General features: G+C 36.5%; 3 protein-coding genes across 8 annotated transcripts; 1 reads left to right on the top strand and 2 right to left on the bottom strand.

Annotated features, from left to right (window-relative positions):
* Positions 1-19,362: 19,362 nt before the first annotated feature.
* On the bottom strand, positions 19,363-180,132 carry LOC129443133 (adhesion G protein-coupled receptor L2). 6 transcript variants are annotated; one of them, XM_055203559.2, is made up of 23 exons: positions 179,551-180,131; positions 148,518-148,719; positions 120,020-120,233; positions 113,786-113,895; positions 108,708-109,508; positions 85,150-85,446; positions 84,579-84,682; positions 84,304-84,489; positions 83,139-83,177; positions 71,361-71,544; positions 59,818-59,940; positions 58,776-58,981; positions 56,176-56,349; positions 50,648-50,857; positions 46,364-46,584; positions 45,304-45,370; positions 39,947-40,038; positions 37,382-37,550; positions 36,790-36,918; positions 35,212-35,308; positions 30,941-31,069; positions 21,949-21,984; positions 21,169-21,307 (listed from the first exon to the last, which is right to left on the bottom strand). In XM_055203559.2, exons 2-22 carry the CDS (start codon positions 148,591-148,593, stop codon positions 21,950-21,952), a joined length of 3,663 nt encoding a protein of 1,220 aa, XP_055059534.2. In that variant the 5' UTR covers positions 148,594-148,719; positions 179,551-180,131; the 3' UTR covers positions 21,169-21,307; position 21,949. The 6 variants fall into 6 exon arrangements, with proteins under 6 accessions (XP_055059530.2, XP_055059532.2, XP_055059531.2 ...); XM_055203555.2 differs by lacking the exon at positions 21,949-21,984 and having other exon boundaries at positions 19,363-21,307; positions 179,551-180,132; XM_055203560.2 differs by lacking the exon at positions 30,941-31,069.
* On the top strand, positions 160,462-162,342 carry LOC129445075 (P2X purinoceptor 7-like). Its single transcript, XM_055206172.2, has 4 exons — positions 160,462-160,830; positions 161,607-161,676; positions 161,788-161,942; positions 162,180-162,342. The coding sequence occupies exons 1-4, from the start codon at positions 160,712-160,714 to the stop codon at positions 162,340-162,342; spliced, it is 507 nt and encodes a 168-aa protein (XP_055062147.1). The 5' UTR covers positions 160,462-160,711.
* Positions 162,060-166,651, bottom strand: LOC129445072 (uncharacterized). The gene is made up of 11 exons (XM_055206169.2): positions 166,304-166,651; positions 165,709-165,826; positions 165,254-165,500; positions 164,861-165,134; positions 164,607-164,784; positions 164,381-164,457; positions 163,612-163,792; positions 163,223-163,471; positions 162,946-163,117; positions 162,599-162,747; positions 162,060-162,501 (listed from the first exon to the last, which is right to left on the bottom strand). The coding sequence occupies exons 1-11, from the start codon at positions 166,580-166,582 to the stop codon at positions 162,323-162,325; spliced, it is 2,103 nt and encodes a 700-aa protein (XP_055062144.2). The 5' UTR covers positions 166,583-166,651; the 3' UTR covers positions 162,060-162,322.
* Positions 180,133-288,358: the final 108,226 nt, after the last annotated feature.

Consider the following 288,358-nt stretch of genomic DNA (forward strand, 5'->3'; position numbering starts at 1 on the left):
CGGTTTAATTACGCCGTACTTTGCGGGTCGTAAAATAAAGTGTTACCAAATTTCTTCTGCAAAGAGATATTTAAAATCTCTTTAAAAAGGTTTTTCTCTTAAAAGTAATGAAAATTATACACTTCACAGTCTTTACTGTATGAATTCAATATATATGGATCCGTATGAAGACCTTAGTGAAGAGCAGAGAGTGGATTTATATGAATTAGGTTACTGTATCTTTAAGACGTGAGGGATATCGCTCTGTACACGTGCACTGATGACAAAAACAGCTGTGAGAAAAATGAAAGTTTAAACTGTCAGAACTTTAAAACGCATGCAAATAATAAATTTTTAGCATGAGGATGCAATTGTCCATGATAGATATGTGTTATAAACGCTGTTTGATGGGAATGTGAAGACGTGTCGCGCTGTTAGGACCGAAGCGGGTCCTCATACAAAATACACATATCGCTGTAAAGACAAAGAGAGAAATCCAAATCTTTACGTCGCACATAAGAAATGGGTTGTAAAAATGCTCACTCTACGTAAAAAAACTGCAGCCGCATTCAGGATCCCTTTGATGACAAAAGGAAACGAAAGATCGGTTCATGAGATCGGCAAATTTAGCGAGTACCGACTGAGTCATTTAATGCCATTATCGGCTCATACCGATTGCCGGCCAATCGATCGGAGCATCCCTACCGGTCAGCTTATTCTAAGTCACGCTAGCACTATGTTGCACTTAGGCATGGGCTGGTATAAGATTCTGGCGATATGATAACCTTAGGCAAAAATACCATGGTTTCACTGTGTTGCGGTATTGCACTGCAACACTAAATTTTTTTATTTTTATATATATATAAAATATAAAATATTTTTGTAATGTATATTAACTCTTTCGCCGCCATTGACAAGATATCTCGTCAATTAAGAGAAAACGCTTCCCGCCAATGACGAGATTTTCCGTCTTTCCGCAATACCGCTATTATCCACCAGGTGGCGCACTTCCGCAACTTATACAACCCGGAAGTAGCGCCTCACGTGAAAGAGAAAGATCTCAGCTTTTTGCTCAAAATTGGGTGTTTTTGAAGAAACCTACCCATGTTTGAGAGGTGATTACAAGAGAACTAATGAAGGTAGGATGAAACGGGGTTTTTGTTTGAAAGCAGAGGGTCTGTTCTTTCTCCTGATATATTGTTTGTTTATATATTTAAAGAAGAAAATTTTCTGGAAGGCATTAAACTTTTGTGAAAATCATGAAAAATGCTGGCGCTGGCTGGCAACTTTTTTAAAAAACGCTGGCGGGGAAAGAGTTAAAGGGAGTGTAAGTAGGATTTTAGGATTTTTAATCAAAATCAATGTCTTTATTCATAAATATCCTCGTTGGTGTCAAATGACCTCTGCCAGTGATCTGACTTTTCTTTGTAGCTTAGAATTTCTCCTCTTTACTTACATTGAACGAGTAAGTCCAATGAGGCTTCCATATCGTTCCGCCATATTGTTAAACTATAATAGCAGAGAGGGCCAAAAAGCAATAGCCTACCAACGCATTTCCACAACGTGTTTTCATTCAGAACACGTGAACCAGCTGCAATGGACAAGGAGATCAGCGATTACATAACGGCTACCGTAGTTGCAACACGCATTTGGAAAGGGGAGGCGCTAGAGAGCACTGTTCGTTTTAATTCAAAATACAAAAAATACTAAATACCACTAGATGGGGGTAAATCCTACTTATTGCCCCTTTAAATGTAGACATCAAATCAATCACATGACTAAATTTTGTATAAAACGGCTCATACCTTAGACACAATATCACAGACCATTTTAGTGGTTTTGAAACCTTGACTGTTTAAAACTTTGGTATAGCTTGAAACTGGTAACCGCCCCATGCCTGGTTGCACTATTGTTGGGGAGACTGTGTCGGTTGACCAATCAGAGCAGAGTAGCCTACCGAAAGGGGGATTTAGGCAGACTGAATCTATGAGCAGCTTTGAACGAATCGTTTGAGGATCTCTGAGAAATAGGGTAATATTAAATTTACATTTTGAGAAAATGACAGTGTTTTTTGACCTTGCATGCATTTAAACCTGTTGTTGGGGACTCCTTAACAATATTATGAAGCTTAGAAATTGGACCTGACTGGCACTTTGAATAGACACAATAGGCATTTTAATGTAAATGAAAACAGGCTTTATTTGAGCCTAAAAGTGCTTGGAAACAGGCATTAGATTACATCGCCATGTAAACTGGCAACAACATACGCTTAGGAACCATAGAAACCAGCATGGTCGTATTTATAAGAAGATATGATAATGTTAAACATTTTCAATATTTACAAAGCAGTGTTTGTATTTTATATAGTCTATAGGGAATGGGACACCACATTCATGTTTTTTATTTTGTTTTTAATGACCCGCCCAGCACAGAGACAATTTCTTTACCTGCCCCAACCCGACCTGCGGGTTATCATGGGGTTATAAAATGACCCGCGCATCACTAATGCTTGTAACATGAGTGTGGGTGCTATCTGAATATTCGCAAACTGTTATTGTCGCTCAGCTGTATTGTCGTCGCTATGCAAGCTTTATTTTTTCATGCCGTGTTGGAAAATTACAGAAAGCTGATTGCATAGTAATGTTGCTACACTGATTTAATTTTGTTGTATCTCTTTCAGGTGAAATATAATGGCAGTGCAACACTGAAGATATAAGTTAAGCTTTATTTGGTTGGATTTGTTAAAGTTTCGACATTTTCATATCTAGCTACCTGAAGACGTTCTCCAGTTTAACCCCGCTACTGAAGGCAACCCTATCGCCCCCTTGAGTTTTGTTGAGGTCTGTCACTGCTGCAGTAATGCAAGATCGCATGTTAAATGTGTACAACAGGAGCACGTACTAATGTCTCGGCCAAGTATTGGCATATGCATTCGTGTACTCGTAAGTGTACGGTTCTGACCTAAATTACACGTCCCATACAGACAGAATGATGGATGGCTGACTCCCACTCAAACACATGTACGCTCACACTTTCTCCGTTCTGGAATCTGTGGTATTGTTTATATATCTCTATAGACTCTATAGCATGTTCCCCGTCTCTTTAACTTCAAAGAAAACCTTTGTCTTTTTCTTTTCTGCATATATATATAGGAATGGGAAAGTGGTTTTGTTGTTAAGACAGTATAGGACCCCTTCTGTGTGCCATCTCTCATAATGCAATTATGTGCATTTCTGCTCATTCCCACGACTACGTTTCCACTAAAACATCTGCTCCACAGGAATTTACACAACAACCCTGACCAAAAACGCAAGTATTGTTGCATAAATTGCAGCTTGAAACAAAAATGATTGAAATTGAATGAAAGTGTTTAATAAAACATGTTAATTAAATGTTAACTTGTTTTCTACGACATTAGCAGCACTAATTTGACTACAAAAATAATTAAAGGTTTCCCAAACACTCTCTACACATGCCGTTGGTCAGGTAAGAAGATAATAGTTGTTACAACAGTTAAAAAGATGTCAGATGTTTAACCTGAAGTAACTTATAGTTAGTAAAATCTACGAACCCACAGACCATTGGCTGAATGTCAGACACATACAGGATGAAAGACTTTTCTGGAAACACATCAGCAGATTTCAAAGTCGTCCTCTGATTGGTTGAATTATCCGGGAGATGTGTGTTTCGCGATCTTTAACAGTCCACCCGAAAACAACACAAAGTCGTCTGATCGAAGAAGAAAGCTTTTATGCAAGGTATGCAAGGTATTTTAACGTGTTTGCTATTGTTGTTATTAACGTTAGGGGTGTTTGTGAATAATGGTTGCGCCCCGGACATCTCCAAGCCCCTAAACATGAAGCGGGACAAAGCGAAATGTGATTGGTTGCTTTAAGTGTCAATCATTTGGCCTCTTATGCAATCCTTGGCCATTCAAAGCTGCCATGGTTCCCAGACCTTTAGTAAACTAATAAAACTCTAAAGTAGACTATTAAAATAAAATGTTAACCTAAGACAACCCTGATATTTTTTATTTAAAAAAAGTATTTTTGAAGTTTAAGTACCTGCAGAAAATTGTGGCTTGGTACAGTATGTCTTCTTCTAGGTGAAAATTTCAATAAATTCTTTTAGGTTTTTGACTCACTCACGGGTTCATTGTCATGGTGGAAAATCATCATCGATGGGTCAAGCGTGTGTACACATGAATTTGTGCAGGACATTAGCATTGACAAATAAATCATGATTCACCAAAATTGTTTTTACTAAAGAGAGCTGTGACACAACACAGAATAGCCTTGAGTACCTTTTGCTTTTATAAAACGCTTATCACAGAATACAAATACTGAGGCCACAAAAAAACGCAACTTTCATGAAGTAAAATCCCCAGATATCGTTCTTCCGCTGGAAAAAATCGTCTAAAGTCAATGGCCCAATATTGTTTTTGTTATTTAAAGAGTGCATTAGTAATATGCGCCTATAAACGAGAAGACAACACGCGTTTGCTTATTACACACATGGATGCGCAGCAGCACACAAACGTTTTTAAATATGAAAAATCAAAGGATTAAAATGTAAAAGATTATTATTGAAACTATTGGACATAAATGAGGATCGATTATAAGAAGGTAGAAGGCATAAAGAGCTGCTTCACCTGTAGCCTGGTAAGTAATTTAATGTTTTTCTTTAAACAAAAGCAAATATTGCATTTTTGTATGTTGTTTTTTAAATGCGACCACACAGATTTATTGTATATGATGACCTCTGGATACAGTGAGATAATAACCTAAAGTAATGCTTTTTAAAACCCTTACGGTGGTGTCCGAGTGCTGAAACGTTTCGGCTCTCCACACGTTTGTAAATTTGTTATCTCCTGTTTGTTACAAATAAAGTATTATAATTTTTTTTATAATTCTTTGAATTTCATAAACTCCAGAGAGGGCCGCGGCTGTAGCTTTTCATTTTTTAACTACTTTTAGTACTGAGAATTTCCTAATAAATAAATTATTTTGATTACATGTGTCTGTCTACAGTTCATGATTTTAATAAACTGTTTTGGGTAGGACTGTATTAGCATGTTAAAATATATTTAAAATGTTATATAGTTACTATTGTTACAAAATAAGTGACACATTTCTGCCCATTAAATTGCATAATATAAAAAGAATACATTATATTTTTATTTTTTTTTATATTTAAGGGTTGGGTTTGGGTTTAGGGTAAGGTTTGTGGTAAGGATAGGCTGCTAACATTATTGATAAAATGGTTAAAGGGAAATTATACAGCAATCTTTATGGTATGAAAGATTTGTAAATGTTTTATGTTTTGTAGTAAAATGTAATAATGCTATGATTAAATATTGCAAATACGTCTATATTGCACACTGCCGCATATTTAAACATAAAAAATACATTTTGTGTTTTTAAAAGTTACTTATTAATACTACATACATATTAACAGTGAGACAAGGCTGGTAAAACATTCTTGAATGCTTCTCACCCAATCAGATTTGAGGGCCATTATTAACCATCGTATCGCTACACAGTCTCATGAAATTTTGTGATATAGTCACGTAACTTTTTGATTCTTTTTTCATGATACTGCCACGAATTTCCGTGTTTTTTCTTAAACGTATCACGAATTTCTGTTTACGTGTGATTGTCACTTATTGGTTACTCAACTGTTTTTTCCTATTTTCAAACCATTGTCGCTTCGGTTTAGGGTTAGGATATTACTTGAAGTATTGGTTTAAAAAAAAAAATCGGAATTATTTTTGATATTTTCTGATTTTTAAACCATTGTCGCCTGGAGCTAAGGTTAGAGTTGGGTTTGGGTAAGGATTTAATTTTATGTTAATGTAACCCTAAACCGAAGCGACAATGGTAAGAAAAAAGGAAGAAACAGTTGAAGAACCAATATGTGAAAAAAAATTAAAAGTTACATGACTATATCACAAAATTTCGTGAGACTTATTCTTTCCTTTAGATTAATTATTTTGACTGATTTTGGTCATTAATATTTTCTATGAAATTTAAAGATGGTTTAACTCATTGTTTGACTCCGTGTCAATGATTCCAATTCCAGTTTTTTCAGACTACACATATGTTTGTTTGGTTTCATATGTTTGTTTAGTTTGACTTATATCTCAACAAATTTCACTTGCTTATTCTAGATTTTTTTTTCTGTTGTATGCATTTCACAAATTTCATTTAATTGCACCATTTGATTGAACTGTTGGCATAAAATCTGATCTACTCTGCAATTTTTCTGGTTAAGATCTGCCCACTGACCAATCTGACAGTCTGACTAATCTGTTTGCTTTTGTGACATTTAAGGGCTGCTAAGTTTGAAATCAATCACAATAATTGTTACATTTGTGCATCAGTCTCAGTGAATGGTCGTACAGAAAACAGATCATTTTGCAAAAATTTTCAGAGTACGGTCTGCTCTTAACACTTGATTCAATTATAAATTATGCAAATAAAATAACACATAAGATATTAGTGCTGAATATGATTTGCATGGAGCGATTTACCATCTTGTAAGTCAGCATTGAGGGTTAAATTATAGAGAAATGAGGCAAGTTTGTGGTAAAACATTTCAATACTCATACATCACAGCAGTTTAGCAGCACAAATAAAACGAGTCACAAGTTTCACAAATGAGATGAATGGCTTAATGCTTAAAAAAGCATACTGAAACTATGCACCTGTATTTTCAACATTTTTAAGCCACAGACTTTGCAAACATGCTAAGCAATTAATGCACTTTTTGTATTGCATTTGACTTCTGTAAATTACGTAGCAACCAGCCAATCAGATTAAAGCTTTCCATACTAAAATAAGCTTTTGCCCTTTAATGCGCAGAATACATCAGAAGGTCAACAAAAGGATTGTGGGTGGTGCGTGGGTACACCGTCATGTACTGAGACTAATTGAGCCCCGACTGTTTGCATCAAATTCTTGCCGTCTGGTAGTTTATGCAAGGCGCTGTGAATTACAGCCTCAAGTGAAGGTTTATAAAAGGCAGAGGTGAACCTAAAATAATCTACAAAGCTTTGCCTAAGTATTCAGACCCTTAACAAATTCCGTATCAGCTTGTACCAGTATGTATGAGATTTGCACATAGTTCAGGTAGGATTTCGGCTCATTCTTGCAGGATGATTAGCTCCACGGTCATGCCGCTGCACAATGGCATTTAAATCAGGGATTTGACTGAGTAACACAGAGCTGTTGAACCACTTCTGTCATAATGTAGCCATGTGCTTGGGATCATACAATGTTGTTCAGCTGAAATTAGAAATGGCTTTAAAGCTTCGCTTTTTTGACACATTGACAGATTGAAATATTTCAGACTGGTCTCACTGTTAATATATAGACACGTAACTGTCAAAAACACAAAACGTACATTTTTGTATCAATATAGCATTTAAAAAGATATTTTAAGCCGCTAATACAGTTCATTATGGAGCCCCTAAGGGGACATGAGGCAAAAATTAAATAAAGCGTGCGCACATGAAAATCGCATTTAGTTTTGCTTGTGAATGTGATACTATCGTGTGCGCACGTAAAACTTTCGCTTTCATGTGCGCACGCAATAGTTTCACGTGCGCACGTGATGGTTTCACGTGAGCACGCGAAACTAAACTTTTGTTTTTTTTACTCCAATGTCACCTTAGGGGCTCGGTAGTTCTCTAAGTCATGTACTGTTAGAAATTAAAAGCATAATAATTTATTTATTCAAAAGCAGTACCAAAGTACTCTCTGGAGTGTAAAGAGTACAGAGAAGTATTAAAGTAATTTTTAAGAGATCTTTAAAAAAAACTTATTTGTCCCCAAGGCCAAAAAATGACACCTTCCAAAAAACTGCTCTAAAAATATTATATATCAATATTTTTTCTAACTACCTCTGCCTAAAACATATCAAATATGATTTTTTATTAATTTCAAATATTAAGACATTTTAACCCTTTATATGCCAGTTTGTTTATATTAGCCATGTTTTTATCGTAAAATAATGTGTGCATGAAATGGTAAAAATTAGGGCCACCTGGAGAACAAGTATAAAAATCAAAATGATATCTTGACATAAAGGTATGCATTAGTTTATGTTAAGATAAATGGGGGTTTAAAATGACAGTTATAATGGTTTTCAATGGGGCACTTTTGGGCCCTAGGATCAAATGTGTCGGTTTTTGAGTAGCTTAGCCATTTTAGGCTAATTTAAAAAACTGAAACCAAAATTCTAAGATGTATCAAAAATGATTAACCTCTGGCAAATTTGGGCAATATTCATTCAATACAGTCAAAATCAAAATGGCACAAAATGTTCCTATCTGTTATTCCAGCTTCTCTCTGTCAAGGCGTGCATTTCAAATCCACTGAAAGATGGCAATATCGCAAATCTGTGATGTGGCATGCAAGAGGCAATGAGCTTTTGATATCACTGCCATAAAGCAATGTGTCAGAAAGCTTAGTGAGGCGCAATATTAAAATTTATCTTGAGATTTGGTGTTTAACTCTTTCACTGCCAGCGTTTTTTAAAAAAGTTGCCAGCGCCAGCGTTTTTCATGATTTTCACAAAAGTTTAATGCCTTCCAGAAAATGTTCTTCTTTAAATATATAAACATACAATATACCAAATAAAAGAACAGACCCTCTGCTTTCAAACAAAAAAAAAAACGTTTCATCCTACCTTGAGTGGTTCTTTGGTAATCAGCTTTTGAATATGGGTAGGTTTCTGCAAAAACACCACATTTTGAGCAAAAAGCAGAGATAATTCCATTTTTGTGATGGACTTTTCATAGAGATCCCATTCAGAGCCATCTTTAAAACAGACACGGACATGCAGCCGCTTGCCATAGGGCAATACTTCCAGGTTTAAAGAGTTGCGGAAGGGCGCCACCTGGTGGATAATAGCGGTATTGCGGAAAGACAGAAAATCTCGTCAATGGCGGGGAAAGAGTTAAGAGCACTGCTGAGAACTTTGATCAAGATCACTGGATAAAGGGCAGAATTTGGATCTGTTTCTCTCAATCGTATGAATTTTAAAGATTACAGTGAATCAATAAAATTAACATCTTTTGTTAATTTATGTTGTGTTTTGGAGTAATTATTATCGCATAGGAGAAGACTGCATGGGAGAAAAAACCTTTTGTGTGTCATGGCAAACAAACAAAAAATTGCAAAATGGTTAAATGATTACAGAAATGTTATGAATTTCAAAGTTTTAAAGTGTAGTCTTGTTTAATATTGTGTATTCTCTGAAAGTCGTCAACATTTCTTAAGGGAAATGAATAAACTGTCTTAAATAAATAAGTCACAAAATACGACTGAAAACATTTTGTCCACGATTTTAAAATCTATGAATAGGAAAAGTACAAATCTGTATGTCTGTAAAGCTGTTAATACGTAAATACGTGGTTGTACCACACTTTATTTAAAAAAACACGGATTCTCATCATGTTGAAATACCTTGCTATTCTAAGATTTTTCTAACAATTCTCCTTTGCATTTATATCTTTATAGAAAGCTAACATTAATACGAAAAAAATATTTTATACAATTCTTGTTTTAATAGTATGTTTTATAGTTTGATAGATGGGAATTTCAAGAGAAAGGTAGTCATGCACATCCATGTAAATCTGCCTAATTGCTTTCTTGACTTGTGTCCTGTTTTTATTTTGTAAAATAATATTGGGGCCAGCATAAACAATGAAATTATTAAGTAAATGAATCAGATATGACATTTAAATGCGATTTTCCATATCGTGCACTATAGACAATATCTGTACTGTATATATTTTGGCAAAGTAATGACTTTTTGAGCTTCAATATTCACGCAAAGGTGACCTGTCCCCGATGATTTGTGCAGATTTGTGTCACATCAAAACAAGCGATACTAATGAACTCTCTTTATGCAAACAATGAATTATTATGAATAAAAAAACAGCAAACTCAGAGTTCCTCGAGAAATCATTCCCTACTTAACAATCCCTGACAGTAACCACCCACTGTCAAAATTGTTGTAATCAGGATGTGCACAAAAACACTAACGCTGTCATCATGCAAAATGGATCAGACTACAACATTGTCAGCAGTTTGCATCCAGCGGTTAATTTGTCCTATGTTTCACCTGAAGGGTGATAATTACATGGGAATGGAACGGGATGGGTTGTTTTCCGAAAAACAATGAGCCAATATATATGCATAAAACCCTGCAAAGCTTTTTGAAGGTGTTTAGGAGTTTCATTAAACCCGACGGTGGCTTGAAAACTCGCTGATGACTGAACGCTGATGCTGTCTTTTTGTTTTGACATCTCATGGGTGTTTATTATGTGAGATTGTATGGTATGGTCACCGGACCCCTCACCCCGATCCCCAAATTTGGGCCTGGTGTACTTTTTACATTTTTATCTTTACTGTTTATTCCTTTGGACAATAATGGTATTAAGGGCCTGAAACTAAAACTTTAGTTTGAACCCTCTATGATCTGGGGTTGCTGTATGGCAACAATTTTTTCACTGACTTACTATTGCGTTGTTTAGATTTAAAGGGAAGTCTGAGAAGAAATCGATGATACGCTGTTTTGAAACCACATGATATTTGATTTCAGTCCAAAAGACAAGACACATGCTGAGACTCAAGAGATCCTCAGGCTGTACTATTGTAGACATTTCTGCTGTACATCTGGATTTTCGCTGAGACTTTGATAAGTTAAACAGATGTTACTTTATCTAACACAGTTTTAGAAAAAAATGAGAAGATACCGTATAAACATCACCATATGGAAACTACATATCACTCTGGATAAATAGCCATAATGGATTTACAGTAGATGTTTTTCTATTATAGATAGTAGCATTAAATACAGTGTGAAGATTTTACTTTTATTTGTAAGTGTATATGTAAAGAATATATGTTTGTGCAAATGAAAATCACAAATCGGAAAACAAAACCTGAATAATTTCTACAAGTTTCTGTAATAAAGTTTAGGGCGCAGGAACTCCACCCGTGTCCAATTGTGTGAGTTTTCAACGCTATCTTACGAGATTCATACATATTTTTTAGAGTCGGTTAATTCGTATTAATTCATACGACCACATTCGTAAGTTTTGGTACGATTTGCCTTGACCCCTGTGATGTTGGGGTTAGGGGTTCAGTTTGTTGTTGTTTTCATGAAAATCATAAGTTTTTGCACGATTACCTAAAATTAGCCAACTCGTAAAATATGTATGAATTCTCGTGAGATCAGGCTGGAGTTTCTTGTTGCATGTGGGTCCTCCAAAGAAGTAGATTTTAATGATGTATTATTCAATTATCATTTAACCAAAGATGTAACAAACATTTGACAGAGAAGTTTACAGCCTCCAGAATTTGACAGCGTATCTATCCAATAATTCATACGACCACATACATTTTTGTATGATTTGCCTTGACCCCTGTGACGTTGGGGTTAGGTTTCATTATTGTTTTTAATGATAATCGTACATTTTTGCACAATTTACTTTATAAAAATTAGCCAATTTGTAAAATATGTACAAAGATCAGGCTGATCCATATAACATTTAGCTTTAAGTACCATCATGATATTGTTTTCTGATTTCAAAACTTCTTAAAAAAGGATGCTTTACAGGGCTCGAAATTGCGACCATTTTGGTCGCATATGCGACCGAAATTTAATCTGTGCGACCTTAAAATATATTTGGGAGCATTTGTGCGACTGCCCATTTTGTTGTGACGCGAGTTGATTGTGATCCTGCGTGCTGGCGCTGTCCCAGGTTCAGTGTTCTCTCCAACGATACATAACCAATCAAATTTCACCATTAAGTTCTTGCGTTTAATGAAGACCGCAGATTGGCTAATATGAGCGTCAGTCATTCCTTGTTGCCGTGAAGCGCGGAAATGTGAAAAGACGAACGCGTCGCGAGCATGACGAGAGCGAGCCGATTACAGCCAAGGTTACTGTATTTTTTGACGACGATCCGGATTCAAATGTAACTCCACCACCGGAAAATACGAGTTGACGTTAAACCTTTCAGAGAGAGTGGCTTAAAGATTTCGAGTGTCTCCGCTATGAAAATGTAACTTACTGTGTTTACTGCAAATCCTGTAAAACGGCGTTAATGGCGGAATCAAAACATTTTAAGCGCCAGACGTACCTTGCTTAAACATGGCGAAAGTGCCAAAAACACAAGACGTGTCATGACAAATGTGTTTATTATTGATGGAGACACCGACCTGTCTGTCAAAGTGTGTTTGATGGTGTATGTGCGCATGCGCTGGTGAATGGACATTCGACAAACATCCTTGTGGTCCATGTTGCTGTGGAATACGACAATGCTGATGGTATGTTTTTGTTGTATTTTTTAAAACATTGCCTATTTAGTAGTAAAAGCATCCTGGTAATGCAGTTATCAATACCAATAGGCTATATATTAGCCTTCTATATTAGGGTCACTTTTGTAATGTCACAATTAATCAGTGTTTTACGTGTTTGCTAGATTTTCTATGTAATCTTAATCATGTTACCTGTAATTGTTAAATTATTATTGCTGCTATACTATTTCAACAGCATTTGGGTATTAATTTAGGAATTTATGCAGCAAAAAATAAAATAAAATAGAAGACCAACTTTTAAATGCTGGCCATAGGATGTGTAAAGCCCGGTGGTGGTGTTTTATTTTTATAAAATAAATTTATTAACATTTACATTGTAGTTGTGGTGCTTTTTAATTTTTGGATGGATGCGCCTAAATTTTTGCTGGTGCTCCTAACTCTTTAAAGTTGGGAGCACCAGTGCTACCAAATAAAAAAGTTAATTTTGAGCCCTGCTTTACATTTATTAAATTTTTTTTAGGTGATGCTATTTACATCAAGTGTCATTTTGTGTTCAAATAAATTAAAGAGACAGCACCAAATGTGTTGTTCCAATAATACACAGAGATGTGTCTAGTAACACATTTAATGTGTTGTCCTTAAATAGACACATGCGTTCTTCAGTGATCTTGCGTCCTTGTGTTTTCGCTCAACAACATCATTAAAGCAACACTATGTAGTTTCCATGTAAAAATGACTTACAGCTCCCCCATGTGGTTGAAAAGTGCAACAGTGCCTGGTATAAGACACTCTTCTGTAGGCAGGGGGAGGGGCGGGGCTGTGTGCTCTACCCTCCACCGCCACTTTCAGAGTGTGCTGGTAGCAGCTAGGAGGCTGCTCAGGTTGCAGCAGCAGTAGAATTCGTCCAGTTAAAAGTTGTTCTATCACTGAAATAATTTTAGAGACATTATGTAAAGGTCGAAAAACTACATAGTGTTGCTTTAACCGTCAAAGTTCAATTTTAATTCTCAAGAACGCAAGATGTGTTTTTGATATTGATGATGTATCGAGTGCAGACTTGCACGCTGAAATCGCTTTATGTCCCAGACATTATTGCGGCAAAACAATGACGGAGGAAGGAATGCCCAACTGTTTTAACGCCATCTTAACAACAATAACACAAATATGCTTGTACATATATATGTATATAAATTTAGATAAGGAATTATATGAGGTTGTTGACAAGTTGTATTAATTCCTCCAGTGCTTTTTTGTAAACATTTTAAGTATTAAATACATTAAAAATGCAAATTTGATATTTAAATGTATGTTTAATTGGCATAGAACAAGTAATCTTAATTGAGTTTTTTTAGATTATATTATTATTTCCTGGTATCTGAAAAAAATATGTATTTGCTATTACAAAATGACATAATATAAAATAAAATAATGTATATAATAATGCAGATAATGGTATGTTTATCACTTTATAAATGTTGAATCTGGGGAGGTCAGGTGACATACAGGAAGATCGCACACAACTTAATTCTCACAAGTGCGTTCTGTGCTTTTGGAATGGAGAAACAGCCTTTGTGTTGTTTTAACACATCTTTTATTTATTTTATTTATTGGAACACAAAATGACACATCATGTGTTTACAATGTGTAAAAAATCTTTTGATTAACATCAGTTTGTTTATTAGTAATGACGTTGAGTTTCACTGAGCAAATGTTGTGTGTTGTGGGTCTTTCTGGAGACTTTCATATCTCATATATGGAGAATTCAGCAGAACGCTCAGCCTACCTACACCATCTGCTCTTTCTATTTAAGACCTGAATGTGGGTTTCATTAAAGACAACCTTTACATATGAACTGCATGAAAATGGCACATTACCCAGTTTATTTCAATGTACGAGTTCAAAATTCACTCTAATACACATTCCTGGTCTTATTTTTGTACAGTAAAAACAGTGGTTGTCTATTTGTATAGTTTCTATAAAATATTAAACAACACTTTACTTTTCAACTGCTGTCATTTATGTTATGTGGGAGCAGTGTTTGGATGTGGATTAATGGACATCAAGTAATTCATCTTGTCTTGTAATAGTTACAAGAATATTTGTCTTGTAAATCTTGTACAGTGAATAATTAAGTCTGGTAAATAGTAAAAGCAATACATTATTGTTACTGTAATAAAGTTAACACACTGCAAAAAATAATTTCAAAATAAATGTTCTTAGTATTTTTGTCTTGTTTTCAGTAAAAATATCTAAAAAATCTTAAATTAAGATGCTTTTTCTTGATGAGCAAAATGATCCAAGAAAATATGTCTAGTTTTTAGACCAAAAATATGAAATTTAAGTGATTTTGTGCATAAAACAAGCAAAAAAATCTGCCAATGGGGTAAGCAATTTTTTCTTGAAATCACTTAAATTTTATATTTTTGGTCTAAAAACTAGATACATTTTTTTGGGTTGTTTTGCTAAAGCATCTTCATTTAAGAATTCTTAGATATTTTTACTGAAAACAAGACAAAAATACTAATATTTTTTTTATTGAAAATATTTTTTGCAATGCAGTGGTTCACTGCAAAAAATGACTACTTAGTGTTTTTGTCTTGTTTTCAGTAGAAATATCTTAAAATTCTTAAATTAAGATGCATTTTCTTAATGAGCAAAAAGTTTATAGACAAAAAAAATACAATTCAAGTAAATTTAAACTTAAAAGAGCAAAAAAATCTGCCAATGGGGTGAGGAAAAAAATCTAAAAATAAGTTTTCCTTTTTCTTAAACACTTAATTTAAGCCAAATTTTCTCACCCCATTGGCAGATAATTTTGCTTGTTTTAAGCACAAATTCACATAAACTGTGTTAAAAGACTTCTTTTCAGGTCATTTTCCTACATCTTGATATAAGTTGTATTTTATATATTTACTGAAAACAAAAATTGTCTGATTCATGTGTTACATCATTAATGTGAAAAAAAACACCTGCTTTAACCCTTTCACCGCCAGCGTTTTTTAAAAAAGTTGCCAGCCAGCACCAGCGTTTTTCATCATTTTCACAAAAGTTTAATGCCTTCCAGAAAATTTTCTTCTTCAAATATATAAACATACAATATATCAAATAAAAAAACAGGCCCTCTGCTTTCAAAAAAAAAAAAAAAAGTTTCATCCTACCTTCAGTGGTTCTTTTGTAATCAGCTTTTGAATATGGGTAGGTTTCTGCAAAAACACCACATTTTGAGCAAAAAGCAGAGATAATTCCATTTTTGTTACTGACTTTTCATAGAGATCCCATTCAGAGCAATCTTTAAAACAAACACGGACATGCAGCCGCTTGCCATAGGGCAATACTTCCGGTTTTAAAAAGTTGCGGAAGGGCGCCGCCTAGTGGATAATGGCGGTATTGCGGAAAGACGGAAATACTCGTCATTGGCGGGGAAGCGTTTTCTCTTGATTGACGAGATATCTCGTCAATGGCGGGGAAAGAGTTAAAAGCAATCATTGACAATTTTTTTTAATTTGATTTCTTTTGTTACTGTCGGTAAGAGATGAATGGAGACAGTCCAAAAAGAAATCAACAAAATGAATACAAAGACCCACAATATTACAGATGTAATTCCATCCATTTTTTGATGGTCTTGGTCTTGTCTCGGTCACAAAGGTGAGTTGTCGTCTAATTGACATCTCTCTTTTTGAACCCGTTCTGGCACGATTTGCGATTACACTAGGTATGTTTACTGTACATGCAACCAAATAATATGTTTGTAATCGTATTGATGGCTCAATCGTATTGAAAAACCTTCATGTAAACACCTTAATCAATACGATTAAGGAAGATTGGATGCAAATTTGGATCGTATTGAAGGGGGTGGTGTACTCCGATCTGTGATCTGATAAGTAGGAAAAAAACATGCAAGTAAACGCGGGAATCGTAGTATTTTCTCAATCGGATGGCAAAATACTAGGGATGCACCGAATCCAGATTTTTTAGGTTCGGCCGAATCCCGAATCCACCGTTTAAGATTCGGCCGAATCCGAAACCGAATACCGAATCCTACTTGCATCCTTATTCCATTAACACAGTAAAACACATTAATGAATTATACAACGTCCACAGCAGTGTATTTTTCATTTTATTTAATTTTAACTGTACATTATACCAGGATGACAAGTTGGAAAACTATTTTGACAATTACCATAAGCCTATGCATAATGAAAGCGATGCGTTGCGACACGTTCGTTTTTCCAATAAGCAAGCATCTCCGCGCTGAAAACTATATTTAACTTTGAGTGAGAAGCTCCGCTCGTCAATGTCAGTTTTCACACGGCCGTCCAATTACAATGTAGGAGGGGCGGGACATTACCACAGCAACCAACCGGCTCACAGCTGAAGCATCACAGCTACCAAGCGCTCGGCTGAAAAACAGCTGGCATTTCTCAAGGCGTTTTCAGCCGTGTTTAAAAGTTTTGGTGTGTCTAGCCCCTAAGGCTCACCGAAAGAAAAAGCTCATCTCCACGTCAGCACCCGATGTGTGTAATCAACGGCCGCGTGACGTCGACCAGCGTAGCGCAAGCCTAGGGTTCGGTTCGGTGGAAAAAAAATCTAGGATTCGGCCGAACCCGAACCCCGTCAAAAAGCCCAGTATTCGGCCGAATCCGAATCCTGGATTCGGTGCATCCCTACAAAATACATTGTGCAAATGCGCAGAACATTTCTGCTCAAGTTCAACTCTTATAATTACACTGCAAAAAAATGATTTTCAAGAAAAAAATTCTTAGTATTTTTGTCCTGTTTTCAGTAAAAATATCTACAAATTCTTAAATTAAGATGCTTTTTCTTGATAAGCAGAACGACCCAAGAAAATAAGTCTAGTTTTTAGACCAAAAATATCAAATTTAAGTGATTTCGTACATAAAACAAGCAAAAAATCTGCCAATGGGGTAAGCAAAAAAATCTTGAACACTTTTTTCCTAAAACACTAAATTCAAGAAAAATGCAAGAAAAATTAGCTTACCCCATTGGCAGATTTTTTTTGCTTGTTTTATGCACAAAATCACTTGATATTGAATTTGATCTTTTTGGTCTAAAAACTAGACTTATTTTCTTGTGTCGTTTTGCTCATCAAGAAAAAGCTTCTTAATTTAACAATTTTTTGATATTTTTTACTGAGAACAAGACAAAAATACTAATAATTTTTTTTATTGAAAATCATTTTTTGCAGTGTACCTCTTATATCACATGATTCCCGTCACAGAAACACGCAATATCAAGGCAATGGCATCACGCATTATTAAATTAACGTCAATGGTGTCAAGCGCTGTACACACAATGCACATTCTGCATAAAATAGCATTGTGTTTTAAAAGTGTGTTTTCGTTACATATATCTGAAAACCTGTGAAGAACAACTTTATCAAACTCAGTTTTGACGAGGGATGCTGTCTGCAGCGTAGGGTTGCCAAGTCCTCTGATTTTTTGTGCATGTTAAAGATGAAATTATTTTGTTGATTAGTTATTGATATTTGGGCTGTGGACAGTCATTCGGAGGCTTTTGGGCTAGTTTTGAATGTCCATTCGGATGGTTTTGATACGCGAATCTGGCAACACTGGCTGTGCGTTTGCGCAGACGTTTGGTTCAGATTCTATAGAATGTACATGTAAATGATCAGATTGCAATGTTTAGGGTGTATTGTCGTAACCTTCAATCGTATTAAACTCCGTCAGATTGACAAATTCTTGTGCATGTAAACATAGCCACTGCGTGTTTTGCACCTGAGCCCAATTGAACTACATCCAAGTCAGCCAGGGTGCAATTAACTAAGCGGCGCATGGGCACGGTACAGAACAAACCAGGCTTTGGGGGGTCAAACCTGCTCGGGCACAGTTTGATTTGGATAATATGAGTGCGCACTTGGTCTTGACACCCTCTGGTCTTGGATTAGGTGGTCTATACTGGTAAACAGTGATAGATTTGATATAACTGGATGCCCGTGATCTAAAGCCCCTCAACACTGGGGGGGTGATTCTCACAAAAACTTGGTTTTAAAAATGTCAAGCATGAAAATGTAAAAATTGCTTAAATTTACTTTTTTTCCCACCAGACATTGAAAAACAAAGTCTGGAGTAAATTAATTAATTTAAAAATGTTTACTTTTCATTTAACACTTTTTGTAACATAATTTAAAAAATTAGTCCTAAAAAATCTCATTACCGCAACAGTCAGAAAACATCAACACTGACATATTTTCAAAATGACATGACAAACCTGAAAGAACATAATTTGGAGATTCTGCACATGCATTTAAAATCAAAGTATTATGCTTCTATTAATTAAATTAACATTTAATAAGCATCTGTTGCGGTAATGATAATCAAAATGTCGTGTAAGCATTCTGACAAGACAATATTTCAAATTAACTGTAAAAAAATGATCTTACCTGGTAGCCATCTTGAAGTAACTGGTCCATGTGCTTGGTCACCCAAAATCAAACTTTATTAAAATTCTGTATGTGTGCTTAAACTGTTCTCAAAAAGTGTTGCGGAGGATGAGAACATCAGGCATGGACACATCATTTTCCTGATTTTTCTTCATTATTATACATGAATATTCAGTAAATATTTTTTCTGTCATCTAAAGTAGTCTAGCAAAACATCCATTTATTTTTTTTCTTAATATTTTTGTGTTAATTTGATTAAATTACAACATAACGCATGTTCAAACACAGCCGGACACATTGCGGTAATGAGAATTTCAGCAGAAAATGAGATAAAATTTCCAATTATAAATTCTTATGTTGAAAGCACACATTGTGCAAGGTAGAACACAGGATTGTGTTAATTCTGATGCTTTTTAATGTTACTATATTACACATTTTAAAGCTAAAATCCTTAGTGCTGTGGTGTTTCAATGGTTTCGTGAGAATCACCCGGGGATGTTTCAGGATGGTAGTGGGCACAATTCACAAAGGCAACATGCAAAATATTTTTAAGTCTTTTAGCATTCGAACTTCCATAAGAACAATTTGTCAAGCTTAACAGCGCACTGAATGAGACTGACATTTGCGAACAAGAAAAATTGTCACATTTATTTGATATCAAACATGAGTTGAATTTACATCAGCGTATGACAATGGGCTCTTAGAAAAAATTGAAATGAATATCAACAGTGTTACATCACGCACACGTCCGTATCAACCCTTTTACTCCATAGTTCATACTTCATCTAATAAATTATTTAGTGTCAAATACGGAGATATGTCCTCAAGGTATCGTGTCGACACACACATGAATATTCCTGATCCCTGACAAATAATGTCAGCATTTTCTTTTTAAAAGTAAAATAAATTACATATCAGTCCAATTCACTCCAAATTTGTGCAAGACAGCTTTTGTTCAGCGGAACAAATAAGAATTAAGCTTCTTTTCGTACGTATACATTGGCATTTGAATGGCAAAATCCCTAGCAGAACAAACCAATGGTGAGTGTGATTATGGGTTCAGTTGGCTCCCTTCATGTTTTTAATGCTTCTACAATGCACGAAAAAACCTCACACATTTTAAGAAAATGTGCAACGACTTCTCTATAATTTGTCTGACATGTTTCTAATATGGACATATGCTTGACTTTTTTTTTCTTTACACTTGTGGTACTGCAAAATATATTTTCTTCAGCTGTCATTCGTACAACAGTTATATGTGCAATAGAGAAAATATAAGGCCTGAGTCTGGAATAGTGGTTCTTTGTTATTTTTTCAGTCTTTAACCCTTCGTTCTGTATTAGAGAACCTCTGTGTTTCCAAGACAGGAAGATTAACCTGCAAACTGGCCAAGAGAGTTTTCAAAGTCCTAAAAAATCTGACATTGGCATGTTTATTATTTTTTTTACAGTAAATTATACAAAGCTTTTGTTTTGGCAGATGCGTATGATGCCAGTCTTAACACTGACGCGTGCCGCTCAGGAAACTGCATCCACATCAGCACATCTTGAGAGTTCGAACAGACCGTCTGTCCTGTTGCTTAAAAAAAAGTCATTGTGCCGTCGACGAGTCAATCTCTTGCAGTTTGTCGGAGTGAGAAAAGTAAGAGGATAACTGGAATAAAAGTGAAAATTTTGGACTCAGAGGCTGGTGATTAGCTGCATCTGTCCGTCTTTATCGGCTTCACCCTCCTCCGGAAGGCAGCCATCGGGGAGCTCGGGGCCGATGCAGCCCTCGCTGGTCCCCCGCCGGCTAATTTGATAGTAAGAAAGTGGTTGGGTCCCGTCGCCCAGGTCGGGCAAACTCTTATGGCAGAGTTCCTCTGGTTCACCGCGAGCGGATGAGCAAAGGGAACCGTCGTCCTCTCCATCAGCATGGTCTGCCGAATCCAAGGGCGATGAGTCTCTGAGATTGGGCATGCTCGTGTACAACGAGTCTCTGTTATTTGGCGAGGGCGTGTTCTCTTCTTCCGCCGGCATTTCTTCATCATCTTCTTCTTCTGGCTCTCTACTCTCCTCTTGCGGCCTGGCGGCGCGTCGAGATGCCCTTTGGGCACAGTAAAGGAGGGAATGAGTTCGCTGGGGCAAAAGCGGGGCCTCAAGGACCTCCCGGTGGTTCGGGTGAAGGAGAAGAAGCTCCAGCGCCGGGTGGCTTGTGGACGGTGGCAAAGCGGAGGTGTCGGCATCAGCAACTATGGCATCGTCTTCGCTCCCACTGCTGTTACCGACGCCTCCGTCGATGCTGACGCGCGTCTGCTGCGCTGCTGGGTCTCTGCGTTTTAACCCCTGTTCACATTTTGTGCCTTTTTGGTTCTGCGGCGGCCCACGAGGCCTCAGATTGTTGTGAACCAGCTCGGAGATGATCATCTTTTCAAAGGCGACATCATCCAGGGCTAAAGCGCATTCGGCCGGGCAGCGCAAAGCGGGGTCTTCGTAGTCGTCCTCTCTTAGAGAGTAACTGTTGTTGAAGTTGCCGTTAAGAGGGAGGGTGTCCATGGTGCTGACATCACGGCTGTTCGTCAGCGAGTGCTGGCCTAAAATTACAGAAGAACAATTCAGTACCTCAAAAGTGAGAACAAAAACAAATGATCACCTACATGAAATGACAAACAAAAAATATTGGGTATTTTTTACTATTAAGGACATAAACTTTCTCATCACACTGCGAATTAAGAATTAGTGGTCAAATGATATATCGACCACGAATCCTGATGCTATCTAAAAAGTAGCTAATATTATGCTCTTATTACAAATAAGATTAATTAAAATGCACAATTAATTTACCAAAAAAAAATATTCAAAATTTCCCAAACAAACCCGATATAAAAATTATTTTTATTCTGTGAAACGTATGTCCTTAACAGTATAAAAATAAAAAAAAACAAAGAAATATTTTACAGAGCAGCCAAAGAACTTCTTGCAATAGCACACGCACACACACGCACGCACACACAAAACCATTCATAAAGATGTGAACGCAAGCTATTATTGTAAATGAATGTTAAACGCAAATGTGGAAAGCAAAAACTAAATAAAACAACGACGTAAACGTGCTGCAAAGGTTTGCACAAAACACAACAGAAATAAAAGCATGTTAATATTGCACACAGACGGCCAGGCACACCGATGCCAATCGACAGAGATCACAGACAGCAGGCAGGGTGCAAACACTCACATCATGTGTGTCTGCTCAGGCTAGCTGACCTGAGAACTGCCCATGTGCGAAAAGAAAAAGAGTGAAACAACGCTTTTTAAAACCGCAGCAATGACAGAAAAGTGAGAAATCACCAAAAAGAAAGCTTACAAATTACAAGGGCCTGAATTCAGTCTGTCCGTCGAGATCCATCACTTGCATTTCAATTCACTCACAATTTAAACAAATTATGCTATAAATACCAATAATAAAAAAAGAAGGTTCTAATTCCGCGCACTAAAAAACACAATTATTTTTGGGAAATAATATAAAGGATAAATTTGCTCTTGTTCAATTCATGAGCTGGAGTTTGTATTGAACTGCTCAAGCGGCACAGTATGTTAAATCAGAATTTGAATTGGATGGATTTATTGAATCATATACAATTCCACAAAATTCAACACTGCAGTCACATAACAATTTTAATAATCCAAGACATTTAAAGTCTGTGTAAAGTGATATTAAATACAGTATGTGTTCTCAGTTTGTCTCATCACAGAAAAATGTGTAGTACCGAATTGTGAAGTTACACCAATAAAAAGTGTATCCACATTTCTGTGTGCAGGATTATTTGGGCGGGGCTAAAACGGTGGCTCAATGACACACTGGAGCCACCGAGCATGGCCCCGCCCCTAACACAATCGCAAGCCTCCAATAGGGGATTTTCACGCCGATACGTAGAACTTCGGCTTTCAAGGATCTTTGTGCATGGCCACTTCCGGTGAATGACTTAATTGAAGGAATACAGATTAATTTAGGGTTACGTAATTTATGTTAATATAGTTTTTATTGCTATATACGTAACTATTTCAGTTTTGTAAGCGTATGGTGCTGAGATGCACCTAATGATGTTTTTGCACTGCTGTTTGCAAAGTCTTTATGTAATATAAAATCCTGCTATCACGTAATTCTTTTGTTAGGGGCCATTTTCACATAAGATGGAAATGCATGTCTAATTAAATATGATGCGTGTCATTAATCATATTGACTAAACATCTTAATACTCGAAGGAAAGTTTTTACCATTTTATAGTAATTAGTTAATACCGTTCTAATTTATTTATTTATTTGTGAGAACACAAAACTTTGCAGTAATACCATATATTCATTTTTATTCCTTTTATATACAGGTGCTGGTCATATAATTATCATCAGAAAGTTGATTTATTTCTCTATCATTGGTAATATAATTATTACAAACGTGTTAAAAAATTTATGTGTTGTTAGCAACAATGCAACAGTCCCCAATTGGCCAATTTAAATATTCAAGCACAAAAAAAATCGCGAAACATCTCAATACTTTACTCACGCGTTGTTTTTATACGTTTTTTTTTTTGCTTGCACCCCTCAACCGCGAGCCCGACACGCATATTAAGGCTTCAGACAGCATGCAGTACAACCAAATAGTAAAGACAGCACGCAAATGACAATCAAGTTTATGTTTTGTCGCATAACATTTTAACACAAAATTCTCTCAAAATGCGGTGATTGTAGTAGTACACAATCATTTAAACACTACACTGTAAAAAAATTCTGTAGAAATTGCAGCTGGGTTGCCGGTAACTTACCGTAAATTTAAATGAATGTTATTACTGGCAACATTTTGTACAAAGTTAAATGAACATGAAACATTTACAGGTCTTTGTCTTTACAGAGTAAAACTAAAAAAACTGCATCACGCAAAACATTCTGGGAAACAAAATCTGAAGCAAAAAAACAGAAAAAGTTTGATGATGATTTCTGGTTCCCAGAATGCTTTGCATGAGGCTGTTATTGTATAGTTTTATTCTGTAAAGATAAAGACTTGTTAATATTTAAAATTTATTCAACTTTGAACAAACTCTTGCCAGTAAATAACATACATTTAAATCTACGGTAATTTACCGGCCACCAAGCTGCAAAACCATTGTAATTTCTACTGATTTAATTAGTTAATACCAAAGTTAATACCATTTTATTAGTTAAAGGTGCAATGTGTAAATTTTTGTTGCATCTAGTGGTGAGGTTGCGCATTGCAACCAACGGCTCAGTCCACTGTTCACCCCTCGCATTTGAAACGCATAGAGAAGCTATGGTAGCCACCACCGGACAAACATGTCATCGTCAGAGACAACTTGGTAAAAAATTGTCCATTAAGGGCTTCTGTAGAAACATGGCGGCACAAAATGGTGACTTACATGGAAGGGGACCCTCTGCGTATGTAGATAAAAACATCTCATTCTAAGGTAATAATAATATTTTGCATTTAAGTTAAGAGATCATCCTAAAAATTACACACTGGACCTTTAATACCTTTTTTGTTTGATTTTTATTTGTGATAACACAAACGATTACAGAAATACCATATAGTCCATTCTATTTTATTGCTTTATATTCTATATATATAAATAATTCCCATATTTTCTATGTTTTTTTCTCTTGTAAAGCTGCTTTTAAACACTGCAATGTTGTAAAAAAGTGCCACATCATCCACTCCTAGACTCAATTCAGTCGGGAATCCAAGAAAACTTACGTAGGATTGGCGTTGTTTGTTTGATTTATAACAGAGCAGTGACATCTAGCCTTCGTTTTAGCCACTGTTGAACTGTGCCGGAAGTGGCCATGCACAAAGTTGACAAGTCCCGCCCACGAAACACGCAAGCGTGATAATCCCCTATTTGAAAGTTCACGCATTCGCAGTATTCCCGCAAATAGGGGCAGGTGATTTTTTTCTTTTGTATCATTTAAAGGTGCACTGTGTACATTTTAGTGGCATCTAGTGGTGAGGTTGCGAATTGCAACCAACGGCTTAGTCCACTGCTCACCTCTTGCTTTTGAAACACATAAGAGAAGCTACGGTAGCCACCACCGGACAAACATGTGATTGTTGAAGACAACTTAGTAAAAACGTTTGTCCGTTAAGGGCTTCTGTAGAAACATGGCTGCACAAAATGGCAGCTTCCATGTAAGGGGACCCTCGGTGTATGTAGATAAAAACGTCTCATTCTAAGGCAATAAACACATAACGGTTCATTATGAAAGGTCTTTTTACACCCCTGATCATATAGTTTTGTATATTATTTTGCAGATCCTTCTAAAAATTACACACTGCACCTTTAAATTTGGCTTAATGGTTAATAACACTGTTCTGTGGTGTGACAAACTCACATATTCAATATCACTTTACACAGACTTTAAATTACAATTCAATTAGATCCTGTGCGCTAGAACTCAAATTAGACTCACTCTCCATTCAATTCAAATGAAGCACAAACCCGTCCTAAACAAATGATGAAAGATCTCGCCAGTTAATTCGGATTAAAAATCATTTCCGACTGTAATTCCAGCAAGTGTGTGTCATTAATAAAACGTGAATACGCAAAGCAATGAAGCTTCAAGGAATGGGTTTTTTTTAATCAATGTCATTAGTGTGAGTTCACTTCATTAATGAGCAGATCCATCAGGATCAGGACTGAATTCAGGACAGTGACACGTGTAATGGGTTCAGCACCCAAGCAATCTTCAACAACTCATTTCTGTTTATGCTTATATGAATGGATAAACATCTCAAGTTGTAATCGCAAAGCAGTGTGAAACGACAATAAAAACAGTTGTACTTATTGGCTCTTAAAAATGCAATTGAAATAAATAAATGAATAATAAAACATAAAGAGAGCGATGGTATGGATTTTATGGACTGCTGCTTGGTTCCATGCAGATGGTTTTATAGTCGTTTGAAACGAATGCAAGATCGTGGGGATGACAATGCACAAAACATATGTGTTCAGCTGTGAGATAAGAAGAGTCTTTATTGTCGAACAAGAAAAGAAGGCACAAACAGACATCAAAGAGCCGAGCGAGAGCAGAGAGGGACAGAGCGGGGGGATAAAGGAAAGACGAAAGAAAGGCAAGCAACCGTGAAACATCAACTTGGACGAAATTATTTGCATTTGTTTATGCGTCGGCAATCGGTTTAATACAGACAGGTATTGTCGGGAGAGCTGTGCCAACAGATGCAAACGGAATTTTAGTGGACATGCTGGAGAGGAGGAATTCTGGGAAAAAAGCCAGACGGCATCTTTGATTCTTCGGTCTCTTGAGTCGAATTCACAACTGTGCAATACTTCATGCACTCGAAGCCCAGGCATGTTTACATTAAGCGTAGCTATTCTTTATTTTCCACTGCCGGTATTTGTCGAAATGGGACGTAAAGAGCGAAGGTCTCTGTGAAATCATTTTTGAGCGAGCTGTTCGGATGCAATTAGAGCCTGGCGCACGCTAAAGTGTTTCTTTTGTTCACCGACACGGCGTTAAGCCTCGCGCGACGCGTTCACGATGCACTCTGCGGCCTTTAGTAAAGTTGATGAGCCATTAAGTTGCTTCAATCTCAAGCTAAAAACAAAAATCCCTCTTATATATGATTAGTGGAACGAGAACTCTCACCCACGCGACTGTACTGATGGAAAGGCTGAAGAAAAAGTAAGTGGCACAAAACTCAAACGTTTTCAAGCAGTGACGAATGACCCTGACAAATTAATTTTTATGGAGTAACTTGGCATTTTCTGCCAAAAACTCTTTGTAAGATCTCTGCTTTCATAAAGAAACATGTATTCATATAGATTACATTGGTGGTGTGCTTCTATAAATCAAGCACAAACTTTGTTTTGAAATGAATCAATTCTGTATATTTGTATATTTACGACACGGTTTTGTAGGAAAAGCTGAATAGCTTTGCGGTTATGCATATAAATATAAACAAGCCATTCAACAATTGAAGATCTGAAAACAGGGCTTTAAGTGTAAAATACCGACTTTGTCCTTTAATAAAAAATCCTGATTATTTACTCACCCCCATGTCATCCAAGATGTTTATGTCTTTCTTTGTTCAGTCGAGAAGAAATTAAGTTTTTTAAGGGAAACATTTCAGGATTTTTCTCCATGTAGTGGACATAAATGGTTAACAGTTTCTATACAGTTTAAAATTGCTCTTTCAATGCAGTTTCAAAGGGCTCTAAATGATCCTAACTGAGGCATAAAGGTCTTATGTAGCGAAACAATCATCATTTTCTGCAAAAAAAACAAAAAAACTTCTTAGCTTGCACTAGCCGTTTGATGCCTCAGCGTGACCTTACCTATTATGTAATCACGCAAAAAGGTGAAAAAAAATGTAAATCCTGGAATGTTTTCCTCAAAAAGACTGAACAAAGAAAGACAAACATTTAGGATGACATGGGAGTGAGTAAATTATCAGATTTTTGTGAAAGTGGAATATTCCTTTGAGAGTGTAATTGTTAGCTAATAAATATTTTAAAATCAATTTAGTTTAAAAAATGTATATAAGACATCACATCATCGTCATTTTGATGTGGCAATAAAATTGGGGTAACACTTTACAGTAAGGTTGTATTTGTTAACAATTAATTAATGCCTTAGCAAACATGAACTAAAAATGATTATTCGATTAATCGTTTTTTTTACATGGTTGATTCAAAATTGATTCTTAAAGCCCACGAATCAAATTTTTTCCATATTTTTTTCACAAACATTAAACGTAAGATTACCGTAAGATTCTAATATAATATAATATAATATAATATAATATAATATAATATAATATAATATAATATAATATAATATAATATAATATAATATAATATAATATAATATAATATAATATAATATAATATTCTAATATAATATGATATTCTAATATAATTTAATATTCTAATATAATATAATATTCTATATAATCTATATTAATTGAGTTGAATCAAAAATCGAGTATAAAAATCGGCCCGAGAATCGGAATTGAACCGAGAATCGAAATTGAATCGACTTGATAGCTTTCGAATCGAAATAGAATCGATCTGGAAGATCTGAATCAATACCCAGCCCTAAAAATGAACAGCATTTATTAAAGGCGGGGTGCATGATCTCTGAAAGCCAATGTTGATATTTGAAATCACCTAAACATACACGCCCTTACCCCAAAAGAATCTGGACCATCTTTTGATAGACCTGCCCCACACATACTCAACCCAGGCAACGATGTCGGTTAGTAGACACGCCCCTTACTGCTAATTGGCAAAAACCATATTGTTGGTGTTAGTTAATGCATTTACTTGTTTACAAATACAACCTTATCGTAAAATATTACCAAAATTGGTATGAAGAATTGTGAACATTGTACACTGTAAACAATTCGGTAACACTTTACAATAAGGTTCATTAGTTAACAACATTAGTTAATATGAACTAATAATGAACTGCACTTATAAAGCATTTATTAATCTTTGTTAATGTTAATTTTAACAATTACTAATATTTTATAAAAATCTTGTTGATGTTAGTTAATGCACTGTGAACTAACATGAACAAACAATTAAAGCTTTATTTCTATTAACTAACATTAACAAAGATGAATAAATACTGTAACAAATGTATTGCTCATGGTTTGTTCATGTTAGTTAATATACATTAATAAATGTTAACTAATGAACCTTATTGTAATGTGTTACCAAAAATGGTAACACTTTACAATAAGGTTCATTAGTTAACATAAGTTAATGTATTAACTAACATGAACAAACCATGAGCAGTACATTTGTTACAGTATTTATTAATCTTTGTTAATGTTACTTAGTATTACTTATTGTTGAAATTAACATTAACAAAGATTAATAAATGCTGGATAAAGGCAGTTCATGATTAGTTCATGTTAACTAGGGATGGGTACCGACCTCGGTACTTTTATAGGCACCGACCGAATTGCGTCGGTACTACCCAGTATCGATTCACATAAAATCAATCGGTGCTCAATTTCGGTACCTGAGAGAACATGTCAGCGCGCCGTGTGAGTCTGGTACGTTGCGAAAGCGTGTGCGCGCGGGAGAGAGAGATGGTGTGGTAAGTGACACCCCTTTGCAACTTGCTTAATGGCTAACAGAAAGCGATCTAACATGTGGTTAAATTTCACAAAGGATGATGCAGACAATGCTACCTGTAATATTTGTAACAGTAAGTGCAAGGTAAGCAGTGGTAATACATCCAACCTGAGGAAGCACTTATTTAAACACAGTGTGTATTTAGAAGCACAGCTTATTAAGCTTATATAAAAGCTTATTAAGATGCGTTTTCGTCGATCGGATCACTAGTGGACGAGAGAGACAAATTCTGTTTACACCTGGTATTTAGCAACACCAGTCCGTCTCTTTTTTCCACTTTCGATCGGTCCTGTCCTGATTACTTTGAGTGGTGGTCCGTGGAGACCGCGGGGAAGTCCCTTTGCTTTCGTTTTAACGTAAGCTGGAGTAATGACGGGTTTAAATGCACACGAACTAATACTATGCTTGTGTTTTAAGTAAACATGCTGCACAGTGTTTTGTACATGAATATGTTGGAGCTTTCTCAGATTTTTCACCACAATTAATGAATTAAGATCACACAACTTTCACGCGCTCGCGAAATGAAACTGCGGAGATCAGCCGCTTTTAGCTTTATCAATGAAAGCCTAAAGACTGTGTGTTCACGCTAAAAGTCAGAAATGACGTAAAACTTTGTCCTCAGTACCTCAAATTAGATAAAAAGGAGGAGAGAAGGCAGTCCGTGTGGCTGTTCGAACACATTTAACCACATGCGGACCAAATGCCAATGCTGGCCAGATTGGCAAAAAAGTATCTCTGTGTCCAGTCCTCTTCTACATCCTCAGAGCGAGTGTTCTTTACCGCTCTGTCATGGCTTTTACCTGAGAACGTTGACATGCTGATTTTTCTAAAAATCAACTGCTAGTATTGTTTTCAACATAAAAGTTTACTTTTATGTTGCTTTTAGGACGTTTATGTTCATTGATCATTTGTCTTACTTATATATTTTATTTATTTATTTTATTTATATGTAAGACATATGCCCTGGATGTTATAGGGATGTTTTTTTTGTAAAGATTGTGTGTATTATTAAACATTTCGAAATAAATAACAAAATGTTGAAAATGAGAGGTTTGGGCTTATTATGTCCACTGAAAGTCACTTAAGTCAGAGTAAAGTACCGAAAAAGGTACCGCTGGGTACCGGTATCGAATTCCAGGTACCGGCATCGGAACCGGTACCGGTAAAAATGTGAAAGGTACCCAACCCTAATGTTAACTAATGTAGTTAAATAATGAACCTTAGTTTAAAGTGTTACCGAAATCACTAGTGCACTGTTCGAGACAGTGTGATTTCAGGGAGTCATCCATTTCGTTGTCATCACACGTAACCTGTAGGTAACCTTACGTGAGGTACTAGAAGTGCACGGTGATTAGCTCACTGTCTACGGCTGACAAGCAGCATGATGGAAACGCCGACAGACGGATGTGACTTTCCAATTTCTTTCAAAAGCCTGTTAACAATCTGAATGCAAAGACCAATTCCCATATACGTGCAGAGACGACGCACGAATACCACGCTTTCCACACAGCCTCTTTTATTTCCACTAGCTCATTTTATCATCAAAGCATTCAGGATTCGACGCCTATGTAGCGAGTGGTTACATATACTCTGGTTGATGGGAACGAGGACGCTAAATGCTAAACCTGTTTGTTCCTGTTTATTTTGTCGAAAGGGTAAAGTATATAGACGACACTGAAGGAATGCCAATCACAGCCTGTCTGATAAACAATATAGGGTGGGAAATGGGAAATATAACGGCACATATGCCGATCAACAAGCGTCAATCATAACGCCTCTCAAAATAGAGAAAAACAAGAACCGGGGGGGTGAACTAATGACTGTGGAGGAAACGAAAACAAAAGCAAAATTCATGCAGCTATGCGTGTTGAGAAAAACAAATCTTTTAAAAGAAAAGCAAAACGACCACATGGCCGCAGTGACTCCATGACAGATACTCAGCAAATTATAGTCTTGTGTTTAAAGTGCTGTGAATAACCCTTTATTTTTCCACCCCACACCCCTCTCGGCGTTGCGAAAAGGCAGGAAAACAGACGGGAGGATCTGGAGCACCTGGGGAGTGGAAAGCCGGAGGTGAAGGTGTGTTGCAGACGATGGTTTCGGCGAGAAGGTTGTTATAAGGGTTGTTAGTGTCGTGGGGCCGTAGGAGAGGGTTAGTTAGGAGATAGTTGCCGGTCATTCCTGTTGAATAAATAAACAGAGGAGAAGAGGAGGGGTGATGGTGAACAAGAAGAGTTCAGGAAAGCAAATGTGCAGCCAATCGGTCTTTCTACTAAAGGTTAGTTATTTTTTAAGTTTTAACAAGATATCAATAATACCGAGCCCCTAAGGTGACATTGGAGAAAAAAAATCTAAAGTTTAGTTTCATGTGCTCACGTGAAACTTTCATGTTCTCACGCAAAACCTTCATGTGCAGTGTTTTTAAAGTTTAGTTTCGCGTGCTCACGCAAAACTTGTAAGGAGCCCCTAAGGGGATATGGAGGAAAAATTAAATAAAGTTTAGTTTCGCGTGCGCATGTGAAACTATCACGTGCGCACGTGAAACCATTGCGTGCGCACGCAAAACTAAACAATAGTTTCACGTGCGCACGCAAAACTAAACTTTATTGAATTTTTCTTCCATGTCCCCTTAGGGGGTCCTTACAATCGCGTTTAGTTTTGCCTGAGCACGCGATAGTTTCTGGAAAAATTAAATAAAGTTTAGTTTCACATGCGCAAGTGAAACTATGGCGTGCACACATGAAACTATCGCGTTTAGTTTCACGTGCGGACGTGAAACTATTGTGTGCGTACGCGCAACTAAACTTTATTTAATTTTTCTTCCATGTCCCTTTAGGGGCTCCTTACAACTATCGCGTTTAGTTTCACATGCAGACGTGAAACTATTGCGTGCGTACGCAAAACTAAACTTTATTTAATTTTTCTTCCATGTCCCCTTAGGGGCTCCTTACAGTACAACTATCGCATTTAGTTTCGCCTGCGCACGCGATAGTTTCAGGAAAAATTCAATAAAGTTTAGTTTCACATGCGCAAGTGAAACTATGGCGTGCACACATGAAACTATCGCGTTTAGTTTCACGTGCGGACGTGAAACTATTGTGTGCGTACGCGCAACTAAACTTTATTTAATTTTTCTTCCATGTCCCTTTAGGGGCTCCTTACAACTATCGCGTTTAGTTTCACGTGCGGACGTGAAACTATTGCGTGCGTACGCAAAACTAAACTTTATTTAATTTTTCTTCCATGTCCCCTTAGGGGCTCCTTACAGTACAACTATCGCATTTAGTTTCGCCTGCGCACGCGATAGTTTCAGGAAAAATTCAATAAAGTTTAGTTTCACATGCGCAAGTGAAACTATGGCGTGCACACATGAAACTATCGCGTTTAGTTTCACGTGCGGACGTGAAACTATTGTGTGCGTACGCGCAACTAAACTTTATTTAATTTTTCTTCCATGTCCCTTTAGGGGCTCCTTACAACTATCGCGTTTAGTTTCACGTGCGGACGTGAAACTATTGCGTGCGTACGCAAAACTAAACTTTATTTAATTTTTCTTCCATGTCCCCTTAGGGGCTCCTTACAGTACAACTATCGCATTTAGTTTCGCCTGCGCACGCGATAGTTTCAGGAAAAATTCAATAAAGTTTAGTTTCACATGCGCAAGTGAAACTATGGCGTGCACACATGAAACTATCGCGTTTAGTTTCACGTGCGGACGTGAAACTATTGTGTGCGTACGCGCAACTAAACTTTATTTAATTTTTCTTCCATGTCCCTTTAGGGGCTCCTTACAACTATCGCGTTTAGTTTCACGTGCGGACGTGAAACTATTGCGTGCGTACGCAAAACTAAACTTTATTTAATTTTTCTTCCATGTCCCCTTAGGGGCTCCTTACAGTACAACTATCGCATTTAGTTTCGCCTGCGCACGCGATAGTTTCAGGAAAAATTAAATAAAGTTTAGTTTTGCATGCGCACGTGAAACTATCGCATGCACACGTGAAACTAAACTTTATTTAATTTTTCCCGCCATGTCCCCTTAGGGGCTCCTTACAACTATCGCGTTTAGTTTCGCGTGCACACGCGATAGTTTTAGGAAAAAATAAATAAAGTTTAGTTTCACGTGTGCACATGAAACTATCTCGTGCGCACGCAAAACTAAACTTGATTTAATTTTTCCTCCATGTCCCCTTAGGGGCTCCGTACAATAAGGATTACCTTTGATCAACCAACAGAACATAACACTGTGCAGAGATTGTGGGCAACACTTTGCGAAGCCTGTATGCGTTAACAAATAAAAATGCGAACGACTCTTGCGATCGATTCAACCAAACCGCATCATTGTAGCAGGTGTAAATCAGGTCTCAGAAATACATCTCCTGCTACAACGTCCCTTTATATTCTCGTTCTCTGTGAATCGTGCCAAAACACTGATGAATATTTTTAGAATACAAGATACTTAAGAACGCTCGTTTCCATATCTACAACATCGATTCCCAATTCCCAGTGAACCCCAGAGACATCGGAGCAGCTCAAACTTTTCCCGCGTGACACCTACAGGAGCGTTTTATGAGGTTAGTATGACTCATATTCTCTCTCTCATCTTACGGCTTGTCGAGGGGTCGATGAGAGTTGAACATCATACTCTCATCAGCAACACTCTTGCAAAGCCTAAATAATTGATCAAACCATTTTTAAAATCCGGCCTGGCGGCTCTCCAACTGAGGAGAGAGACCTCAAGACACGATGAAGAATTAGTCTCGGCTCTTCCGGCGATGATGACGACGGTCTAACGCCATTTCAAGCGTTCGGATATATTTTAACAGTTTAATAATGTAACGTTTCATAGAAACACTTTTGAGAATCTCATCTCCTAGATATTTATATGGATTATTTTGTATAAATTAAACATGGGAATATTACGAAGACAGTCCTTTTCCCGGAAACATTTATAGAGTGCTTTAAAAAGAAAATCCCTGGATAATGACTACTGTAGTACAGGCCTGGATGTAGCTTTAATCTCTGCTTGGCACAGTGCTATGGTAGGAGTGGTAATCTAAGATATGATCTGTAAAATTGGTATTAATTAAAGAAGTTGATCATAGAGAGCAATGATGACCTCGCAGTACTTTCATTCACTTTCTCTAAAGGCTTTTAAAAATACATTTTCACTAAAGAGCCTTGAAATAAACCAATACACCAATTTACAACATTTCATTCAAAGTGAATAGTTTAGTATAAAAGAAACTCATCCCATGAAGCATTGTGAACATGGTACAATAAAAATACATAGTATAGTGTAAAATCTAAATAACAAAACATGTATACTAATATGCACATAAAAAACTAAGTTTAGTAGTTTTGCATCTACATCAATTTCTGGTAACTCATTTACTAAGCATGCATACGAACAAATTTGTGCATGAAATGTGCTTACGAACATTTTCACGTACAAATCATAATCCAACCAAAACATTGTGTACCACACATACACAATACACACGTACACTTTTATCAAATACTAGGCTTTAATTATAATGTATATAATATTGTTCATGTATTATATTTTATATTATAATATTTTCTATGTTACATACTATTATATACATTAATAATTTTTTTTTATTACTAAATACAGTATATTTTAAAGGCTACATTATTTTTCTACACATATAAAGGAGATGCGCATAATAACAAATATTTACGCTTTACTTATCCACTTTTTAAATATTTATGAATGTGTCTGCTTAATGCCTAATGTAAACGTAATGTGCAAAGTTTAATCGATTGATCTAGGCCTCCCAAATCACAAATATAAAGCAAAACAGAACTTTACCGATTAGAAATATGATCATGGATTTCTTTTCTAGCTCGTTTGCTTTGGTGACAAACTGCTCAAACATTTTCGGTGAAAAGCGCTGTGGAAAGTCCTTATATGGAGCTGGTCTGGGCGTGTATTATGCAAATTGCCAACCTTGTGTACGCGGCCGATTATTTAGAACACTTCAAATTCACTAATTCATGTGCGTGCGAACGTGTTTTGAATTAGGCAAAATGTTTTTGTTAGAAGTTCAAATGTGCGTAGAAATACAAAAAACATATGCAATTAGAGTAAATCAGCTAACATAAAGTTTGGGTTGGACGTATCGATAAACTCCACCTTATATAGTCTTTAGTTTGCGTAGCCTAAAAAAACAATTTTCGATTTTGCGAGTGTGCAACCTTAATGTGTGTAAAAAAAAACTAAGTATACACTAGCTTTTTGAGCGCACACTAACACACACACACACATATACAGTCTCTTGGTAGGTTAGAGCCGTCACCTTGGTTTAGAGTAGAAGTGCTGTTGATGTCTCCGGAGATGAAGGAAGACTCTGACTGTTTCCTCACTGTGTCGTTCCACATCCTCCTAATACGGCTCTGCAGGGAGAGAGAGAGAGAGAGAGAGAGAGAGAGAGAGAGAGAGCACATGGATTAATGCGCCTAATATTCATGCAGTACGAGCAGACAGCTTCTTAACCCAATTACAAGACTTAAAGTCTCAATGGTAGCGGTTGGAATAAAGACGACATCTGAATGCGTTACACATTTAAAAGACTGCCCCTGTGCAGCTTGTTATATCATTCACAATAAATACAAACAATTCACAGCAACTGAAAAACATTTTGTTCTCTGATAATCACGATTCATAATGTTCGAAAATACTTTGCTACTGTTATTTAAATGCTCCATCAACATCTGTGGCATATTATTTCATATAAGAAATCATTCTGAATTAGTAAAACTATGGTTACCGTTAGGGGTGGGCGGTATGACCAAAAATCTATTTCACCAAATGAGTCATATATTTCAAGGTAACGATTTACATATGTTTTTCAGCTTTATGATTATATTGGTTTTGGAATGTACAAATGACAAAAATACAGAAATTTGTCACTCACTAATAAGCTTTTAACTAAATGCACACCACAGTTTTAAAAATGGACTAATACTGTAACATCGACGACAAACAATTTAGTTTTTAACATTACACGAAACCTTACATAATGAAATAAAACCATACCATCAAACGCAACATTTATAAAACTTGATTACTTTACCTCAACCATTAACATGATTTCTCATTCCTGTCTGATTGATGGCCATCAGCGGTTGAGTTAAAGTCAACAAATCCCATCATTCCATGCTGCTTCGGAGCGTCATTAATCTACGTCAGTGTTATTGTTTTGATTGTGCGCCCTCTAGTGGTGTGGATTATACAAATTGCATCTTTAAAATAAACGCCTGAACTAAAGAGATCATTTGAAGGGTTCAGATGCAAAAGCCACTAAACACCGTCTTTGTCAAAAACAAGATCATTATTGTAACCCAATGCTCTCAACACGTACTATCGGAGCGTCATTAATCTACGTCAGTGTTATTGTTTTGATTGTGCGCCCTCTAGCGGTGCGGATTATACAAATTGCATCTTTAAAATAAACGCCTGAACTAAGAGATCATTTGAAGGGTTCAGATGCAAACGCCACTAAACACCATATCTGTCAAAAACAAGATAATTATTGTAACCCAATGCTCTCAACACGTACTATACGTTTATCAAATACTTTCACTTCAAATCTGCTTAATCTCGACCTCAGGTCATCCAGAAATACTGGTTAAGAGTCTGATAAAAAATGCAAATTAACAAGAAATGTCAGACGCAGAGGTTTAACCAATGAGGATTCAAGCATCCATTCAAAAAACATGGAAACAAAGTTTGTCAAGGGCAAAGTATTAAATCTGTATGTTTGAAAAGTCTTCGTACAAGCCTAAAGAGCATATATTAAAAGTAAACTAATTGAAAGGCCAAAGCAGCTCAGTCAGGACAAAACTTTGACCGAGTGAAGAACCAGTAGATGTACCTGTGTAGCAGATGAATATCTGGCCGTGGATCTGGCGGCCGAGGTTTTGTTGGAGCTGTGTGGGCCTTCAGATGGGAGACCACCACAACACTGAGACTGACGAAAACACTTGCTGTATTCTTTACGCACCTATATAGAGATGCACAAAATCATGGCATGTTGTTTTGTGAAAACTAGACATGGTATAACAGTCAATTGGAGAGCGCTGCAATACAAAAACTCAGTTTCTCACATTGTACTGTATATGCGTGTAAGTACATAATATGAAAATGTTTCATTCATTTGCTTTCAACAAAGTGTGCCTTCGAAAATATGTTGCAACCTTGAAACCCCCGTTGCATTTAAAGAAGAACACATATGCACACGTTTGCTATCTAAACTGTGCTTATGAATGACTGCCCGTTGAGGTAAACATTATATCCCATATCGCACAGCTTATCACCAGACATTGGCTTAAAGGATAGCAATTTAATTAAACGAGACAAATAAACATCACAGGCAGAAAATGGCTTTACGATCTTAATCGTCGCTTAAGACAATAACCAGCCATCAATCCATTATAATTATGAAGAACATGATGACCACGGGTTACCTTCTTCTGCAGGAGACAGTGGAAGATAAAGATGAACATCCCTTGTAAGGTATTGAAGATGGTGAAGAGGTACGCCATAAGTATCGAAGAGTCGTTTAAGAAAAACAGACCGAAGGACCAAGTCAGGCCAAGTAGACACAGCAAGGCGAAAGCGCCCAGCACCCAGGATCTGAAAATGAAGTCATTATAGATTTTTGGACTTACGCCATACGTATTTTGTAACAATTTGAGCAACATTATATGTTTGACAGTTTATGAGGAGACCTAACCTTTGTTACTTTACTTGAAGCAGGGATGCCTATCGATTAGTCATGACTCATCGTTTGCAGAATAAAAGTTTTGTTTCATAATATATGTGGGTGTGCTTAGGGCTGGGAAAAGATTAATCGCGATTAATCACATACAGAATAAAAGCGATTTTTGGCATAATATATTAGTGTGTGCTGTGTGTAATTATTATATACATATAAATACACACACATTCATGTAGGCATTTAAGAAACATTTACATGTGTATATATATTTATTTACACAATAATTACACACAGTACACACACATATATTATGCAAAAAATAACGTTTATTTTGTATGCGATTAATCACGATTAATCAAGATTAATATTTTCCCAGCCCTAATAATTATGTATATATAAATACACACAGATGCATGTATATTTAAAATTAATAATAAAAATATGTTTTAAATAATAAATACTTTTATTAAATTATATATAAATATAAACATGTATATATATATATATATAAATGCAAATATTTCCTAAAAATATACATGAATGTGTGTCTGTGTGTGTGTATTTATACATAATTATTATACACCCACATATATTATGTAAAAAACTTTATTCTCTGTCGCGACTAGGCATCCCTAACTTAAAGCAGGCAAAACTACATTTTAAAATCTTGTGGATGTTTATATTGTGCAATATCAAGCTATGAAACTTATAATACATTTATACTGCACTTATTCAACTACACTATAACTTCATCATGAGATATAAATCATCATACTCTTAAAAGTTATAACCACAAAAATATAAGTATTATAATGTATTAGGAATTTGCATGTATGTCATTTTTTCATTTCGATTAATCCATAGGTCTGAAAAGCGAGTACTCGATTAACGGGGGGCGGGGCAATCAAAGGGGCGAGGCATACACATTATAGTGAAAATAAAAAAATAATAAAAAAACTTAAATAAAACTTATTTTTGAAAAAATTATGACAAAAAATGAACACATACTAGATTATTAATTAATTAAATGTTTTTAAAAGTAACCTCTAACAGGAATAGCTGAGTGATGAAGTGAAACTAAAGGGTTAACAAACTTTTTTTTTCTAAAGGGTTAATAAACCCAGTCTTTACTACCACAGGCGCTTGTAACATTAACCAGATATCCAAATGCCGCCATAACCCAAAAAAAAAAAAAAATCGCTGATGCCACGTTCGAGTACTCGATCTATCAATTACTCATGCCCATCCCTATAATGTATTGTAACTGTTGATATAATTAATTATGAAACAATAAAATATATTATAATATAAGGTTGTATATAAGCCATTATAAAGCATTAAGAATTATCTTATAAACAGGCTTCAAAGAAAGTGTTACCGTTTGGTAAACCCATTTGGGATTTTTGTGCCAGACATAACAAATACTCAATGTTTTACTTTCAAGGATTATAAACCGTATTTGTTTACCACTTGATTGTAACTTTGATACAAATCATTTCCAAATTTTTTAATTTTCATCAATCATTTTCATTAATCAAAAATGGCTCAGAAGAACAAATTGTTTGCCAATCAAACATCACTTGTTCACAAAACAGATTGTGAAAAAATTGAATCCACTCCTACAATTAGACCACCCAGATTTACAAGAGTTTTAAGACAGCAGTATATCAGTGGACTTTTTTCCCATAAGAGATTCCAGCAACTATCTGTACGGATCAAATGTCCGGGAGGGCCGATCCTTTCATACGGACACATGACGGGGGAGATTTTTCCATCTCCTCTTACCCCCAGCTGCACGTTTAAAAGTAATTACGACTCGGGGTCCAATAAAACGTCTTACTTATCATCATAGCATTGTACTTCCCATCTGGAAATACGCTTCTAGTTTCCAAGGACAGTGTTTACAAGAGGGAAGGGTCGTGCTATGACATTGCAGGACAGTGATGCTAATGAATGTGTTAATAACACGGTGCAGGAAAGGTTAATGTCGTCCATAATTATTTCCATAAACTCAAATTAGCTTCATCTGAGCATTTACCAAAAGTCCAGTCCCAGACGCAACCCCTACCCCGAGCGCAACCTTTTACCCAGAACGCCGTTCATTACCACGAAACCAATTTGTACGGCTACACTGTAATTGTCACATTGCAATTATAACAATTATAAAGTCGTGCCACTTGAAGTAATGCGAGCAAAGCAATCAAGATGGTAATTGGGGACTACAAAATCACGTATTTGAAAGAAAACGTCGTAACGTGAAGTTGTGCAGACAGCTGGGATGTCGTGCGACTGTTCTCAAGGTTGATCTTACCGTATGTTCTCCAGCCTGCTGGAATCGGGTTTCATAGACGTCGAGTGTTTTACCATCTTGTACAAAGTCACCACCAGAAAGATGAGATTAAGCTGTCAGAAAAGATAAAACATGTTGAGAAGACCACACATCCTGGAAATCATGTTTGCAATTCGTCATTCGGTTGGCATGTTTATTAAATATCATTTAATATTCATATTTCCCAGTTTCGCCGTTTTACGTCCACGGAGATGGTTACATGGGCAGGAATCGTCTCTCTTGGGACCTGTGATCACCAGGCTATTAGACCATTGTAGCACCACCATTAAAAAACAAAAATAAACCGTGGCTTACGCTGGCTGCGGTACGCTGCAAAGTATAGCCTTCAATAATTCATAAAATAGACGGTAACTGCAAAAACGTCCAAATGCAAGAACAGATGACTTCTGCTGGAAGTCGTCTGAACTGGGAAGACACCGGCTAAGGCTCTGCATAAACCATCGTGAAACGTCCTAACAGTATGCTGTTTGTTTAGACGTGCGTTAAACACTTTAAATGATGAATAAAAAACTGGATCTGTAGGATCTGCAACCTAATCTGTTTTCCAATTGCCAGTAGGAACGTTAATATATCTTCAGACACAAACCGTCATGCAGATAATAAAGCGCTACCATTTGTTCCTGATTTGGATCTTAAGGATTATCCGAGACAAACTGCCGTTGGCGCCTTCTCAGACTAGTGTAAGTCATAACTGTGGCTCTAGACATGTCTGCTTGCTGGCAAGAACTTGTGTTTTTCTACACCGCCCTGTACATGGGAATGTAATTCAGGCAGGCCAAAGGAGACCTCTTAAAAGAGCAACTATGGGGGACAAAAAAATGAGTCCAGTAAAAGGAGCCTTCTTCAATGTTAAATATTGAACGGGGCTAGGGGGAGCTTCGGGTGTTAATACGATTGAAGTTACAGACCACCAAAGTTTCTTTAATAAAATAAACATCAATACACTGATTTGAATCGAATCAATAATTCCTACTTTACAAATATGTGAAAAAGTGTCACTTTAAGATAGAGAGATTATGGGGATATCATTGGAAACATATTGCACAATACACAGCTTGTTTCACGAAAGAAAGACATTTACACTAAGAAACTTAGTCGACGGTAAGCTGACCTCTTTTACAAAATGGTGACTGTTTGCATTTTTGTTGAAAAGCTGAGTAACTGGAGTTGGTTCAATCTTGTTCAAAAAAGGTTGAGTTAAGTTTTCTGAAGCATCAAGAAATTTCTTGGAATTTTTCTAAATGTTACCCCAAGTATAAGAGTCACATTTTGACAACGTAAAGACGAATGCAAACTCGTCAATTCAAGTGCTGTGCGCGCTCAGGTTGGTAACTTGGTATATTGTGTTTGGCTAAAACCCAAATAAAGAGAAAAAAAACTACATGACAAATAGGTCAATTATAAGCACATTACGGCTTCGCAAAACAGTGGGGTGAAAAACACACATTTATCTTGTTTATTTCTTGGAGGCACAAAAAGTCACACAGTGCAGGACAGAGAGAAACAAAAATGTGTCCTTTGAAAAGAAATCAATCAGAAGCAGAAATCGTACGTAAACAAGACTGAAAGTTTTTCAGCAATTTTCACAAAGCAAGAATAAAAAGTTAAACAAAAATTTTGATTTATTGCAAATTTTAATTATACATCATTACTGTGTTCTGATCGCTTGTTAGGCCATTGCTAGTCGGTTGCTTAGTGTCACAACCAGTGTTGGGGAAAGTTACTTTTAAAAGTAATGCATTACAATATTAAGTTACTCCCCAAAAAAGTAACTAATTGCGTTTACTTTTTTTTAAAACTACTTCATGGAAAGTAATGCTTATGTACTTTTACGTAAAAAAAAAAAAAAATCCATCGCAAAAACGTCAAGCTCTGGTCTGCCATCTCCATTTCTGACTGAAACTGTTCACGCATAGAGTGTGGAATTTTACGTTAATACGTTAATGCAGTACATTGTTTTTTATTATTAATTAATTAAACCGAAAAGTAACTTTTTAAAAAAAAAAAAAAGTAACTGAAATATTAATGTGTACATTTATAAAGTAATGTGTTACTTTACTCGTTACTTCAGAAAAGTAATATTATTACGTAAACGCATGTTACTTGTAATGCGTTACCCCCAACACTGGTCACAACAATAAAATGAAAACTCCCCCCAGGGTATTTCGGCGAAGCATCCCATTCCTCGCTCTAGATTACTTGTGGGACTTCGTTGTCATGCTAATTTTTCGCTTGAGTAAATATTTTCAACTTGCGCGAAGATGTGTTTGAGGCGAATAGCACGTGCTACAATCGCGCCACCCGATTCACTTTATTTATTTGCGTCTATTCGCGTCTTTGTATTGACTTTGTATGTAATCTACTAGCACAAATCATTGAATTCGCGTTTGGTGTTTCACCAATTTTATTGTTGTACAAGGGACATCTCTTGATTTAAAGTGTTGATGTTTGTTTTCTAAATGGTCTGGAAGTTAAAGATTTCTCAAAAGCCTTAACCTCTAATTACGACTCATGGTAATTGTGTAAACTAATAGCAGTAAAACAGTAGTCTAGAATTTAAATTATTGAAGAAGAGATAACTGTGAAGACTGATATAAGGAAAGGAGGATAAACAGAGAGGGGAGGGGGGCTTTTAGATCACTGATTATGTTGCTGTTAAGCGTTGTCTGCAAGTCACTGGGGCTGCTATGCTCCAGAACGGGTGGAGAGGCTGGAAATGCATTTAACGCTCCCTGCGAGCGATGACACAGATCTGATGAGACAGCCCGGCAGACCAGGCACGGCACGGGAGGAAGCCAGACCAGCTGAACCGCCTTAACTCACTCCACACCTCCCAGTCCTCTCCTCCCCCCATCTCACCCTTCACCTACCCAAAATAGAGCCACAGCCGGAGCTCACACCTGAGAACAGAAGACACTTCAGCCTGTCGTCTTCACTGTGTCTTACAAAGAAACTTATTTAGTTAATTCCAATTTTATTGTATTTTTTGGGATGAAATATGGATACCTTTCTTTAAATTGGTTTACATTCTTGGTCTCTCTGACCCGCAGGAGGTAAATGGGTGCATTAGGAGTAACTCGCAGCATAGGTCACGCTCTGTTTATGTACCCTGAACACCACCGACTGCACATTTCACTATCTGCACACCATCTATTTCTGCACTTTCTAAAATGGCCTGTTTTTCCAGTCCTTGTGTCAGATTTCTCATCCATCTGTGGGAGTTTGTAAAAAAAACCCTCCTTACCAAGCCAAAATATCCCCGCAGTGGTGCCGTAATTCATGTCAGTACAGTTAAACTCCAGCAATCTATGGCTGTCAGAACCTCCTACTTGTTATCTTCATACTCGTCTCATTCGTCACCCTTTATCGCTCTTTTTCAAGAATGAACGACCTTCAGGTCTGCAACTTTGTCATTTTCCAGTCATCTGTCTGGTGCAGTGAATTCATAACGAGAGATCTAAATGAAGCCTAACCAACAGCAACCCATCAGACAGTATTGACTTATAACAACGCAGCACTTATTACTGTATTGGAACACGTTGTATGTTATCGACCAATAGGAACAGCACCACCAGAAAAAAAGAAGCAAAAAAGTATGCTTGGTTCTTACAAAGCATACATTATCGACTAACCATTTTCAAAATTAACGATTTTAATTAACGAAAGTTAAATAATCATACATTAGATGTGCAACAAAAACATGGTTAAACCATGTTTACCAGTGATGCGTGGGTTGATCCAAAATGAGCGGGTGCCTGTGGTCACCCACCGTTACGAGTCATCCAAAAATATTTGTTATGATATTCGGGTTGCGGTCAGTCGGGTTGTTCGAAATAAAGTTGCTAATTAACTATTTTAAACAATTACCACTTTTAAAAAATGCGGGGCCAGGACGCAGAGTCGGGATAGTTGAAAACGGTGGTCAGGTGCGGGTTGTTTATACATTGACCCGCGCATCACTGATGTTTACTTAAGTAAAACTAACACTGTAGTATTAATTGTCATTTATAGTCGTGTATAGGTTCTACGCTGTAGGTTATGTGTACACCAAAATTTTAACAACGGATCTGTTCTGCGCAGACCGTAAGCACTGTGATTGGTCAACTAGAACCCATCCGGTAAAAAAATCGACGTTACATTTCTTCATTTGAATTTCCGCTTGCGACATTAAGAACCAAGATGGAAGAAGTAAAGGAGTGATTTAACTCAAACTGCAACAAAAGTCGAATCATACACAACAAACTACTTCTTCGTTTGTGGGTTTACAGGCCAAACTGCTTCTTTTTTGGCTGTTGCACTTCTACTGTGGGTTACACGTGTGGATAATGCCTCTGTAATTGCATTTCGACGCAGACGACAACCAACGCAGAATAATACATAAAAAACTGACGCGTAGCCTACCGCATGGAGGGTACGCCGTAGGACCTACGCACAACTATAAGGAGCCCTATAGTTTTAGGAACCCAATAGCAGCATCATGAATAGTCCCTTAACTCTATCCCCACCATTAACAAGTTATCTCGTCAATTAAGAAAAAAAATTTGCATAAAAAACGTGTTTCTAAAAAATTAATCTGATTATCCACTAGATGGGCGCACTTACTCAATTTATAAAAAAAAAACTAGTAAAACGTTATTTACTAATTTTAAACTCTGTGTATGTTGTGAAAATCATTCTGAATCTGATCTCTAACAAAATTCCTTTACAAAAATGCAATTATTTCAGCTTTTTGCTAAAAAATGTTTATTTTTAAAGAAAAATATCCATATTTATGAGTTTATAGACCATTTCATTGGACGCACGTGCGGTAACGCGATTAAGCGTCTGGTCCATCTTTACTTCCAGTTCCAGTTTGTTTAATGGTCTCTTACACAAGTACCTCGTCGAAAATAACAAATGTTTTGGTTTCCTGGGTAATCTACATGTTGTTTATTTTGCTTGTTATATAAATAAACTACTTTAAAAGGACTTTGTTGTTATTTATTAATAGCGGAGTTTACCGGAAGTTACGTGTTGACCACGAAAACCACTTGTTTATATTGTTATTGTTGAAACCATCTATAAGCAGAGAAAAAAATATAGATAGGATGAAACTTTTTCCCCCATTTTGTTTGTTTGAAAGCAGAGGGTCTGTCCTTTATTTTATATATTTGTATGTTTATATATATTTTTTGAAGAAAATTTTCCTGGAAGGCATTATGTGAAATCACAAAAAAATGCTGGCGGGCAACTTTTCAAAAAATGTCTGGTGGGGAACATTACATTAGGGGAACATTTACATTAGTAAATGTAAATCCTGACAAAAGTTTAAAACTTACCAAGATGACGAACGTTACAGGACCAATGAAACTCCAGATGAAATGATTATCAACCCTCAACCAACAACTGGAAAGAGAGAAAAACATAAGTGAGAAATGGCCATATTAGCAATAACCTTTGTATGGCCACAAACACAACGCAAAATTTGGGAATGACTGCTGCACTTCAACAGAAGTGATTTTGCTGATCGCTCTGAGTGTGTCTATGTCTAAAGTCACTCTTAATACTCCAAATTACAACTTCTGGATGATTCACAACTGAAAACAAGAAACATTGATGGAGGCTGCTTGTTTTTTTTTAACCTTGGCTATTAGCAAGGTGTTATCATTTAGTTGTTTACTAGCTGCATAAAAGTGTATACAGTTAAATGAGGTTGTCAAACATGTAATTGCATGCATTCATTGTGTTGTTTACCGAGCACACTTCACAAACCGAAATCTCATATCTTTCAAACAAGCTGAATCAGCAATCGACTTCATCAAAGTCTCCTGAGGTCAAAGATAAATATGTGGCGCTATGTTTGTCTCTGATGTGACAGGCTTTCTTTTGAAATGCCTAATCAAAAGGAAATGAGTATTAGAGGAACATATGGTCTTATTACTTGATGAGCAACACGACAAGTCTCACAAACGCACAAAACCAAACAAATATCCCTACTGAAAAGACAAGCTAAAACCAGCCTATGTAGCAGGCTGGGAGACCAGCTCACACACCAGCTAAAGCCAGCAGACCCACCACCTTGCCAGGCTGGAAGACCAGCTTAACCAGCTTTTCCAGGCTGGGGGACCAGTTTTAACCAGCTACTTCCATCTTAAACTAGCTGATACCAGCCTACCAGCTAAGCAAAGCTGGCCAAGCTTCCAGCCTGGTCAACCTGGTGGGTCAGCTGGTCTTCAAGCCTGACCAGCTAAAAAGTGTTGAAAAGTAGACCTACTGACTCACCAGCTAAAACTACCCGACCCACCAGCTTGACCAGTCTGCTACACTACTGTAGCTTAACCATCTAAAACCAGGCTGGGAGACCAGCTAAAACCAGCCAACCAGAACAGAGGAACTTACGCTTTCTTGGTGCCGTAGCTTTTGTAGTCGATGGCTGCCGAAATCCCAACCACCACTGCTGGAAACAGATAGCCGGATGCGTAATAGTACTTTCGTCTGGAGAATTCGCTCTCGAAGACCTCCACGAGCATGAGGAACAACTGAACGCCCTCCAAACACATCCAAGCAAACGCCGCCAGAAAGAAAAAATGAAGAACTCCAGCGATCACCGAGCACACAATCTGATCAGAAGAAGAGGATCAGAGTTTAGCATAGATTTTTAAGAACCTTCAAAATTCAACAACAATTATGCAACAACGCTATTGTTTTTGTGTACACAATGTATTAACACTAGTGTTAGCACGTTGCTAAGCTAACAATGGCTATGTTTACATAGGCACCAATAATATGCTCATTTCCAATCATTTTATAATACGCTAACATTTGTGGTTATGTTTCACATAATGCAATGCACAAATGATGAACTCACTAACAGTAGGTATGTTACTGGCCTCTTGATTTAATATATTTATCGAATGCCAAACACATTGTTATTTGGTGACGTGATAAAGTATTCTGAATATGCCTGGAACGGTTTTATACACTGTTTTTGAAGAAGCAGAGATTACTACCAGCGAGTTGGGTTGACAGTATAAACAAAACTTCCTAATGTCATGTTTACTTAAAGGTGTAGCGGAGGATTTTCTCGAATTTTTTTCTCCACTTTTTAAAAAAATGCAATTGCGCAACATTCCTGACTGACAAGTAGGAGGACCAATAGTCTTGATGATCCACCCGGAAAAAGAAAATCCTCCGCAATACCTTTAAGGTGTGTGACAAAAGCACATGCACACTTCAGTTGGTGCCGAATATATGTAATTAAAGTGTTTACACGACGGTGTATAGCAAGAATACACCAATTTAATACAATTACGTTTGCTATGACCATGAGCTTCATCGCATTAATTTGATGGAAGTATTGTGTTTACATGAGGTAAAGTGTAATCGCAATACTACCAAAACGTCATTATAATTCAATTATGTATTTTACGCATGTAAACATAGTGAATGTATGACACTAGTCATCATTAAATAATACATAATGCACAAATTGTGTGAAGTAGTGCAGTTTTAATTAAATGGGTCATATTATGAGATTTCTTTAAGATAAAAAAAAATATCTTTTAAGTATTTGGTGTCCCCAGACTGCGCATGTGAAGTTTTAGCTCAAAATACTCCAAAGATAATTAATAATAGCATATTAAAATTACCGCTTTGTAGGCCTGAGCAAAGATTTGCCGGGGTTTTTTTTGGTGTGTCCTTTAAAATGCAAATGAGCTGATGAAATGCAAACACTGAAATTTGTTGAAATTGAAACTCAATTGCTCTTTCAATTATTTTTTCTCTCTGCACTAAATGGCAGTGCCGTGGTTGGAGAGGGCAGATTAAGGGGTGGTATTTTTGCAAATGGCCTTATATACCTACCTCACAAAACAGGCGAAATCTGAACAACCTAATTTTTCACATGCTTGCAGAGAATGGCTTACAAAAACAAAATTACTGGGTTGATCTTTTTTACGTCTTTCTTAGGTTGACAGAAGCACTGAGGACCCAATTATAGCACTTAAACATGGATGGACTATGACCCCTTTAAATAATCAGCATGAACTATCTACAGCAGGGGTGTCAAACTCAAGGCCCGCGGGCCAAATCTGGCCCGCCCCCTCATTTCATCTGGCCCGCGAGAGTTTACAAATTATGTTAATTATGTGGCCTGCGAGAGATTATTTTATTGTTATTATAAGTTTTATTTTTTGCAGGTTATTTCCAACATTGATTTTTTTTGCAGCCACCAAAACGAATTTTTGTCCTGCCAAAGTCTTTTTGTAATGTATTTATGTTGATAATGTTGATGATTGCATGAGAAAGAACGTGCAGTGCCCCGCACGAGCGCACTACTAGAGTGGCCGTGTCTGAATGCGAATGCTGCATCCTCCGGAGGTCGCATTTCCAGGCTGCATACGTCATCAAGACTGTCTTTTTTCATAATATTAACAATTATAAAGTTAAATATTATTATTTGTTTATAGTAAATAGTTGTAATATGCGCATGACTTGCGGATGTAATGGTTAGTTAACTTAAATACACCAGGCTTGATGACGCCGCTTATGCGACCTCCGCATATGGAAACGGACAGTATCTGCTCGTTCTTTCTGTCCCTCTCTCGCGCACGCTCACGCGAATCCAGCGAGAAAATGTTTTCCGTCTCGTTTACAGAAATGTTTCGCGATGTCCAGCTGGGATTAGTTTACACAGCGTCTACTCCCGCTACATACGCGAACTAATGACTCATTTGAACCAATTCCTTTTAATAAACGATTGAAACTATTGATCTGTAGCCTACAACACTGAACTCACGAGACGTCAGTCAATCAGACACTCAAAGCCAGGTAAAAAAATCACAGCTTTTTTGTAAAGAGGGCAAGAAATGACAAGCCAGAGTATGTCTAATAAATGCATATTGTGGTGGAGATTGTAAAACAGATGAGTATCTTAAAATGCCTCTCATTTTCTTACCTGCACAATGAAGGATAACAGAACATTTTGAGTGTACTCACATACAACATGTGTTTTTGTCACCACAATTATTTTTAAAATAATCTGTAGAATGGTTGTACTCTATACACTTTGTCATTATTTGCCTGGGCTTCTACTTTCAAAGCTAGGTATTAATTGAGTTATTAACAAAACCAATAGTAAGCAAATGCAGGGAAAATTATGCAATGTACAGTAATAAGAGAGTTGATACATTCATACAGTCGTTCAAATACAACCGGCCCTTTGAGATTTACTGTAATGCTGATGTGGCCCGCGATGAAATTGAGTTTGACACCCCTGATCTACAGTATCAACATTTCAATTTATTCTTAAAGCTATATTAAATGAAAATCTGCACTAAAACTTTGTTGCGTGTTCATACCTGCTGGGTTTCCATCACATATGATTTTATGCGCGTTTTGAAGTATTGCATCAGAAACGAGCAGTGTTGAGGAAAGTTACTTTTAAAAGTAATGCATTACAATATTACTGGTAAGTTACTCCCCAAAAAAGTAACTAAATGCGTTACTTAGTTACTTTTCATGGAAAGTAATACTTAGATTAATTTTAAGTTGCTTTTTTGTTACTTTTTCTTACTTTGCTGAGGTTTGATCTCTTTCAGGCCTTGCAAAAGTTTTTTTTATGAATGAAAAGTTTTGCATTCAGAAATTGGATATTTATATAGCAAAAATGTCAAGCTGTTCCCGCTTAGGCACGCACGCTTGGAGTGCGTTATTCAAGGTGACTACGTTCAGTTTAATTCAGTACATATTGTTTTTAAATTAATTAAACTGAAAAGTAACTTGCATTCCTTTTTTTTAAAGTAACTCATATATGAATGTGTACATTTATAAAGTAATGCGTCACTTCACTCGTTACTTTAGAAAAGTAATATTATTACGTAATGCACTTTACTTGTAATGTGTTACCCCCAACACTGGAAACGACTGATGGAAACAACAAATTTCAAATAAAAATTATTTAATTTGCAAATCAGTTTTTACTTATGCGAAAAAGATTAAATGCAAATAAAGAGAGATGTAAAACTTTTTTGAGGTAGCGAACATTAAACCCACAACATGATCGTCTAGCTGTATCAGCTGACGTTTTCTTTCCCATATATGTGGCTTGATGTTGTTGCATTGCTGCTGTGCCTGCATTAAAAATCTGCATTTAGTCTTCTGTGCACAGCATTCAGTTTGGCAATTACAAGCTAATAAATGTATAACTAACCAAATCATGCAGTCATGTCTCCATTTTCTAAGCGTGCCTTGTTTTATTTACTGTTGATTACTAGCTTACGAATACCGCCATTATTCACTCGAACAACGTGATGGAAACGCACCTAATTCGCATTTGTTTGTTTTTAGTTTTCGTGGATTTTAAAAAGATTTGCTTCACGTTTCGAGGGAAACCCAGCTACTGAAAGTGATTTCATTGTTGAAGTGTTACTGTGTCACTAGCAAACATTCCTAAAGATTTTAAGGAAGTCACTGTCTGCATTCCTGTCTGTAATTGATGCATCATGCTATTGGCTTATATGCAACAGGTCGCTCAACTTTGCTGCATTGTCTAAAGTTAATGTTATACTCTCTAGGCATTATATACACTTCTTCCAAGTTGCTTACATCAATCAACTCTCATCTTCCTCATCTTAGCATTTTGTCTATCACAATCACATAAACAATTAGAAAAACTTTCCCTACCGGAGGTTCAGTCATGTTGATGCCCACGAGGAAGAGGAGCTCGGCAATGAAGAGGTTGATGCAGAGATTCTTGTGGATGGTGTTGCGGTCACTCTGAAGGCCGCGGAAGAAGCAGAAGGTGAAGATACTGATGGCGAGGCAGACAAGCGAAACGGCAATGCCCATTCGAGTGATAACTGTCAGCAGGAGTTCATGGATGCTCCCCACACCCTTGAAAATACATGTCAAACGAACAAAAAGACAGATTGACAAATGGATAAAAAAGCATTTGGCAAAATGACAATGAAAAGCAATAGACCCTTTTATAGCCCACATAATCAAATAGCCTGATCGCGCATTTTGGCAACAGAAGTGCGGTTGTTCCCAATTGGTTCTAACATGGTAGCAACTCAGAAAGTTTATTAAAACGGTTTCCCAGCATCAAAATGTCTGGTTGTTGCATTTGATTGCACTAATATAATATACTAATATACGTATATATGTATCTGACCACTTTATATTTGGTCATCTGCTAACGTCTTCTATCCACTCCACTATATAGTACACGGATCTGGTAGCTGTGCTGAAAAAGTTGATAAGTCAACTTTTTAAAATAAATTTCTCTGTCTGTGTTGCTTCACTACTGATTCTTGCCATACTTCCTTTGCCAAACTGCGCGTGCATACGTTGCCATGTCACCATTGTGTACAAACAGTAAAATGATCTATTGGGAAATGCTTTTTAAAAACACTATTTAAATGATTTATTAATGTACACTTTTATTTTTTATTTATTTCGGTCAAAAGATTTTAATCAAAGAGTTTTAAAATTGTCTATTTATTTTTCAATTAAAAAAATATTTTCTAATTCAGTTTTATTGATCTATTCAAAGTCGCCACAAAACAGAAGTAGCAATTGTCTTATTTTCCCCATGATGACATATTTCCAAGTGAAACGGCTTTTTGTAATAAATAAAGGTAGGGCGAGACTTAAATTTGTCCATGGAGAACCGATTGGATCGTTTGAAGTTGTGTCATGCCGCTATTTGCTAATCGCTACGATCTTTTCCCGGACCCCACCCACCTGCCATACCATATGACCGGACGTAAAGAGAGACCGTTTTGAGGACATTTGCATTTTTGATTAAATAATTATGAGGGACATGAATTTTGTTTTAATTACAACAAAACAATCACAAATTACAGTTTTTCATTGCAACTTTAAAGGTACAGTGTGTAATTTTTAAAAGGATCTCTTGACAGAAATGCAAAATAATATTCAAAACAATATTATCAGGGGTTTATAAAGACCTTTCATAATGAACCCTTATGTGTCTATTACCTTAGAACAGTGCTTCTCAAATAGTGGGGCGGGACCCCCAGGGGGGGCTCGAAGCGATACCAGGGGGGGCGCGCGAGACCCTGGGGAAAAATACTTTTTCAGGAAGTTATTTTTTTGCACTGTCACTTAAAGACATTACACCCCAATCACGCTGAAAAGCCGCTTGAGTTTTTATTATTATTTATTGATTATATTTAATTTAATTTTTCAGTATCAAACGGTCAAAAAATATTATACTTTAAACAAGGATTGATTTTTTTTCAGGCAAATTGATGCATTTTAAGTCTTTTCTGTTACACTGAAAAAACGAACTTTTTAGTGTAGTAATATTTATTAGATTAACTCTCATAATTTCTACATAATAATATTAACATTTATTGAGAACTAGATTTTCCTAAGTAAAATGATGATAAATACACAATTAGTTCATATAAAAAAATGAACTGTGTGGGAATAGTAAGTCTTATTAGATATATTCTTGTATTATTTAACTGTTTTATAGTCACTGCACATAGTCCTAAAATAATTAAGTAAATTTTAATCAAAAACTTCAGCAGATGCATACATTACATTAAAAATAGGCAATATGTAAAATGAACAGGTATAAATATAGGCAAAAACCTACAGACAGGATGAATAACTAGCTTATATGAGAGACGAAGCTTTAGATATTATAAATATGACAGGTGCTATGATGTGATGATCATGAAGTCTGTTTTAAGGTCTTGACGCCCTTTACTATTAGACCTTAACATTCGCGTCTCTTTCTCGTCTTTCCGATCAAATATGTTTGTTTAAGCAAATGGCGCGTCAAACTACATCGCTCCAGCAGCGCACGTGTCACTGATATAAACGCGAGTTTTGTCTTAGCTTGCTTAAAGTTAAAACATTACAACTATTAGCATTATGTTTGAGAAGAACCATTTATTAGGCGTCGCAGCTCCTTGCGTGTGCCTAGAGACCTCTGCACTCGAGAGACCGGCCGGCTGCTGCACGAGCACAGACAGAGAGAGGGAGAGAGAGTAAGAGTGAGAGAGAGAGAAAGAGAGAGAAAGAGAGAGAGAGAGAGAGAGAGAGAGAGAGAGAGAGAGAGAGAGAGAGAGAAAGAGAGCGAGCGAGAGTCTTGCTGCAAAAAATTACAGAAATAACTCGTTTATTTTTTATGAGTGAATTATTTTACTTGTTTCTCCGTCACACTAAGTCTAACAAGCGTGAGGGCAGCGTTAGCCACGCCCACTTATTTGCATTCCGCGGAATAGACGGAATAGAAAAATCTGTTACGTCTGACATTTTATTCCGCGGTAACGGAATATACCGTCATACCACCCAGCCCTAGTTTAAGCTCTTATATATTGATGTTGTTTTGTTGTAAATAATAATTTTGTGAAGTCACCGTTTATGTGATCAGTGTTTCTTTACATGAAGCCTGTTCAGAACCTTGTATTGTAATTCCCTCCACAGTGCTGATAAAGAAACAGTTTGTGTGCATTTCTGTTCAGAATCAAGATTATTCAAAGACTGGCTTGTTGTCAGTCATGAATTTTGTGTTATAATGCCATTTATAACACTAAAAATAACTAGGTCCATAGACATATGTTAAAGAAAATAACGAACAGAAAATACGATTTATTTAAAGGAACAGTATGTAGGATTGTGGCCAAAAATGGTATTGCAATAACAAAACTTGTGGCTAAAACTGGTACTGCAATCACACAACTGGTGGCCAATAGACAAAATGACAACATAAACATCAGTTGAGGGCTGCAACTCCACTTTTTAAATGACAATATCCTGGGCAGACAACTGTTGTCAGTGATATAAGTATTTGAAATGAAAATGATTTCTAAATGTCTAGTGACATATCAGGGCCATTTTATGATTCATTGATATAAATTTCTTACATACTGTTCCTTTAATATTATTAGGACTGTCCTAATGCTTCAATTTTCAAAAAAACCTAATAGACTTTACCTAGACGATTAAAATAAATCTAACTTCTAAATAAAATAACTAAGTAACATTTAATTAATTATTTAACATATGTTTTATCATGCAATTTTAAGTAAATTTTATTTGATTTTAGTAGGTAAGTTTTACTTATAAAAAAGCAGTACATTTTACTTAAAAAAAGTTTGTGCAAATTGTTACGAGGATTTTTTTTAAGTAAATTTTACAAGTTGTTTTTTTCAGTGTACAAACTAAAAACAATGTTAATAAAGTTATTCTTTGCTGTAAGTTGATCGATATTTCTTTTTTTGTGTTTTCTTTAATGTTAATAAGGATACAATGTTTTGCAGATGTGTCATTTTATAGATAAATTATACTATTTAGAGTCGCGGCGAAGAGTTGGGGGGGGCGCGAAATGTTTACTTCTTCCTAGGGGGGGGGGATTTGGTGGTGGGCTTGACAGAAAATAATTGAGAAGCACTGCCTTAGAATAAGAGGTTTTTATCTACATACAAGGATGGTCCCCTTACATGGAAGATAGGTGGTGGCTATCATAGCATCTCTATGTGTTTCAAAAGCAAGGGGTGAGCAATGGACTGAGCCGTTGATTCGCAACCTCACCACTAGATGCCGCTAAAATGTACACACTGCACCTTTAACTCCATTTTAAAGCATGAATTTAAGAAACAGTTTTTAATGTGTCTATTAATTTGTATATTTTAAATTGTTTTATTTATTTACATTTTAAGTTTAAAATATTAAATAAATTTTCATTTTATTTTAAAGTGGCACTCATGGTCTTCCATACGGGGGGTGAATTCATTTTAAACTGTAGTTTCATATTAGCTCAGTCCTATGATACAATCATGTCTGGTTTATATAAAAATCTGGTAGGTTTAAGAAATCTAATTTATAATTACAGTAGCAGACTGCAACAATTAATGCGCAACTGGTTTTCTGAATAATTTACACGAAAAAGCCGAGAAGTTTGTGTTTCATGAACGAGGGTGGTAAAATTACAAAGGTTCAACATCTGGGCGAGACTGAACTTGTAATAAGTGAAGCACTTTGGTTAAAAGCCTCTGCTAAATGACTGCTTCATTAAAAACATATTGATTATGAAACGACAAACCTGTAATTAACAGTATCATTCAGTATAAGCTTACACCGCACATGTCTGCTGAGTCTGCCAGTTTAACTAAGATGGCCATTATCGTTTATATCCAGAAGTCATAAAACAGTGACTCAGCAGAAGACATTAACTGCTGTATTAGTTTAATTCTCCGTTTAAAATAAATGAGAAAAATATCTTACAGTCTTGTGTCAGGGTTTAACAAATAATGATGGTATTAAGGGTTACGACAGGAATAAATGTAAGAACCAGAATGCATTTTTTTCTAGCGGTGGGAATCTTAATGTCACTAAAGATAGAAATATGACTTACAATAAATAAACGTATTTACGTTAACAGGAAACCGTGATGTCGTCTGTCATAACACGATATGCAATACTGACATCGATCGCTTGTCTACACGTCAGCCACTCTGAAGACCCCAGAGACGATGCCGTGGCACATTCCCGTTCCCGGCAAAGGCTTATATATATATTTATTGGATATTCGACGAAAATACGATTTAAGTTCTGGATTTAGTAAAACGCAATGGATAACCTTGAGTCCTCAAGTCTTTATTTCATTTGAACGTCTCACTCGTGACAGGCTTGAACTTTCCAGATGTCGCTACGAGGGTTGATGCTTCGGGGCCTTAAACTGTGGTTAAATTTACAGCGGCTCTTTCAGTGAAGGAGAAAGTTCATGGGCCAAGACCGTGTAAGTACTCGTACCACAAATCCCATAATTTCCACATTCATTACGGCTTAAACGATGGCTGCGTATGATATCGTGTCATTCACGGCGTAATTGCGCTTCTCCCTGAAACTTCTAACACAAGAGCTTCATTGATCAAACTAGACCGGGAATTATTTTTGTGCTTGGGGAGAGCGCTCTATTATGTTCATTTGTTCACTTGTAGAGATAAGTTGCTTGTGATGAAGGCAAATTACAGCCAATTTATTCCACCATATCATCAAAATGAAATGACATTCTGGAAACTCTGACTCAATATAAATCAGGATCATGCGAACAATGTACAGAAAGCTGGAAATTAGTATTGGAGAATAGCTGGGGACGTAATTATATAACTACACCACATGTTGATATGTGCTGTTGGACGTGCCACCACAGGGGACTAGCAGGTACTTACCGCATGCTCTCGATGGGCCATCAGGATCGCAAAGTTGGTCAGGTGACTGCATGTACACGTGGTGTGAGTCTTGTTCGTGGCGATGAGTTTGCAGCCTTGCGTTGACCAGTATCCCATCATGCTCCTCTCCGAGTAGTTCCAGAAGGAGCAGTTTGGGTTGAAGTAGTTTTCAGTCTGATGAAAGGATTTGAGAAACAAATTGTCATCTGTCAGGTGCAAGCTTTTGACCTTTAACCACATCAAATTTACCCAAGTAGTACATGTTCTTGGATCAACATCCATTGCATTATTAACCAATCATAGCCTTAAAGGTTAATTTATAGTTTTGCGTATGACCTACGCCGCCTTTGGCTACTTATCAGTTTTCATTCATACTTCTTTGTCGTTGTTCGTGTTGACATGCAATTACACATGCAGATCACTAGTATGCAATTTCCACAGGCATGTTACAGTATTAAGACAAAACAGCTTGTGTATGTTATTGGAAACACATCCGCAGTGATTGGGGTGAACTTTTGCTACAGCTCGAGTTGTTAAATATTGTTCCTCAACTTGGTTCATCTTTGTTTTTACTGTTGAATGCAGAAATGCTAGACAGATTTTTTTTAGCCTGATGGGAAGGGTTTTAGCAAACCAATCACAGTGTTTGCGGTCCGTGAAAAATGGACAGGTTGTTAATTTTTTGGAAAGGTTTGTGCCTACAGCGAAGGATCCTACACAGAAGTATGAATCAGGCTTAACTTTTTAGCCTTAATGTCAGAGGACAATGATTGGTTAATCCTGACCCCAAAATAAATCCTACCCCAAAGAAACAGAAGGCACTGATTGGCTTTGTATTGAAATTGTTTTGATTGTAGTTATTTTACTATTTTGGTAAGAAGCATCACAATGTTTTAGCTTTCGCTCCATTGTACATTAAAGCATATCCCTTATGGCAATAAAATAAAATAAAAAAATAATTATTTGGCCAAAAATATATTTTTTAAATATTTGATAAATAGATTTTGTAGAAAGCAAAGGTTTATTTTAATATATTTTTTAATTATTTAAAAATTATATTAGAATTTTTTAAAATATATTTACTTTTAACCTTCATATATTAACATATATTTCACAATTTATTTCAAGGGCAACGAAGACATTTCTTATTTTTATAACCCACACAGAAAAAATATATTTTTCTGTCCAAAATATAACAGTTTGTAAAAAATGTATAAACTATGTATAAAATATCAAATTATTTGAAAATATGTATTTGAAAATATATATTAAATTTTAACTAGGGCTGGGCATAGATTAATCTAGATTAATCTCAAACTAAATAAAAGTAATTTTTTGCATAATATATGGGTTTGTGATGTGTTTAAATATTATGTATATTATACACACACACACACACGCACATACAGATATATATATTTTTATTTTTTATATATATTCTAAATTAAATATAAAAAACAACATTTGAATAAAAAATTTCTTATATATATATATGTATATATATATATATATATATATATATATATATATATATATATATATATATATATATATATATATATATATATATATATATATATATATATATATATATATATATATATATATATATATTCAAATGTTTTGAATATTTTTTTTAATATAGTTTTTTATTTATATATAATTTAGAATATATATATATATATATATATATATATATATACACACATGTAAATGTTTCTTAATTACATAAATTAATGTGTGTGTATTTATATATACATAATAATTACACAGAGCACAAACTCCTATGTTATGCAAAAAATTACTTTTATTTTGAATTAGATTAATCTAGATTAATCTATGCCCAGCTATAATTTTAACCTTTTCAAACCTGTTATATTTACAGGTTTGTAACATACAGTACAAAGTATTTCTGTCAATGTGACGTTATTATAAATGCTTTAAAATATATTTAAAAATATACAAAAAATGCCCCCCAAAAATATATTGGCGAACAATACATTTTTGTAAACACATTTAATTTTTTTATTTTGAAATATATTTAAATTATATTTGAAAATATATTATTTTTGCCGTATGGGATAGATTGACCTTACATTGCACTGTAGAGCACATATGAAATTCAATAGTCTGTGTCCACTTTTACATTTAACATTTTTCCAATTTAATACAGCTTTCTCCGTTACATACAAACTGTATTATCTGCATTATAATTTGAGTGATGTTAAATTGGAAAAACGTTCGGTCTGTCCCTCTTTTTCTTGAATAACCGTATGCGCTTGATGAGCTGGCAAGAACTTCACACGTTTGTGCAAAACCCGATGATCCATGTTATTCCAGCATGATCTGAGAATAATCCAAAGAGCATCATGTGCGGGAAACCTGACCTTTTGTATGGAAAAGTAAACATGTGCGGCGTCCAAATTTGCTTATTTGATTAGTGACCCAGAAACAGAATTTGTCTTAAATGCTTCAAGATCCTAAACCGTTGTTCATTTCCAGGTTTACATTAGATTTTATTTTATATAAAAGACAGACAGAACGAAGTACGAAACACCTGAAATCAATAATTGTCTCTAACTAAGCATTTGATCCCTTACGTCCAGATGCTCCAGCGTGAATATGACCGGCTCCGACACGAACACTCGGCTGGACTCTTTGTTGATGGAGGCGGAGAGGATGTGGGAGTTGACGGTCAGGGTGTGGTTTTTGACTCCGCCCTCACCCATCAGTCTCACTGTGGCGTTCTCTGTACTGAGGAAATTCCCCAGATGCTTATAAAGGACGAACACCAACTTGGCAACACCTTGAATTGAAGACAATAGAAGGATTTTAACACTTTTCGACAAAAACACAAGAAAAGCTAAAAAAATTATGTATTGCATGCCACCAGTGTTGAGGAAAGTTACTTTTAAAAGTAATGCATTACAATATCAAGTTACTCCCAAAAAAGTAACTAATTGCGTTACTTAGTTACTTTACATGGAAGGTAATGCTTAAGTTACTTTTAGTTACTTTTGCGTTACTTTTTCACAGGCGTGTACACATAGAGTGCATAATGTGACTATGTTTAGTTTAATTCAGTACATATTTTTTTTCGAATTAATTAAACTAAAAAAGTAACTTGCATTACTTTTTCGAAAAAGTAACTCAAATATTAATGCGTACATTTCAAAAGTTTTGCGTAACTTTACTCGTAGCTTCAAAAAAGTTATATTATTACGTAAAGCACGTTACTTGTAATGCGTTACCCCCAACACTGCATGCCACTGCCCTCCCAAATCCATAAAGCGACGCATATCACGTTTTCAGTATGACCACAAGGGGCACTACAGTAACACGTCAACTAATGTCATAAAGATTAAAGTTAGTTAAAGTTGATTTAACATATAAACACACTTATAGCTTGCTACCTGAATGCTTCCAGACATTTAAAGATTCCTATCGCTCACTGTAACACAAGAACACACTTCAAGTATGTTCAACAGGACCATGTGCTTGTAATGCAATGCAATTTGTGTTTGCATACTGTGCAAAAATATTTCTGGCCTTCGACATGATATGCCTGCCTTGACTACTTTAGAAATCCTCGACTGAAACTTATTCACTTTTGTGTTTTGCAATAAAAGTGTATTTGCTCACCGTTTTTACTGTTTAGTTTGACCATGTTGGCTGAGAGTTGAATCGAGGCTCCTCTCTTGCTGCTCTGTGGAAACCTGAAGTCTTGAATTTGGCCGTCAGTGCTCAACACGTACACGTCCAAAACTGAGCGTAAAAGAGAAAAACAGACACACAGATTATTGGATGTACATCTGTAAAGACGGTTTTCTATTCTTTGGATTTTTACACAGTCACGCGATGCACGCATTCCGCCAAACGCTCAAGCATGAAAAGTTCATTGTTCATTTTCTTTTGTGCAGTCACTGCCCAGCAATTTGGAAACTCAAACACCATAAACAGTGCAATTGTACCAGCGGTGATCTTGATCGAATTACTTTCAGAATAAAGGTCGGCCGAGAAGTTTCTGACAAAGAAAAGCGTTATCACGGCTCTATTCACTCACTAAAAAGATAGAGAACTCGACCAATCAACAGACCCAATCAGATATCAAAAGTAAAAAGAACAGTCTGCTACCATATGAATGTCAAATATGCTCAAGATCAAAACTATCGTGGGTTTTTACTCGGTTTCCCCTGGTGGCTTGAGATAGCTCTGTACTTTGGCAGAGCTGATCTGGGCTGAGCCGCGGTGTGACTGTGGACCGCTCGAGTCAGCCCGAGCTCTCTTTGATGTGTGAAATTACCGTAGGGTCAAGAGGACATCGGTATCAACACAAACCCCTTTCCTCTTCTTCGCTCCAAACACGCTCCGCTCCTCCACTTCGTCTGACAGATGGAAAAAATAAAAACGTCTGCTTCTCTCTCCATCTCATGAGGTGAACGCCGTTGTGCGGCAGGAAATTTAATTAAAACAAAACTGTGTACGTCAAGGAGAAGAAGTTAACGTTTTCGAATGTGCCTCAGGGCTCTGCAATCTGCATTTTTTACTGTATCGTATAATTTTCAAATAAGAAAAAAATTGTTAGGAAGGCATCGAGATGAACGCAGCAGAAATATTTTCTCATTTAAGCCGGGAATGTTATCTTATTAACAATGGCTGCTGTTTGCAAATTTATTGAAATATACCACAGCACTTTTCTAATTAAATCAAGTTAACTTGAGCTTTAATAAAAACGCAAGCCACTTTATCACATTTATGGATAACTGGACTAACATGAATGTTTAAATGATTTTGAAGTTGAAAGTAAGGAGACACTTCACTTACAAAATTTAATTCTGTCATCGCTTTACGTGACCTTCCCGTAAAAGGACACGGGAGCTATTAAGCATCCAAAAGATTGAGACGTGTCATGACAGAAGTCCATATGATTTGTGCGCTATAATCCCATATGACAGTTTGTGATAGGAGCTTTAGCTCTCATATCCCTTACACACACATTCGGTTATGGCGATTATTTGACATTCAAATGGTTACAAAGACGAAATACGGCACTTTTAAAGGGATAGGTCACCCAAAAAGAAAATAATGTCATAAATGACTCACCCTCATGTTGATCCAAACTCGTAAGACTTCTGTTCATCTTCATAACACAGTTTAAGATGTTTTAGATTTAGTCCGACAGCTTTCTGACCCTCCATTGAAAATCTATGTACGGTATACTGTCCATGTCCAGAAAGGTAATAAAAACATCATCAAAGTAGTCCATGTGACATCAGCGGGTCAGTTAGAATGTGTTGAAGCATTGAGAATACATTTTGGTCCAAAAAGAACAAAAATTACGACTTTATTCAGCATAGTCTTCTCTTCCGCATCGGTTGTGCAGCGCACACGTGAGACGTAGATTACGTATGACGCGGCTGACGTGTTATCTGGTGCGCCCCAGCTGTTTTTTTTTGTGCGCCCAGGCTTCATTTACAGTCTGAGGGAAATGCACACTGTAAGTTTGAAAAAAAAAACCTTTGCAAACATGTCTGAGGATAACACGTCATCCGCGTCAGATGCTTCAACACATTCTAACTGACCCACTGATGTCACATGAACTACTTTGATGATGTTTTAATTACCTTTCTGGACATGGACAATACACCGTACATAGATTTTCAATGAAGGGTCAACAATCTCTCAGACTAAATAGAAAACATTTTAAACTGTGTTTTCCAAAGATGAACGGAGGTCTTACGAGTTTGGATAGACATGAGGGTGAGTCATTAATGACATTATTTTTGGTTGAACTATCCCTTTAAAAGTGCCGTAGAATGCAAAACTGTATTTATCTAGGCATAAATGAATAATAAGAGCTCTGTACATGGTAATGAAATATTGTGAGCCTTAAACTCAATTGATTCGTCCTTCTTATATAAACCTTGTCCATGCAAAAGACCACTGGAAAACAGACCAATCTAAACATAACACCAACTATGACGTTACAGTAGAGATGTATACTGCCCTACAAAGCCAAAGCGCAGTAACAACGTATTTGGTCAAAATTGAGTTAAGGGTTGAAATGGGCTTTGTGAGATCTGTTGTGTCTTGTGACAAAGTCTCCTGGTTCAGTTTTGTCCCATTCCAGAGAACCGTGTGTGCCAAAATTGCAGTAACATGATTGACTGCCTGGTGTAAAAAACTTTAAGGGCATTTTTTTCAGTTTCAGTGTTTGCGTAGTTACTGCACTTAGCCTTTGTAGGGCAGTATACACCAACATTAAATTAACTACAATGTTGTTACAATGCTAAAAAAGTTGCAATGGTTGAGTTAGCGTTAAATGCTAGTTAATGCTATATGCTAGCATTTAGGCTGAAGTTCAACTATTGACATTACAGTTACGTTATGCAGGTCCATACTGAAAAATACAACTTACCACTAAGACACATCCATTAACAATCTCCAAATAATTGATTATTACTCAAACATAAAATCTGTATACACACACACAGAGCTACTAAAGGAGCTGCTTTGTGAAACAGCCAATCAGAGCAGAGCTCAACATCATTATTATTCATGCCCCTTCCAAATAAGGTAATAATAGACCATTTCATTCTTAAGGCAATTTCTAGGGTTGTTAATGGACATGTAAAACCATCTCTGGATCATTTTGGCACTTAATAAAGCCACAAACCTTCTATGTAGATATCAGAGAACAATTTAGCAGATTATATTAATGCATTCTTTGGCACCTTTAATACAATAAAGAGAAAAGTTGCCTGGATATTCTGTAAATGTGCTCCTTTTTTGTTCCACTACAAAAAAGGAAAATAAAACCATAATACATAAAGGCTTGGAATATGTAAATAATTAGAAAATGTTTGGGGTGAATTTATCATTCGAAAAACATGACTAGCGTGCTAGCACAGCGCAAGTTTAAGGAGAAATTTCCATGCAGACGACTTGAAAATCAAGGAGGTGGAAAACTATTGAGCCAAGGTTAAAGGGAAAACCATGGCAACCCGGAGGCCTGTGCAGTGAAACGACAGATGAGTGCACAAAGCTGACTTATATGAATGAGATCACATTACTAATAAACTCCGCTGGCAGGGCCCTGGGCTGGATTCTCGCTATGTGAACAGTGAAATCAAGGCTGCCGCATGCTGAGACCTGAGCTAAATCTATTCTGTTTCAAATCCCACCTCTCTGTCTGTCTCAACATTTTCACTAGCTGTAACTGCATCCATTCGAAATGACAAAAATAACGATATCTGCTTACTTAGACGCATCCAAAAAGTCTACCTAAATCACAAATGTAATGCACAATAGAGTCAGTGTTGGTGACAATATGTACCGTAGACTCTTTATCTGATGCCAACTGTATATATAATTCCCTAATAGAAGATTTAAACTCTTTAGCAGACATAGTCATGATTCCCAGAATGGAAAAGGGACTTTCCGTTAACCTTAAACGTCTTGTCATAATAGATTTGTAGGAATACTTCACCAAAAATAAAATTACTCTTTTGAGATTTATTTGAAGGGATAGTTCACCCAAACATGAAAATTCTGTCATTATTTTCTCATCCTCACGTTGTTTTAAACCTGTATGAATTTATTTTTTCTGATGAACACAAAAGAAGATATTTTGACTATAATGGTAAGCACACAGCTAATTGTAACTATTGACTTCCATAGTAGGAAAAACAAATACAATGGAATTCAACGGGTACCGTCTACTGTGTGCTTACCATCATTTATCAAAATACTTCCATAATTGTTTAATCAGATTTGTGCTTATTATCATTGTCAAATATTTTTTTTTGTGATCATCATGTTTAAAACACAGATCCAATATTTTGACCATATCCGATTTATTAGACACGCCTCCTATCCGTTGTCCGTGTTTACATTAAACTCCCGCCCAGACAGAATGCTAGCTTAACTGGGAAAACTGTATCATCATCACTTATTTAAAGTAAAGGCCATTGTTAATGATTACCTTCGGCATCATAATCATTCACATTGTCTTTCTCTGTCATCACGTCTTCCTCTGAAAAACTGTCAAGAACTTTGGGGGGCGGCGGGGTCGTTTGCTAGGTTCATTGCACAAAATTCGCTCCAGCTGATTATAAAATGGGCAAGTCGTTCTGTCCTGAACAGTGCGGTTGTTGTGATCCTTAACTTCCTAATACTTGGCTTTAATGCTTTTTTGCGCTGGCATTACAGCCACGTGATCTCCTCCTTACTTCAGGCGCGAAATGATGACGGTCAGCGCAATCCTTTATGGAACACTGACGTAATAATCAAGCTGAATCGGAAATGTTTGTTTAGACACATTTCGGATGTCTGTACGCGATAAAAATCCACATTTGGGTGATTCTCGCGAAATTAGACTTATGAGGCGTCATGAAAAAATTTTGATTAAAAAAGTAAATGCTATCAAAATAAAAAGCATACGGTTGCATTTAAGGGGAACATTTTCATTACCACAACATGTCCATGACTGGATTTGGGTTCTTTGACATGGAAAATTTATAATTAAAAAATCTAAAAATAAAAAGCTTCAGTGCATGTTACACTATAAACATTTACAGTAAAGAAACATTTAATTAAAATGTAATTATCATTACAACCGTGTTTAATTACCGTGATTTTGAAAACTCGAAGTAAATCCTGTCCAGCCAGAATCAGTTTGACGCAGGCGCACACATGCAACATTGTTTTTTGCACAAGGCGGCATTTAAGAGATAATGTATTGTATTTATTCACTGTAAACTTATTAGACAGATTTATTCATTTTTTTACCACAGAAATAATTTCAGGGACATAAAATATTAAATTGTGATTTTCAAAAATAAAACTTGTTCAAATGTTTTCAGTTCTTTTTGAACATTTCCATCTCATTTGAACAAAACCATGATAATATTGATAAGCGTGATAACTTTAGTCACTATAATCATGATATGAAATTTTCATACCGTCCCATCCCTAATGTAGTGATAATAATAAGGAATATAAATGTGTCCAAGACCAATTTTCACATCCTCCGCAACAATTTTCAATCATTGTTTAAGCCCTCAAGGAACTAACATTGTCAAAAAAAAAAATTGTTGGAAGAGACATAATGGACTGTGACACTCAAGATGGCTACCAGGTAAGCAGTTCTTATTTTTTCTCTCCAGATAAAAGTTGAAATTTTGTTTGTCATAGTACGTAGACAACTTTTTTGTTCTCATTACCGAAACATACCTTAATCTTATATGTGCAAAAAAATGGCTTCAAGTGCTATTAAAAACTTTGATGCTGGCCACTTTCTAAATCTGGATTTCGCGAGAATTACCCATTTGTAAGTGGCTCAGATTGGATAGGAAAAATCGGATCTTGTGAAAAATTGTGTTTACACACGAGCAGCAATATCCGATCTGTGTCAGATGTGAGCACTAAATCCAATTTTGTGCCAGTGTAAATGCAGCCTAAATGATACAAAATTTCATTTTTGGATGAACAATCCTTTAAAGCTCCAAACCTATATAGGTAAGTTGTATAGGATATTTTAATGATCCTTTATTATCCATTTTAAGCTCGAGAGCGGAAGGATCTATTCTCGAGTTCCATGGAAAACCTGAGTGCTTGTGTGTGTCAAATGAGTGACATAGGAGTATGTAAATAATAAAAAATACAAATTCTGGATCAACAAATCATTTCAATTTGTCTACATCAACATTATACTACATTTGCAAGCCATTTTCATTCCCACATTATGATGTATTCATCCACTGGGAACAGATCTGATCCTGGAAAGTGGCAGTTTCCAGTCGATGACGCCAGCTAAAGGAGAAAGCCCTGTCAGACGTAAAGTGAGCTATTACATTCTGATGAAAGATTATAAAAACAAATATTTTTTTCTTTTTTGGAATAACATGCACTGATGAATAGTTTACAACCAGTGCATAAATTGGTTCGTTTTCGATTCCGTGTTGACTTTAATCAAAGGCCAATTACCATAATCCAGATTATCATGATGAAATCAGACGATATGAAGCTATGACCTAATAACTGGACAGCCTGAAATGGCATTTCCTTTCTATAAAAAGAAAATAACTTAATTGGTGGCCTTTAGTTTTCATGGGAATTTTTTTTAAGTGCTAGCTTCAGCCAAAACACTGTACCTTTTCTATTTTATACAACAAACGTGCTTTTATCCAGAATAACTAAGGGCTGCACGGTTACTAAAAGAGTTAAAGTCCATGTAAAGTCATTTCAGATAATTGTTACATTATAAAATGTTAGAAATGTTTGGCTGAAACACATTACAAAAACTGTAAACTATGTTACGCCATTAAAACTTTTTTTTTTTTTTTTTTGAGACTTTTTCACGAGTGAGCGTGGTTTCAGCATCGACAGCGAACACATCCCCAGTATTTAAGAGCAGAACATCCTGCCTTTTTTCCCAAGATTTATTAACTTATTTTATTTATTTGCCTTTTTTAACATTTTTAATGGTTAATATTCTATTTTCTGTGCTGTAACAAACTGAGAACACATTAAAATGTCAGACTTTAGCATGCCTTCAATATTTATCTAATGGATTATTAACTGCTGTTAAAAATTTCTGTAGAAACGACAGTATTAATGGCAGCTGTTTGCCAGTAACTTATTGTAGATTTAAATTGATGTTATTTACCGGCAGCAGATTGTTCAAAGTTAAATGAACATTAAACATTAACAAGTCTTTATCTGTACAGAATACAACTAAAATAACAGCCTCAAGCAAAGCATTCTGGAAACCAAAATCTGAAGAAAAAAATAAATAAAAGCAGAAAAAGGTTGATGAGGATTTCTGGTTCCCAGAATGCTTTGTATGAGACTCTTATTTTATAGTTTTATTCTGTAAAGATAAAGACTTGTTAATGTTTAATGTTCACTTAACTTTAAACAAACTGTTGCCAGTAAATAAACTACATTTAAATCTACAGTAAGTTACTAGCAAACAGCTGCATGACTACAGCAATTTGTTTTACAGATAACTTTAGACACAATCTATTGCTGTAAAATGAACAATTTCTATGAGACTATACTATAAGTACTGTACTTTATGACCAACATTGTCAGACTTGACTAAACTAGTGTGGTCTAGACTAAAGTAAATCTAACCTTAAAAAATGTCTTTGCCTAACTAACCTGAACAAAAAAAAAATTCAGAATGTAGTACAATAATTTAGCTCAACTTCATTGGAAGACCAATAGTCATACAGCACAAGTCTGATCTTTCTGCATGTACTACATGACCTAAGGGCAGATTTGAAAATCCCACTGCATTACCTTTCTGAGTTCTGGTTTATCTTTACCGTTTTGTTGTCATAGTTGATAAACATTTTTGGTGTTTCCCAGGGGTCTGTTTTAGGGCCACTTCCGTTTGCAACTTCATCATATTTACCTTGTGCAAAAACATTTCAGTTTATTTTAAAATCCCAACAATTCTTATAATTTTGTTTGCATAAATAAAGAACTAACCAGAACAAACACAAGTTAAGTGCTCAAGTTATGTCTAAGTTTTACTAAGTGTCTAGCAGTGGCGGCTGGTGATTTTTTTTTTTTTTGAAGCACACGATGCGAAGTTCGTCACAACATGTATGTGAACGACACAAACACAGTTAAGTCCAACTAATGACAGTCAATGGCAATGATTTTAATATGATATACCATAAGATATTATACGTATTTACATTATACATTACCAAGATAGATTATACCCAATTAAGTGGGTCGCAAAAGTTTGGGAAATCCTGTTTTACCACACTGTCACATTATTGGCAACTTTTCTAAAGTCCACGTGTAGATTTGTACAGCTTGTGGACTGGGTGAAGAATAATAAACCTTGGTTGGAAATCTTAAGATAGGCTGAAATGAAACCGCAAATGCGATCTGAGACTTGACTCATTCTCTGTAAACTCTTGTCAGAGAGTCACATTCCAGCAAATCAGTGAATCCTGTTTTCTCCGACGCTTAGCAGATTCTCATATCTCCGGATATAAACATCGCAATCAGTGCACTGATTTTTTGAGCCAGGATCGAATCTGCCGGGAAAGGTTCCCTAAACGAAACATCAAGAGGTTTGCAGCGTGTAGAGTTACTTTATGCTGTCTTCTCGTTCTGTGGACTGACAGGGAAAGGTGATATCCGCAGAGACGAGCGTAGGGGTGCGCGCCGTGTTAAAAGAAGAGCACGACACTCATCTGAAGGATTCTGCAAAAAGTAGCCTTTTGATCTACTAAGGCCTGGACCTACTGGCGAGCTGATATCCTCCCAAACGTTTTTCAAAAGTGACATGGACTACCTTACTGTGAGATCTTTAGATTGTTAAAATGCTGGCACAGCACGATTGAAACGTGATCAATTAAATCATCTGTACCTCGCTTTATCCAACCTTCATCATGCGAAATTTTGGTTTAAAATATTATTCTGTGGAGAACATACGGCAATTGAATAACATAAACGAGCAAAGCAGTATTTTAAAAAACCATGTTCAGTCAAGTATAGTTTAAATCATATCTGAACACCAGCAAACTTTCATTCAAAACATCAGAGCTGAATAGAGGATGAAGCCGCTGTCGAAAGACTCGTCCAAGCTGTTCTGTCGGATTTCCATACTGTGCAGTCTGCTTTAATGCATGTTTGATAAATAATAGATATCAGCTTTACACTTCCTTTACCTCTGAGGATCTGCTCAGAAAAACTTCTCCATCCACATTTCAGAAAGGAACGCTGTATCTATTTCAACCAATAGCTGCTCACCGCAAGTGGCCGATCACATGGGACAGGTTTCGTTTTAAGTGTTGGTTTATGCAAACATGAACTAGGTCGACGTGTTTGACTGCTGTTACGTTTTTTCGATATCTCACACCATGAGTTGTGTTTTTAAGATGTCAAGTTAAGTTAGTAAAAAGTTCAAGTTAGAAATGTGTTTTAAAACACTGGCATTCAATTGCAACAGTGTGATTTATGTGATCGGTGGCAAGCTGGTTGAACATAAAATTTGAGAAGACCTTTTAACCGTAGTAAACTTGAGATGCACCAATATTATATTTTTCCACCGATTCCGATAGCCGATTAGTCAGACTGATATCTGCCAATACCATTAGTTTGTGGCAGAGGCGAGGCTACATAAGGGCCAGGGTGGCACTGGTCATTTGAGAGTAGCCATTAAGGTCCACCCTATTTCACCAAGGTCCACTCAATTTCAATTTCTGCCCTCGCCACTGGTTTGGTGTAGGGAGGCACCAAATGTTCGCCAACCGAAATTTTTCGGCCAAAAATAGCAAAAAACTATTTTTCAGTGTTCGGCCGGACAAGTGAAAAGGCTGAATACATTTAACCAACCAATGAGATCTTTGATGACGCGATAGTAACCAGCGCAAAGTGAGAGACGCACAAATGCAGCAACATGTTGTTAAAAGCATTTAAAAGTTTAAGAAAAAAACGCGAAAACATATAGCACCTCATGTTTAATTTATTATTTAAAATCAAGAAATCCTGAACACCATGCAGCGTATAAGAAAGACACGAAGGTGATCATGGGTATTTGTCTGTTGAATGCACAAGCACAGAGAACGAAAGACTTTAGCTCTCCATCTCATGTCATAGAACGACAAAGAGCGTCAGCAGTATGTAATAAAAACTTCCTAAAACAGTAAAGTCCTACAATGACAAAAACCCTTACAATAAACGATAAATAAAATGTTTATTACGAATAAGCTTTTTGTTTGATCGCTTTGTTGAGTCATAGTGTGTAAAATTGCTTTTATCGTCCGATACCGAATATTGGCCGATATATCGGTGCATCTCTACTTGAAACCATTATTTTTGGAGGTGAACTGGTAAGATAGACTATTCTGAATGCATCAGTGTTGTGGCCCATTATTAACTCTTTCCCCGTCATTAATGAGTCATCTCGTCAATTAAAAGAAAACATTTGCATAAAAAACGCGTTCCTGATTAATTTTTATGTTAACCCCCTGGGGTCCAAAAACACGCCGCCGCGTTTTGACGTGCTTTTTCCTTATCATGGCAGAATCAACTTAAAATACTCCATCATTAATAATCAAACACTTACATGTTTGACATCATTTGACACGGTAAAGGGTCTTCTTTAATATGTGTTCATTCACAATAACAAGAGATATTTGTGTTTTTGTCAAATAAAGAAAATAAACAGGGTGTGCATCCAGACATTTCTGTCTCTCAAAACACGTTACAAAAATCAATTGAAACTCCGCGAATACTCGTCACACAAACATGATACACATATCCAAAGAAAGCCTGAAATGTCTACTTTTAAACAAGCTAAATATAATCGAAAACAAATAATGCCTGTTTATATAATCTGCATTTAATCTGCGGTTATCCACTAGATGGTACAATTACCCAATTTATGAAAAAACTGAAGCCAAAATGATATTTACTTTTTTTAAACTCTGTGTATGTTTTGCTAATCGTTCTGAATCTGATCTCTAACAAAATTCCTTCACAAAAATGCAATTATTTTAGCTTTTTGCTAAAACTTTTGTATTTTCTTTAAATACCCATATTTAAGAGTTTATAAGCAGAGAAAAAATAAAGATAGGATGAAAGTTTTTTTTTCCCTATTTTGTTTGTTTGAAAGCAGAGGGTCTATTCTTGCATGTGATATATTTGTATGTTTATATATTTTTTAGAAGAAAGTTTTCCTGGAATGCATTTTGTAAAACTTGTAAAAATCATAAAAAATGCTGGCGGGCAAAAGGAAGGAGTTAAAGCAAGGTATTAAATGGCAGCAAATCATGCATTGATACCACAGTTAAAGAACCTCAATGTTTAAAGTTTGTTTACGAAAAAAGTACAACAAAAGAAGTTTCTATTCAAAACCTGACACAGCATTTGGCATTCATACTTAGGGCCATTTCAGTACAGGATGTTACATAAGACGAGCATGCTGGCACTTGAGGACTTTGGGAACAAGAGTATGCACTACAATAACGATTGAACTCACTCAGAGAAATAGTGAAGGGTAATCTTACTCCCTCCCGCACGGCCACTTGCCAATTCTAATTCTTACCAAATGGGTTTCGTAAACCATCATTAAGCGTCGGCCCTGACAGGTGGCTCGACGCGAAACCTTGTCATATATTTCAAAAGTTAAAGGCTCATGTAAAATGACTCACTGATGTTCTCGGCAGGCACTCTGACGACAGCGGGCTCGATCAGGTTGTCTGCAAGGACAAAGGCTCCTTCCTCCAGGGTATCGAGTAACATGGTGGCAGCGTGTGTTTGCTCTGTGGAATTCATGTCCTCCCAGGATTTAAGGGCTTCTGGCCTCAGGAGGTTGTCAACCGTGTCCACAATGGCCTGTAACCATGGAAACAAGAGACATGACAGGCAGTTGATATTTCCCCCCCTTTCTCGGGATGAAGGATTCGGCACATGGAGCACACAGGGGACGACAGAAGCAAATGAGACTTGTGACAGGCAAGAACAACTATAATGGGAAATGAAACAGTTTTTGGATCTGTAAAAAAGTGCAATCGGACCAAACACGTATTGTTTGCCTAGACGATAAATGCTTGCTTGTGTTTGTGTGTGAACTTTGCCAATGAAGATCACTCGGTTTAAAAACAAACAAACAAATATATAGATTTATTACTGTTAATAATTTTAAATACATAAATGTGTTTTTCATATACACTGTGGTTGGCACCTGCTGCTTAAGTAAACTCTGGGGAACACAAACTCCTCCTTGGGAATTAATGCTATAAATTAGTGGTTTTCTAAAAATTAATTGGTATAACTTTCTCTAGGTATCCCACTACAGACTTAAGTCCACTCCCAGCAGCTGTCGGCTACTTTGAGGAAGCCAATGCTACACAACGTACATGATTGCTGTATTAAATTTCCTCTTGGGGATCAATAAAGCTCGCCTTCCTATCTGTAACAGGATCTAACCGTAACGCTGTCAAAAAAATCTTCCCGTAAAGTAAAAAGCGCTATCGGGCAGGAAAACCACTTGCAGCGTACAGACTGCTGATAAATGGGATATTCTCATTTGTATCCAAGAGGAATCGTTTCATTTCCTAAGGCCTTGACCAGGATGTAATTAAATTAAAGAATCCCAAGGCGACTTCAAGACTGCAGTGGCAGAGGATGATTTTAACATGGTGTCAATCTATAGACGGCATTACAGAGGCAAGTGAAGGAACTTAAAAGAAATGATCAACCCTGGCCTACGGAGTATTATGGGCAGGGAATGGATTAGCAGATATCTGTATGGACATCTTGAGATGATTTATGGAATAGTATCAACTTATTTTCATATAAATGCTGATGTTTTTGTGTTTTTGTCATCAGTCTTTAAGTTTTATTTTACATAAAGTAAAAAGGTCTCACTAACTGTCTCAGAAAGAAGTGCTTCTGAAATGAACGAAAAAGTTGCTATTTTCTAGAAATAACTCTGAAAGAAACTTTCTTTGGATGACACACAGTACTGTTTCATCTACAGATCCTCCAGAGCCTCTGGTTTTCTAAAGGCTTCACGGTAATTTAAGAGCTTTGCTGCAGAATAAACTACAGCTTGCAGCTCATTTTTAATGCTTAACATGGTGATTTATAGAGCAGACCGCAGCTCTTATTTGCATTAATTGTGACAAAAATTACCTGACAAAGTAATAAAAAAAATCTACGCTTATGCTGCATTTACACCAACCGGGGTAGAGGCGTGAAGCGCAAGTGATTTCAATGTTAAGTCAATGTGAAGACGCGTTGACGTGCGTCAGGAGGTCCCGCGGCGCGGAAGAGGCGTTCGGCGCGGCGCAGAAGACATCAGTCATCTTGCAAACAGACAACCGCATAGCACTTGCCCCTCCCACAAGAAGCGGATTTTGCCTCTGACGCATTTTGACGCCTGAAACGTGGTTGGTGTAAACTCAGCATTAGACTGTGCTTTGTAAAATGCCTATTCATTTTTGTCGACTCAAAATGGAAAAAACTGCTTTTCTGGAAAAAAGTTAAATTGTAAATTCTAGTTAAAACTAAAATTGTCTTCTTTTTCACATAATCAAGTATTTCCAAGTGAAACGGCTTCTGAAATGAGAAAAATAGGGCGGGACTAATCTGGTTAGATTGTTGGAAGTTGGGCCATCACCGCAATCTTTTTCCAAGCAGAAACAAGTTTCCGATAGCCCCGCCCACTCACCATTCCTCGTGACAGGAAGTGAGGAGGTTAAAGGGTAACTAGATGCCTGGTCGGAGCCTGACTCCACCCACTGGCAATATCTGAAAAATGCTGGGAAAGTGCACCTGAGACGTGTTTCTCTGTAGACAAGGGCGTGGCTAGCTGGTAACCTCTTACATCACGTAATACCGCAACATCCAATAGGAAAATACAACTGCAGTAGCCACCGTTCAACCTGAAGAGGGCAGCACTCTATACCCAATAGTGATGCGTGGGTTGATCCAAAATGAGCAGGTGCCTGCGGTCACCCGCGGTTACGAGTCATCCAAAAATATTTTTAATGATATTTGGGTCATGGTCGGTCGGGTCATTTGAAATAAAGATGCCAATTAACTATTTTAAAAAAATTACTACTTTAAAAAAATGCGGGCCAGGAAGTGGGCTGGAGTTGTGGGCGGGTTAGTTGAAAACGTTGGTCGGGTGCGGGTTGTTTATACATTGACCTGCGCATCACTGATACCCAAATGTTAAAAAAGGTACTCGAATTAATGAACATCACAAATAAAGCTCCATTCTTATAGATCATTAACTACAACAGTTGGTTTAGGGTTTAGTTACTCTTTATCGTTTCTGATTAAAGATTATGAGCGCACATGAATAAAAAAACAATTAAGCACACATCATTTATTAAAAAACTACAATATTCCATAAAAAAATAAGTTTTTAATTTCATGGTGACTTTGACTTTACAGGGACCAATTCAAGTTAATCTTGAAAATTATTTAGACACGTTACAAATGTTAGAAAATACTGTAAACTATTAAGTATTAAATTGCAGAGTTAGATCGTTAAACAGTTTTTCACCATTTCTGAGTACAGGATTTTTAGGCATGATTTTTAACACAACGTGCAAATCCATTCAGGGTCAGGTTGTAGCAGTTTTTGAAAATTGAGAAGGATGGCAGCTTTCCCACGACTGGGCGTGGTTTCAGCTCCGACAGCGGACATGCCCACACCGCTTAGGTGCATATTTTTTCCAAGATTTTGATAACATATTTTATTAATTTCTTTCCATCTTTTAAATTTGGTTGGGTGTTTAATAACACATTTATCTGTGGAACACATTTAATATCTGACTTTACAGGGACTTTAAAACTTTACATTTAGTATTTGAATTAACTTGTGACTTAAAAATTCAATACAAAATTTATTTTAAAAAGGACGCATTTCTTACTTGAACCTTAGCTTATAACGTATCGTTTATCATGCTAAAATTGTTTATTGTTCTTCAATTAAAGTGATGAGTAGGCTACAGAAACCTGAGAGGTTTTAGTACGCTTACAATAACCCATGCACTCATCCAGTGCCCTGTTTTCAGCAAGCTATAGATTATGTGTCATGCTGTAAAAATGAAAAAAGTAGATATGTTAGACAGCAATGATCTGACATGCTGAGAAAACACATTCCAGCAATAATCATTTGACTTGAAGCATCTACTCGAAGGGGTCAAGTTGACAGAAGCGATGCAGACCTCACGGTTAAAACGGCAGGCAGATAATGTGAATGTTGTCGGTTCTGTCCCAGTTGGGGCGACCTATGAACTGTAAAGATTGTAAGAGGATCCTTTTAGGACAAAGCTCTCATGATTGGTCTGGAGACACTGCCTTTGCAATTAATGTATGATAAGTCACTTCAGGTCCAAAGAATCTGTAAAAACACGAGTAGAGTCACGCCACTTTTCTCGTTCCCTGCCATGTTAATCTGGAAGGCTGCTGATTGAGTGCTGTGTGGGCTGAATAAAATGCGAGTGACCTGGTGGGCTGTGAGGATTTTCTCAGACCTGTCACTTTCCCGAAGGAGCACAGCTACATGACCTGACATCAATTACAAAGACTTTGCCATTACAAAAAGACAGATACATAAAAGCCCTTCATTTTTTCTGATGCGCTTGTGGAGAGCTGGTACTTTTATAAGTGTTTGTGTAGAATGATGTTGCAGGAAAACAGTTTATATCTTCAGCCAAGGTCAGGGAACTCTCAATTTAAATAATTTTATGAATTTGCTCATCAGATGTAAACAATGATGCTTTGTGCATTTTTAATTTACTGATTGTTTGTTGAGATTTAGACATTCATTTAAATACAAAAAGATTCGAAAACAAAATTAACGTTTTTCTTTAGCAGCCAAAACCACAGTAAATCTCTATAATAACATTTTTAATTTAATTCACAAACACTGCATTTAGTGAAGATTACAGTCGAAGCCTTTCTGAAAAATGCAATAATTGGATGATAAATAAATTAGGATCTCAGATCTTGTCCAGGGGCCTCATTTATAAAGTGTGCATATGCACAGATTTGATCGTATATAGTGTGCAAAAATCCAAGGCAACGTTCATATTTATTTTTCAAGTATAGACGTTTCATCGGACGCACATGCGCTGACGTGATACACGTCTGGATCCGAACTTTACTTCCGGGTTTTTTTTTAATGTTCTGACTAGTTGCTAAACTGTCTCTTGAACAAATGCCTCGTCGAAAATAACAAATGTTTTGGTTTCCTAGGTAATCTATGTGTTGTTTTTTGCTTGTTATATAAATAAACTACGTTTAAAAAACTTTGTTTTTATTTATTCTTAGCGGAGTTTACCGGAAGTTACGTGCGGACCACGACAGCCGCTTGTTTATGCCGTTACTGCTGAAACAGTCTATATTTGATGTGGAAAAGTGCTTAGCGCCACGTCAGGGTCTGAGCAGACGTACGCACTCTTGTTTTAAAATAAGCAATTAAAATAAGCCATTCTTTCAGCTCAAAATGGATTTAAACATTAAAATTTGCCATTTAAAGGTGCAGTATGTAAATTTTAGTGGCATCTAGTGGTGAGTTTGCGAATTGCTACCAACGGCTCAGTCCACTGCTCACCTCTTGTTTTTGAAACACATAGAGAAGCTACAGGAGCCGCTACCGGACAAACATGTCATCGTTGGAGACAAATTAATAAAAAAGTTTGTCCGTTAAGGGCTTCTGTAGAAACATGCCTGCCCAAAATGGCGGCTTCCATGTAAGGGGACCCTCAGTGTATGTAAATAAAAACGTCTCATTCTAAGGCAATAAACACATAACGGTTCATTATGAAAGGTCTTTATACACCCCTGATAATTTAGTTTTGTATAATATTTAGCATTTTTGTCAAAAGAGATCCTTCTAAAAATTACACAATGCACCTTTAATGTGTAAATGACATTAACTGTGCATCGTTTAAATTGTTTAATAATTTGCTATTTATAGATTTCTCATCTGAAAGTGTTGCGAACGTGCGCTTTTTGCATTAATAAATGGGTCATATTATGAGATTTTTTTAAGATGTAAAATAACTCTTTGGTGTCTCCTGAGTTTTAAAGTTTTATAGAATGTTAAAAATACATGTAAGCAAAAATGTGTCGTTTTTGGGTGTGTCCTTTAAAATGCAAATGAGCTAATGCAAACACTGATCACCATAATTGTGGTTTGTTGCCATTGAAACTCAATTGTGCCGTCAAATATTTGTTTTATCTCTTTCTCTATGCACTAAATGGCAATGCCGTGGTTGAATAGTGCAGATAAAGGGGTGGTATTATTTTAAATGAACTTGTTACATGCTTACAGAGAATGGACTGTACTGTAGAAACAGATGTATTGTGTCTTACGTCCTTTATAGTAGTAGAGCTATCTAGTCAACTGTGCTTTATGTCAATCACTTGATAAGCCTGCACATGACCAACCGATAACATCATAAATTCAATATTCAAGAAGGCTCGCATGCTTCTGTATGACATTAGGCGGAATTTACGACTCTGGTTGCGATTACGTGCAAGCGCAGGTAACGTCGAAACAATTTAAACAGCCACTACTATACACAGTGGTAATTCAGACAGGAACATATGCAGTTTAACAATGTGTAACAGACGCACTAAATGTTTTTATTGCCATTTGTCAAAGCAGTGACGCCCTTCGGCTGTAGAGGATGCGGTTTAAAATTCTTGAAATGCTAGACAGCACCCTTTCACCTTATGTACTTAAGCAGCAGTTATACATCTATGATGAAACTCGCATTTAAATTGAGAAGGAACAGAGAAAGATATTTCGACATCCATGGCAACTGGAGGTTACTTAAGGTGATAGCAGATTTGGATTGTAACATGGAAAGCTCTATATTACAAACATGCCGGAAACATACAGTAAAGCAGTGTTTGAATCTGCTCATCTGGTAAAAAACAAAGTTGGAAATGCACTTTGTTTATAGGAAAGCTCAGATGTTGTTTAAGTGACAAAAAATAAGTTTGTTTGTAACTAAAAGACTGTTCTGATCATTGCCAGTGCCTAACCGTACCCATAAAACCATGATACGAACCAAACCTTAAGCAGTGTTAACCAGCCATAGTTTCTATGCACCATTTCATAAATAAGGCCCCAGATCAGAGATGTAACTAATGGCAACATGTTAACCAATGTCATCTCTAAAAAACAACAGGTGGCTAAGGATGTTCATTGGATTTATCTGACGACAATGTCAGAGGAGCTTCACAAATCTGATTTGTATGGGAGGATTTATGCATCTTACAGCTTAAAGATACTGTGGCTAGGAGGCAAAAGCTGGTTGGCTGTGATTGACTGAAACCAAAATTTGGTGGCTGAAATACAAAACGAAGATCTATCGAAGAACATCTTATCATCTAAACACAGTTCTGATTTTGGGGAATTGAGGAGCATGTCGGGATGGAAGACCTAACAAAACTGAAATAAATAATAGATTCTCAACTCAAAACTCAAATCCTTTCAAAATAACCAGAAGAGATTTGGACAAACTAAAGCACAGTGTTAATATTTTGCTGTAATATTGTAAGATAGTGACTTAAAGTCGCCATGAATCGGAAGTATCGATTGTCTAATTTTCCCCATGGTGACGTATATCTGATATGAAATCGCCTTCTGAAGTAAAATAAGGCAGGGCTGGATTTGAATTTGTCCATCGAGATCATTTGAAGTTGGGTCGTGTTGCTAATTGCTAATCGAAGCGATCTTTTCCCAGACCCCGCCCACCTGCCATACCATATGACCAGAAGTAAAGAGAGATAGTTTTAAGGAGGGGATGAGATTTGATAATTTGATTAAAAATTATGAGGTCACATTTATTTTTAAAAAAATATTGAAGCTCACAGGTAAGTCATTTGCAAAAAATACCACAATATTTCAAAACAAATAACAGTTTTTTATTTTATTTTCATGGCGACTTTAAAGATGTAATTTAAACAGAAGATAATTATACATTTGAATCCAAATAAAGGCAGGAAACGAATAACTTATAAGCTAAATTAATAAAAAAACAAAAATCATATTTTTTTCCACAGTAAAACTATGAAAATTGAAATGCAAAATAAGTAAAAAAAAAATACTTATAATAAATGCATTTTTTTTTCATTTTAAAAATATTGGTTAAAAGAGTTAAACATTGTTTAAAAGGCTTTATGCAATTTACTTTTGTCATTAAAAAAAGATTTTATAAGCAATTTTCCCCTGTTGTGTTATTTTTTCTTTGGGTTCACTATTTTAAAACGGGTTGATTTATAGACCCACTTTACATAATGTCCACATACATACAAACTGACTGACTGACTGATTGTATATACTGTATGTGCTGTGTGTTATTATACCATTATTCTTTTTACAGATGCAGCTTTGAATAAAAAGTGAATACAGCACATAATAAGAGATGACAACACTCAATGAGAGTTAGGCATGACATGTAGACAAACAAAACAAAAGAAGAGAAAAGAAAAGAAAGACGTCTGCGAGACAAAAAGAGAAAGAAGGCAAAAGAGCAAAGTCTCAGGTGAGAAAGTAAACGCTTTGATCAGTTGACAGACCAGCGCAATTTTTACTGTGGGAAGACAATTACTCACATAATGAATGACAGAATGAGAGAGAGAGAGAAAGAGAGAGAGACCTAAGAATAAAACAAAGTTTAACGGAAGTGGAGATAAAAGAGTGAGGAATGAACAGAAAGGTGAAGAGTACACAAGCATTATGAAAGAACTGAACGGAGATCAGGAGAATGTTGAAAGAGTGAGCAAAAGCCACAGTAAACTAAACAGAAATATAACAGCCATTATCAGCAGGGTCCAAGCACAATAACCTCTTTAAGCCAAAATCTTACAAGATTATTTGCTCTAAAACAATAGCTGGGTTTCCATCACACTTATTTTATACGCATTTTAAAATATCACATCAAAACAAGAAAAAAAATCCTTTAATTCGCAAAAAAGTTTTTACGCTTGATTGTGGTGGTTTGTGAATTAAAAGAGTAAATGCATATAACGGGAGATGGAAACGCATTTGCCGAATAAATTCTGATGTAGCGAACATTAAAACCCATGGCACTGATCGTCTAGCTTTAGTTGTCTTTATCATATATGGGGCTTGGCGTCGTCGTAATGCCCTTGCTGCTAGTACCTGCATCTCAATTTCTGTATTCCTTCTTTTATGCACAGCATTCAGTTTGGCAATTACAAGCTGCACTGCTAGTAAATGTATAACATGTCCAATCATAACTAAATAAAGTCCGGTCTCCATTTTTCTAAGTACATGTTTATTATATCTATTGTAAAATTAAGTTGGATCCATGTTTCTTGGCTGTTACATTGCCAACATACAGTACTGTGCAAAAGTCTTCAGACGCGTAAGAGGCAGCAAGCGCAAGTGATTTACATGCTAAGTCAATGCAAAGACGCGAATAGGCATCCTTCAGCACGGCACGCGTGAATAGGGCGAAACACGCGAAAAATCTTAACTTTGATGGATATTCGGGCCACGTTAACCAATAAAGAGCTTGCCCTAGTAGACACATGATTACAGGGAGCGAAAGTAGTCGCAGAAGCCTCTCCCATGACACAAATTTCTGTGTGAATGTTTTGAATGAGTAGAAATTCACGCACAAATAAAGTGTGTAAACTCAAAATGTTCAAGCGTCCAACTACACGTGAATAGCACGTTTTTGCCGCCTCTACCGCGGCTGGTGTGAACGCACATTTAGGCCACCACCACCAGCTTTGTTGTTTAAGCAAAGTTTAAATGTCCATCCATATTTACTCATCACTCTTTCTATTAAGAAACAAACAGTACGGTATTTAATGTGACCTGTCTTGGCACGAAACACATCTTGAGCTTTTTTGAGGAGACTGAAGTCCTGAAGTCATTCGATTAGAATTAGAAAATATGATTTAATTTCATTTAGGTTTAAGAGATCCTGCAGCTGCCTGCTATTGCTCAAGTGGAAGGGGAGTTTACTCTACTTGACACTTCGGCTTATATGTTTATACAGTTTTTAATACTACATACACAATTCCTTTATTTTCTCGTTGTATTCTAATAAAGAGACATAATATTGCAAATACAACAAATCTAATGGTGGCAGATTTGTATAGTACTTAAGTATTTTTACTTTCTACATAAAAGTACATTTTCAATTATTCATATTTTATTAGTGTTTTTCTTCGGAAAACAAACATTCCAAAACATATTATCATAATTTTTACTCCACTACATTTCATAATTTCAAGTTTTTGGTTTATATTTAATATTTAAGTACATTAAACATCTAGTAATTACTTGTACTTAAGTAAAAAAAAAATTCGTACTTTTACTCAAGAAAGTAAAAGTACACAATTTGTATGTAATTAGGCATTAAATCAATTTTAATATGCAATATATAATGAATACACAGTATGATTTTATGCTTTAGAATGTAGTGAACATTTTTTTAGTAAAGAAAAGTAAATTTTTTCCCAATACAAACACTGATAAAGCATAGATGCTTGGAAAATGTAACTAAAATACTTAAGTATTATACACCTCTGAATGTTGGCATGGTGGCCTAATAGGGAGTACACACCAAACACAAATTCAAAGTTTTGCGCAAGTGCATTATATACAAAGTTAATACAAAAACATGAAGAGGCACAAACTTGCGTGGCAATGCGAACGACGCAAAAAACATGCTATATTCACCTCAAGCGCAAAGACTTTTGCACAGTAGTGTATGTCTATATATAATAAAACTTTGCAGGCTTTTTAAACCAAGTCCATAAAATGACACTAAAGACTCTGCTACCACATTTATTTGCATTCAAGTTGGATTGCTATCAATTTATGCATTTCTTCACTTTATAAATTTGCCAAGAATCGATCCAAGGACGTTGGCACTGCTAGTACCATGCTCGACTATTTGAGATCTAGGAATGCATTCGACATGGTCCCTGCTAAACCTAAGCGTTGTTTGTAATGTTAAGGCTTTTAAGGATGTTGGTCAGCAACATTGAAATCAATCATTGACAAGTCAATTACACAAATGTTCCCGTAGTCATTTGTGTAGCTCCATCATCCGAATCCAGACATATTTACCAATGTCCTAAAATTGCAAGGTAATTTGCTCAGACATTATAGCTTCTTTAGTAAAATATGCCATGGCTTACATTTTTCACTGAAACATGCTTCAAACAATTATTGACAGTGGTACACCTGACAATATGGGTGATTCTCACGAAACCATTGAAACACCACGGCACTAATGATTTTAGCCTTAAAATGTGTAATATAGTAACATTAAAAAGCATCAGAATTAACACAATATTGTGTTCTACCTTGCACAATGTGTGATTTCAACATAAGAATTTATAATTGGAAATTTTATCTCATTTTCTGCTGAAATACTCATTACCGCAATTTGTCCGGCTGTGTTTGAACATGCGTTATGTTGTAATTTAATCAAATTAACACAAAAATATTAAGAAAAAAAATAAATGGATGTTTTGCTAGACTACTTTAGATGACAGAAAAAATATTTACTGAATATTCATGTATAATAATAATGAAGAAAAATTAGGAAAATGATGTATCCATGCCTGATGTTCTCATCCTCCGCAACACTTTTTGAGAACAGTTTAAGCACACATACAGAATTTTAATAAAGTTTGATTTTGAGTGACCAAGCACATGGACCAGTTACTTCAAGATGGCTACCAGGTAAGATCATTTTTTTACAGTTACATTTTTAAGTTTACATTTTGATTATCATTACCGCAACAGATGCTTATTAAATGTTAATTTAATTAATAGAAGCATAATACTTTGATTTTAAATGCATGTGCAGAATCTCCAAATTATGTTCTTTCAGGTTTGTCATGTCATTTTGAAAATATGTCAGTGTTGATGTTTTCTGACTGTTGCAGTAATGAGATTTTTTTAGGACTAATTTTTAAAATTATGTTATAAAAGTGTTAAATGATAAGTAAAAGTTTTTAAATTAATGTTCCCATTTACTCCAGACTTTGTTTTTCAATGTCTGGTGGGGAAAAAAAGTAAATTTAAGCAATTTTTACATTTTCATGCTTGACATTTTAAAAACCAAGTTTTCGTGAGAATCACCCACATAAACATGGCAAATTTTGGTCCACATCAGGCAAAAAACTATGACTAATTTGACATACATCTTATTCAAAAACTCCCAGTGAAGAAACTTGTGGGCTTTTTAATGACACATGGTTTATAAAATATATCCAACCATGTTATAAAACATTGCCATCAATAGGCCAATTTCATTTCCTAAGGGGCTGACAAATTAATGCTTGGACCCCTAAAGGCAGATAAACATACAGATGGACTTCCAGCCAGACACATAGACAGAGAAGCTGCATGCAGTTAAGCAGGTGAAGGGAATTTTGGGATTGTGTCCATGTTATACCTTCATATAGGCCCTGCAAGTCCTCTCTCTTTTTTGACGCTTTTATTGGTTTAAAACACAAAGACGGAAGATTAAGAACAACACACACACACAGAAAGAAAGAAAGAGAGAGCAAACAAGACCCTGTAAAAATGTGCCTGCATCAACCATCATAGAGCTGGACCTGATATCATTAGCAGCGCGTCAACAGTCCCCGTTTCAATTAAGAGAGGCTTTCTGAATGTGCATCTATCTTACATAAGAGGTTTGCTGAACGGGGAAATGCGAAGATGGGCGTATTGGAGCGTGCATTCAAATGATGCCAGAAAATCCATTAAACTCAACACCGGGTGCCAATAGAGGTCACTTGTATTTGACGGTCACGATTACGGCGACGTGATTGTTTCAAACTCCGTGATTGCCGTCAAAACAAAGTATTCCTTTCTCCCCAAACCACAGGAGCTGGATACAGATTTGTATAATGTTAGGAAATTTACTGACTAAGAGGTTCATTCCAGAACGGCTCTATTGAGACACGGAGAAATTGCATCCAAATCATTTTTCACATTAGTTTGCGGTGCTTGTGGGCTGTAATTTTGTTTTTGAATGATAAAATCATGCTGAATTACAATGTTAACTCTGTCACCATTTATTACATGCGAGGTGGGATGTTGCATTCCAGGAGGGACTGGGTCATTTGCCGATTTCTAGCTTTTAATGTGGGTTCCTGCAGAACCTGGTGAATTTGGCCACACCAACCCTGTTATTAACACAGAGGTGATCTGGAAAGTATCGTCGGTTCTTTCCAACACGGACGCTGCGGTGGAGAAACGAGAATTCCCAACGGCCTTATAAAAATGGACAATTTCAAGCAAGCATGCCGTAATGGGAGTCAAAAATTCCAATAATGTGATACAATAGACTAATAATGACAAAATATGTTTTGGGGATTTTTTGGAGTTATGGATAAATTAGCCTTGGGAATTACCAGGACAATCGACCTCAGGAAAACCTATAATTGGCATGTGCGAATAAAATTGGGGAGTGGCTTCGGAAGAATTTTGGTGTGTAAATTACCTTTACCTGCTAACTGATAGCTGAATTTGAAAATCATTTCGACAAACATCTGCCAGACAGACCATCCATTTCAAATAAAGATTCACTGCGAGTTGCTTCTGTACCGTACCTTGTTGAAGCTGCGTCCCGCCGAGTCTTTCTCACGAGGTTTAAGTTCTTGCAGCTGTGCGTCCAGTATGTCCACAAGCTGCTCCATCAATCGAACGGATGAACTGACGTCCCCGGCGTACACGGGACCCTGAGTGTGACGTGCCAGCTCATTGGCCAAGTTTGCTGCGTTTTCTCCGCTCCGAATCTGTGAATTTACAAAAAGTTTTATTTTGCTTGCTTTGCTTGTGTTTTTTGGCAAATTATAGAGGGAGGTGAAAGGGAAACCTGACTTACTTTCTGCGCCACCTGTGTTACCCAATGTGACGTACAATTGCTAAGATCCGGACCCTTGGGATTCCAGGTCCCATCAGCAGCCACGCAAAGAAAGGAAGCGATTCCTGGCAGTGACACAGAAGAATTACGTTCAGTAATTTTAGGTCAGCACAACTGCGGTGGTCCTTATCTTTGTAATTAAAACATCAAGCGTGTTTTCATTTTGAGGTCTTTCTTGTTAAACTTTACGTTAATTGGGACTACATCCGATGGCATTTGTAATAACAAACAAAATGCTATGGGACGTTTTCTATATAAAACCTTGTTTGAGCTTCTAATTTGGGGAAATAAATAAAAATCAGATAACCGGCTTTCATTTATTACGGACCACAAACCCTGGCACTCTTTAAAAACTGATTATGTCCGTCATTTCGACATCACCATATGGCTGCCATTTAAATAAGAAATGCCACATGCCCGATATCAAGAGAAACGGGGATGATGCCAAAAACGTCAGCTTGTTCTCTAATGAAAAGAAATTCCTGTCGCCGATTATAGACATAATTCAAATACTGGTATGCAGAATACATACCTCGAGTGCCTTTAGGGCAGGGGCGCTCTACCGTTGCCCCTCTGTGAGTTTGCGGCCAGGATATTCCTCGCCTCTCCGTGCCATCGCAGAAGCGTTTGCTGGAGGGGGGCAGGCTGACGGCGGTGGGCTCCGCTGACTCAGGGTGGTCCGCAGCTGGGTCCCTTCCTTGCTTGGGTTTGGGAGTGGTGGTGACGTTCACCGGTGGTCTGTGGATGGCAATGGTTGTGGTGGTCACGATAGGAGGTGTGGTTCTTCTGGGAAGCACTGTCGACCTGACTTCATCAGAGACGGTTGGTACTGTGAGAGTTTAAGAGCGAGTCGATTAGCGCAGGCTGACAAAAGTAACGCTGCAGCATTCAAATTTTATTCAGATATACATATATATATACATATATGAAGTTTTAGCTCAAAATACCCCATAGATAATTTATTATAGCATGTTAAAATTGTTACTTTGTAGGTGCAAGCAAAAATGTGCCGCTGTTTGGTGTGTCCTTTAAAACGCAAATGAGCTGATAAAATGCAAACACTGATCACCATAATGGTGGTTTGTTGAAATTGAAACTCAGTTGTGCTGTGAATTATTCTCTCTCTCTCTCTCTCTCTCTCTCTCTCTGCACTAAATGGCAGTGCCATGGTTAGTGCAGATTAAGGGGCAGTATTATTATAATAAGATCACCTTTTGACATCACAGGGGGAGCCAAATTTACATGCTTGCAGAGAATGATTTACCAAAACTAAGTTACTGGGTTGATCTTTTTCACATTTTCTAGGTTGATAGAAGCACTGAGGACCCAATTATAGCACTTATGTCCCCTTTAAACATCCAAATATATGCAATTTCACATCCATGGTTTATCTATATACAGTAAACAATTTTCATGCTGAATTCCCAGCAGAAAACTAAGCAGTGACACATACTGTGATAATGACATAAAATTATGACGGTTTTGGTCTTGCCACTCATCCCTTAGGCAGGGGTAGGCGGTATATACACTGAGAAAAAAATGTTTTTTCACATCTAAAGCACTTTTCCTTTCATTCTGATGAATATCTTGGAATAAATTTCACATTTTAGGCCTCTGTTCCCAGCCAGTATTGCGTATAAAGTGCTTGCATCAGCTCCGACACGAGTATGCGAGTAAACCAAAGACACCCAAACGACAGACATTAATCGAACCCAAAACTGCCTGACAGCCTTTGGTACACTGTTTAACATCGCGTACCGACATCAAATGCTGAAGGACATTGTCGTCAGTATACTGTAATGTAGCAGCAGTGTTAATGAAGGAATGAGCTGGAAGTCGCATCGTCGTGTCTGGATGTCATTTCGTATGTAGCGGTGAGGACAAGATTAAATGTCAGTCTGGCTGCAATGTGGTTTTAACTCATTTTTCTGTGAGAATATACGAGGCAACTCAAATAAAATATAACTGGAAAAATCCTTGCATTTCTATAATAATAAGATGATACAGCCCTGTGGTTATGCATGAAATGTAAGTGTGTTTTTCATCTTTATGTGAGCCTTTATTTTAACAGAAGAAAGAATATAATTAAAGCACCCAAAGGTACTTGAGGACGTGTAATATATGTAAGCCTCTAACAATACTGTGAAGAGTCTGTCACAGGGCGGGACGTTGTATATTCAAGACCTAAACAAACTTTTTCTTTTCTCTCAACAGGTTTTGTTTAGAAATAGTGAACACTTGCATCTTATATAAGCACCTTTTGTACTATTGCCTCCCTATGACACATCGCTTTTATTGTTTCTTAATCTTTGTAAGTCGTTTTGGGCAAAAGCGTCTGCTAAATGCAGGGTTCCCACACCTTAGTTAACTTCAAATTCAAGGACCTTTCAAGGACTTTCCAGGTCCAATAACCTCAAATTCAAGGACTAAATGTGGGGACACATTTCAAGTGAGAGCAAGATTACATCTTGTTACCTTTTAAGATACATTGTTACAGTTTCCTTTCGAGGGAACTCGTGTTGCGTCACTGCAATGACACTTTGGGGACGCCTCCAGGGGTAAGTGCGTCTGAATGTGTATATAAAATTCAACCAATGGTGAGGCTTAACAACAAAGACAGGGTGACGCGGGAGCCAGGAAGTATATCGCTATCTGAAATATTGCCAAAGACGGCATTACATGGAAGCAGGAAGTATGGCAAGGGAGACACAGCGTCTCGTTCCCTTCTCAGGAAATACAACAGTAACATATGTAACTTGAGACGTTTTCATGTGTGAAACACAACTATGCAAAAAAACATTTTGGTATGAATCAATATTCGCATTTATTACACGGCTCTCTGGAATGCTTGATTCTGATTGGTCAGTTGAGACATTTGCAGGTTCGTTCTTTTCAAATAATAACCGCTCCAAAGTAATAACGCATAGCCGGTACTACTTGTACGAGTAAAATCGCTCCGCGCCAATAAAGATCAATAAAGATTACTGTTTGGCGCCATCTTGTGACAAACACTGGACAACCACGACAAGACACAGACAGCTTACTGAGACTGAACTTGACAAAATAGAGCATGACAGCTACGAAGCCAACACACACAAAAACTTCTCAAAGACTGGCTAAAAGAGAAAAAATGGAGACAGACAAGTATGAAGCAGAGGATCTTAATAAGGTATTATGATCATTTTATGCATCTGTGCAAAGTTTCGCGGAAGGATAAAAATGTTAATTTAAAACAAATATGCCAATAAAATGTTTCAAATTCATATTCATGTCCAGTTTTTTTTCTTATGTGGCAAGTAGCCGTGTAATAAGCGGGATAATGTAGAGGCAGCCGGTAGTTATTGGGAAATAAGCCTGATCACACTGTCGGGGCTTATTTCCCAATAACTACCGGCTGCCTCTACATTATCCCTTACATAGAAGATATAAGCATTTAAAGTGAACAGTTTAGCACGTGTGCTTATTATCCTACACTACACAGGGAATAATATGGATTTTTTTCCAGAAAACTTCTTGCATAAATAGATTCAAGCACTTTCCATAACCAGTATTTCCATAACCAGTATTTCAGATTTCAAGGACCCATGGGAACCCTGTAAATGACCAAATGTACATGCAATATCATAAACAAAAAAGGTATATTTTGACATTTTCTGAGAAAAAATTAAGCAGTGCCTACCAAGTATGCTGTTTGATTGACACAGCATTCCAGTGAGGTTGCTAAAGTCTTCTTCTGCAAGTGTTTTTATTTGTTACTGGGTGGTCGCTAACCTTAACTAACCTTAAATGTGAGATTGTGATGTTTGGCACAGCAAATAGCAGGGACGTTCAATATAAATATTGGCAGTTAAATACAATCAATTAAAATAAAAGAGATACAAAACAGATATAAATAATAAGCGGGAGCTTCTAAAGTTGGATATGAAAAATAAATAAATCACTTAAAGGATTTTTCTCCATATAGTGGACTTTTGTGAACCTCAACGGTTTGCAGTTTCAATGCAGCTTTAAAGGGCTCTAATCGATCCCAACCGAGGCATAAGGGTCTTATCTAACGAAACAATCGTAATTTTCACCAAAAAAATAAAAAGGTACTTTTAAAAGGTCCGCAAGTGGGAGAAGTTATCTAGCAGTGTGATGCGCAGCGCAACCTTGGGTATTGCGCAATCACGTCGAAAGGTCACGCGTAACATGAAGCGCACATTTGTGGACCATTTTAAACAATAAACTGACACAAAGACATTAATTGGTATCATCCACGTACAACAACATCAGAACGGCCCTCTTTCTCCACACTTGTACATCATGTATGACCTTTCGACGTGATTATGTTATATGTAAGGTCATGTTGGCGCATCACAAGGCTAGTGCAAGACGAAGAGTTGTGGTTAAAAAGTAGCTACTTTTTTGGTGAAAATGACGATGGTTTCATTAGATAAGACCTTTATGTATTGGTTTTGGATCGTTTAGAACTTTGTTTAGAACACTGCATTGAAACCGTAAACTGTTGAGGTCCACTAAAGTCCACTATATGGAAAAAAATACTGGAATGTTTTCCTCAAATAAATTTATTTCTTCTAGACTTAACAAAGAAAGACATAAACATCTTGGATCACATGGAGGTGAGTAAATTATAGGGGTGTCACGATTCTCCAAATCCTCGATTCGATTACATTTTCGATTCTGATGTCACGATTCAATTCGATTCTCGATTTTTAAATGATTTTTTTAAGACAAAAATTATATGCCTTTTATTATTATTATTATTTTTATAGTTTCACATTAACATGCACATTGCGTGCTTTTCCTCACATGGGGGTTTGTGGGCTTTACTTTACGCGAGAGAGCTTGTAGAGAGAGAATTCCTTCTTGCACGCAGATAGACTTAATGCGCGCGTCTTGGACTCCTATTATCTGAACTAAAACCGGTGCGTCATAAGCAGCTGCGCTTCTCTCTGTCTCACGTGCACGCGCTCTCGCATCTGTCCAAAGTCTAAACATAAACTAAAGTAATAATCCTTACGTATTTGTTCAGTTTTATGCGTTTCATAACTATACCTTTTGTTTAAAATATAACCCGCTGCATCTTGGCGGCTCTCTCGTGCACGTGCAGAGAGCTGCGCTCTGTCCGAAGGCAGATCACTAGTAATCCTGTTTATGATATGCATTTCAAGTTGTAGCAATACATCCCTCGTGTTTAAAATATAAATCGCGTTCCGCTGGATGGATGTTTTTAAAGGCACTTCTGAGAGTTTATTTTCCCCCGCTTGGCAAGCCGACCGGACGTGACATGGGGGCGTGGCAGCATCGACGATCCAATTTTTTAATTCGAAGTTCGAGGTTGTGACTTAATTTCGATCGATTTCGATTTAAAATCGAAATCGTGACACCCTTAGTAAATTATCAGTTTTTTATGAAAGTGGAATAATCCTTCAACTTATTTTCTGTCCTCTTGTTGGTCTAAGACTAAGTCATGCCATATTTATGCAATATTCGCTTTTTATTTTCAAACAGATTTGAGTTTAAGAGGATGTCATATGGGTGCAGTAAGACACACTGAGAATTCTGGGAAAGTGCAAAACTGTGACTGCTGTTGTGTATTGGCGGCTCGGGTCTCATGAGCGTTCCTGCGGAAGAAACCATCAGGATTGTTTTCCAGACGGCCAATTTAACGCTGGCGAATGTGCTTGGCATAGAAGCCATATCAGATATCTGACATCCCATCATCAGATTTAGGTCTTATAAATCAACAAACACACAGACACTGGGACAGTTTCCAAACCACCAATATAAAACATTTCTGCATTGTTTCTGCATCAAGCAAAATCGGTTCTTTACGATCTCATCTCTCCTGACTGTCCCCGTCTGAAGAAATACCCAACGCGAGGCTCGAAAAGGAAAATAAACCGTACCTCGGGAACTTTAATTCAACGGCACTGTCACGACAGCTTAAACAAAAGCACAAACAGTCCTGCTTGTGGCACCGTGACACACTATTTGCTGTCTTTTCAAGTTACCAGACACACCATAATTAAATAAGTGCAAGTCATTTGATTGCTTATTTGTTGACCATTCACTCCCATTTAGTCACACTTCTTTACAATTCACTATAGCGTCTCAGCTATATATCAGGAGCATCTTTAAGGCCTGTTTACACCAAGACGATAAGCAAAGTCGTAGTAGTGGCTCAGGTCATGTAAACTAGGCGTAAAATCTTACATTTTTGTATGGGAAAGAGATTTGAGCTATCGAATTGATGAAATGCGAACATTAGTGTTATTGTGGATAGAACGATTTTCAATATGTGGGTGATTCTCACGAAACCATTGAAACACCACGGCACTAATGATTTTTAGCTTTAAAATGTGTAATATAGTAACATTTAAAAGCATCAGAATTAACACAATACTGTGTTCTACCTTGCACAATGTGTGATTTCAACATAAGAATTTATAATTGGAAATTTTATCTCATTTTCTGCTGAAATTCTCATTACCGCAATGTGTCCGGCTGTGTTTGAACATGCGTTATGTTGTAATTTAATCAAATTAACACAAAAATATTAAGAAAAAAAAATAAATGGATGTTTTGCTAGACTACTTTAGATGACAGAAAAAATATTTACTGAATATTCATGTATAATAACAATGAAGAAAAATTAGGAAAATGATGTGTCCATGCCTGATGTTCTCATCCTCCGCAACACTTTTTGAGAACAGTTTAACCACACATACAGAATTTTAATAAAGTTTGATTTTGAGTGACCAAGCACATGGACCAGTTACTTCAAGATGGCTACCAGGTAAGATCATTTTTTTACAGTTAATTTGAAATATTGTCTTGTCAGAATGCTTACACGACATTTTCATTATCATTACCGCAACAGATGCTTATTAAATGTTAATTTAATTAATAGAAGCATAATACTTTGATTTTAAATGCATGTGCAGAATCTCCAAATTATGTTCTTTCAGGTTTGTCATGTCATTTTGAAAATATGTCAGTGTTTTCTGACTGTTGCGGTAATGAGATTTTAGGACTAATTTTTTAAATTATGTTACAAAAAGTGTTAAATGATAAGTAAAAGTTTTTAAAATTAATGTTCCCATTTACTCCAGACTTTGTTTTTCGATGTCTGGTGGGAAAAAAAGTAAATTTAAGCATTTTTTACATTTTCATGCTTGACATTTTTAAAACCAAGTTTTCGTGAGAATCACCCATGTATGCTTTTCATATTGCTGTATAGTACACATAAAATTGTATAAAGACATCACAGTCATCCTAAGACACAGTACACTAAAGTATGCTTTGTTTCAGGGCTATACTAATCGATTTATCTGTATTTAAACAGTGTCCAGCAGAAGACACAAAGTTTTCGTCATCTGCCACTACAGTTCTGCTGATGTCCACTGCAATCTGACAGACAGGCAGACATTATTGTCAGTAAACAAAAATGCATGCTTTGGCGGAAATGTGTAGACGGATTACACGTGAACATGGGGAGAGTGTCCTCATATCAATATTTTACATGTGGTTTGGATGCATAAAATCCATGCCAATTTATTGTTATACCACTAATACCCAACTGTACAAACTATCCATGTATGCTATTTATATTGATCAACTTGGGACAATTCAGAAGCATACATATTCTCTGGACAGAAAGCTCAATGTAACTAAATGGCATATCGTCCATCAGTCCTGACCTTGTCAGCCCCTCTAAAAAAAACCTGCAGGCCGTTCAAATCTTCTCAACATCTTAAAGCGCCGATTGCATTCATCTCGTGTCTACTCTTCAGCCACAAAGCCTGCGGTGGACGAGCGAGAGAGAAAATAAATACAGAGGTAAACTGCTTGTCAATGGCCAAGTCTGCCTCCACGCTTTATTTTGACATCTCCTAACTCATGCCTCTGCAATTTTCTTTTGATTATGCCGGGCAATTTCACCGGCTGGCGGGACGAGGAATCGCAGAGCATTGTCCATCAGCACTCTAAAAGGAAAAGGAGCCCCAATTAGCTGTCATTTCATGAGTCGGTGAGGAATCACAACGCAAGGACGTGCGCCCTATCAAAGACAAGACCACTCAGAATAACACGAGTCCAAAAGTGAAGAGCAATGTTAGGTGGTCTGCTGAAAAAAAAGGAAAAGTGCTGAAACTACAAATGATCAAAAGAAATCTGAGACATAACTAACATTGGTTTATCAAAATTGGAAATCAATTACAGGCATTCCGATGCATTGTAACATCAACATGTTGGTTAGGGTTGCAAAATTCTGGGAATTTTCAAGGCTGGAAACTTTCCATGGGAATTAACGGGAAAAATGGGAATAAAATGGGAATTTTGGGGAAAAATGCCTATAACAGGGAACTTCAATGTAGTTAAAAAAATTCTTAAACAAAACAAAATTTTATGCAATTTCAGTTTAATTCTACCCCTCAGTCACATGCACATTGCTTTTTTTTAGGGATGCACGATATATCGGCCGATAACTGCTTATTTTTAATATTATCGGTTATCGGTCTGATAGCAAAATTAGGTCGATAAATGAAAGCCGATAAATGATGGATTATTTTGGTTTGTTGAACCACTTCACTTGCTCATTGCTGACCATGTGGAGTTTTGATTGGTGCTTTCTGTGACATAGCACGAGGATGACACGAGTATGCTAGTCTAGCGCAAAGACAAGATGTCCGCGGTCTGCAAGTTTTTCATTGTGAAAATAATATGAATATTTATCGGCCTATAGATATCGGTTATCGGCCCCCAAATTTAAAGAGTTATCGGTTATCGGTATCGGCCAAAATTTCCATATCGGTGCATCCCTACTTTTTTTCATTGAGGTCACACCTCCTGCATGTACATGCATTCTTACATAACAAGCACAGATCATTTCCTCAATCCTGCACACAAAATAATATAAAAAATTTCCATCTTGCATGTATAAATGACATAAAATTGTTTAAAACTTCCTTGTTCCCTGTGTGTAATCTGTGTGCAACAATCTTATACTATTGTAAAGGCCAATTCACGACTGAGAAAACATTTAGGTGAGATAATTAAAAAAAGTAATGTCTTTAAATTAGTGCTGCCTCACGATTAGTCGTGTTTATATTTATATATAATCTATATTATATATAAATATTAATATTTATTATATAAATATATATTTTTCTTAAAATTTACATTTATGTGTGTGTGTGTGTGTTTATATAAACATAATTATTATACACAGTACACACACATTTATCATGTAAACAAAAACTTTTATTCTGCAAACGATTAGTCGCGACTAATCGTGAGGCAGCACTACTTTAAATGACCCCCCACACACACACACACACAAACACACTTACTCCCCCTGAAATAAAAATCCTCCATATTTCACTTAATGGAAGAATTATACCAGTCAAGAAATGTTTATTTATGTTTGTATATGATATAGTTTATATACATTTCCAAATAATTCCCATATATTCTCGTGAGTATCCAATTTTGGAATATTACCAAAATTCCCTTGAAAAGTTTCCAGAAATATACAGAAAATTTATTGAAAACCTTCCGCCACTTTGCAACCCTAATCTTGGTTCATTCATTGTGCACATTTACAGTCATATTGTGTTTTATTTCGACTGAACTACAGTGTTTTGCACAGATATTATCTGCACAGAGTTTATTTAAACAGAAACATTTAGTATTCAATGTTAAATGCTACGCATGTTTAAGGAGCCCATTTTATTTGTCTCATGTGTGTTTTTGCTTTGAAGCCATCTATGCACTCCATGCATATAATGGTTTGCTACTTGGACCCTTGTCCATAGACCCCACCACAACACTCTAAAAAAGGCTGGGTTAAAAATGACCCAATGTTGGGTTGTTGTTATGCAACCATGGGGTATAATTACCCAGCAGTTGGGTTAAAACAACCCAGCATTGGGCAGGGCTCCAGACTAACTTTTTTCACTAGGAGCACAGTGGCCCCCAACTGAAAATTTTAGGGGCGCAACCAGAAAATTTAGGGGCACACACCAAATATCTACATGCTTACCAAATATTCACATTTCTACTAATTTCCACTGTATTACTAAGAAATACTTTAATGACAGATGCAGAAAGTACAATGTGCTGTTTCAAATTCAGTGTCACATCACAAAAAAGGTCAAATTTACTGGTCGCACATGTGCGACTGGATGTAAAATTCAGTGGCACACTCTCAAATTTTGGTGGCAAAATGCCACCATTTGGTGGCAAAATGCCACCATTTGGTGGCAGTCTGGAGCCCTGTTGGGACAAATTTAAGCCAGTGTTTGTTCTTTCCAATATTAACCTATTATGGTTCAAAAATAACCCAGACTTTTTTTTAGAGTGAATGTCAATATAGCAGCCGAATTCTTATCAAGGATTTTTAAATCAAGTACATTAACAGACTAATCATAACAGACCTAAAGCATGCAAATAAATGTATGCACAGTTAAATAAAAAAATAAATGTAGCATACTAAAATAGTGACTCAATAGAGACATAAATCCCTTCCCCAAATACCAACTGACACCAAGTAGCATTAGTAAATAGCAAATTTTAGTTCAAAGCTGTTATGTAACGTAAAAATCTATTTAAACAAAAAGTTTTTAAATTGAAATAATGTTTCTACTCCTTTCTACTCCTTTTAGTCTAAAACATTTCTTTGCTAGGCAATATGCAGGAGTTGCCAAATGCAAATGCGTTGTTTATCCAAAGCTTCCTCCAGCTGGAGTCCTCTGATGGCCGTTTGGAGGCGGTTTATTACACGCTGGTTGTGTCACAACAAAATAATAATGTAGGATCAGCATGTGTGTGTGCAGTCTGGAAGTATCACATTAGAAATGCTTTCCTTTGGAACCTCCAACATCTCCAAGTGCAGTTTGCTGTCTTTCAAAATTGTGAGGCATCAAAATGAAAGTAAAAGACCCACAAAATGTTTATTGGCTAATAAAAGTCAATACGAGGCAATACGTGTCGCTGCTATCTGTGATTGCTCTTTGTTTGGTGCTAGAACATTAGCAATCTGCTGTTAAGACATCTCCTGTTAAAGTTTCCCACACTGAGTCTGCTCCCTCCAGGGTTGCCAGGCCCAAGGAAAATTTCCAGCCCAATGAAAACTCTCAAAATCCACCCCAAAGAAAAAGTATCCCAATTCTTCCCATCTCCAATTGAGTTTAACGATTTGTATAAATATATATTTTAAGAAACGGATAAATTTAAAAACAAATGTTTTGGCGGACGTGGTACGTTATAAAAGTACCCTGAAATAATGCAACCCACAGCTCCGTAATTCTTCTCACAACTGCATTTTCAAAATAGCCCAGTTGTGCAAGTAAACCACGATCTTGGCAAAACTGCCGCCCTCAGCTTAAACAATTATCAAATGCAACTTTCCTCATTCATATTTGAGTTTCTACATATGCATTGCTTATATTTATTGAATTTGTTGGCAAATTGCAACTACAAATGTAATTGCACACTTAAATTATTTACCATACAGAATTCTGCAGATTTGTAAAAGGTCTCCAGATAGTGTCTGGCCTTGATCAGCTGTGGGTTTAGTCTTACATTTCCATCTTTTTATAAAGTCCAGATAAAAATCTTTTTCATTCTTGAGGTCTACAGAAGCAGTTGGGCCAACAAAATGACTGTAGGTTATAGGATACACTAATAAATAATAAACTTTATTGATTTTATATCAGATTGCAATGCCATCAATATGTATGGGATCGACTTTCATGTTGGTGCAAATCAATGTTTTGCATAGAGATTTACATAAGTGAAAATTCTGGGCTGAAAGCAATACAAAAAGGCCAAAAATTAAAAAAAAATTTATTGTATAATTGTATTAATATATGCCTCTTTAGTTGCATTAATTTAATGAGTCTGAGTTGGACTCCAAACAACAACAAACCAATAAAATAATCAAACATTTTTGAAAAAACCTTGGATGAAAATTGGATAAAAAATATTTTAACTTTATTTAGTTACACTCTAAAAAGTAAAAGTTGTATCTACTTAAAAAACATTTTTTGAAAAAACCTTGAATGAAAATTGGATGAAAATAAAACATATTAGTTACTTTATTAGTTGTAACTACTTGGTAGCACTTAAAATATTTTAGTTTTATTAACTTTATTTTTCACACTTGTGAAAAAAGTATGGTAAAAATTATTTCATGGTTAATATAAAAAATTCAGTCTTATCAACTTAAAATTTTCACTTAAAGTGAGAATATTTAGGTTGAACAAAATGGAAATAGTTTTGTATGTATTAACAATTGAAATCATTTTTTTTAAGTAAATCCAACTTTTCACCTTTTTGATTTATCTTTGCTGTGTAGTGTTGTGATGAATTCTGAGAAGCGAAGTGTCATTTAATTATTTAATTGTTAACATAAAAAAAATGTTGTCTTGTCAACTTAAAATTTTCACTTAAAGTGAGAATATTTAAGTTTAAAAAATGTAAATTGTTTTACATATTAACAATTGAAGTCATTTTTTAAGTAAATCCAACTTTTCACTCTTTTAATTTCTCTTTGCTGTGTAATGTTGTGATAACAAATTGTGAGAAGTGAAGTGTAATTTATTTTCGGTTTATATTTACTTTCAAAATTTCGATGCATAGTTTTGAAATTTGTGGTGGAACTGGAGCCATGCTCGAAAAATGTAATATAAAATGCTGTTGTGCAGACATTTCTTTATTGTATTTAATTTAAATTATATTTTTATTATATTTATTCATTTCAATTTACTATAATTGGAGAGATTTGTTGCATTAAAGAGTTCACATCCAGTGTAGACAATGAGCTAGAATGTTACAGCGTCACATGTAGCAATATTAATTATGTTTTAAACAGATATTAATTGTAAATGTAACCACGGAGCCCAACATGCATGCTTTTTTTGATAAATTAAAACTAATCTTGTGAAATCCAACAAAGAGCTCTTAAGGGTTAAATCATAAAATAGTGATGAGAGTGCTTTGTGAGCCATCGATTTATTGCTTTGAACGTCTTCGGGAACCCCTGTTGTGAATGAAAACATGACTCTAGGCCAGCATAACAACAGAGATTAAAAATTTTCTATTTGTCTTCTCCCACTGACTATATTTGTCTATACACATTCAGCACTTCAAACTCAATAGTTTCTTTTTAAATCTTGCATAGGCTGTCATTTTGTAGTCGACGCAGGTCCTAACAATTCTCAAGGGAAAACTCATCAGTGGGTTTTCAGCTGCAACTATTGATTAAATGACTGAATATCTCTTGCTGTTGTTGACTGAGAGTCAATTTCCCTGACATCTGCAGCAGTAATCGATGTGCGATTGAGATAGATGAGTGCTCTATCAGGTCATCTGAGAGAACCTACACCTTCCCAAAGTCCAGAGCAGAAGATCCAATCCAACTGCACCTTAACAACATCACCGTTATCATTACAGATGACAAGAAACAATGACGTTTATTAACCCTTTTATCCATCAGTTTTGAATACCACACTGTAAAAAAAACTTTGCTGCCTTAAAATTTTTTGTTAAATCAACTCAGATTTACAAGTCATGTCAACAGAGATGAGTTGTCACAACTTATAAAATATAGTTGAGAAAAGTAAACTTAATTTTATAAGTTATAACAACTCACCTGTAGTTATAACAACTCATCTCTAGTCAAGATAAATAATAGTAAGTTGAAATGATTTGTAAATCTGAGTTGATTCAACAAAAAATTTTAAGGCAGCAAAGTATTTTTTACAGTGCATGAATTTAAAAAATAAAATAAAGATTAAAAACTGAATTGAAGTGCGATCAGAACTTTTCTTTTTGTGTCCAGATTTTTATGAGGTTCATTTCTACCTCCGCATAAAAAAATCCAACTTTAAAATGTTCATTCAACAAATACATTAAGTAACTTGAACAAAGATTTCTTTGTTAAAGAGCGTCAACTGATTATTTTGTGTTCACTGAATGAAAAGATTAAATTTGGATATACTAAATTACTCTTTACCCAACTTAGCCACTAATTGAGTACACATAGAAATTTGCTTATTACCTAATCAATTTAAGTTGGTTCAACTTCTTTTGGTGTAAGTTGACATTACTCAGTAAATTGAGTTAGGTGAACTACATCATCTTTTTTACAGTGTAGTACTACAGCGTTTTACTTTTATTTTTCATAAAAAAACATTTCTTGTAAATGAACGGAGGTAAGGATTTAAATACGTGTATACATTAAGTTAAGACCTACTAGGATGAACAAAGTTTTAAAACTTTTTAGGGCCTTAAATTTAACTTTCAGATTTTTTGTCTTTTTAAGATGCCGCAGGGAACCTGATAAATGCCTTATCAACGGTATTGCAAAATCCATATCATGGAGTAACACAATACTGGTAATCACTTTCATACCGGTTTATCCCTCACCCTTACTTTGCAACCAACAAATTAGATGAGAAAAGTGTCAGGGACAATTGCGATTAATTTAAATGGAACGTTTCAAACGTTTTAGAAACACTTCTTCACTTACACTTTCTTTATTCACATTTTTCCACATTTTGGAGTAATAGTAAACTTTTCAAAACTATAGAATAGTGCAAATACAACTTAAGTAACTATGTTGTGACTAAAAGCACCTTAAATAAATCTAAACTATTTGGCATGTAATCTTTACTCTTTGTCTACAGTTTTCAGAAATGTGCTCTTATCATCATGATCAAGAAGCGTCTTCATATCTCACCTTGAGATGTTTTTCAAACATTATTGAAGGAGTTCACGTCTACTCTGGGGTCTTATTGCTGCTTTTTCTTCATTTAGTTAGTCCAAGTCACAAGTTTTTTTTAGTTTTCTAGTAAAAGTTTAATATGTTGGCTCCAGCATATTTTTGCCTCCAAAAGTAATTTCAAACATCATTTACACCATTTCAGTCGTAAAACATTTTCAGTATTGTATGTTCCTGCACTTATGTGATCTTTTGGGTGTCTGTGACATGAATAAACACACAATGTGCCTGTAAAGTCAGATATTAAATGTGTTCTCAATCACACCACAGAAATATGTGATGAATCACCCAACCAAAATTAAATGGTGGAAAATGCTTAGTACATAAAATAAGTTATCCAAATCTAGTAAAATAGGCTGCATTATCTGCTCTCAAATGCTGGGGGCGTGTCCTTTGTCAGCGCTGAAACCACACCCACTCGCGGGAATGCTGCCGTCTCTCTCAACTTTCAAATACCGCTTCAACCTAAATGGATGCTCGCAATTGTGTTCGGGACGGGGCCATGCTCGGTGACTCCAATGCTGAACTCAGAAATGGGGAAAAAAACTATTCAATACTACGTAGTTTACAGTTTTTGTGGCAAGTTTCAGCAATACATTTCCAACATTTATAATGTGTTTAGAAACAATTTTCAAGATTGGCTTTACAGGGACTTTAAAAAGCCAATTTGAGTATGTGTATGTGCCAGTGAAAACCACTTATCCAAACACGTCAACTGGCTTGTTTTTTAAAAATCACAAATGTGATGGCCAAAGCAGTTAATTTATTGTATCAGAACAAAACAAATTTATTGTTATGAACAAATATTCAATTTAATTCAAATTTATTTATTTAGTGCTTTTTTACAATGCTGCATAGACAAATAATTTTATTGCATTATTGCAAATGTATTCTCTTCTTGAAGGAATTTTCCACTTTCGTAAAAAATCTAATAATTTACTCACCCCCATGTCATCCTAGAGGTTTTTGTCTTTTTGTTCAGGACAACATTTTGAGATTTTTTAATCCATATAGTGGATTTTAGTGGACCTCAACAGTTTGCAGTTTCATAAGGGTCTTATCTAGCAAAACGATCATCATTTATTTACACACAAAATATATATATTTGCATATATACTGGGTATTGGCATGGACCTCACGGTGCGATACATATCACGCTACATGGGACATGATACAATGTATCGCAATACAATACAATACGTTGCATGGTGCGATACATCGTAATACTTTTTCTTTTTTTTTAATAAAAAATGTTAAAAAAAAGAGAGCTGAAATTTGTAACTTTTTTTAAAACCAAAGTGCTTCCACACGTCGGCTTTGAAAGCGGCAGGTGTTTTAAAAATTTCTGCCATTTTCTCACACCCGATAACTTATGAGATATTGGCCGAATGGCTGTATATGACAGACAACTGGACAGCGACAACTACAGCAACAGCGGAGGAGGTTGTTTGACCACACAGAATGATTCGATATTTTTTTTTTTAAATACCGATAGTATAGATTGAAATATATCGATACACTATCGTGGAAAAATGTATCACAATAGTTAGCTGTATCGACATTTTTTGCACAGCCCTACTTATTTTTAGGCGAAAATGACTATATATTTGACCATTTTGCTAGATAATTGCTAGATCTTATGCCTTGGTTGGGATCATTTAGAGGCCTTTGAAACTGTAAACTGTTGAGGTCCACTAAAGTCCACTGTATTGAGAAAAATCCTGGATTTTTTTCCCCCTCATAAAAACGTAATTTCTTTTCGACTGAACAAAGAAATGACAAAAAAAATTATGGATGACATAGGGTTGAGTAAATTATCAGGAATTTTTATGACGGATCACACAGTATTTTAATTATTATTATTTTACAAACACCTTTTAAACACACATTTAAACTTTGTTAGATAAGTAGTAATTTTGATATTATAAGGAAATCATGTAGTTTCCAAATAATTCAATTTGTAACATTTTTATCTTTTTTCTCAAACATTTTCTGAGGACCCCTTAGAACCTTCTGGGAAACCCCCTGCTTTAACATATATGAGCAAAAAAGTCACAGGAGTATATGGTATGAGAATAAATGAACAAAAACCCTAAGTATGGGTTATAGTAGTAGCTTTCCTTATGCCTGCCTTAGCAAACACCACTAATTAAACACATTAAACTAATCCTCTTTTTACTTGTACGATCAGAATAAAGCTCAGCTGAAACACAAGGGACTTGATCTATTTACTTCTGTCCTCTGGAAGTGTGAAAAGAAACACCTGTTTCACAGAATGTCTTGAGATTTAAGGCTTTAGACCACACTAAACACATGCGCATTACATTTCCACTAATCACAGTTGAGTAACAGGTGTCAAACGCTCCATTACCAAATGGCAGCATTACTAGATTGACTGGTGTGTCGCCGAGACTCCACTAAAAGAGCCAGAGGCAGATAAAAACCTGACGGATCGGTGCCAGGGACTCTATTTAGAAAGTCTCACGTATGCGCTTTAAAGAGCGCAGAGAGGCGAAACGCGGCCTATTAACTACAGATTGACACTGCCTCCAGGAAAACACTTCGTATGTGAGGCGGGGGTTAGAGAAAACACAGGCCAACAGCGAGAGGGCGGGTGAAAATGCACCAGGACACAATGCTCTCTTTTTCTGCTCGCTAGCTGTTCTCGGATCTGTTTGCTCCAAATGTTTCTCTTTCTCTGAAAATGTGTCCTGTGTCGAGTCTCAAAACACACAGAAGCACCCTTGTGAGATATTCTCTGAGGACAGCGGACGTTCAAACCTTTGCTTGAATTACTCTGTCAACAAAAAATCTAAACTGACCTCATTCACTTTAAGTGATCGTGGTCGTTTTGCGCACGATTCCTCGGTGCATGTTATTTGAAGGAAATATAAATGTTTTTGAAATGTGAAACAACACCCCTTCTTTTCAGCTGATGTCATTGACTGTCGGGAGTTCTGCACAAGTCTGGGTCAACGCTCTTAACGTACAATATCTGTTAGCCAATCAGATGTTAGGCTTGAAGCTTGTACTAATTTATATCAACCTGTATTTCGCAAAACTTTAAGAGTTAACTCATATTCATGTCTAATCTTAATATTGGTATGGAATGGCGCATTTCCCTGTTTTACTCAAAATTGTCACATTACAGAAGTTTTAAGGCGCCAATTAGGGATGCACCGATGGGCTGATACCGATACAAATTTAAACAGACAACTTCGGGCCAATACCGATGCTGGAATTAAACACTTGTGTACAATACTATACAGTTGGTCTATTAGCTAGTTTATTTCTGCATCAAATAATTTTTACTGAACATGAATTGGATCTAATTAAAATTCAACTGACGATATAAATATTGCTACTTCAAAAAAAGTTGGACTTCTTTTCCCCCACTAAAGTGCAGTTTGTTTCCTTTATTGTCCAAGAGATTTGAGCCAGCTGAACAAAGGTATTCTGTCGGTGCTTAAGTATAGTGCACACCAGAACATTAAATCATTTTAATTGAACAACAGACATGCAACTAATTGCCTTTATGCGGTTAATTAATAAACAATCGGTATCAGCCTTTCTCGTGCTATTGCCAATATGCCGATGGTTTCAAATTCATCAAAAATCGGCCGATAAATATCGGCGGCAGATACATCGGTGCATCACTAGCGCCAATATATCAAAGATTGTCGTAGAAAATAGTTTTCTTTTCAAACAAAGCCTAAACAGAGTAGAGTTGAAATTCTGCCTCTGGTGTGTATACACCTTCGATCTCCCATTGGGCCATAGCCACCACATAATAGGTGGGTGTGTTCTGTGCCCCCGCCTTCTTTGACTCGAGCAACATCCAAAACAACAACAAGATACAAGCAGCAAACATGAACACATTTCTGCAACACTTTTATTGAAATAAAGATTTGGAAAAGGCATTTCACCCCTGAAAAGAAATTGCAACAAAGGTGAGCGTCAACAACCCAGATTTAGACTAAAACCCCTTTCACACAGCACTTTGGTCCCAGACAATTTCCGTAAAATGGGCTTTTGTGTGAACACAAAACACTTGAACACTTTTTTTAATGTTCTGGGACACTCCCATAAAGTGGCCTTGTAACATTGCCGAAGAAAGCTTTCTGCGTAAACAAGAAGCAAAAACAATGCCTTAAGTGGGGTGCCATAGTGAGGACTATTCAGCTCTTTGACACATGGATTTAAATGCAGATCAACATTCATGATGAAAAAATGTTGGCAAACTGGACTGAGACAGGGATCATGGAGCTCGCCACTATCCACGCTGAAGCTATGACCATTCACCACCATGACAAACTGCACATCACATGCTCCTTATGATCTTGTCATAAATAAAATGCATGCGTGTGGTTTCTCGAGAAATAAATCACGGATAAATAGCACCCTTTAGATGCTTTGGGAAAAAAGTGCAGGATTTTAAATACGTCACGTGTCTTTACAGTATGTGTGTTAATGCACACACAGTTTACAGAAAATCATTAGCATGGTGAATAAACAAAAAAATCGAATGGTTACGGACAAATCACGGACATATTTTCCGTAATCTCTATGTGAAAAGGGCTTAAGTATTTTGTCTTAAGGAAGTTTGATATTCAATTCAGCATCAAATGGGCGTTAGACTGTTTGAAAACAATATACCATCGCTCAGCTCCTTTTTGCCCCCTGTATACTGTACATCAGGGCCTTAATAGCTTCAAATAAATGCCTGATAAGAACCACAATGGGCATTATGAATTTATCAAAGCATTTTCCTCCTATTTTCAACCTGACTTCATGCATTCAACTGAAATAAATCAAAAACCTCATTTTCTGTGCTAGCTGAAGCCTCTCCACACCTGCGAGAGTCATTAATTTTACGCTTTTACGGCATGTCATCTTTAACGCTCAGATCAATGGCGGTTCGGTGGAAAAATTAATTTTCTCCCTCGTGCCTTGCTTTACCTCGAAAAGTTCCTTGCAATTATTGCCTCTTCTGATTCTCTGTCTTTATACCTTGTTGAACAAAGACTCGCCGGGCTTTGTGCATCCCTGACAATGCCTTTTAAGCGTCAATATAAGTGTCAGGATTTAGGTATGCGTTTTATTACTGCTTCTTAGTACCTTCCCTTTGAAGAATGAGCCATCAAGGAGATTTAAAAAAATGCATTTGATTCCTTTTGGCTTTATCCTCCCTATCCCCAGTACAATACCATATTGATACCATTTCCTTCTATGATTTGAAGTCTATGTTCACAACCAATTTTACGCTTGTAATCGTTCTGCTACCATCAGGAATTGGACGAATTTTATGCTGGAATGCTGTATTGACCAGATTCATCCCATTATTGAAAAATTGCTAAATTAAATATCTAAGAGTGTACTCACACTATCCAAATCAAAGCTCACTTGGGCGCGTTTGACCGCAAAGCCTGGTTTGTTTGACTAGTGTGATCGCTCTGTACCGCGCCCGGGCGTGGTTAATCGGGTTGCAGAGGTGGGCTGGAGCGTGGTTCACTTGGGTTCAGGCGCGGAAGGCTATAGTGTGAGCGCATTCGCGCCTGAGCGTGATTCAAAAGGAGAGACATCAATTGCGAGACCACTCACCTTCATCAGCCTCCGTAAAAAACGCTTGATGCGCGCAGCAGCGTTACGTGAATGTCCGAGCTGCACACGTGACAGATCAACTAAGCAATACGATGGCATGTGAGAAGGATGTGAGTAATCGCGCAACAAACGACTGCGAATAAAGAACACAGACTTTACATTACGATGGGTTCCAGTGTTAAAGGAACAATATGTAGGATTGTGGCCAAAACTGGTATTGCAATCACAAAACTTGTGGCTAAAACTGGTACTGCAATCACACAACTGGTGGCCAATATACAACATGACAACATAAACATCAGTTGAGGGCTGCAACTCCACTTTTTAAATGATAATATCCTGGCCAGACCACTGTTGTCAGTGATATAAGTATTTGAAATGAAAAGGATTTCTTAATGTCTAGTGACATATCAGGGCCATTTTATGAATAATTGATATAAATTTCTTACATACTGTTCCTTTAAGAGAGCGCTCTACTTCCAGCTTTTTTCAAAACAATTGCATCCTAATGCAAAAAGCGCCCAGGCTCAGATTGATAAAAGTACAATGGGGACAATCGCGCTGCGGCATGGTTTGGTTTGGATAATGTGAGTGTGCCCTAAATCAAGGATGGGCATTCCTGGTCCTGGAGGGCCACTGTCCTGCAAAGTTCAGCTTCAATCCTAACCAAACACACCTGAAAAATCAAATTAAAGGCTGCAAATGACATTCAGTTTGTGTTTGATTAGGGTCTAAGCTAAACTTTGCAGGACAGTGGCTCTTCAGGACCAGGAATGCCCACCCCTGATCTTAATGAAGCATATTTAAACTAATGTGGTTAATCAGTTTGTCACACACATTTATTTGCATTGCATTTAAGGTTATAAATTTGTAATTTATGACTGCATTAAACAATGTAGTCAAAATGGCACTGTCTCCAAGGAGTGTAGCAATTTGAAGCAACAAAGTAACCAGAGGTCATTAATTTTCAATAAGAGTTGGCAATTTCAAGCACGGTTAACAACAGTCTGTTGGCATTGCGAGGTGGAAGTGTCTAGCAATGTAAGAAAGTTAGGAAAAGTTCAACAAATTAAAAGTTCATTTGTTCAACACGTCACATAACTCATAACTCTAAAGTCTACAGTGTATATTGTATGCATAAACAGCCTATTAATGCAAAACGTTAAATGCTGTGTCATTGGTAAGTCGCTTTGCGAAATGAATGAATGTCAATGCAAATGGATAAATTGTACAAAAATATTGTCGCTACTATATCACAAGCACGCAACACTAAGCTCTTCGCAAATGAAGACACGGTCTGAACTGAAACACACTACAAAGAGGATTTAACGCTAACAAGATTATTATATCTCCAATACATCAATGCACTAATTCAAGAAGCGCTATTTATGCAGCATAAGCTGAGAGCATTTAATGTCTTCCTTTTGAAAAGAACCGAAATCTTGTCGGTCTACGTTGGCTCGCTTTCCAAATTGTGAATGAACCAGAATATAGGACTTACGCACTAAGCACTATTCAAGCCCATTTTCTATACAACGGCCTACATGAGCTGCATGCTTTTCATTGCACACAAATTCCCCTTATAAATCAGATAAGGTTTTGCCCTCAAGGAATTAAGGGAACAGCACAGAAACATTATAATGCCACCAGCTGTATTAACGCATTACTTCTAGGTGTGAGTGGTACAACAGTGTCTCTGGTACACTTTTTAAAGGCTGGAAATTGCCCTTACATGTAATTACGCAAAGTACAACTCGCAGTCAGGCTTAATAGGTAGCTCATAAAGTCCGGTAATGAGATTTAATCGCTCCCATTGATGCATCTCGTTCGAGTTTCGGTTCGTGTAAATTCTACAGATGCTTCGCGGGCAGGTATTGCTTGGGGACTTTACCGCGAGCCTGGTGAATCTTAATGGACGCAATTAATTTTATCTATGCGCTTCTCTGTTTCGACAAAAGAGACATTATTTCAGTGCCATTAGATTCTCTTTTTCGAAGCAGTTATTTTATTACAGTCTATATCGAGAGCTGAAATAAAAAATTATTGCGTTATATCGAAGCATTTAAAGAAGCGCACGGCTATTTAAGATGCATTAGGAAATGAACTGCAACTGAATGCTGACAAACGACTGTGTTGTATACGTTCAGCACAAGACTGCGTTGCTCCGATTACGAAACTCTAATAATGATATTTTCATCATAAAACAGGCCAGATGTCCTATGGTTTTCTAACTGTGTTAGACTAAGAATGACCGTAACTGGAAAAACCTGCTGCTAACATTCAACTAAATCGCGGTGTCCCGGAAAGGTGTCAGAAAAGATGAATATTTAAGCTTCTCGTTGGCAGTGAGCCACAATCCTGAGTCGCTACACTGCCGTGATCACCCACGGATGGCAATTATGATAATTCAGTTGTTAATCACATTTACATACATGTGAGCACCAGAGCAAAAATGGACTCAATGCATGCATTCCCCCTCATGCATGGCGGGCCAATTAAAATTCTGCTGTCTACATCGACTTAATTGTGGCTCAGCAGGGGGAAATTCAAGGCTCGACCTCTGCGAGCACACTGGCGGAGGACAGACAAAAGCAGACAGAAACAAACAGGACTGTGGTGAAAAGGGGTCACCGCTGCTAAAGGACGACAGGCACCGGCGCAAACGCTTGTAGCGGGTTTTTTTGTTCAAAGAGGTAGGTGTGGATAATTACACTTATTCTCCTCCCGCTGATAGAAGAGAGCTGTCTAGTGACACATCTGGTGCCACTCAGCTCCTAAGAGATGAATTTCAAATCCGGCCTGTCTAGCTAATGGCCCTTGATGATTGATCTCTCCTTCTGTGGCGAGTCATTTCTCGAGCCTTGTCGCAGCCAATGATACATGTGCCTTGCCATGCAAAAGCTATACATTTCCCTTTACGCTTGCCAAATGAGGTTGAGATGGTCTAAATTTATTGCAAATTGTATTCTGAAAGAAACTGATCAGGGAGCAACAGCAATAAGTTGAAACGAGTAGTGTCATATCTGTGATTCTCGTATATGCCGAGCATTTGCCAAGGGGTGAGGTTAATAGGGTTACGGACGTAGATGGGATTCATTCTTCGAAACCTTGTCGCAGCCAATGATGCTTGCTTCTTGCCAAGCCACATGCAAAATGTGTGGACATCGCGAATGTCTTGGCAAATTGTATCCTGATAAGTAGCTATGGCGACAACTAACGTCAATTTCCATAAGTAGTGTCACCTCTAGGCTTTTCACGTATGCTGTGCATTTGCCAAACACGGCAATGGCGCCTTTTTTCCTGCGGTTGGTGGTCTGAGCTCAGGGGTGAGGTTAATAGGGTTATGGCCATAATAAATGGGAATAGGACTGCAAGAGCAGCCGCCTGATGAGTCTTTTTAGTGCAAGCCGTTGAGGGGCTCACTATGATAATCAACCTTCACAGGCAGTCATCGCGGCAATCACACATAACAATAATGTAAATCATCTCTGGCGCCTGAGCCTGGCATTTTTGTTTAGAGGTGGACTCTCTCTAGGTGACTGAGGAAGAAAAGCTCACTTCAATCTCACAGCTGTATCACTACTCGAAATGAAAATTCAGTCATCCGTAACATCCCACACTCTAGGCGTATTAGGTGCATGCTTTAAAAAAACACACCGCTCTATAAAACCAAACAGAAAGACCATAATGACTCTTACCTTCAGCTGGATCAGGCGGCCCGAATTCAAGATTGTACCGCAGAATGTAAAAATTATTCCACACATATAGCTGGTTATCCCTCGGGTTGTAATCCACAGCAGCTATGTACTGATACTGGTTGGGAAAGAGGATTTCAGTGTGCTCCCCCTGGCCAAGTTTGGTGTTGTACACGTAGTCGATTTGGCTCTTACTGGCCTCGCTTTCGTTCTCCTCGTACGTGGACCGAACCACGTGCAGCACACCACATACCATGAAGGCATTGGAGGCCGAACGCTTGTCGTAGGCGGTTTCCCACGTGGCTTCGAAACGTAGAGTATACGGATTGAGTTGGCTGAGAACGATGCGGCCGTTGTTCTGCTCCGTGGCGTAGATGACCCACAGTCCTCGCTCATCCACCGCCAAGTCAATGTCAGTTTTGCCCCCCCAGCGATACGGCGATGTGTCGTGGTAGTTGGCATTGGCAACAATGGCCTCTCCGCTCTTTATCCGTGTCCTTAGGTCAAATTTGACAATGTTTCGCGTGCGTTCCTTGTTGAAGAAAATAGCACCGTCGTAGGCCACAAATCCAGTTCCATCCACACGGTGTGGAAGCTTGTAGGTAGTCGTCTGTCGACCGCTCCGTAAGTCATCGAGAGAGGCGTACTCGATGAGCGTGTCTGTGCGATACGGAGTCCATGGCATGAAGTAGATCTTGTCCCCGGCCTGCAGGGGGTCTTTGCACCAGGCTCCAGATTGCTGTTCAGCCTCGAAGACAAAGGCTGGATCCCCGACTGCTTTCAGAGTCCCGGGACAAATGAAAACTGGAAAAAGGTCGGGAAGCAAGAGCAAGAGTTAGAAAATCAACTAACAATGTACTCAGTGTGTTGACTTCAACACATTCTTTAAATCCAATGTATGAATAAGTAAAACAAACACTTCTGAAGCTAATAAATCACAATCTCATTTTGGCAGTGTCAAAACTGGTGTTGCGTGCATAGTCGAAAGAAAACACAAGAGGTTAAGTGTGGATTGGTTTTGAGTTGGCCTTGCTCCCTGAGATAGTTCTCAAACACTTTTAACTGAGAGGAACAGACAGAAAGGAAGAAGGGAAACCAAACAAACAGCAAAAAAGCCCTGCAAATGAAAAGAGATGAGACAGACAACGCTAATGGGCAGGGAAAATTCGTTTTGGAATTGCTACCTAAATTGCCACAATTTTTCTAATGCCAATATTATGTGGCGGGTTTGTCGGATTTGTTGCAAAATCCATACCTCTGAAAGTAAACACATACATGGTTTATGTCTGAGGAAAGAACAGACGACGATGAGAGGCGAGAGGACACAGAGGTCAAGGACGGGGGGGACATGATGACAATGCTGTTCAGGACAGTTGACAGCCAAAGGGAGCATCTTTACTAAAGGAATACAAGCTAGTATAAGAAGAGCAAGGGTCTTGGCGAACGGACCCCCCTGTCCGAGTGTTAAACCTGTTAGATATGTCTCCATAGTCTGTGATGAACAGCATATCACATGCAGATGGCTACAGGTAGGTGGCCTCTCTCTCCCATCAATATCACATGACCAGAGGTGCCATGGAAGGAAAAAGCCAAATAAAAGTATGCCAGAATTTACTGCAAATCGATGTAACCAATCGTGTCAATCTCACTTAAAGGTGAAGTGTATAATTTTATGTATCACTTGCATCACTGAATGGAATTGCAATTATTCGAATGGGTTTCCACTGTCTCAACATTCCCACCCAATGTACTGGATTTCAGTCAGGAAAGCAGCATGGTGATTACACTTTTGGGATGAATCAACCATGTATTTAAGCAATCTCTGCACATTCCACTGGGACAGGAGAACATATTTTAAAATGAATATAAATTACACACATCACCTTTAAATTTTGACATTGAGTTGTTTTTGTCTGAGGCTTAAGATCCTTCAGGTTCTTCAAGTTGGACAACCCAAGACTGTAGACGATACCAATACAGGTGCGAAAAGAACAACCCAACAACGTTTTTTCGGGGTGTTAGTTTGGGAGATCTTGTCGATCTGGATATCATGTAGGGAGATAAGGGTGGGGAGGGGTGGAAGGTTCAAAACCATACAACACAAAACAAGGAGCTGAGGACTGAGAACCAGAGCAGTCATTTACCTTTTTGCTCCACTTCTATTTTGAGCCGTGAAAAACAAGAGAATGGAAAGAGCGTCAAGGGAGAGAAGAGATTAGAACGAGCCCAAAAAACTTCAACATTTACACATACAGGCCAAGAGAGTCAAAGAGAACTTCCAACTGGGAAAATATTATACAGTATATGCAAAATAAGGTCTTCAGAGATGAAGAAAAAAGCTTGGGTACGAACTATTCATAGATACACACTTAAAGGGACACTCCACTTTAAAAAAATATATATATATGCTCATTTTCCAGCTTTTCCTAGAGTTAAACATTTGATTTTTACTGTTTTGGAATCCATTCAGCTGATCTCCGGGTCTGGGGCTAGCACTTTTAGCATAGCTTAGCACAATCCATTGAATCTTATTAGACCATTTAGCATCACGCTCAAAAATAACAAAATAGTTTTTTTATTGTTCCAATTTAAAACTTGACTCTTCTGTAGTTACATCATGTATTAAGATCAAGGGAAATTCAAAGTTGCGATTTACTAGGCTGATATGTCTAGGAACTATACTCTCATTCTGGCGTAATAAACAAGGACTTTGCTGGCGTACCATGGCTGCAGGAGGTGCAAGATATTACGCAGTGCCCGAAAATAGCCCCCTGCTGTTGAAAGGTACCTAGGGGACTATTTTCAGGCGCTGCGTAATATCACTACGCCTGCTGCAGCCATGTTACATCAGCAAAGTTCTTGATTATTACGCCAGAATGAGAGTATAGTGGAGTGTCCCTTTAAGTAAAAAAAACATGTTCTCTTCTTTCAATTATTATTTAAACTTAAACTGATACTCTATCCAAATATCAAAATTACCCATGATTTACTCACCCTCAAGCAATTCGAGATACATATGCCCATCATCTTTCAGACGAACACATTTGAAGTTATTTTAGAAAATGTCCTTGCTTATAATGTGAGAAAACTTCTGACTTTGAAGCCCAAAAAGTGCATCCATCCTTTACAGAAGTAATCCACACGACTCCAATGGGTTAATAAAGGTATAATGCGGGTGATACATTTTTTGTAAGAAAAATATTCATATTTAAACTTTTAAGTTGCATTCTTGCACTCATGCTATTCACTGTACAACGTAAGTCACTGCGCACGAGTCGAAGATGGTGACGTTACTGGAAGATAGTTATTAAAGTTTATATGAATAAGTTTGAAATATGGATTTTTTTTTACAAAATTGCATCGATTACCTGCAAAAGACCCATTTGGAGCCATGTGGATTACTTCTAAGAAGAATGAATGCACTTCTTTGAGTTTGAAGTCAGAAGTTGTTTTATGATCCCTGTTTTCTCCCATTGGAAGAGCAAGGACATTTACTAAAATAACTCCAAATGTGTTCGTCTGAAAGATGACGGACAAATGTATCTCCGATTGCTTGTAAATCATGGGGTAAATTTGATATTTGGTTGGAGATCCCTTTAAGATGAAGATGTAAAATAAATTCCTCCTCCTTATTTCAAAAGGTTATACATTATTACAATCAAACAACAATTTTGGTTAAGAATTATCATATGAAGAGTTTAAATGCAAAACCCTCTAAATGCGTCAACGTGGCGTTTAGCGGATTCTGCCAATTTTTGTAAAGCCGAGATTAAGCGGATTTGAAATGAAGGTATTTGATGAACATACTGTACAGTACATACCGAGAACATTTGGTCAATATCATCTTTTTGACAGAGTATATGGGCAGTTGACCATACATAAGACTATTATAATCATTATTTATGCAGTTTTTATGGCTTTCACATTAACTGATTAGACTGTTTTAGACTATTTATGCAAACTTCTAAATTTGTAAAATATTAATTTTAGTAATAAATTAAGAAATGATGATTAGTTACAGCATATTATGAATATTACTTGGGTGGCATACCTACTGAGGTTGATCTAGCATACCAAAGTATGTTCAGCCCAAACGATGTTCACCACACCCCTGCTTAAATGTCAATGACTAGTAGCATGGACATTTATTTTGTCAACTACCCATATAAACAAAAAGTCAGAGGGGTCTTTGTCCATGCCTTTCAGAAGAGAAACGTTTTCTGAGAAAATCAGTACAGAATGGTGCAATATCTGAGGAAAACAAACAACAACCCAAAATCTGTGAAAAATGGAGCAGATAGGATCCTCCGCACAACCATCTGAAAAACTAGAGGCTTTCAAAATAGTGAAAATAAAACAAATCTGTAAAAGCGTTGACTCAAGACAGAATATTTTATTTATCAAAAGATCCGTCGGGTCATACTGCTGCAAAATGAGCCGCCTGGACAAAGAAACAGAAATTCTGAATATATGAAGAGGAATATATGAATATATTAAACGCAGGGTAAATAGCAAACAGATGATGTGTAGGGCAATCTTCACACAGGTTTCCTGTCATCAGTGAATGACAAACATTGGCAGAAGGTCAAATGCTAAAGAAGACAAAGGGGCTCTGTTCCAAAACCTCGTGAGCTGCCTACCTAGGGAGTATTTTTAGGTATCAAAGGTGCCCATGATGAAAGTAAGCTTTACAGCCTAAAATTAAGATAAATTGTTAAATTTAATCGCCAATGCCAATCTGTATTTACATACTGTGCATGCTTTCATACACTAAATATTTACTAACATCTATGACCTGGTCAGTCACTAATAAGGTTTCTTTGTTACCTTACAATGTAGTCAACAGACAGCGAGGCAGCTCACTACATTTTGGACCAGAACTCAGACTTTGTATTAAGACACAGTGAGTTGGCAAGTTTGCATTTTGGCTATGATCCTAAATAAATTATTTACAATCAAATGTTATATAACAATGTTACTGGTAATGTTACATTTTAAACTATTACTGCTACATTGTGGACAAGTTAGGTATTTTGTTATCAGATACAGGCTTTGTTGAAGAATACTGTAGGATTACTTACTGTACGGCACACATTCGTACTGGACCTCAAGATACTTGTACGTCCCAGGACACGGATCAGGAAAGACATCAGATCCGGTGATGACAACGCACTGAGTCCGATTGTTGCACCTGAAAAAAGTAAGACCAGAGTAACATTGTATCAAAACATACGAGACTGCACGTGTATCACACCACATATTATAATGCATTATCATATTACAGTGATGCATATTACTGTATATTAATCAATAAACATTAATGTCTTATAAAATAATAAAACAAATAAAAAGTGGCAGATTTTCCTCACAAGGTACCGAAAATGGTATCAAATGCCGGCAGTTTTCCAGGTATAGTATCGAAGTTTTGAAATTCCAGTATCGTGACAACACTACATTATATAGACGAAATAAACATTTAAACACTAAGGGACAGTTTCCCAGCCAGGGCTCAAGTCTAGTCTCAGAATAAAATGCATTATTTTGAACGAAAACAGCTTGCACTTACATATCTTAAAACATATCTGTGCCATTATTTTGTCTTATTACAAAATAAAATGCTTAATTCTGATTAGTCAGTCACGACATTCCAAAGATTGTTATTGTTATAAGATAACAACCGCTTGAAACTAATAACACATGGTAACCAGGATGCTGCAAATCATTTTGACAGATAAAGTTTAATATTACACAAAAAATTGTATGACATTATATTTACAAATGATTAAACCAAAAAGTGTGTTTGTGACATTTGAATGTCTTGTCATATCTTAAAACCAAAAGTAAACGTGTTTTCCTCACAGAAGGTCTGCATTCATTAAAAATAGGCAAATATGTAAATATAATTAAATTATTCTTAATAAAATGACCAACGCCTCCCAGTTTAATCTATATATAAAATAATTTTAATTCCCATAAAATTTTATATACCGTATGTTTCGGACTATAAGCCGCACCATTCAAAAATGCATCATTAAGACGAAATAACATATATAAGTCACATTGGATTATACGTTGTGTTTATTTAGAAAATTATTTCACAAAATCCAAGCTGAGTAACAGACATTTAATCTGGAAAGGTGAGTTATTCAACTAAACAATAGCCAAAAGATCAGCAGGCTGAACAGATTTCTGTGCGTTAAAGTAATATTATTAGTTATTTAAACAATAAACCATAGCATACAGAACTTACCTGGAAGGTTGAATAGTCTAAATTAACCGAACAAGCCAACTAGCGTGAAGTTCGCAGACTCGTCATTCCACATCACATGTAGACGGTAATGTTGTCTCTTGCCTCATAAATGTCAAAATTAATTCTTGCTGACTTACAAGGCAAACCTGACTATAAGACGCAGCACCAGCCAAGTTATGAAAAAAAATGTGGCTTATAGTCCGAAAAATATGGTAATCGTACCTATTATATAATAAATCCTTTATAGAATTAGCTATGTCTGGCTCTCTCTCAAGGGTTTTTTCCCTCCTAGGACTTTTCCCTTCTGATTAAAAAAGCCAGAAGGTTTTTTTCTCCTAGGGGTTTTTTCAACCCCTGGGGAGTCAGCTGACATTAGCTTAACTTAGCACCCTCTTCTATGCGTTACATTATTACTACGCTTGCTAGTAAGGTTTAATCTTAGCCGCTGTATTTTGCTGCTTATGATATCCATCGATTCTTCTGTGTTTAATGTAAAGCTGCTTTGAAACAATTAAACAATTGTGAAAAGCGCTATATAAATAAAATTGAATTTAATTAAAATATTTCAAATCAATATTTAATGTTCCATCCCTTACTTATGAGGTAAATAGCCATGTAATAAGCAAAATAATGTACAGGCTGCTGGTTGCCATCGTGAAATAAGCCCCTTCATTGTGAGACCAGACCCTCAGGGGGCTTATTTCTGCAAAACCAACCTGCTGCCTATACATTATCCCTTACACACCAGTAAACCAGTTTTGTGAAGATATATTCTCGCATTTTAAAAGGTTTTATTTATAACATTGCTTTTAGTTTCAGAAACAGCATGACTTCAGTTAATGGCCTGTATGAGTGAGATCTTTACATCTTAAAATGCCAAGCAACCGTTCGCACATTTCTCTAGACATCAATGCTATACGCATTCTTCCGTTGACTCTCTAAGCTTTAAAAAAAAATAAAGCATTGAATAAACAACACTTGTGTTCTACCGCTGGGAAAACTTCCTCTTTTATTCTTTCAGATGACCTTTAGCATAAAGACGGTTAACCGTCTGAATAAAAATGTGGGTGGTTTGTGCAGCCAGAGCCTTTGTATGTGCATAGTGTAAATAATGGATGAAATTAGCAAAACTTCAATCAAGCTTCTTATATGCACAGGAATTGGTAGCAAACAGACATCATTTAGCACAAGAGGGAGAGAAAAAGTAAACCGAGCTTCTCGGCAATTCACAGAAAGTTATAAATATTTCAGAAGGTGGAAACCAAAGTCAGTAAACGTAGCGGAGGAAGTTTTGAAAGGGCATTCGGAGACATGTCCTCTCTTAAGAGTTCTTTATTTTTTACTTATTCATTTGCTTGTGTACACAAACTGTGCCACGGTGAAAAATAAAACTATTTTACTTCTGTTAGCTTCCGTGAGCTTTAAGTTAAACCGGATCGCCAACAAAAAAACTTTTTTATTAATCAGGAATTAATTGGATCATAAAAAAGTGTTTCGTACTAAAACAAAGCTGTTTTGCATGGATGGGGAAGTTCGAAAAGTGAGATTTGTGACATACAATAGAGAAACAAAAAAAAAACATGCATACCGATGAATTGTTCCTAATACGATCAGAAAAATGTAAATAAAAGTAGATTTTTATTCTGATTTAAACATACGAGAAGTGGAAAGGTGTTAAAATCTTTCCACAATCCTGTATCAGTCATTTCCATAAGAATGGGACACTTCTGAAAGCGAATAGCCCTTACACAGCAGTATACTGTAGGTGAAAATGAGTTTGCGGCAGACGTTATACATCCCCCATAACTTCAGTATAATACTGCTCTGCTTTTATCTTTTTATTCAAGTGTGTATCACCGACTGATGTGATGCTTATTTTTTGCATGCACATTTTGCATCAAGACCCAGAATTAGATTTTTAGACGCTAAAATGTATACAGTGATGTAGAAATAGTGGATAACTGTTCAGTAATTAAATACCTTAATATAAATAAATAATTGGCATCATTATTTACAGATTATCCATGAATCTTTAATAAAAAGAACAATTAAAATTCAAATGAAGCCCTCGCCTAAGATTTTTAATTTTGACTCGAAACCCTTTTCTGGCTTTTCCCAGAAACCCGTACATTTATATGTCCATCAAGTGTGCCAGTCGTCTCTGAGAAAGACACATCGCAGCGCTTCTGTCAATTGCGTCTTCCTTGCATCATGTTCTTTAGCACAGTGCGGGACAGTATTCACACCACGCTCACATATCCTAGATGTTAACCACGCGACAGCTTGGCTCTGGGCTAACTCGGACCTCAGAAAGAAAATATTAATTAAGAAAAGAAATTTCATTACTTCTTGCCCAGGGCCATAACTGCAAGTTACTCTGGCAGGGAATATAAAACACAAAACCCTGAAGGATTCCCTCTTTAAAAACCCCAGCACTGAAGATAAATAATAAGACTTAACGATTTTCTTCTCCGCCATGTTTCCATTCAAACAGAGCAAGCGGTACGACCTCAGATGGAGAGAAGATGTGTTCATTTGCATGCAGAGGGGAACCGGCGCTCTGAAGAGACGTGCTGTATTATCGTCATTCATCCGTCAGAGGTTTAACCTTGACTCCGGCAATGTTAGTCATTCAGTAGCACGAGTTAACCAGCAGAACCAGATACAGAACAAATGAGAGAAACGGCAGAGTGAATATGGCCATTTGATGTTTATGTATTAATCGGGTTAATATTGAACCCTAGCCAGCTTATGAAATAACTACTTTGTCAACATAAAATGCGTTTAAACATGCCAGCAGTTAGATCTTCATGTCATTTCTTTTGATAAAATGACACCACTCCTATAAAATAATATAAAACGTTTACACTTTTCATAAAGTTTTTTTTTTGTATGTGTGTTTTTACAGCTTTCATTAACGTTTAACAACTTTATAGATGGTTTCATTGGAAGCATGTGATACACGTCTGGATCCGAACCTTACTTCCGGTTTCGTTTTTTTAATGCTCTGACTAGTTGCTAAACTGATCTCTTGAACAAATGCCTCGTCGAAAATAACAAATGTTTTTGTTTCCTAGGTAATCTATGTGTTTTTTTTTGCTTGTTATATAAATAAACTACGTTTAAAGAACTTTGTTGTTATTTATTCTTAGCGGAGTTTACCGGAAGCGATGGGGTGGAGAAGGGATGCTGCAAAAACTGTGATAGGACACTAGAGATCTCTTTGCACTGATTGGTTGGATAACAAGATTACATCAAACTTATTTAAATGAAACACTAAGGATGCAATGCACGGTGATGCATAGAGATATCGGATTGAATCGGACTAGAGATGCATAAGATTAATCGCGATTAATCTATAGCAGAATAAAAGTTTTTGTTTACATCATATGTGTGTGAACTGTGTATAATAATTTTATATATAAAAATATGCACACATGCATGTATAATTTTAAAAAATATATATATATTTATATATTAACTATTTTTATTTATAAATTATACATAAATATACAAATATATATAGACCGTTTCAGCAGTAACAACATAAGCAAGCGGCTGTCATGGTCCGCACGTAACTTCCAGTAAACTCCGCTAAGAATAAATAACAACAAAGTCCTTTAAACATAGTTTATTTATATAACAAGCAAAAAAACAACACATAGATTACCAATAAACCAAAACATTTGTTATTTTCAACGAGGCATTTGTTCAAGAGTTCAGTTTAGCAACTAGTCAGACCATTAAAAAAACGAAACCGGAAGTAAAGTTCGGATCCAGACGTGTATCGTGTCAGCGCATGTGCGTCCGATGAAACCGTCTATACACATGTAAACATTTCTTAAATATATACATGCATGTGTGTGCATTTATCTATACAAAGTTATTATACACACACACACACACACACACACACACATATATGATGTAAACAAAAACTTATATTCTGCTATAGATTAATCGCGATTAATCGCCATGCATCCCTAATTCGGGCCGTGTACGTAATAATCGTAACCGAATCGAATCATGAGGCCAGTGACGATTCACACCCCTAGAAACTACTGTGGCAGTCTAAAAATAGGTTAGAAAAAACAAACATGCTAAAAAAAAGGCTGAAATGTTTATTTACCATGTACCTTTATACTCAATAGCCGTAAAGACTTTATTGTACAATCCTTGTCCTTCACTGCCAATTCAGCTAACAACAGAACAGCAGATCACAGTGGAAGAATGCAGGCCCTAAAACGCCTCATAAAATGCTAAACTCAGATTTACAGGAGTCAGGTAAAAAATAGAGCCTTTACCAGCATCACGCCACAACAGAGGATGAAGTTTAACCACACGTAAAGCCGGTTGGAGATGTCGCGTTCATGAAATGTTAATATCTGGTTGGCTTTTGAAGTCACAGCACCATCAAAGCAGCCGAGCGTGGAGTCCACGGTCTGTGTATGTGTGTGTACGTTAACACACTCTGGCAGTCGCACAAGTATGTCCTGAGAGAGAGCCGGCGCAGGCACAAGTGTCACTAATATAAATGGTATGAGAAGCGAGCATTACTCAGGGCCGCCGCTCCGTGCCAGCGCTGCCATTTCAGCAGAGCTTTTCCAAAGTATACGGGCCGCTCGTGAGGAGGCAGTATGGAATTAAACTCCACGTAGACAAACAGCCAATGCATATTTCGAGTCTATTATGGGGAAGTTGTTGAGTTTTCCCCTCAAATCCCAAACTAATTTGTCATACGTGGACAAACAGGCAGAACAGAGCTTCATAACTTAGCGCTTATGTCAGAGCATAATGAGGTTTCGACAAATTAAGTTTTAAAGCGGACTAAATAGGGCTTGGAAATACAAGTGGTGCCTATTTATAAAAGGACTCGTAATTTTTCCTCAGGAGGAACCTTTTCATCTCAAGTTGGCACGTTAAAAGTTTTTTGATTATTCTCAAGTCAATGGAGCAAGAACGGGCCTTTGAAAAAAGCGACTTATTTGCTCGGCATAATTCAGCATCAAGACCAAATCGGAAGCGTGGAAACAGCGAGAGCGATGCTTGGCAAATGGCCGTTTACCTTTGAGATATGATTTTGTAGGCGTCAGGGAGGTAGCAGTTAATGTTTTCCATCTGGAACGGGTCAGCGTCGCAAATCTTGTCGTCTGTGCGGCCGTAGTTGGCGGTTTCTATCATGATGACATCACTCCCCGGGCAGCGGAGATCGATGGGGTAGCCCTCGCATGACAGCTCTCTGCGCACCAGGCCAAATGGTAAAGCTGCCCGACTGAAAGCTTTGGAAAAAGGAAATGAAAATTAGCTTTGACATCTTACAAGAAGAGAACGGTTTAGACATCAACAATATGGAATAGCAATAAGAAACATTTACTGCTGTCATTTGACAGGAACGTAAAAAGTATATATTACGGTAAGCTAAAACTATATATTAAGCTATAGCGTACACTAGTTTTTTTTCTGAACGTTTCATACGTGGCATTGATTGTGTCAACTGCAGCATTTCCTTGTTGTTTCTTGGTGATGTATTAATTGTGTAAATATAGTCTTTAATGAATGAAAACTTGTGGGACAAAAACAAGAAAAAAACAAACAATTGGCTTTAGGGCTTGTGTAAATGCAGCCTAATAGACCCATCACTGTCTATTATACTGTAAAAATTAAACAAACAACAATATTGGCAAGAAAATTAGAAAACCATTCACTGCTCTTAATGAATCGATTCGTTCTTTGTTATTGACTGTTTACTTGAATAATTACTTGAAATGAAAACGCTAGTGAGTGTAGTACTGCGGTACAAAGATAAGTTTGGTACGAGAAGCACAATTATTAACATTACTGATATAACAAAACTGATTTATTAAGATTGGCTTGTATATATGCTTGCCGGTTGAGATACTGGACTGTTTACAGAGTTTAGAGTAAGCTAAAAATTGGGATTTTAGTAGTTTATAAAAGACTAGCTTGATCTGAAATGTTTACATGTGTATATACATTTGTATATTATTTATGCATAATGTATATTATATATTAATTATATATATATATATATATATATATATATATATATATATATATATATATATATATATATATATATATATATATATATATATATATATATATATATATATACACATGTATTTTTTTTTTTTTTTTTTTTTTTTTATTATACATGCATGTGTGCATATTTATATATATATACTAGGGCTGGGTATCGATTCAGATATTCCAGATCTATTCGATTTCGATTCACAAGCTATCAAATTGATTCTATTTCGATTCTCGGTTCAATTTTTGATTCCAGTTCTCGAGCCGGTTTTTCTACTCGATTTTCGATTCAACTCAATGAATATAGATTTAATACAAATACAATATTAATAAAAAAGAATGACATGCTCGCCTCTTGCTTCTTGGTAACATTGCGCAAGGCAAAAAAGAGGGTGAAGAAGACTAGTAATTAGATTAACGTTAATCTTACGTTCGATGTTTGCAGAAATAAATATGAAAGAAAAAAATCGATTATGCTCTTTGAGAATCGATTTTGAATCAACCTTGTAAAAAAACGATGAATCGAAAAATCAATTTTTTTGTCCAGCCCTAATATATACATAATTATTATTCACAGTTCACACAAATATATGATGTACACAAAAACATTTATTCTGCAATAGATTAATCGCAATTAATCGTTATGCAACCCAACTTACGCAAATTCATACATATTTTACGAGCTGGCTAAGTCGTATGAATTCGTACGAAGTTAATCAAGCAAAAACTAACGATTATCATAAAAAACCCACTACTGAAACCCCACCCCTACCTCCACTCATAACTCCAACATCACAAAGGTCAAGGCAAATCGTACAAAAATATACAAATGTAGTCGTACGAATTAGCCACCTCGTAAAATACGTACGAATTGCTATGAGACAGCGTTGGAAAGACAGAAGACCCAGAAAGTCCAAAAGACTTGCATTAAAAGCAAGTTTACCAATCCAAGCCGTCATCTTTTTAAATTGTTAGTTCAAAGCTACTAAAAGGCATTTATGGTTGTAAAACTGATTTCTGCTAAATGATTACTAAGACGAAGACATAGCTCAGCTAGCTTTGTTAAGCCGTATTTGTCATAGATATGTATACATAAATTATGTAATTCAAACACTCCATACTGTATTTATAGTTCTGCCGTAAAAAATACATTTAAAGAACTAAATTTTATTTCTAAAATAACAGACCGCATCTCTACTATAATGTCACTACATTGTTCTTAAATTGTTTTTGCGCACTGTGCCCTTCCTTCCAGCATTATGAAGTAGATGGGTCAGCATTTTTTCCTGACTATATAACATGTTAACCCAAATATACATTAATGCTTCCTGACTGCCATAATGTGTAAAAGATCAGCAGATAAACGAGAAAACATTTACCCAATATGAAAATTATATGTTGATTTGCTTTGCATGCCCTCAAAAAGCCCATCATACTATATAATATAATGATAACGTGCCATGCAGAGGCTGTAGTTATGATGTCTGCCATACTTTCCTATGATGCATGGTTAAAGTTAGGGGTGATGTGAAGGATATTACTGACCAAAATTTGAAGCGATGTTTACTATTGACCTGTCACAGATTATATGTTTATATTTATCTGATATGCCGGGCACGTACAGAGCACTTTCGATTTTGTAAGAAAAATATCCATATTTCAAACTTGATGAACTGTAATAACTAGCTTCCGGTAACGCCGCCATCTTGGACTCCTGTGAAAATGACAGCAGTTATTATAGTTTATAAAGTTTAAAATATGGATATTTTTATTACAATATCGAATTGATTACCCGCAAAAGACCTTTACTATCATGTTGGAGCCATGTGGATTCCATCTGTGAAAGATGGATGCACATTTTTGGGCTTTAAAGCCTGAATTTGTTCACTGATCCCTGTTTTCTATTATAAGCTTGGAAGAGCAAGGACATTTACTAAAATACCTCAAAATGTGCTCATCTGAAAGATGATGGACATATGTATCTCAGATTGCTTGAGGGTGAGTAAATCATGGGGTAATTTTGATATTTGGCTGGAGTATCGGTTTATGTGCTTATACTAAGGCAGTTTAATAAAGACAAAACGTATAATAATAGCATTCTCATAATCGCATGTATTAACATAGGCCTGCATAACGATTAATCGCAACTAATCGTTTGCAGAATAAAAGTTTTTGTCATATCATATAGTGGTTGTCGACTGATATGGTTTGTTACGATACCGATATTAAGAAAGCTATATGGCCGATAGACTGATATAACACAAATGTTATTACAGTAAATAAGAGACAAACAGAACATTGGTAAAAGTAAAAATACATTTGTTATGCATAACATTTTACTGACCGAAAAAAGTAATAAAAAGGTCTAAATATCGGCCGATGTATTGGCCTCTGCGATATATTGTCCTGCCACTAATATTATATACAGTATGTTAAATTATGTATACAGTATATAAACAGATACTCAAACATGTATAATTTCAAGAAAAATATTTATATATGAAGTATTTATATTGACTGAAAACGATTAGTTGCGATTAATCGGTATGCAGCCCTACTTGGCTGAGTGATGCCATATGATTTCATTAAAAAATAGTCGCTTCAGGTCACACGTACGTCATGACAATAGCTTATCAATATTATTATCCACAGGTTCTTATAGAAAAGCACATCTTTATCAATCAATAACAACATACAGTTCATCACTGTGCATATCAACATAATCAAAATTTGAACTGTAAAGAAACAGTCCGTTTGTATCTTTCCTACAGTAGCACAAGTATTTGTGGATGAAATGGGAAGGAGGAGAGGGTGAGCGAGAAAGCATGAATCTCAGCAGCATGAAGTGTAATTTAATCTATTTTACAGTCGTACCGATCGAAACGGAGACTCGCCTGGAGTCCACACAGGACTAAAAAAATCTATATGTCGTGCTTCGCACATTTCAGTGCAGCCAAATAGCTGTGTTTGGGGAGAAATTTACTCTTTTTCTCAATTGTGTTCTGTTCAACAAATGATTCGGACACATTTGCGAAAGAAACAATAAAACGAAATACATGCAAGCTATATTTTTGGCACATTTACAATGTGACACAAAGAGAGATTGGGACAAGATGAAAGAATGAATTGAATTTGCTTTACCTGGAAGAGCTATATAGGCTCAATTTGTGAAAAGGCAAAAATAATGCAGTTGCTGTCTCTAAAAAAAAACTATTAAAAATATTTCAGGAATACTGTAGCCTAAACCTCTGATTTAAGTTTTAATTTACTACTCTATATATCACCAACGGCACATTCGGACATAATTTGTTATTATTCGAGGGATGATGCAAACTCTAATGCCCCGTGAATACTGTCAGACGGCGCAATTTTCTAATAATGATAAAAATGAACATCATCCTAACGTAGAAAAGCAATTTCCAAGAAATACAAATGCAATAAAAACTTTTTCTGCGCCACTAAAATGAACTAAAACTAAACCGATGTTGTAACCAATACAGACACATGAAATAAAAATAAAACTAGTGAAATTTTCAAAACTATAATAATATTGGACCAGATGTGCTTGTTTGTGATCAAAGCAAGAGTGACTACGGCATGCACTAACTCTCAATGATCACAGTTGTTAGCGGCAACATTTCATCCCAAGGGCTCCAGCTGCCAGTTTGTGTTTTTCTGCTCCGTGCTCCCCAATTAGCCTCTCTCAGCCTGTTGCCTTCATAAAAAACCCTGTACACTTTCTCATATTGCCATTCACTCGCAGCTCTGTCATGCAACCAACTACCCAACTCGTTTAGCAGCTGAACGCTAATTACCCCTGCGTGGTCCTGGCGCTGCTTCAAGTCTGTGCCAGCGGATTTAATGCTGCTGATGTAGAAGTTCGGATGTTATTGAGAAAATAACACTATGCCACGTCACGCTGACGCTACAGCAAACCCTGCCAAATATAATCACTTTTTTAATATCAAGAACCTTCATTCAGGGAAAATCAATATGGGTTATTTCATGGATTGTGCCAATACTAAGATATTGGGAGCCCGGTGGGCAATACAATACCAATATGCATGAATAATACAATATCTTTATGCAATTTAAAGATCCCACATGGGGTTTAAATTGGGCATTTTATCACAACACTGTATAATATCAATAATTCTCTTAGCCAGTGATACAATATTTATCAATAACTCAAAAATTGCGTCCAACAAGAGAGACAATAAGACTTTCACTGTTTGGTTTTTAAATGACACTATTGTTTTGTTGTTACATCGTGGTGCACATGCAGATGGTACAAGTGAGCATGTTTTATTCGATCCAAAATGATGTGGAGTTTCCAAAATAAACATTTTGGAACACCTTTTTTATCAAATTAAATACATATATCTCAAAACGCACATTATACATTGATTAGACTGTCGGCAGGTTTTAGAGCTGATGCTAAGTGAAAAATCATTAAGCACATAATTCATTACAAGTTTAAAGTTTACCTTTATTCACATCTGGCATATTGTCGATTTAAGGCCACACCAAAATGATTGCAACCTTATGCAATCCATGTGACCCATTTTATGTTCAATTCTATGTGTGAGTATCTGAAATAAAGTAGATTGCATGAAACGTATGGATTTTTCAAATGAAAATGTAATATAACACTGCCCTGTGGTCTAGTTTACATTAACACCTGTATGCCCTGAGCAATTCCAGCATTATGGATTTGACATTTGCAGTCAAGACTTAAAATATAAATTCTAACAGAATGCATTACCATTATATTAAACCATCTGTTTATATTTTCCTAAATCGAGTCCAGACTTCATAAAAATATCAGTCTATACCCGCAAGTTTTATGTTTTAGATGAAGGAAACATGAATGCGTTGTGGATGTGACCAAAAAAAAAACACATTTTGGGGAGACAGGAATTCTGTAAATAAAAAAAAAAACAAATCAGAAGCATAATACCCAAAAAAATGGAGAAGGGACGACTTTTTAAAGAACATATAATATTTAAATTGTGTATGCACATTTATGAGGAAGAAACAACATCATGGATGTGACATTTTTTTAAATTTGCACTTACTTAAATATGGAAAATAATAGGGCTGGTCGATTATGGGCAAAATCATAATCATCATGATTATTAACACGATTACAGTGACTTTGAAAATATGGATTTATTTAACCTTTTTTTCTATTAAGTGTTGCAATAAGCTACGTATGTCAAAGCAGTAGTGCCTTCGAAGTGCCTTACATACACATTGGTCAAGCAGCACGCAATTTATATTTTAATTGCACAATAATTGTTTTACCTCAATTATCTTGTTTTTGTTTGAATCAAAAATTGAAATAAAAAAAACATAATTGCACAGCCATATAAAATAGTGATTTTTTTTTAAACATTAACAAAGACTTTACATGGGTATTTAATAGCGGTGTAAATCAGACAGTTCATTACGATGCAATACAAAATCTTTTTTTTTTCCCGCCAGCGATGCGATTTTTGCTGCTATATCAAACGCTTCTTCGATGTGATTACAATTTGATCTGATTAAATTAATTTATCGATATTTTAATATTATGTGCCTAGTTAAGTAGTTACATTTTTACTTACAAATGCAACCAAAATATATAACATGAACATTTAATACTTTTATTAATAACAAAAATAAAAAAAATTAAATAAAGAAAAATTAATAATGAGGGGCAAAATGTCACATAAAATTAAGCTTATGATGGTAACAGTCAAAGTATTTCAGTATTTTGTGCCAAAATATGCAGTAGTGACAATCACTAAGGTAGTTGTAAATTGAAAATAGTTTTTTCGCTGCTACAACCCCTTTGTTGCTGCATCGCATTCACTTGCTGACGCTAGCAGATGAAAATAAACAGAAATATGCACGAAATAAGGAATGAGGACATAGAGAGTGTCAAAATAATAGTACCTCAAATTGATTTTTTATGTGTGGCATCGATGCATCGGATTGTTAGAAATAAAACCGATGTATTGATCCACATCAATGTATTGTTACACCCCTAGTATTTAAACCACCAAAAATTGCCATCTAAAATATCAGTATAGTTAAAATCTTAACTTTTCATGGAAAGGTTGACATTTGCACGGAATTGGCCACCTATAAAACCACAGAGACTGGATTAAAACTATACTACTTGCTGTTTGGACCCTCACTTATCTAATTTGTCTGTGTATTGGCACCATAATTAAATTAGAGTACAAACAACCAAAGATAACAACACAGAAATTCATTCAAATATTGTGATTATACTGTGAGGATTTAAAGGATCACAAAAATATTTATCAGTTTGAGCATTTCATTATTCTCCACAAATTTACAAAAACTCAAACAAAAAATGTCATTATCAAAGACAGCTAGCGTGTGACTACAGAAGATTTAGTTGCGTACTTTTATTGTATAATTACACCGTTAACTTTAAAAGTTTAAAACTAATCCAGAAGGTTCAGCCCCAGATATAAATCACGAAGGTCTAGATGTAGCCTTGCAGAGCTTGTTGGTGGGTCAGTTAATCACAGTATGTTTTAAATACCGTGCAGAAAGAGGGAGAACATGTTTCTGTGGCTTTTCAAACAAGCTGTACATTCGGTCTTTGCATGCCCCGAGGCCGCCGCACTAGCTCTCTACCTTAACCACAGAAGCTACGTGCATCCATCAAATGTATGTGGTCTGCTCACAAACAACTGTCAACAGAGCGTCCAGAAATTGATGAGGTCTGCTTCTAGAGGGCTGGCCAACCCCCTGCACAAGACGCCCGTTTCAGGGGCCCGGGAGGAAGGAGTAAACTGTTAAATCAATACAAGGAATTGGTAGTCTATCTGGAACTGAACCTGGAAACCAGGGAGCTAATTACAAACCCATCCAGAACTCGAAGCCCTGCGGTCAACACACTCCTCACTTCCAAATATGTTCTGCCTTAGCAAAACCAATACTTTCCCAACGTGAACTATTTTCAATTACGTCAATAAAAAGAAACAAAGAACAGAGATGAGAAATTTTCAGGAGTGTCTTTTTGTCATTTTTCATTGCAGGATTGTTTGGCCTTAATGATGATATTTGATAAGAATTTGACATGAAAATTCACACATGTTTCACGAGTTTCGCATTCATGTCTCATAAAAAACGTCACGAGCCGCCACTGACCACAACATGGCCAAACTTTAAAGCAAATTATCTAAAACAGTGGAAATATACAACTACTGAAAAAATTAAGAGACCACTCCAGTTTTGACTTTAATCATCATTTCTAGATGTTTTGTGTCCATTTCAGTCCACTGTCTATTGAATTTCAACAAAAGTAAACCTCAGGAGTGACAAAGTCACCAAACAGCAAATGTAAAAGACTGAGAGCATGACATGACCCATGAAAGATGTTACTAAAAACATTAGTATTTTGTTGTCGAGAAATTAATTTGAACTTGTTTTCTCTGCAGTATTGAAGATCGGAAAACACTGCATTATTTTGACCATGTTTTCGCAATATAAATTTTCAGTAAATAAATGCAAATAAAAACATAATTTTTATTACGAGTTTGGCAGAAATATTGTCTGTAATTGATAGAATTAAACCAAAATTATCATTTTACTTAAACACATACCTATAAATAGTAAATCTATAAAAAATGAAAGGGACCATTTATTTATTTTTAGGGCTGCAACTATTAAAAATGCCTCTGAAATCGATTTTGAATAGATTCTGTGTTTCATGCACAGCTTGTGCGTGTACTACGGCATTTGGTCAGTAGGAAGTCCCTATCAATCTAAAATCTGAATGATGAGTCGGAGTCATTTATAACGTGCATTTAAAAAAGCAACACCCGTTAAGCAAACTCATTCAAAATATTCTTTATTATCATGAAAATACCTGAAACAATTTGAAGAACAGCGATATAAATATTCCTGGAATAGTGTTTGTAATGCTACTTCTTCTCTGGCACGAAGGGAGTTTCTGCACGAGAGCGCCCTCTGCCTTTTGGATGTGCCGGGATTTCACCGTAATTTGTTAAAATTCATTCATTGAGAAAACGCACATTTGCACGATTGATCCTTGCAGCCATATTTATTTATTTTTTATAAATTTTTCGCAGCTGTATGTGCATGTATATGTATGTATTTCTCCTAAAGGGGGTCGCACACCAGCCGCGCAGCTCAGCGTCGCGTCTAGGACAACTCGGAGGTATTGTAAACCAGAAGTGCACATTAAATAGTGCGAGCTTCGTCAGATAGCGTCTACTTCAAAATGCATAATATACATTAACAGCCAATGTTAATCGTTAAAGGAATAGTCTACTCATTTTCAATATTAAAATATGTTATTACCCTAACTAAGAATTGTTGATACATCCCTCTATCATCTGTGTGCGTGCACGTAAGCGCTGGAGCGCGCTGCGATGCTTCGATAGCATTTAGCTTAGCCCCATTCATTAAACTGTACCATTTAGAGATAAAGTTGGAAGTGACCAAACACATCAACGTTTTTCCTATTTAAGATGAGTAGTTATACAAGCAAGTTTGGTGGTACAAAATAAAACGTAGCGCTTTCCTAAGCGGATTTAAAAGAGGAACTATATTTTATGGCGTAATAGCACTTTTGGGAGTACTTCGCTTAGAAAAGCGCTACGTTTTATTTTGTACCACCAAACTTGCTCGTATAACTACTCGTCTTAAATAGGAAAAACGTTGATGTGTTTGGTCACTTCTAACTTTATCTCTAAATGGTACAATTGAATGAATGGGGCTAAGCTAAATGCTATCGAAGCGTCACAGCGCGCTCCAGCGCTTACGTGCATGCACACAGATGATAGAGGGATGTATCAACAATTCTTAGTTAAGGTAATAACATATTTTAATATTGAAAATGAGTAGACTATTCCTTTAATGATTTGGGACAAATATAATGTTATTTAATGTTAAACTATGTGAGTGGCGCGACATGGATTTGAGCAACTTCCTGAGTCGTAGCTGGCCGCCACGGACAGGCGCCACGTGTTGGCGCAGGTGTGCGTATACTCATAGAAAGCAATGTGTTCGAGTTTTTTAGAACGGCGCGGCGCTGAGCGGCGCGTCCTGTGTGTGACCCCCTTAAGAGTAACACTCACAATAAATAGTACACCATAAGATCAAACATTTTTTAATTTAGTTTTAATTTCACAGTAACTTCAAATTCTGTAACGGGATGAGGAATGATGTAATGCTTCATGACTTCACTGCACCTGACGGGATTCAAAGAGGATTGTGAGGATATGATAATATAAGTTAATATTATTCAAGATGCCTGCACAGTCTTGATTATGTCAGCTAAAAAGTTGTTTAGGAAGCCAAAAAAGTTGTTATATTTCAAAACTCTGAAAACTTTTTCCTCTCTTCGGAATAACCTAAACATTTATAAAGAACACAGGGTTCAGTTTATCTTTAGAGAAAAAACTATATGTCATCTAATATGTAGTCTGATAGTGTTATAGTCTAAAAAATGGGACTTGTCTCTCTTACTGGCTCCCTAGAGTAACTATTTATTTTCAAGTGGCACAGTTTTTCAAACTCACCTATATGTCTCAGCAAAATTCAGTCTAGATTTACATCAAAGCTGAGGAGAAAGACACAGTCATCCTTAACAAGGCTGCCACAGCTTGCGCCTCCTTATCTTACTTTCCCTTTTAAATTAAATCACGTTAAGGGGGCATCCAAGGCGGTAAACAATATTACATGGAATGTTCGATTGTATTGCCATGGCAACACCTCTAGCCGGAGCGTAATTGGATGTGATCCCGTTATCCTTGGTTTTGTTAACATGGAATCTTTTCAGGCATTCTGGTCAGCGCTGGGAAAAGTTGCTTTTCTTATGTGCCTACCCGACACCCTCCTCGGGCTCGCCACAGGGCTCAAGCAAGCAGCAACCAATGCCGTCGCACAACATGACAATTTTCGCACGACTCTCTTTGCTGTTGGTCGACAGAAGGTAATTTGCAGGAAAGATCCCCTTTATAATACAAATTTTGTTTACTATCAACACCCATGAAATTGGATGTGGCACTATAGCCCAGATGATTGCATTTTGAAAAAAGGAAAACAAATGCCATGTACTGCAGTTCTCGTTCATAGATCTCAAGGTATCAGATAACAACCCAGTCTCACACCCATGGCGTCAATATTTGACGACACTTGACCATGCGTCAATATGTTGACGCGGAGGGTATACCTTTCGCGTCATTTTTTGACGAACTGGGGACTTCAATACTATTACGTCCGTTGCATTCTCTTTTCCTATTTTCTTACCATTTTCGCGTCGGTTTAGGGTTAGATTTACATAATGACATCCCTACCCAAACCTAACTCTAACCCCAACGCCAGGTGACAACTGTTTAATTTCGCGTACCTAACTCCAACCCCAACGCCAGGTGACAACTGTTTAATTTCGCGTACACTGTTTAATTTTGCGTAATCTAACCCTAAACCGACGCGAAATGGTTTGAAAATAGGAAAAGAGAATGCAACGGACGTAATAGTATTGAAGTCCCCAGTTCGTCAAAAAATGACGCGAAAGGTATACCCTCCGCGTCAACATATTGACGCATGGTCAAGTGTCGTCAAATATTGACGCCATGGGTGTGAGACTGTGTTACAGATAACTACCACTAGTACGTCAAACATGTCACTCCAGCTTTACCGGCCACACTGCCCAGTAACAAACCAACACGAACCCGTCATTTTTCATCTGACATCTTGTTTGACGTTAACAATTTCAAACCTTTCCGACTTCCTTCAACGAAAGATTTCGGCTCAGTGACCATATGGGCTGGAAACCACCACGGCTACCGAGCAAACAAGTGTGCAAAGCTGATCCGAACAGGAGGTCTGGGCGTCGGGTGATGCTTGTCACCCTCTATTAACGCAGCTTTGATTGGCTTTTGTGGCTGTGGAAACAGAAAACAGCTGCATGCAAATCTAACACACTCCCCCTCGGCCAGCCTCCATTGTATCCCAGACCCAAGCCTCCACGGGGAATTTCTCAGAGAGAGAGGCGGGAGGAGAAAGGGAGGGTGTCACCTTTAGAAAAGTAAGAGAGGCCCCACAGCGGAGCCAGCAGGGACTTCTCGAGTCCACTTGTCTTTTTTGTGATTTTGTTCCCAGTATTATCGCCCGCCAAATGTCTTTCGAAGAAAAGAAAAATGTGCGACCAAAGCACAACTGCTTCTTATGTGTCCATAATCCAATATACAGAGCAATGCAGGGCTTACTGTTCTGTAGGCACATCCAGAGTTAAAGTCAAGATTTTCCAAAGGACTTTCCTGGAAAGGGGGGCACGCAAGCGAAATAATTCTTTTAACATCTGAACAGTGCTTTTCTTTTCATAGTTTTGTTTCTTTCGTCTTGGCATGCAGCCACTATGTTACTTTGTGGTAGACACAAGACAGTGAACAGTGCGACACAAATTTCGCAACAATAAAAGTTTCTTTTATTTGTATTTATATGAAGCTCGCAGCATCCAAGACTTCATTTACTTTCTTAATTGCATGTTCCTCATATTTCCGTTTCTGGTATTAACGAAACCCTTAAACTCTTTAGCTTACAAGATTTTAAAAAAATGCCTTAGCAATTAGGGCTGCATAACGATTAATCGTGACTAATCGATTTAGAAAGTTTCATTTACATTATATTATATATAAATACTTAATATATGAATATATTTTTCTTAAAATGATACATGCATGTGTATTTATATATACATAATTATACACACACACATATGATGTAAACAAAAACTTTTATTCTGCAAACGATTAATCGTTCTATTAAGCTTTGTTTATAGTCGCGCTTTGGTCCGCAACGCGAGCCTCCGCTGATCGTGTGCGCGTCTCAACAAACGGACGAACGCACTCTCTGTTGCACTATTCTTTGAACCACCAGGGGGCGACACAAACAATCAAGTCAAAAACAAACACAAAGAAGAGGATAGAAGTTGTCGTCGGCTGGAACAACCCTGGTGCTTCTAACATCAGAACTTGATATATAAATATGAAAATACATGAACAAAACACCAATCTCTTAAATATGTCTTTATTAAACATTATCATTTCATTAACGTTTTTACTAAACAACCAGTACAGACATCTTAAGCTTTGTATTTTATTCCTCGTCCTTTATTCAATACAGATATAAGTCAAAATTCTGAATCATATGTAAAAGAATTTGTGTGTTAAACTGCAAAGTTTCCATACTTTACTTCCAGAGTATCAGATAAATAGTATATGCATTGTTTTGCATGGATTGATCAAAGAGATACGTCACAGGCTTGCCTGCTCGTACAGAATCGCCTCGATTTTTTTCCGAACACGCACGACCGCCCACTCCACGTTGACGTCATTTTTGCCGCGCGCACCAACATGCCCGTGCGGACGGGTCAAGTATAAACGTAGCTTTAGCAATCTTTGCAATTTGACATCATCAAGGGCACAAAGGCTATTGGATTACGTTAACCAATGACCAAAAACTAGTTTAGCTCCATTCGGGTACGAAAGCTATAAATTGATCCTTGTTCCTGTAGCTAAGTTGGTAGAACATTGTGCTGGCAACACATTATGAATCTACAATGAGTTATGAATGCTGCCCCATGTTTACTTAAAAGTAGTTGATTTCACATTCAGTACGGCTTCTACGTGTCGTTTGTCAAATATAGACACTAAGTCGTGAAATGCCTGCAGTAATATGTGCAAAGAAATGTGCTCAGCATTGGCGAGCTACTTAAGAAACTGGAGGGGAACAATAAATCCCGACAGACAAAACCAACCTTCAGAGCTTTGCTATTGGTAACTCCAGCCTGCCATATTTGCATTCGAAAGCCCCAAAAACTCGGAGAGTCCATTTACTCCGGTCTGATCTTCTCCCAACCACGCTTACGTGCCTCTAACAATAGCCTTATTTCAAGTTCCTGGATGGTGATTTGTATTCAGGACAAAGCCCTTTCATCCACTTCATATAGCTACTGTAGGTTCCCCCAATCTTTTTCCCTCAAGACTGCTGGAGAAAAGCTGCATGCTGGGCACGACGGTTCAGTCCTCAGGAAAGGAATTTTTATTTTTTCCCTGGTTCACTAAAGTTAACCGTGATAAATACATTGCCAAGGTAGGAGCGTACGTATGGTTTCGAGCCCAGCCATGGTCTGGAATTTAGCCCCTGATCCTTTCTTCTGGCTGCAGTGCAAACACATTAACACCGGCCTTAACCTCACATGATCCTCAACTGAATCAGCTGGAACAAACCAATGGACCTAAAAATACTGCTCTAAAAAACGACTTGTTAATTAATGAAATGTACAAAATTAACAAAAACATTGTCAGCCCTTGATGGTGTGTGCTCAAAGCCAAGACCTCTATATGAGCTATATATGTAATTTCATTAAAGTGAGGTGCACTTTTAGGTGCTAAAAAACAACGTTATTTTGTGTATTTGGTATAATGCAATGCGTTTATGGGTTCATGGTTATAAAACACATTATTTTCCACATATTGTACATTTTTTGTAGCTCCAGATTTCACTCTCACTGATTTTGTACCAGAAAGACAGCTAATCTGTACATTGCCATTTGCCTGAATATCGGGAATGTGACGCTCCTTACCATGTTTAAAAGATTCGCTCACAATGCAATGCTAACCGGAGTTAAAGCGAAACCAGACAAGTCTGCGTAATATTTCTCTACGAGCTCCCCCTAGTGTCTGAAAGTAAATGCTTTCAAACACACTGTCGTAAAAACGAACTGTTGTCCCTCCCCCTCGGAAGCAAGTTTATCAGCTTATTTCCAATCCAGTTATGTATTTCTTCCGTCAAGGGTTTTTGATGCTTCTTCCCCGGCTCTGCCATTTGCAACAATCCCTAGCCGTGTTTAGCTCGCCTGCCTTTGTTGTTTTCTGTAAAGTGATCCTGCTTCTCGCGATATCTGAGACTTTGCGAGACTGAAGGACACCGGGTCGGATACAGCGAACTTGCAAGTGGGGTATTCTTCCTACAGACGGTAGGGGCGGGTGAGAGAGTCTTCATTCGTCCGGTAATGAGTCATTTAACCATATACCGTCTTACGAAGATGATTTATTAACATAAAAATGCTGCCTTGTGTCCCTTTACCTTACAGGCTGTGAGTCCGAAGCCGGAGGAATTATGATATTGTCGGTCTTGTCCACATCACCAATCCTAGGAAGTAAACTGTTGCCTACAATCCATGTGTTTGTTGTATAGTCCAAGAAAAGAGATTAACGTTGGAGACAATAACTCGCGGTTGGTATAATAATGTTTACAACACAACATATAGAGGGAGTTTTGTGGACAAGGCTTATCCTAGTCCCAGACAAAAATGTCCTTCCTAAATGTCCTAATATATAGGCCTAGTCCTGGGTTAATTTAAACCCTGTCTGGGAAACCACCTCTTAGGGTTTTATATCACATGTAATTTGAACACAAACATAAGGGCTTTTCACACCTGAAATTGGTAACCCTGGGTTATTCTAAACCCAGGGTTAACGGAATCCTGGGTTATTTTTTTCATGTTTCACACTGTTCAAACTTAACCAGGGGTTAAGAGATAACCCTGGGTATTCATTATTTGACGTTTCACACTGTGCATTCCTAAACCCTGGGTCATGAGTCTCCAACCCAGTTTCAACACACCTGTCTGTAATTATCAAGCCTTGATTAGCTACTTAAGCTGTGTTTAATTAGGGTCATAACATTGTAACCCTGCTTCGTTTCACACTGCATGCGTTTGGCACCACAATGCGGGGTTAACACCACAAATGCGGTGCTAACCCTGCTCCAGAGCAGGGTTTCATAACCCTGCAAACACCGCTTTCAAATTACAGGTGTGAAACGTTCCTTAACCCAGGGTTAAAAGCAGGGTTTAGAATGAAGATAACCCAGGGTTAAGCGCAGTGTGAAAACCCCTATAATGTGTAAAAGTAAACATTTCACATGTGCAGAAATCTCAGCAGCAAGAACTGACCTCTTAAAAATAATCAATACTCTCATTCTCTATGATCGTTTTACTCAATTCTATATTAACAGACCACCTGACCTTTAACATTATAAGCAACCACCCCTCGCACATAAACCGCCATCACAGGCAGTGAGTGTTTTCATTTAGAGAGGTGAATAAAAATAAAGCACATACTCAGACTCCTCAAAGGATTAAAGAGGTAATTTACAATAAAACCAGGATAGAAGTTAAAATTATTGGATGTGTTCCAGGAAATAAAACCACTTAAAAACAAATTCTTCAAGCTTCCTGTAGTCAAACTACATTAGTCAGTGCACTAAATGTACCATAAATTCTGTGCAAACTTTTTTTAATGATCCCTTAATCATGGAAAATGATAAGGGACATTGAAATTTGACATTGTAGAAAGTGCATTTAAAAGTGATCATATGTTTATACACCATTACCAACTCACACTCCCTGTCCCGATAATTTGGTGTATTAAAAAATATAGTTGTCCTTCAAACAAGACATAAAAAGGATAATAAAAACAGTCCTTAGTAGCTGCGTTTCCATTACCCTTTAAATAGGGCAAAATGACATTTGCAAATTGAAAATACGGCCAATTTTGCAAAATTGACATGAGGCGTTTTTCCGGCAATTTGGAAAATGTGTTTTTCGCAAAACAGCAATGGAAACAGTTTATTCACATTTTCTGGTCACCTGATGTAAGTCACATAATTATTATATGAAGATAAAGTGGTATGTACTAAAACCTCCCAGAAACACCTCAATACATGTTTGCTTCCAAGAATAAGAGGCTTTTCTTGCCAATAATGTCTGGATAACATCTATTTTGATTTAAAATAATGTACTATTACCTCCAATAAAACACCTATATGTTGCCGCTTCTAAGTATCAGAGGCACTCCAATGCATTAATGTTTGTATAAAACTCACGTTTCCTTCGGTTAAAAATAATGCGCAAATCTGCAATGGAAACCCACCTCATGTTCCCTAAAGTATGAAGTATGCCACATTTATCTACCTTAAAGATTAACTGGTTACCCCCAAGGTTGTATTTGTTAACATTAGTAAAAGCATTAGCTAACATGTACTAACAATAAGAAATATCGTTTATCAGCATTTATTAAAGTGACACCATGTAATTTTTTAACCTTCATAATAAATTTTCAAGACCCTTGTGATAGTACATCGACTTTAAATAGGTTGAATGACATGTCTGTCTACCATAGCCTGACGGGGTCTGTATCACTTTTACTCGTATTTTAAAACTTAGGGTTTCTGGTAGTAACCAGAGCACAAAAAAAACTACAAAATTCGACTGCTTTACGGCATACGTCACTTCCTCCACACAATTTGTTTTTAACGTGAATTTTGCTGGAGGCTTACTTAAGGAGTGTAGAGAGCATCTTGTATTATGTGACTCTGTGGCACCGTCTTTAGCGTCACGGACCTATGACACGGGCGACCCGGGTTCGATTCCCCTTTAAGGCAATTGTTTTATATAAACTCTTGATTCATACATAAATGCAATGTTCTTTATAAATGACGGCGATTATCTTGCATATAGTTCCCTGTATTCAGATGCTGTGTTCACGTATTTACCTTTCTTTTACTGTGTCTATGATATTTACATTACAATCCAGGATGCAATAGCAGTCAAACTTGCTCAAACTCACACAGTGTAAAACCAAACCATTTTCATTCACCAATCAGATCCGAGCGTTTTTCTGTTCTCTCTTCCTCATTTGCTGCGTTCCGCTGTCACTCGCGTGACGTATTACAAAGCGGCAGACTTTAGGTCTGCTTGGACCACATCGGTTTACTTGGATTTAGAGCAACAATTTTCACACAAAAGAGAGGAAAAACGAGCGCCATTGCGGAAAATCCTGGTGGCGAGGGAGAGAGAGACGATGCAACAATATTTGTTTGGAAAAAGGCAAGGAAATACTTCTGGTCGTTTCTCAATTGGAAGGCTGCAGCCTCCGGAGGTCAAATATGCAGGCTGCATACGTCATGAAGCCTGGTTTATTAAGGTAAACTTAGCATTACATTCGCAAGTCATAAGCATACTGCAACAATTTACGATTAACTAAGTATAATAGTCAACTTTGTAATTGTTAATATTGTGAAATAAGACAGTCTTGATGACGTATACAGCTTAGAAATACGACATCCGGAGGCTGCAACCTTCAGATTGAGAAATGGCTTCTGCCACGACGAATTCTTCATCAGAAAGTTGTAACATGACTGCGTTTCTCCCTGTTGTCTCAAAATGTTGATCGTTTAGCGTTTTAAATAGTTTTTAGTTTAGTTTTAAGGTTGGCCAGTTCCTTTCCTTTGCGACAGTGCTGCGGCGCTTGTGGGCTCTAGGGGCGCTAGAAGTGAAAAATACATGTCTAGCACCCCCTAGTGGCCGAAAAGTTCCATGGTGTGCCTTTAATATTTGTTAATGCAATTCATCACGTTAGTATATTTTGCATTAACTAATGTTAACAGTCACAACATTTAATTTGAATGAATTGAATGATTTTTTAAAAACTTAATTTAATTTACTACTTGCATACTTTTAGTCGACGTGATGTTTGGAGTGGCTTATCCTGAGAGGAAAAACTACGTTTCAGTCACATATCATCAATTAATGGAAACACTATCATTTTGCAAGTCTTTTGTTGACGTTTAGAAAAAAACGCTAAAGTTTTGTGCAAATCTGCAATAAACGCACCTCGTATTCCTTAAAGTATCAAGTATGCCGCATTTATCTACCTTAAAGATGAACTGGAAACACCTATGGTTGTATTTGTTAACATTAGTAAATGCATTAGCTAACATGAAATAACAATGAGAAATATCGTTTATCAGCATTAATTTATCTTTGTTAATAGCAGTACAATTTATCACGTTAGTCAATTGCATTACTAATGTTAACAGTTACAACATTTAATTTTAATGAATTAAAAAATATATATTTAATTTACTATCTGCATACTTTTTAACTCTAAGATATAATGTGTCTGTGTAGCTTAAGCTTACGTAAGTTACAATAACAATGAACATTGCTAAAAAACCAATCCGTCGTTCTTGGGACCAAAGTCTGCTTAAAGTAAACTGAAATACCTTTTTGCTAATGTAGTTCATGACAGTCATTTCGAACTCTCTTGCATTACTTGTAAAAGAGAATATTCTACTAAAATGAATCTTTTATATCCCACAGAAGAAAGTTATTTGATATGCAGCGACATATGGGTGAGGAAATGATGACTTTGAATTTTAATTTTTGGCTGAACTGCTCCTTTAAGAGATGGCAAAGCTATATACTATAAATCGTTCCCTTCTGTTCAAATGAAAACACCCGACAGTTTGCACAGTATAAGTGGTGGTGTCAATGATGGAATGTCTCCATCACGATCCCTTTCAGCAGAAAGTGCGTTTTTCTGCTCCTGAGCATGTCGCAAACACGGGGACACGTGAACTGGGCATATCAGAAATGCCTGGACCGGCGTAACCGTCAACGTGACGCCTGCTGAGACTGAGCCAGGATTTAAATGTCACTTTCACGCCGATGCAATGCAGTGTGGCTCTATACGAATCCCTTACTGATTTCCTCCAGGAAAAGGGAAGGGCAAACACAATCCAGCCACGTTCGGCCCACAAAAGAGGACCTATTATGTTCAAGAACGCAGTCTGCATTTCTTCCTGACTTAAGATCACTGACCTTGTCCAGGACCCCTACCTCACCTCAGCATTAGCGCAGTTGTGCCTAAAGCATGTCTAGGTCTCACTCGCTGTCCACCCCTTCCATCAGTCTTCTGCCCCATGTGATAAGCACCAGATGGGTCAAGCATTGGTTAAGTAACAATGAGTTTTTAATTTGAATTTTTCTGTGGTTCGAGAGGAGCTTGCCCTTAAACAGACTGCGAATCAGTTTGTGATATTGTTAAATTTAAACAATAAAAAAATATAAGTATGCAAATATCACCATCAGTTTGCAAATGAAAATGAATTTTCACTGCTGTGTGTTTTTGGTTAATTGAATTTGATTGCATTTCGTACTCAAAACGCCCTAATAATCATAATTCATGATTTTTAATGAAACTTGTATGTAACGACTTGAACTGTAATTGAATTTGGTCAAAAATGAAAGCAGTTATTTAATTCAGTCATACTAAGAAAGTCTATTAACAGAACATACACGAGTCAGTCGATTATCTATCTTTCGCATGGCTCCATGGAAAATTCGGATAAACGGGAGATAAAATCAATTCCCATTACAGTAAAATATCTATCATTAGTATTCAGACAATGCACGTCATTTTAGCACATCTGCAATCAATAACATCACTATTCTGAGCGTTTCTCCGTACGACATCAACAAACAAACTCTTGCACGACTGCCGTCGGTTGAACGACAAAACAAAAACAGATGTTTTCCAATCAAACTCCCTTCTCTCTCTCTCTCTTCTATTGTCGAACACCAGCCCAAACAACTAGATTAAACGGCAAAAAATCTTGAGTTTAAACATATCATTTATTCACAACACCTGTCGAGCGTGGAATGCGGGATGCCTCGGAGAGCTTATACTAGAGGAAAGAGCATTCCTCGTATCCACCTCCCATCCTAAGCTTTATCTACAGACGGACACAGCTGAGAAGCATCATACAAAATGTAATCTCTCCCTCCAGTGATGTTTGAGAAGCACAATTGACTGGATAACCTGAAGGAGGAGTTAGTGGAGAAACGCGTAGCTCATACACCAGAGGCTAAAAGAGCTTAGCGCTATATCGTGCTGTCAGGAACGTTGATTTAAAGCTTTCTTACTCACTAAAATCAAAATGTCAAGAGCCGCAGCTCCCACCCCATTAGATGCAGCACCTGTTCGTCATCAGCACATAAAACTAGGGACGTTTTACAATCAGATGTAAATGGACAGTAAAGCGGCGAAGCTCAGACAGCCAGTCGAGAAGACAGCTGCAGGCTGTTAAATCATCCATCTGCCTGGTCGAAATATGCATTTCTGTGGATTGAGACCAAGACAAAAGGGAGGAAATGCTCCCTTTTTTTTTTTTGTCTAGTTCTTTCGACCAGCACTTTAAAAGTTGTTTACACTGAATTGCATCATCAGTTGTTTTGACTCTGGGGGTTTTAGCTAAAAATTGAATCTCGCAGTATGGTCTTACAAGATTCCCACACCTTAGTTAACTTCAAATTCAAGGACCTTTCAAGGACTTTCCAGGTCCAATACCCTCAAAAACAAGGACTAAATGTGGGGACACATTTCAAGTGTACCTTTTAAGATACATTGTTACAGTTCCCTTTCGAGGGAACTCGCGCTGCATCACTGCGGTGACACTTTAGGGGTAAGTGCGTCTGAATGTGTATATCAAATTCAATGGTGAGGCTTTACGACAAAGACAGGGTGACGCAGGAGCCAGGAAGTATATCGCTATCTGAAATATTGCCAAAGACGGCGTTACAGGAAGGCAGGAAGTATGGCAAGGGAGACGCAGCGTCTCGTTCCCTTCTCAGGGAACAAAAGTTACATACGTAACCCGAGACGTTTTCATGTGTCAAACACAACTATGCAAAAAAGCATTTTGGTATGAATCAACATTCGCATACAGAAGATATAAGCATTTAAAGAGAACAATTTAGCACATGTGCTTAAAAAGTCAATTTTTTATGATATTATCCTACACTACATATGAAGAGTTTCGTTGCAAAACGAGATAAATCCATTTTTTAACATTTTTGTCAAAACATGTTTATTATTATGTTATCATGTTATTATTTTGTTTTATGGTGCTACTTAGCTGTATTTTTTAAGTTATGAAGGTTTAAATCAAAACAAACCAACTGCAGTTGCATTGAAATAAATCGGAATGCATAACCAAAAAACGAGATTTCTGAACAATTAAAAAAAATGGTGGTTATCTCGCTTTTCATATATAATATGGATTTTTTTTTGCTCCTTGCATAAAATAGATTCAAGCACTTTTAATGACCTGTATCTATGTATGTATATTTTCAAAAACTTCCCAGGGCCTTGATTTTTTTCCCCCATATTTTCAAACTTTCAGGGACCCGTGGGAACCCTGGCCTTATCAAAAAAGACAAATTTTGCAATTTAATCTGATTGTAATCCTACAAATTAGTTGTTAAACAATGTTCAATTATAAGTTTGTCGGGTGTCGGAGGTATGGCCTGATGGGTAGTGCATTGGGCTGCACAAAACTGAAGAAAATGTGATTGTGATATATTGCTTAAAAATTTTATATACAGTATGCGATATGATAATGCTTTAGAAAAGCAAAATCATTTTTTTTACTTAAAATGTATTAGCATAAATTGCATTTACGTTTCACATTATTTTCGGAAAAGTAAGCATGACTCTCTCTATCTCAATGGTCTCTCTGCTATTTGCATCAACCTAAACTTCTTTGAAATATTAAAATAAATCTGTTAATGCAAACTCACTGCGATATGCTTATTTGCGATATTTCAGCGATTTCAATATATAGTGAGGACCTAGTAGCGTGCATGCTAACACAATGTATATATAGGTGGTCAGCCTGACTTACAAACGCTGTTGGAGCTATAGTTTAGTGGTTAGCACACATGATTTGACACATTAAGCTTTGATGACGACAAAATTTAAATCTAACCTACAACCAGTGTTGGGTAAGTTACTCAAAAAAGTTATTGATTATATCTTCAATCATATAATTAGATTACTGTACAAATTATTCTCTCCAAACAAGTATTTCATTACTTATTACTAATTACTTTCTAAATCCTATTTAGTAAGTGATACAAAAATAGGCTTGAAACAGCTTGAATAAATCATATAAAAGTAAATGTATTTTTCTGGTCACACTTTTTAAGGTCCAATTCTCCCTATTAACTAATTTTGCCTCAATATACTCCTAATTGCTGCTTATTAATACTTAATAAAGTCGTTGTTAAGTATGGGTAGGATTAAGAATGTATAAGGTTTTGCAGAATGTGGCATTAATATGTGCTTTTTAAGTATTAATAAGCAGCCAATACCTCAGTAATATTAATGCTAATAACCAACCAGTTAAAAGTAAGAAAGTGTTCCCATTATTCTTATTAACTCAAAGTATTTAAAGTCAGAAGGACAAAGACAAAAATGCATTTTAACCTCAGACTTTAAAAGTTGATATTAAATCCACTATTGTATTATACATAATTGATCCTCATTTTTCAGTGGCACTCCATGGATCTCCACATTTTTCCGTGGCCCCACCACAGACTTTCTTTTCCGTGGCATTCTCACGTCCTATTTTCTTACCATTGTCGCTTCGGTTTAGGGTTAGATTTACATAAAATGACATCCTTACCCAAACCCAACTCTAACCCTAATAACAGGCGACAATTGTTTAAAGCTTAGAAAATATAAAAGAATAATTCTGAAAAAATAGTATAAACCAATACTTTAAGTGACATACTAACGCAAACACCAAATCTAACCCTAAACCGAAGCGACAATGCAGTTGAGTAACCAATGTGTGACAATGACCTGGAAAAGAAAGTCTGTGGCAGGGCCACGGAAAAATGTAGATCCGTGAGAATGCCACGGGAAAATTCTGTGACTATCCCACGGAACTTTGTAAGATCATGTTGGTCCGTACACAGTCTTTAGTTTAATTACATCAATAGTCACTGTAATTAAATTACTGGAAAAATGAGAGTCAATGAAAAAGTAATTAAATTAACTAATTACTCAGTAACTAGTTACACCCAACACTGCCTACAACATTTTAATTTCAACCAAACTCTTTCATACTGCTTTATAACTTTGTGAAATTGCACTGTTTCTCGCACACTTTGACCATAATTTAGATTTCACTAAAGATAAAAAATCTCACACACGGTCATCGTTTCCTTTATCGCATAGTAATGTTTTGGTCAATGACCTGCTTGAAAGTGTTTCAGTAAACAAATCTGTTGTTTGTTTTAAAATAACAATTCCTAAAGATATGAAAACAAAACACAGCTGCGTGTAATGTTTTGGGGAAGGTCACACAACTCGGCCAGGAGAAAAAGTATCATCTGAACTTGCCAAGATAAACAAGAAGTTCATAGATGTTGATGTTTGTAAATATTGAAGACCACCTTAAAAAAAGACCCTGACGAGCAAGACGTTTCTGGGGATTCGATATGTATGTGTTTACGATGATACAATAAAATCCAGATTGTAAAAGCAACGACAAGTTGTGTTGACACACATTCCTCCTGGTCCGTCTTTCGTGGCTGGAGATAAGGCTTCTTGTTTCATGGATGATTGGCATAGAGGCAGAGAAGCGTGTAAGATGTATAAATCATATCTTTGGCACACTGGTGCATCCGTTATGTGCACTTCTCCCATGGCAATGCAGCGATAATTCATGATAGCCATGTCACATACCCCCATGATTCAGAGGTGAGCTACCAAAAGCCAAAACAAAACTAAAACAAATCGAGCAGAAAGGTGTTTGACAGAGCAGAGTGATGTTTGTAGTAGAGGAACATTCAGCCCACACCGAATCCCACTGAATTCATGACAGGGGGACTTGGAGACATAAGAGAAATATCAGACAAATATCCCAACCAAACTGCTGCGTACTTTCTCAGAGTTTTCAAATCTGCAAACTCTTTAGTGGACTGTCTCAATTCAATGCCGCAGAGATCAGGTATTTTTGTAGGCCTACCTTGAAGTTAACGGGACAGTGGTTACCTCGCAAAAAAACATACATTTTCCCATAGACTTTTGGATTAAAAAGCAAAACATAAGCTCTGTGTTTAACAAAAGTTAAAGGCGGGGTGCATGATCAATGAAGGCCGATGTTCATATTTGAAATCACCTAAACAAACACGCCCCTACCCTATAGAATCTGGACCTTCTTTTGATAGACCCACCCCACATATACGCAACCCAGGCAACGATGTTGTTTAGTAGACACGCCCCTTACTGCTGATTGGCTACAAGTGTGTTTTGGTACTCGGCCCGACTACCTTTTCCAAAGTGCTTATCAAAAATCATGCACCCCGCCTTCAAAGACTCTTACATGTTTGGTCCAACCAGTTAATCTTCAAAGATAAATAAATAATTTATGAATTTTGACGTGTAAATGCGATGACTAGAAATATAAAGCGCCAAATTTTTACTTCTAAATTCTTAAAAGTTGTGTATCATCTGTGCAGACGATCTTGTTGGACAAAATGTGTAAGTGTCATACAACTAGGGCTGTCAAAATGATTAAATAATAATCTCAACGCGATTGTTTGACCTCATCGCGATGATTTAAGATCACCGCAATGATTGCACATCTCTGTAAAAAACACAAGGGGGAGCTGCAGCACCTGTATAAATGAGACAGTATCAGATTAATACGTGTTATGTGTATTGAAACTTGTACTGCCAGATAAACCTTGCAAGAGATTTAATTTAAATAATCACAACAATGTGTGAAAATTATTACATGAACAAACAAAAAATGAAATAAATGTCAAAGCAATAAAACTTCAAAGTCAAAGTCCTAACACAGGCATTTAATCGCCATAACCGTCGCAATTTTACCGTCAGCCAAAATTCATAACCATGACAGCCCAACATACAGCACGTGTAGGTTAACACAGAGATTATTTTTTGCTATATTTGTCTTTGGAAAAATGTATGGGCTTTTTTGCGAGGAATCCAGTGTCCCGCTAACTTCCTGGTTAGCCTACAAAAATACATCATCCCTACGGCACTTTGTTGCAATGTTTAAATTTATGTTAAATTCATTTTTAATTTTAAATTTTCTGCTAATACAAGTTTCTGCTACATTTATGGATTGAGAAATGTTGCGAGTCAAACATGCTGCTGTATATATCCGAGTCATATTTTACACCAACATCAAAAGAAAAAAAAATTATAATATTCAGAAATTATGTATGAATAGTTTCGTTGCAAAACGAGATAACCACCGTTTTTTTTTTATTGTTCAGAAACCTCGTTTTTTGGTTGTGCATTCCAATTAATTTCAATGCAACTGCAGTTGGTTTGTTTTGATTTAAACCTTCATAACTTAAAAAATACAGTAGCACCATAAAACAAAATGATAACATAATAATAAACATGTTTTGACAAAAATGTTAAAAAATGGATTTATCTCGTTTTGCAACGAAACTCTTCAAACTCTTCAACAAACTTCATTTAGTTTCAGGCCTCCAGACTAACTTTTTTTCACTAGGAGCACAGGGCCCCCAGATGAAAATGTTAGGGGCGCAACCAGAAAATTTAGGGGCACACACTGTAAATCAACATGCTAACCAAATAATCATATTTCTACTAATTTCTGAAAGTACAATGTGCTGTTTCAAATTCAGTGTCATATCACAAAAAAATGTCAAATTTACTAGTCGGACATGTGCGACTGGATGTAAAATTCAGTGGCACACTCTCAAATTTTGGTGCCAAAATGCCACCATTTAGTGGCAGTCTGGAGCCCTGAGTTTAGTATAATACAATTAAGCCCATTTATACTAATATTCACACATTACACTTCTATCATTGAAATAATTACAGTAATGGTAGGCTTAAAACAGTTGAAAAGAGTTTAAATGTGTTTAACGTTTACGATAATACCACGAATCAAACGAGCATAATAGTCCTACAACTAATCTTTACGAAACTTTTATTTTTCTTTTGATAATTGGATGAAACATGACCTTGACATATTTCAGTGAGCATCATAGCTCATTTATTTGAAGACATTTGAAGTGTGTGCTGTTAAACATATTAATAAAGAAATCTGTCTCACATTGCATGGACAAACTTAAATTTAATCTACTACTATTATGACTTCCACATTTCCATTAACACATTCTGCCTCAATAAAATGCAAACTCACGGCTCAACGCTCAAGACGCATATTCTCAAAACTTCATCTGTGATGACGAATTATTCACCGTCTCTTTCTTTCAACCGCATCTGAACAACATCACTCAATTTACAATCCACAGATGGTTTATTCCAACTATGACACATTTATGGTGTGTATGTGAAAAGAGACAGTACCGTATATACTCTGCTTTGAACATCATAATTACATCAATTACTGCAACATGCGTAGACATTTCCTAGAGTCAGATAACTACATTTTACAGCCTAATTGTAACAAGCAAGTCTAGGCTGAAGCAAAACAAAATGACATTTTGGGTAAGATTTAATAAATGAATTTCAGCTTCTCATTATTTGTTTGGCCACATGTACCAGAGCGGGTATGCGTGCAAGTAAAAAATCTGACAACTTAACATGACTTTTTTTTTAAAAATCCTAAAACTTTAAAATTGCTAATTTGTATTTTATCAAAGTCAATAAATTACAAAAAGTAAAGTTTCATAAATATTTAACTTTGCAAAATAGTTTCAATGTTTTGATTTCTCAAGAACCATAAATGTGAGGGGAAAACAAATGGAAAACTTACATTAGATTTTAAAGGGTTTGTTGAAAGTTTTGTGTGATTATCCATCATTAGATGTGGAGGAAGAAAAATAACTGAGAAGATTGTTTTGTGAGGAGCTCATTGGATGTGCGGTTGGTTTTTAGCTCCAGGATTGTTCTGGGTAATGCTAAATGACTTGTGGATGGATGAGATATTTTTAGAGCGATCCACGCTCATTCCTCTACTGATGGATTGGTGACTGATCATTTACTGAGCTAAGAGCTTGCACGTCAAGAGAAACCAAAAACCTAATTACGCCAAAGACAATGCCAAAATAAATCACTTTGGTGTTGGGAATTAACCTAAAGTTATAATACTGCAAACAATGCTCACATCTGATGGAAAATCTGCTACGTATCAGCAATTTCTTTTACTTTTTGGTATTTCTAGCTCATGAATTGCACAGCAAAGCAGACAAGCAAAAAAGGTGGAAAAAATAGCATAGTCTCTGTTTGAAGATATGTTGTGCTGCTTGTGTATAATTAATGTTTGGCACTCGAGCGTGTGATTAAATCAATTTTGTACTGAAAAGCACAGAAAAAAGAAAGACTGCGATTATGTAAAGACGTGGTTTCGATGGCATACAACCACACATGTAATTATGATTGAACGTGTTGATCAAACCCAAAGAGCCAAAGAAGATATAGTCAAATATTGATTTCACTTTGTCGCAGTCATTTTGGCGACCAGCCCAACGCACATGCTTCATGTTCTCAGGTGCGCGGATAATCACGCCGCCTGCATTTCAAATGCTTTCAACCAGCATAACATTCACATCGCTCATCCCAAACAAGATTTCAGCGCTCTCGCCCGCAGGAGAAGTGTGGGACTGCAAAATAACACGCAGACTCGAAGCGGAACTAATTGAATTCGCAAACTAAACCAAACACACAGACACGTGCGAGGAAAGTGTCTCGCTTTCACTAAACACGTTACGTATTAAATCCCTCAATATTTCAAGGGTGTCATTTTATGAGCAGTCCAAATTGCAAAAAAGCATGTGGCCTTACCTTCTGAACATTGCAAAAAGATCACAGTTAACAAAAGTCCATGCACAAAAGGACATTTCCACAGTGAAGTAGCCATCGCAGTTAATGACAGACGATCTCCAGACGCTGGACGATAGTTTGGACTTTAAAGGGGAATGATAAAGTATTCAGGCCACGATGTCAGCGATCAGTTGTCCTTAGAGATTCACCGATCATCTTCCATCTGAAAACACATGAAAAAAATGTTTTCTTTAGTAATGTAAAAAACAGGAATTTAATACATAAATGTCCTAACTTTAATGTGCCCTGTGGAAATATTTACATCGTAATGCATCTTGTGTGTTTTAAACAACCAAACAGAAACTATGCCCGAGGACAATTTATTTAAATACAAACGTTATACAGTGATGTTTACTCATTATGTTTATTTTAGTCAGTCTTTCTCCAATAAATGATGTAGTAATGGGTAACTGGAATGTACACAGTGATTTCTTTACATGGTTGTTTAAACTTTTACCATGTTGTCACTACAACAGCAGCCAAGTGCTAGTGAGATAGATATTGATCTGCAGTATCAAAGAAAAGATATAACTCGTCTACCTATACAAAAGAATTGTAATGGAATGTGAGATCCGTGTCTGGTTTTACTTTGAGCACAACATATGAAAGCAACAATCTCAAATCAATCAAACTCAAATTCTGTTTCAAAACTCCCATCTGGTTTTGAGAAAGTATGAGAGTGGGTAGATCAATTTTCATTAAAACTTTTTTTTTTATGAAAAAATGTAGTGTAAAAATGCATTGACCAATACTATTACTGGGTGATTTCTTACTAGTTAAAGTAAAAAAAGTGCACCATCATGCACGTCCTTGTGATGTTGTCTCTAGATATGTCTCGAGTCCCTCCTACAATGTAAGTTAATTCAATTGCATTTGTCTTTTTACGAAAATGTTTTGTTGAAGTCAAAAACGTAACCAAGTTAATTTCAGTTGAGTAAACAATCACGGGGATGTGTAAATCTAGGCTTCGGTGTCTCAAATTTAAAAGCCCAGTTTTAAAAAAAGCGCTGTTTTAAAGCATACCGTATAATTTGGATCCACCAAAAGCGTTTTGTGGTCGAGTCTCGCTTCGCTGAAACCTTTTGCCAAAGCTGAATTTCGGAAGCTGGTCTCCACAGACCTTAATGTGCCACATTAACACCGTTCAACTCAGCTTTCGGGACATGATGGATTTCATGGGAAGTCAAAAGCTATCTTTGGACCTCTGAGTGGCATTCACACGCCTATACTTGCGTTCGTAATTTCACTGTTTATGAAGATTACAGACACATCCCTCATTTCTCAACATCTCCGGCTTCTCCTCGACCCACCCTGCGGTAGATAATAATTATTTTGGCAACTGGTTTAGTCGGTAAACTATTAAAAACACCTCTCCTTTGTGTGTGTGTGTTGTGTGTATGTTTGTGTGTGTTTGCTTTTGTTTCTCCGTTATCTCATGGGGGTGGGATGAACAGATTCAGACTGCTTTGTCTCCTTTGGAAAAGGTTACTATTCGAGACCCTGGGGAGCCCGAGCTCATTATAACGCAACGTCAAACGCTGAAGACGGATGACATGTCAAACTCACTTTGCCCACGAATTCATACCCACTGACACGCACGCGTGCGCATACGCACGCAAACATCCACCCACCCACAAACTAAATAATACTTTCATCTTCAGGAAAGAAAAGCACTGCCCCTCCTCCTCCATCCCCACAATGCAATGGCTCAGCATGTACGGCACAGGTAGTTTGTGGTTTTGACTCATTCGCATCGCCTGCGGAATTTCGCACTTTGATGTGTGCTTCACCAAAGGTTTCTCATCATCAAGCGGCGTGATTATTTTATAATGAACCTAACTATGAACATTACGCCGTTCTCAGAGCTCAAGCGATGCTGATGAAAAGAGAAGAAGAGAAAGTTCCAACAAAACGCAGCATACAGCAGACAGAATTTAATTAAGTTTCATTAGAAATCCAGCTGCAGGAAACGTTCGTTCCCTTTTCAGATGCATTTCAATTCGAGCAGTGGCGTCAAACAAGGACGAATCAGAGCGATGCGCAACATTAAACTAGCAGGCAGTAGGAATGTCATTTAAAGTATCTTTAAAGTCAAATTCTCCAACACATTATGTACAGGAATATTTACCATTCGAGTATCAGCACCGGACGGAAACAGGGCTAGGATATATTTAGGCTGAATAGTTTTTCGCTTCACGCTAATACACTTAATTAACCTAATCAAAGCCTACATCTAATCGACCTTATCGCTGACTGTGTGTTTAGGTAGGAAAATCATGTGGTGCGTTGGTGAATCCTGATGGGATCAAGATTCCAAATATCCTGCAGAAAGAGCACACAGCCGTGCCAATCCCCAAACAGGGTGTCTCGAGTGTGGTGTTGATCTGTACTTCGGTAATCGTCGATCATGGATATAACTCGCCGGAAAATCCTGTACCCTGCTGAGTTTGCCGAGACGCTGATCCTGGCAGACGGGAGGCGAGGAGGAGTGGGTGGGGGGCTCACGAAAAGTGAGGGACTGCACCGTCTGCCCGACATGGTTTATTTCTCTTCATTATAGTGCGCAAACTCTCACCCTGCTGAGGAACATGTTCGCTTTATGTCTGGAGGCTTAAATCGCAGGAGCCGACCATTATCATCCTCCTAAACACCATTTTGTTTGGCAGATTTCGGACTGGATTTGTTCTGACTTGAAATAAAAGGATTAAGCGATTAGCATTAGAGCTTTGCGCCATTCCTTTCCGAGACATCATATTTTTTGCAAAAGCAGAGATCAGGAATCCGGGAGAGTTTCTGCTTTCGCATGAATGAAATAACTGCTTTTTTGATCATTCAAGCTATTTCATATCCCTGGCAATGCACCATTTCTAGGTTTCCATAAAGGCTCCATGGGGGTAAAATATGATCCGTCATGAATAAGAGCCATTTATTTTACTCATTTTCTCGTTGTTTGTCAAGATTAAAAAAACAACAATACGCTTTATATCTCATGACAAATCCCCTCTAGTCATCTAGACAAGATGACAGATGCCATCATTATAGCAAAGGGTAAAAATGAGTGTGCACTTCAAATTTCCCATGTTATCAGAGTGGAAAGAGGGCAATTAAATTATAATTAAAATGAATGGGTGGGAAAAAACGGCAGCTAGGAAGCCTTAATGTTAAATATGGCTCTGTTTGTGAATGTGAGATTCATCACAGCACTCCCGGCTTCCTTTCGGAGACTGGGGAGGTGACTGCTGGAAGAATAGCCAAGAAGGAGTTTCTAAGACAGAAAGCAATTGAATGAATGAGAAAGAAAAGAATGGGAGAGAAAAAGAAAAGGACGGGCGGGTCACACAGGAAGATTGACAGCTAGTGAGTCTTGCTTGACCTCTCAGGGTTCGCCTTCAAGTATTCTTGACAGCCTTAAAGAGAAAAACATAAAAGAGCTGGAATGTTAATTTATTTTCAATTGTCAGGGCCAAGATGGGAGAAAATAAAGTATGCATACATACATGCATAGTAATTGAGGCGAACACAAATGAAACATAAAGCTGCATCCAAGTGCAAGCTCAAATGAAGCTAGATGGTGCTTTTTTTATTTTGGAGACCACTTACACCACTATGCATAGATTATAAAATCAGTAAAACTAATTTAACCACAGCAAGATAATAGCTTCAGATGTGAAAGGACAAAGATACTATCCAAAAAGCAAGTCTAACAATTTTTGGCATTCTAGAGAGTGTTTATGTGATCAAACAAGAACTGTCTACAAATCTTTAACTACCAAAAGATAGCATTACATTTAAAAAGACAGATAATCAAAATAGCTCTCTGTTACATCACAAAATATCCAGGCAGGCAATTTCATAAAACGAAGATATGCTTTCTGGGTAATTATCAAGCACACAGATGTGCATGGAGAGGTGCAGAGCAGCCTAGAGGAGATCTCCGACATTCTCACCGGAAGCCTCTCCGAGGCATTGCACTTTGTGATGACAATCCCTGACAAGACTACAGCAGGCTGGGTCTCCCCCTCGAGGATTTAATGTCATTTTCTCGGCTACGGCGACGTTACGAACTTGTCACAAGTACGAGGGAGACAGCCACTGGATGCCCATGGCAGGTGGGGTGTCAACACCAGGCGAAAATGCTGAAAAGTATCGAAATGCGGGTAAAGGTGCAGAAATGGTGTCACAAAGCTCAGGTGTCAATCAGCGAGCCAATGATCTCACCTCAGATTTTTCTGCATGGAAAGATTCATGTCAGCATGTCGGCTTTCTATCCACGCAGACTGATTAAATGGCAGGACGTTTTTTTCGGAGCCAATTTCAGCACTAGCTAAGCCATGGGCTTAATTTTTATTCTCTTCTCAGTTTCGTTGTTTTTATTAACATTGGGTTCCCTATCGTCTAAGTAATGTGAAAATCTCCAGCATAGCCAGAGCGATTTGTTCGGGTTAGCAGATCTTACAGAGAAGTCATAATAAGGCATGTTAATGCCCTACGACCGATAATCTTTGTGTTGAACTCAGAAATGACTCAAACATCCATTCATTAAAAAGAAATATTCTTTTGTGTGCGATACTGTAATTCTTCTCAGTGTCAGATCCCTGAATCATTTGCTTTTTATTAAAAAAATCAAAACAAAATTTTCTCTTTAATGCCTGCTTTTTTTATCATGGATTGAACTGTAAGGCGCCCACAGCGACCCATTCCTCCACATACTTCAGTTGTTCCCTCACATTTCACCATATAGAAGAGAAAATGCAGTTGGCTTGACAACCACACATTAACTATGAACAGAATAGGCTGTAATGTGTCCTATCAGTCAACTGGTGAGTGAATAGAGAGTACCCACAGATCAACAGTTAAACACCCCGCAGGCCTAAACTACCATATTTATTCAGTTTGCTTCACACAATTACATGGTGCCATTCACAGCTACACCTGAGCACTTGGCATGGAATCGGGACACCAAGAGAAAGCAATTACGATAGACTTTCAAAACATAATCTTGAGGTTGTTTATGGACATTGGTAAAATAAATTGTAATGTGGCCTGAAAAAATAACCAAAACCAGAGGGGCCCTTTGGTGGATTACGCTTGGCTATAAAATTTATTTATTCTTAGTTGATCTCAATTGGATTTGGTTAAAATCTAACATTGCTTATAACACAGTCTGTTGAATGCTTGAATCTGATTGGCTGAGAAATGTTCCATGGTTGTTGATTATTTTTCTTTATTACACGGCTCTCTGGAATGCTTGATTCTGATTGGTCAGTTGAGACATTTGCAGGTTTGTTCTTTTCAAATAATAACCGCTCCAAAGTAATAACACATAGCCGGTACTACTTGTATGTTTTAAATCCCTCCGCGCCAACAAAGATTACTGTTTGGCGCCATCTTGTGACAAACACTGGACAACCACAATTAAGAATGGAAAAAGTTTGACATTCATTTTAACATGTACGGAAAAAACAAAACATTTAAACAGTGGATAGAAGAACGAACAACGACAAGACACAGAGAGCTTACTGAGACTGAACTTGACAAAATAGAGCATGACAGCTACGAAGCCAACACTCAAAAAAATACAGAATGGGCATTAAAACTTCTCAAAGACTGGCTAAAAGAGAAAAAAATGGAGACAGACAAGTAGCAGAAGATCTTAATAAGGTATTACAATCATTTTATGCATCTGTGCAAAGTTTCGCGGAAGGATGAAAATGTTAATTTAAAACAAATATGCCAATAAAATGTTTCAAATTCATATTCATGTCCAGTTTTTTTCTTATGTGGCAAGTAGCCGTGTAATAAGCGGGATAATGTAGAGGCAGCCGGTAGTTATCGGGTAAATAAGCCCCTTCAGTGTGAAACAAGACCCTCCGCTTCGCGTCGGGTCCTGATCACACTGTCGGGGCTTATTTCCCGATAACTACCGGCTGCCTCTACATTATCCCTTACGTAAACCACACACCTAACTTGTCGAATGTCTCAAAAATAGGCATCAGAGCAATGTTTGTCGTAACCGTGGTATAAGCGGAATAATTGACTCCGGACCTTTGAATTATTCGAAAATAATGCACAACCGCTTCGCATTGTGCCGCATTACCACCTTGGGTGTGCATTATTTTCTTATAATTCAATGGCCCGTCATCAATAACTCCTAACATAAAAGTCTAATACATTTTCTATTTCAATAATCGGCAGGCCACCTGCACTACCATGTTAAAGACCTCTGACCTTGAAGAAATTTGGGTGCACAATTATGATACTATGACATAAAATGGTTGTGCAGAACAATTGCATCTCTCAGCCTAACACAACATAATAATAATGACGACAGAATCATGCGTGTAATTCATGTTTCTGTGCTGCCACAGACAATAAAGTCTCGCTGCACAAACCTGTCGCCTCATAAAACTGCTTAATGAGCGTTGTTTTCTTGCAACTTTTATAGCCATTCTTCACTGTGGACTTTGTGCAAAACATGCAAAGTATGCATAAAACAGGATTCTTCGTTAACTTCAAATTCATGGACCTTTCAAGGACTTTCCAGGTCCAATACTCTCCAATTCAAGGAATAAATGTGGGGAAACATTTCAAGTGAGAGCAAGGTTACATTGTGTTACCTTTTAAGATACATTGTTACAGTTCCCTTTTGAGGGAACTCGCGCTGCGTCACTTCGGTGACACTTTGGGGACGCCACAGGGGTAAGTGCGTCTGAATGTGTATATAAAATTCAACCAATGGTGAGGCTTAACAACAAAGACAGGGAGACGTGGGAGCCAGGAAGTATATCGCCATCTGAAATATTGCCGAAGACGGCGTTACAGGGACGCAGGAAGTATGGCAAGGGAGACGCAGCACCTTGTTCCCTTCTCAGGGAACAACAGTTACATACGTAACCCGAGACGTTTTCATGTGTCAAACACAACTATGCAAAAAAGCATTTTGGTATGAATCAACATTCGCATACAGAAGATATAAGCATTTAAAGAGAACAATTTAGCACGTGTGCTTAAACAGCCTAGAATTTTTATGATATTATCCTATACAACACAGTGAATATATGGATTTTTTTATAGAAAACTTCTTGCATAAAATAGATTCAAGCACTTTTCATGACCTGTATCTATGCATGTATATTTTCAAAAACTTCCCTGGGCCTTGGATTTTTCCCCCCAGATTCCAAACTTTCAAGGATTTCAAGGACCCGTGGGAACCCTGATAAAATCAAGATTCACAGTGAAAACTTGAAGTGTATAATTTTTGTGTCACTAAACAAAATCAAAAAATTAATGATTTTTTCCCATGACAGTTTTTCCACCACTTCCCGTCTTTGACAAACAGAATTCCTATTGGTAAGTATGACCTTGTAGTGGTGTTCATGTTCACTTATCTAGTAAACAAGATAATAAATTCAACCGGAGTCAACAGAACAAGGGAAGCCAATGCTGACACGTTTAACCACATATTAAACTTTGTTTCAATAAAGATAAATATATCTAACCCAAGGGCGTAGATTTGTTTTAAACATTGGGGTGTTTGAAGTGTCAGCTGTCTATATGTTTACATGAATCATATGTGGATGGGGGGTTATAATTGCAGTTTTGATTATTGGTGGGTTACTCCCCCTATTCCCCCAGAAACGACGCCCAAAATCTAACCACAGCCATAGCATCTGCGCGAGTTTATAAGCAAGCATTAATGCTCAACGCTTCACATTAATAATCAATAAGCCACGTTTTCAAAGATATTTTGAATACATTTGCTCTTTATTCATGTTTGTAATGCTCTGTTCATAAATGCGAAACAAAATTTGCATCAAACACGCAGCTGCATTGGCAAACAAAAATTCAATTAGAAATAAACTACTTTCGTCATAAAGTCGATGCAGGAGGACGGCCACCTCGGGCTTTGATATAGAAGCACAATATGCATAGATTAAAACTGTGAGAATTTCCCCCGCCCGTACAGCCTGTAAATTCTTCATGTTTTTTTCTGTCACCAGCCTCGTGTTAATCTTCAGGCCGGCCGCTGGCTGGCGAGACGCTCTCATTTCATTTTCTGCCCCCAATCCACCACACCAGCTTTCTTCCCCTCTTCTTTTCCCCGGAACGTAATTCCTTCTTGTGTTTGTGTAGCGTCCCTTAGTTACCATACAGAAGACGAACCGACACACCGAGTTAAAAGCTTGCCGGGTTCCACTCAACGAAAACAAACCTTTCAATAATTCACTGTCATTGGTTGGACCGCCTTGATTTTCATCATGGTCTGTGACAGCTCAAAACAGACAGAAGAGCATCATTACAGGTCTAACGACACCATCAGCAAATCACTAAAGGCTCATGAATTAAAAGGACATAGGACCGAAATTAGAATGGATTTTGAGTATTTTTAGTTCCTAAACTAGGGTGTGTAAACTAGTGGTTACACTAACCCTCCCTGCCAGAGGCTGCGAGGCAAATCTATGTGGCCAAGATCAATTAAATTCGATTCTTAAGTCATTACAACATCTAACTTATGATTTTTGAACTGAAAACTTGGATTTGTCGAGTAACAAATTACCCCAAGCGCCTGCCTGTATCGCTTTCCTGACCTGAGCAATAAGAAAGCATCAGCACTTGATCATTTGATTAGAGCAATGTGACAACACTAAAGACAGTTAGCAGGTGACAAAATCGTGTAATACCATACACGTGTTTTATAACATTATGCCTTTTCTGCTATCTTCATTTAAAACATTCCTCAAACGCTTGACATTTTATTTCTTACAAGGGTTTTATCTCCACATTTGAATTTTTGGTTCCTTGCCACTGTCACCATCTTGGTTTACTTACTGGGAGACTGCTGACATTAGCTTAACTTACCCCTGGTTTCACAGACAAGGCTTAAGGTCCTAGACTAAGACACATGTTTGAGCTGTCTCAACAGAAAATAACTCGCACTTACAGATCTTGAAATGTGCCAATGCCATTGATTTGCCTCAAGATACACACCAGTAACGTCTTTTTTCGAGGGCATGTTTATAAAAGATGCTTCACTGTAAAATCTGCTGAGTTATTTTTAACCTAGTGCTGGGGAAATATTGGACAGAACACATGCTGGGTTAATAAATAAACCTATGCTGGGTTGTTTCAGCGCAATGCTGGGTTGTTTCAGGGCAATGCTGGGTTGTTTCAGGGCAATGCTGGGTTGTTTTAGGGCAATGCTGGGTTGTTTCAGTGCAAAGCTGGGTTGTTTTAGGGCAATGCTGTGTTGTTTCAGCGCAATGCTGGGTTGTTTTAGGGCAATGCTGGGTTGTTTCCGTGCAATGCTGGGTTGTTTTAGGGCAATGCTGGGTTGTTTCAGTGCAATGCTGGGTTGTTTTAGGGCAATGCTGGGTTGTTTCAGCGCAATGCTGGGTTGTTCCAGCGCAATGCTGGGTTGTTTCAGCGCAATGCTGGGTTGTTTCAGCGCAATGCTGGGTTGTTTTAGGGCAATGCTGGGTTGTTTTAGGGCAATGCTGGGTTGTTTCAGCGCAATGCTGGGTTGTTTAAGGGCAATGCTGGATGGTTTCAGCGCAATGCTGGGTTGTTCCAGCGCAATGCTGGGTTGTTCATGCGCAATGCTGGGTTGTTCATGCGCAATGCTGGGTTGTTCCAGCCCAATGCTGGGTTGTTTCAGCGCAATGCTGGGTTGTTTCAGCGCATTGCTGGGTTGTTTCAGGGCAATGCTGGGTTGTTTCAGCGCAATGCTGGGTTGTTTCAGCGCAATGCTGGGTTGTTTCAAAGCATTGTTGGGTTGTTTCAACTCATGGTTGGGTTAACAACAACCCAGCATAGGTTTTATCTCCACATAGATAGGTTTTATCTCCACTATTTACCTAGCATTGGGTTAAAAATAACAGCAGAATTTAAATCTTAATTTAACAAAGGCCTAGTCCTGGCTTTAGCTAAGCCTTGTAAGTAAAAACAGGCCTTAATGTAAATTCTGTTAATATAGCTTTTCTTGCAATGGCCCGGCTACAATCTTAAGGACATCACTATTTCAGTTTTGTATAGGCGTGTGGTGCTGGGGTGAACTTATTGATGTTGACGAGCAATTCCATGCAAATGTCAACCAAGCACAGTTTTTAATCATACTGATATCTCGGATTATTGGGTGTTATTGCTTCTGATTTTTGTGATTTTAAAGGTGCAGTGTGTAACTTTTAGGAGGATCCCTTGACAGAAATGCAATATAATATACATAACTATATTATAAGTGGTGTATAAAGACCTTACATAATGAACTGTATTGTTTTTATTATCTTAGTATGAGCCGTTTTTATCTCCATACTGCCAGTGTTTCCCATACATTGATTTATTTGTGGTGGCCCACCACAGAATCAACACTGGCCCCCACAAATAGAATTTTCATGATTCCCATTTACATTTTTATTTCACTATTTAAAACAGCTTAATTCGGCTTAAAATATAATTTGATATATAATACAGATCAAATACAGATACAGATCAAAGAGTAGAAGTGAAACATATTTCAGGTGCAAACACTAGATCAAACGCAAACACGACATGATGACGTCACATATATGCTAATTAGCGGGTGACGTCATCACCACCACAGTCTCCTCAAAATCCTGTGGGAAACACTGACTGCGCGGGTCCCCTTACATGGAAGTCGCCATTTTGTGCCACCATGTTTCTACAGTAGCCCTAAACATACAAACTGCTCTACAGATCGCGTTTCGTCAATACTGTATTTTGTCTTAGACAACAAACATGTTTTCCTTTTGCAGCTACCATAGCATTTCGGTGAATTGAGCCGTTGGTTGCAATTCACAATCTCACTGCTAGATGCCGCTAAAATCTACACACTGCACCTTTAATTTACAAAAATCCTACAAAGAATGTGGCCTCCAAAAACGTATGACCTTTTTTGTCACATCCATAACTGGGGCTGCTCGATCATTTGTAAAATCATAATCATGATTATTTAACACGATTACTCTGTGCCTATGAAAACATGCTTTTATGTAACATTTTTATCTAGTTTTACAATAGGCTCAAAATAAAAACCGATTAATTGCACTGCCCTATCCATAATGCATGCATGTTTCCCTAGACTGATATTTTTCTAATGTCTGGTTCGTCGGGGGTTAATGAAATTATAAACAGACGGTTAAATATATTGGTAATAAATGCATTCTCTGAGAAATTTTATAACAAGTTTTGACTGCAAATGTCACATCCATAAGGCTGGAATGGCCCTGATGTAATTTCTCTTTGCCTTAATGATTTCTCCTTGCTTTTTACACCACTTATCATGGCATTATTGCAATTATGTAATGTCAAACTCTTATACGTTTTTTTCTTATTTCCATGTAATATGTCTAGTCTAATATGACGCTTGTTATTTATCACATAATTGACTAAATCACCAACAGTCAAATAGTTTTATCAGATTACAATCTCTATGATGAAAATAACATTTGCAATAATACTAAATATTTAATATTTAGTTTATTTCACGTAAAAAGTGCTATATAAATATATCTGACTTGATTTCATGTGTTTACCAGAACAGCACAAGGAACAGGAAGCAATGCTAAACACTTTTTCAGTTAACGCCAGACCACTTCAGTTCAGTTGCTGTGTAACAATGTGGTTACACTTGCACCTGATAATATCATGCAATTCAAGCAGGTAATTACTTTGATCGCAAACACTGATACAACAAGCCCGAGAAATGCTCTCTGATTGCAACAGCAACATTAATTGCATTCCATCTTTTGCGTAATTGTGTAGAAGTGTAGCACGACATAAAATTAAATTTACCTTTTCACGACTTTCGCCATTAGCAAAATAATCGCGATCTGCCTCGAGCACTTTTAGGAGCTCATGATTTCCATAATTAAAGGTGACCAAGAATAGATTGAAATAATGTGTTACATTGCTCTTTGATATCTAAATATAAGGTATGTGGCTTTTTAAGTGAAAAAATTATCCAGAGACGGTTTTACATGTCCATTTACAACCCTAGGATTTGCCCTCAGAATGAAATGGTCAGTTATTACCTTATTTGGAAGGTTCATGAATAATTATGAGCTGCGCTCTGATTGGCTGTTCCCAAACGACGGTCACGTCACCAGCTCTCACAGTAAATAGATCTGTCACCGGTGTGAATGATGGAAAATATAGGCGTTCAACCTTATATGTTTGAACCTGTCTCAGATGATGATGAAGATGAAGATTTTGTACCACAACCAATTGTTAGGAGATTGGATATGAACGTTTCTGAATGGTAAGTTTATTTTTTTTCTCAGTATGCACAAACAAAACGTAAGTTAGCTGTAACGGCAATTGTAGAAATTCAAAGCACGTATCATTAACTTTGTACGTTAACTCATAAGGCCAGCATTCATTTTTTATCACTGCAACAACATTGTCATTAATGGCATGTCACCGTATGACAATGACTACGTTTACATGTACACCAAAAGTGCGATGACGAACGTTAACGCAACGTTAAATGATGAGCATGTTATTTTGGATGTATTTCATTATTCTGTGCCGTTATGAAGACAGAAATATTGTAACAGCGTCTGTAACAATTTTATACGCTGCTGTCGTGTTATTCGAGTCATTTCTGTATGAAGGCAAACTGCAGGGAAAACTTCATACGTGCACTTCAGGTAGTGCGGTAAAACTTCGAGCAAAGTGTCATTATTTTTATCGAAGTATTGTGTTTACATGAGGTATAATCTCAATATTGTCAAAATACAATTGTAATCACATTTTGAGGGTGCATGTAAACGTAGTCAATGATATATTCTTTAGTATCTAGAACTCATGACTAACTGGACAGTCCGTAAATTTGTTGTTTGTAAAGGTTTGAGTGTAGCCTACTGTCACGTACTAAAGTTATATAGTTAGAAGTCAATATAGTCACAGTCATGTTTGGTACGACCCTGTTGGAGTGTACAGTACTGAGGACTTATCATAACCTGCATAAAAAAATCTATAAATATGCATAAAGATTTTTATATGCATAAAAATCTATAAATATCTTTTTTACAGGTGTACTTGTGGAAATTGTGCACGCATGACTCTCGAGACAGAACTTGTATGTTGCAGGGAAATACCACAGGTAGTATAACTACAGTAAAAAAATATGTTATGCCATGTGTGTGTTTTCTGATACTTGAAGTATAAAAGACTACTGTAAATAATAGTGCCATTATGTTTTTTCCTTTTGCAGGTCACAAGAAGAATGAGCCAAGTTCCGGAAGAGATATCGTGCATGACAGACCATCCGGGCCTTGAACCTGTGTGCTTAAACTTATATTCTTTGCAAAATGCAATGAATGTTTATCGAGCTGACCATGGGCGTTTAAGACTCAGAGGGATGGAAAGGTAAGGCTAATAACAAATAGTTGTTACATGTTGTGTAAATACAATTTTACTTTATGTGTTGCATAGCCATACTGTATGATCTATGTTAGAAATGAAGAAACATGCACAAATAGCACATACGTATTAATATGACACTTTTATTGTGCCTTAGCATCATATAAAGCTGAACTAATAGCGTGGTAAAACGTAAATACAAAAACAAACAATGTGCTGTCTTCTCTTTCTCCCTTACTGCAGGCAGTGCAGATATTTGGCCTACAGGTGGTTTGTTAGCTGGTGCTGGGGTTTCCTTGGACGTAGTGTACGTGTTGTCATTCCCTCATGTGTGGTGCTGCGCATACGAAGGGAGTTCCCTAATGCTGCAGGGCAATATGTCGGATTCAGACCCCCCCTTGACTGAAACGTGACACATGCTCCGCAACAGCTTCCTCCATGGAAGGTCTGTCATGCTGAGCAGACAGGTACGGAGGCACAGGAATCTGCTGTACGGCATCCAGAAATGGAAGGGGATCACAGACAGCCTCTTCAAAAACACTGTCCATCAAGCTGGTGACATAGCCTGTTAAGTTAATTTTATATTTATTTATTTAGTTTGTTTTGTTTATTTGCACATATGTAAGTATTGTTTAAAATAAATATTTTTTGTAAAAACATACAAAATGTTGGCTCTGTCTTTACGGGTTTGACAGTATGTCCTCCCTTTTTGGCCTTTGGAAAGAGAAGCTTGTACACAGGTTTCCCTTTAGATGTTCTCAGTTGTGGCCGTACAGCATTCTCATTAAAGTGCATTGCTGCAAGATATAATCTAAAGCACAAGACAAAGAATCTGTTCATGTCAACCTTTCAATTTAACACTAAAATTATGTAAATGTTCAAATGACAATTAATAGCTACACTATTATGTAACCTGTAAACTCTAATAGAAACATACTTTACTTCAGGTCTTTTAGTTAGAACAGCCTCAAACTGGTTTGCATTTTCAGTTGTGAGGGAGACGACGTACCTGCATAGCATTCCGATGAAGGGGAACACAACATTTTTGGGTGCAAAGTGTAAGATGACTTTGTGAAATGACTCTACAGTTGATGTCTGGTAATGTGGGCTCAGCTTTTCCACATCTGAAAGGACTCTTTTGTTAATCAGCACATTCTGTAGCCTATTTAGTGCTCTTGAACCTTGGGGAAAACCGATGTAATGTTATTGCTACAACAATTTACATAACATGCCCCACATAACTGCTTATGAGTGTTTTAGGCAAATAACACAACAAAGTTACACACCTGGTTGAAACCACTTTCTACGGTCCTTAGACAATCTTTGTGCATGTTTACACCTAGGGAAGGCTGGGTCAGAATGTGTGTGAATGTCTTGAATGTGGTTGATGATAGAGGTCCATTTGGCTAACTTCTCTGGTCCTGAAGCAGAGCTAGTGGCAGACCAGTACAGGTGATTGATGATACTCTTATGCCACTTCTTCACCAAACTGCAGTCTTTCTCTCTAGAAATTTTCTCCACCTTCTTTGACAACCCTAAAGAAGTGAATTTACAGTTCAAACATATCACAGATTTTTTTTAATGACGAAGTAACCTTCGTAAGGGTTATGAATATGTACTTTAACCATGATAATATGAAATGTATTTTCTGTCAACCAAAATAAAAAACCATTACCTTTAGCCATATGCCAGACGTCATAATAGTGTTTGATTTTACGATCCTTCAGGAACTTTTGTATTTGGGGGTGACGGTCAGTGACAATGCAGTCCAACGTTACACCGCTTTCTGATAGGCAATTCAAACTTCGTCTAAGGCCCTCCTTTTCCATGTGGTAGCTTCCCCCTACCTCATTACTCTGTGTACAAACACACAAACATAAATATATGTGTAATATCTTCATAAATGACGTATTTAAAGGTGCAGTGTGTAAATTTTAGTGGCATCTAGTGGTGAAGTTGCGAATTGCAACCAACGGCTCAGCCCACTGCACAACCCTCGATTTTAAAAGGCATAAAGAAGCTACGATAGCCACCACCGTACAAACGTGTCATCGTCGGAGACAACTTAATAAAACAGTTTGTCCGTTAAGAGCTTCTGTAGAAACATGGTGGCACAAAATGGTGACTTCAACGTAAGGGGACCCTCAGTGTATGAAGATAAAAACGTCTCATTCTAAGGTTATAAAAACATAACGGTTCATTATAAAGGGTCTTTATACACCACTGCTAATATAGTTTTGTATATTATTAGGCATTTCTTTCAAGAGATCCTTCTAAAAATTACACACTGCACCTTTAATATGTGTGTATAAAAAGTAGTCTGATACTACTATCATACTATACTATCAAGGGTAGTTTAGTAGTATACTTGCTATTTTTCAGCAATCGTACATAACAAGAGTATGTTGTCTGTAGTCTGCTGTTGTTGAAGTATTTTCGAATACCTGTACCAGCTGTATGTCTACAATGTTGTTGGTCTGCAAGTCCATCATGGTGTAGCTCCCATACTTCGCAGAATGTCCTGAAATAAAAATAATAAAGTTACTAATAAATTTGAAATACAGTAAAGTTATGTATCAGACACAAACAACTTCATCTGCAGATTTATGCGGCCTTGTGCAATGCATAGTCCTTTAAATAGTATGAAAAAATCTAAATGAGCATTTGTACCTGGCGAGTCTGCTCGCATGTCACCACCAAGAATGACACTGTCGTGCTGCGTCAAGTATTGTAGCTTCAAATTTTGCTCTTCATTCCACTTGTGGATGATAGCAGGTTGAAGGTATGTGTTGGCATGTCTTCTAAAAGCATCATATGTATGCGTTTTCAGGTACATCGCCCTAAACACCTTTAAAGTAAATATGAAAAAAATCAGTTGTCATATCTACTTTTGACTAATTTGGTGTGTATAAATAATACACTACCTTTTGCATCTTCAAAAAGGATGCTCCACTAAAATAGATGGCAGCAGACAACTGAAGGTTCCCCACAGGTGTGCTGCCAATGACAGGCTGACTCCTCCACTGCCTAAAAAAGTCACAGTGAGGGCACAGCTGGTCAATGGCTATGAAGGTCCCTCTTCTGCGTGGGTGGACATTACAAGCCCTGGTACAAATAGGACAATTCTCGAACAGGCTAAGGAGGCATTTTTCAAATACAATATACTTTGTATCCTTATGGAATGGCATTGATGTGGCACTGAAAGAAAACAAAGAAACAACATTGTGTCATTGAAACGAAAACAGGATAACTAATTAACAGTTTGTGTGAAAACATTGTTGAATTGTCAGATAAGTGTGACAGATAACTGTACTTACGAAACCTGTGAAGATTGTGTCTCAGTTGTAACAGACTGTGCAGGATCATATGTGGAATCTTGTGGATCAGTGACAGCAAAGGAAACATCCCCCATTTCCTGATCCTCCTCCAATTCAACACGGGGTCTTTTGGCTGGCCTTGAATCCTTCACTGGTGTCGATGTAAAAGGCAGCATTGTGGGCCATGGCATTGTTGGAGTTGTGGTGCCTACCGCCACACTTTGAGATGGCACTGTCACCTGTACGCCTAAAAAAAAAAAATAGTAGTATGGCAAATAAAGTTAACCCATATAAGATTTTAATAACTGGGCACAAATAAATTATGTTCTTTGTTCATCATTGCAAACAGATTTTGATGATTAAGAATAGACCTATATTTAGCAGCAATTAATAATAATACACAATTAGTCTGTCCTTACAGAAGCACACTGGCTCTTAATAATAAATAACATTACCTTTGCTTCGAAGGTGGGGCCTCAATGTTGTCAAAGACAGCTGTGTTCCCTTAGATAAAACCACAGGATCATCTGTTTGACAGCCTACATCTTTTGTGCACAGGGGCTGTGATGTACTCTGAAATTCAAGCATGCCAACAGTCATACCGCAGTTTTCAAAAAAAAAAAAAAAAGTGTAAAGATATTGTATAGGCTAATGCAAATCGACATGATCGCGCTGACAATCATTTCAGCGAGTGAGCTATCTTTGAGCAACCGTAGTAACCGTGTTAGTGCCTGATTTATGTGCTGTTGATGAAATATAGACTACATAAAAAATCTACCCGAACAAATGAATTGACATATGTATCTAGAGTTGTAATCAGGCAGGAATTAATATAAACATGCGCGTACATATCGTCATACTAAGTAACGTAGTTATCTATGTCATTTAGTTTGACAGTTAAAGAAAGCAACGGTTAAATTTACAACAGACGCATCTTGCGTTTGATCTTAACAACGCAGGTTAACTTATCAGTAACATTGTTTGCTTACGATACACCTTTACATTTAAATCGAAATCAACAGTAAATAAGTAAATAAAATCAATACTTACGGATTGTAGGGTTTGTAATTGCCATATTGTTGGAATTGCTCCCTTTTTTAGTACCAAACGCTGGGCGAATCCTGCGTGATATTGTCCCAGGTTCGAAAAACTGTCCGCGGTAAAATGGTCAGAACAAATTAACAATTTGTGATTAAACTGCTCCGGTATCCGGTTGTATATAAACATCAACCATGCCTGTTGACACTTCTTTTCTGTGGGAAGGGTATGGAAAGTGCTCACATGCCCCGCACAACCTGGAACATAACATTTGTTTCCATGTTCTGTCATTTTCGTCCTCGCTTGTTACTTTGTAATACCCAGATGATTACGCTGTGAACGTCCAGCTTGCCTCGAAGATGGGCGTGTATATGCAAATGTTGGGGGCGTATACATCTCGACAGTTACGTCACTGCCGGTGTTCTGTTGAGATCGGCCTGTTTTTCAGTGGATTTTTGAATGCATGATATTTACTTGAGACTGAGGAAACATTACTGTTTGAGGCTCACGATATGTCATTACTATATACAGAGCTCTAATTATTCGGCTATGACGAGGTAAATACAGTTTAACATTCTTGGTCACCTTTAAAACCCTGAACGATCATCAGCAATCACACTAGCTCTCACCCGCCGTTCAACACAGACTCTCTTTTGCGACACATCTAGCAAAACGGTCATGCCTCTCTCTTCACAGGCCTGTTTCAAATGAAACAAATCATTGCCAATCAAGGGGGGGGGGGGTATAAATTAGGAGCTCTTATTTCACTGGCACTATATACGCCACAGAATTGTGGTTTCTGTCTACATCCATAACTGCATTTACATTTATGCATTTGGCAGACGCTTTTATCCAAAGAGACTCACGGTGCATTCAAGGAACATATTTATCAGAATAAGTGTTCCCTGGGATCGAATCCAGAACCTTTCGTGCAGCTTATGCAATGCTCTACCAACTGAGCTACAGTAACACACTCATCAACTTTTCTACTAAACTTGCGGTAAAGGAAAGCACGAAGTTAGGGCATCAGGAAAGCAGGATTTAACAGCAAGTGAAACTTTCATAGCATACACGGGCACAATGAAAAAACAAAATGCGCAGCCAAGTTTATTCGGTCTGAGAAAAACAAAGACATTACCAAGCACAAATGTTTGAATTCACAATCTTGCAATACATATGCCTACTTTTTCTTTTATAAAACTGACATATGTGAAAATGCAGTTGTGAATGTGTCTTATAACATCACGGTGTGGTGCTCGCAAATTCAAATTCAGCTCACATCATTTTCTCATCATCAAAATCAGAGAAAGAGGCAAAGAAATAGAATTAACGATTGTAAATGCTTTGCATTCACTATATAATAATTTCGTATTATCAAGTCACCAAAAGTGACGTAAAGGTCCAAAACTCATATTAAAATAATCAATACAAAAAGCTGAGAAATGCACATATGCAGTTCTTCTCCATTCGAATACTTTAGCCCCCTAATGAATGTCAAATGGGCTCATCGAGGTCCTCCTCAATGCCATTAGAATCTAGATGATGATTCATAACCGTTTGGCACCGAGCTCTTCGGGACATCAGCATGAAATAATGTGGCGCACATTAACGCATCAACCTGATTCCTCACGTGCTCCCTTCCACTTCAGGGAAACGTGGCATAATCAGCACAGACAACCGACTCGAGTGGCGCATTAAACGACACACAATAGACGCGCAACATCCTCCGCCGCCAATATCTGCATGCGCATCCTCTCGCCCGAAAAATAATATAATAAGTTTAAAATTCCCACAGAGAGATAAAAACATATTACCGCTCTGGGCTCTGAAAAGCCTGTGGTCTCTATCTATGCTAATGTAGCCATTTGTTGTGGCGCAGGAGCCCAAGGGCCAGTACAGACGTCTCGCAGGTCAATGCTAATCCCCTGATAGATGGAGCAACAAGACCTTTAACCATTCATCAACCTCCAATTCACAACTCCAACGGGGTGTGCAGCGCCAACACGGAGCGCTTAATACAAAACCAAAAAGGTCTAGAAACTATCCATCATTCAAACCTGGCAGCTCCAGCAGGGTGTGTTTAAAGGACCGTTTTACTCCTTTAAAAAGCCTAGGGAGGACTAATCGTCAAAGGTGCCCCCGTTCACCGGCCAGATGGTGGGTGCGCCGTACAGGTCCTAACATCCAAAAAGGCAAGATATTTTCTGTATCACTTTGAACTACAAAAAATATGTATAGCAAACAAAAGTGCAGGTGGCAGTGGAGACAACAAATGTTTGCAATGAACTGGAAGTTTCGCTTGGTAGTCCCACAACTTATTTACCCTCAAGTAATCTCATTAGTATCAGTTTAAGTCAAGTCATGACATGACATAAAAAATACTATTTCCAGGTCCAAGCCTTCACTCATTTCAATTGTAAGATATGGTAAAATGTCGTTGTATTGCGCCTACATCAAGTATGGGGCAAGTGTAAGTATGCGACAAACTGAGGCGCCCGCAACATGAAAGCAAGGCCGGGTATACCCTTTTTCCGCGTCCGAGTGCGCGGAGCTTTCAAAGTATACTCACCGCGCGTTCGACACACACGCAACACAAATGATTTCTTATTCAAATGATTCCTTTACCAGGCTGTCAGGGCAGCACTGATTTGCGACATTGACAGTAGATTAAAAAATGTAGGATAAGTAAAGAAAAGTAGCCGATCCACCATTGCAAACAAAGTTTAGATCAAACATCAAGAAAACAAAGAATCAAACATTATGGTGACAAAAAATATCCAAATCTTTCTGTTCTTGGAAGAAGTAAAAATAAAAGAGAAAACAATTACAATTTGATTTTTGTGTGCTGTTCTGTCTCAATATTTTCGCACGCATGCGCTGTGGTACGCGTACTATCCGTGCACTGTCCGCGCATATTTTGTTACCTTGTAGGACTGCATTATTGAATGGGGGCATAAGTATGGCTGTATTAAAAAAACAGCTGTGATACAATTGTGAAATCGTGATTTCTCAAAAAAAAAGAAAAAAATGTGATATGATATTCCCCACATATCACCCACCCCTAATTTCAATCGAGGATGCTATTTAAACAGATATTTATGAACATTATTTATTTATATCACACATGTAAGAGAAAATTGTATAAACTTAGTTTACACTGCAGTCTCCAGGCTCAAAGAGTCATCAACAACAATATATTAATAATTCGTAAAAAAATGCCAATGAGTCTGGTCATCTCAGATTTTTCTATGGAGATAAAAATTAAGATCAGGGGTTTTTGATAGTCTAACATAATGAAATGAGTGTATATTAGCGTGTTTTTAGTTATTTCTTTATGGCATTTGAGATCGGTTAGACCCGAAAGCGGTGCAAGATGTCAGACTTAACAAGCGGATTTGTATAGGTATTTGTACATGGAGCACACGCATAGACATTCATATACGTTTGGATAGATGCTTACTCAATATAAATCTATTGACAGCATCAGAAATTCTTATTCTTATTCTTACGTACACACCAAAAGCGGGGCATCGCGTTACTCGCTCTAGATTACTCGCGGGATTTAACTTTGTGTCATGCTAATTTTTGTTTGCTCGAGTTAAATATTTTCAACTTGGGCGAAGGAGTGTTTGAGGCGAATAGTGCGTGAATTTGCATCGCCCCACGCGAGGAGGCATCTGATCGCGTCTTTGCATTGATTTTGTATGTAATATTCTCGCACAAATCGTTGAACTCGCGTCTGGTGTGAACCCACAGTTAGGCTGATTTGCTTACCGTCACATTTACTTAAAAGAGATAGTTCACCCAAAAATCTGTCATCATTTACTCACTCTTATGTAGTTACAAACCTGTATGAGTTTTGTGTTATTTTGATGAACCCAAAAAAAGATATTTTGCGAAATGTTATTGTACCCCATTGATTTCCATAGTAGGAAAACAAATATTATGAAAGTAATAAAATGATAAATGATGAAGAAGATCAAATCTTTGCTCACCATCATTTATCAAAATATTTTCTTGTGTTCATCAGAAAAAATAAATTCATACAGATTTACAACAACATGAGGATGAGAAAATTATCCATTTAACATTTCCTAACTTGACATTATAAAGATGTTATAAACTTTTATATACTATATTTTGTTTTGTGTCATTTGGCTGAATCATTGTAAAACCACACACACAAATACAAAATCAGTGAACCAACAAACACACATTTTGATCTAACACAGTGTTTTGCTTGTGTTTCATATTTCTTGAGCTTTGATGATAATTATGTTCAGCCATACAAAAACGCAAACGACTCTCCAAAGATTTGATCTGAATCTCATTTAGCCATTAAAGCAGACTCCATCATACAAAGTTTATCTATTTACTGATAAATATATAAGGGCGCTTATATATATCGTATCCACTTATTTGACTCATTTGCAAGTACCCATTCATGTGTGAGCCAGTCCTCATCAAGGGTTCATTAAAATGTGTACATCTTCAAAGTTGCACACTCAAGGCTTGCATATCCACCATGATTTGAAATATGTATGTTCTTGCAAGAAATGCAACTATCCAGCTGCTTTCAACAAGCATTTCACTCTTCTTTTACATCTGTAATTTTCACATAGATCAACTGGTGAGAAACCAACTACAACTGTTCTGAGAGATAGATAAGACCATCATTTCCATCACACATAAACATGCCGTAAGTGCCGTGATAGTCCTACAGGAGCGTAAAATCGTTTTGGAAAAACAGGAATGCATTTCTCTTGATTCATCTCTTGTTTTCTTCTCCATCGTTTTATCTTTTTTTCAGAGAAACAGACAGTGACGTTCCGTCGAGCAATCCTGCTGTGACTGAAGATTGCACTTAACGCTGGAGAACTGCTGCATTACCATCGCACCCTATAGATTTGTCCCGGTACACAAGAAACATTTGCTGTTATGTATTCAGCAGATGCTTTTATCCAAAACAACTTTTACCTGAAATTTGAACCCATGACCTTGGCATTGTCAGCGCCACGATCAACAAGAGCAGGAGCTCATGCGCGTCTCTCTTCACCTTATCAAGGTGTGCTTTTGGGAAAGCAGATCATGTAATAGTTTGCAGTTGCATCATTTCAACTTTCCTGCTCTTAAAGTCGGGAAGAAATCCTGCCTGCTGGGAAGAGCTTCATTCTGTAATACAATGTACCGAAATGACTAATAACCGAGACGAGGGAGGTGTCTCTCTTTAAAGCAACTATTTTAATGGCCTCCATACAGTCTTTCAAAAAGTTTCGAGGACGATCAATGGTTCTGGGTGAAATCACTGTCACTCAAGAAACCTTATGTGTTCAGCAGTACTCAGAGGGGAAACGCAAGTTTCTTTTCAGCCCTGAAAGGTTTCTGGCAGCTACAGAAAAACTACCACTAATTTAAAAACACTCTTTGACAAAGTATCAAAAACAGGCCTTTTTGTAGGCTTTTTAAGGAAGCTGTTTTTTTTCTAGCTGAATTTTAATTTAGCACTAAAAAAGTAGTTCCTGTGTAGCTCAGTGGTAGAGCATTGCATTAAGAGTGCAAATGGTCATGTGGTTGAACCCAGGGAACATACATACTGATAAAAAATACCTTGTATACCTTGCAATGCACTGTAAGTCATCAGCCAAATGCATAAAAATCTGCCTGTTATACTAGTATTTTGGGTCGCACACCTCGTCAGATAACGGTTTATAAATAAATAGTCAATAAGCTAATTTGTTTAATTATTAGGGCTGTCAAAATGAACGCGTTAATAACGTGTAAAAGCAAATTCTTTTTAACGCCAATAATTTTATTAGCGTGCGATTAACGCAATGCACAATTTCTGTGTGACCCCCATAGTTGATTAATTGAGACGCAGCCTTAGGGGTTGTGCACACCAAAACTTTTACGCCCGCAACCGGCGCATGTTTTCAATTGTTTTCAATGGAAGCTCTGCATTTGTCACATAAGCCAGCAACTAGCAGTTTTCTTCCGCGCTGAAAACCGGCGTCCAGTGTTTTTTCCACGTTCAGCGCTGAGCGCCACGAGTTGAAAAATGTTCATTGTTGGGTAAAAAGCTCCGCTCATTGTCCAGGCATTTTCAGTCGCGTTTAAAAGTTTTGGTGTGCACAACCCCTTAGGGACTGTTCACATTTCGCGTCTAAATCCGCACGGAAAACGCGATCGTCTGTTGGTTCTTGTCACATGACCTGAGGTGCACTTGCGGCATTCTAGAAATGTAAAATGTTTTTAACTCGACGCGCCTGAAAAAAAAGCGGCCCTACATTTGAAATAACCAACTTGAGCGCGCAAAAGACGCGAAATGTGAATTGCCCCTTAGACAGTGAATGTGACCCGTGCTGCCTAATGATTTGTAGGTTTTCATAAAAATAAAAACATGAGGCTCTCGTCTAGCGAATCCAATGCTCTAAATGGACATTTAAAATGAACTTTTTTAAGAGGCGTAACGTCCTAAATAGGGATGCTCCGATCGATCGGCCGATAATGCTTGCTATGCTTCCCAGTGAATTACGGCGAAATGCCGCTACATCCAAAAGACAGGGGGCGCTCTCGTGCAGAAACTCAAAATGCGCTGTAGACGAAGAACAATACACACGCAGCTATGATGACACGCAGCTTCAGGAAATGTCTTAAGGATATATTTATATTGCTGTTCTTAAAACCTTTTCAGGTATTTGCATGATAATAAAGAATATGTTTAATAATTATGTTTGACGAGTGTTGCTTTTTCAAATGCATGTTATAAACGACTCAAACTAACAGTCATTTCAGATCGATAAGGACTTACTGATCAAAAGCCGTAGTACATGAACTAGCTTCGAATAAGATTGGCTGTCCGATTCAGAATAGTGATCGGCCACATATTTTTAGTGGAGATCGGCGTTGATCGGAGCATCCCTAGTCCTAAATACACAAAGATGCGTGTCCATCCACTTGCGCTTCTCATTGTGGTTTGGGTTTTAAAACATACAGGAATTAGAAAATAAAGTGCAGGACTTGCTTGATGTTAAAATAGTTATTAGAGAGAAAAAATGTAGGACCTGATTGATGTTAAAAGAGTTATTACCAAGACTCAAAACAATCTTTCTCACGCTGTCTGACACATCTGAAGCGCGTGCACACAGACGTGCGAGTGCCTGATCTCGATATATGCACACATAGACAGAATTGAAGCTTTAAAAAATATCTGTTTTGACAAGAATTCACACAGATATAATCTGTTAGGTCTTAATTAAATGTTTGGTTAACTGTTGAGGAAAAATATATGATGTGTAACAGTATATTATATCCTTGCATTGCAGTAGATCTTAAAGCTGTCTGTCTCAATTTCAGAAAAAAAAGTTTAATATTGATATGGTTTTTGTTGTGTGTGTATTAAATCTATTAGTTTTACCTGTGATTTTAAGGTATAGATGTGGTAATTTTGGATTTTTTTTAACTTTGCTGACTCTGTCAACTTCAAACAGGCGTAGTTCTCTCATGTTTAGTCAGATTCCAACAAATCATACATTGTTTTGAAGCTTTAATAGAGAATGTGAAATATAAATAACTAATTTTTGAAAATTTCCCCCTTCCGACTCAATTTGCCAGCACGGGTCACAAATGACGCAGCAGCAAACAAAAATTTAGAAAGAAAAGGGTCTTCTGGAAAAAAAATTCATATACAAAACAACGGCTGATAGGTCCGTCAAAAATGTAAACAGGCTGGTGTAAACATACATTTGCATAAAGCATATAAATTTATCCACACCCATGGTTGATTACAGTATTAAATACTTGAAAATTGATAAAATTAAGATAAATTTAGAACAGATAAAATGTGCAATTAATTTGCGATTAATCACGAGTTAACTCATGGCAATCATGCGATTAATCTAGATTCAATATTTTAATCTACTGACAGCCCTATTAATTTTATTTTATTATATTGAATAAAAAACAACTTTAGCCATGGTATTTAAAGATAACTTCATATGCAGGAAAAAAAACTTTTTATTGTTTTGTTAGTTAGCTATGAGAAGAATGAAATGTGGAGTTTGCTATACATGGCAAACTCATTCCTGAAACTCACAAACCTGTATTAATTCCTTTGTTCTGATTAACACAAAGGATTTTTTTCCTACTAGGAAAGTCAATGGGGCCTCTGAACAGTTTGGTTAACATTTCTCAAAATATCTTCCTTTGTGTTTATCAGAACAAAGAAATTAATACAGGTTTGTAACAACATGAGGATGAGTAAATGATGACAGAATTTTCATTTTTGGGTGAACTATCCCTTTAACTGATCATATAGCGAACTATTACACCATGTACACTTTTTAAAATGTCTTAGTTTTACATTGTACAGTGCAGAGTTGTATAGTACTTAAGTATTTTACTTTCTACATAAAAGTACATTTTCAATTATTCGTATTTTATTATAGTGTTTTTCTTTGGAAAACAAACATTCCAAAACATATTATCATAATTTTTACTCCACTACATTTCATAATTTCAAGTTTTTGGTTTATATTTAATATTTAAGTACATTAAACATCTAGTAATGTTTTGTACTTTTACTTAAGTAATTTTTTTTCATACTTTTACTCAAGAAAGTAAAAGTACACAATTTTTATGTAATTAGGCATTAAATCAATTTTAATATGCAATATATAATGAATATACAGTATGATTTTATGCTTTAGAATGTAGTGAACATTTTTTAGTAAAGAAAAGTAATTTTTTTCCCAAGACAAACACTCTGATAAAGCATAGATGCTTGGAAAATGTAACTAAAATACTTAAGTATTATACACCTCTGGTACAGTGTCTATTTTAGCATTTAAAAAAGATCTTGAAATACTTGATAACCCCCAGACACACTCATCTAAATACTTATAAAACTGATTTGTCCCATATTCAACTAAATCTAAAAAAAACCTTAGTTTTTAGCTAGTGAGGCAAAATTGAAGTACTCTTTATTGTAACAGCATTAAAATATTCAACATCAAATACTTGATATCTACTGTATATATGTAGGACTCGTACTGAAACAGATCTTTTGAGAACCGCTTTTGTAGGTTGACACGTGATAGCAGTGGCTTGTTAGCATCAGGAATTCTATAAAGTGACGTGAAGGACTCGAGACTTAGTTTCTAGGACAGTCGAAATGAGATCTCAAGTAATCCAGATCATTTCTGTGGGAACATTAGCACACTAAAGGGATCAATCTCCATCCTAACACTCAACCACTGGGCTGGTGACATTAAGGAGCGAATCAAATTTAAAGCAGAATCAGGAGAACGTCGATTATTTCAACACATGTCAGAGGTTGCCGTGAACACGTGTGTTGGGCACGGTCTGGAATTCCACGAAACGTATCCTGAACCACGCGTCTGTGAAATCATAATACTAATGATTATAATTAATCATCTACGACAGCCTTTCACTCCGGCAGAGTACTGAAATAAACATTATCAGCATTCCTCATCCACAGAGCAGACATTCGCGAAGAAACGCCACGCTCCCACCTCGTGGCATCCAATTGAATTCTTCCACCGTGCAAAAACACTCCCAAAACATCGTTATTTCACTTTTCCAGACGTGTCATTCCTCATTCCGAACAGCTCCGTACAAACAACGCCTTTTGCCGCAAGTTCTTGAGCCATCATTTCTTTCGACGTACAAAGGCTTTTGCTGGATGGAGTTAGTAAATAGTGGGAAAGGAAACCAGTGGCGTAATATGATCTAGCTGAATGCTATTTTCAAGGCAGCTTTCTTCCGACAGGCCTGTTGTAAATCATAGGATTTTTTCTAAAAGATATGATAAACAATCCGCTCTGCGCCTTAAAATGTAATATGTGAGAATACATTCAGTATTTGCTATATCACATTGTGGCATGCATGGATGTGTGTTTGTGTAGGGCAAGATCATCCTGTTTAAATGCTGAACTACATTAAAAAAATCAATCAATATTTGAATTAGGATCAACTGGTGCGGTCTACAAACACTGGCCACGACCATCATACAAAACAAATAAAAAGTGTGTTTTTTGTTTGTTTGTTTTTTAGTGCAGCTTATCACAGTTTTACTGCAATAACTATAGTATTTTGGCATAAACTACCGTGGAAAAAGCAGTCAACAGCTGCGAGAACAACTGGAAAATGCTGGTGTCTGCATTTCATCAGCTGGGATAAACAATACTGCAAAATAGACAAAATGTCGTGAAATATTTGTGCACAGCATGAGACACTAAAGACGGTGCACAGCAGTATTTAAAAATCAACTAAAATATAATTAAACAACAAAAAGTGCAGCACCTAATAAAAACAGTCCAAGAATTAATCCTGGATAAACCTACTTTATCTGGAATTCTGTTTGTTCTTCTAATATACGGGTGATTCTCACGAAACCATTGAAACACCACGGCACTAATGATTTTAGCTTTAAAATGTGTAATATAGTAACATTAAAAAGCATCAGAATTAACACAATACTGTGTTCTACCTTGCACAATGTGTGATTTCAACATAAGAATTTATAATTGTAAATTTTATCTCATTTTCTGCTGAAATTCTCATTACCGCAATGTGTCCGGCTGTGTTTGAACATGCGTTATGTTGTAATTTAATCAAATTAACACAAAAATATTAAGAAAAAAAATAAATGGATGTTTTGCTAGACTACTTTAGATGACAGAAAAAATATTTACTGAATATTCATGTATAATAATAATGAAGAAAAATTAGGAAAATGATGTGTCCATGCCTGATGTTCTCATCCTCCGCAACACTTTTTGAGAACAGTTTAAGCACACATACAGAATTTTAATAAAGTTTGATTTTGAGTGACCAAGCACATGGACCAGTTACTTCAAGATGGTTACCAGGTAAGATAATTTTTTTTACAGTTAATTTGAAATATTGTCTTGTCAGAATGCTTACACGACATTTTGATTATCATTACCGCAACAGATGCTTATTAAATGTTAATTTAATTAATAGAAGCATAATACTCTGATTTTAAATGCATGTGCAGAATCTCCAAATTATGTTCTTTCAGGTTTGTCATGTCATTTTGAAAATATGTCAGTGTTGATGTTTTCTGACTGTTGCGGTAATGAGATTTTTTAGGCCTAATTTTTTAAATTATGTTACAAAAAGTGTTAAATGATAAGTAAAAGTTTTTAAATTAATGTTCCCATTTACTCCAGACTTTGTTTTTCGATGTTTGGTGGGAAAAAAAGTAAATTTAAGCAATTTTTACATTTTCATGCTTGACATTTTTTAAACCAAGTTTTCGTGAGAATCACCCATACAATTCATATTTTAACCCAAGATAAACATTCAGGATTGGTACCAAATAATGTAAGGAATTCCTTTCTAGTACACATCCTTTAGGCTATTGTAGTACACTAAATGTACAACTTCCACTAATTCAACAATTAATGAACCAGAAACCTTTTAAAACTAAAATATGATGTGATGCTCTGATAAACTTAAGAGAAAAATCTTTTCCCATGCAAATCTTCCTCGAATCCTAATGTCCAAACTTTTTTGGAGGGGGAGGTTTGGTGGTGGCTCAAGTTTGGCCATTGAGATGCAAGCACTTTGATATGTAAATGAAGGCCTGGAAAATGAAGTGCTGGAAATCACAGGCCGTTGATGTGAGCTGAGATGGCACTTCCTCTAAAGACATGCACAACAAATGGAGCGAATGAGAGCACACCACAACTGTGCATTTGTCCATGTGAATTCACTCTTCGCATTCAAATGAATGAACGCTAAACAATGAGTCACAATAGAGATTAAATGCACTGTACTTTCATGCGTTTAAAATGTAAATCATAGGGCTTTTCTATGAAAGGGGGGTAATATGGGTTCTTCACACACTTTAAATCATTCAACTAAAACTAACTTTAAATTGTTTAAATTAGTTTGAGACATGTTCTTGCAATTTTTTGTACATCTGTGGATGTCAGTTCACGTTAAAAAACGAATATATATATATATATATATATATATATATATATATATATATATATATATATATATATATATATATATATATATATATATATATGTATATGTATATGTATATGTATATGTATATGTATGTATATGTATATACACACACACATTAAATTCCAGCTCTATCTGTGGTGTTTTAAAACTCAAACATGTGTCCTGTGTGACCTTCGTCTAATTTAGATTCAACTTATTTCTAATATTTAAGGTTACTTAAATATTACGTTTTCAAGCAAGCTCGAAACCCTTTAAAAAAGAATTGACCATAATGTTTCAGTTTCTTCCACACTTTGTTTTAATGACTGTCCATGGCACACACAAGTCCATTTTCTTTAAATACAAAATCACATTTTCAACAAACTAGTACCCTGATCTGTGAATTTCTGTCTTTCACATCACACACACAGCGAGTGTGACATGAGCAGCTCGTAGCACACTAAATAATGCATGTGCAGTAAAATGATCTCATTTTAGCTGCTGCAAAATGACTTTCTAAGAGACGAACAAAACTAAAATCAACTGAACCGAACCCTATTCATGTTTCCTATTCACAAACCCCATGTGAAAACGGTGATTAAATGCACTCCTGTTTTTCTTTTACCTAACCCCGCTGTTTAATTTATTTCTTACAGCTCATACTATATAAGCACTGTGAATACTTTGGTAACATTGTGCATTCGTGCAAATAGCTTTCAATATTATTTATTACTGCAAAGCCTTTGATGTGGTGTAATAAATAAAGCCACAGAGGACAATGCGTGGCCAGTTTATAAAGGTGTTATTTGCCTATAACATCTCCATTGATTCATTGCACTGGCCTTCATCAGTCACATATAAAGTACAATTCAGCAGATATTATAATAATAACAAGATATAAGCACAGCTGGCACATGCATGCTCTTTTTTGGTTTTTCAAAACCAGACAAAGTGCTGTTATCAATGTCTTGTAGCAGGACAGTAAACACGCGCTGAACACTAGACGACCTGCATTCTTTCACATCCTTACACTGTTTAAGATTTTTTAATCGTTGTGTTTTCATTTTAAATAGACACGTTTGGTTTTTTTAACACTGTTCTTTGATGTTTACTGTCCCGGCGTCTTAAGACCCAAATGGAATCGGTTGAGGTGCAGAAAGACGGTAACGTACGCGCTTTCACGAGGATAGTTACACTACGATAAATACTGTTCAAGCACATGCAAATAAACCTTGACTGAAAAGAAAAATACTCACATGTTGAGGAATATTTCCAGCAGATTGTGTTTGGGCGCAGTATAAACTGAAAGGGTTTCCAAGTGACCCCTAAAAGCAGCGCACAAAGACTTTCAGCGCGTCCGACGCGTTCGCTCAGGTAGACGCGTCCCCAACAGATCCACGCGCTCCAGATAACTCCATCAGGCCCACGTATAACCTCTGCTCGTAAACCGAACAACGAGTGCTTATTTCACAGAAACATTTCGCCGTTTTCAGGAGCCCGGGGTGTCCCGGTCCGTGCAACGTTCGGTTCGGGCGCAATAAATTCGCGTGACGTCTACATCAACCCCACGCGTCCTCTCCTCATCGTGCCAGCCCGACCAGTTTTTACGAACTCGGTCGATACTCGTCGACTTGCCGTACGTTCGGCTGTAATTGTGTTTTTGAACTTAAGGAAATCCGAGCAGCTTCGTACTGCGCAAAGTGAATCTTGAGTCAGTGGCTGAAAGACGGCGAGCGAGCGCGTCGAGCCGGCTGCGTGTCTCTCTGCAGAGGTGCCCTGGAAAACGCGAGCTGGATTCACACCGGGGGATCCGGAGCGGGGCAGCACCTGGCTTTCAGGCTCAAACCCATTCATGAGGCCATAAACCTTATGGAAGGCTCTTTTCCTAACAACTGTTTAAACACTGCCGAACTTTGCTTTGGGAAAGCCATATAAAAGGTGATTTTCTTGTACACACCACATTGCTGTGTGTGCACTTCTAGATGAAGGTTTTTATTGTAAACTCATATATTTTTATAATGAAAATAATTGGCTACACTTATAGTAGCCTACTGCTGGATATATAAACATAAAGAGAAACATTTTGAATTCAAATTAATTTCTATTATAGACTGACGCGATACACGTCTGGATCCGAACTTTACTTCCGGATTCGTTTTTTTTAATGGTCTGACTAGTTGCTAAACTGATCTCTTGAACAAATGCCTCGTCGAAAATAACAAATGTTTTGGTTTCCTAGGTGATCTATGTGTTGTTTTTTTGCTTGTTATAGCCTATAAATAAACTACGTTTAAAGAACTTTGTTGTTATTTATTCTTAGCGGAGTTTACCGGAAGTTACGTGCAGACCACCACAGCCGCTTGTTTATGTTGTTACTGCTGAAACCGTCTATACAAAAACTTTGGAAATAAATCTTATTTCAGACGCTTTACAAGGAATACTGCTATACAAAGCCCAGTAGGTGAGATAAAGGGGGTTGTGGGAAAACACATAAGAATGATAATGAAACAAATAAGAGATTAGCAACAAATAAATAAGTGTAACAAAATTTGTCTTTTTCACTGAAATTTCATGGGCACCTCCAGGAGGCCCCCTGATGTAGGAATTTAGATCAAAAAATGGTCCCAAGCTGTCATTGGGGCAGTATCCTTTAATACGATCCTAGTATACTGTTTGGTATAGATATACATTTCTTATATCTGAGGTAATTGCATCAGAAATAATGGCGATAGTCAATAGTAATGTCTTTTTAAGATCATTGATTATACACTCACCTAAAGGATTATTAGGAACACCTGTTCAATTTCTCATTAATGCAATGGTGTAATGATGTGGGGGATGTTTTCTTGGCACACTTTAGGCCCCTTAGTGCCAATTGGGTATCATTTAAATGCCACGGCCTACCTGAGCATTGTTTCTGACCATGTCCATCCCTTTATGACCACCATGTACCCATCCTCTGATGGCTACTTCCAGCAGGATAATGCACCATGTCACAAAGCTCGAATCATTTCAAATTGGTTTCTTGAACATGACAATGAGTTCACTGTACTAAAATGGCCCCCACAGTCACCAGATCTCAACCCAATCGAGCATCTTTGGGATGTGGTGGAACGAGAGCTTCGTGCCCTGGATGTGCATCCCACAAATCTACATCAACTGGAAGATGCTATCCTATCAATATGGGCCAACATTACTAAAGAATGCTTTCAGCACCTTGTTGAATCAATGCCACGTAGCATTAAAGCAGGTCTGAAGGCGAAAGGGGGTCAAACACAGTATTAGTATGGTGTTCCTAATAATCCTTTAGGTGAGTGTATATGAAAATAAAATAGCATTATAATGCAAGTACATCCTTTAAAACAACTTAAATTTTTAAGAATATTAAGATAAAAAATGAAATATTAATATGAAATTGGAATGTAAGATTTTTTTATATTTAAATATTCAAAACATAAATAAATATCATAAAATATGCATTTCAATTTAAACAGCTAATAGTCATTGTGTCGAGATTTGAAATGGCATTTATTTGTATGCAAACAAACACACATGTAAACATTATGGCAATATATTGCCTCTCCAAAAACTACAGAGGTTATGTTCACTTATCGTGTGATATAGTCGTTATCGTGACAGGCCCAGGCCTAATGAACTCTTGCAAAAGTGCAAAGGTGTATGTTTTGAAAGGGTACCACCCCAGTAACAATTTTTTTAACAATTTTTACTGACGATGTGTTTTTTTATTTGTCTTTTGTGACTTGTGTTGTTAGAAATTTTATAGATTATACTATAAACAATTTACTTCAAGAATTTACTTCATTTTTATCAGCATTTTAGGATTTATGTTTCTGTACTGTAGCTTGGTGGTAGAGCATTACGTTAGCAGCAGCGCAAACATCATTGGTAACACTTTACAATAAGGTTGTATTACTAAACATTTGTAAATGCATCTAATACGAACTAATACGAAAAAACAATTAACAATATAGTTTTTCAGCAATTGTCAATCTTTAATAATATTAGTTAATATCAATGCAGTTACTTGATTTAGTTTATTGTGTATTAACTAATGTTAACAGTTTCAATGTTTGGTTTTAGTAAATTCTGAAATTAACATGAACTAAATGATGTAGAAGTATTGTTCATTGTTAGTTCATGTTAGCTAATGCATTAACTAATGTTAACAAAAAAAAAAACTTATTGCAAAGCGTTGCGGGTTGGATCATCCAAGAACACACATACTGATATAATGTATAGCTTGATTACACTGCAAGTAGCTTTGGATAAACTTTAATCCCTTGCTATTTATTATATGTGCAAAACAAAAAAAGTATTTTTATATGAAAACTGTATTTTCACACCCTTCAGTAAAATAAGAATAACTTTTGAATTTGACATGCTAAAGAGATCATTCTTTTTGTTGGTGTTAACTGTCCGCTGCTGGTAACAACCAGAACTGTCTGCAGTCTGCTAGAGCACACAGAACCAGAGTTATTCACTTTCAAAGACAGTGTTTACAACACAAAAAAAAGAAAATTTGGTGTTTCATCCTATGAAAAACAACATAAATAACAATATTTGTCACAAACAGCAGCTTTTTATGTAACTTCAAATGGTTTTCTGTAAAATGATATAAAGTTATTGTATTTATTCCACTGTATGTGGTTATGGGAACACTTAAAATGTTTTAGAAATTAAATACAAAAAGGGTATTATTCCTCCCTTCAGTTGGAGTAAAATAACTTTTGCATAATAGATTATGAAAGAGAAAAAATTCCTTTTTCCTCTGTAAGCTGACAATTCAAACAAAACTGTCTGTAGGATTCGTTACCACTCAGGGCCAGAGTTATACACTTTTAAATACAGTCTTTAGATAAAAAACATCAAAAAGCGCCTATTTATTTTTGTGTTTATTAGAGGACTGACAACACATACAACCATGTTTAGCACTTTCAACAGCGTTTTATGAAATTTCAAAGGGTTTCCTGTAAAATTATACCAAACTTTTGTATGTACACCTCTGCATGTAGGTATGGGAAGCTTTTGAAATTGGGTAGGCCAAATCCAGGCAGAAATCCCCAAAATAGCCTCAGAGTGTAAGAAGTTAAATTGAATAGGTCACACCAATACAAGGTGACAAGAAATGGCATTAGTGAATAAACAAATCAGCATTAACACAAAATAATTTTATTAGTCACCACATTTTGCAACAACATAAGAAATCACTTCATTATTTATGACTGATTATGTGTATATATCTAAACAAATATGAACCCAACCATTAAACTATTTTTAAGTAAACTAAAGCATTCTGGGAAATGAGGTGTTCTTCCACCATGGTCCATTAAATAAAAGAAATTTTTAAGGCTTCTCATACATGTTTAATTCTGATGGGTCCAAACAACTATGATTACTACAAAATGTATATGATTAATATTCATAAAGGAACATCTTTAAAGTGTCTTCCAATAGAAAAATATTCACCGCCAACTCTGCTATGGGCGCATAAACTTCCCTTCACCATATAAGGTCATTTAAATGATGCTGTCATTGTACATCTCTGTGATTGAGGAGTCACATCGCTTCTCTTCGTGGAAGGGGTGAATTCGGGAAAAATCCACGTGGGTGATGAATGATGTTTAGAGTAGAGTCGGACCAGCGGGAAGTAAGGAGGAGTACAATGACATTCGCTGGGAGAGAGCGGAGCAGGAGAGATATGAATTAGGCAAACACAGTGGTAACTCGAACCCATGCAGACATCTCAACACTTCAAGCAACAAAAAATGTTTGTCCAGCCATTTGTTCCCAGTGGTGTCAGTGGTACCTCCCCTGAGGAATAGCTCTGGGGGCTACAGCCCACTCCATAATTCCAGGAGGCACCAAGATTAGCCGAGTAAACCAATGATACGAGCTACAACAACAGTCGCTTCTTTGAAATGGCTTAGACGCCCCTGGAGACTGCGTTTTGTCAATGCGATTCCTGTTCAGACAAGAATACCTCACAAAAACAACATAAAGTTTCCAGTTTTAAGGACTGAAGTTGAGCAGAACTCGAGTCTTAGTTGTTGAAAGAACAATGTCGCTCATGAGGAGAATAAAGACAGACTCGGCACAGGGAAAGGTCCTATCACATACCCGAGTCTCTCAATTAGTTTTAAAGGCACTGGTTGGATTACTTCACCAGAAATATAATGAAAAAAAGTAAAACAATTATTCTGGATTTAAGAAGGAAACGATTACAACCTTAAACTTGTTTCATTGTATCTCTTTAATGATCTTTTTCTAATTATAAAGTGTTGAAATGTTACATATGATAGAATTTCTCTACTTTATATTTTTACGTGTTACCATAGCAACAAGATAGGCTATTCAAACATTTTTCATTGTGTAACATTAAGACTTAAATACAGCAATTTTTAAAGCACGTCATTTCTTATACCATAGTTTAACATGTCACAAGCATTTCACTTTCTTTTATTAAAAAAAATCCACACCTGTTACTTATTATATACAAACTGACATGTGATCAGATCCCTTTTGCATTGATAAATGTTTTAAGGCAGATGATGTAAAAAAAAAGATTTCTACCATTCAAGAAGAGATCTCCTAATTGAAGAATCACCCACATATATTAAAACATGACAGACTGTCTCATACGAAACAGACTCACTTTACTACAGCGCTTAAACAAATACAAAAACAAGCACTTCAGTAAGAAGATTAATTTCCATCTCGTTCTCTTTCCTCCCAAGACCAAGTACACAGCCAGGTCAGTAGGATCCCATACACGTGGCTTCAATAATAATAATATTTAAAAAAAGGAAGGGGGGACACACAAGGGAAGCTACGAATTTGGGTCAGATTCACAAGGTGGAAAGCGAGTGGATTAGTGGTGTGCTGTCTTGTATTCGCAGGCATAATTTTACATAATAAAGAATAGCAGAGTAAACGAAAACAGATGTACCGCAGGTTACTGCCACCACATTCACCGACACATATTGTTATTTGAGCACAGAAATGTTTATGCAGTAGGTCGAGCAAATGGGAGGAAACGCAAAGCGACGTGGAATGTTTTGTCTCGTTCAATCTATTTTTATTTATTTATTTATTTATGGGGGGGGTGTAATGTGTTGCACTTTTATATGCGTGATACATTAATTATTAAAGATAATATTTGTATTTTGCCATATAATCAGAAGAACTGAAAGGGGTTTTGAATTGCATCTATGTCTTTGAATTATAGGGTTTAATGCAAAATGATGGCAACCGAATGAGAAATGTAAATACTGCACAAATAAATGAATGGAGAAATGCATTGAATTGCTTACTGCATCCAAACTTTAAAACTTAATAATAATTACTACAGTAAGTTGTTCATATACTGTGCATCAGTTACCTTGTTATTTTATTTTGTGAAACATTTAAAAGCATACTTGGCAACATTGTCTATGATGAGCATGTTTTATGTTCTGAATTAATTAATTATAAAATAATTTATTATAATTAATTCATTTTGATATTTTTGTATGAAGTCAGCTGGTAGAGTGTGTTGACAATGACAAGGTCAGGGATTCAATTCCTTTAAAAAACAAAATAATCGCCTTTGACAAAAGTTGACCAAATGCCGAAATGATAGCACCCTGAGATAACAGAAAAAAGTCTATAAAACTTCATAAATAAGAAGTAGTGAAGGATTTTTGATTCAAAATGTAACATTTGTCTGTCTGTTATGCTTGAATTCATCTTGTCATCATGAATCAAGACCCTTGCATATCAGACTGGCAGGTCATGCAGGTTTATTATTGTCAAAACCCAATTATACCTTAAATAATTATTATACTTGTATTTATGATAAATAATATATATTTTGAAACTTTTTTGAATTTTTTTATATGCATTTAGAGTGTAAAGACAAAGTTTCATTGTTTTAATTAATGATTAAATCACTTCAAAATCATCATCAAAAAAAAAAACAACAACTTTTGTTCACATTCTATAAAAGTTTTAAAATGAACATGACCCAGAAAAAAGTTTACAGTTCTACAAACTTGCTCCCTGCATATAAACTAGATTTTTAAAGATTTATTTTGTCATGAAAATCCTCGTCTTCAAACTCCTTATTTGCCATTGACCCATACGCAACCCATCCTCATTTTTCATTAATACAGGCTTAACTGTCTAGAATTTTAAATCAAATTTGTATAATGATCACAGCAGCTCTGTTGCACTTTTGCTCTCATATCAAGAGTAAACCGTGAGAATGAAATGTTTTGAAACCCAGAATGAATCTTTGCATCAGAGCCCTCATCATCAGCTTTAAATCATTAAATATGTTTGTCATGTCAGTGAGTTGTGTGCTTTAAAAGATGTACGACCTTCTTTAATGAAGCTGTAACCGCACTATATAACCTTCAAAGGAAAGAGTTTACATAAATATGGAAATTATTTTTGAATATACTCACCCTCGTGACATCCCAGATCAGATTTCAATTCATTGACGTGCCACCGTATTTCAGCCCTAATAATGCTCTGGTTTAAAGTCTGTGTGATATTAAATGTGTGTTCATGTTGGAAAATGTAATAATAACCACCCAGCCAAATTTGAATGGTTAAAAAATGACAAATTTAAGAAGTTATCAAAATATAGGAAAAACAGGCAGGATTCTCAGTTCTCACAAACTGGGGGCGTGTCCACTTCTGCACTGAAACCACGCCCACTCATGGAAACGCTGCCATCTCTCTCACCTTTCAAATTTCCACTACGATCAAACCCAGTCTCATGGAGATGCGTAAAAAAGTGTGAAAACTCGTGCAATACGTGCATATGATATGCCAGTCCTTCCCTTTCCCTTAAAACTGCACATCTGTTTTGGCGTGTTATGTATTGGTTTCAGAATTCGGATTCAGCCCAATACTGGGCTTTTTGACGGGGTTCGGGTGGATTTTTTTTTCATCGAACCGAACCCAAGGCTTGCGCTACGCTGGTCGACGCCACACGGCCGTTGATTACACACATTGGGTGCTGACGTGAAGATAAGCGTTTTTTTCCATTGAGCCTTAGGGGCGGTTCACATTTCACGGACGCACCTGGAAAAATCAGCTTGCGTCGCACTGCGTTGATTTCATTCTCATTTCATTTTATGAGCGTGCATACTGGTTTTACATTAATTTAATTATGATGCAGGAGATGTGTGTGATCTTCCATGATATTTTTCCTAATATTTTTCGTAATATTTGGCTATTGTTTTAATCGTAGCCTAGCCCAGTGGTTTTCAAACTGGGGGTCGCGAGATGGTGCCAGGGGGGCCCCAGTTTTATGACATTTTATGAAATACATTAATTTATCATGAATTCTGTGTAATTAAATCAAAAAAATAAGGCTACTAACCCAAATCACTACTTTTTTGTATAATTTAATGTTTTTTTTGTTTTTTTTTATTAAAATTTTGAGTTTTAGAACAGTTTTTTGTCACAAATTTTCTTTGGGGGGCCGCGAAGGAATGTACCTTAGGGCCGCACGCTGAAAAAGTTTGGGAACCACTGGCCTAGCCTACTGTTATTAACGAAAACTAAACAGCCTACTATCCATGTTTATTAAGTACATGTTCAATATCACTAATTTCAGTTAAGTCACCAAACATATTCTGATTTAAAAAAAGAAAAGAAAAACACCTTTCTTTGCATTGTTGCACTTTTATTGAAAGGTTTTGGTTTGTGCTTGGGTAAGCATAGTTTTTCCCACTTGTCATCCTGGCATAATGTTGCCTATCCTGTTTTTACAGTTAAAATCAAATAAAATGAAAAATACACTGCTGTGGATGTTGTTTACTTCATTAATGTGTTTTACTGTGTTAATGGAATAAGGATGCGAGTAGGATTCGGTATTCGGTTTCGGCCGAATCTTAAACAGTGGATTTGGTATCCGGCCGAACCCAAAAAATCTGGATTCGGTGCATCCCTATTAAAAATATTCAAAAACATGTAGAAACCTATAACATCTTAAAGCAAATCTTAAATATAACCCCAAACCTAACCGAGAATGGTTTAAAAAGAGAAAAAAGATGCACCATTTTAAGTGAACAGGAAGGACTGGTGTATCATATGCATGTATTGCATGAGTTTTCACACTTTGTGCTATTTATACGCATCTACGTGAGACAAGTAGGTACAACCTGAATATAGGCTCGCTTTATTATTAGGGGCGGAGCCATGCTCGGTAGCTCCAGTGTGTCATCTATAGCCACCATTGTAGCCCTGCCCAAATAATCCTGAACACTGTGGAAAAACAGTTTAATATTGTTGTTACTCCACAATTCAGTACTACATTGCTCACAATTTTTGTAACGTGTTTCATTTCCAACATTTATAATGTGTGTTTAGAAGCAATTGACTACACAGATTTTACAACCCTATCTCACGAGAATTTGTACATATTTTACACGTTGGCTAATTCGTACAACCACATTCGTAAGTTTTGGTACGATTTGCCTTGACCCATGTGACATTGGGGTTAGGGGTTCGGTTTTGTTGTTGTTTTTTCATGAGAATTGTACATTTTGGCATGATTAACTTCATATGAATTGATACGAATTAGCCAACTCGTAAAATATGTACGATTTCTCATGAGTGTCACGACAGGGTTGCAGGAAGTAGGACGCATACGCAAAGTTCACAAATAAATAACATTTAATGATAAAAAAACACGAGGAATGACACGGTGAATACAGGAACACAGGAACATCAACAGGGAACAGACGGGGATGCAATGACAATAATCCGGCGACCGGTGTGACAGAACAAAGGCATATAAATACAAAGACAATTAAACATGACAGGTGTGGTGTATTGGCGTAATGAGTCAATGAAAGTCCAGGTGAGACGGATCAGTGCAATACACAAAACATGTCACGGACTAGACGTGACATAACCCTCCCCTCTACGAGTGGCTACCAGACACTCACATAAAACACAACAAACAAAGTCTGGTAGCGAGAGTCCAAGGGAGGGTTGGAGGGCTTGGGGACCCTGGCGAAGCCGGCAGCCGCCGGGATGAGACCAACAGAACGGTTGGCCGGACTGCGCCAGGAGAACCGGAGCGATCGCTCCGAGAACCGAGGCAGACGAATTACCCCCCTCCTGGGAATCGTCGACGATCAGATGCCCCCGGAAATCATCTCCCATCCCCTCGCGGAAAAGGAGACCCTCGCTCGGTAGCCACCCCGGGGAAATGATCGGGCGTGGTCCGTTCCGGATCCCCCTGCGAGCAGGATGGTGGTCCTCCGAGGGACCGTCGACGACGACTCAACCGTTGGGGGACCGCCTGGGCCGATCCTCCTCCCGCAGGAGCGAGCGATCGCTCACGGTGGTCCCCAAGAGACATCGGGGCTGATGAGGAATGAACCCCGATGTCACTACTCCCCCTCGACGAAACTCCTGGGGGAGCCGCCCTCCGTGAACTTGCTGCGTCCAATGCTGGCCGGATTATTCTGTCACGACAGGGTTGCAGGAAGTAGGACGCATACGCAAAGTTCACAAATAAATAACATTTAATGATAAAAAAACACGAGGAATGACACGGTGAATACAGGAACACAGGAACATCAACAGGGAACAGACGGGGATGCAATGACAATAATCCGGCGACCGGTGTGACAGAACAAAGGCATATAAATACAAAGACAATTAAACATGACAGGTGTGGTGTATTGGCGTAATGAGTCAATGAAAGTCCAGGTGAGACGGATCAGTGCAATACACAAAACATGTCACGGACTAGACGTGACAATGAGATTAGGCTGAGATTTTCACAAAATAGTAATAATCGTTTTTTTCATACGCAGTGATCGTTTTGCTTTAGAAAACATTTATTAACTTTCTGGAGTCACTTGGATTGTATTAACAGTACACTATAAAAAATACTTGCTGCCTTAACATTTTTTGTTGAATCAACTCGGATTTACAAGTTATCTTGACTAGAGATGAGTTGTTTTAACTACAGGTGAGTTGTTATAACTTATAAAATTAAGTAGACTTTTCTCAACTATATTTTATAAGTTGTGACAACTCATCTCTGTTGACATGACTTGTAAATCTGAGTTGATTTAACAAAAAATGTTAAGGCAGCAAAGTATTGTTTTACAGTGTACCTGTATGTGCTTTGGAGCTTTGTATGTTGGATCCATATACACTGTCAGAAACAAATGGTCAAAAAATAGTCCCAAACACACTTTCAATAAGTACAGCTAGTGGTACATACAGTATGAGTATTTGTCTCTAAATGGTACATATTACTGTAGGACCTTTTTAAAGAGTACTGCACCAGCAACAGCTTGGGACCATTTATTTCTGACAGTGTAGACATGACGTTACATCTTCATAAAAATCTTATTCAGTTGAAAAAGGTAAGTCTACATACACATGGGATGACAAGAGGGTAAGTAAATATGAGATATTTTTTATAATTTGATGAACTATTGCTTTGAGCATTTCTACCATAATCATGTTTTGTGTTATCTCAAGTTGATATGACAGATCAAAAAGTGAACTATACATAAATCTAAACAGAAACTCCAGCAGGCAAACTTTTCAATTATTGTAATGTTTTCCGTTCACATGCAGATGTGGGTCTCGTTCTGGTCTTCTCTCTTTACATACATGTGTTTCCCTCTTACATATATTGTTCTGCATGTTGGGAAAACCTCACAAAGGCTGGAGAGCCCTTCACCACTAATAAGAGAGCACTGGAGAGAACTGTGGTAAAATATGTCTTGTGTCATTACTCGGCGGTTTCGCTCGCAAAAAAAAGTTCAAAAGCGTTTCATTCAAAAGCAATTCTGAGATGGAGAGAGAGGAGAAAGCGGACGGACAAAAAAACAAAAACTGCTTCGACTGTTGTGGAGATGATTTTCCATCAAAACTCTTTCATGAAACACATTTCCATGCCTTTTCATTGGAGACAAAGCACATGCCATGCACTCCGCAATTCGCAAACTATCTCTCACAGCCCGCGTTTTAATCACACGCTTTGCCACTGAAGTCGACTCTATCCTTCAACCCACTGCTCATCAAAGTCTATGAGAGTCTGGCTGATCTTCAGACTGGTGATGAAAGCAAAATTAGGTTAACTTGGATGAGCCAAATCTTCTCCAGTTCAACCATGCAGGTCATTGCAAATGACTTTTCCATGCCAAAATTGAACGCAATAGACCGAAATGAAAATCTACTTCAATCTTCTCACATTCAAAGCTGACAAAGAAAAGAAATCAGGGAAAAGTTCATGAAATGTTTTCGAGAGCTTGATTTTTTTGTATAAATACAATCTTTTGCCTGTTTGAAAATAAACACGGTTTGCATCAAGCGAATGAGTTGCATTTGCATACGATATCAACACACACTGCACACCACTGCAAATTTATATGAATATAGCAGCGGATACTCATTCTTCCAAATGCCTCATATCATTTACAGTTCACTCGAAGGCAAGAGCATCATAACAATGTCAAGGTGAGACTGCACCAATAAATTATTCCTGTTTATTATCCTGGGCAAAGGGACAGCTTTATATTTACCAGAAAGGCGTATTTAAACTCAACAATGAATCTCTTTGAACTCCATACTAAAATATTGTACTGATCTGTTGTGTCCTTTAATTTAAAGGCAAGATCTTTATTTTATTTTTTTTATTAAAAATGTGGTTTGGTGTAATAAACTGTTTACGCAAAAATCTATCTGATTTCAAATAAATGTTTTATATTTGTATTAATATTTCTTGATATTTGTATAGCCCACGATTCTAAGAATAAAAATTTGGTTCAGATTCAGATAATTTTTTTTAAACTCTGATTTCTTTATGGTTCCATCAGTAAGCCTTTAACCCCTTTCACACAGCACAATGATCCCAGAAATTTGCCATAAAAAGGTTGCACGTGATTAAATTAAGTTTTCTTAAAACTGTTGGATCTACATAATTTAATTATATACACCAGTTCAACATGATTGAATCAAGTTTTCTTAAAATTAAATTAATTATAAATTCAATCACATAAACGTCGCACACCTGTGTATGATAGGTGCGTAGGAGAGCAGGATACGAAAGTCCAAATATCAACAAATGAAAAAAGAGAGGTCCCGCACACTATTCACTTGCAAAAATAAAATGGTTTATTGCTTTATTGGAACGTTTCGATCTTCAGGCATCAAACATTTCATTTTATCAAATTTAATTTTAAGAAAACCTAATTTAATCATGTGCAACTATCATGTTAGTGTAGTAACATTAGCGTAACATTCCCGAAATGTGTCCTGTGTGAACAAAAGGCAGGATAAAATTTAACTTTCTTTTTCTCTCTCAACAGGTATTGTTTCGTCAGCCCAGTCACACAAAATTATGTACCTGTAGTCACGTAATTTTTTAAATTCTTTTTCATGATACTGTCGCGAATTTCCCCGTTTTTTTCGCGATCGTATCACGAATTTCTGTTTATGTGTCATTGTCACGTATTGGTTACTCAACTGTTTTGTCATATTTTCTTACCATTGTCGCTTTGGTTTAGGGTTAGATTTACATAAAATGACATCCTTACCCAACTCTAACTCTAACGCCAGGCGACAATGTCTTAAAATTTAAAAAAAATATAAACAATACTTAAAGTGACAACCTAACGCAAACACAAAATCTAACCCTAAACCGAAGCGACAATGGTTTGAAAATAGGAAAAAGCAGTTGAGTAACCAATACGTGACAATGACACATAAACAGAAATTCATGATACGATCACCAAAAAACACGGAAATTTGTGACAGTATCACGAAAAAGACTATATGTTGATTATTATTTTGTGAGACTGGGTAGTGTTTCGTAGGTCTGAAAACTTGTAACTTGGTCTAAGCACTTCTTGTATTATTGCCAACATTATTTTACGGAAAGTCGTGTTATTGTCACAAAAAGTTTAATTATTTATTCGTGTCAATGGCAAAAAATTCAGCATTTTGGTGCCTTGAGCGCAAATGTCTTTTTCGTGTCAGTCGCACTAATTTCTATAAACAGTTTTTCGTGTCCGTGGCACAACTTTCTTTTCCGTGTCATTTTATGTATTGGTTTCTAAATTTTTTATCCTACTTTTAAATCATTGTCGGTTGGGGTTAGATTTGGGGTTTGGGTTAGGATGTACTTTTATGTATTCGTTTCTACATGTTTTTCTTCTGCTTTTAAAACTATTCTCGCCTTGGGTTGGGTTTTGGGTTAGGATGTCCAAAAATGTAACAGAAAGTGATTCTAACCCCAACCCCAAGCGACAATGGTAAGAAAATAGAAAAAAAACACAATGAGAAAACAATACATAAAATGCCACAAAAATGTTGCGCCACGGACACAAGAAATTATTTATAGAAATTTGTGCAATTGACACAAAAAAGACATTCGTGCTCAAGACACGAAAAAAGCTGAATTTCGTGCCATGGACACAAATAAATGAATCTAATTTTTCGTGACTATAACACGATTTTTTGTGAGTTCACTCTCTATTGTTTCCTTATCTTTGTAAGTCGTTTTGGATAAAAGCTTCTGCTAAATGCCTAAATGTATCAATGGCATAAGGGCATTGGGTCTCATGTTACTGCGTACATTTTTCATGTTTATCAGACTTGAACTTCTGAATTTTTGGTTGAATCATGATTTGTTTGTGAAAACATCCGTACGCACATTTCACGCACATATTTGTGTATGCATGCTTCAATGAATGAGACCCAAATTGGATCTGCAAACTGGAAAAAAACTGAGACCTGTTGTTGTGGACTCCTCACTATCCACACTAAAGCTGAAATTGTTTGCCAGCTTAACAGTACGCAATACAATAGTTTCAGAAAAGGAAATGCATGCACATGATTTCCCAAAACAAAAATTACAGATTATAAGCAAACTTAAGAAAATTAAGTGCACAAATACATTTACATTACATGTCACGTGTCTTTATGGGATCTTTACAAATGTAAAAAAAACATCATAGGCAGTGAATGAACCAAAATGCGATCCAGGGACAAATCCAAGACATATTTTCCATGTTTTTCTGTAATCTGTGTGTGAATATGGTTAATAAGTACTTTGCAAGCTGTTTTTTGAGCCTATGCATTAAAAAAAATTGTATGGGTGAGGAAAATGCAGCTGAAAGACGTGTAGTCGATTTATTGTCTTTGCATCATTTTGCGTCTTTCTCTTATAGCACATGTGGGAACAGATGCTATAGATATTTTGGAAAAGTTCTGTTCACATTGGCAGAAGTATGCATATATTCAAGAACTGTTAATGCAACCACATTTCATAAAATCATTTGGTTTTGCATTTGTTTTTGACAAAAGGAAATGGTTCTGAATATCAATCAGGTTCACGATTCCCAACCCTATAGCCTTGGCAATGAATGACTAGTCCCTCTAAACCAGACCTTTGACCTTTTGGCGCAATGACTGTTGGCACAATATCATGAGTCCAAGGGTGTGCCGTCTGAAACTGAAACTGACGGTGACTGACGGTGTGAAATGCAAAGAAACAACCCGGCCAATGTTTTTCTTTAGACAAATTCCTCTGTACAGGAGCTTCAAGTAGTTACAGTATCCCGGTGCAAAATAAATATTCAAATAGAGAAGGTAAACTAGCCACATTCAATTTTACATTTATTTAAATTGAATGTGTTTCGGCACACAGGACATCATTGCGTTTAAAAGTATTTAAGTGAAGGGAAATTAAATACAAAGAAATGTCATGCTCAAAATCAAAATAGACTAATGATATAATAGGAAATAACAAAAAAACGTGTGACATCTACATTGTAAAAATGATATCAAATTAACATATATTATTATGTTACTTTAACTTAACAAATTCATTTGAACAATTTCAACTTGTTTTTATAAGTTATGTCAACTTATCCCAAGTATACACTTAAAATAATAAGATGAATTGACTTGCAAAACCAAGTTGTTTTAACTTCACGCAGTGTACAAATTGGAAAAGTGAAAGGACAAGGCTACGGCACACATGAACACGCATGAACTGAAATGAATGAGTATATAACACAATCAGTACATACATTTCAGTTAGACTTTTTGTGTAGCAAGTGTCACCAAACAAAACTGCAAAAAATAAGGGCTTAACAGGTAGTCCAGCCCCAGCACCATTGGTTAAGACAAAAGTTGATGTGTCAAACAAAAGGCAATGTTTTGATAGCACCTCAAAGACATCTGCCTTACAAAAAAATCATCATCGAAAGACATTGGAAAAATGAGAAAATATTTTAATGACTGAAAAACTCCCATCTCATCGTTCAGAACCTCCCCGCTGTTTCTAATATTGTCAATGTCTCTAATGTTGCATGGCATGATAGTTCACGAAAGCACTGTAGCCCACCCGTTCACTGCGAATGGTACTGTTCGGGTTTGAAAAGCTTTGGTGGAGTCAGAAGTAAAGGGGTTATGTGTGTTACTGTCACAAGTGTGTATTTGACAGTACAGCAGAAAGACTCTGATGTGCGTGTGGCTATTGCTTTTGTGCTGAGGACAGGGCCAAATGGAAACAGATGCCGCTCACTGGTGTCCCAGCGGAGAGAGGAGAAAGGTGGGGGTGGAGAAAAAACGGAGAGGGAACAGGAGTGGAAGAGAGAAACCGAATAGATTTACAACATCTGATAATTCAGTTTCTCAACGGCCGACCTCCCAGTTGGTTTCGTTCATTTAAAGAGTGCACTCACTGACCAAAAAGACAAAGGAAACCTTTTCAGGGCTTGTTTAGAACCCAGCAAGGAAAAACTGAGAGTGAAATGACGCCTTGACCCAATATAGTCCGGCTATGAGTAACCCACTTCTACCCAAAATAACCTTGAATTTGGTTACATGCCGTTTTTGCCAAAATAACTTGGAGATGTAGGCTACTATAATCCATCATGTAAGCAAAGTCAACAGGTGTTCTAGGTGTTTGCTTTAATTTCTTGTACATGCTCTAAACGTATATGCATCATCTATTCTTGGGCTATGGTTAGACGACTTTCTTTATCGTGTCATTTTATGTATTGTTTTCTCATTGTTTTCCTATTTTTTTACCATTGTTGGTTGGGTTTGGAATCACTTTTTGTTTTTTAGACATCCTAACCCAAACCCAAAATCTAACCCCAACTCCAAGCGAGAATAGTTGTAAACGCAGAACAAAAGAATGTAGAAACCAATACAAAAAAACAGTTTATAGAAATTTGTGCTGAGTGACACAAAAAAGACATTTGTGCTCAGTAACACGAAAAACAGCGAAAATTCGTGTCCTGAACACAAATAAATTAATTAAATATTTTGTGACGATAACACGACTTTCTGTAAGATAAGGTAGCGCATACCCTAATAAGCTTTCATGTTTAAAAAAATAAAAATATGCTATAAAACACAAACTCAATAACAACAAAGTCCTTTTAAAGGTGCAGTGTGTAATTTTTAGCGGCATCTAGTGGTGAGACTGTGAGTTGCAACAAAACGGCCTGTCCACGGCTTACCCCTCGCTTTTGAAGCGCATAGAGAACCTACGGTAGCTGCCACAGGACAAACATGTCATCATCGGAGATCAAACAACTTATCAAACAAAGTTTGTCCGTTAAAGGCTTCTGTAGAAACATGGCGGCACAAAATGGTGACTTCCATGTAAGGGGACCCACAGTGTATGTAGATAAAAATGGCTCATTCTAAGGTAATAAAAACATAATGGTTTATTATGTAAGGTCTTTTTACAGACCCTTGATAATATAGTTTTGTATATTATATTGCATTTCTGTCAAGAGATCCTTCTAAAAGTTACACACTGCACCTTTAAGGTAGTTTATTTATAAAACAAGCAAAATAAACAACACGTATATTACCAAGGAAACCAAAATATTTTTTATTTTCGATGAGGTATTTGTTTAAGAGTTCAGTTAAGCAACTAGTGAGACAATTAACTCTTTCGCCGCCATTGATGAGATAACTCATCAATTAAGAGAAAGCGCTTCCCTGCCAATGACGAGAATTTTCGGCTTTCCGCAATACTGCTATTATCCACCAGGTGGACCACCACTTCCGCAACTTATACAACCAGGAAGTAGCGCCTCACGTGAAAGAGAAAGAACTCTGTGTATGTTTTAAAGATCGCTCTGCATGTGATCTCTATCAAAAGTCCTTCACAAAAATTGAATTATCTCAGCTTTTTGCTCCAAAATGGGTGTTTTTGAAGAAACCATATTTGAGAGGTGATAAAAAGAGAACTAATGAAGGTAGGATGAAACTTTTTTTGTTTGAAAGCAGAGCAATGTTCAAAACATTTTCTGGAAGGCATTAAACTTTTGTGAAAATCATGAAAAATGCTGGCGCTGGCTGGCAACTTTAAAAAAAAAATGCTGGCGGGGAAAGAGTTAAACAAACAGAAACTGGAAGTAAAGTTCCGACCAGACGCGTAATCGTGTCACCGCACTTGCGTCTGATGAAACTGTCTATAGATAAGACCAAAAAATGCCAGTTATATTGGATATATATATATCCAAAGGGAATATTTCATTTGATCGTCAGACACCAAAGGGCAGAGCAGCGGGACTGAAACAGAGGCAAATTTCAGAAGGACTTGCGGAGATGAGGCGGCGCTGACCACCCGCTGATACCTGGAACTCACATATCCGAAATGTCAGAGGATATTTTTAAATAGGCACTATTTTTACTAACTGACCACAAATTTTGCAACTAAACAGCTCTTTACTCTTTCCCCGCCATTGACGAATTTTCTCGTCAATTAAGAGAAAACATTTTCATGAAATAAACATGTTTCTGATGAGTTTTTATGCTAATCTGTAATAAAAAACTGAATTATTTTTTTTTTACTAATTTTAAACTCTGTGTATTTTTTGATAATCGTTCTGAATCTGATCTTTATCAAAATTCCTTCACCAAAATTCAATTATTTCAGATTTTTGTTAAAAAATATGTTTTAAAGAAAAATACCCATATTTAAGAGTTTATAAGCAGAGAAAAAAAATATAAAGAGGATGAAACGTTTATCCCATTTTGTGTGTTTGTTTGTTTTTTGTTTGAAAGCAGAGGGTCTGTTCTTTCATTTGATATATTTGTATGTTTATATATTTTTAGAAGAAAATTTTCCCAAAAGGCATTTTCAAATCACAAAAAATGCTGGTGGGCAACTTTAAAAAAAATGGCTGGCGGGAAATGAGTTAATGGTGCATTGTGTAACTTTTAGAATGATCTCTTTACAGAAATGCAATATAAACTACATAACTATATCATCAGTGGTGTATAAAGACCTTACAAAATGAACTTTTTTCTACATACACTGCGAGTCCCCTTACATGAAAGTCGCCATTATGTTTCTACAGTAGCCCTAAACAGACAAACTGCTCTACAAAGCACGTTTCATCCCTACGTTGTCTCAGACGACAACATGTTTGTCCTGTGGGGCTACCGTATGCGTTTTGAAATTGATGGGTGAGCTGTTGGTTGCGATTTGCAGCCTTACCACTCGATGCACTTAAAATTTACACACACCGCCTTTAAAACTACATTTTATGACAGAGAAAGAGTAATATTTTGAATATTGTGCAGGTTTAAGCTCCATTGCCGTTGAAGCGAACAGTGGCGGAGCCAGAGGGGTGTCCAGGGTGGCACTGGACACCCTTGACATGTCACTGGCCACCCCGTGTGCCACCCCAAATTTAATGCGCTACTTTTACTTAATCGCTATGTTTATTTTCGACGTGCGACAGCGCAGCACATTGTTAAAAACAAACATTATGAATATTAATTAACCCTCCCTGCGGTCGCGGCGCAAACTCTTTATTTTTCAATCACTGCGCAAAGAGACTTGGATTACCCTGCTGATTTTGGACATACAGATATGATTTATACATCATTTAAAACGTTCAAGTGTCATTTTTTGTGTGTCTATAAAACTGAATGTTGTGCTTTTCACAAAATTAAGAAAATATACATAATGCGCGTTCTGTTATCTCTCCATCAGTGACGTCTTTTCAAAAACGCGTCAGAAAAATTACTGTAACTTAACGAATACTTTTCATACCATCAGAAGATAAATGTCTACATAATGCTTGGAATCTCTTTAAAATTATGTAAGTGAAGTCGTACATTTTGCTAATACTACATGATTTATTTTCACCGTATATGCTGGAAGTGTGGTAATTGTCTTGTGGACTGAATCTAAGATTGCCAATTCTTTTTACAACAAAACCCAGCACCATGTTTTCATTCTTGACGTGATCTTTATAGGCTACTTTATGATTGTTAATTCGACTGGATTGCCACATTGAACTTGAAAGCGCGACGCGCATATCCGATAGTGCGCGTGCACAGCCAGAGCTTAAACAACTTCAATATTCGTGTCTTTTTGGCTTAAACGGACAAATGCTCATATGTCAAAATAGCTGTCTTGGTGATTTTCATACTAAACATTTGGTTACTGTACGTCTTAAACGAATAAACATTTTATTGCATTCGGTCTTAGCCTAACCTGTTGAAGTGTCTCTGTCATTAAAGTTAATTAAATAGCAAAAGAAAAAAGAAAACATTTGCATCTTCTGTATCTTCGTAAAGAAAGATTAATCGCAACATCCTTTGTGTTGGAGCTCTGCTATTTGAAGTAAGTTTAAGGTTTATCATGGAGTTTAGATTTCCTGATCTTTTGCTTCATTAAAGGGATAGTTCACAAAATGAAAATTCTGTCATCATTTTTACATCCTTATGTTGTTCTAAACCTGTACAAATTTCTTTTTTCTTATGAACACAAAAGAAGATATTTTGATAAATGATGGTATGCACACAGCTGTTAACCATTGATTTCCATAGTAGGAATAAAAACAACATAATGGAATTCAATGGATATACCATTAATTGTGTGCTTACCATCATTTATCAAAATATCTTCTTTTGTGTTTATTAAAATAAAATACAGGTTTAGAACAACATATGGGTGAGTAAATGATGACAGCATTTTCATTTTTGGGTGAATCCCTTTAACAGACAGTAAATGAGATGTATAAGAAATACAGTAGAAAGATTTAAAATTCACCCTTATTATGTTTACATCTAATGCGATCAAAAGATTAATTTATGCTTTCTTGATACATGGTTACATGTCATTTTCTTTTATGGACTATGGACCCCCTAAAGTAGCTTTGGCCACCCCCTGGCCACCCTATTAAAAAAATTCTAGTTCCGCCACTGGAAGCGAAATGCATTCTGGGAAACTTGGCTGTCATAAGTCTACACAAGTCCTGATACATCCTTGTTAAAGGGGCGGATCAAGAACACATTCAGGGATGTTATGTGAATTTGGCTTGATGTGAACTTGAAATTGTAATGGGCCGCAACTGATAGTCCACTAGAACACAAATACAAAGAAGAACGCATTGAGAAACTGTCATAGTGACGTGAGGGGACTGTGAAAATTAAAACCTGGACAAAACCCAAGAGCAGAGGTAAAAAAACGAAACAATTTGTATTTATTTCATGAATTACTACGTCACAGTAATGCTGATCAATGCAAAATGTTAAATTATCGTCTGGTATTGTTTTGGGTTACTAAATTATGTCCAATGTATAATGTGACTCCTGAAGCAAAACAATTCACAAGACACCCTCTTTTACAGAAATCATTAAGCTTTATTCAGCCACAGCATTTTTTAAAAGTTGTTTGATATTTGAACACTGAAAGTTCCTTTTGGGTTGATCATCGAGCATGTTAAGACGCCAGTCATCGTTCATCTTCAGCGGTGGTTATAATTAAAACATATTGCTTTGGGTCAAACAGTGTGTAGTGGTGACTGATGAGGCGTCTCTTCACATGGACGGATGACCATAACTGTGGCAAATTACAGCTGAAATGATTTCACTCATATAGATGTTATTGCAGATAAAAGTTCAGCCAGGAGCCTTATGTGACTGGCCTGTAAGCTCAACTAAATAGATGAAAAGAAGAACGATTTGTCAGGATGGCTTACCAAACATAAGTACTTTGAAGGTCTAAACACAACTGTATCGAAATATCATTTCAGAAATGATTAAGTGCAAGTTCAAACAGAAGTACAACTTTCTTAAAATAATAATGATAAGAACGAAAAACCTGTGACATGAGCTGAGGTTTTTGTACTGTTTTGATTCATTTCCGAAAATAAATTAAAACTCCGGGTTTAATAAATATTTTGTAGTAACTTGATCCCGGACGAGCCCCGATTTTATGTTACAAACCCCTAAGTAAATCCATAAGGAAGGGGAAAAAGCAACATAAAGGAAGGACACGTGAAACCAAATTACTACAAAATATTCATTAAAAAGGAAGCACGCATCAAAAGAAACAACCAACCCTGAAAATTAAGTCTTTAAGTAACAAAAATTCATCAAATTACTCCCAATAATAACAATAGGAAATAACAAAGTGCTTGTCTCACACGCTTGTCTACTTGTATATGTGGTTTACGGGGACTCTCCATAGACATATGAATAATTTTAATACTGCATGTGCAGTGCGAGTGACGCAAATTTTCGTCATCAGAAGAGTGCATGCATACTGTACGTTGTATGGTGTAGGATACAAATGTGCATACAGGAGAAAGTAATATGTAGCCCAAGAGATGCATTGCATATTGACGCAATGCATCTGCATCGAATGTCTGTGTACATGTACAAGTCAAATAAATTATGCTTTGTAAGGCTGTGTGTTCGACCATGTTCGCACGCATAAAAACAAACTATAATTCGGGCTTAACCCAACACTAAAACACTCAAAGAAAACTTTTGGTATTTTTTATTTATAAAATATTATGTCACACTTATTTTTTCTGTGAACTACATATACCAAAACACACATGGTTACTTATAGGAGGACATTAGACATCTATTGTTTTTTATAGACCTACACTGTTAGACTTTTTATTGTATAAATGCGGTAACTGCCCCATCACAGCACCATAACTGTACATGTTTTTACAGTATGATGTCTTTACTGCAGTTCCATTTTACAGTATAATACCCTTATTGTAAAATAGTTTTAAAAAAATATATTGCCTTGAAGGGGAATCAAACCCAGGTCACCCATGTCATTGGTCTGTAACACTACCACAGTGCCAAAGAGGCTACACACTCTGAGGAGCGAAATCTTGCCGTCACTAGTGTTTTGAAGTCTTGAGTTCAAATTCAAATCTGACGGTCAAGCATTTATCCATAATCCCTTTCTTGTTTCTATCTACAATTCCCAATAAATTATTTACACTGCTGAAAAACAATTCACATTTTGAAATTTGCTTCACTGCTAAAAGCATAACAAATAAAATGTATTTAATTTCATAGATATATTTTTTCCATTTTATATGCTTTTATAACACTCTTTTATTCAACTACAGTAGCACTACTGCTGTTGTTTTACAGCAGTCTACCGCAAATTTACAACATACAGTAAATCACTGTAAATTAAATGTTTATACTAGGGCTGTCAATCTTCCTCTATTATCCCATTCGAATTTCATTCATAATTTTTTTTAATATTCGATTTATAATCGATTATTTAATGCTCAAATTTGACTTATTAATATTTACTATACCTATCTACACACATTGTAAAAATGGGCTTATGCATTGCCAATGCCACTGTGAGCTCGTATAGTTGACTTGTTTTAAATTATGTCCACTAGAAGACATTGTAGTATTACTAATAAACATGTAATTATTTAATAACAGGTGATAGCTTTCTTGCTAATTAATGATTAAGCTTAGACACAAAATTAACAAAGTTGTCATCTTTAATGAAAAATTTCATTATCAACGCAGTTCTCTTTGTTCACGTATGAGGGCTGCGTAGATCGCATCATTAGTTATACAATACTTACACACAGCACACACATCCCCTGGCCTCCAATTTCAATATTCTTTTTTCATTTAAACACACACCTTAGAGGAAGTGTGATATTGAACAAGTATTTTGTCACTGGTCAAAAGACAAACTTATCCAAACAAATTAGCATTAAAGACATTCCCAAAACGGTCGTCCATAGGACTGAGAGCGGTTTTCTCCTGACACTGTCCTCTTCACCTTGGCTGCTCCGTTCTCGTCTTCCTCATAACCTTCCTCCGCAATCGCTATCAGCTCCGCTTTCTCTTTCTCACGTACCTCCTGCTGCTGGTCTTGTTTCAAATGAATTAGCCGATGGAAATGTGGGTCGAGGTAGCTAGCGGTATTTAACAGCATAAATGCGTTAGATAGTGAACACAAAAAAATATTTTTAAATCTATTTTTTTAAATCCCATTCGAATAGTAGTTTTAACATTCGATAAGTATTATTTTTTTAATATTCGAATTATATTCGATTACTGAAATTCGTTTCAACAGCCCTAGTTTATACGCATAATGCAATGCATATTACAGTAATGAACTGGAAAAGAAAATGATGGTATTTTACTGGGCATTTTGTGGTAAGTAACTGTAGAAATTACAGTTAAGTCTAACAGTGCATAGCTACTAGTTGTAAAAAAGGCTGCAGTGCTGCGTGCAAGTTTAATCAAATTGATAATGCCAGAGTCAGTCCCTCCAGAAAAACGCGATTGTGCGATCGCGCGATATATTGCATAATCAGCCAAAGTTTGCATATTTATGCGGGGCTAAATTTTTTCCAAATACGACGCACTTTCGCCGCATTAATTACATATTTCCGCGCACAAAATATGTGGGGCTTGCATGATTTCATAATCTCCGCATTTTCTTAGCAAAAAGTCACATATATTAGCAGAAAGTTGAAAAATGTTGCATTTACTTCCCAAAAGCGCAGCCGTGTCCTCTATTGCCATGGGAACATTATGAAGTGACGTGATTATGTGACGTGAACATCATTGCAGCTTTTGCAAGTTTCCGCAGTTTTTGCAAATTCCCGCAATTCCATCGCATAAATTGCATAAATATCCCGCATATTCCATAGCATTTTTTAAGAAAACGTGCCGCAAAATCGAGGATTTTTGCCCGCAACAATCACAAAAAACTCCGCGTTTTTCTGGAAGGACTGCAGAGTAACCTACTATTTTAAGTGTTTGACAAGAATATAGTTGACGTAACTCATGAACAAGTTGAAATTATTTAAACTTAATATGACTTACTTGATATGATTTTTAATTAGTTTAATTTATATTTTATAATTTAATTTATATAGTCGTGCGATTTTATGCCATAGCTATGCCGTAGATTATGTGTTGGCTGTGCGTAGCCTGATGCGTACCTTTGCAAAAATGCAACACTGCGTCTGTTCTACGCGGACCACAAGCACTGTGATTGGTCCACTAGAACCCCTCCCGTCAGGTAAAAAAAAATCGGCATCAGATTTCTTCATAGGCATTTCCACTTGCAACAAAAACAAAGATGGGCCAAGTTAAGGAGTGATAACACAAATTGCAACAAAAGTCGCTGTCTATTTACTTCCATCACTGGTGATCTTCTCAAATCATACACAACAAGCTGCTGCTTCTTCTTCGTTTGTGGGCCAAGCTGCTTCTTTTTTGGCCAGTAAACCCACAAACTTCTTCATACTGCCTACTAGTGGTCTGCATGTGTAACTGCATGTCGACCAAACTACGATGCATACATGAAAGTATACATGAAAACCATTGAGGCTACGCCGTAGGACCTATGCAAAACTATAATGAGTCCTTAACCTTAACAGAAAACTTTCTGCATTTTTACAATAAAAAAATTTATTTACTTTTGTAACATAATGAATATGATTCTATATGTGATATTTGAAAAATGTACAAATAAAGTGGTTAAAAAAACTTTATTTACTATATATTCGTTTTATAAACGTGGACATGCCCAAAGGGAGGTTTTGCTCAGGTTTGTCAGGTTTTGCTAACTTTGGGTACAAGTTTGTTCCCAAAATATAGTTAAGTAGGTGTACGCTCGCACACACATACCAAAAAGCAAACAACTTTACATCACCATCGTAAGTCATGATTTGCAACCTATCTGCTACTGCTAGTCATAAAAAGATTGTGTCAGGGGGAGGGGCCAGACCTTTTCTACAAAGTCTTTTATTGGACAAAAATGTAGCCAGTGCAAGATGAGTCATCACTAGCTTTGATTTGTTATTGGAAGAGAAATGTGTCGGCTAGGAATACAGATGACCTTGGCCAACAGTCATAGACTAAAAGCCACAAAGCTCTAGTTTCGACTTCAAGGGGGTTTTAAGTATACTGTAGTAATGAAGTACAATTACTCAACTTTACAGCCCTGTCTCATACATGAAGTCATGATGGGAAGAACAATGCAGATAAACAAATTTTGTCGAGGCTTAGGAACATTGGCATGCCACCGAAACAAATGCGCTCGGCAGCTCAAGGCAGATTTATGGAGCTTTATCTAATATTAGCATCAGGATGTGAGACGGCCAATGTACGGCAAAGACATGGCACACTCAGATAAGATAAATCACTCGACTAGCAGACAGAGGGGCAACAAATCTGTCCCATCATTTACCAGGTGGACTCATTACAGCAGAGACAGTTTCATAGAGGACAGGATGAAAATTTGATCGAGTCGAAAACAAGATATACAACATCATATAACTCGCCATCTAGTATTGCTGACATATAAAGTCAAATCCTCCGTAATTCAAAACATATGCTGCGGGGAGCACATTCTTACCTAGAGTACATGATAAAGATGTTGTGTGCAAAATGATGGCATACGAAGATTGTTCAGTTTTTGTGTTTTGTGGTTCGTGGCAATGTATGCGTTTGGGTATTTGTATATCTGGGTAAGAATCACAACATCGTCTTTCATTGTGATCTCCATCTATGACAATGTACAATGTATGACCTTGCTGCTGGTTATATTTGGTGTAAAGAATGTTTACATGCATTACTGTGTGAAAATAGAGCCTGTTTAAAATGACACGTTTACACATTACAGCTCCAGTGTTACACACATTATTTCATATATTTAATCATATAAATAATAACTACATTTAATAATTGCTAATGGAACCATGTGGTTGTATGTGTTGCTTGCTACGGTTGTTATGAAGACCCCCATATGGCAAGAATAAATTTAAATATATTTCAAAATACACAAAAATGTCAAAAAATATATATTTGTTGAAATATATTTTGGAATATGTTTATAAAAACATTTTTTAACAAAACATTTTTTGTATGTTTTGAAATATATTTAAAAAATGTCCCCGCCAGCATTTTTTATGATTTTCACAAAAGTTTAATGACTTCCAGAAAATGTTCTTCTTAAAATATATAGACATACAATATATCAAATGAAAGAACAGACCCTCTGCTTTCAAAAAACAAAACAAAACAACCTTTCATCCTACGTTGATTAGTTGTCTTCTTATCACCTCTAAAATATGGTTTCTTCAAAAACGCCAAATTTTGAGATTTTTTTGAAGGACTTTTGATAGAGATCAGATTCAGAGCGATCCCCAAAACATACACAGAGATCTTATTCTTTTACGTGAGGCATTGCTTTCGGGTTGTATAAGTTGCAGATAATAGCGGTATTGCAGATTGGCGGAAATACTCGTCATTGGCAGGGAAGTGTTTTCTCTTAATTGACAAGTTAACTCGTCAATGATGGGGAAAGAGTTAAAGTATTTAAAAATATATATTTAGCCCTCCATATATTTCAATCCACTGAAAGATATTCACATTGCATTGAAAGAAAAGGTTACAACATGTAGGTAAAAATATACCAATATATATATATATTTGGTCAAAAAAAATATTTTTTGCCGTATGGGCCACCAAGACCAAAGATTGTCGAGATCAAGTCAAAACCAAGACCATGGCAGGGCGAGACCAAGTCAAGACCAGGGATGCGGTTCCCGAACAAAGACGTAACTCGCTGCTGAACCATCAAAGTACACAATCCAATATCACAAAATTATGAACCTATAGGGACGTATGGACCAACGTGAAAATGTCACGTTTTGCCGCGTTTGAGCGTGAGCATCTTTTCTCATGCTTTTCTGTTTGTGTCACTGTCAAGTATTGGTTACTCAACTTTTTGTCCTAATTTCTTACCATTGTCGCTTCGGTTTAGGGTTAGATTTACATAAAATGACATCCCCCAAATCCAACTCTAACCCCAATGTCAGGCGACAATTGGTTAAAGTTTAAAAAATATAAAAGAATAAGTCTTGTATCTTTTTTAGAAACCAACACTTAAATTGACATACTAACGCAAGCACCAAATCTAACCCTAAACCGAAGCGACAATGGTTTGAAAATAGGACAAAAAAGTTGAGTAACCAATACGTGACAGTGACACAAACAGAAAAGCGTGACATGCTCACGCTCAAACGCGGCAAAACGTGACATTGTGACGTTGGTCCTTACGTGCCTATAATTTCATGATATAGGGTTGTAGTACGATGCTGCATAGTTGGAGAAACTAACTAGCTTGTCACGACTGTTTCCCAAAAGCATACTCTGCCGCACTTTCGTCGTTTAGACCATGTTGGTTTAACAACATAGTTGATGATGTCAAGTGGGAGGTGAAGTACTAATTAGTCTGTGTAAATCGATTTAATGTCAGAGTATTGCTGTAAATAACATAACATTGCATCGGAAGACGGATTTTGTTATCGTGATTTAGTTATCTGTTGTTTATTTTCAAGATATTCAATTCATGCACAAGTTTCCTCTTACGTCACTTCTCCCAGGGATTCCCCAGGGTCTTAAAGTTCGTAGGACTGCGCACATTCGCAGTTTTCAAATGCAGCGCTTTAATTCTGTTTAAAAACTTAAAGACGTCAAATAAAAATTTTATATATTTATTTTATTCAAAAGCATGATCAACGTAAGTCTACAGATTATATTAACAAGGAACTATGCTTGTTACCACAGGTGAAGAGCTGTCATTCAAACCCCACAAGTTTGCGATGCAGATTGCGAATGTTCGCTTGAACTATGGTTACGGGAAACACCAAATCGTTGAACTTTGTCAGTAGCGACGAAACTTACGACAGTAGTTGGCTAACGATGCTTTAGGGAAACCCACCCCAGAACAGCACTCTCCAATGCATCAGAAAAATACACTGCAAAATTTCTGTAGAAATTACAGTATTGGGTATTACTGGCAACTACCTGCCAGTAACTTACTGTAGATTTTACATTTGTGTTATTTACTAGCAACAATTTGTTCAAAGTTAAATAAACATTTTCAGTCTTTATCTTCTATAGTAATTTACTGGCAACCAGCTGCATAATTACAGCAATTGTTTTGCAGTGCACTGTGAAAAAACTTATTTAATTTAAATATTTTCACCTAAAGTGAAATTTTAAGTTGAATAAACTTAAAACTGAACCAGAACAGAAACCAAAGAAAAATAACTACACAAATTCAGCACTGCAATAAAGTAGTTTTATATTTTTATTATGACTTTTTAGGGTTATGTTTATGATCACATAATTTTTTTTTTTAGTCATCTCTTGAATTTGTGGCCATTTATTTGCTGATACTTTGACACAGCCCCCATTTATTTCTAACCCGGGACAACAGTAACAAAAAAGACAAAAAAAGAATAATTTATTCATTATATTTGAAGCAGAAAAGTTTAATGATGTTAACAAAAAAATCTGAATTTAGTGATATCCCTGCAGTTGTGATTCAGTCTTGAAATACAGTCTGAGTCATGTAGACAAAGACAAAGCCAAGTCCAAATGCAGTCGAGACTACAACTATGATGTTGCTTATTGAACAAGAAAACCAAACGTCAAGTCAGTCTTCTCTTCTGTTCTTCAATGTAAGTTTATGAGATTCTTGCTCGTTTAAATGTCCACAGGTAAAAACTTCAGTTTTATTGATACAGCGCTTTCCCCAATGCACATTGTTTCAAAGCAGCTTTACAGCAAAGCATTGTCGTAAAGGTTGTTTTATTTTACAGCAAAGTAAAAGCACACCACTTCCAATAAAGCAGATGATTTGAGGATTATCCATGTCTGTGGCACAATTAAACTGTTGTGGGATTAAATTCCTAACTCTGGGCAACGTTAACAAATACTCTAATAGCAAACACCACTAATAATTCATCGCAATACAATACAATCAGACTGTGTTTACCAACAGATCTACTAAATAATAACACTTTAATAAAGATAATGTTTTTATGTTTATTACCTATTTTGTGCTTTTGTGATGTTGCGTAATTGCATGCTTATATAATTACACAACATGAGCATTATAAAGTTAAGCGACCCATATTTTTATACGTGTTAAAACACACACGCTATTGCGACAGAGTGATTCTGGACTAATTAAATCATCTCCACGATGTTTCATGAATGTTTCAGCATGTGATCTCAGTGGGAGCGGGAATTTACTTTTTGGTCTTTTGAAGATTTTTCCTGTGTAGATGGTAGCGGTACTGAAGTGTGTTTTATTAAATACCGCGTCTCTGGAGTGACTGCTCTGGTGAGGTGCTCAAACATGCAAATGTAATTACAATGACAAATGCAAATCCAGACCCATTATGAAACCCATCAAGAATAAGATTACTGGGAAGAAAAAGAAAATAGTCTTCGCTGGATGCTGGGAAATGAACAGTGATTACAATGGGAAAAAATTACTTTGCAAATATGACTGTTAATTAACTTTCAATGCGTTGTAACAATTACTGTTAAGCCTTTTCTTCTAATGTAATGCTGATGTGGGTTTTTTGGGTCATCATTACTACAAGGAGACCAGCGCTATCAATTATTGTAGAATTTAAAGAAAAGTTTTAGGTCTGTTGATGGCATCTGTAATGTCTGCCTGGATGATTTATTTATTTATTTATGGCTTTTTACAATGTTCAGTATATAACTTGATGTTTATGGATTTGCTCTGTTAACTTGGAAATGGCTTCTTCTCTCAGGATTAGACTAGTCTTAGATTAAAATAAATGTAAGAGCTGTCCAAACTGAAAACAACTTGCACTGTCATATCTTAAAATATATCCATGCTCTTAGTTTTGCCTCAAAATGCACACAAGTAATGATTTTAGTAAGACATGTTTGTTAAAAACTAGCTAAATTTCATAATTAATCTAAGGCCTAGTCCTGGTTTAAACTAATCCCTGTCCGGGAAACCACCCCAAAATGTTTAATAAAGGATTAAAAAATCTATTCATATTTTAAAATAAATCTATTAAAAAATATAAAGGTATATTTTCTACACTGTTTCTCACAGACAGAGAACAATGATAATTATTAATTAATTTTCTATGCAACATAAAATAGCAATATTTATACATATACTGTGATAAAGTCTAATGCTGCGTGCACACCGCCAAGTGGCTTTGTTGCTGTGTTGGGTAAGTTACTCAAAAAAGTAATTAATTACTAGTTACTAGTTACATCTTCAATCATGTAATTAGATTACAAAAAAGCATTATACTTATTACGAATTACTTTCTAAATACTATTTACTAAATGATACAAAAATAGGCTTGAAAAAGCTCAAATAAATAAAATAAAAGTACATAAATTATTCTGGTCACACTTTTTAAGGTCCAGTTTTCACTATTAACTCCTTTTGCCTGAATATACTCCTAATTACTGATTATTAATACTAAGTACACTGTAAAAAATACTTTGCTGCCTTAAAACTTTTTGTTAAATGGGTCAGTCTACAGAAACGTCCACTATTGGTATGTCACGATGTCTTAAAATGTATTTCTTTTTCTAACATTTAAACTTAGACCACATTATTAGATTACTCTTTGACTTTATGAGTACACATAAATGATAGCTTAATGATTTTTTATTTTTTGTGTGCATGTACTTAAAGACTGCATACACACAGCAATATTAAAGGTGTTAATGAAATATTATTTTTAATTTTCAGCCTTAAATTCTTAAGTGTAGCAGAATTCAACGCATTGAAAATTATCATCATGTCACATGTAAAAGATTTTATTTAATGTGAAAGAAAAAAAAAACACAGTAACAACAGTGACACAAAAAATCACCAGTCACTGGTGTTACTGATCTTTACTGGTGTTACCCATAAGGAAGGTAACACCAGTGACAATAACACCAGTGACAATTTTCAGGAAAACTGCATTTTATAAAATTACTGCTGCAAGGTATCAAACCACATGTTGTCAATCATTGTATACTCTCTAAATTAAGTAGTTTAATCAATTTGTATTCTAGGTTTTTGCAATTCCCAAACAATAAAGGAGGTCATACCATTGACAGTAGGTGGTCTTTTTTGGCTGCTTAAACACAATCCGGTCAAATGCGTTTTTGACTCTGTGTGTGGTCGAAAGTAGACAAGCTCAAAACGTTTTGAACCCTGTTTACACATGTCTTTACACATGTCCACTTGTGATCCGATCGACCAAAACTCATCTTAATACCAGGTGTAAACATCCTCCTAATAACTGATATAAACCAATGAGTAACCGTCAGTAACTGACAAAAGGCAGATGTCATGAAGTCCAATGCTTCACTCTGAATGGCTAAGAGTCGCTTATAATTTGCATCAAATTTTACTTTTGGACACATAGAAATGGACACACCCACTTCCAGTCACCAACGGTCACTATCGTGTCGCCGGAAGTCGCCAAAATTCCACTGAAGTGAATGAAATCGCATCGCTCTGCTGTCACTAGCCGCTGGCGGTGTGCATGCAGCTTTAGGCCAGATAATGATATTAACCAAATGCTCTCAGCATGTTTTATATGTTCATCAAAACATTTTGCTTCAAATCTGCTTAATCCCGGCCTCAGGCCATTCATACTGTAAATACCGCTTTGTTGGCTGAATCCATTAAGAGATTACTCCACTTTCATAAAAATATACCTACCCCATGTCATCCAAGATGTTTATGTCTTTCTTTGTTCAGTCAAGAAGAAATTAAGTTTTTTTAAGGAAAACATTCCAGGATTTTTCTCCATATAGTGGACTTAAGCAGACCCAACGGTTTGCAGTTTTAGTGCTGCTTCAAAGGACTCTAAATGATCCCAACCGAGGCATAAGGTTCTTATCTAGCGAAACGATCGTCATTTTCACAAAAAAAGTACTTTTAAACCTTCTCGTCTTGCACTAGCCGTGTGACGCATCAGGGCACCCTTGTGTATTACACAATAACGTCGAAAGGTCACGCGTTGCATATGTGTAACAACATCCGAACGCTCCTCTTTCTCCACACCTGCAAACACTGGAGCGGTAGTTTTGCATATGTCATGTGTGACCTTTTAACATGATTACGTAATATGTAAGGCACGAAAAATCCTGTATTAAAATGATTTCTTCTCGACTGAACAAAGACAGACATAAACATCTTGGATGACGTGGTGTAGTTCTGTCTTGTGTTATTTTGAAGTTCTGTTCTGTCTGTCATGCTTTGTAGCCTGTAGTTCTTTTTGTTCATTGATCGGTGTGTTAATTCTTTCCCAGGTGTGTCTTATTGTCCCTGATTACTATGTGTATACATAGCCCTAGTGTTTCAGTTGTTCTTTGTTGGATGTAATGGTTTGGTTTAGTGATGCACCGATGTATCGGCCACCGATATTTATCGGCCGATTTTTGATGAATTTGAAACCATCTGCATATCGGCAATAGCACGAGAAAGGCCGATACCGATTGTTTATTAATTAACTGCATAAAGAAATCCATTATATGTAAAAAATGAGGTTGATGTTGTTAATAAAATAAATGCTAAATAGCAAAAACCACCTTTGAAGGTTGTCATGCTGTCTTATTATATTTGTTTTAGCTTAATTTGTGCCTCTCTTATTATGTTGGTCAGTTGAATGTTAATTAGATCCAATCCATGTTTAGTAAAAATAATTTGATGCAGAAATAAACTAGCTAATAGACCAACTGTATAGTATTGTATACAAGTGTTTAATATCGGTATCGGCATCGGTATCGGCCAGAAGTTGTCTGTTTAAATCGGAATCGGTATCGGCTCAAAAAAATCCTATCGGTGCATCCCTAGTTTGGTTCCTGTTTATCTTGGATTATCTCAAGGATTATCTTGTTTTCTGTTTTGCCTGCCTTGTTTTCTGTTTATTTTAATAAAAGCTGCATTTCAATCCACTGCCTCTGCCTGCCTCTCTCCAACGTTACACATGGGAGTGAGTGAATTATCTTATTATTACTTTAAGAGTATGATAAAGATGCTCATTTACAAGAAAACATGTCAGATGCACTTAGAGGGTTTTGCAACTGAGCTCTTAACAGTAGCGGAATGGGAATCGGGAGAGTTGGGACTTTTCCCGGTGGGCCGGTAGTGTTTTGAGGCTGCGAGGGCCGGTCTGATAATAATTATACATTGCAAGTTAGCAACTCTGTCTGGCGGCCTGATGTGCAGTCGCTCCCTCTGGTCAAACTGTGCAGCCTCTTTGCTCAACACGGTATATAAATGTGCTCAACCCGTTCGGCAGGTCCAACCATGTCTACACTGTAAAAAAATTCCGTAGAAATTGCAGCTGGGTTGCCGGTAACTTACTGTAGATTTAAATTTATGTTTTTTACTGGCAACATTTTGTTCAAAGTTAAATGAACATTAAACATTTACAAGTCTTTGTCTTTACAGAGTAAAACTAAAAAAACAGCATCACGCAAAACATTCTGGGAAACAAAATCTGAAGCAAAAAACATAAAAAGGTTGATGATGATTTCTGGTTCCCAGAATGCTTTGCATGAGGCTGTTATTGTATAGTTTGATTCTGTAAAGATAAAGACTTGTTAATATTAAAAATTTATTTAACTTTGAACAACTCTTGCCAGTAAATAACATAAATTTAAATCTACGGTAAATTACCGGCAACCCAGCTGCAACAACATTGTAATTTCTACGGATTTTTTTTACAGTGTAGGATTTTCAAAAATATAGGGCGATCAGTGAGCGGCCCCTCCACAAATGGCATAGCCTATCTGCCTTTGATCCGTCAAGCACCCATTCACACATAGTCCATTGGCAGTGCGCTGCTGACCACTGATTCTGTGTATAAAATGATCGTGTGATTGACACTTTCTGTGGAAGCATCTTTTTCCCACAAAACAATATAGTCTACTAAAAAATGTCTGTAGAAATTACAGTATTACTGGGTATTACTGGCAACTAGCTGCCAGTAACTTACTGTAGATTTTACATTTATGTTAATTACTGGCAACAATTTGTTCAAAGTTAAATAAACATGAAACATTTTCAGTCTCTATCTTCTACAGTAAGTTACTGGCAACCAGCTGCATAATTAAAGCAAATTTTTTACAGTGTAGTAAGTGTGGATTAAGGATGTTTACAATCTCTAGCCTGGTGTCAGGACATGAATTAATCAAATCAGCAGATTTGCAAAGGTTTATTTATATTCACATATATCATAAATTAGCATGGTAACTTTGCAGAATACCACATTATATATTTCCTACTAGGTGATTTCCATATTGTAGATGAGAGTATTCAACGGCAATGGCAATACATACCATCACAACATTATTATTTCTCAAAACTTTGACAAAATTATTTTCAAAGCAACTGCATTCTTACAGTTATTCAAAGATGGACACATTATTCCGCATATGATTTTAATATTACACAAGAGTATTCATGCAATGAACGTCTCATATAGCAATAAATATCCACACATAACTTTAACATAACAGCATAATGAAATTAATAAACAGACAAGGAAGCAGGATTGACATGTAAATTGTATTATTATTACCGGAAAAACAGCAATATTACTGAAATAAACTCTGAGGTAAATGCACCAAACACGCTGTTAACCGCACTACCAAGTCGCAATAAGCAATAACAGTGGAAAAAACATAATTATCTCTCAAAACTTTGATAAAAATTATATTTAAAGGAAATACAGTTACTCAAAGATACACAAATTATTCCATATATAAATTCCTGTTTATGAGCACGTTCATCTCTGGCCTTGTTCCTTTATGTAATAGCTGATTGACAGGTGCGCGTCCCCGTCTTTCAAACAGGTATCATTTTGTATAGTTACTCATTTTGGAAAATCAGCCATGATTTTATTATTGTGATTTTTTTTGCAGATTGATTAAGATATGTATTGCCATAGTTTTACTACAAATACCATGGTTATGGTTGTGGTGTTACCTTTTTTTTTTTTGACCACCCAGGGCTGGTGGTCTACGAAATTTCTGGTAGATTTTTTGGTCCCACTTCGCCCCTGCTCTTAATGTGTAATTATTTCTCAGTCTCTTGATTAAAATACAACCAGGGAATTTGTATGCAGTATTAAAATTAAAGTAAAATTATAAGATAAAGTATCTCTTAATTGTGTTATAAAAATTTTCAGTTTATCTGAATAAATTAAGCAAAAAATAAATATGGATGTCATTGAAACTTTGCCGGTGGTGACCTAAGACTTTTGCACACAATGTAGAAGTTAAAACACTTTGGTTTTGCAAGTCAGTTCAATCTATTATTTTAAGTTTTGACTTAATGAAGACATATCATGAGCATTTGACTTTTTCCATGTTTAAGTGCTATAATTGGGTCCCCAGTGCTTCTATCAACCTAGAAAATGTGAAAAAGATCAAGCCAGTAACTTAGTTTTGTTAAACCATTCTCTGCAAGCATTGGAAAAAATAGCTCATTGAAATTTTGTGATGTCAGAAGGGGATAATACCACCCCTTAATCTGCAGTATCCAACTACGGCCCTGCCATTTAATGCAGAGATCAGCTCATTTGCATATTAAAGGACACACCCAAAAACAGCACATTTTTGCTCACACCTACAAAGTGGTAATTTTAACATGCTATAATAAATCATCTATATGGTATTTTGAGCACATATGTACTCTGGTGACACCAAAAATTTATTTGACATCTTAAAAAAGTCCCTTTAAAAATAAAAAATATTTGTTTAACTTAATTTGTTAAGTTAAAGCAACACAAAATATATGTTGATTTGACAAAAATTCTGCATTTTTTAACAATGCACTACTAAGAATTCAATATAAGAAAAATCCCACCGAAAGAAATCTATTAAAAGTGAACGACCCAATGAATCAGAGTTTTGAATCAATTCCTAGAAATAGTTTGAACTGATTCATGACTCGATCACTCTTTGAAATGGGAGTCAGAATGATTTTTCTGGATAGCTGACAGTCCGTTATAGATGCTGTTGATGGTTTAAGTGTATAATTTCTGCACCGCTACACACACACACTGCTGTTTCGGGCCGCTCAAACAAACAGAGCTATGTTTTGAAAGCACCAGAGAGCCACATTTACACTTTTCAGGGAGATCGACATATGAAAAACTGTATTTTAAAGCAGTTCAGTAGAAAGTATTTCGACATAAAAAAAAACAAAAATTACACTCTTCAGTTTTAGCTCATGTATAACTCAGGGTGTTGTATAAGTGGTGGTGACTGTGTACACCATCAGTTAGATGATCTTCCAGCACATCTGCGTCATCCGACAGATCCTTGAGGAACGGCTGCAGAATTCCACAGTGTTTGTCTATAAAGAGTGAAGTCCAGATGGAGGGCGTCTCTGTAGAGAGGACACACACTATAAACCACGCTTCAGATGTACTTGGACGAAAGCAGCTGTTTCGAGACGACTCTGCACTTTGTGTCAAGTAAAGAAGACTTTCAATAGCGCACGAGTTAATACGCTTAATTAACTTTTCATCTTTAGCGTTACCTGCTTACTTTAGCCTGACTGTGTTTTTCTTCACTTCTCTTTTGTGGTGACGATGACAAGAGCAAGCCAGCTTTAAAACACATCAGCATTTTCAAGATTTGAAACATACCATTACTTTGTGTCTTATACATCTGGCTTCTACAGTCAAGTAGGTGTTAGTGGATGAGTTTCTCCTCTCAACGTTTCAGCCCGTACCGGCCGCTCTCATTCAGCGTTTGTGTAAAAACAGCTCATGACAGCTACTTTAGCCCCTCCTCAGACCATTTCAGCAATGGCGGCCCTTCGAGACAGCAAAATGTTTCAGATCAAAAGTGTTCACCCCTCGGCAGGCGCCAGACTGTCTGACACTGGCCCAAATTGATTCTTAATCGGGTTTGTATGGACTTTTAACCCCTCTGGCCGGCCGGCTTCACGGGAGAGGCGGCTCGCTTGGTGCCGTGAACGCTTAGACGCGATTTCAGGTCACCGGATGGATGCCGCAAATATTTTGGAACGTAACCTCGACCGGTATTTAGAAACGCATTACGCCGTAAAACCCCGGTGCTTTGTAATCGTAGAGGAGTCGCTTATTCGTACTTTACACTCAGCAGGGTGGCTCCATGAAAACTGAGTTACGAAGCCATTAAGATGCTAAAGGGGGGGGTTCTGATCATGTTTGGGCATTATATTTAAAAGGACCGTTTTAATGCGTCTATCCGAAATGTATTTACCACAAAAGTGTTGGATTACGACTGTTAACGTTTCAAGACCTCTTACAATTGATTTAGCTTATAATAAAACCATTTACCTTACACGAGAATGGCTCTAAATATACCTTTAAAACATGCTTTAATTGTTGCATTAACAATGCAATCGTGCACTTTTCCTTATTTTACCTGCTGCAAAAAATCTAACCCCCGCACAAATCCGATGGAGCGGTGAAGTCTTTCAAGTTTACTTCTTCCCCGTATGCATGCTCATAATTACATATCCAGAAGGCACAGTTATGTAAAGCAGGCCTGAAATCAGGATCCATAAGACGGTTCATCAGTCTGGCACAGTTAGTGTAATATGGCTGCTGTTTTATGGGGAACCTCATTACTCATGTCTGGTGGGGGCCGTCAGTTTCTCAAACTCTCTGGCTAAATGTCTTTAAGCGAGTTTTGTCTTTTCTGACAGTTATAAATCATCCGTTATAAATCTGCTTTGGAGACTTGGAGACTGAAGCTGATCTTTAGAAGAATTATTTTATTTATTTTTTCGAAGTGTGCACAAATGGGCAAATCAATAAAAGTTTTAGTCTCTCTCTCTCTCTCTCTCTCTCTCTCTCTCTCTCTCTCTCTCTCTCTCTCTCTCTCTCTCTCTCTCTTTCTCGCACGCACGCACTCACGCACGCACACATGCATGCACACACAAATACACAGTTCACCAAACAATAAAAAACCTCACATCTGTGGAACACAAAAGGAGATATTTAACAAAATGTTAATGTGAAAATCTTTGCATTTATTCAAACTTTGTTGTGTTTTGGTGCAGAAGCTGGATAAAATACGCAAACATGGTTTTATTTAAAATGGGAACAAACATGCAATCAAAATTCAGCAGAAATTTACAAACAAAAAATAAACCGGTAACACTTTATTTTACGGTGTCTTTGTTACACACGCTACATGTAATTATTATAGTAATAACAGTTAATTATGCATAATTACATGCAACTAACACTTAACCAAACCAAACCCTAATTCTAACCCCTATAGTAAGTATATGTTGTTAATGATTATTACTTAGTACTTAAATGTATAATTACCCTGTAACCGTGATATCGTAAAATAAAGTGTGCCCAATAAACCCATAAATAAGATATTGCACCACTTAAAGGGTACATATCATGAAAATCTGACTTTTATCATGTTTAAGTTCTATATAATTGGGTCTCCAGTTCTTCTAACAACCTAGAAAATGTTAAAAAGATTAACCTAGTAACTTAGTTTTGGTAAACTATTCTCTGCAAGCATGTGAAAAAATAGCTCATTGAAATGTGGCTCTCTTTGTGATGTCAGAAGGGGATAATACTGCACCTTAATCTGCACTATCCAACCACGGCACTGGCAACAATAAAAAAATCAAATCACACAGGAGGAGATATTTAACAAAAGGTTAATGTGAAAATCTTTGCATTCATTCAAACTTTGTTGTGTTTTGGTGCAGAAGCTGGATAAAATAGGCAAACACTGACATTCTCAAAAATACAACCCAGATACATTAAATACAGGTTCACTTGAAATGGAAACAAACACGCAATCAAAATTCAGCAGAAATGTACAAACTTAAATTAACCTATAAATACAATATTGCAACACTTAAAGGGGACATAACATAATAAAGTGCTATAATTGGGTCCCCAGTGCTTTTATCAACCTAGAAAATGTGAAAAAGATCAACCCAGTAACTTAGTTTTGGTAAACCATTCACTGCAAACATGTGAAAAAAATAGGCCATTGAAATTTGGCTCCCCTTGTGATGTCAGAAGGGGATAATACCGCACCTCAATCTGCATTATCCAACCATGGCACTGCCAACAATAAAAAAACTCACATCTGTGGAACACAAAAGGAGATATTTAACAAAATGTAAATGTGAACATCTTTGCATTCATTCAAACTTTGGTGCAGAAGCTGGATAAAATAGGCAAACATGGACATGTTGTGTGATGTGCCTTCATTCCCAAAAATACAACCCAGATTACATTAAATGCAGGTTTTATTTAAAATAGGAACAAACATGCAATCAAAATTCAGCGGAAATTTACAAACGAAAAATAAACCTATAAATAAGATATTGCAACACTTAAAGGGGACATATCATGAAAATCGGACTTTTATCATGTTTAAGTGCTATATGGGTCTCCAGTGCTTCTATCAACCTAGAAAATGTGAAAAAGATTAACCCAGTAACTTAGTTTTGGTAAACCATTCACTGCAAGCATGTGGAAAAAATAGGCCATTGAAATTTGACTCCCCTTATGATGTCAGAAGGGGATAATACCGCCCCTTAATTTGCACTATCCAACCACGACACTGCCATTTAGTGCAGAAATCAGCTCATTTGCATTTTAAAGGACACACTAGTGATGGGGACGAGACCGCGTATGCCGAGTCCGAGTCAAGACCGAGTTTTTGAAGGGGTTGAGACCGAGTCTGTTGGTTTTCAAATAGAGTCGAGTCCGAGTCAAGACCGAGTCTTTGAGGACGCAAGTCGGAGTCGAGACCCAGTCCTTTAGGAGTCGAGAACAAGACCATAAAACGTGTCAGTTTTCTTATTTATGATTGAATATCACCCCAGTTAATAAGCAGTTAAACAGTTAGGCCTACAGACTAAGCTAGATTGGGAATTGTTTAGAGGAGCAGTCTTAACGTCTTAATATAACTATGCTTTTACTATCATTAAAAAAATCCCTACCACATGCATCATCTTCTGCCTATTTTTCTAGATCTAAATAAACGGCTCTGATGGCATTATCCTTGCATTGCACCATGGGATGTAATTTTCAAATAATGCCCTTCAACATTGCATTTTATTGTTGTTATTATGTATTATGTGTTTTTTATATGAACATTAAAAAAATGTGTTGGTCTCGAGGACTCGGTCTGAAATTACGAGTCCTTGTCCTCCCACTGTGGCCCGAGACCGGGTCGAGACCGAGTCTTTGAAGGAACAAGTCAGAAATTGGTCTCGAGACTACATCATAAGACACACCCTAAAACCAAGTGGCAATTTTAACATGCTATAATATATTATCTTTATGGTATTGTGAGATAAAACTTCACGCACATACTCTGGAGACACCAAATATTTATTTTACATCTTAAAAAAGTCTCATAATATGACCCCATTTAACATCCAAAAAGTTTATAAAATTTGTAGTCAAGCAGCAGTGGCGGCTGGTGACTTCTTTTTCAAGGGCGAATGATGCAAAGCTCATCACAACATGTATTAAGCCTGTCGTGTGTGGCTTATCATGTTAAAATATGTGTTCGGCACATCATGAATCTATCGTCATGCATCACGCGTCATTTCAAAATACATGCATGCTGCAGACACTTCAAAGGGGTTTATGATAAAAGAGATGCTTGCGTTTGCCAGACACTCGCTTAGAGGGATAGTTCACCCAAAAATGAACATTCTGTCATCATTCATTCACTCTCATGTTGTTACAAACCCGCATACAGTAAATGTCTTTGTTCTGATGAACAAAAAGGAAGATATTTTTGAGAAACCGTTTGTGGACCCCATTCACTTCCATAGTAGGAAAAAAGAACATTATTGATCATAAACAAACCCTTTGAAGCATGCAGCAGGCACGTATTTTGACATTGCACGCATGATGTACATAGGTTCACATGACCCAACTAACACATATTTTGAATTTGCGCCCCTCAGAAGAGAGTCACGCCACTGTCTAGCAGAATTTTAAAGTAAGCTGGTGGGATGCAACTTATGGCACTTTTCCAATGCTTGGCACGGCACAACTCGGCTCATTTACTTTGGCTCAGTTTGCTTTTCCACTGTAGTTTAGTACCGCTTCAAAGTGGGTGGGATTATAGACTTAAAGTTTTTGCATACATTGTAAACAGCCCTTAAAACGTTTTTAACAGTCCTTATAAATGCACAAATAATAAAAAAATGTATAAATAAAATAAAGACAAAATTGAAAAGAATAAGAAGGGTATACAATATAATTCCTTAAAAAAGAAGAATTTAAAGCATTGTAATAGTCCATAGTCCTGATAGCTTTGCAACTTAAAAGTCCTTTCAGTGTTTCAAAATAAATCTTCCTTTGAATCTTAAATAATAATATTGGGCTTAATCTGAGAACACTTACATGAATCTAAAACTTATCATAGAAAAAAACAAGATTTAAAAAAAAAAGTCCACTTAATGTTATAATTGCACCGTCTTTACTGCCATGACATCATCGTAAACCTGATGCAAACAAGCGCACAACAGATGATCAATGGAGCATATCGATGGAATGGTGTTCTTGATCTGGATGTTTTCTACTGCTAAGAAAGTTTGGGAATTTGTGCAACAAAGCGCAAATGACAACATTACTTTGTTTGCCCGATGGCACACAAGGAAAAGCTAATCTTGCATTGCAGTGACGCTGGTAGTGATGATTTTATCTGACCAATCAGTGACATGCAGTGTTTACATGTTACGTTTTAGTATCGGCACAGGTCGCTTGGAGCATCGACCACGGTGGTAATATTATCAGGTAGGTACTGCACACAGTGGAAAACCCCCAAAATTGAGCTGTACCGAAGCATGCAGCGGAAACGCACCATTACAATCCTATTGTTCAAAATCTCTTGTTCAAAAGCATTTCTTCCTACAACACATTAGCATTCAGTGGAGACTTATCAGATAGACAAGTGCTAAGGTTGTCATGGATTGTCTGCTTTCATTTCCTGCTTTCATGTGGTATCAATTTCAGAGACGCAAATCAAATGGAGTCCCTTATGGATTCTTCTTCATCTAAAGGACATTTCCAAAAGCACACTTCACATGGAAAGAGAACTGAACGTGTGCAACAATCATACCGGATGTCTACCTGTCACAGATTATTCATATGCAGTTGCTAAGGTGTTCTGGTTGGTTGTTAGGGCATCACTGGGGTGTTCTAAATGGTTAGCATGTTGCTGCTGGAGTGATGTGGGTGAGAACCAGTTAGTTAAGTGTCAACAACTTTTACTCAATAACAAATCTAGCAGAATACGAGGAAGTGTTTTCATTATCCGTCAGCTAAATAATTTGACTCTTGATCTTTAACTTATTCATTGCCAGCCATTTTTGAAAAGACAGCATTTTTTTTTTTTTGATTTTCAAAAAAAGTTTACAAAATGCCTTTCAGGAAAATGTTCTTCTAAAAATAAAATATATAAACATACAAATAAATGAAAGAACAGACCCTCTGCTTTAAAACAAACAACAAACAAACAAAACGTAAAAAAAAGTTTCATCCTATCTATATATTTTTCTCTGCTTATTAACTCTTAAATATGGGTATTTTTCTTAAAAAATATTTTTTTAGCAAAAAGCTGAAATAATTGCATTTTTGTGGAGGAATTTAGTTAGAGATCAGATTCAGAACGATTATCAAAACATACACAGAGTTTAAAATTAGTAAATAATTTTTTTCTTTAGTTTTTTTATAAATTGGGTAACTACACTGCAAAAAATTATTTTCAAGAAAAAAAATTCTTAGTATTTTTGTCTAGTTTTCAGTAAAAATATCTAAAAAAATTCTTAAATTAAGATGTTTATTCTTAATGAGCAAAATGACCCAAGAAAATAAGTTTAGTTTTTAGACCAAAAATATCAAATTTAAGTGATTTTGTGTATAAAACAAGCAAAAAAATCTGCCAATGGGGTAAGATAATTTTACTTGAATTTTTCTTGAATTTAGTGTTTAAGAAAAATGTTCAAGATTTTTTTGCTTACCCCATTGGCAGTTTGTTTTGCTTGTTTTATGCACAAAATCACTTAAATTTGATATTTTTGTTATTAAAACTAGACTTATTTTCTTGGGTCGTTTTGCTAATCAAGAAAAAGCATCTTGATTTAAGATTTTTTTAAATATTTTTACTGAAAACAAGACAAAAATACTAAGATTTTTTTTCCTGAAAATCATTTTTTGCCGTGTAGCCATCATGTGGATAATCACGGTATTACAGATTACCATAAAAACTCATCAGAAATATGTTTTTTATGCAAATGTTTTCTCTTAATTGACGAGAGAACTCGTCAATGGTGGGGAAAGAGTTAAGAAGTAATATCACCAGTGGCAGCCGGTGACTTCTTTTTTGAGAGTGCAAGATGGAAAGCTTGTCAAGTATGCATTAAGTATGTCATGTGTGTGGCTCGTCAGGTCAAAATAAGTTTTCGGTGCGTTATGTGAACCTATGTGCATCACGTGTCATACATGTCAGCTGCAGACGCTTCAAAGGGGTTTATGGTAAAAGAGTCGCTCACATTTGCCAAATACTCACTTAATCTCATGTGTAATAAGAGTATAGTGTTAAGTTAGTGCCGTGCGAGAATTTTGTGAACGTGAGCATCTCTTTTGTCATAAACCCTTTCGACGTGTGTGCCGCAGGCATGCATTTTGACATGATGCATGACGCATAGGTTCACGTCGAACACATTTTGAATTCGCACCTCTTGGAAGAGAAGTCACCGGCCGCCACTCAGTATCACATCTCTGTTAAACAAGCCACACAAATTGAGAGATCACAAGAACAATTTCAGCATTATGGCTCTTTGACATTTGCAGTCAAAAAGTTAAATATAATTTCTCAGAGAGTGCATTGATTACCAATATAATGAATCATCTGTTTATACACCGCATAAGTCTGGTATTTAGACAAAATTCTTTGCCTAAAAGAAGCAAAAAATAAAAATCTAAGGGGTTGTGCACACCAAAACTATTACACTGCAAAAAAAATTAAAAATTCTTAAATCAAGATGTATTTTCTTGATGAGCAAAATTACCTAAGAAAATAAATATAGTTTTTAGACAAAAATATACAATTTAAGGGAATTTGTGCTTAAAACAAGCAAAATAATCTGCTTGAATTCTTTTTGCTTAAACACTTAATTCAAGTAACATTTTCAGTTGGCAGATATTTTTGCTTGTTTTAAACACAAATTCACTTAAATGGTATAGTTTTTGTCTAAAAACTACACTTATTTTCTTAAGTCACATTGCTCATTACGAAATAAAATTTAGTTTTGCGTGCCTACGTGAAACTTTCGCGTGCGCATACTATTGCGTGCCCACGTGAATCTATCGCGTGCGTACGTGAATCTATGAGCACACGATAGTTTTACGCAATGAGTACGCGATAGATTCACGTGCGAACGGGAAAGTTTCACGTGAGCACACAAAACTAAACTTTTTAAAAAAATTCTGCACATGAAGGTTTCATGTGAGCACATGAAACTAAACTTTAGAGTTTTTTTTCTCCAATGTCACCTAGGGGTTCGGTAGCACATCAAGAAAATATACATATTGATTTAAGAATTATTCGATATTTTAACCGAAAACAAGACCAAAGTAATAAGAAAGTCATTTTTTGCCGTGTATTTTCCCAAACCCCTGATGGTAGAGTCCAGACATCAGACAAATATCAGTCTATTCTCTTGTTTTATATTTCTATAAAAAGGAACAAACCAAAAGCAATAACACCCAACAAATGGGGAAGGGATGGCTCTTCAAAGAACATGTAATATTAATTTTGTATGCACATTTATGAGGAAGAAACAATGTTATGGATGAGACCTTTCCCAGTTATGGACGAGACAAATCTTCTTAAACTATGGGAAAAAAAATGTAAGAACTTCAGCAGAGACTTTGCATGGGTATTTAAACCACACTTTTAGAAATAAAGGTACAAAAGTTGGTACTAGAGCGGTACCTTTTGGAAAAAGTACACTTTTTGTACCTAAAAGGTGCATACTGGTACCTCAAAAGGTGCATATCTATACCAAAATATTAGGAACTATTTGAAAGATACCGTCCCAGTGGTTCCAATTATGCACCAAATATGGTTAAAAGCTTTGGGTAAAAAACGTTACACTTCGGCTTTAAGACCCATTCAAACAAGTTCAAAGTACAAACAAAACGAATATGCATTTTGATTTAATCATTTGTAGATGACTCTCTATACCCGGATGAGGTTACATTATTAATTTTACGTGGTTGGTGTCTGGGAATAACAAACCTCGGAATGTCGCCACTGACCAATCAGAATCATGCATTCCAGTACGCCGTGTAATAAATACACACATAGCATAATAGAAATGATCTTTCTGTAAGGGAAATGGATCATTAGTTGTGGTATAGCTGGAATTGTTTTGTTTCTTTGCTGTGTGCTCTGGATTATTGCACATCTCTTTTCTTCTTGTTTTTTCCCTAAACCACATTGTGGCAGCACATTCAGTTGATTTAGCAATGTGGCCTCACTCAACGCACCATTACCATTTCAATTTGACAATAGTTGCCCTAACTTGCCATAAATAAGGGGAAACAATGCTTCTCCAGGAACAGACGACCCATCCCCTCCATGTGTGACTCAGCCATACAGAGAAATAGCTGGACTTGTAGAGAGAGCATACAGATGAAAGTAACAGACTTTGATGTATCTCAGCAGGCGGCACGTCACGACAGGAGCACGGAGCTGCCGTCGAGCAGCAGGTCCTGCCGTAAAACAGCCAGGGCCATCGGCGGGTCCCCTGGGTGGTCTTCTCTCGCTGCTGTTCCTCTCACATTAATGCGGGGTGGGACGTGATCTCACATGCCCAGGGAGGACATCAACATCACTCTGACTTCTATTCTCGGTCTGAGCTAAAAAAAAAAAGAGCTTACAGAGAGAAACGGTGTGTTGTAAAGTCATGGTGGTCCCACACTGCCAGGTACAACCCCAGGATGTTATGGCTAAAATGTAAGTTATTTCTCAGCTTAACATGACTGACAGGTTTCATGATGCACCTTTTTTGGTTCGCATTCTTTGCCTTAGAAATGTTTTAAGAGGCTTGCACTTCTGAGGGTGATTTGATTCGCAACCAGGGAGGTTGTTGGTTTTTTATGTGACCACAAAACCAGTCATAAAGGTCAATGTTTTGAAACTGAGATTACCTGAAAGCTAAATAAATAAGCTTTCCATTGCTTGTTATTTTGCGAGAAACAACTATTTGAATCTGGTATCTGGGGGTGCCAAAAAATCTTTAAAGTTGTCCAAATACATATTCCTAATGATAAATACATTTTCTTATATTTACAGTAAGAAATGTACAAAATATTTTTATGCAACATGATCTATACTTAGCATCCTTATGATTTTTGGAGTTTTGACTCATACAACGTATTGTTGGCTATTGCTACAAATATACTTGTGTGACTTATGACTTATGGTTTTGTGGTTCAGCGTCACATATGACAATATTTTATGTCAGGTACCCATTACTTTTTGGCAAACATTTCCAAGATACTGACCATGTCGACCCCAAAATAAATGTATAAATGAGAAATTGCTGCACGTAATTATTACTTGTCTTTTGTCCAGTAAATTGTGAAAAAAAAACTTTCAATTCAATTCAATATTATTTTGAATTTCTTACCTACGAAAATGTTTATTGTTTTAAGCATAAACCTCACTAAATTTTGTTGGTTAAAAAATCCAGTGAGGGACTTTAATAAAAAAATCTAAGAAAAACTACAAATTGAAATTTGTCAGCAGTGTAAAAATTCCTTGTTGCACTTTAATTTTTAAGTTTTATCAATGTGAAATTACAATTAATTAACTTTCTTGACTAGTTTTCTTGACTACTGCTTTAAATTATAAAAATAAATTTGCAATAACTTAAACTAATTCAACTTTATTTATTTATTTTATTCTGTAGCAACTCACTAGTCAGGGAAGTTGAAATGAATTGTAAAAACAAGTAATTTTTTATTTTAGAGTACATGTACTTACCTTGTACACATTTGGTAAATATGTTGTACTTACAGACAAATGTGTGGTACTTACTTTTGAGTATCTACATGGTAATTAAATGGTATCATTACTGTACTTACCAGTGGTACATACTCGGTAATATTATGTAATTCTAGGTAAGTACTGGGTAATACCAGATACATAATTATAGTGTAGGTCTACTGTAACTAACAAGAAACACTACTGTACTTACAAATGAATGTACAATATAAGTATTTAGTACTTACACACAAGTGTGGGTTAATGACAGGTACGTATAGTGAACGTATATGATAACTAATAACAAACACCACTCTACTTACAAATTGTATGTACATGCTAAATGTATAGTACTTATAGGCCAGTGTAATTAATGGCAAGTACTTATAGTGTCACTTATAGTGCCATTTTGTACTCAGTATCTTTGTCTTTTATGATACCCTTTAAACCCAACAATGCATCTTATTTTATGGTCTGACTAGTTAATATAACTCACAGTGGTATGTACTATGCTTTATCTTAGGTGGTAGGTCCTGTGTAACAACTGTGTAAAATGCAACACTTAATTTTACAGTCCTGTTTCCATGCATTTACTATGGACGTACTACTGAATGTACCCAGTAGTTAAAGCGTACGGTATTCAATGCTTGGGTTTAAAAGGTACAATAAAGGACAAAGATACAAAGCACAAAAATGGCACATCAGTAATGTTTGTTATTAGTTATCATATACATACCATGTACAGTTATATATACAAATACAGGTTACACTTTATTATAATGTTCATGATTTAACATTAGTTAATGTATTAACTAACATGAACAAACCATGAGCAATACATTTGTTACAGTATTTATTCATCTTTGTTAATGTTAGTTAATAGAAATAAAGCTGTTCATTGTTTGTTCATGTTAGTTCACGGTGCATTAACTAACGTTAACCAAATTTTAATAAAGTATTAGTAATTGTTGAAATTAACATTAATAAAGATTAATAAATGCTGCACAAGTGCAGTTCATCATTAGTTCATGTTAACTAATGTAGTTAACTAATGTTAATTAATGAACATTATAATAAAGTGTTACCCAAATACAAATATATACAATTTATAAGTACAGTAGTGTTTCTCTCTCTCTCTCTCTCTCTCTCTCTCTCTCTCTCTCTCTCTCTCTCTCTCTCTCTCTCTCTCTCTCTCTCTCTCTCTCTCTCTCTCTCTCTCTCTCTCTCTCTCTATATATATATATATATATATATATACACACACACACACACACACACACACACACACACTATAAGTACCTGTCATTAACCCACAGTTGCCTGTAAGTACTAAATACATATATTGTACATTCATTTGTAAGTACAGTAGTGTTTCTTGTTAGTTACACTATAAATACACTATAAGTATGTACAGTATATGGCATTACCCTGTACTTACCTAGAGTTACATAATAACGACCAAGTATGTACCACTGGTGAGTACAGTAATGATATCCTTTAATTACCATGTAGATACTCAAAAGTAAGTACCACCATTTGTCTGTACACTCAACACATTCTCACCCCATGGCATCAATATTTGACGCACTTGACCATGCGTCAATATGTGACGCGGAGGGTATACCTTTCGCGTCATTTTTTGACGAACTGGGGACTTCAATACTATTACGTCCGTTGCATTCTCTTTCCTATTTTCTTACCATTTTCACGTCGGTTTAGGGTTAGATTACGCGAAATTAAACAGTTGTCACCTGGCGTTGGGGTTAGAGTTAGGTACGACAGTTGTCACCTGGCGTTGGGGTTAGAGTTAGGTTTGGGTAGGGATGTCATTATGTAAATCTACAACATATTTACCGTATATGTACAAGGTAAGTACACATACTGTAAAATAAAGTGCTACCATGATATTTTTACATGTTAAACGAAACAGAAGTTGCAAAACTTCTTGTTGTTATTTTTTGCAAAGAGGAGCCATTAATGCATCATCTGAATCTCTTTTGTTTGTGTAATAATTTAAGTTAATTGTTCATCCTAAATCTTATTTTTGCATTTAAATAAATAGTTTATTTAGGGATTACCACATGAAACACATTGTGAGGTTTAAATGAGCTTAAAATGAGAAAAAAAGCTTTCAGACATTTCAGAATCTTTCTGTCATTGTTTAATTTTACATTAGTAGTGTTTGCTAAGATAAGCATCAGTAAAACTAGCGATCTGAACAAAACCCAGATGTTAAGTATAAAACTCTAGCACGAAACTTTTGCATTTGTGTTACGGACAACTTGTTGAGGACAGGTGTACAATCAAGTAGCTCAAATGCTTGCAATGCCTAAAGGACTTGAATGCGCATTTAGATGAAAGCAACTGCCACATACATACATGCAGAAACTATGTAAGTTATTTTCCCTATTTAAAAGACTTTGCTTATACAGACCATGACCTTACATTGCACCCAATGGCCCATTACAGTTGTTCAGTTGAATAAAATGACATATTTACATGATTCATTTCGTAATGAAAGCCAGTGAGGGGAACTCTTGCCAAACAACTGTTTACTTTTTGCTGAATGAGATCATGGCCAATAACAATGAGAGTTTGTACAGCTTGAGGAAGAAACATGCCATTATATGAAGACTGTAGTTGCCAGACTGTGTCTTATCGGAAATGGGTTGCGTTATGAATCAGTTTTCCAGTATGTACACAGCAGTGTTTGGTCTGGTTCTGTGACAGAGGAGCCCGATCTGTTAACAGATAGAAAACAGGCATCGGCAATGTCAGCCTCTCTAAACAACAAAGCCATGCGTTGTATACTGTGTTCAAATGTAGATTGCTATGAATGTGATAAATGATAAGTGGACCAGGAAATGTAACTTGCAAGATTTTTTGCTTTTTGTTTTTCCTCGGATATCAAACTTTCATCTACAGTTGGACGTGCGTAAGCTACAAACAATTCGTCACGAGAACAAAGCAGTCAGATTTACTGAAGGTTTCTTGAATAAGAGAAAACAAACCTGCACATACTTGTGTTTGTTATATAAAGAATAACCCAGCAGATTGTCTTTACTACGGGACAGCTATGGCTGATTTAAGAAAAACACATGACAGCTCAATTGTTGCAACATAAAACAGTGTCTCCAACTGAAATCACACGTTGTCATCTCCTCTTTGTAATCTGATGTTAGAGGTAAAATTCTTCAATGGTCATTGTGTTAAGCGTCATTCAAATCCTTTTTAAACTTCGAATTCGTCGAATTTTACGATAAAAAGGTTGATTATATCAATTCAATATTCCTGTTGAAAATGAAGCTGTACAGTATGTAAATAAAGTCATTATGTTTTTGTTTACTTTGGTTTCAGATGACTATGATGAAGTTTTTTTCCAAATTGTCAAGTGAAAAAGAAAATAAAATGCTGTTAGAAACCATTTGACTATTTTAAGATAAGGACAGGTGCTTGTAATTGCCGCAATTTAGATTTTTTTCAAGTTAACAGTTTTAATCTTTTAATCATTAACTTGTTTTTCCAAAGTAAATGCTATTTACAACTTGTAATGTGACATAGTTTCCTAAGTGAAACAAGATGTATAAGAGCTTGATTTTATCAGGAGGTTGGAGGTGAAGGGTTAAAATTGTAAAGAGAGATTTGTACAAAGACAAGGATTTATTTATTTCCAAAACTCTTGCTTAACAGGACCACAGGGTTTTGGGGTCGCAAACGCAAGTTTTTGAAAATTATGCCGTTTGTGAATGATGTGAACTTCGAAAACACAAATCATAATTCAGTCAACCTGATCTCACGAATTTCCGTGGCATAGTCACGGAATTTTTTGCTCATTTTTCCGTGACATTCTCACGGATCTCCGCATATTTCCGTGGCCCTGCCACGGACTTTCTTTTCCGTGGCATTCTCACGGATTGGTTACTCAACTGTTTTGTCCTATTTTCTTACCATTTTCGCTTCGGTTTAGGGTTAGATTTACATAAAATGACATCCCTACCCAAACCCAACTCTAACCCCAATGCCAGGTGACAATTGATTAAAGTTTAGAAAATATAAAAGAATACATCAGAAAAAATTGTATAAACCAATACTTACAGTGACAAAGTAATGCAAGCACCAAATCTAACCCTAAACCGAAGCGACAATGGTTTGAAAATAGGAAAAAGCAGTTGAGTAACCAATCCGTGAGAATGCCACGGAAAAGAAAGTCCGTGGCAGGGCCACGGAAATATGCGGAGATCCGTGAGAATGTCACGGAAAAATGAGCAAAATATTCCGTGGCTATCCCACGGAACTTTGTGAGATCATATTGAATTCAGTCTAGATGCATGCGCGAGTAACAAAAACAGCAATGGCAGCATACAGGACTGTGTTTATGCTGCGAAAGATATTAAGTTTGTTACTGTATGTCCAAAAAATGGCCTAAATTAACGTGAGCGCGCAATTACGAAAACGATAGGAGTGGTAATAGGCATGTTCGACTTTATGCGACAAGTGGATGACATCAAGGTACCACGAGTGCAATTCGAGAAATCATGTGGAAAAGTCTAATTTTGAATCACACTTGGGATACTTTGATGTATTGTACACTGTAAAAGATTACATAGAAATTACAGTGTTACTTGCAGCTGGTTGCCGGTAATGTACAGTATATTAAAATTTATGTTATTTACTGGCAAGAGTTTGTTCCAAGTTAAATACATTTTAAATATTAACAGTCTTTATCTTTACTGAATAAAACTATATAATAACAGCTTCATGCAAAGCATTCTGGGAACCAGAAATCATCATCAACCTTTTTCTGTTTTTTGCTTCAGATTTTGTTTCCCAGAATGTTTTGCTTGATGCTGTTATTTTAGCTTTACTCTGTAAAGACAAAGACTTGTAAATGTTTAATGTTCATTTAACTTTGAACAAAATGTTGATAGTAAATAACATAAATTTAAATCTATGGTAAGTTACTGGCAACCACCTGCAAGTAATACTGTAATTTCTACAGATTTTTTTTTACAGTGTATCTTTTAGTTTTAACGGCATCGCATGAAGTCGAACAAGTCTATAATATGCATATTATTTACTAAAAAGGCACTTTTGAAACATCAGTAAACTGTTACGTGTGAAAAAAATCCTTTCCCTAGTACCATTCGCTCTCTCTGCAATGGCTCCTTCAATCAGCAATAATGTCAGCCATTTTAAGCGCAAAATGGTTCAAAACTTGCTTTTTATAGTGTTAAATAATGGCACAAATACCAGTAACACGCGCAAACAATAATAAATCGCATTGTGTGAATCATTTAAATCCTCTCCTCCCATAAATTTTGCGTCTGAAAGGGAAACTCCTAGAAATGGATATGCAATAAGGTCTTTAGTAAATCTCGACCGTCGTTATTTAATGGCAAAAGCTGTTAGTAAATTTAATTTAATTAGGTTTACAAAATTTTATCACTTTTTAGTCCACGCTCACTTGTAGTTAGAAAAGCTACCTCATTGTGCATCTACAAAAAACTTCACGATGCTTTTTTTATCTTAATTGTTTGTATTTATCGCTCTGTAGAAGAACGCGTGTGTGCGCAGGTGGGGTAGTGTTTCTTTACAAACTAACATCGCCATCTACTGGCCTGCCACACATAATACTATAGAAATTTTACGAATGTAATTGCAGATCTGTTAAACAGATCTTTTCCATGTTAATCTGAGTTTTTGTTCTAACCACCCACAATGCAATTTTGCGACATTTCTATTTTAGAAACAGTTTCTATTTATGCGACGTCACGGCTTATGGGGCATACACACCAAATGCGAGTTCAACGATTTGCGAGAGTAGATTACATACAAAGTCAATGCAAAGATGCGATTGGACGTGTCCTTGCGTGGGGCGATGCAAATTACGCGATATGGGCGGCGCGCTTGCCGCGAAAACACACGCCATTCGCCTCAAACGCGTCTTCACTCAAGTTGAAAATATTCAACTTGAGCAAAAAATGACACGAAGTTAAATCACGCGAGTAATCTAGAGCGAGTAACGCGATGCTCCGCGTTTGGTGTGTACGTAGCATTACAGCTCCGCCTGTACAGACATAAAAAGCAGAGGGATGCATTTGTTTATGTGTGTACCAGCCTTAGCTGCTTTGAAAGAGAGCTAAACTTTTCTGATTGGCTGTGTTTTTTGATTGACTGTGTCGCATTACGCCCCTTTATCGTGTTTAGTATGGATTTCCTATCGCTGGAATCATATTGTGTTGCATCTAGTTAGGACACAATGTTGTCCCAATTTCTTTCTTCAGAAATGGCTGAATCAGGAGATTTTCTCATATGGGTCTCTTCAGTGTCATGTAGTGAGGGTTGAGTACTGTCCTAAAACTGTCTCAGACTCTTTCATCTCTTGCTTCTTTATCTTGTAATAAACTAACATCCTGTCGTCTATTGATGGATGTTTATCAGCGATTTACTTTTTTTAGACTGCTACATCTCCTCAGGATAGAAATGCTAATGATCTGAGACATTTTAACAGACACAAGCACTTTAAAGCTATGATAATGAGTTTGCTTTAAACTAAAACTGCGTTAAAGTACAACATATATGTCTACTTTGAATAAAGGATTAAACAATGCATAACATTTGTTACAATTCTGTTGTTCCTCGGTTCTCAATGAGTACTTTCCAAAAACTTGATGAATTTACCTCAGTTCCCATATTTTTGTTTCTCTGCACAAAAATATGTTTTAAATAAACGCTAAATATATTTTGTAGAAAGTAGTTTAATTAAATATATTTTTGAATTTAAAAATATATTTAGTTTTATCCTTAATATATATATTTCAACAAACATATTTCTAATTTTACAACCCATACGGTAAAAAGTATATTTTTTATTAACAAATGTATGAAGTATAAGTATTAAATGTATAACTATGTATAAAATATACAATTCTAAGTATATTGTTCAACAGTTTAAATTTAATTTTAACCTTTAAAACATGTTATGTTTACAGGTTTGTAAAATACAAAGTTTTCTTTCAATGCAATGTTAATATAAATGCTTTAAAATATAATACAAAAATATTGGTGAAAAAATTTTTTTTAAACATATTTGCATATATTTTTTGGGCCTTTATGTATATTTTGAAATCTATTTTGCCATATTGGCTGTGTAGTTTCTGATACTGTACGTGTTATTTATTCAGCACTGTAAAAAATAGTAAACATTAGTCCTCAAATTCTCATTGAAAGACGATGAAGGCTTCTGTAAGCTTTGATCTGCCGTCTCTCAGAAATCAATATTTTCCTACAACAAAAGTGACCTTGAAAATATGCAGTTATCTCTTCCTGTGAGTATTGGCAGTGATTTGGTTTGTCTTAAAGTGGCATTTTTTAAAATTTCCTATTCCTTATTTTTCTAGTGTGGATTTCTTGTCTGTGCTCATAGTTGAGATGCCATGACAGTGATATTATTTTCATTGATAAATGTGTATTTTACAGCTTAGCTTAAACATAATTACCCACAAATACTATTTCTAAGTTCTGCCCTTCATAGTTATTGTTGCTCCAATCTGATCTCAGGGGAATTTGTTAGTATTTCAGAGGTGGCTAATTCTAATTAATTTGTTTCCATGATTATAAGGGAAAAAGCATTAATGGGGCGTGGTGTACACCAAAGCGTTGAAATGCCGCTGAAAATGCCAGGCAGGCGCCAACTGTGGGCGCTTTGGTTGCTGTTTTGTTTAAAGTCATTGTATGATGCGCCAGTTGGTTGTTTTGGTATTTGGCCACTGTGATTGGATGGCTAAGTGAACTCTGGGAACTCAGCGCTGAACGCTGAAAAAATGTAGAATGCCAACACTCAGCGCAGACCAGTGCTTTAAGTGGCCCAAAAGAGGTGCCGGTACTCTATTTTTTTTTTTTTTTTTTTTTTGCTGACTCGACTCCTATATTGAAGGGGTTTTATATTTAGCAGTCAACAGACGACCTTGTAAAAAATAATTAATCCTTTTATAAATTTGTGGATTTGCTTGAGCTAGAAATAGCTACTGAACATAAATAAAATGTGCAAAAGGATTTTGAAAAAATACCATTAGAAAGAGCTACTGTAGAAAGAGTTTTTGAACATAAATAAAATGTGCAAAAGGTAGATATGTGAGTAAAATTTTCAGCATGGTTAAATGCTAAAACTAGTGGTTCAGATAGAAAAAGCTTGAAAAAAAACTTTAAAATGACACCAAGACCATGTCTATGGGGTCAAGAATAACAAAATACTGGCCATTTGAAACTCTAATTAAAGTCATTTATTTTGTCCCATTGTTTTCCATTTTGCGGGTGATAAAACTACTGTGCACGTCGTTCAAATTCATTGAAATTTCGTTTACTTTTAGTTTAGCAATTAAACTAAATGTATATTACAATTTCAAGAATGTTTTCTGCACATCGCCTGAGGAAATCCGAAGTTGCGTCGAGGGGAACCAAACTGACAGCCGCGACAGCGGAGATTATCACGTACCTAAGGCTTGCGTCTGACCTGCAGCTATCATTCTGGCTTGGTGGGATGTCAGCGAGTCCTCTGATTCTGACGGCGTTCAGAGTCTAAAACAAGGAGGGCATATTACGTGTTCATTGTATTTTCATTTTAACCGAGCAGCTATGGTTGCGCGTTTTACACACAAACACACACCTCTCCAGAGCACGTTGACACTGACTGAAGGACGCATGCGCTTTTAACTTGTAAACGCAAGGGTGTATGGGTAATGTAGTCTCTGCTCTCGGTGGAACGAATTAGGAAGCGTACATTAAGGGCGCTCTGAAAAGTGGCAGCGCAGCCAAATGATTAAATTAAACCTCTGATTTTTAAACAGATGAGCGTTCCGGTACGCTAAAAGCACGTTCTGGGCGCACGTAGAGGTGGTGGTACGCTCAAGAGCTATTTTTAGAAGTGGCGGTACTGAGTACCGGGGCGTTCCGGCCCACTTAAAGCACTGGGGCAGACAAAAAAAAACGTGTTGCTTCCACTGAGAAAAATTGAAAACATGTGCCACCTGCAGCCAAAAACGTCTTGGTGTACACGCCGCCTCAATCAAACTCCACCCCTAAACCCAATGTCTGTACTGAATGTAATGTATGTTTTATACAAATTAACCACTTTGTTAAATACAATCAAATTGTCATGAATTTGTGTTGGTTGCTCACAAACAAGCCGTGCAGAACATCCTGAAGATTTCTATATAATGTACAAAAAACTTGCATTTACATTTTTAAGCACAATCAACTTCAACAAGTCATTCAACTTTGATTTTTTATCTTGACTGCAATTTGGAAGACAAGAACCTTCCTGTGAGATTTGCAATTTTATCTTTGATTTCATGGGAGCACGGCAGCTGATGTTTACAATACCTGAGTGAGGATTAGATTGGGAGGATTGACAACCTGTCTGGAAAATCTAAATTGGGACCCAGACTTTAAATAAAACATCCAGACACTCTCTCAAGGGAAACATATTCACTTGGCATTTTAAAGAAATAGTTCACTCTAATATGAAACTATTTCTGTCATCATTTATTCGCCCTCATGTCGTTCCACACCTGTATGCTGTTACTTCTTTGTGAAACACATGCACAGACTTTCAATCTTTAAAAAGTCTCTATATGGAGCTTTTGCCATCTAGCTGTGAAACACCAACATAGAAACACTGGGTCTCATTTATGAAACAAAAGCCAAACAATTTTGTGTGTAAATCATTCGTAAAGTCATTCTGACCAAGGCTTTGAACCGGTTCATGGAACGAAAACTAAAACCAGAAACTTCTGATGTTTTGCAAGAAACAGAAACAAAACCAGAAACTTTCAAAAAAATATATGTTCTGGAACAGAATCAATTATTTAGAATAATGGTAACCGTTTAATACCGTTATTTTTTTCATTCATTGACAAGATTTCTGTGCAATATGACTTGGTGAACTTCACTTCTGGTCGTCGTTGACTCATCGGAGAAATGAGAAGCTTGCCACCAGCAAGTAGCCTACTCAAGCCCAAGTCTCTAATGCTCAATCATAAGAGGTAAATATTGTAGGCTACCAAGTATTTTTTTAATACTAATTAGTGGTGTAACGGATCGCAGTTGATCCGTACAGATCACGACCCATGGTTCGGCTCGCTTGCGATTCGCGGATTAATATGCAAATTTAAATAGGGTGAAAGTTGATCATTTGCATGTGTTTCAAAGGCTTGCAAATGTTAACACTGAAGTGATTTTAAACAATTTCACCACAAAAAGGCCCTAAAGTGAGCAATATTCTGTACGCACAGACGCACATAAGGTTGAATGTGTCCGGTCCAACTCCAATCAAACGTGATTATCCCTATGCCCTTTGAAGATCAGAACTCTTGATGTATAAACTTGAGAGAGACTTGCGCTACTGTGTCTCATACTATAGTCCATTAAAATACATTTGGCCAATAAAGCACTGAAAAACAATGTAATTTTTTTCAGTAAATTTTCTGTTTATGCTGCATCTTCTTCCTGAAGCGCCGTTAGGAATTCGTCCTCCATCTGTGTGTGTGCGCGTGTTTGAGTGCACTCAAAAGTGCATACACGGAGAGACGCATTTCAAAAACCAAGCAAACCACAGTATTCTTTTTCTTATAAAAACATTTGTTTACGTTTTTTGCCAATAAACGACATGGCCGAAATTTTCCTTGTCTTAATTCATGTATAATGCTGAAACAAATGTAGGCATGTCAGAATTACAGTTATGTCGCTTACATAATGTAGCTTTTTAATGTTTGATGACAAGATAGAAACTTAAGGAAAATTATGTAGACTAATAATTTAAGTTTAATGTCCTAATGATCAGCCTACTTATTTTTTTTTTTGGTCAATTTTAGGGTTGAACAAAAAACCGGAAACATTAAAATACTGTTTCTGTTCTGGTTCAAAGCCCTGGTTCTGAAGTTAATTTTAAAATTCATAAAAAATTTCGTATTTTTAAAATTTACACTTGCTCCCTACCATGTGTAAATGGTGGGTAAAACGTCCAAACATTCAGTATTCTTTTAGATAAACCGATGACACCTCATTTTGATGCATTGTGTATCATAATGATATTTCCGGAGTTCTTTTGTCCTGTGTTTTATAATTTTTTACACTTTAACTTTGGAAAAAACACAGAGCTTCTCACATCTTTTTTACACCACAGTCCAATCACTATAGAGGAGGGGTGGGACACACACTACATTGACCAACCATCATACTTGTACAACTCAACATGGGCGAAAAATACGCGGGCGACAAGTATGGCATGCCCCCAACACTTTAAAATAAACCCCCAACACTTTTCAACTCGCTGCCACCATACCGGCCAACCTGATCTCACAAATTTCCCTGGTATAGTTACAAAATATTTTTGCTAATTTATCCGTGTCAGTTTCACGTATTGGTTACTCAATTGTTTTTCCTATTTTTAAACCATTTCCCCGTATGTTTGGAGTTAGATTTGGGGTTTGGGTTAGGATGTCATTTTATGTTACAGAAGGTCGTTCTAACCCCAAACCCCCACGAAAATGGTAAGACAATAACACGGATAAATGAGCAAAATATTCTGTGACTATACCACAGAGATCATGTTGATACCGGCAGATGCTTTTGTTTGATACTAAGATTTGAGTGAAGTAACATATACCCAATAACATAGCATTATATGGTATCTTTTGCGTACTCTGGTCTGGTTGAGCTTCAAAGTTCAAAGGACGGGAGCGTGAACAGCATTATCACTGCGTCGTCTCAAACGCAGTGCTGTGTTGGCACAAGCGATCATGCCCATCTGACACGCGTGGTCGTAATGCCGCATCTTGCCATCTCAGAGCACCAGGTATTAATTCCAACACTATCTCATCAGAATTCGTACATATTTTACGAGTTGGCTAATTAATTGGTATTAATTCATACGACCACATTCATAAGTTTTGGTACGATTTGCCTTGACTCTTGTGACGTTGGGGTTTGGTGCGGGGTTAGGGGTTCGGTTTCATTGTTGTTTTTTACAAGAATCGTACGATTTTGCACGATTAACTTCATATGAATTGATACGAATAAGCCAACTCGTAAAAATTGTATTGTTTTGTGAGATCAGGCTGATTATTTCAGCTTGCTTGGGTGGACACGGTTTAATTTATTGGTAGGCATGTAGTCTATTACACTGTAAAAAGTAAAAATAGTTCAAGCAACACTATGTAGTTTCCATGTAAAAATGACTTAGAGCTCCCCCATGTGGTTGAAAAGCGCAACAGTGCCTGGTATCAGACACTCTTCTGCAGGCAGGGGGAGGGGCGGGGCTGTGTTTCCTACCCTCCACCGCCACTTTCAGAGTGTGCTTGTAGCCAGGGGCGAAAATCTCATCTAAATGTTGGGGGGGACAATAAACATAAAATTTTTCAAGAACAATTTTTGAAGGGGACACCAATAATACAGGCAAAATTGTACTTGCAAGGAAATGGGTACAGATAGAAAACGTTTCTCTTTCTCTATGAACGGACGCAAATTTAATTTTAATACATATGAATGCAGAGGTGAAAAGAGTAATAAAATGTTCTACTTAAGTAAGAGTAAAGTTACTTTAATAATATTTTACTTAAGTAAAAGTAAAGTTACTGGTCTAAAAATCTACTCTAGTAAAAAGTTACTTTTTTACAGCGGGGAGAGGTTTCTAGTTCACAAAGGAAGGATATATACATCTAAAACTATGTTTTTAATTGTAAACATCTCTACAATTAAAGTGCAATAACAAATGTTAATAAAATAAAAAGCTTTTTTTATAACTAAGAAACATTTATGGCATTATTTAATGATTTTTACAGGTGAGTTATGCACTTTTGAAGCAAAAATAATATGAGGTCAGCAGCTTGTAAATACAATCATTATATGAAGGTTGTAATTGATGTATTGCTGGTAACATACATTATGTTATTAAACTATATACATAAATTAGCATATAATGAGATGAGTGCCATGGCTATACACTATACATCCTTTACACGTTTATTAGCTCCCAGACCTGTGTACCTGATGTCTTTCAATCTCTCTCTCTCGCGCTCTCTCTCTCTCTCTCTCTCTCTCTGCAATGTCTAATGATCTGCGCATTCTCAAGGACGTTCTTAAGTTGTTTGACTTGACGCGAAGCTGCTAGACCTCGGAAGATAATGCGCATGTATTAAAAACGCATCGTGCAAATTAGCGGTTAAAACCCAGTCGGCAATTCTCAAACTCCGTACTCAAGAGCATGAACCCTAATTGAATTAAACAATCGCTTTGCGTCAATGGCCAGGGGTTTCTTTCGTAAGAATTGAATTGAGGGTCTGCATTAGCCCGCGCCTGTCTCGTCCCTCTCCATGGTTCTTTTTGCGCGTTCCCCCGCCCATCAATCAATCATCCGACCGTGGCGCGTCTTTATCACCTTTATCACCTACGTATTTTTTATTTATTTTTTACTCAGTAACGGATATGATTTAACGTGTAGCGAAGTAGCCTACAATACTTTAAACATACTTAAGTAAAAGTAAAGTACAGATTTTAAAAACTACTCAAAGTAAAAGTACACAAAAAACTCAGTTACAGCAAGGTGAGTAAATGTAATTTGTTACTTTCAGCTCTGCCTCACCTCTGCATGAATGCATAAAAATGTTTTCTTGATCGTTTATCTGCTTCTGTTCTCAGAAAACGAAATATGTTCATGTTTATATGTCAAAATAGTCCAGTTTTAAAACATATGAGGATAAACTGATAAGTGATGGGAAACGTTGTATTGTATATACGGCTCCGTACACTTCTCTACCACCGGAATGTGTCGGTGGTGAGGTAAAAGGGGCGCGGGCAGTGGACCAAACCACTGTGAGGCAAGGGAGGGGGAATCAAAATGTTTAAGTTTTTTTGTTGTTGCTCCGTTTGCATTTGTATTGTTTCACTTCTTACACAACTATTTTAAGTATTATAAATCATTAAATAATTTTCAATACACATATTCTAATGATATTTTAGGGGGGACAACCCTCAGATGGGGGGGTCCTGTCCCCCCCGACCCCCCCGGGATTTCCGCCCATGCTTGTAGCAGCTAGGAGGCTGCTCAGGTTTCAGCAACAGTACAATTTGTCGAGTTAAAAGTTATAATTTTAGAGACATTATTTAAAGGTAAAAATACTACATAGTGTTGCTTTAAAATAATTAAAAAAGTAATTTTTAAGTTTATCCATCTTTTCACTTTTTACAGTGTAAAAAGTTTTCAACTAATGCATTTTTGCAATATTATGTAGCCAAACCAAGCGTGCCGCAGAAGCCCTGAAAAGTGAAGCCAAAATGTCTCCATCACCCCCCCAGTGACTGGTCCCAGAAAAGGTCATAAACCCGCCTCCCCCATGTTATTCAATGGGACTTGAGACCAATAAACAATTTAATTACACTTCAATTATCTTTTTTTCCGAAGCTGGTTTCTGTCATTTACTGTAGTTTTTATCACGCTTATGTAAAATCAAGTGTCTGTTTTTTAAAATAAGTTTGTTTTTAGTTATTTACTTAATGCTATAAAAACAGTGGTGTCACGTCATGATTGACAGCTGTGAAGTGCGCATTCTGTGAGATCGAGGGCGGCGCCTTGATTTCGCGGCTTTACTTCCTGCTCACAACTGCGCAGGACTGGTCCCAAAATCGACACTGCGCAGACTCAAGACCCAAGATGTCAGCGCCGTATCAGGACACTGGCAGCTTCACCTTTTACCAATGGAAGAACGGGCATCGTCCATATTTTTTACAGTCTATGAGCCAAACTAGAGAATGAAGTCCAGAGGATTACAGCATTCATAGGTGTAGTGCATTATGCCAACTGTTAGTAAGCGTGCAGTACATGCCTTACCTGTCTACGAATAACTGCTTATTAACATACACGTTTCACGTTCAAATCTGACGTTTTGTTAATCCAAAAGGATGGTTTTGCGAAGATACGTTTTGCACAAAAATTACTATAAGGTTTCATGAATGAGGCCCAATGTGTGTGTGTGTTAGAGAAGGTGCTTTCCATATGTGAAAAAGTGCTTTGGGAATGATTTTTATATGCTATGTTTGGCTGATGGTGGGCTGTAGGACATTTTGAAATACCTGTGTTTAGTTTGGCAATGTGATATTGAATTGTAATGTGGCCAGCAAACCAAGAACAGCTTCATAGTTTTGAAAGCACACAGAATCAAGCATTTATTGCAATAAGCACTTACTTTTTGTGTGTACATATATGTCATATAGCATGAGATGACTCAGAATATAAGACACAAGTCATATGGACCACATTTATGGTGTTTAGTTGGAGCTTTCGCTTTTTTCCTTTTTGAAGCTTGACAGATGTGGTGACAATGAAGTGTCATTGTGTGTCAAGAGGTGTGTAAAAGTTTCTATCTTTGTGCTCCACAGAGAAATAACGGCGTGTGGGTTTAGACCATATGAGGGCGAGTAAATCATGACAGATCCTGTCTTTTTTTTTTCTTTATATCCACTCTGATCAAATGTTTTGCTCTCGTTCACCTTATGACTGTGCCTCTCTCTCTCTCTTGCTCGCTCTCTCTCTCTCCCCCTGCTGTATATAATTAGCTTGAAGAAGATTAAATGCGCTACCGTCACGCCGTGTCATCTGGATTTCATTGTGACTGCTACTAAGTCACTAAATCTGGAGTATGTTTAGTATGTTTGTTAGTTAAGCAGTCTAGTCAATTATAAAAAGCAGGTGTAGAATTATGTTGGGCTCTGACTTTGAGGTGGCAGAGCTAAAATTGCATCATTGCATGATACTACAGATACCATTGAGATCATACCGAAGGGTATTATCTAATTGTGTTCACTAAAGCTGTGTTTGGAATGGATTAGTGTACTGCTTAACGCTAAATCTACTGCTTACTATATTTTTTCAGAAAGCTGGTCACACCCTGAAGAGATTATGTTTGTAAGTAAACTTTTTTTTCGGATGGTCTTACTATGAAGAACGTTTTATTTAGTTTTTATTCGCATTTTATAGTGCTCCTTTAGCTCAGTTGACTACCATTATGAAAATGAACCATGGTTTTACTACAGTTAAAACCAAAAAACATGGTAAAAGCATGGTAACCACAAAAGAACCAAGTTAAAAACATAGTTAAACCATGGTTAGTGTAGTAAAATCATTGTTTTGCTAATAGTAATCAATACACCGAAAACCATGGTTACTACACTTTTACTACAAAAAACATGGTTCATTTTCATAAGGGTAAAGCATTGCATTAGCAATGTTTAGGTCAAGTGTTTGATTTATAGGGAACACACATACATGTTCCCTAAATATATATATATATATATATATATATATATATATATATATATATATATATATATATATATATATATATATATATATATATATATATATATATATATACTGCACTGCAAAAAATTATTTTCAAGAAAAAAATGTCTTAATATTTTTGTCTTGTTTTCAGTAAAAATATCTAAAAATTCTTAAATTAAGATGCTTTTTCTTGATGAGCAAAATGACCCAAGAAAATAAGTCTTATTTTGACCAAAAATATCAAATTTAAGTGATTTTGTGCATAAAACAAGCAAAACAATCTGCCAATGGGGTAAACAATATTTTCTTGAATTTAGTGTTTAAAAAAAATGTTCAAGATTTTTTAACTTACCCCATTTTTTTTTCTTGTTTTATGCACAAAATCACTTAAATTTGAAACTTTTGTTCTAAAAACTAGACTTATTTTCTTGGGTTGTTTAGCTCATCAAGAAAAAGCATCTTAATTTAAGATTTTTTTGATATTTTTACTGAAAACAAGACAAAAGTACTAAGATTTTTTTCTTGAAAATCATTTTTGCAGTGTGTATATATATTTTTTTCTTAGAGTAAATGTCCAATTACAGTAATTGGGCATTAACACTAAGATGATAACTATAACCATATAGGTGTACACGGACTATAGCAATACAATTTTGTTAATTTTTTACTCCCACGCTGCAGTGTTGCAGTTGCTTTAAGGTTTTCAATGGCAAACACATATTTTCTTTAAAATCTGGATTAGTGTTGTAGTCAAGACCACCTAAACTGAGACCAAGTCATGACCAAGACCAAGACTGGCTGAGACAGAGACAAGACCAAGACTTTAAAGGGTCGAAACCAAGTCAAGACCAAGACCAAGACAGGCCGAAACCAAGTCAAGACCAAGACCATTGCAAGTCACTGCATTAATCATTTAATCTGAACTGTCTTTCCATGGCTTGCCATCCACTTAACACAATGCAGGTGTTTTTAGTTATATAGAAAAACTGTCATTGGGGGAAACTTAAACAATGCTTAATCAATGCCAACATCATATGCCAAACCTGAATAAACTGCATAAAATGAATAATAAAAAATTAATTTGTGATGTGCACTGCAAAAAAATGATTTTCAAGAAAAAATGTTCTTAGTATTTTTGTCTTGTTTTCGGTAAAAATATCTAAAAATTCTTAAATTAAGATGCTTTTTCTTGCTGAGCAAAACTACCCAAGAAAGAAGTCTAGTTTTTAGACCAAAAATATGAAATTTAAGTGATTTTGTGAATAAAACAAGCAAAAAAATCTGCCAATGGGGTAAGAAAAAAAATCTTGAACCTTTTTCTTAAACACTAAATTCAAGAAAAATTCAAGAAAAATTTGCTTACCCCATTGGCAGATTTTTTTGCTTGTTTTATGCACAAAATCACTTAAATTTGATATTTTTGCTCTAAAAACTAGACTTATTTTCTTGGGTCGTTTTTTTCATCAAGAAAAAGCATCTTAATTTAAGAATTTTAAGATATTTTTACTGAAAACAAGACAAAAATACTAAGATTTTTTTTTCTTAAAAATGCGGTCGATTCCAAGACGAGACCAAGACCTTTAAAAAGTGGTCTTGAGACCGGTCTTGAGACCGAGAACGGTCTCGAGAACTACAACACTAATCTGGATGCTCTCTCTTTAAGTGATAGCTCGGGGAAAGCCCCATGATTTACTCACTCTCAATCTGAGATACATATGTCCATCATCTCTCAGATGAACACAATTTCAGTTATATTAGAAAATGTCCTAGCTAGTGGCGGCCACTGACTTCTTCAAGGGCGCACAATGCAAAGCTCGTCAAAACATGTATTTAGCCTGTCATGCGTATGGCTCATCATGTTAAAATAGCAAGATACTTGCTTAATCTCATTCAAGCATAAACCCTTTCGACACGTGTGCTGCAGGCACGCATTTAGACATGATGCATATAGGTTAACATGACGCATTGAACACATATTTTGAAATGACGAGCCACACACGACACTCCGAACATATATTTTTAATTTGCATCTCTTGGAAGAGAAGTCACCAGCCGCTACCGTTCCTAGTTCTTCTAAGCTTTATGATAGTAGAATACAGGGTTCACAATTTTCAAGCCCAGAATAGTGCACCTGTGATCTGTGGACATTGGAATGAACAATCTATTTATTTCTCCTTTTGGTGTTTTTTGTCAGTCTGTAAAACGATAGCTCCGAATTTTTGTTAATCTGTGTCTATCGCACAACAGCTTTTTCCACTTTAGACGCGTTTTTCTGCTGATTTCACATTGTACTCAAATGGTGACGCTCTCTCTTTTGCCCCTCAGTGGGCGTAACCGCAGTCCCTCTCGCCGAAGATGACATCACGTGCATACCCTCTATTACCCAATTCCTGATTTATTTGTTTTTGGGGAACATTACGTGGCAGCGTTTTTACTTTTATATTAAATTAGGCTGTTTATATGACCGTTTGACAGTGTTGGGCAAAGTTACTGTTAAAAGTATTCCATAACAACATTGCTTCCCAATCCTGGTCCTCGTGCACCTCCTCCCAGAAAATTTCAGACCGTATATGTTAAATAGGGTAACATCTAAAACTTTCTGTGTGAGGAGCAGGATTGGGAAGCATTGTAATGGAATACTTTTAAAAGTAACTTTCCCCAACACTGCCGTTTGATGACCATTAATCATGGGAGGATTCATTTTGTCCCCACCGAGGATAAAAAATAATTCATCAGAGGCAGGGATATAAAACCCAGGGGGGATAATCCTCCCCATTTCCCCCAACAAAGCACACCCTGTGTATAGCATACGATCCGTTGAGAATAGACTCTCGTGAGAATCATGCATTGTGAGTTGTTTTATACAGATAAGTGATAACTCAAAATCCTCTTGTCTTATATCAAAATCCTCCACCATTTTCTTTAAAATCCCTGGTTTAGATTTCTTCTTATTCGTGACTGGCATTGTTTTGATCTCTCCTCTGTCTGTGTGTTCGTCACTACGCCACTACAAGATTACAAATCGTACGCTACGTCCTACACTGCAAAAAAATGATTTTCAAGAAAATATTTCCTTAGTATTTTTGACTTGTTTTTAGTAAAAATATCTAAAAAGTCTTAAATTAAGATGCTTTATCTTGATGAGCAAAACGACCCAACAAAATAAGTCTAGTTTTAAGTGATTTTGTGCATAAAACAAGCAAAATATATATATTTACCCCAATTTACTGCCAATGGGGTAAGCAAAAAAATATTTTTTTCTTTTTCTTAAACACTAAATTCAAGAAAAGAAAAAAATTGCTTACCCCATTGGCAGATTTTTTTTGCTTGTTTTATGCACAAAATCATTTACATTTGATATTTTTGGTCTAAAAACTAGGCTTATATTCTTGGGTCGTTTTGCTCAAGAAGAAAAAGTATCTTAATTTAAAGGTGCAGTGTGTAATTTTTAGAAGGATCTCTTGACAGAAATGCAAAATAATATACAAAACTATATTATCAGGGGTGTATAAAGACCTTTCATAATGAACCGTTATGTTTTTATTACCTTAGAATGAGACGTTTTTATCTACATACACCGAGGGTCCCCTTACATGGAAGTCGCCATTTTGTGCCGCCATGTTTTTTACAGAAGCTCTTAACGGACAAACTTTTTTACTAAGTTATCTTCAACGGTGATATGTTTGTCCTGTGGCGGCTACCGTAGCTTCTCTATGCATTTCAAAAGCGACGGGTGAGCTGTAAACTGAGTTGTTGGTTGCAATTTGCAACCTCACCACTAGATGCCACTAAAATTTACACACTGCACCTTTAAGAATTTTTAGATATTTTTACTAAAGAAACAAGACAAAAATACTAAGAATTTTTTTCTTGAAAATAATTTTTTGCAGTGTACACTGGTGAAAGTGCATTGACTGCTAGTGATATTAATGCTTCAAATGTACATATTAATACCTCATATTAGTACCTTAAAAAACTAACTCTCTTTCTCAACAGGTATTGTTTTGGAATAGTGAAAAGTTGTAACCTCTTGTATTTGGACCATTTGGACCATATTTTTATTTTCTGACTTACTGTCCCAATGAATTCAAAGCATAAGCAATAGTAATAGTTAGGCTGATCTTACCATAAGTACTTTGGTATTGGAAAAATTGGCTGTTTTCCTTCTCGGTTCCCTAACTCTCTTAGGAATCCCACTCGTGCCCTCTCTGGTCAGCTATTGGCTTAATCTGAATGAAAAATGAAATTCCCTGTTTCAGTAAGGGGCGACCTTTGGATTCGGGAGGTGGTTTGTGAAGAATGTCGACCTCTCAGTGTGTGGGGTATTTCGGTTGCAAGCGAGTTTTCCAAAACACACAGTCCATCAGCATTTAAAAGCGAAACACACTCCTTTTCTCTCGCCTTTTTCATTGAAGGAAAATACATTTGAAGAGCGAACCGCCAGTGCGCCGCGCTCAAGTTTTATTTTGACAAGTGTTGATGAATCTAAAGGAAGGGCCGTTCTGTTTCCTATCAGAGCAGGGGCTCTTTTGAAAGGGGCATCACGCTGGGTTAATCTTAGTTGAAAACATACTCCTCACCAACTCGAAACTCACGACTTTCTTCTGAACGCAATCTCACAGACGGGAGCCAAACTCGGCCATAATGAAATAATACAATTCTGGAAAACAATACTAAACAAATGTTGAGCATCAGTCTGTTTGGCTCTTTCATTTGTTTCACATCAAAGCTAAAGACTCATTTCAGAGGATGTGAAGCGAAGCAGAGACCAACCATACGACAATCGTTGACGATGACACAAAGCATATGAGATCATCCATATAAACATGGTCTCTCGGTTTCCCAGCATTCACAGCTGGAGCGAAGCTCTGGTAAATTGTGTTCTTGTTGTTCGATGATGCTCCCCGTCAAGGCCCCCATACTAATCCTAAACCCAGTGTCCTCTGGCTATTTGGACTCATGGTAACTACTGAAAGAATATTGTTATTAATGCACAAAGTCAAGTCTTTAATAATTAAACTCTTGACTCTAGAGAAGAGGTCACTGCATGGTTAGTTTGGACAATGCTGTATTTCATTTCAGTATTATTTTGCAGGCTACAGTGAATGTTGTGACACGTTATCTTATGTTACCAGATAAGAATTCACTTGAAAATCTGTTTTATATAAGAATAAATGCTTACTTTTTAATGGATAGGAATAGGTGAAATGTGTTTTTATATTACATTTACATTTATGCATTTGGCACTTATTCAAAGAGACTTTAAGTGGATTGCTCTACATTTTTTTACCATGCATCCGTGTTCATTTAGGCTTTACTAATGCTTTACTAGTTGCTTATATTCATAATGCCAAAGAACCAGAAAAGCTCAGCCATACATTGGCTTTAGGTAATAAACAGGACAAATTTTATTTATTTACTGAAAATCATAAATCTGAAGTGGCTCTCAAATCCTAAATGTTTTTTTCATCAAAGGATTATTCCACTTCTGATAATCTACTCACCCCCATGTCATGCAAGATGTTTATGTTTTTCTTTCGAGAAGAAATTCAGTTTTTTTTTCAAGGATTTTCTCCATATAGTGGACTTTAGTGAACCTCAACAGTTTCAATGCAGCTTCAATGGACTTTAAACGATCCCAACCAAGGCATAAGGGTCTTATCTAGCAAAACAATTGTCATTTTCACAAACAAAAGTTCTTTTAAATCATAACTTCTTGTCTTGCACTAGGCGTGTGATGCGCCAACATGACCTTACGTATTACATAATCACGTTGAAAGCTCATGCATGCCGTATGCAAAACTACCGCCCCAGTGTTTACAAATGTGGAGAAAGAGGACTGTTCAGACGTTGTATGTGGTTGTGGAATGATACTAAATAATGTCTTTGTGTCAGTTTAATGGTCCGCAAGTTTGTGTTTCGCATATATAATGCGTGACCTTTCACATATATAACGCTGGTGCGTTACAAAGCTAGCACAAAATGAGAAGTTGTAGTTTAAAGGTACACTACAAAAAAATGACTTTCTTACTTAGTATTTTTGTCTTGTTTTCAGTAGAAATATCTAAAAATTCTTAAATTAAGATGCTTTTTCTTGATGAGCAAAATGACCTAAGTAAATAAGTCTAGTTTTAAGACAAATAATATACAATTTAAGTGAAATTGTCCTTAATACAAGCAAAATTATCTGCCAATGGGGTGAGAAAAAAAAATTGTGATATAAGATTTCTTTTTTCTTAAACACTTAATTCAAGTAACATTTTCTCACCCCATTGGCAGATAATTTTGCTTGTTTTAAGACGAATTCACTTAAATTGTATATTTTTTTGTCTAAAAACTAGTATTATTTTCTTAGGTCATTTTGCTAATTAAGAAAATACATCTTGATTTAAGAATTTTTAGATATTTCTACTGAAAACAAGACAAAAATACTGAGTAAGAAAGTCATTTTTTGCAGTGTACACATTTTTTATTTTTTTGGCGAAAATGACAATTGTTTATCTAGATAAGACCCTACACTGCAAAAAAAGTATTTCTTACTTAGTATTTTTGTCTTGTTTTCAGTAAAAATATCTAAAAATTCTTAAATTAAGTTGAATTTTCTTGAAGAGCAAGATGACCTAGGAAAATAATTCTTTTCACTGCAAAAAATGACTTTCTTACTTAGTATTTTTGTCTTGTTTTCAATATGTAAACATTCTTAAATCAAGATGTATTTCTTGATGAGCAAATGACCTAAGAAAATAAATCTAGTTTTTACACAAAACATATAAAATGTAAGTAATTTTATGCATAAAACAAGCAAAAAATCTGCCAATGAGGTAAGCCATTTTTTCTTGATTTTTTTCTTGAATTTAGTGTTTAAGAAAAATGTTCAAGATTTTTTGCTAACCACATTGGCAGATTTTTGTGCTTGTTTTATGCACAAAATCACTTAAAATTGACATTTTTGGTCTAAAAACTAGATGTATTTTCTTGGGTCATTTTGCTCATCAAGAAAAAGCATCTTAATTTAAGAATTTTTTGATATTGTTACTGAAAACAAGACAAAATACTAAGACATTTTTTCTTGAAAATATTTTTTTTGCAAGTGTTTTTAAACAAAAAATACAATTTGAGCTTAAAACAAGCAAAAAAATCTGCCAATGGGGTAAGCAGATTTTTATTGAATTTAGTGTTTAAGAAAAAATGTTCAAGATTTTTTTGCTTACCCAATTGGCATTTTTTTTTGCTTGTTTACGCACAAAATCACTTAAATTTGATATTTTTGGTCTAAAAACTAAACTTATTTTCTTTGGGTCGTTTTGCTCATCAAGAAAAAACATCTTAATTTAAGAATTTTAAGATATTTTTACTGACAACAAGACAAAATTACACTGCAAAAAATGATTTTCAAGAAAAAAAATCTTAGTATTTTTGTCTTGTTTTCAGTAAAAATCTGCCAATAGGGCAAGAAAAAATCTTGAACATTTTTCTTAAACACTAAATTCAAGAAAAATTTGCTTACCCCATTGGCAGATTTTTTTGCTTGTTTTATGCACAAAATCACTTAAATTTGATATTTGATATTTTTTGCAGTGTAATGCCTCGGTTGGGATTGTTTAGATCCCTTTAAAGCCGCACTGAAACTGTTAACTGTTGAGGTCCAATAAAGTCCACTATATGGAGAAAAATCCTGAAATGTTTTCCTCAAAACACTTAATTTCTTTTCGACTGAACAAAGAAAAACATAAACATCTTGAATGAGATGGGAGTGAGTCAATTATCAGGATTTTTTATGAATGTGCAGTAATCCTTTAATCCCAAAATTGCATTTAAAAAAACAAACGGTGCTATATAGAACCAAAACTGTTGCTTTGGATTGTAATCATAGAAGAACCGTTTTTAGTGCCATATAGCGCCGGTGAAGCACCAGTGAAGCACCTGTGTAGAACCATATAGGGGCCATATAGAACCACTATAGGACCAAATATGGTTCTACATAGCACTATATGGTTCTACACAGGTGCTTCACTGGTGCTTCACCGTTGCTATATGTCACTAAAAACGGTTCTTCTATGATTACGAGCAAAGAACCACTTTTGGTGCTATATAGCACCGTTTGTTTTTAGAGTGGAGAGGAAAATAATCAAATCTCAGAACCTAAAGCTTGACAGCAGAAGATCTGAAAAATAATGTGTAGTTATTTTTCCTTTTTTGTGCGTTCCTTGTAGGAAAGTCACAGGTTTAAAACAAATCCAGACGACTCTGGGCAAGATCCGCACTGGGGATTAAACAGTGACAACATTTCTAGTGTGTTCATTCTTAGGACGAAATGGCTCAAAATAATACATACAGGTATGTGACCATGTCTAATAATGAGATTAGGGGCATCAAAGTTGCATCAAAGCACATATGGTGAAGTTTCTAAAGGTACAGAATGGTTGTGCGGTAAAACTGTCTTATAATGTACATCACAGATCATTGATGCTTTACGTCTGAACTCGACCTGAACTTGCTCAGACTCTCCAGCAAATTGCCATGAAACAGTTTCCTTGATATTGAGCCCAAGCGGTTCGGCAGGATCCTCTGTGATCAGACAGAGCCACATATCTCCCCTCCTTACCCTGTTCCTGCATTGAACGAGACCCCTACCCTTTCCCCAATCTTTCTTTAAGCGGGACAGCTGAATTACAGAGCAGTGAATGGTCGTGCCACTCACAGACAGGAAATTACTGCATCCAGAACAGTTTAGTTTGTCTGATTATTAAGTCTTTATCTAATTAATGTGATCAGACTACACAAATGAAAGACATTACTGCTATATCATTATTATATAAAATATCATGACTAAACACAATGAAGTATCAAGTGCACATAATATGAATATAAAAATGTTAAACCAGTTTGAATAAAGGAAGATTAGAGTACTGATGATGATTATAGTAAAACGGTTGTTTTAGTTGAAATTACACAGACAACAGGATAACTCCTTTTTTTAAAGCATCTAGGGATATTAAGGAACGTAAGATTGATGTCAAATAACCAGGTTCTGTTATCATTAATGTGAACTATTTGTGTGCCGCAACAAAACAGACAGAGACGGACGGTATCGGATCATTTGATTTTAAGAATTAAGGATTAAGGATTGCATTTGTATTAAGGTAAAAGGGTGTATTTACAAAAATTCAGCCTTCACCAAAACAACAAAAATAAATATTTACAATGTTTTTAAATAAAGAAAAACCAAACACGGGTGAAAGGAAAAATAAGTGATGTCAAAGAAAAGAAAGTAACAAAACAAACATACACTGCAAAAAAACTAAACTAATTAGAAAACAAATAAAATGAAAGAAACATCTTCGCCATCAAAACACAATGCATAAACTACACTCATCAAAACATACATGGGGTAGGAATCGCTTCCTACACGAAGGTTTAAACATTCATAATAAATCCAATGTTAATGTAAAAGTATTTTCCTGTCGGGAAAGTAAAACTTACTTGTATCGAGTGTCACTAAGACATCAGATTTGAAATGCTTATAATCAAAATAATTAAATAATCAAAGGCTGTCAATAACTTAAAATAACGAAGAACGAAACAAAAGGGCAGACAACAACAAACAGAGGCCAAATGTCTCTCCCCCTATCTCCTCTTGCAGGTTTTTAAATCGAGGCGGTGTGTTGTGATTGGCTGAGATCTGATGGGTTAATAATGAATGACATGATGACTGACGCATCACAGGACCTGAGAAGCTATAGCAGTAAGAGAGAGAAAACACACAAATCTGACGCGTGGCACATTTAACCCTTTAATGTAGAAGAGCCCTACGGCGGGACAAAGCCATAATCATACATTTTACTTAAAGGGGTCATAACGTTAAAATCTGTAATTGGGATAAAAAAATATTTGTGGGATATTTTGAGCTAAAACTCTAAATCACAAACACACTCTGGGTACACTAAAGGATTATTTTACATCTTAAAAAATCTCATAACATGACGCCTTAAACATGCACACAAGGACAATAAAGACAACATTGCAATTATTCAACATTTTAAATGATATTTAAAAAGTAATGCTCTGCTTGCCGACATCTTTTGCTTCAGGTTGCATATGATTACAGTATTTTTATAAAATAAACGTATAAAGTCTTTTATAATCTTTTTTCATTTTTTTCTTTGACTCTTCAATATCTTTGACCTAAGTGGAATTTTACGGTCGTGCCCCCTTTAATAAAACAACAACAACAAAATCATCACTGTAGAATTCTGTAGAAATTACAATGTTATTGCAGCTGGGTTGTCAGTAACTTACCATAGATTTAAATTTATGTTATTTACTGGCAAGAGTTTATTCAAAGTTAAAAACATTTTAAATATTAACAAGTCTTTATCTTTACAGAATAAACTATACAATAACAGCCTCATGCAAAGCATTCTGGGAACCAGAAATCATCATCAACCTTTTTCTGTTTTTTGCTTCAGACCACCCCTTAACTCTTTTTTTTTACAACATGAGGATGACTAAATGATAACAGAATTTTCATTTAAAAGTGAACTATCCATTTAAGAGAAAACATTTGCATAAAAACGTGTTCCTGATAAATTTTCATGTTAATCTGCAATACCGCGATTATCCACACGTACCCAATTTATGAAAAACTGAAGCCAAAACGTTATTTACTAATTTTAAATTATTAAAACATACACTGTATGTTTTAATAATTATTCTGAATCTGATCTCTAACAAAATTACTTCACAAAAACACAGTTATTGCAGATTTTTGCTAAAATTTGTTGATATTTTAAAGAAAAATGCCCATATTTAAGAGTTTATAAGCAGAGAAAAAAAAATCGTTTTTTCGGATGAAACTTTTTTCATTTTTTTTTTTTTTTAAAGCAGGGGGTCTGTTCTTTCATTTGATATATTTGTATGTTTATATATTTTAAGTAGAAATTTTTCTTAAAAGCCATTTTGTGAAACTTTTGTGATTTTCAAAAATTGAAAATGCAGAAGTTTAAGGCTTAATATAATTTAAATGAATAATTTAAAAAAATTAACCCCCTTCACAGTTGTCATGAATTAGCTGTATAGGCCAAAATCACTTTTTGTATTAGGATATAAACACATTATTTTCTGCTGTAAAGTTGGGCATTTTAACATGGAGGTCCATGCCTCTAGTGGCCCGTCGATGAATTGCAGTTTAAGTCACTTCCGTGTTGGCTTCATATGAGAGATCGGAAGGTTGCCCTTCAGTTTAAACCTTAATTGAGAGAGAGAGATAGTAAGTGTCTACATACTGGAATTGAATAACCTCAACCTGGATTTGTTGAGGTTTGTCAACTCAAAACTTATTCTGAGTTTGTTCATACAACAGGTTACAAGAAAGTGTACTTTTTGTTAGGCCTGCAACGTCAGACCTGCTGTATATGACACTAACACTATTGTGTTAAACCAGTAGCTGGTCATATATCATTCATCAGGGTCATCTTGGTGTTTTGTTGACCCTCATGAACTGCCATAAGAGGATTCATGTGAAGTTCCTGCTTTTGTGCCATAATAACTATATACACATTTGGAAAGCATGAATAAATGCTGTACTTTCCATTTGGGAGTGAACTTTACCTGTAACCAATTCAGCAAGATTATCTTTAAACTATGAATCTGGTATGACAGTAGTTGTGTTGGGTTATAAATGACATTCTGACACACATTAAATAATATGCAATAAAGTATAAACTAAGTAGTTTGTGTTTACTTAAAGAATAGTAAGGACCTAACACGGTTAATAAAAAATACATAGTTTACCTTATGACTATACTTTTAATCTACTGTATATTTTTGTATGTTCATGTTACCATCTTATATATTTAAATACATTTTCAAGAAAGTCTGACAGAATTTCTGCATTTCTAATAAGATCTGCAATCGCTCATATATACTTTATTTGTTGCTATCTATTTTTGGTCTATTTTAATTGTTTTTATTGTTAGTCACTGTGATCACAGCTTTCTATAACAGTAATTCAGATGTGACAAAGTCTTGATATCTGAGTATATAAATTTAGTTATTCTTCATCTTTTCACAGCAGTTTTACTCATTAAGGTTGATTCACAGACAGCCCAGAGGAACGTTTTATTGCTTTTTAATGGCTCAGGAGATTTAATAGAGTTATCAGTTATGTTTAAAGATTAACTATGTCCCATACACCTATAATGCTTTAAGATTCATGTGGATAACATAGCTCTTATTATTCGGTTTTGGATGAGTTCTCTGACGTTTCATTGAAGTCTTTGGCAGTGACGGCCGGTGACTTCATTTTCGAGGGCGCTCGATGCGAAGTTCGTCACAACATGTATGTAGTCCGTCATGTGTGTGGTTCATAATTTCAAAATATGTGCCTGCTGCAAACGCGTCTAAAGGGTTGATAAAAGAAATGATCACGTTTGCCTGACACTTGCATAATCTCATGCGTGATCAAAGTTTACTGTTAAGTGAGTGTCTTGCGTGTATTTTGTAAACGTGAGCGTCTCTTTTATCATAAACGGTTTTGACGCGTGTGCAGCAGGCACATATTTTGACAAAACAGGTGATGCACACACATGACACTCCGAACACTTATTTTAAATTAGCGCCCCTCGGTTGAGCAGTCACGAGCCGCCACTTATCTTTGATATGCTTGTAAATTTGATGACAGTGTGTGTGATTAGGGTTGCAAAGGGGCGGAAAGTTTCCATGGGAACCAAATCTTGGTCATTTTGAGAAAATGTCCAAATTGAAACTTAAGGGAAATATTTTGAAATGTAAGGAAATTTATATAAATTTTATTTGCAAAATTGCACTACAGTGTTACATAAATGTCTCGCATTTAATTTGGGTTTTCTTGAATAATAAATTGTTTGCATTAAGGATTTTTTTTACTTTAATCAAAGTGAACTTTTTATTGTTAATTCTTCTTTTTAATTGTATTTTCTCTACTTTTTACTTTTAAAATTTTGTTACTTTTTTGTAATTGTATCTGCTGCCCTGTTACCCTTGTTCTCGTGAGGTTAATGCAAAATAAGAATTTCATTGTGCCTAGGTACACATCAATCAATCATCAATCTTTATTTATAAAGCACATTTAAAAACAGCTAAGGCTACAGAGCCCCTAAAGGGACATGGAGCAAAAATTAAACAAAGTTTAGTTTCGCGTGCGCACGTGAAACTGTCGTGTGCTCACGTGAAACTTTTGCATGCTCACGGAAATAAACTTAAAAAGAATTCTGCACATGAAACTTTCACGTGAGCACATGAAACTAAACTTTTGATTTTTTTACTCCATTGTCACCTTAGGGGCTCGGTAAGGCTGACCAAAGTGCTTTACATTAAATAAATAACACAATTTAATCTCTCTGTAAAAACAAATCATAAAAAAATGCTAAGGAAAAAATTTTTTTTAGGTATGACTTGAATGTGGCAATAGAAGGGGCTAGCCTGATATATAAAGGAAGGCTATTCCATAATTTGCGTCCCACAACAAAGGCCCGATACCCTTGTTTTTTTTAGTTGAGATCGAGGTACAAGAAGTATTGGTCACACAATCTTAAGTTTCTTGTTCGCATGACAATGAGCATACATGCATGCAAGGTAATACAAATTTTGAAGAATCCAGATACTTACCAAGCCTGTATTTGATCAAAAAACCTTCAGAAATTCTAATAATTTTTATTTTTGATACAAAATAAATGCAGGTTTGATAAGCATAAGAGACTTCTTCCAAAAATATTAAAAATAGTAATGTGTCTAAACTTGGGTGGTATAGTGAAAACTGGTTAGCAGAATGTAGAAGAAAGAGCATCACAGCTTGAGCTACATGATAGCTAGCCTCATAAATTTCCAACAAAATTGGAAGCTTACATTAGCTTACATTTAGATATCTGATTTAGTGGCTAGTTAACTAGCTACTGTATAAACACATTAATTAAATTCCATAGATCAAATATATTTATCCAAGTTTTATCATCAAAACTTACTTGACGTGATGTAGTCCTGGGACTCAAATGCAACAACTGTGGCCTGGAAAATGGAGGGGAATTAAGTGATATATGAAGGATTTTTATTTCGGGGGAGTGAGTGTGTTTGTGTGTGTGTGTGTGTGTGTGTGGGGGGGGGGGGGGGGTTAGACACTTCTTTTTTAATGATCTCACCTAAATGTTTTCTAAATCAGTGTATTTGTCTTAGTAAGTGCACTATATGTTTGAACCTTTATTTTGTAATTTTTGTGTATCCACTTCCCGATCATGGTATTTCACTGGGTTCACCTGTATAAGTATTTCACCCCATTTCCTGTTTGTTAGTGTGTGTATTGGAACAGGGGGGAAGTAAGCGGGAAAGACTTTATCACGTAAATGCTTTATTGGTGTATTTCTAATGTGACTTTATATGGACTTCATCATGATCAGTTAAAAGTATGTCTTTAGTGTTTTGCATCATGGTATGCATTTTATGTTTATGAGTTTGTTGCTTTCGTTTGTCTGAACAACATGAATGTCTCAATAAAACGAATCAAAGAACAACTGGAACGCGTCAGCAATGCTTCTTCCCGATACTTCGCCCCTCAGGGGTTATAGGTTGGCGCTATATTCTTTACGTAAGGGATAATGTAGAGGCAGCCGGTAGTTATCGGGAAATAAGCCCCAAAAGTGTGATCAGGACCCGACGCGAAGCGGAGGGTCTTGTATCACACTGAAGGGGCTTATTTACCCGATAACTACCGGCTGCCTCTACATTATCCCGCTTATTACACGGCTACTTGCCACATAAGAAAAAAAACTGGACATGAATTTGAAACATTTTATTGGCATATTTGTTTTAAATTAACATTTTTATCCTTCCGCAATAAACTTTGCACAGATGCATAAAATGATCGTAATACCTTATTAAGATCCTCTGCTTCATACTTGTCTGTCTCCATTTTTTCTCTTTTAGCCAGTCTTTGAGAAGTTTTAATGCCCATTATGTATTTTTTTGTGTGTTGGCTTCGTAGCTGTCATGCTCTATTTTGTCAAGTTCAGTCTCAGTAAGCTTTCTGTGTCTTGTCGTTGTTCTTTCTTCTATCCGCTGTTTAAATGTTTTGTTTTTTCCGTACATGTTAAAATGAATGTCAAAATTTTCCATTCTAAATTGTGGTTGTCCAGTGTTTGTCACAAGATGGCGCCAAACAGTAATCTTTGTTGGCACGGAGGGATTTAAAACATACAAGTAGCACCGGCTATGCGTTATTACTTTGGAGCGGTTATTATTTGAAAAGAACGAACCTGCAAATGTCTCAACTGACCAATCAGAATCAAGCATTCCAGAGAGCCGTGTAATAAAATGATATAATAGACACACTAGCTTACACACAATTTTATGTAATTTACATGAGTACATGCAACAATGGACATTTTGACATTTATTTATTTATTTGCAGGATTCAAGAAATTATCTGTGCATGTTATGGAAAAATGCATGTACATACAGGGGTTGTGGCCTCGATGGCCTTTCAGTAGGCAGTGTGCTGTGTGAATGTGACTGAAGAATGTAAAAAATTCAGCTGAAACTGCATCAAATATTGTTGTTTTAAACAAATTTAAACAAATTTATGCTCATCTAACTACATCTAACTTCCCTGTTATATAACTCTGCAAACTTTTTCAAATTCCGAGTTTATTCCTGTTATTCTAGGGCTGTACCGATTAATCGCGTTTCCCATTAAAAATGCCTCTGAAATCAATTCAGAATCGATTTTGAATCGATTTTGTGTTTCATGCACAGCTTGTGTGTGTACTACGGCATTTGGTCAGTAGGAAGTCCTTATCAATCTAAAATCATTATGAGTCGAAGTCGTTTATAATGTGCATTTAAAAAAGCAAAACTTGTTAAATAAAATCATTCAAAATATTAGATCTTTATTATCATCAAAATACCTGAAACAATTTGAAGAACCGCTAATATAAATATTCCTATAGACATTTCCTGGAATAGCGTTTGTCATGCTACTTCTTCTGTGGCACGAAGGGAGTTTCTGCACGAGAGCACCCCCTGGCTTTGGGATGTGCCGGGATTTCACCGTAATTCATTCAAATTCATTCATTGAGAAGACGCACATTTGGACAATTAATCGTTGCAGCCCTACTTATTTCCCATATATTCCCGTTAATTCCCATGGAAAGTTTCCAGCCTTGAAAATTCCCTGAATTTTGCAACTCTATTGTTAAGATCTTTCCGAAAAAAAAAAAAAAAAAAAAAAATATATATATATATATATATATATATATATATATATATATATATATATATATATATATATATATATATTCATGATACTTTACATAACAAAAGTCTATTGCTCTTTATTTATTCTCACAAACAACTAAGATATTAAAGCGATCTCATTTGTATTTCATTTTTTATTGGCTGTTTGAGGATGTTTTCAGCCAGTTATGGCTCTTTGGAGGCACTGTCTCCTCTTATGTGGTTAATTGCATGTGTTTTGTAGTCCCATACCACCAACAAACATTTTGTGTGAAATTGTCGATCCTCTTCTCTTCAAAGAATCCTTCTGGAAGCAGTTTATTATAGATGCATTTATATAACGACATTTCCTCAAAATGTTGCAATGCAAGATTTTTCTACACTAAGATCATTTTTATCCCCATAATTTAGGTTAAACCAGATGTTGTGTCCCTCAAAAACTTTTATTTTCCCTCTTAAAACAAATATTTGCTTTGTTTGATTTGCTCAGCAATATATCAAAATGTGTTCTGATCATCTCAGCTTAACATCGAAATGCAGTCGTGATCAGTGGAAGAGTCGCACATTAGCAAATGATTTACTCCAAAGCTGTTAAAGGAATGGGCAGATAGTGTTAACAGAATGGCTTATGTACATTCACAGTTCTGTGTCCCATGAGAGCTATCACAGGTGTTAATGTCTCAGCCCGTGTGACAGCTGTTATAGCCAAACATCCTATTGAGAAAGACAAAGCTGTCGAAATGTCAAAACAACAAAGAAACGAGGCTCTTACAGCCCTCGTTGAAATAAAAAAAAGAATGATGGTTTGTTACATTACTTTATGTTTTGCTGAAAGCCTATGCTTTTGAATTACTGTGACAATTTACCCCACCACCACAATCAGGTAACGTTTTTTTTTTTTTTTTTTGCATTTCTTGGGCAATTTTGATGGAAAGAGCTTTGTAGTCAAAATAGGACTTTCAAGAATAATACTCTGGGAAATTTTAACTGAACTACTTTAAGTCTGTTTACTTGTCTTGGATGTCAATTAGGGCTGGGTATCGATTCAGATGTTCCAGATCGATTCGATTTCGATTCACAAGCTATCAAATGGATTCGATTTCGATTCTCCTTACGATTCCTATTCTCAGAATAGATGTTACATTTTTATGCTCGATTCTCGATTCGACTCAACGAATATAGATTTAATACAAATACTATATTTATAAAAAAAGAACAGTGAACATAAGTTTACAAGTGGGTATAAAAAGAAATTAAGAGCCACATTTCAGATACACTTAAAACAGAACCCATCTCTAATTTTCAAATGCATACAATTATGTTAAATACAATACAATTTTGATGCTAGATGAAAAATGTATGCTGAAAAAGTCAGAACAGTCGCATTCCTTGATCAAACAGGATCAGGTTATTTCATAAAAAAAAATCGATTTGTGGCCTTTAAGAATCGATTTTGAATCGACCACATAAAAAAAACGATTAATCGAAAAATCCAATTTTTTTGCCCAGCCCCAATGTTAATATATGTTAATTTCATAAACACTTAAATGCATGATACATTGAAAATCATTAAAGGTTTAATAAAGAGAATGATATAGATTATACTGCTGTATTGTTACATTTTAAAAAACTGTTTGAAATCCCAAAAGTACTGTAATATGTTGCAGTCTTTACATTTACCATGTTAACACCATAGTATTAAAAATATAACACTACATTGGAGTTAACAAATTACACAGAGAGAGTTAATTTCTAACAAATACAAAAGATTTAACACTGATTAGTGTAAATTTATAATAAGATTTTTAACTCTATACAGAGAGCTAACATTTTAAAAGAGTCAATGTGCCAACACTTTCAAAAGTGTTACAATAACTCTATTGGGAGTGGACCCCATGAGACACTTTCAAAGTGTTAAAATTAACTCTGATAGAGTTAGGGCCAATCCCATTTCTCTGTCTTACCCCTTCCCCTTCCCCTACCACTTCGTCTTACCCCTAGCCCTTGTCCCTCAAAACCAAGTGTTAAGCGCTAGGGGTGAAAACATACCCCTATGAAATGAGACACCGCTTGGTTACGGTTACGTCATCATACATCGTCGTTTGCTGGCTGCAACATCACCAGACGCGACAAATGTTGATCACAAACTTCCAAGATGCCGAGTGCAAGTGTAAGCGAAAGTGAATCAGCCGCCGAGTTTCTTCTGGTGTCCCTGTGTGATACAGGACGGTATACGTAAAGCACGTACCGATGTCTCCAAAGCAAGTAGTGTTATGCACTGATATCAAACGAAATTCGCTGCTAACGTTAATGGAATTTAGTTGAAACTGTAGACAAGCATGCAGTCCATTCATGGCTAGTTAGAGAAATACGGGAATGTTGTGCAAATCAGCAAATATGGGAATGTTGTGCAAATCAGCAACCTAACGTTAGCGTAGCAAACTAGCGAAATTTTAAAACATTTAAATTAAGAACATAATTCAAATATATATGAACAGGACTGTGTAGAGCACAAAACAAGACGTTAGTAATTTTTAAATTAATTATTAAGCCGAAAATACTTACATTTATGGGACGCTCTGGCCGCCATTTTTGCCGGTTGCGCAGTGTATTCTGGGTACCCCTTGGTTTCAAGTAAGCTCGCGGAAATTCTTGGTTTTAAGGGGTATCTACCACTTGCCCTTAGCCCTACCCCTTGATCAAAACGAGAATTGGGATAGCCCTTACTCTCACGTGAACGTGCAAAACTAAGGGGTAGGGGTAAGGGGAAGTGGTAAGACAGAGAAATGGGATTGGCCCTTATTCTGAGGTTCCAGATTTTGCTGTGTAAGAGTCATACAGACTACTGTAGTTTAATATAAAATAGCAATGCCCTTAATAATTCATGTCTTTGAATGTTTTAAAAAGCAACTATCGATTCACGATTTTACATTTCCTTTGGTGGGTAAGTGTGTATTATTTCATATTAACTATATGCAAAAGGTACAAACCACAAAGTAAACAATGACGCGAGTTATGGTCTCCAATGTAAATCTCTTTTCTTGGACTACAACAAACACACGGATTGTAGGCAACAGTTTACTTCCTGGGATTGGTGATGTAGACAAGAGCGACATTTTCAAAATTCCTCCCATTTGGACTCTTGGCCAGTAAGTTAACTCCTGTTAGCATTGCGTGTTGACCAAATCTTCTAAACATGGTAAGGGGAGTCACATTTCCAGCTGACGTCATAGGTATTCAGGCCAATCACAATGTACAGATTAGCTGGCCAATCAGAGAGACAGCATTTTTTCAGATCAATGAGTTTTTTTATACAAAATCAATGCGTTTGAGGAAAGCAGAATAATCAGCCTGATCTTACAAGAAATCGTACATATTTATGAATTCGTATCAATTCATACGAAGTTAATCGGCAAAATTATACGATTCTCATGAAAAACCACAACGAAACCAAACCCCTAACCCCGCACCTAACCCCAACCTCCCAAGGGGTCAAGGCAAATCATACCAAAACTTACAAATGTGGTTGTATGAATTGATACGAATTAGCCAACTTGTAAAATATGTATGAATTCTCGTGAGATATAGCGTTGGAATATCTGGAGCTACAAAAACGTATGCTATGTGGAAAATAATGTTTTTTAACCATAAACCAGTGGTTCTCAAACTGGGGTCCGGGGCCCCCAGAGGGGCCGCGAGATGGTGCCAGGAGGGCCCCAGTTTATGACATTTTATAAAATACATTATTTATTATGAATTCTGTGAAATTAAACCTAAAAAAATAAGGCAGCACTACTTTGTATAATTTAATGTTTTGTTTAATTAAAATGTGAAGTTTTAGAACTGTTTTTCTTTGGGGGGCCGCGAAGGAATGCATCGTACACAAAGGGGTCCGCATGCTGAAAAAGTTTGAGAACCACTGCCATAAACCACACGAACACATTGTATTTTACCAAATACACAAAATAACGTTTTTAAGCAATGAAATAGGTGCACTTTAAACATCATTTTGGTGCTTTGACACATGTTTGCCATACTCAGCTCTGCTTTTTGATTTATTTCCATACGTTTTCTTTGTTTGCCAAGCTTGTGGGCTTATGCATACAAATAAAAGAGAAAGCCAGCGTGAATTTGTTTGACAGACAGTTGGGACTTGTGGCATATGGGCAGGCGAGCTGGACAAAATCCAGAGGCCTAGAAGCTGCAGAGAAAGAACAAGAGAGAAATGTCTGGTCCGTGTGTTTGGTAGAGAGAAAGAGAGAGAGACACTGAGAGAGAGAGAGAGAGGAGGCCCCAGGCAGGCTGCCCTGTCTTTGTTTACAACAAAAAGCCATTGTTTGATGTGGCCGCAGAGCCCCTGCTTCAAACCAGGCTTCCTCTCCCACAGGATGTGCTGTGGGTGAGATGCCAGACAGAAAACGGGGACTGGAAAACTTATGAACACCAAGGAAAGGGCTCAGGACACTGGAAGCCCCGCGGAGGCTCACCATTCACCAGTCGCTGAAACAAAAGATCGATTGTTATCCAGCCAAATCTTCCTGTCATGTTTTTTCTTTGTCCCTACTTATAACGTAACAAACAGAATTACTGCGTTTCGCCGAACCTTACCATGCAACTTGGTTGTTAGTCGAGCCCTGCAGCACATGTTGTGGTTGAGGGGCAAAAGAAAAGTCGAAGGCTTAGGAAGCCAAAAGCATAAATACATGCCTGAGAAAGACGTTTTACATTTTTTTAAACAGCAAAGAGGAATTACCTCGAGCGTTTTCTTTAAATCCGTGTATCCTGCCGTTTTAGGATTTAGGGAAAGGAAAACACTATGAATTCAACACACAAAAAAACTTTTGAACGAAATCCGCTCTTCGTTTCTATCCTTCTTCTTTTTAAAGCCGGCTGCCTTCTGTGGTTTTGAAAAGGCGATCTGCTCTTTTTCTTTTAGGACATGAGAGCGTTTCATCTTTTATTTAATGAAGCGCTTTGCCTTTACTACTCATTTGTCCCAATAGTCACTATATTTCACATGATTAGCAGTGTGAAATTATAACTAGGTTGACTTCGTTTTGAAGCATTTTCTAAAGACACAGATGAAAAAATATCACTTCACCTCTGTGATACTGAAGACACTTAACTAAAGTTAACTTTGAAAACCATGAAGTAAGCTGTATGCTAATGTGCCATGTGCTTTGAATAATTTCTGTGGCACCACCGTAAGAAAAAAATCACAGACGGCCCCTGCGTCTTGCTTTCAAAATGAAATGAAGAAATAGATGAATAGGGTCATTTTAATGAAGGCCACATTGATGTTCTTTTGAAGAACGGTTTTCTCACATTGATCAATACATAAGGAAACCAAATGTTTCTGACCGAATTGCATCCGCGGTTAACAAACTGGAAATTTCGAATGAACATGCATTTTGACTAAAATGTTAAAAATTGACAAATAAAGAAACAACTTGTGCATGTTAGACATAAAGGAGACCTAAAAACTAGTCAAAGGGACAATGCAATCTCGTGGTCATTTGTAACTATTTTACAAGGTGGTTGCACAATCTAATTCATATGTTTAGTACAATCTGTGGTTTTCACCCAAGTGGTGTTGGGTTTAGGGGAAGAGCTTTAATCTTGCTAATCCTATTTTTTAGATGATTCACGTTGTATCAATTCTTCTGAAATCGTCACCTCGTAAATGAGTTAAGAAAGTGGGACGAAAAGCTTTGAAAGTGGTTATCAGTAGATCCAGCTGGTACAAGCTTTATTTTTACTGCATAGACACAAGTTTCATGTGCATTGTCATTTTTATGGACATGACTTTACGTAATTGAAAAAAAATACAATATGTAATTAGCACAATTACTCAAAACCAACCCTTACGATTAAAACCGTGGTATTTTTGTAGTAGCATGTTTTTTTTTTTTTTTTTTGAGATTTGATGGCAAAAATCATGGTTTTACTTTAGTTAACATGGTTCATTTTGTTATTTTTTGTAACAATGGTTCACACAAGATTTTATGTAAGTGGGAAAAAATACAATATGTAATTAGCACAATTACTCAAAACCAACCCTTATGAAAATTAACCATGATATTTTTGTAGTAAGCATGTTTTTGGTGCATTGATGGGCAAATCATGCTTTTACTAAAGTAAACATGGTTTCTTTTGTTATTTTGTAGTAACAATGGTTTACCCATATTATTCAAAGCCAACCATTATGAAAATTAGCCATGGTATTTTTGTAGTAAACATTTTTATTTGGTGCATTGATTGGCAAAATCATGGTTTTACTACAGTAAAAATTTGTTTGGTTATTTTGTTGTAACGATGGTTCACCAATGATTTTACGTAATTGAAAAATACAATATGTAATTAGCACAATTACTCAAAACCAACCATTATGAAAAGTGCACAAGTTTCCGTGGCATAGTCACGGAATTTTGTGCTCATTTTCCGTGGCATTCTCACGGATCTCCGCATTTTTCCGTGGCCCTGTTACGGACTGTCTTTTTCCGTGGCATTCTCACGGATTGGTTACTCAACGGTTTTGTCCTATTTTCTTACCATTTTCGCTTCGGTTTAGGGTTAGATTTACATGAAATGACATCCCTACCCAAACCCAACTCTAACCCCAACGCCAGGCAACAATTGTTTAAAGTTTATAAAATATAAAAGAATAAAGCAGAAAAAGTAGTATGAACCAATATTTAAAGTGACATACTAACGCAAACACCAAATCTAACCCTAAACCGAAGCGAAAATGGTTTGAAAATAGGAAAAAGCAGTTGAGTAACCAATCCGTGAGAATGCCACGGAAAAAGAAAGTCCGTAGCAGGACCACGGAAAAATGCGGAGATCCGTGAGAATGCCACGGAAAAATTAGCACAAAATTCCGTGACTATCCCACGGAACTTTGTGAGATCATGTTGGAAAAGTAAGCATACATTTTTTGTAGTAACCATGCTTTTTAGTATATTGATGGTCAAATCATGGTTTTACTACAGTAAACATGGTTTGTTTTGTTATTTTGTAGTAACAATGGTTTACCCAAGATTTTAGGTAATTGGAAAAAAATTACAATATGTAATTAGCACAATTACTCAAAACCAAACCTTACGAAAATTAACCATGATATTTTTGTAGTAACCATGTTTTTAGTGCATTGATGGGCAAATAATTGTTTTACTACAGTAAACATGGTTTATTATTTAGTAGTAACAAAGTTTTACCCATATTTTTCAAAGCCAACAATTATGAAAATGAACCATGTTATTTTTCTAATAACCATTTTTATTTGGTGCATTGATTGGCAAAATCATGGCTTTACTACAGTAAAAATTGTTTGTTTTGTTATTTTGTTGTAGCAATGGTTTACCAATGATTTTACGTAATTGAAAAATACAATATGTAATTATCACAATTATTAAAAACCAACCGTTATAAAAAATTAACCATGCTACTTTTTTAGTAACCATGCTTTTTAGTATATTGACGGACATATCATGGTTTTACTACAGTAAACATGGTTTGTTTTGTTATTTTGTAGGAACAATGGTTTACCCTGATTTTAAGATTTTACGTAATTGGAAAAAATACAATATGTAATTAGCACAATACTCAAAACCAACCCTTATGATTAAAACTATGATATTTTTGTAGTAACCATGTTTTTAGTGCATTGATGGGCAAATATTGGTTTTACTACAGTAAACATGATGTGTTTTGTTATTTTTTTAGTAACAATGGTTTACCCAAGATTTTACGTAATTGGAAAAAATACAATATGTAATAAACACAATACTCAAAACCAACCCTTATGATTAAAACCATGGTATTTTTGTAATAACCATTTTTATTTGGTCCATTGATTGGCAAAATCGTGGTTTTACTACAGTAAAAGTAGTTTGTTTTGTTATTTTGTTGTAGCAATGGTTTACACAAGATTTTATGTAATTATAAAATACAATATGTATTTAGCACAATTACTCAAAACCAACCCTTACGAAAAATAACCATGCTATTTTTGTAGTAACCATGTTTTTAGTGCATTGATTGGCAAATCATGATTTTACTACAGTAAAATGGTTTCTTTTGTTATTTTGTAGTAACAATGGTTTACCCATATTATTCAAAGCCAACCATTATGAAAATTAACCATGGTATTTTTGTAGTAAACATTTTTATTTGGTGCATTGATTGGCAAAATATTGGTTTTACTACAATAAAAGTGGTTTGTTTTGTTATGTTGTTGTAGCAATGGTTTACCAATGATTTTACGTAATTGAAAAATACAATATGTAATTATCACAATTACTCAAAACCTTTTTTATAAAGGCAAATGTCTGTATTTTTATCAGTGTCTAACACATTGAGAGACTACAAACTGTATGAGCGGAGAAAGAGCTTTGAAATGTTGTGAAAAACACAAACAAAATCCATTTTTAGAAAGCCGTGTTTTATGTTTCCATTGGTATCATTTTTGTTCTTCCTCAACGCCTTGAGCTCCGTTTGAAATTCCAGAGATTTTCATCATCAACATTCCGCCTGTGCTCATTCTGCCCGGGCCGCTTATTAGCACCAGCTGCACAGCCACAAAGCTGTAACTATAGCCAATGTGCACGGATAATCTCTGCCTTTCACAAACTCTGGGACAACGAGCTGGATTTAGGGGGTGGGAATTGGGGTATTGGGTGAAAATGTGGTTGAAAGCCTGACTTAAATTCCCCCACAACCCTCATCTGCCCTCTGGTGTCACACATACACGAGCTACCGCCCATTTAACTGCCTTTCCATATCTTGCGTGCGTTTGCATACACGTGTACAAATTCTCTCTTTGCATATTTTACTGTTATCTCAGCCAGATAGAGAGCAGAGCACAGGCGCAATGAAACTAGACAGCGCTCGGGCAGATGGAGGTTTTGTGTTTTGTCCAAGGGCACAACAGCGGTGGTCAGAGGAAGCGCCCACGGCCGGGTCTCATCCAGGACCTTCTCGTTCATGCTGCTGATCTCTTACTATTCAGCCAGATGCCTTTAATTTTTGTGTCCAATTCCTCCGGTCTGTTTGTGTTGCGTTGGACATAAGAGGCACCTAGACTACAGTTTAGCCATCCTGAAACAAAATTGTCTGATTATTTTGGACACCAAGCTAAACCATCCATCTTCCAACAAATTTCACGAGTTTCCACTGCATGGTGCATAAAATAAATCAGTCATTGCAGACTAAAAGAAATCCAGCATGAGAACAATGCCAACTAAAATGAAATAACAATCATTGTCCAGTGTTTGGAAAAGAGTGAATTGTCTGTCATCATTCATCATGCACCTGGATCACTTTCAATTAAAACTGGAAATAATTTATGCTAGTAAATGAAGCGTTGACGTTACAGGGTTCCTGCGCAGGTGATGTTAAACGTTATATTAAAATGAAATTGAAACCTAAAATTAATATACAGTCATACAATATATGCATATAAATAAATCTGCATTTATAGCCGCCCTCTGTATGGGTGATTCTCACGAGAACTTGGTTTTAAAAATGTCAAGCATGAAAATGTAAAAATTGCTTAAATTTACTATTTTTCCCACCAGACATCGAAAAACAAAGTCTGGAGTAAATGGGAACATTAATTTAAAAACTTTTACTTATCATTTAACACTTTTTGTAACATAATTTTAAAAAATAGTCCTAAAAAATCTCATTACCGCAACAGTCAGAAAACATCAACACTGATATATTTTCAAAATGACATGACAAACCTGAAAGAACATAATTTGGAGATTCTGCACATGCATTTAAAATCAAAGTATTATGCTTCTATTAATTAAATTAACATTTAATAAGCATCTGTTGCGGTAATGATAATCAAAATGTTGTGTAAGCATTCTGACAAGACAATATTTCAAATTAACTGTAAAAAAATGATCTTACCTGGTAGCCATCTTGAAGTAACTGGTCCATGTGCTTGGTCACTCAAAATCAAACTTTATTAAAATTCTGTATGTGTGCTTAAACTGTTCTCAAAAAGTGTTGCGGAGGATGAGAACATCAGGCATGGACACATCATTTTCCAAAATTTTCTTCATTATTATTATACATGAATATTCAGTAAATATTTTTCTGTCATCTAAAGTAGTCTAGCAAAACATCCATTTATTTTTTTTCTTAATATTTTTGTGTTAATTTGATTAAATTACAACATAACGCATGTTCAAACACAGCAGGACACATTGCGGTAATGAGAATTTCAGCAGAAAATTAGATAAAATTTACAATTATAAATTCTTATGTTGAAATCACACATTGTGCAAGGTAGAACACAGTATTGTGTTAATTCTGATGCTTTTTAATGTTACTATATTACACATTTTAAAGCTAAAATCATTAATGCCGTGGTGTTTCAATGGTTCCGTGAGAATCACCCGTATATTGACAAACCGTATATAACAACCAGAACCGTGTTCAAATGAAACCTTCAGTATATTTAAGTCCCCAAATGATAAATGCAATGGGAGTATTTATAGAAATTGTAATATTTATTTATATCCCTGCAACTTCATTTGTCTCTTGGCAGGAGTAATATGAAGATTACACACAGGTTTAGTGGAAAGCCTGTTGATGTCTGTTTGATGACAGCGGGGCAGAGAAGATTCCCAGTAGCACTATACAAAATTGCTGGCGCTGTGTGATAAGGCACACTAGCTTCTTATTGCCTCACCACAACCATAAATCCACCATCTCTCCTTTCCCAAACCACACTTTCATGAATGTACAAGGTGTCCTCATGGACTGGGAGTGAAGTGATATAGACAGGTCGATTTGAACGATGACCGCTCTGTCCAACGCAAACCCCCCACCTTCTCTACGGACAAATTCATTTCACATTCAACGGCATCACACAGGGTTTCGGTTAGGACACCCTTGGCTTTCACAATCATTTATTCCTGTTGGGTTCGTCTTTGCATTTGGCATTCATTTTTATCCAAAGCGACTTACGGTGCACTAAAAGTATGGTGTGTTCCCCAAAAGCAGCATGCTGTACCAATTGAGCAATAGAAACACCGGGAACACCCAAAATAGTTTTTAAGAGAGAAAAAAATCTACTTTCCTTCTATAGCCACCACTGGGCAATTTTCTCCACCATTTTATTGTGCAGTTTTGTTCAAGGATAATTCACTCGAATATGTCCAAGTTTTCCTTGGAACACAGTGGGAGAAATTCATGTTGAGGTTTAAAACTAAGAGTGGCTTCATGTAACACGCTAGTGTAGTTTCACTAAATTTGTTCTCTCTATTGTTACCCACAATGCACTTTGATTAAATCTTATGTACATTTACTAACTCACTATATTCCACTAACTGGACACATCACAATGATATTTATATAATGTATGCTCATACAGTCGTGTTCAGTCTGGAGGTTATGCTCTACAGAGGGCGTTTCGTCCCTACGTCGCCTCAGACAACAACAGTTTTGTCCTCAAGTGGCTACCATAAGCATTTTAAAGGTGCAATTTGTAAGATATTTGCAGTAAAATATCCAAAAACTACTAGGCCAGTGTTATATATTTTGCTGATTACTATCAATATATATAATGTTTTCAACTACTTGTAAATCGTGAGACACGGGGCAGTGTAGTCGCCTGTCAATGACGTTAATATCCACGTTACCTTTTGTTACCGCCTTTACTAATGTAAAAAACACATGACAACAATGTGTCGTGGACAAATGCGGAAGTATGCGTTAGCGCCTGTCGGGCTACTCACTTGTTTATGAACTACGATTAAGGGCTCATTATAGTCGTGCGTAGGTCCTACGGCGTAGCCGCGACAGCGTAGGTTCTGCGTCGGTTTTCATTTATACTTTTGCGTCGTCGTCCGCGTCGACGTACAAACACACGTGCAGACCGCTGGTAGGCAGTAACCACGCATGTAACCACAGTAGCAGCGCGACAGTCAGAGAAGAAGAAGCTTAGCAAGTTAACCCACAAACGAAGAAGAAACAGCAACTTGTTGTGTATAATTTTAGAAGACCAGCAATGATGGAAGTAAATAAACAACGACTTCTGATGCAGTTTGAGTTAAATCACTTCTCAACTTGGCTCATCTTTGTTTTCACCGTCACAAACGGAAATAGCTATGACGCAGTTTTTTTTACCTGACGGGAGGGGTTCTGGTGGATCAATCACAGCGCTTGCGGTCCGCGTAGATCTGACGCGCTGTTAAAATTTTTGCGAGGTGCGCGTCAGGCTACGCAGAGCTATGCACATGCTACGAATAGCCTACACCGTAGCTACGGCGTAGAACCTACGCACGACTATAAATCGCCCTTTACTCTTTACTGTCTGCCGCTGGTTGTGTCGGCAAAGACAGCTCCCGTAAGCGTACGTCCAACCAAAAGACCCAAGAAGAGTTTGGGACAAATAAGAGAGAAAGAATGAGGATCAATATCAATGTTGCGTTGCTACACTATTTCAGGGTAAGTCGTGTTATTGGCACGAAAAATTTGATTAATTTATTCATGTTACTGACACGAATTTCTGCTGTTTTTCGTGCGTCTGGAGCACAAATTTCTTTTCATGCTTCCCAGCACGAATTTCTATCAATGGTTTTTCGTGTCTGTGCCACGACTTTCTTTATCGTGTCATTTTTTTTCTCAAAATTTTTTCATATTTTTAAATCGTTGTCGCTTGGGGTTAGATTCAGGGTTTGCGTTAGGATGTAATTTTATGCATTGGTTTCTACATGTTTTTCGTCCGCTTTAAAACCATTTTCTGGAGTTGGGGTTTGAGTTGGGGTTTGGGTTAGGAAGTCGTAGAAAGTGATTCTAACCCAAACCCCAATCGACAATGGTAAAAAAAATAGGAAAAAAGGACGAGAAAACTTTTAAATTTAAAATGACACAATAAAGAAAGTCATGGCACAGACACGAAAACCATGAATAGAAAAACACATTCGTGCTCCATAGAGACACGAAAAACAGCAGAAATTCTTGTCAGTAACATGAAAAGATTAATCACATTTTCGGTGATTATAACACGAATTTCCGTGAGATTGGGTTGTGCATTATTTGGATGGAGAGAGTTTCACGACAACATTTAACTAGACAGAGATGCCAATCTTGCTTGTGTTTTACGCGACAGGCGAGTTGCTTTGATTCATAACCATTCAAAAATCTTATGCTATTATATTGATCACAAGATTAGTGTGTAGACTGTAATCAGTGCGTCTTACCGCAGACGGTTTAGTGCACATCAAGAGGTATTTAACATAACGCAACATTTAGTGGTGTCATCCCGAAATGGTCATTTTCAGACACTTACTAAATCCAGCATTGGATAGAGTTTGTTGGTGTTCAATGTAGCAATCATAATTTTACATCATAACCTCACAATAAAAATTGTACTGTCAATACATTATGTGAAAAATCATTCTAGATTGTAAGTTTGTTGATCTGAACACTTATTCAGTGCTGTGTTAACACACCATTTTATTGGACTAACACTGTAACAACAAATAAAACAATGTCATCAAACGCAACAGTTATAAAACTTGATTACTTTACCTCATCCATTAACATGATTTCTCGTTCCCGTCTGATTGATGGCCATCAGCTGTTGAGTTAAAGACAACAAATCCCATCATTCCACGCTTCTTCAGAGCGTCATTAATCTACGTCATTGTTATTGTTGTGATCGTGCGCCCTCTAGCGGTGGATTCTACAAGCTGCACCTTTAAATTGAGGGATGAGCTCTTTAATAAAGCAACATACCTTCTATATAGATATTAGAAAACGATTTTTAAAATAAAAAAATGCTGTATTTATGCAGCTGTTTGCCCGTAACTATGTAGATTTGAATTGATGTTATTTACGAGCATCAGTTTGTTCAAAGTTAAATGAACATTAAACATTAATAAGTCTTTATCTTATTCTTTACAGAATAAAACTATAAATTAATAGCCTCATGCAAAGCATTCTGGGTGCAAGAAATCCTCATTAACATTTTCTGTTTTTTTCCTTCAGATTTTGTTTCCCAGAATGCTTTGCATGAGGCTGTTATTTTAGTTTTATCCGGTAAAGAAATCTGTAAAGAATCGGACGCCCGCATGTTGTCCCGGTTTTGCACCTGGCCCGAAGTTAACTTCTTGTCTGTGTTTGTTTATCGGTCTGGCTAGCGACTAAACTGACCTCTGGAACAAATACCTTGTGGAAAATAAAAATGTTTTGGTTTCCTAAAAACAAGGGTAGACGGTGAGTATGGATCACCGCTGTGCAAAGAGAGGTTTGGCGCCAGGCAAGAATTCAAGAATCTGTAGCACTTACTTACAGGTAAGCACCAAATAGCTAGTTGACCAGTAGCCTGCAATAGTTAAGAATTACCTAAGTTGACTTCCTATATTTGGGAAATAGTGAAAGAGTGAAACATCATTATTGATTTTTTTTTCTTTTTTTGTGTTTCATCTTAATTAGGCTGAAGTCTTTAGTCATGTTAAGCTTTGAATATGGGTAAAAGGAATGGGCACTTTAACACCAGTAACTCTTTAAAATGGTTAGCATTGTACAATTAACTCCTACTGCTAAATGTTGTAAACTCTACAAAATGGTGGGTTATTTGTGTGAAATATAAAAATGTTCTGGGTTAATCTAACACCCCTGCTGAAAAAACAGCATAGACCGGCATCGTTTCCATGCTGGTCCATGCTGGTTTGGTGCTAGTTTAGCTGGTGTTCACCAGCATACCAGCAAACCAGTACCAAAACACAACATATGCTGGTCTTGCTGGTATGCTGTTTTTTTTCAACACGGTCATTTTCTGGGCTCGACCCATTTTGCCCCAACGCTGAGTTAAACATAACCCAGCATTTTTAGACTGTGAGTACATAATCTATTGTTTAACTCTGTTGAAGGTCATTAAAGTAACCAAACAATGTTTTGCAAGCAGTATAAGAATGAAATGTGTTTATTATATTATACTCTTTAAAAAAATGTTGGCTTATTTTCAACTCGGCGCTAGGTCAAACCCAGCTGTCGGGTTACATTAAACCAGAAAATGTTTATAATTGATAATGGGTTAAAACAACCCATCATAGTTTAAATTACAACCCAACTGGCTCGGTTCACATCACAGTTCAGTATATCCACTAGTATGAAACTGTGTGCATTCCTGTGGTACTGTCAACCAATCAGCATAATCATGATGTAATTTTGATGTCATGATGTACATCAGCCACACGACATTTCAATGTGATCGGCTCAAATAACACCGCTGAAAGATTTAAGTCAAACGTTTCTTGGTGGTCCTGAGCCGGCCAAGCAACTGCCGTTGAGACGAATGGGAGTGCAAACAGTGTTCTCCAGGTATTATAGATCTCTATGCTATTATACTCACAACGCCACCCAGTGTGCAACATTGACATTACATACAAAAACATGTCATATACAAGACAATTAACAAGTTCACAGATTTTACACAAAGCACTGCATTATTTCATATTTTCCTATGCAAATTAAATCTAAGAAATCCTGCACCTTAGGTCCCTAATTGATACATTAGTGTAATAAGCAATAGGACAATTTTGCAAAATTGAAAAAAAAGAATGTATCTCTAAAGAGCGGAGTTTAAAGAGCAACAATCGTCTGATTCACAATTTTAAATTTCCTAAATTTCCTGTAAACTTACAACAAAGCACAGATGACAACAGGTTTGCTCGAAACAGCCCAAGCTGGTAGTGGCGATTCTCTTAAAGAGCACCTATTGTCCAATTCACGTTTTTACATTTCCTTTGGTGTGTAAGTGTGTATTTAAGCAATATCGCTCGAGACGTTTATGGCCTCGTGCCTCTGGCCTAATCACAGCCGTGATGATATAGAGCTATATCACACGACTCCGAGAGCGATATTGCTTTTATACAACAGTTCGACGGCACACGTTTGAAAAAAGAAAACTAGAAAACAACAACGGAGTTATTTTAAAAGCCTCTTTGTTTGAGAACTACTTCTTCCGCCACGGATTTGAGGGCTGCCAGAATGACAGGTAACACTTTCGGCTGCTTTGAATCTCATAATAACTCAATGGACGGATAGGCGTTTCTTTATATTAACGTTTCTTGGTCACAAAGTGTAGTTTTAAGATTAGTTCAGTCGAGAATATATATTTATTATATTTAAATCTGCAGTCGATTAGTAAAGATAGCGCCTGTTTGAACGTTTGCTCAGTGAGATTCGGTACGTATGAGAACCAAAGCATGAGCGGACGTCAGTGTTCACTCACCCTGCTGACCACCGCCCTCTCTGGGCTACATCTTTGACAGGGATTCCCTGGCTCTCATGTTGGCCTTGTTTGTTTTTGATGGTCAAAATGAGATCAAATCAACAGTATTTGGTATCATGATAAAACTATTACTTGTTTTCTTATTCATATTTAGTGTCTTTTGTGTTGTTATTGTTTTGGCGCGAGGTAAAAGTGAATAAAACTATACTTATATAATGTTACTATTGGTTTCCCATTTACTCTTAACGCGATACGAGCACTCGATTATTATTAAACTTCGTTCTTGTCAGTACTATATAAAACTGTTTTTATAAGTGTCAGAGAAATGTTTTGCATGCTGCTTATAAATATACCAGTGGGGATATTCTCATAACATGTTTTAATAGTCACGTCACGATTAAATAAATGATCAATGTCCACATTTAAAAGCTGCGGTGCTTACCTGCAGTTCCACGGTGTTTTCGCGTTCTGATAAGAGATATAGCTCCAGAAAAAAATGTGTTTACATTCCTCTTTCCAAGTGTTAATCCTCCACATGATGTGACAAGACATTAATCCCATTAACTTTAACGTAACATCCAAGAGCGCTGATCTTTGACGGAATAATAACTTCCGATTGGGGATTCACAGACTGATTTATGAGCTAGTGAACTAATGAGACACACGGAGAGTGATTCAAAACAGGGCATCTGTGTTTTTCCATTCAGAGATGAGCCTGTTTAGGACCTCCATTCACTAGGTGGCGGAATGATACGAAAGGTGAAGCGGTTACTGTGCCGTTATCAGTACAATATCACATAGCTCTTAGCCAATCAGATTCGAGAACCAGAAAGAACTGTTGTATAATAGTAAATATTAACGATATGCATAAACGATGAAGCGATTTATCGCCTCCAACATAAATCTCTTTTCTTGGACTACAACAAACACACGGATTGTAGGCAACAGTTTACTTCCTGGGATTGGATACTTCCTGTTAGCATTACATTGTGAGCGAATCTTTCAAACATGATAAGGAGCGTCACATTTCCGGCTGACGTCAGAGGTATTCAGGCCAATCACAACGTACAGATTAGCTGGCCAATCAGGGAAACAGAGCTTTTTAAATTTGTGCGTTTCAGGAAGAGAGTGAAATCTGGAGCTACAAAAATGCATAAACACATTGTATTATAACAAATACACAAAATAAAGTGTTTTAGCAATGAAATAGGTGCCCTTTAAATACCGGAAGGTATATTTTGGCACATAAAGAGTTAAACGACTGAAACTTGACCAGTGTTGCCCCAGATAAAGTTTTTCATCTGTAAACGAGAATCTGTATTTATAAAACCTCTTAAAACGTCTGAGACCAACGATTTGCTCAACCGTACTCAAAGCGGGACTCAAGGGAACGATTAGAAGACAAATGACTTTTTCCTTCCCTACAAATTGACATGGACTCATGCCTATGTGATAAAGCCTTCCAATGACTTTGAGTATAAAAGTCTGTGGAAGAAAAACAACGTGATATGGATCTTTTTTAACAGCTGTATACTTGCCAAGCTTTGTGGCTGACTGAAAGGCAATTGTTGCTATAGCTGCTCATGTTTTGAAATCATGAGATTTTATTGCAGGCGTTTATATAGCATAGACACTTTAGTCGAAACCATAATCGGATTCCTTGGCAAATGACCAGATTCGCATACGGCCCAATGCTTCCCAAGCACGGAAAGGCGATGCTAGATCCAATGCGTGATGACGCAGAGAAGCTTGTTGGAGTGAACTCAATATGTCACAATCAAAGAAAGGTCGCTGCCATTTAACGTTCGGATTGCCAGAAGCAATTCTGTACTTCCACGAAGTGATCAGAAAAGACAAAGTGTTTGTCCTAGGGTGTAAACAGTCGGATTCTTGGTGAAGTATGCGTAAGTGCTCGATATTTAGGCACATCTATTCTTTTATCTTCTCATCTGATGCTTTGCAGCTGTTCATCATAGCACAGACTTCTTTCATTTAAAAGATCTGCGTCTCAACTATGCGTTCGGTTATGAATGCACAAGAAAGGTTCCGGTCACGGCTGTAAAATGCATCGTGTTCATTAAAGGTAATATCTGAAATAGGTGTTGCCTACTTCATTACTGTACCTTGAAGTAACACCTCATCATCCAGTGCTTCATTAATCTCATGTTTGACCTTATTTGCACAATGAAACGAAACTTTGTTTATTGCTTGATGTGTTTTTCTATTAATTTCTTCAGATACTTAAATGGCATGTGGTATGCTATTAATAACAAATAAAACAAATGTAACACGACCAGAAAATGCTTTTAAAATCTGAGCATCGACATAAAGTTCAGAAAACTGAGGTAGGGGTGTTTTTGCTTACTAATACTAACTAACATATGATATGATGCAAATCCCAAAGGAGACAATGACGCAAGTTATCATTTCCAACTTATATCTCTTTTCTTGGACTACAACGAACACAAGGATCGTATATGACAGACAACTGGACAGCGGCGGAGGAGGTCGTTTGACGCACACAGAGGGATTTTATGTGGTTTTTTTTTTTTTTTTTTTTTAATATCGATAGTAGAGATTGAAATACCGATATACTGTCGTGGAAAAATGTATCACGATAGTTAGCTGTATCAATATTTTTGCACAGCCCTAGTTTTCATATTTAAATAATTTACTACTGACTAAATCATGATTCAAATGCAAGGTTGAGCAGTGCAGAATAGCGCTTGTTGTTTGTTGTTTCTACAATCACAAATGCAGACATGGTTTTATGTTTAAGTATCCTTATCTTTACTCCTGAATAAAAATAAAAATGAGTTTGGTCTGATTTAAATACATATATTTAAATTTATTTGATTGGTTTGTCAATAGTGAGCGCGGTCTGCTGTGATGCTTTAACTATTTTTTGCTGCTGAAACAACAAAAAGAGTCAATATTGCGTCTAAAATTTAAGTGACTTAATATTAATTACTTGTTTAGTGAACTGTCATATAAAAGCGGTGTCACATTTTTCATCGTGATGTGATGTTGCTTAACGGTATCATGTTATTAAAAACTCCACATTTTTACCGCAGTATCTTAACTCACTTTGTTAACACAACTCACTTTGTGTTTGCTGCACTCATTTGTTTCGATTTCTCCTCGAGAGGCAGCGCAGCCTTGTTAGCATAATTACAATATGCTCTTTCGGTCGCCATTGAAACTAAAGGATGCAGAATCATTATCGCGTGTTGGTGATTGTTATTGCCGTTTTAATCAGATAGGCTGCTTGTCCGGTCGGGCAAGTAAAATTCTCTTTTACTTGGCCTTTTGATGTCGAGCCTTGCGACTGTGTGTTTAGACTGCTTCAGTAGCCTTTGTCCAATCTTTACGACTCCTACGTTGTATTGCGTCAATGGAGATGTATGTCAGTTCTTTCTCGTTTTTTTATCCATTTCATTCATAATGAATGATATTTAGCATTGCAGTAAGGTTGATATCATTTGTGCACATGTAAAAAAATGAAGAGAATGTCTGAGAATTTATGTCTGGCGCCAGGTCGGCATTTTCTGGATTATATTCAGCTCGTATTGATAAGGTAGTGAGGACGTATTTGGCCAAACACAACACACTGGTTAAGGCCTCGTTATGGTTGTGCGTAGGTCTTACGGCATAAGTTCCGCGTCGGTTTTCATTTATACTTTTGTGTCTTCTTCCGCGACAACGTGCAAACACACACGTGGACCAAGCAGTATCCATGTGTGTAACCACAGTAGCAGCGCGACCGTCAATGAAGAAGCAGTTTGTCAAGTTAACCCACAAACGAAGAAGAAACAGCAACTTTTTGTGTATGATTTGAGATGACCAGCAGTGATTGAAGTAAATAAACGGCGACTAATGTTGCAGTTTGAGTTACATCACTCCTCAACTTGATCCATCTTTATTCTCACCGTCGCAAACGGAAATACATGTGACGCTGTTTTTAACCTGATGGGAGGGGTTCTAGTGGACCAATCACAGCGATTGCGGTCCGCGCAGAACTGTCACGCTATTTAAAAATTTTGCGAGGTGCACGTCAGGCTACGCAGAGCTACACACAAGCTACGGATTACTTACGGCGTATAGCTTACGCACGACTTTAAATTGGGCTTTTGTTGGCCAATCTAAGATCACCGTGCTTTTCAGAACGATGAGCTTTGTCCAAATTCAGAGTGTTTCAGAGAGGCAGGGCATAGAAGAGCAACAATAACGTACGGAATGTAAAAGAAAATGTATGTTTTTAACCATAAACCACGCAAACATATTGTATTATACCAAATACACAAAAAAAACTTTTTTGCAACATATAGAGCAGACTGATCTCACGGAAAGTCGTGTTGTAGTCACGAAAAATTTGATTAATTTATTTGTGTCCACGGCACGAAATTCTGCTTTTTTTGTGCCTTGAGCAGAATGTCTTTTTCGTATCACTCGCACAAATTTCTATAAATAGTTTATCGTGTGCATTGCACGACTTTCTTTTTCGTGTCATTTTATGTATTGTTTTCTCATTGTTTTTTTCTATTTTCTTACCATTGTCGCTTGGGGTTGGGGTTAGAATCACTTTCTGTTACATTTTTAGACATCCCAACCCCAAGCGTCAATGATTTAAAAATAGGGGGAAAAAATGAGAAAACAATACATAAAATGACACGAAAGAGGAAAGTCGTGCCACAGACACGAAAAACTATTTATAGAAATTCGTGCTGAGTGACACGAAAAGACTGTTGTTTAACCCTCATAAGCCCCTATTTTCCTGTATACGTTACAGTTGGGGGTAAAAATGACCCCAGAAATTAAAAGGGTGATTACAAAAAATATATACAATTTTACTGATACAAATAATACATATTTTTTTGTTTACTTCCCATCTATACATTAATGCTGTTTTGGGAGATATGAAGTACTTTTGTACTACCTGTTTACTACTCAATTCCTCAACTACACCTTTAGCTTGCCTGTAAAATATCAATTTTTTATGAAAAATTTCACATAAATTATTATCTAAATTTGATCTAAATTGTTTGTAGATATTGATCTAGATGTTATGTGTTGAATTCGGCCATTTGGTGTTTAGAAAAAAATCAGCTTTAGTGATACATTTTGTGAATTTATGTTTATATAAACATTAGAAATGACTTAAAAATAAATATTATTTCAAATAGTATAATTTTTGTAGTTTTTGATGCATTTTGAAATGTCTGTTTTTACAAAATGTCACAGAAATTTGATTAAATGTAAGTGTGTGTGTGTGTGTGTGCGCGCGCGTGCGTGTGTGATTGAGCATGTCTTTTCTATACTGCATTTGTGCTCAAGTACCAGGCCTTCCTTTCTGTGTCAAAATTTTCAGATTTATTCTTGATGCATTGATTTTATTTGATGAATAACAATAATTTTTTTTTTTTTTGCATTTCCCATTTATTTAAATTTGGGTCATTTTTACCCCCAAACGGCCTCTTTTGGTGAATTTTTTTACACCTCTTTAGAACGACCGAATCAAGCCTAGTTTTTTTTTATATGAATTTATATGAATCTTGACAGATAATCTGGAAAACTCACAAAATCTTATTCCACAAAAAGAAAAGTGGCTTGGGGGTAAGATTGACCCCAAGGGACTTATTAGGGTTAAGGCATGAATAAAAGTTGAATTTATGAATCCAATTTTTCGTGACTATAACATAACTTACCGTGAGATCATGTTGTATAGGGGCTCTTTAAGTAACAAGTAATGGTACAGTTAATTTATGGTTGGTCATAAAAACTTTAATTGTGATTTTTACACATGGTTTTCTGTCTTTCCCCATTAAGTAGATATAGGACTTTAATCTTGCATGACTGACATAACTGCGTTGCAAAGATGGCCGCCTTCGTACTTTAATTTAACTTAAATTAGCAATATTAGTTTGAAAAAAATAAAAAAGCTAACAAAATGAGAAACCCATAGTAAATTTGTTTAAAATTACAAGTCTAGTTTACACGCAGAGGGACAAGTTATGGTGCTTTTCCATCGCATAGTACCCCAAGGTTTGGTTTGGGTCAGGTCGGGTCAGCTCACCTCACTTTGGCTTGGTTAGCTTTTCCATCGAGTTTAGTAACACTTCGCAGTGGGAGGGATTATAGGCGTGTCGTTATATTTGCGCTGCCTACTCCTGTGGCATCATACAACTGAGAGCGTTGATGTACATTCATATACATTTATTTATTTCTCAGTCCGCCACAAAACTAAAATTGGCCACCACAAATAGATGTTTGCACATCGCGTTTATCACTACTTTTGTCTTACATGACAGTTTCTGTACAAAAACCCGTGGCATCAGTCGACACGCTCTGCTGAGCCTCATTTAAGTTGCATTTAAGCATATACAGTATGTGAACACACGTGCCGCGAATGTGCCACCACAAAATGCAAGTCTGGAAAAAACTGTTCTGGTGTTCCTGATTTTCAAGCTGTGGATGTTTTTCATCGCTAAAAGGGAGTTTGGGAACTTATAGCAGAACACAGATGACAACATGTTTGGTCGAGATGGCACAAGCTAGCATGAAGGTAAAGCTAATCTTGTACATTATAGCGATGACGCTGTTAGTGACGTTTCTTTCAGACAAATCAGTAATCTACAGTGTTTTCATGTCACATTTTGGTATCAGCTCGGGTGCTTGGAATCCCGACCGAGGTGTTACTAAAAAAAGTATCAGGTACTACGTACTGCACCCAGTGGAAAAGCTCACAAAAGTAAGCTGACCCAACCCACCAAACCGTGGGGTACTATGCAATGGAAAAGCACCATAAGTTATTGACATCTGGACCCCAATCACATCTGGCACACAAAAAAACAGAAACCATTTCAGTACAGTACAAATGCAAACCTGGCTTGCTCATTTGCATGATAAAACACCACAGGTTTTATACCTGACAACAATCACATTTCCTCATTCATTACACACACACACAGAATTCAGCCAATGATGATTTGATTAATTTCTGCTAAAAGGTTCAATACTCACCAAAATTCCTCCGAGTTCTCATATGTTTATACCGTTGCCAGCACCCAGCCCATGATAATCAATTGTGCAAGTAGCTTGGTTGAACATTGTTGACAACATAATTAGCAACACAATGATTTTGTTTGTCTCAATTGAAAATGACAAGTATAATTAGCTTTGGCAAAATGTCAGGAACTGCACCACATTCATCTTTCCTCCACTTAATTTCAACTTGCCATTTGGAAACACAAAAAGGTGTCGACATAATTGTTGAGATGCATCGTTTCAAAGGGCACCTTGCCTGCTTTGAGTAAATCATAGGGATAGAACTGTCCAAATCCGAAGGCCATCCGTATGCTTTTCCTGCAAACGCCATCCGATAGAGCTGTGCCGCAAACCACAAACACCATACTGACAAAGACACATTAAGTTACAAATGGTTGATAAGCTAAGTTTATACTAATATTCATATAACTTTTATTTGACCTTAACACGAGACAATGTTTTCTAAAAGACAGACAGAAGATAAACGCGAGTTAGAAAGCAGCAGAAAAATGGTCCAAGGCTGTGCAAAGGTTGTTCAGTTTGAAGTTTTCAGTCTGTGCAAAAGTTTAATATTACATTTACAAAGGGTTAAGCTTGAGAAAACATTTCGTAACGTTCTCCTGTGAATGAAACAGGAACAATACACCAAAAAAAGTATACATTTTTGAAAGTACAAACCTTGAAAAGCTTCTAAGACACACTTACAACAGTAGACACATTCAGTAACCATTTATTAAACGCTCAAAATATTAGAGAAATGTAAGAGGTTATGTTGTACATGATCAGAGCTTTGCTTAGGGAGATTTTTGTGAATATTGTAAAACTAAGGGAAGGTAAAAGGCATGTGAGAAAAACAGCCGGTGCAATGACAACAGCAGACAGAAAGTTTAGAGAAGGTCAAAAGAGCCAAATAATGTTTTGTTTAAACTTTCTCACATTTTTGAGGCAAATGGGATTCAGGACGCCCACACAACAAGCTGTCCCCTCAAGTGCAGACTCAGAAGTGTTTTTCCAAATAAATTAAGTTATTGCATTTTTGCTTTATTTTTCCCTTTCTTTTCACCGAGTAAGTAGAACTAGCTTATCTCCACACTGTTAGACTTAACTGTAATTTCTACAGTTACTTACCACAAAATGCCTAGTAAAATACCATCATTTTCTTTTCCAGTTCATTACTGTAATATGCATTGCGTTATGGGTATTAACATTTAATTTACAGTGATTTACTGTATGTTTTGAATTTGCGGTAGACTGCTGTAAAACAACAGCAGTGGTGCTACTGTAGTTGAATAAAACAGTGTTATAAAAGCATATAAAATGGAAAAATAAAATATATCTATGAAATGAAATACACACTGCTGTACATTAGAATCTAAAAGAATTGAATCGTCTCGTTATCCTTAGCGGTGCACCATGTTTGATTCAACTTAAAATTTCTAATACAGTTTGGTGAAAAAACAATGCATAAAACCGCTAATGTATGGTTCTGAATAAGCTACGCGTGTGTTTACGTGAGAGTACCTGTCCAATCAACCCATAATATGCAAATCTGTTGCCAACCTCACAGTTTCTCCTCACGTGTTTGTGCATGCACATGTGTGTGTGTTGCGGACCGTTTAGTGAGGCAAGCGAAGAAAAAAGCTGCTAATAGATGCACCGGCAGCTTTATTTATGTCTTCTGCAGCAGCGATGCTCATGAAAACGTGGACAAAACTGTAAAATTGCTAGGGCTGGGTAAAAATATCGATTCATCAATGCATTGCAATTATTTGTTCCATCAATTCAATATCGATTCATCAAATCCTATGAATCGATTCAGCCTACCGGCCAGTGGCGGCGCTGTGGGTGGGCAACACTCTACCGCCCGCCCCCCGTATGTAGTCTGTGAAAAAGACATCTCTAGAATAAATAAATGTAGAATTAAAATAAATGTAGTTGGACAACGGGCCATACAGTTACGAGTTGATGAACGTGCACCTGCTACAGCATGAGATGCAGAGCGCGAGTCATGTGACTGGTGCGAGCAGCTGTGTCATGTGTTTATATTCGCGCTTTGGTCCAACGCAAGCCGCTCGCGCCCGCATATCAAGACGCGATGACTGAAAGTGGTGAGACCACGGACTCTATGGCTGTTTTAACTTCTTGTATTTCCATCTTACAAAACCGCCTTTTCCGACGGTTGTTGTTTGATATGTCGCCTCAATGATGACTTGCTTATCCACAATGACATTAGATGTCTTAATAAAGGAAACGCATTGAAACGATTAGTAACAGTTAATCACCCATCGTGCCCAACACCTGCACCACTGAACGCGTATGTACTGACAAACATAGACCTGATTTTATTGCTCTAGTGAAATCTAAAAGTATAATTTCTCTTATTAGAAGCTAGACTAATGTTTGCCAGTTATTAAGATGGCTATTTGTAGTTTAAATAGGGGTAGTGAAATAATTAGCTTTGACAAAAACAGCATAAAACAATGTTATGTTACATATTGTAAACTTTTTTGTTATGTGTACTTATGTGAGTAAATAAGTTAAATTCTCAATGAGTGTGATATGGCTCTTATTTATCCCTTTAAATGTAAATTAAAGCATCTTACAGTGCACTTATGTTGTTATGCAGTTTTAAAATACAACATATGAACATGTCTGGATGTAGAAAAAGCTTACTTGGACATCTTACACTGCACTAATTTTGTTGTATGCAGTTTGAAAATACATGTTTGTAGAAAAAGCCTATTGTACAATGCACTGATTTTGTTGTTATGCAGTTTAAATATAGGAAAATGTAGTCATAATCACTGATATATCTTCAGCCCCTTATTTGAGATGCTTTTCATGAACTGGCCCCATGACAAACTAACTGTCACGGTGATCCGTGTCATGTTTTGTTTGTCTCTCCGATTACGTCACCTGGACATTCACGGACTGATTCATCACACCTGTTCCCTGTTAAGTGTTGTGTATTTATACTGCTGTCTGTTTCTCACCTGTCGCCGGATCATTGTCATTGTCATTACGTTCATGTCTGTTCCTGTTCCTTCTGTTGGATGTTCCTGTGTTTACCCGCCTGTTGTTTTATTTCCGTTCTGTTAATAAATGTTATTTATTTCATGGTGAACCCAGCACTTGCGTCCTCACTCCTGTTACCAGTCGTGACAGAATGATCCGGCCAGACTGGACGCAGCGGGTTCACGGAGGGCGGCTCCCCCAGGAGTTTCGTCGAGGGGGAGTAGTGACATCGGGGTTCATTCTCCACCAGCCCCGATGTCTCTTGGGGACCACCGTGAGCGATCGCTCGCTCCTGCGGGCCTGCGGGAGGAGGATCGGCCCAGGCGGTCCCCCAACGGTTGAGTCGTCGTCGTCGACGGTCCCTCGGAGGACCACCGTCCCGCTCGTAGGGGGATCCGGAACGGACCACGCCCGATCTTTTCCCCGGGGTGGCTACCGAAGTGAGGGTCCCCATTTCCGCGAGGGGACGGGAGATGACTTCCGGGGGGCATCGGATCGTCGGCGATTCCCAGGAGGGGGGTAATTCGTCTGCCTCGGTTCTCGGAGCGATCGCTCCGGTTCTCCCGGCGTAGTCCGGCCCACCGTCCTGTTGGTTTCGTCCCGGCGGCTGCCGGCATCGCCAGGGTCCTCAAGCCCTCCACCCCTCCCTTGGACTCTCGCTACCGGACTTTTGTGTTTGTTTTGTTTAGGTGAGTGTCTGGTAGCCACACTTAGAGGGAGGGGTCATGTCACGGTGATCCGTGTCATGTTTTGTTTGTCTCTCCGATTACGTCACCTGGACATTCACGGACTGATTCATCACGCCTGTTCCCTGTTAAGTGTTGTGTATTTATACTGCTGTCTGTTTCTCACCTGTCGCCGGATCATTGTCATTGTCATTACGTTCATGTCTGTTCCTGTTCCTTCTGTTGGATGTTCCTGTGTTTACCCGCCTGTTGTTTTATTTCCGTTCTGTTAATAAATGTTATTTATTTCATGGTGAACCCAGCACTTGCGTCCTCACTCCTGTTACCAGTCGTGACACTAACTGATAGCCCTGCTCTAGTGAGAGCGTTCAGCGTTGTACAAGACACGCTTTACCAAAACACGCTTTACCAAAACAGCAAGATGGCAAACAGCAGCTGCACTCCGTTCAAGCCTGCACCAAAAGCTACAATTAAAATATAGGCTACTCAGGTACTTAATTACTTTTGTATCTACTTATTATTGAATCGATATTGAAGCAAACAAATCAATAATCGAATTGAATCGAATCGAATTGAATCGAAGCCTCAAGAATTGGAATCGAATCAAATTGTGAAATTCCTAACAATACCCAGCCCTAAAAACTGCCATATATATATATATATATATATATATATATATATATATATATATATATATATATATATATATATATATATATATATATATATATATATATATATATATATATATATATATATATATATATATATATAAATATATTATATTAAAATAATTAAATATAAATAAATATATTAATTCTGAAATTAATATATGTATGTGTGTGTGTGGTTAAATATTAGGGCTGTCAAAATTAACGCGTTAATAACGTGTTATAGCAAATTCATTTTAACCACTAATTTTATTAACAGTGATTAACGCAACGCCCTTGGTCCAGCCTATAGTTGGATATATTAGGACGCAGCCTTACGTGACCCATGCTGTCTAAATGAGTCAGAGGTTTTCATAAAAATAAGAACATTAAGCTCTTGTCTAGCAAATCCAATGCTCTAAAGTCTAAATAGTCATTAAAGATCTAAAATGATTTATTTGTACGTTTTCTGAGAGGTGAACCGTCATAAATGATTTAATGCAAAGACGGGTCTTCATCCACGTATTTTGGTTTTGCTTTTAAAGCATACAGACATGTGAAAATAAATTGCAGGACTTGCTTGATGTTAAAAGGGAC

Source organism: Misgurnus anguillicaudatus, unplaced genomic scaffold (assembly GCF_027580225.2).
Source record: "Misgurnus anguillicaudatus unplaced genomic scaffold, ASM2758022v2 HiC_scaffold_26, whole genome shotgun sequence".
Taxonomy (NCBI): domain Eukaryota; kingdom Metazoa; phylum Chordata; class Actinopteri; order Cypriniformes; family Cobitidae; genus Misgurnus; species Misgurnus anguillicaudatus.

Bases quoted from the DNA above. Each gene is read 5' to 3' on its own strand.
- LOC129445072 (XM_055206169.2), bottom strand. From the start codon at position 166,582: ATGACAGAACATGGAAACAAATGTTATGTTCCAGGTTGTGCGGGGCAT. The intron at 163,118-163,222 runs GTGTGTAACTTT...GTTTTCCCCAAG, and splicing joins TAGAAAGTGGTTTCAACCAG to GTTCAAGAGCACTAAATAGG. The intron at 162,748-162,945 runs GTACGTCGTCTC...CTTGTGCTTTAG, and splicing joins TTCATCGGAATGCTATGCAG to ATTATATCTTGCAGCAATGC.
- LOC129443133 (XM_055203555.2), bottom strand. From the start codon at position 148,593: ATGGCTACTTCACTGTGGAAATGTCCTTTTGTGCATGGACTTTTGTTA. The intron at 50,858-56,175 runs GTAAGTACCTGC...TGTATTTTCAAG, and splicing joins TGGCCCATCGAGAGCATGCG to GGTGTGGGGAGCATCCATGA. The intron at 35,309-36,789 runs GTACATCTACTG...CTCTCCCTGCAG, and splicing joins GATATTCATCTGCTACACAG to AGCCGTATTAGGAGGATGTG.
- LOC129445075 (XM_055206172.2), top strand. From the start codon at position 160,712: ATGATGGAAAATATAGGCGTTCAACCTTATATGTTTGAACCTGTCTCA. The intron at 160,831-161,606 runs GTAAGTTTATTT...TCTTTTTTACAG, and splicing joins GATATGAACGTTTCTGAATG to GTGTACTTGTGGAAATTGTG. The intron at 161,677-161,787 runs GTAGTATAACTA...TTCCTTTTGCAG, and splicing joins GTTGCAGGGAAATACCACAG to GTCACAAGAAGAATGAGCCA.